Raw genomic sequence first — 243,788 nt, forward strand, 5'->3', positions numbered from 1 at the left:
GAAGGATAGATAGATCTGAATCCATCCATTCACCTTACCTATCTACCTACCCATCTACTTGTTGGTTCTGTTTCTCTGGGGAACTCTGCCAGTGAGGGCAGCAAAACCAGGGCCCAGGAGCCTTAAGGACAAATGTCCCAGAGAGAGGCCTGAGCAGGTGGTCTGTGCCCAGGAGGTTGAGCAGACCAGCTGGGCAAGGCAGAGGGGGCGTGCGGCAGGGTGAGGCTGTGCTGAGGGGAGGCGTGTGGGTGTGGGCGCAGCCCTGGCCGAAGCGGCCACACACAGAGCACATTAGCAGACACACACACCCCCCCAATATAGATCTGCTTTCACAGGTGGAGCCAGGGCAGTTGTAGAAATGTGCTTGGGAAGAGAAAGGAGCCTACCTCTCCCTTCCAGTGATGTCACCATATAGATGATGGGACCAATAATGTCACCTATAGATGCAGACACATCCCTGCCTGAGGGCATCACGGCTCAAAGTCAGGGAGAGGCAGAACAGCTTGAGAGGCAAGTCTGGGAGGCTCTCTTTGGAATCTGGGCACAGCTGCCAGGCATGGGATCGGCATCCAAGAAGGGACTCTGCACACTGTTGAAGCTCATGTGATTCTGAAGGTAGGGGCTGGTGTGACAGAACAGCCTCCTGTAGACAGATGCTCCAAAAGGCTGGCAATGGGAGCTGGTTTCACCCAGAGTCCTGCTCACAGCCTGGGGCAGAGACACCATCCCCACCAGATGCACCAAAAGCTGACCCTGGTTACCCAGAGCAGCTGGACAGATCTCACAGCCGTTCACGGGAGAAAATGGCACAGTGGCAAAGCAGAGTCCGTCAGTGCCAGAAGCTCCTCTGTTCTTTATTAGAAGGGTTCCTGTGGTTGCCTGGACTACCCTGGTGGTCCAGCGGTTAAGAGTCCACCTGCCAATGCAGGGCTCACAGGTTCGATCCCTGGTCCTGGAAGATCCCACATGCCTTGGAGCAACTAAGCCCATGTGCCACTATTGAGCCTTAGCTCTAGAGCCTGGGAGCTGCAATTACTGAGCCGTCCTGCAGCAACCACTGAAACCCGAGCACTCGAGAGTCTGTGCTCCACAACAAGAGAATCCACCCCAATGAGAAGCCCGTACACCACCACTAGAGAGCACACCCCGCTTTCTGAAGCTAGGGAAAGGCCACGCAGCCACGACCCTGTGCAGCCAAAAATAAATGTTCAAAGGCATCTGCTGGGAATGGACGCTCTGCCTGCCCTTTCTAATAACTGCTGTGATATCATATGCTTGCACCCATTCTTTCTCCCAACAATATAAACGCCGAGATAGGACAAGCACAGAGCACAGTGGTTTAGAATGTCAGGGCCTGCGTTTTGTTTCTACATGGAGGCCCAGCGATACTGCAAGAAATGCTCCTGCTCCAAACACCTAACAAGAAGTATTTTTTAATTTCTGGTAAGAAAAAAAACACAAAACTTAACCATTTTAACCACTTTTCATAGTACAATTGGATGACATTAAGCACATTCATATTATTGTGCAACCATGACCACCCTCCAGCTCCGGAATTTGCTCCTCTTCCCCGACTGAAACTCTGTCCCCATTAAACACTAAGTCCCAATTTCCTCCCTGTCCCCAGTCCCTGATAACCTCTGTTCTACTTTCTGTCTCAATGAATATGACTGTTCTAGATGCCCCATCTAAGAATCATACAATAGTTTTTTTTTTCCTTTTGTGTCTGGCTTATTTCACTTGGTATAATATCTTCAAGGTACATCTATGCTGTAGCACATGTCAGAATTTCATTCCTTTTTAGGGCCGAATAACATTGCATTGTTTGTATGTACCACATTAATTCAGTGTACTGTACTTTGGAAATTAATTGCTTATTGTTTGCAAATATTTTCTCCCATTCCTCAGATTGTCTTTTCATTTTGCTTACAGTTCCGTTTGCTGTGAAAAAGCTTTTTAAATGTCAATGTATTTTTTAAATTTTCAGCAAACTAGGAATAGAAAGAAACTTCCTTAACCGAATAAAAAGTACCTACCAAAAAAAATCTATAGCAAACCTAATATATAACAGTAAAATGTTAAAAGTAGACCCTTTAAAAATCAGGAAGGACAAAAATTTTCTCTGCTTCTTTTCAACTTTATTCAGTGTATTCCAGTCTGTGTAATAAAGCAGTTAGAAAAACAAAAGGTATAAGATTGAAAAGGAAGAAGCAAGTCTGTCAATCAGTCATTCACAAATCTGTAGTCAGCACCTACTCTGTGCCACACACTGTTGTAGATGTTGGCAACTTAATAGTGGGGGAAAAGAGACAAAATTCCTAACCTTATGGAATGTATATTTAAGTCACAGGTGGGAAAAGCCAGACAATGAGCAAGACAAATAAAGAAAATTTTGTAGTCTTCTAAAAGGTGGTGAGAAAAATAAAAGTGGAAGTGGGCTGGCCAGGCTGTGAGTTGGACTAGCTCAGGGAACACCACTCGCTTCCTCATCTGTGGGGAAGGCAACCCTGAGATTACAAAGAAGGCATGCTGGTCAAGGGATTACGGGATTGCTGCAACTTTTTAACAGGGTGACACGGGTAGGTCTCACTGAGAGAGGCATGTTTGGGTAAAGATTTGAAGAATGTAAGGAGTGAATCGTGGGGCTCTCTGGGAAGCAGTGTCCTAGACATAAGGAAGAATCGGCGGTAGGAATTGCTGGAGATGGGAGCCCGTCTGGTGGTCCAGGAACAGAAAGGAGGCCCAGGGGAGTTAGCCAGGGAGACAGTCCCAGGAGGTGAACTCAGAATGGTCACGGGGATTACAAGCCACCATAAGGACTTGAGGTTGTACTCTGAGCAGGATGGAGATCTGGAGAATTTTGAAAATAATTGAGAGGAGTTATGTAATTTGTCTTACATTTTTACAAAAGGATCCCTCTACTCATGTATTGGGTGTGGATTATAAAAAAGGGCAGAGGCAGGAAACCCAACTAAGAGGCTATTTCAACGGCCCAGGTGTGAAATGATGGTCGTTCAGCCCGGTATAGTATCAGTGGACCAAGTTAAAAGTGGTAAGGTTCAGGACTTCCTGGTGGTCCAGTGGTTAAAACCTCACCTTCCAATGCTGAGGGTGCAGATTCTATCCCTGGTCGGGGAGCTAAGGTTCTACACGCCCGGTGGCCCAAAAACCAAAACATAAAAAAATATTGTAACAAATTCAATAAAGACTTTAAGAAAAAATGATCCACCTCAAAAAATCTTCAGGAAAAAAACAGTGATGAGATTCTACATACATTCTTAAAGTACAGCCAATAGGACATGCTTATGGATCTGATCAGGAATATGAAAGAAAAAGGTGTCAAACTAACTCCAAAGTTATCAGCCTGAGCAACTGATGGGAGGAGCTGAGCATGTGCCTCTTCGAAACCCCGTGGACTGTAGCCCCAGGCTCCTCTGTCCGTGGGGTTCTCCCATGGCGTGGTTTGCCATTTCCTTCTCCAGGAGATCTTCCCAACCCAGGGATCGAACTCGGATATCCTGCATTGCAGGCAGATTTTTTACCATCTGAACCACCAGAGAAGCTCTGGTGATGGAGAAGACATTTCTGGAAAGGGGGGCTCGATCCTGGTTGCTTCCACTGTTCCCATGAAAGTGAGGGGCTGCAGACACTTAAAAACTCTCAATATTTACATCCAGCGGGGACCTGCTGGCCACATGGCATTAAGTGCGGGTATAATGGACTCCCTGGGCAACCCTTTGATTTGTGTTGATCAGAAGTTAACCAGAAGTTAACTGGTACCCAGCAGGCAGTCTGCTTGCTGAAGTCAGGAGCAAATCCCATTCACATGTCAGACCACCAGCAAGAGTGGAAAGAAGTGATTACCACGTGAGGTTTCCTTGGTGAAAGCAGATGTAATTTTGGGCTTTGTTCTCATTGGCAACACAGCTTTGACAATGGTTTATTCTGAAAGATTATTGTGAGACTTGGAATAACCATGGAATACCCAGGTCACTTTTAAATTTTTTGTCTGATTGTCGTGTCAAAAAGCCCAGCGAGCAATTCATCAGGTCGGCTTGACTCCCAGGGTTATTCAGGGAAAGTTTTACTGGGCGCCTACCATGTGCCTCCATGTTTTGAACTGAGTTACAGTGGGTGGTGGAGAATTCATCACTATACCAATCTGCTCACTGTGTGATTATCAACATTTCTTTAACTCAACACAACATCAAAATATGACACTTTTATATTTAAATGATTCTATTTCTAGCCAAACGCTGCTATCCATTGTGCTCATCTATTGGCTGTGGCCGGAGCCTTCATGCCTGCTGTGCTGTACATCACTGGGCACTTTTCTCGAAAACTCATAATCCAGGAACCGAGGTAGCAGCTTAGAGCCATGTTCATCATTACATGCACAGACCGTTAGAAGATGAGTGAGCTACAAGACTTCCCTGATAGTCAGGTGGCTGAAACTCCGAGCTCCCAATGCAGGAAGCCCGGGTTCGATCCTTGGTCAGGGAACTAGATCCCACATGCCTCAAGTAAGAGCTTGCATGACACAATTAAACATCCCACATGTGGCAATGAAGATGGAAGAACCCGCGTGTGGCAGCTAAGACAGAGCACAGCCAAAGAAAATGAACCAGCTAGGGGTTTTTTGTTTTTTTGTTTTGTTTTGTTTTTGCTAGTTTTTTAAAAAACTATATTTGTCAGTGCCAACAGAAAAGTCACTTGGACCTTGGTTCTCTCCCTTTTCTTTACCAGGTGATCAGTTTGGTTGTCAAAAAGTGTCCAGCCGTCTGTTATCTGTATTCAAGGAGAGGAAGTCTCATCTTTCAGCCTAGAAAACTCCCATTCAGGCAGCTGGTCTCTGGCCGGAAGCAGGGCTAAAAACGCACACACAGAAGGAGAGAAACTAGTTGGTAGAGAAAAGCCAGGCGGCCCACCTCCCTGTGCGCAGTTTATTCCAAGACAAGGGGTTGGCTCTACACCTCGGAGTCCCGAACACACCCTCCCACCCCTGGGAGGGAAATGTCAGGAAAGGACAGCCCCGCAAAGCTGGGCCTATGCAAAACGAAAGCACATGAGCTCAGGCTGTCCCTTTTCTTTCTGTGTGTCTGTCTCCCTCAGTGAATGGACCCCACTTTGGCCAGACCCAGCCAGCAGACTCCACCAGAACTGAAATGAAATCCCAGCTCTGAAAACTGCCACATGAGCACTTGGGCAAGTCGTTATTTATCTCTCTCTGAATCGCAAATTCTTCCTCTGTAAAATGAGGATAAGCTCTGCCTTGTCCTGCTCACAGAGTTTTATGTGACCCAAGAGGAAAAAGTAAATGAGAAAATGCTGTGTATACAATTATGAAAATAGACTGGGAAAAATGCAGTGTTAGTCTTTCTCAGCTCTGCTCCTGACAGTGGACGCTTGTCACTCTTGGACAAATGACGTAAGATCTTTAAGTCTAAGTCTCATCTTTTTCTTTATTTTTAATGTTTATTTATTTATTTTATTGTTCATTTGGCTGCTCCCTGTCTTCCTCGTGGCACAGAGGATCTTCCAGCTCCACTGTGGCAAGTGGGATCTTTAGTTGAGACATGTGGGATCTAGCTCACCCACCAGGCATCGAACCCAGGCCCCCTGCATTGGTAGCACAGAGTCACAGCCACTGGACCACCAGGGAAGTTCGTAAGTCTCATCTTTAAGGCAGGGAAAAGATTACCTGCCTTAGACAGTTAAAATAGGGTATCAGATACATAGGCGAGGAAAACTATAGTGTTATTGTTATAAAACAATAAAAGTTATCAAATTGTCACTGGAAAAGATGCTTTGGAGAATACTTCTGTTAAAAGTAAATGAAAGGGACTTCCATAGTGGTCCAGTGGTTGAAACTCTGTTCCCAGTGCAGAGGGCCCAGTTTCGATCCCTGATCAGGGAACTAGATCCCCCATGCTGCAACTAAGATCCAGCGCAGCCAAATAAACAATTTTTTTTTTTTAAGTAAATGAAGGACTTCCCTGGTGATGGAGTGGATAAGAATCCACCTGTCCCTGGTCCAGGAAGATTTCACGTGCCATGGAGCAACTAAGCCAATGAGCCACAGTTACTAAGCCTGTGCACTAGGGCCCGGGAGCTGCAACTACTGAGTCCACACACCACAGCTACTGAAGGCCATGGGCGCTAGGGCCTGTGCTCTACAACAAGAGAAACCCTCACAATGAGAAGCCTGTGCACCGCAACGAGGAGTGGCCCCTGCTCGCCAAAACTAGAGAAAGTCCTCTCAAAGCAATGAAGACCCAGCACACCAAAAATAATAAATAAATAAATAAGTCTTTTTAAAAAAGGTAAATGAACATGACCGAAGCAGTACAGGCTTATAACGTGAAACTTAAAAAATATTATAAACCAGAAAGTAAACTGACAATACTGTGGTCCGCCGTCTATACTCATAATTGAAGGAAAGGCTGAATATCCATTAGGAGTTAATAAAAATAGAGATGTAATTTTTTCCCACCTGAACAAAGTCCATAAAGACGGGTATAACATGTGCGGTTCCTAGCACACAGTAGGTGCTCAATAAGGGTTAGTTATTATAATTATTAGTGGACTGCCAGGGAATGGGCTTCCCTGGTGGCTCAGACGGTAAAGAATCCACCTTGGGTTGGATCCCTGGGTTGGGAAGATTCCCTGGATGAGGGCATGGCAACCCACTCCAGTTTTCTTGCCTGGAGAATCCCATGGACAGAGGAGCCTGGCAGGCTACAGTCCATGGGGTTGCATAGAGTCGGACACAACTGAGTGTCTGAGCGCTGGGCACTCAGCCTTCCGACAGTCACAACTGATGACTATGTAAGATCTGAGAAACAGACTCAAGCGGAGTTATCAGTGACCAATGAAGGCTCGTCCCGTCCCTTCCTTTCCTTTTCCTTTCTGTCCTTGGGCTCTATCACATCTAAGTCATCCACGCTTGCCACCCATGAGTGTGCGACACAACATCTTCCGTGGACGAAAAGGATCCACTGCCTCCTAAACTATCTCTCCAGGAAGTGGGAGGGATGGGTCTGGGCTAAGACAGTGCCATCTCCATGGCAACAAAGCAGACTGGCTTATCCCAAGGGCCTGGACTTCTGACCTGGACCCCAACACAGGAAGCAACGCGTCAGCCTTGGGCTCTCACAGCCTCAGCACCCACCCTTGCTGACACCTCAGGCTCCACCCAGATCCTCCGCCCTGGGTCCCACACTCCCAGCCACACTCGACAAAGAGGCTAGGCTGAGGAGACCTGGGGCGCCAGCCACACCCAGATGTTCTCACCACGCCCCAGAGCCAAGACATCCTGGCTGAGAAACAGAGAAGTGAAACCTGTAAATAATCAGGGCTTGTTTCCAGGCCTCCAAGTTCTCCCACCCTGACCCATCCAGTTCGCATGTGCGTATAGACAGAGGTCTGTAGATGACAGACACACGGATGACACAGGGAGAGCCCCGTTCAACGCTCGACACACACTTTCTCATTTAATCCTGTCGAACTAGGCAGAAGTGTTTTACTGATGAGAAAACTGAGCTTTTACAGAGGCTTAGTTAATTCAGCTGAGGTCACCAGCTGACAGGAGACTGAGGCGAAGCTAGCACCGAGTTTGAAAACTCACTGGGCATTGAGCACCCTACCTGAGCTCCACAGGGCTCCCCACTGTCTCCCAGACTCACCAGACAACGTCAGGACCCCATGCCTGCGCCCAGGGCTGGCCTCCACTGGCACAGCATCCCTGTCCTCCGGAGACCCTCCTTACACAACAGGCTAAAGCTAGGCCACTGTCTCAAACACCAGGAGGAACTGGTCAGTTCTTCCTTGGTCTCCACCAGAGCGCAAGCTTTGCTCACGGCATCAGGGGTTCAAGGGCCGAGTGTTCACTCTCAAGATTCAGGTCTGGAAGAGTAAGCCTGGGACTGGATCCCTGAATCCTCAAGCTTTGGTTAAGGGGCTCAGGTAGAGGTGGCAGCTGAAGGAATATTGGTTGAATAATCGAGCAAAAGCAGGAATGTTTTCATCTGCCAAATGTTAGCTCACAGTATTATGATTATGTGCTGTGCTGAGTTGCTCTGTTGTATCCGACTTTTTGCCACCCCATGGACTGTAGCCAGCCAGACTCCTCCACAGTTTAAAAACTTAGGACACTGATCAGATTACATGCACACATAAATTTTTTACTCTGCTAAAATATATACAATAAAATGTACCATTTTGATCATTTTCAAGTGCTCAGCTCAGTGGTATTAAGTGCACTCCCATCATTGTGTAACCATCACCACTGTCCATCTCCAGAACAATTTCATCTTCCCCAACTGACACTGTATTCATTCAACAAGCCCTCATACCCTCTTCCCCCTGCCCTTGGCAACCACCTCTCTACAGTCTATCTCTATGAATTTGACTATTCTAGGTACCTCATATAGGTAGAATCACACTATACTTGTCTTTTGGTGTCTAGTTTATTTCACTTAGCATCCGTGACCTCAAGGTTCATCCATGTTGTAGCATGTGTCAGAATCATATAATTTTTAAAGGCCACTCACATGTTGATGACCTCTTGCTGCAATCAGGACCCATTCTCAATGCTGCTGATCAACAAAGGTAAATGACAGAGTCTCTGCTCCAAGAAGTCAGCCAATGAAATCAGGTTTAAAGGGTCCAGTGTGCTACTGAAGGAGAGACAGCCAACCTCCACCCTTGAAGATGGCCTTCCTCTCCACCCTTGACAATGGCTTTCTACACTCCTGAGGAGTGTGGACTGTTTCTCCAGGTAAATCAATGATTCCAGAAGACAATTTAAAAATGTAAATGACTAACGGGAGGAATTTCAGGCCACATCAGCGTGCTGAGTAACAAGTGACAGAGGGAGCCCACTACCCACTCCTTGGGTCACACTCTGGAGCAGCATAAAGTGGCCACTTACTCTGTCCGTGGATCTCTCTGTAAGTTCCGAAGGGTGCCAAGACTTCCCATACAGTAAGATGACTCCTTTGGCACCTGGGTGCCTGCTAGGAGGCTCCAGGACGGCCTTGGAATGAAGGAATGAAGATGGAATGAAGATCAAATCCCAGGCAGTGGTAGGAAGTAGAGTGAGGGAGGCAAAATTCACTGAGCCTCTACTCAAAGCAACTACCACACCAGGTGTGTCCACACACAGCATCCCACTGAACAATCCCAAGCACCAATACAAGAGATGCTATCACCTTCTGTTTACAGGTGCAGAAACTGAGGCTCAGATGCGTGGATAAACTACCAAAGGTCACACAGCTAATTAGCATTGGAATGGGCAAGCAAATTCAGACTTGTTCAGACTCAAAGCTCCTTTCCTAAGCCTGTGATGCCTCACATCCCATGATGGGGAGTGGTGTGTTCCTCACCTCTCGCCCCCATGCTCTCGCCCACTTAAGACCCTGGGCATGCATCATGGGAAGACACTTTAAAGGTGGGACCTGCGGAAATCACAAGAAGAGGGTGTTACCTTCTCTCCTGCACACAGACCATGAAAGGGGTTCAGAGTCCCTCTAAAGAGGATGTCTGGAAAGGACAAGTCTCCTACAAGACCTTACATGAGAAAGAGGCCAATGCCTACAGCATCGACAGCTTAAGCATGGGCAGGGCTGCTGGCTGAAGTGAAGGAGGCTCAGGCAGTCTAATTAACGATGGTTGAGTCATAAGAAGAAAGAAAAGTTGGCTCCGAGCTGATGCTGAAAGAAGGGTACCCTCTGTGAAGTGCATGAGTAGACAATACTGCTGAGATGTCAATTCTCCCCAAATTGATCAATAGATTCTATATAAATCCAATCAAAATTCTAAAAGGCAATTTTTTTTTTTAGAAATTGACAAACAGATTCTAAAATTTAAGTGGAAATAGAAAGGACCTAGAATAGCCAAAATAATCTTAACAAAGTTGGAGGACTTAAAGTAGCTGATTTTAAGACTTACTATAAACAACAGTAATCAAAACAGTATTAGAATTAGGATATACAAACAGATCAATGGAACAGAAAACAGAGTCCAGATATAGACCTACATGTATGTGACCAATTGACTTTCAGCAAAAGTACCACGATAATTCAATGGAGAAAGAAAAATCTTTTTAACAAGTGGGCTAGAAAAATTGTCTACCCAAAAGGAAGAAAAAAAAAAAGAAAGAAACAACTCATTACATTACATCAAAAAATTCAGCTTAGGGCTTCCCTGATGGTTCAGTGGTAAAGAATCCACCCACCAAAGCAAGAGACACAGGTTCAATCTCTGATCCAGGAAAATCCCACGTGCTGTAGAGCAACTGAGCCTGTGCGCCACAGCTATTGAGCTTGGGCCCTAGAGCCCATGCTCTGCAACAAGAGAAGCCACCACAATGAGCAGTCCATTAACTAAAACGAAGAGTAACCCCTCCTCACTGAAGCTAGAGAAAGCCCACGCCTAATAATGAAGACACAGCACAACCATAAATACAACAATGCTTAAAAATAAATAAATCCTAGACCTAAATGAAAAACTGAAACCATACAGCATCTAAAAGAAAACAAGAGAATATCTTCATGACCTTGGAATAGGCAAATATTTCTTAGGCAAAACACAAAAAACATTAGCCACCAAAAAAAAAAAAAAAATAGTAAACTGGAATTAATAAAAATGTTAAATTTCCAACACACCAACCCAAATTACTATAATTAAACAGACTGATCCCACCAAATGTCAGTGAGGATAAGTGAAAGTGAAAGTTGCTCAGTCGTGTCTGACTCTTTGCAACCCCATGAACATATCATGGAATTCTCCAGGCCCGAATACTGGAGTGGGGAGCCTTTCCCTTCTCCAGGGGATCTTCCCAACCCAGGGATCAAACCCAGGTCTCCCACATTGCAGGTGGATTCTTTACCAGCTGAGCCATCTGGGAAGCCTGCCAGTGAGAATATGGAGCAACCAAAACTCTCAAATGTTGTTGATGGGAGTGTAAGTGGTAAAATCACCTTGGAAAAAAGTCTTTCAGTTTCTTATAAAACGAAAAATAAAACCATAGACTTAGCAATTCCATTTCTAGGTATTTCTCTAAGAAAGAGGCAAACATGTATCCACAAGAAGACTTCTGCAAGAATATCCATAGCAGTTTCATCTGTAGTGTCCAAACTTGGAAATGTCCCAGATGTTCAGCTATAAAAAAACTATAGCAAAGTCATACTACTCGGGAATAAAAAAAAGCCACAATCTACAGTCACAACATGAACAAATCTCAAAAACATGATGGTGAAAGAGAGGATATACGATCTCAATTATATGAAGTTCTAGAACAGACCACACTATCATATCAATATGCAGAAAACAGCCACGTCCATACCATATATTAGCGCATATCTGTGGAATCTAGAGAAAATGGTACAGATAAACTTATTGCCAAGGCAGGAAGAGAGATGCGGCTGTAGAGAACAGATACATGTGAACACAGGTACAGAAGAGATTGGGATGAACTGACAGATTAGAAAAGCAGATAGCCAGGAGGAACCTGTTATAAAGCACAGGGAACTCAGCTCCATGCTCTGTGACAACCTAGATGGGTGGGATCAGGGAAGGGGGGGTCAAGAGGGAGGGTGTATGTGAATGCACGTGACTGATTCACGTCTCTGTACAGCAGAAACTAACAACATTGTAAAGCAATTATATTCCAATAAACACTTTTTTTTCTTAAAAAAAAAAAATCGACATCATTGAGACAGCACTGCACTCGGGTGGGAACTGGATGACACTTGTCACAAGCGTGAGAAACTCTGGAGGTGAAAAGAAGACAAAGAAGAGAAGAAGAGAAGGCGAGCAGGATGGAGGAGAAAAGAAAGATAATTCCCTGGAGGGTTGTGGTTAGGACTCTGCAGCTTGGATTACAGAGGGCACAGTTTCAATCCCTGGTTAGGGAACAAAGATCCCACAAGCAGGCAGAAACGGGGAGGAAAACAGGGAAGGAAAGAGAGAGAGAGCTGGAGCCATGCAGGTCAAACTCCAGAGAACATGACCTGGGCCACTGCAGCTCAGAATCCTGTGAGGCCGAGGGGACTGAATAGCCCTTGCTGGCCTGGGCGTCTGACCCCTTTAAAGCCACAGACCTTGTCCTGGATGCAAATCAGAAGAGGAGCCCATGTATATATATATAGAGGGGCAACTATAATAAACACCAAGGGGCAGATTTTGCAAATAATTGTTTTACTGTCTCTCCTTAAAGGGCTAAGACGCTGAAGTCTGAGAAGCAACATTTGATTCCCCCTAAGCCATCAGAAACAAGTACGAGGAGAACTCTCTGTACTCGGTAAATGCGCGTTGGTGTGGGCCCGCGGGCGGGTGGCAGAACACCGCGGAGGGGGTGTGCACAAAGGTGCCGGGATCCTCGGCAGCGGAGCGGCACTTCCAGATGGTCCAGGCGTGGGGGCTGAGGGGGCTGCCGCAGAGAAGGCAGAAGGCAAACCGGGAGCGGAGCCCGCTCCAAAGAAAGCGCGGGGAGGGACGCACGTGTGCCTCCAGGGGCAAAAGGGGGTGGACAGTCTTCTGAGAAGCTCTTCCTTAGCAGTGAGCGCCCGGGACCCCCGAGGCTGTTGGCTGGGCTAGATCAGCAGTGTGGGGTCTGAGGGGAACCCACAAGCTGGGGAGCTGGAGGCCCTGGCTCAGCTGGAAACTGACCACCCTGGGCCAGGCGTTTCCTCTCACCGGGGACCCGCTTCCTCATTCTGAACTGCTTGGTAGGCGGAGACGTGACAGGCTTCCCTGCTGATGTCTAAGACTGACTGGAGCATCACTGTTGCAAGAAAAGAGGCTCAGCGACCCCTCTCTCTACCCCAGACTCCGTCAGAATGCGTTTCTAGCACCTGCCTCCCTTCAGCTCTTTGTCATTTTCCTCCAGCTAGTTCTTAGTCCTTTCCCTTTCTCTCTGGGTCAGGAAGGCAGTTTGCAAGGGGGGCACCCTCCACATTGACCAAGGAACATCTGGACAGGAAGCAACAGTTAGAACTGGACATGGAACAACAGACTGGTTCCAAATAGGAAAAGGAGTACATCAAGGCTGTATATTGTCATCCTGCTTATTTAACATATATGCAGAGTACATCATGAGAAATGCTGGGCTGGAGGAAGCACAAGCTGGAATCAAGATTGTTGGGAGAAATATTAATAACCTCAGATATGCAGATGACACCACCCTTATGGCAGAAAGTGAAGAGGAACTAAAAAGCCTATAATGAAAGTGAAGGAGGAGAGTGAAAAAGCAGGCTTAAAGCTCAACATTGAGAAAACTAAGATCATGGCATCTGGTCCCATCACTTCATGGGAAATAGATGTGGAAACAGTAGAAACAGTGTCAGACTTTATTTTTTTGGGCTCCAAAATCACTGCAGATGGTGATTGCAGCCATGAAATTAAAAAACGCTTACTCCTCTGAAGGAAAGTTATGACCAACCTGGATAGCATATTAAAAAGCAGAGATACTACTTTGCCAGCGAAGGTCCGTCTAGTCAAGGCTATGGTTTTTCCAGTACTCATGTATGGATGTGAGAGTTGGATGGTGAAGAAAGCTGAGCACTGAAGAATTGATGCTTTTGAACTGTGGTGTTGGAAAAGACTCTTGAGAGTCCCTTGGACTGCAAGGAGATCCAACCAGTCCATCCTAAAGGAGATCAGTCCTAGGTGTTCATTGGAAGGACTGATGTTGAAGCTGAAACTCCAATACTTCGGGCACCTCATGCGAAGAGTTGAGTCATTGGAAAAGATCCTAATGCTGGGAAGGATTGGGGGCAGGAGAAGAAGGGGACAACAGAGGATGAGATGGCTGGATGGCATCACTGACTCGATGGACATGGGTTTGGGTAGACTCCGGGAGTTGGTGATGGACAGGGAGGCCTGGCATGCTGCAATTCATGGGGTAGCAAAGAGTCGGACATGACTGAGCAACTGAACTCAACTGAACTGAACCTTGGCAGAGTTGGATACACACAGAGATGAACTTGCAAAGCTCGTGGTACACCTGCAGCTCTGTGACTTACGCCCAAAGGCACTCAGCCTGAGAAAGTCAGGGTCTTGGTGGGCCTGGGGGCCGGCCTCGAGCCACGGTGACACGCCCAGGGCTGCACTTCAGGTGACTTCTCCTCCAATCACCCAGACCTTGACTCCTTCCCTCAAAGCCTTGCTCCAGTTAGACTTGCAGGACAAATAAGACAAACCAGCAGGATGCATTCAGGTCCCTAAGACATGGAAATTGCAAGAGTCCTTTTCCCCCCAACCATGACATTTTCGGGGGCAGGGGTGAGACCCAGAGATACCTCAGGCTGGCTGACTCCTCCCTGACTTTCTGCCAAATATGCAGGCCTGCCTCTGCTGAAGAATGAAGATGTTTCCTGGATTATTGGGACTTCCCTGGTGGTCCAGTGATTAAACTCCATGCTTCCAATGCAAGGGCCATGGGTTCAATCCCTGGTTGGGGAACTAAGATCCCACATGCTGTACAGCGTGGCCTTAAAAAAAAAAGAAGTTTTCTGGGTTAGAAGAACCTAAGGAAGACAGACTCCAACCTAAGGAAGAGGAATTGATTTGGAACAATGGAGGAAGGGAGAAATTCTGAAATTCTGGGTAGGAATGTAAATTCACCCAAAATGTGTAACATTCTCTCCTACTCAATAGAGTTGACTAATGAAGTAGTGACATTTGTTATTATCACTTTTACTTCTTTTTTTTTCCCCTTTAAATTGAAGTATAGTTGATTTTCAATGTTGTGTTAAATTCCCCTGAAAAGCAAAGTGATTCAGTTACACATACACATACATTCTTTTTTATATTCGTTTCCATTGTGGTTTATCATAGGGAATTGAATATAGTTCCCCGTGCTATACACTAGGACCTTGTTGTTGATCCATAATAGTTTGTGTCCACTAACCCCAAACTCACACTCCAACCTTCCCATATCCTCCCCCCTCACTGTCACTGCTTTAGTTCTACTTTCAAAAGGCAGCATTTTTAAAACAGTTTTATTGAGATATGCTATGTATGCACAAGATTCATCCATTTAAATTGCATAATCCATGGTTTTTAGTAAGTTCACAGAGTTGTGAAACCATCACTACTAATTTTAGAATATTTCATCACCCCAAAAAGAAACCCCATACCCATCGCTAGTCACTCCCCATTCTGCCCGTCCCTATTTCCTAGCCACAGGCAACCACTAATCCATTCTATCTCTGTAGATTTAAAAGACTGCATTTTTCTCCTTTAGGTACTTTTCCTACAGTTAGGAGATGGCATACAACAGATGGCAGTGATGTCTTCAGATCTTATGACTCATAAAAATGGTCAACAAAGAAAAGATGCTTAAAAATCACTGATCCTGGGGAAATGCAAATCAAAACCAAGATGAGATATTACCTCACACCCTTTAGGATCAGTCAGTTCAGTTCAGTCACTCAGTCATGTCCGACTCTTTGCAACCGCATGGACTGCAGCAAGCCAGGCCTTCCTGTCCATCACCAACTTCTGGAGTTGACTAAAACTCATGTCCATTGAGTCGGTGATGCCACCCAACCATCTCCTCCTCTGTCATTCCCTTCTCCTCCCGCCTTCAATCTTTCCCAGCATCAGGGTCTTTTCAAATGAGTCAGCTCTTTGAATCAGGTAGCCAAAGTGTTGGAGTTTCAGCTTCAACATCAGTCCTTCCAATGAACATTCAGGACTGATCTCCTTTAGGATGGACTGGTTGGATCTCCTTGCAGTCCAAGGGACTCTCAAGAATCTTCTCCAACACCACAGTTCAAAAGCATCAGTTCTTCAGTGCTCAGCCTTCTTTATGGTCCAACTCTCACATCCATACATGACTACTGGAAAAACCATAGCCTTGACTAGACGGACCTTTGTTGACAAAGTAATGTCTCTGCTTTGTAATATGCTGTCTAGGTTGCTCATAACTTTCCTTCCAAGCAGTAAGTATCTTTTAATTTCATGGCTGCAGTTACCATCTGCAATGATTTTGGAGCCCAAAAAACTAAAGTCTGACACTGTTTTCACTGTTTCCCCATCTATTTGCCATGAAGTGATAGGACCAGATGCATGATCTGTTTTCTGAATGTTGAGCTTTAAGCCTACTTTTTCACTCTCCTCTTTTACTTTCATCACGAGGCTCTTTCGTTCTTCTTCACTTTCTGCCATAAGGGTGGTGTCATCTGCATATCTGATGTTATTGATGTTTCTCCTGGCAATCTTGATTCCAGCTTTTGCTTCATCCAGCCGAGCGTTTCTCATGATGTACTCTGCATATGAGTTAAATAAGCAGGGTGACAATATACAGCCTTGACGGACTCCTTTTCTTATTTGGAACCAGTCTGCTGTTCCATGACCAGTTCTGACTGTTGCTTCCTGACCTGCACACAGGCTTTTCAAGAGGCAGGTCAGGTGGTCTAGTATTCCCATCTCTTCAGGATTTTCCACAGTTTATTGTGAACCACACAGTCGATGGCTTTGAAATAGTCAATAAAGCAGAAATAAATGTTTTTCTGGAACTCTTTCTTTTTCGATGATCCAGCAGATGTTGGCAATTTGATCTCTGGTTCCTCTGCCTTTTCTAAAACCAGCTTGAACATCTGGAAGCTCACGATTCATATATTGTTGAAGCCTGACTTGGAGAACTTTGAGCATTACTTTGCTAGCATGAAATGAGTGCAATTATGCAGTAGCTTGAGCATTCTTTGACATTGCCTTTCTTAGGGATTGGAATGAAAACTGACCTTTTCCAGTCCTGTGGCCACTGCTGAGTTTTCCAAATTTGCTGGCATATTGAGTGCAGCACTTTCACAGCATCATCTTTTAGGATTTGAAATAGCTCAACTGGAATTCCATCACCTCCACTAGCTTTGTTCAGAGTGCTGCTTCCTAAGGCCCACTTGACTTCACATTCCAGGATGTCTGGCTCTAGGTGAGTGATCACACCATCGTGACTATCTGGGTCGTGAAGATCTTTTTTGTATAGTTCTTCTGTGTATTCTTGCCACCTCTTCTTAATATCTTCTGCTTCTGTTAGGTCCATACCATTTCTGTCCTTTATTGAGCCCATCTTCGCATGAAATATTCCCTTGGTATCTCTAATTTTCTTGAAGAGATCTCTAGTCTTTCCCATTCTATTGTTTTCCTCTATTTCTTTGCACTGATCACTGAGGAAGGCTTTCTTATCTCTCCTTTGGAATTCTGCATTTCTTAACTCTCCTTTGGAACTCTGCATTCAAATGGGTATATCTTTCTTTTTCTCCTTTGCTTTTGGCTTTTCCTCTTTTCACAGCTATTTGTAAGGCTCCTCAGATAGCCATTTTGCTTTTTTGCATTTCTTTTTCTTGGGGATGATCTTGCTCCCTGTCTCCTGTAAAATTTCATGAACCTTCATCCATAGTTCATCAGGCACTCTGTCTATCAGATCTAGTCCCTTAAATCTATTTCTCACTTCCACTGTATAATCATTAGGGATTTGATTTAGGTCATACCTGAACCAGAGGTCAAATTGCCAATGTCCGCTGGATCATCGAAAAGGCAAGAGAGTTCCAGAAAAACATTTGTTGCTGCATTATTGACTATGCCAACGCCTTTGACTGTGTGGATCACAGTAAACTGTGGAAAATTCTGAAAGATATGGGAATACCAGACTGGTGTGCTGTGGTTCATGGGGTCGCAAAGAGTCGGACATGACTGAGCAACTGAACTCAACTGAACTGAATGGTCTAGTGGTTTTCCTTACTTTCTTCAATTTAAGTCTGAATTTGGCAATAAGGGATTCATGATCTGAGCCACAGTCAGTTCCCGGTCTTGTTTTTGCTGACTGTATAGAACTTCTTCATCTTTGGCTGCAAAGAATATAATCAATCTGATTTCAGTGTTGACCATCAGGTGATGTCCATGTGTAGAGTCTTCTCTTGTGTTGTTGGAAGAGGGTGTTTGCTATGACTGCTGCATTCTCTTGACAGAACTCTATTAGCCTTTGCCCTACTTCATTCTGTACTCCAAGGCCAAATTTGCCTGTTTCTCCAGGTGTTTCTTGACTTCCTACTTTTGCATTCCAGTCCCCTATAATGAAAAGGACATCTTTTTGGGGTGTTAGTTCTAGAAAGTCTTGTAAGTTTTCATAGAACTGTTCAACTTCAGCTTCTTTAGCATTACTGGTCGGGGCATAGACCATTCAATATCACAGTAATCCAAGTCTATGCCCCGACCCTTTAGGATGGCTACTATAAAAAAAAAAGAAAAGAAAGAAAGAAAATAGGGTCTTCCCTGGAGGTCAGTAACTAAGACTCTGAACTCCCAAAGCAGGGATCCCAGGTATGATCGCTGGTCAGGGAACTAGATTCCACATGCTGAAACTAAGAGTTCACATGCAGCAACAAAGATCAAAGATCCTGTGTGCTGCAGCTAAGACCTGGCACAGCCAAGTAAATAAATAAATAAAAATTAATATGAAAACAAAAAACAGAAAATAAGTGTTGATGAGGATGTGGAGAAACTGGAACTCCTGAGCATTGCTGGTGGGACTGTAAAATGGCACAGTCACTATGAAAAAACAATATGGCAGTTCCTCAAACACTTAAAAATAGAATTATCAATTACCACATGATCCAGAAATTTCACTTCTGGATATACCCTCAAAAAATTCAAAGTAGGGTCTTGGAGAGATATCTGCACATCCATGTCCATAGCAACACTGTTCACAATAGCCAAGAGGTGGAGGCCACACAAGTGTCCACTGACAGATGAGTGAATAAGCAAAGTGTGGCACAGACATACAATGGGATACTATTCACCTTGAAAAGAAAGGAAATTCTGACACACCGTACAACATGGATAAACCTTGAGGACATTATCTCAGTAAAATAAGTCACTCACAGAAAGACAAATATATGCTGTGACTCCACTTACATGAGGTTCCCACATATATCTCAGCTGCACTGGATTTCCCCTGTGGCGTGTGGGCTTCTCTAGTGGCACTCAGACTTAGCTGCCCTGCAGATATTGGGATCTTAGTTCCCCCACCAGGGATGGAACCCCTGCCCCCAGCATTGGAAGGTGGATTCTTAACCACTGGACCACCAGGGAAGCCCCTTTAGACACTGTTTTAAGTTACTACGTTTGTGGCTATTAGGCAGAAACAGAAAACCATACAGTCTCCTAATTGGGGGCAGAAAAAGAGAGAAGATATTTGGTGGGAGAGAAATGAATCTTGGTGACTGACTTTGGCTTTTCCACATATTTCCACCTCCTCGAGTCTTTGAAGACCTGCCACTCTGCCCTCCAGCTCACCACGCTCCTGGCCCTGGGCACACACTGCCCACCCGTGGGGAGCCTCCCCTCAAGTCACCACATCTTCTCAACTCTAGTCTGAGTGCTTCCAACAGAGAAGCCACAACCGGACCTTTTCCATATTCCCCAAAGCACCCGGGACAGGGCCAAGCACACAATGCTGCTGCTGCTGCTAAGTCACTTCAGTCATGTCCAACTCTGTGCAACCCCAGAGACGGCAGCCCACCAGGTTCCCCCATCCCTGGGATTCTCCAGGCAAGAACACTGGAGTGGGTTGCCATTTCCTTCTCCCGTGCGTGAAAGTGAAAAGTGAAAGGGAAGTAGCTCAGTTGTGTCCGACTCTTCGCAACCCCATGGACTGCAGCCTACCAGGCTCCTCTGTCCATGGGATTTTCCAGGCAAGAGTACTGGAGTGGGGTGCCATCGCCTTCTCCGAAAGCACACAATAAACACTCACAAATATTTTTGGCTTAAGACATTTTCTTTCAGCTCCAGTGACCAGCAGGGCCAATGAAGGAAACTGAAACTCAGCCGGCCACAGGCACCCAGAGGACTCCTCCCAGGAGACTCTGGTCTCACAGCCTCCTGGGGTTAACGAAATGCCAGGAGACACAGGAGATGAGAGTTTGATCCCTAGGTCGGGAAGATCCCATGGAGGAGGAAATGGCAACCTGCTCCAGGATGCTTGCCTGGAAAATCCCGGGAACAGAGGATCCTGGAAGGCTGCAGTCCATGGGGTTGCAAAGATTCCACATGCAAGATGGGGATACCCATTTCTGCAGCCTGACCTTTCATTAGCACTGGCCAGTCACATTTTCAAGCACAAGTGGGCTACCACTGCTCTCAATCACAATCAGTTGTGTTTTTTTATTTGAATGTTTACTTATACCTGGAATGTGCAAACAAAGGAAGTGAGACTAAAGAGGATGAGAGAACTCACACAACATTCTACCTGTATTTCGTTCAACAACAGATTTATTCCGGATACCCACCTTGTCCAGAAACCGACCTAAGACCCTGGAGACAGAGAATCAGATGAGAGTGGCTCCAACCCTTGAATTTGAATCCAGGTCTCCCCTGAGCACAGAGGTTGTGGCAGTCTTTGACAGTTTGGAGACCAGGAGACTGAGTTTTTTCAGGTTGTTAAAATGAGTGGGGGCAAACTCAGGTCTGCTCTGGGGAGGCAGTGGGTGGGGTCCCTTCTGCACTTGACCCACCCCTGGAATTCTGGCCTGCCTTCTGTAACTCACCCTCAACTCCCATTATGGGCAGTGATGTCACTGTCTAAACAATCACTGTGCAACAATCTTGGCAAATTTCATCCAGAGCCCTCAAGCACAGATTAAAAAGTAAATTCATGGCATTTGAAGAGACCTTTGGGATTCCTGGTGGGAATTCCCTGGTGACTCAGATGGTAAAGAGTCTGCCTGCAATGTGGGACACCTGAGTTCGATCCTTGGGTCAGGAAGATCCCCTGGAGAAGAAAATGGCAACCCACTCCAGTATTCTTGCCTGGAAAATCCCATGGGCGGAGGAGGAGCCTGGCAGGCTATAGTTCATAGTGTCGTAAAAGAGTCAGACACAACTGAGTGACTTCACTTTTACTTTCACTTACAGTTTACAAGGCACTGTCCTGTTCATTGTCTCATCTGACCCTCCCAGGAGCCCTAGGAAGTGAGTGGGGTAAAGATTATTATCTCTACCTTTTTTTTTTTTTTTAGTCACTAAGTCCTGTCCGACTCTTTTTCAACCCCATCGACTGTAGCCCACCAGACTCCTCTGTTCATGGGATTTTTCAGGCAAGAATACTGCAGTGGGTTGCCATTTCTTTCTCCAGGGGATCTTCCCGACCCAGGGATTGAACCTGCGTCTCCTGCATTGCAGGCGGATTCTTTACCAATGAGCCACCATCTCCACTTCACAGATGAGGAAACTGAGGCTCCGAGAGTTGAGGTGATTCACCCAAGGTCAACTAGTTTAGAAGCCAAAAATCTATGTTTCTTCCCTTTCTACCATCTTGTCTCTAGTCTTTGGGCCTAAATGGGAACTCAAAGGGAGACTAGCTGAGCTCTTCCCAGTTGGCCTTAGTGGCTGCTCTTTTGAGAATTTTGTTATTGAAAGAATGAAAGAAAAGTAAGGATCAGGAATAAGAGGAAGATACAAGGATGACTGATAGTCCAGTAACTATCAAAACTCTCCAAACTTGAGAGTTTTCAAGGAACTCACATATTTCTTATCTCATTTGGTTCAAAGAACAATCCCATAAGGTTAATAAAGCAAATATAATGGTGGCTCAGACAGTAAAGAATCCTCAGACATGACTGAGCAGTGAACACACTGATTGATTCTAAGGAGGCTGGCTCCGAATCAACCCCTAACTCTTCTGATTCCCAAACACTTTTAATAACCTAAGCAAGGGCATTCTTAGCACGCATACCCTACTTCTGTCCCTTTAGTCCTGAGGGTCAGGACCAAGAGACAATTGAACACCCTTTTCTTGTGTGTCCATACAAGTCCAACTTATAGTAAGCTTTCTTTTTTTTTTTTTTTAACCTTTCTTTTTTATTTGTATTTTTGGCTATGCCACATGGTTTGCAGGATCTTAGTTCCAAATCCAGGACTAAGTGGAAGCATCGCATCCTAACCACTGGGACACCTTTCAGTTCCTCTGCTGGAAGCTGCCCCAGAAGCAGGCACCTCCCCCTTCTGGTTTTAGGATTGTTGCTATTGTTCAGCCACTAAGTCATGTCTGACTCTGTGACCCCGTTGACTGCAGCATGCCAGGATTCCCTGTCCTTCACTTATCTCCTTTTGTTTTAGGATTACTTTTACACAACTGATTTTACATAACTAATAAACCAGGGAGAATGTTATCTGTCAAGCTGTTATTTGTCCATTTAACAGCTGTTTCTGAGTAGGGCATCACTCTAGACTACTCCCTGATGTTAGAGAAATGAACCAGACATAGTCCCTACTAACGAGATGCTCACAGTCTAGCGGAACTGAAGAGAACGCAAACACCTGACGAGACACATGACATTCGTGAATGCGTAACAAGACAGAATAAATGTCACAACAGAGTCATAAACAAAGGGCTGTGGAGAATCAGGGATGGTCCCGACTAGTGGAAGAAAAGTGTACTCCTAAAAAGAAAGCAGCCTTTGGGCTGGACCTTGACGGGTGAGTGGAGAATCTGGACTCACAGTGGAGAAGCAGGTGGGTGTGGGTCACTGACTGGTGACGGAGTGCCACTCCACTGTGTTTATCGACAGACATCCCAACCAGCAGCATGTTGTAGCTACTAGTGATCAAGGTGGGATGTTGAGTATCTGGGATGTTAGACACGTGCAATGTCTGTGTCTCTACTGAAGGCTCATGAAGCTTGAGATGTGGGAAGTCCATCTTCACCCATCCAACTCAGATCATCTATTTACTTGACCGGAAGATGATCCCTCTGGCACTGGAATGATTCCACAGACGTACCTGAGAAATCATCAAGCCTTTCACTGCAGAAGAAATAGCACTTTTCTGCTTGCAGCATTAGTAACCAAGCTGATGTTCACCAGTCTCTTGTAAGCTCCTGGCTCAGCTCTGATCCTGCAAAAGATGGTACTTCAATCACAATCTTGCTTTAAAACAGGGCTTTGTTTGTAAACAGTCTGGATGCTTTAGGTCCTTGCTTTGTTTGTGAAACTGATGCAGAAGCAATTTATGTTACTAGACAACGTTTTTTTAAGGGTTTTTTTTTTTTTTTTTGGCTGCACTGGGTCTTTGTTGCTGCACTCGAGCTTTCTCTAGTTGCGGCAAGAGGGGGATTACTCTGTTGTGGGGCTCAGGCTCTAGGCGTGCGGGCTTCAGTAGTTGTGGCGCAGGAGGCTTAATTGCTCTGCAGTGTGTGCAGTCGGGATTGAACTGGTATCCTTTGCATTACAAGATGGATTCTTAACCACTGGACCACCAGGGAAGCCCACTAGGCAACTTTTTTCTATGAAGATACTAAAAGATTTCCGGTAAGACATACAGTTAAAGCAGAAAGAGCATGAACATTTGGGCAACAGGGACGGAGCCCCATGTGAGAACAGTGTGAAGTCTGCTCAGCCCCCACGTCACCTGAGGCTAGGGGCCGTCCAGCTCAGTCAGGCCTCCAGCTAGATCTGGGCTGGATCTTGCCCCAGCTTGAGGGAAGCCAAGAGACCCAGACCACCTGCTCCTTCTTTTCTCATGTCCCTAGGTGCCTGTGTCATGTCCCACCTGATCTTAACTGCCCTTAACCACTCAACTTTTCTGTTTTCTATGTCTGGTTTGCTTTCCCAACTAGATTAAAACACCAGTCTCCTGATTCCTTATGAACACAGCCACGAGGTGTCTTTATCCTACCCCTGCCATCGTGAAGCTGGCACAGAGCAGGCAGGTACTCAAAACCTCTGTGTGGAAATCTTGTTGTTAGTTGCTCAGTCATGTCCTCTTTTGTGGCCACACAGACTGTGGCCCACGAGGCTCCTCGGTCCATGGGATTTTCCAGGCAAGAATACTGGAGTGGGTTACCGTTTCCTTCTCCAGGGGCTCTTCCTGACCCAGGGATCAAACCTGTGTTTCCTGCATTGGCAGGTGACTTCTTTATGATCTGAGCCACCAGGGAAGCCCCTGCTGAAGTCTACAGGCCCAAGAATCACAGGATGACAGTTTCAAAGATGAGGAGAGCAAGAAAGGGTACATATGTAACCCTCATCTAATATAATAGAGAAGGGATTAAGAGTAGACACGTACTTCTGGTTTTAGGACTGCCTTTTATAGAACTGAGATATATTAAAATCAAGGAGCTTGGATCATTCTGTGGGACAGCCCTGCATTTCCAGTATTTCACCTTCTGCTCTCTCAGACCAAGGTCCCAAGATTCCCCTAATCTGTTTTCCTAGTTCCTGCTTGTCAACATCTTCCAAGGAGACATGGGGTCTCCTCCTTCCTTTTGGGAAGAGTAACGGGAAGGATGGTAGTGTTGCCACTGCCAGATTGGGGGGTCCGGGATCCAAGTCCAGAGGGGAGAGCAGAATCTGGGCCCAGTGGGGGTGGGGGTGGAAAGGACCCCAAAGCAGAATACAGCTTTCTACGAGGTGGTCTCCTCTGAAGTGCTTGTTGGACAAGAATGACAAACAGGGACATCAGATAGGGTCAAAATTCAAACAAGTCCCCCTGGCAGGGAGACGGATTATGAGCTACTCCATCCCCCCAGGGAGATGGTCCATCAAGGAGACCAAACAGGAACAGGGTGGGGCACAAAATGGGCAAAAGAGACCAAAGGCCTAGGTGGTTAAGGGATTATCTAGTCCGACCCCCTTCTCTGAGCCCACAGTTGAGGTCCTCAAACATTCCTTCCTGTCACAGTAGAAGCCACTTCCACCCAGCGTCAGTCTTCATCTTTGATGCTTCCAATCCATCCTCCAAGTTGTGGACTTTCTGCAATAGTCCATTCAAATTGCTCCTCAACCTTCAGGTTAAAGTCCAAAGTCCATATGGCCTAAAGAGGCCTCTCTCTGTTAAACACAGGTAGTGCTAAGTTGCTTCAGTCGTGTTCGACTCTTTGCAACCCCGTGAACTGTAGCCCACCAGGCTCCTCTGTCCATGGGGATTCTCCAGGCAAGAATACTGGAGTGGGTTGCCATGCCCTCCTCCAGCGGATGTTCCAGACCCAGGTAGACCTTCACATAACAATATTCTGTCTTTACCCTATGCCTTTCCACATCCCACTGACCTCATTCCACTGACAAAACACTGCACAACATTCTCCAAAGATGCAATAAATTTACTGCCATCTGCCAGGAGAATTGAAATGTCGAGGTCCAGCCCAGGTGCCACCTCCTCAGTTAAATCCCCCCCTCACTTTCCCAAGAAGGATGAGTTAGTTGCTCTTCTATGTTCCAAAAATACCTCTGCAGACTTCCCTGGTGGTCCAATAGTTAAGAATCCATCTGCCAATGCAGGGGACGTGGATTTGATCCCTGGTCTGGGAAGATCCCACATGCAGCAGGGCAGCTAAGCCTGTGTACCACAACTACTGAACCGGTGCTCTAGAGCCCTGGAGCCACAACTACTGAAGCCCACGTACCCTAGAACCCACGCACCACAGTAAGAGAAGCCACCACAATAAGAACCTCTCATACCACAACTAGAGAAAGCCTGCATGCAACAGTGAAGACCCAGTGCAGCCATAACGAATTAATTTTAAAAAATTAAGTTGGGGGGAAAACCTCTATATATACGCTTCTGCATAGCATTTATGACCCTAATTCATACTGATTTACAGAGACTCTGAGACCATAGGGGTGCGGATGGGTTTTGACTTCTCACAGCCCTGCTTGCTAGCACACCAGTTGCTAGTTAGTGTCCTACTAACATTTCTGTTTTTCGCCCTGGTTCCTTCATCCTACTGAGTTTTGCGTGGTTCTAGATATTCTTTTCTACTGATCAGGTACTCCTGTCTGGTCTCAGCTGGGGTTCTGCATGCACTTCTGTGTCTGAAGGTGTATTCCTGATGTATCTGTAGTAAGTGGTAAAAAAAAATGTTCATTTACAAAGAATGAACCCTTCCCTCTATAAACACACGGTGAGCTCCTGGCAGAGCCCAGTTAAAAATCTAGGTTGTCTGATGTCTAGATCAGGGGTCTCCTCCTAGGCTGCCTCTTCCATTTTCTGTGCCCATCCAGTTGGATGCTCCTCACTGATCTGGACTTAGAAACCCTGGGGCAGTGACAGACATTGGCAGAAGCAGGAGCCCAAGCTGCCATCTGTAAGGAGAGCCTCCGTGCCCATCCTGGGGAACTGTCGTGTTGCCGAGGGGCTCTGAATCGAGCTGGAGGCGGTGGCAGAGCAGGCAAGTCATCCCAGCCCACGCTCATTCTCCGCTCAAGGGCCCCAGCATCTGCCTGTCTTTGGGATACAGGAAATGGGTGCTCTGAGCCAACTCTGATCCAAGGAGGGAGGGCTGCTATTGTGGCCAAGGTCCCGCCACCCCTGGGGATGAAAGCGGGAGTGATGGCCTCTACCCAAAGGAGCCAACCTATAGGGACTCGGGGATGCAAGGAATGGGCTCAGAAAAGCTGCAGCCCCTAATAAAGGTCAACAGACTCAGGTCACCACCCATCTGGAGAGACTAAGCAGCCTATTCTCCACTGCCTGACCTCATTGGTGTGTCTTCATTTTCTCAAATTAATTCAAAGCTTCCCTAAGGGACTTCCCTGGCAGTCCAGTGGTTAAGAATCTGCATTTACACTGCTTCCCTTGTGGCTCAGGTGGTAAAGAATCCGCCTGCAATGTGGGAGACCTGAGGGTTGGGCAGATCCCCTGAAGAAGGGAAAAGGCTACCCACTCCAGTATTCTGGCCTGCAGAATTCTATGGACTGTATAGTCCCTGAGGTCGCAAAGAGTCGGACATGACTGAGCGACTTTCACCTTGGGTAATCAATACTGCACGGGGCATGGGTTTGATCCCTGGTTGGAGAATTAAAATCCTTGAGGGACACATCCTCCACTACCCATCCCTCAAATGCAACCATGATGTTTGTTTTACAGCTGAATCTTTTTTTTCCCATTTATTTTTATTAGTTGGAGGCTAATTACTTTATACAGCTGAATTTTGTTTAGAGCAAAGTGAGCATGTAAAGTAGAGGGATGAAGCTTCACTTAACTCTTTTCACCACAAAAAGCTTTCCAGATGTGGACTTCCCTGGCAGTCCAGTGGTTAAGACTCTGTGCTTCTAATGCAGGGGGCCTGGGTTTAGGAACTAAGATTTCACATGCTGCATGGCATGGGCAAAATTTTTTTTAAGGAGGAAAAAGAGCTCCCCAGATGCACTCATTCACTGCTGGCTTACCGTGTATGAGGTCCTCTGTTAGGAACTGAAAATTCAAATCCTACTGCAATATAATCCCTGTTCCCAGCAAAGAAAGTAAGTTGCATCTTCACTTTCATGCAGACAGGAGTAATGTGATAAGTCTTCCAGGGGAGGCTCACCAAGGTGAGTTTGGGGATCTACAGGTGAGTTTGAAGGGAGTGGCGCCTGAGCTGGGCTCTAGAGAACAGGGAACTTGCCATTCAGAAGTGGCAGTGCCCTCACATGGAGACGTCAGCAGCACAGGACTAGGGGAGGATCCATGGACCCTGCATACGTGCATGTGTGCTAAGTCGCTTCAGTCGTGTCCGACTCTTTGCAACTCTGTGGACTGTAGCCTACCAGGTTCCCCTGCCTTAAGAGCTGTATGGTCCTACTATGTACGTGCGCAATCAGCCACTTCAGTTGTGTCTTTTTGCAACCCCATGGACTGTAGCCTGCCAGGCTCCTCTGTCCATGTGGAATTCTCCAGGCAACGATACTGGAGTGGGTTGCTGTGCCCCTCCTCCAAGGCATCTTCCCCACCTAAAGATCAAACCAGCAACTATGTTCCTGCATTGGCAGGTGAGTTCTTAACCACTAGCGCCACCTGGGAAAGCCCCTCCTATGTATCATTGTTCAGTCCTTAAGTCTGTCTGACTATTTGCAAGCTCATGGACTGCAACACACCAGGCTTCCCTGTCCTTCACTATCTCCCAGAGTATGCTCAAATTCATGTCCACTGAGTCAGTGATGTCATCCAATCATCTCATCCTCTATCACCCCCTTCTCTTGACCTCAATCTTTTCCAGCATCAAGGTCTTTCGTAAAACAGATAACTAATGAGAACCTATTGTATAGCACACAGGGGAAAAAAGAAGGTATAACCTGCTTGTAGAACATAGTAAGTTAACCTTAAAAATGTATTCCAATATACAGTAGATGCATACAACTACTGTTTATTTCACATGTATGAGATACATAGAATAGTCAGAAAGTACACTGGTAAATGCCGTGCCCGGGGACAGCAGAGGGGGATGAGGAGTTAGTGTTTAATGGGGACAGTTTCAGTTTAGGAAGGCGAAAACTTTGGGAGAGGGCTGATGGTGAGAGCTGCACAACAATGTGAATGTACTTATGCCACTGAATTGTACAGTTAAATATGGTTAAAACAGTATGTTTCATGTGATTTTTACCACAATAAAAATACATTAAAAAAAAAAAAAAGAGCTGTGTGATCTTGAACATGTTACCTAACCAGAGTCTTGCTTTTCTGCAAGGTCCCTCCCTGATACTTTCTACTGAGTAGATCACTAAGAAATGAAATGAGATCATGGCTAGGAGCATCTGGCAGCATCAGGCACATGGTGGGTGATCACTAAATGTCAGGTTCTGTCTCCATGTCTGAGGTGCTGGGACGATGAACAACAAATGAAAGACTTTGGGGGACCCTTGAGGAAGGAAGAGGTCAATAAAAGAGGATTCTGAAGTGGGGGGGGGTGACGGAAGAGGTGCCTGCAGGAAAGAACCCAGAGCCTCTGAGCTGAGGTTCTGCTCCATGGCAGGCCACTTTAGGGGTGCTGGTAAAATATTCCCCATTGGTCTTTGGTTTGTTCCCCAACAACACTGTGTTCCAGGAGCGGCACAGCGATGCAATTAGCAGAATCGAGCTTGTGGGTGGAGCGTAGGAGTTGAGCAGGGATGAGCGGCAGCACCTGGGCTCCTGCCCAGACTGTGGGGGAACCAGAAATCAAGGGGCGGGGAAAGATGGCTTCAGAAAGAGAAATGCTTTTAACTCCAACACTATCCTCTATGGAAAAGGCAAAATGTCCAAGGTTTTTTTGTTTTTTCAGATCTATATACCTACTCTTTTAACCTGAATAACCTGACTTATCACAAAGTGGAAGGAGAGACACTGACAGCCATGCCCCTATCCTGCAGAGAAGAGGCACAGCTATGGAGCTTCAGGGCAAGTCTCCGTCGAATCTGGCCTCTTATGTGCTCCTCTTTCATTCTTTCACCCCACAAACATCCACAGAGGAACTATCAAACACAAGATCCCAGAGAGGCAAATGTCAGTTCAGTTGTCCATACCTCCATTCCTTTTGCCAATTTACTAGTCAGTTTCCTTATCTGTCAAATGGAGAAAATGGGCTCATAGGATGATGCAATGAGATAGTGAACATACTTGGCATAGAATAAGTGCTCCAGAAATGCAAACTATTGTTATACTGGTAGAAGCAAGATTGCATGTTATGTTGGCTATCTTTCATTCGCTCTTCCCACCTCCCAGATACACTCTACACCCTTTTCCACCCTGTGCAATGCCCTAGAATGGACTAGTCAAGACTCTCTTGCCCCTTGACTTCTCACTGGGTTTGGGCCATGGGGAGCGAGATTAAGGGAGGGAGAAATTGAAGACAAGGCTTTTATTTCCCCAGCTCCCTTCCTGAGCCCCTTGACACAAAGTCTCCGCTCTAGGAAAATGACTTTCCAAACAGCTTCCTTACCTCTGGGCGCAGAGGTGGTTATGATCCCACTGTGACTAGCCCCAGAATATTTCACACTCCATAGCTGTTTCCCTATAGCTTGTGTCAAATTGCCCAGCTGATATGTGCCAACTGTTTTCAGGGACCCCTGACATCCAAGGTTCAGGAGAACACAGAACAGGCCTGGGGATTGAGAGACCTGGATTTAAGTCTCATGTCTCCTCCTCGCTGGCTCTGTGACCCTGAGCCAGGATCTCCTTTCCAAGGTCTTAGCTTCCACATCTGTAAAAAGAACAGCTCTTTTGTTCTACAACCCCGGCCCGCCACATATATACAAACACACACAGAGGGTTCTGTGAACTTAAGCCCAGGACAGGGATGCATACAAAGGAGAGCTGCCTCAGTCAGAGGGCAGGTGAGTTTGCCAGGCCCACACCATCGCATCCTTCCCCAAGAATTGCCTCACTCCTTCTAAGGACGTTCCATGTCCTTGTTCTCTCAGGCCACCAGATTACCAGATGCTCAGAGGATCTCCCCCACCCCCAAAGCAATTGCCAAGAAAACTCAGGGAATTAAAATAAATTCCCTTATCTTTCAATAGCCAGCCGCCAACCCTGCTTTAGCCACCAAGACCCCTTCCCAAGTTCTAATGGCCCAGAGGTCCAAGCAGGAAAGCCTGGTCAGTTAATGCCCCACTCCCCCAGGCTGCAGCAGGGAAGGGGGGGGGGGGGGCATCTCACAGTTGGCATCTAAGACAGAGGAACCTAAACCATCACCCTGTTGGGAGATCCCTGTGGCCCGACATGTTTCAAGTAGAAGCTAAGGACCACTTAGGTGCTTATTACAGACTCTCTGAAGTCCTTTTAGCTCCTAAAATTAGTGACCCAGAGGAATCCAGGAGCCACAGGAAATATGTTCTAATATCACTCTCCATGCCCACCCCGCCCACCGCCCCGAATCTGAAGTTTCATTTGTTCTAAGTGCTTTCCCGCCCACGGTCATCCAGAAGGAGGGTAAAGTGAGCCAGATAAGGTTGGTCTCTGTCCTAAAGACAAGAGGAGAGGGCAGCGTAGACTCCAGCTTTTCTGAGATTTTGGAGGGGTGAGAGAGGTGCGATAAACTCCTAAAATTATCAGTTCCTGTTTTACCTGAGGGCTGACCGCAGGTGAAAAACCACAACACAGTAACTGCCAGCACCAATTTGTCTCTGACGTTCTTCACGTTCCCCAAATGCCTCCAGAAAGCTGTGGCTTCACCCCCACAACTCTGAGCAAGTTCAAGACCTTTCCCCGCCCCAAATGAAAAACTTCAGAGCTCCTCCGGGCTTCCAAGCGTCGGACAGCGCACGGAGCCGGCTGAGGCAACGAGCTTGCACCGTAGCCCGGCCCCGGGGAGGCCTCAACTTTGGGGGCGGCGAGGGCCGAGAAGGTGAAGCTCGTCGGCCTCGCGGGGAGGGGACCTCGCTGCCCTCCTCGCCTCAGGCGCTGAGTCACCGCCGCCCGGGCTCCGCCGAGCCCGCGTTCCCAGGAAGAGCCGCCGCAAGCCTGCGCATGCGCGGTCCTGGGCGCGTGTCTCGGGAGCGCGCGGCCCCGGAGGAGGCGGGGCAGGGCCGCGGGCACGAGCGGAGGCGCTTACGCCGGGCGGGATCCCACAGGCGAGGCTCCGACGGGTCCCGGTGCTGTGGCCGCGCGTCGTACCCCTCAGAGTCGGGGTGACGAGCCTCTCGGGGATAGCCATTTACGCGTTAGGAGCTGGGCTTGAGGGACCAGGCCAAGTTCCACCAGGCGCCCGTTCCCCTACCCTCATGACCCCGGTCCAGAATTGCTCTGCCCGGGCCCTGGTTTCACCTGAAAGGTGGCGGGGAGCGGGGGAGGCTGGGGGGAGAGAATGGGGGAATGAACCGGCCAAGGCTGAGGCCCTCCAGTCGTGACGCTGACCTCAGACCGCACCTGACCGGTGTGAGGATTCGGGCCGCAGACCTTGAGGTCCCCAGACGCGGAGGTCGCTGGTCCGGAAGACCTGTCCCCGCAGCAGAAGTGGCCCCCGACCCCACCAGGAGCCCACCTCACTGGATGATCTGAGACCCCGGGGCCAGGAGCACCCCATGTCCTCGTCTTGCCCCATCATGCAGGCCTTCCTGTCCTCTTGTCCGCTGTCCCTGGTCAACTGGGCTAGAGTGACCAAAACGTCACAGGGGGCCAGAGAAGGGACATAGATTTGGGTGTAGGCACTAGTAGCCATCCAGGGCCCCACGGGGGTTCCTGAGTAGGGCAGGACTGATGGGGTGGGCCTCTTCCTGTGGCCTCCTTACCAGGCTCCAGCACCTGGTTCTCAGCTCCTAGGAGTGGGGGAGAGGCAGGGAGGACAGAAACCCAGTATCACCCACCCATCAGGCCATGAATCACTGGGGGAAGGGGGCATTGCCCAAGGGATACTGGGTAGCCAAAGAAGGCTCCTGGATGCTAAACGCTCACCTCTCTAGGCAGCGCCCGTTTGCTGCCTGCAGGAACTTCCTTCTTCTTCACGGGCTTCAGTATTCAGAAATGGAGTGACCTCAAACCCTGGTTCCTTGGGCTTCCATTTAATTGCTTTGTTGTTGTTGATAAGTGAAGTCCAACTCTGCGACCCCATGGACAGCAACACACCAGGTTCCTCTGTCCTTCACAATCTCCCGGAGTTTGCTCAAACTCGTGTTCATAGAGTCGGTGATGCTATCTAGCCATGTCATCTCTGTCGCCCCTGTTCTCGTCCTGCCCTTCATCTTTCCCAGCATCGTGGTCTTTTCCAATGAGTCAGCTCTTCGCATCAGGTGGCCAAAGTATTGGAGCTTTAGCTTCCGCATCAGTCCTTTCAATGAATATTCAGGGTTGATTTCCTTTAGGATTGACTGTTTTGATCTCCTTGCTGTCCAAGGGACTCTCAAGAATCTTCTCCAGCACCACAATTTGAAACCATCAATTCTTCCGCGCTCAGCCAACTCTCATATCCGCACATGAGTACTGAACAACCATAACTTTGACTGTATGAACCTTTGTCAGCAAAGTGCTGGTTTCCCCTAAATCACCTCATCTCACCTTGTTTCCTCACTGGACACACAGATGTCTTCCTTTCTGAATCTGGGCCTTTGATCTCCCCCCTGGATCCATCCCCCTGGTCTCTGACCTTCCAATCCCACCCATCCCTCATCATGTATCTAGAATTCCCTTCCCAAGCTTGATAACCCCCTGGCTGTCTCAGTATTCTCAGGAGAGTCCTGATATGATGTAAACAAATTCTCAACAAAGGGAATCTATTAAATGCTAAAATAAATTCCACAGTCAATATGCATTGGTCAGACTTTTCAAATAATTACATTTTCAAATGAGGAAAAAAAAAAATCCTCTGCCAGACCATGTGTCCCCATGAATGATTTAGAAAATGTGGTCACTTCATCCCAGAGGACTTCTGTGGTCACTCCGGTTCCATGACTCTTTCCCTAATTGGACTGTTGGCTCCCCCAGGGCAGAGAATATGCCTAAATAAATATGTGAGAATTCCAAGGCTTTTGAAGTTGTGGTGGGAGAAAAATCCAGAAGTTTGGAGAAAATGGAAATAGAACCAACAAATTTTTTTTGCAGTCTTCACAAATACAAAATCACTCTTCAGTGTATCAGAAAAATGTACTATCACAATTTGGCCTAGGCTCCAGATTAACACAAGTCAGTATGATAGAAAATAGTTGAAAGAACAGCGAGATGGATAGAAAATTGGCCTTTTAGTTTGGTTTGTCATCTTTTAACAGGGTGAACTTGGACCTAACTTCTCTGGATATGCATTTTCCCCAGGCTGGATTTGAATTTAAGGTTAGTAAATATACCTGCCCAATCTATTAATACTTTACAAGATGATCATGGTAGAGATCAAACTGAAATGGAATTAAGGGTGTGATTTTTTTTCTTTTAATGTTTTGTTGTTGTTCAGGAAATAATCCTCAATAATCTTTCTAATGATAGATTTTATTACTTACAAGCTTCAAGGTACTGACCAAACATTTTAGACAGTTTATGAAGAGGAGGGAAAGGGATCAGAAAGAACAGTGTCACCAAATGTGACCCTGGGCAAGTAACCTAGCATGACCTGTATGGTGAATCAGACTTCAGATAGAATTCCAGCCCTCCCAAATACACATGCCATCGTCCCAATCACTCTGACCATCAGTCTCCTCTTCAGTAAAGTATGATTAATAATAGTAATAACATGTACTGAATACTTCCTGTGGGCTCTGTACTATTTCAAGTATGTTGCATTAAGTCATTTAATCCTCTCAACAACCCCATGAGAGAAGAACTATTAACATCTCCATTTTATGGGTAAGGAAACTGAAGCACAAAGTTAAGACATTTGCCCACGGATGCCCAGTTAGTATGTAGTGGAGCCCAGGATGGATCCCAAGCACTGACTCCAGAGCCTGTTCTCTTGTCCGCGCTGGATGGCTTCTTTCCCATGGGGTTATTTGGAAGATTACATGAAATGAAGCAGGGATTTCCCTGGCGGTCCGGTGCTTAGGACTCAGCGCTTTCACTGCCGTGGCTTGGGTTGGGGAACCAAGATCCCACAAGCCACACAATGCAGCCCCCCCCCCCAAAAAAAAAGAAAAGGGGAAAAAAGGAAAAGAAATAAAGCACATAAAGTACTCAATGTGGCACGGCACACAGCTGTTAAAATTAAGGCACTATCTTAAGGTAACCTTAAGAGTGGTAATGTCTGTAGGTCTATAGCCCAGTTCCTGGCACAGCGAGTGCTCTAGAAGTTGTTTCCCTTCCCCACTGACATCACGGTAAACCAGAGAAAGGCCCCACAGTGGAGGCAGACACAGAATATGTTCATTTATGTGTGTCACTTTTGCATCCTTCAGATAAGAGGTTGGTGCAAGCGATTCCTTCAGAACCTGTTCAATCCTCCTTTGCTGCATTGCTCTACTCTCGTTTTTCTGTTTCTCTTAGGTTTCTTTTTTTATTGCCTTTATGGTCTTCTAAAGAAAAATTCAAGTTTCTCTGGGCTAGGAAAGCTTGAGCTTATGTCACGGAAAGAGGAATTGGCTTTTAAAAAAAAGAGAGAGAGAGAAAGAGAAGTTGGCTTGAAATGTCTCAAGGCTCAGACTTTGGGATACACATGTAAAGCTTGGGGACAGCTGCGATGTCCTCCTTGGGCCAGATCTTCCTGGTTCTCCACCCTGGGTTGGGCACCCAGTTCACCCCACACACACATCTGCCTGCACATATGCTCCTGTGATCTGAAATCCTCACACTGTTCATACAATTACTTCACCACCCCAGACCCACATGTGTATCTGCTGAGTCGCTACACCCACACATAGACTTTACACACAAGTGTTTGTGTGTCCCTTATCCATACAGCTACCTGTAACCCCCAAATATTCAGGGGAGGCATACACGCAGGTGTAGACACCCCCTCCATTCACAGCGTCCCTCATGTCATCAGGCTGTGTTTAGAATGATCCTTGATTTTGCTTTCTGTATTTCACCCTTCTGATTTTCCTACCATCCTGACTGCAGACTTAATTTAAAGGTGGTCTCAGCTCCACCTTGGATATCACTACAGTCCCATGGTTACCCCAAATTTATTCAGTACTTTTCCCTAAACGTGACCATGAAGTTGCTCTGGCTGATCCTCATAAAAGGGACTTCAATGCCCATTTGCTTGCCCCATAAGCAGATTCAGAGCTGGGTGACTATGATGTGTCAATGAGGATCATCAGTTGTAACATATGTATTGTTGAGGGGGGCGTAGATAATGGGCAAGCCTTGTGGCGGGGGTGGGGGGGTGGGGGAGCATGTGGGAAACCTCTGCCTTCCTCTCAGTTTTTCTATAAACCGAAAAATGCCCTTAAAAAAGATTTGTCTTCCTTAAAATCAGTACATGCATGCGTGCTTGCTAAGTTGTTTCAGTCATGTCCCACTCTGCAACCCCATGGACTGTAGCCCACCAGACTCCTCCGTCCATGGGGATTCTCCAGGCAAGAATACTGGAGTGGATTGCCATGCCCTTCTCCAAGGGATCTTCCTGACCCAAAGATCTAACCCAGTTCTCTTATGTCTCCTGCATTGGCAGGCAGGTTCTTTACCACTAGACCACCTGGGAAGCCCTTCTACTCGATAAAAGGAAGAAAGAGTTTACACTGGGGACAGACCAGTGGTTAAGACTCTGCCTTCCAATGCAGAGGGTGTGCGTTTGATCCCTGGTCAGGGAACTAATAACTCACATGCCACAGGGTACAGCCAAAATTCTTTAAAATTTTTAAAAAAGAGATTACACAGGTTGGAGGCACCGAGACAGTACGAGGTGTTAAAGAGAGATGGGAACTTTATTGAGAGTTTCTCCCTGATGAACTCAGAATGGAAAGAGCACTGGAAAGATTCCACTTTGGAGAGAAACAGCAACTGTTCAGGCACAAACGTTCACAGATACTCCTCCTAGGGGATTCCTGACTCCCCACCCGGTTCCCCACAACCCCCCACCCCCACCCAAAGAGTCAGAATTCTGCTCGAAATCCACCTCCACAGAGCAGGACACCAAATAGCACTCAAAGCCCTGGCTGGTAGACAAGCCTGCGGGAAGTTAGAGAGAAGGGAAGTCAAGGGGTGAACAGCGGAAGAAAAGGAAAGAGAAAAAGAAGCTGAATGGAGAAAAGAAAAGGGGGGAAAGATCACTGATGATGTCACATGCACCCCCAGAAATATAAATACCGTATGAATGTGTTCATCTCATTCCAGCTGCTGCTCCCAAAGCAGTGCTGACCTCAGCAGCTACGACAATGCCCAGTTCTGCACTTTTTCTTCCCCTTCTGCGCTGAGAAAACAGAAATGCCCAAAGTAGCCGAGGGGGCGGAGGGGCATTAAGGAGCAAGGTGGGAGGGTAGCCCCTTGAGAGTGTAAAGGATGGCGAGATGAGGCCAGGGCTGGTTTTGAATGAGAAGGAAGCAGCTCCTCGGGTGTGGTCACCAGGCTCCTCGGATGCCCCTGCAGACTTGTCTTCTCTGGTCGACTCTGTCCTTAGAAACATGTCCCGGAGGCGGTGGGGCCTCTGGTCTTCTTGTGGGAGGTTCTAGATCCTCCAAAGGAGCCAGAAGAAGCAGCCTCTGAGGCAGCACGTGCCAGAGTGCTGATAATTCCAAGAAACTCAAGGAATTCCAGACTGCAGATCTCTATGTGAGTCTAACGTGGCCATCAAAGTGCCAGTTTGTTTCCTCTGCCTGACCCTCAAGGCACTTCTCCCTCTGCCTTTGTCTTGGCTTTCCCTTGGGTCTGGGGGACTCTCTGGTGCCGGCGGGGCCTCTTGGGGAAGTCCCCCAAGACAGCTCACTCCCAGGACAGACAGAAGGAGGCCCTGGGCTGGGGGGGAAGGGGCAGCCAGGCTGGGTCCCCTAGACTTAGATTCATCACCCACCCATCTTCTATCAAAAGGCTTGTCCCCTCCACGTTCTCCCCTCCATGCCCCGCCCCTCCGTCCCCCCCCTGCCCTCTGAGGGGGCATACCAGGCAGGCAGGACTCTCACCGCTTGCTCCTCCTCTGTGCCCTCGGGCAACTGTCATCTCCCTAATCTCTCTTGGACAGCGTAACACACACACATTCACACTCATTGGTACTGGAAGGCCAGGCGCCCCTGCTATGCGCTCGGTGGGCATCAGCATCAAGTTCAGGTGGGAAACTGACAGTCAGGCCTGGGTTGCCAGCGGCACCGAGTGGCTGGTGCTGCTTCTGACTCCCCAGAAATTATGCCGAGTTTCGAGCATTGATGCATCAGGGAATGGAGAAGCGAAAGGAAAAGCCGTGTGATGAAAACCAGGAAGAAACGACTCCTGTGCCGAGTGTCTCCATGGAGAAGCTGTGGCAACAGCAGGAGCAAGCTCTCCACTGTCCCCTCTGAAACCCAAAGCCTTTGGGGTCTGAGTTTTCCAAGACATGCAATAGACAAAGACACACTGCAAACCGATTAACCCTCTGAGCCCTGCCGGGACTCTCACTGAAGTCACTTTCAACAAGGAAATGACCTGAACACGTGGAACATTCACCCTCCTCCTGGGGCCGAGAAAGGGACCGAGCTTCCGGCTGGCTTAGAAGGTGCCAGAGAACTGGCCTGGGGAGCGCTTGTTCTCTCTCAGTGTCCTGGTATCCCAAACCATTCCCTGCCCCTTGAAGAAACGGGGAAGAGGGCCCGGGGGTAGGCGCAACACCCAGGTTGATTGAGACCCAAGAGATCGTCTCCTGTGAAGCCAACCCAAGCTCAGGAGGCAGACGAGGGCTGGGAACAGACAGAAGACTGTGTGGAAGGCAGCCACGTGCACGGAGCAGACAGCCCTGCAGAACTCAAGTCTTCTCTAGCCTCTCAGCTGATCAGGAAAAAAGGAACTTCAGCTGCTTTTAGCCTGTGTGATGCTTGTTAATTCAGTTTACACTAGAGTTTAGCTGCTCTCTGTCCCCCCACCCACCAAAGAGAGGGGACCCTGGAAAAGCAGGTGTGGCCTGACATGCCTCAATCAGGCCCCTACTTGAAGCAACAAGACAAGCAGGCCCTAATTCACAGTTTCCACTCCCCAACTCGACCCACCCCTTCCCCCACCACTGGCCTCAATTAACTCCCGTCTCCAATGCGCAACAGTTGCTGCCAGTGTGGCTCAAAGGGTTAATAAACCAGGACTTCTCGGACAGTCAGGACACAAGCTCATTCACCAAAGACGACGGGAGCCCGAGAATGGCAACATGGCCACCTAGGGTTTCTTATAACGGTTCTTTGGGGTCTCGCCACACCCTGTCTTGTCACAGTTGAGAGCACCTGGGTTCTTCCCCAGCCCGAGGCTGCCCAGGAGGCTGGGGAGCTCCTGGGTGATGGCCCGTTCAATCTTATCCAGAAAGCAGCCTCCCATGTAGGAGCACTGCTGGGACAGGAGCTTGAAACTGGAGATGGGGTTGATGCCAAAGAAGTCCTTGTAGGCCTCGCGGTGGGGAAGGTCAAACTTGCTGACATTGGTCTTGGCCAGGATGGTCTTGAAGATGTAGAATTTATCAGGGTCTTCCACGATGTCCTTAAAGACCAGCTCCCCATCACTGAAAAAGGTCATCTTCTCTTTGTACGTCTGCAAGTAGCGGTCCACGAGGAGGGCGTGAATGCGGACCCGGATGGCGTGCTGGCGGATGAAGGCGATCTTGTTCTCCAGCCTGTTCTCAATCACCTGGTTCAGGTCCTCCAGGAGGGAGATCTCTTCCCTGAGAAACAGGTCCCGGTGGGTGTCGGGCTTGTAGTCGTAGGGCCAGAAGGAGCTGACGTACACCCGTGGAGGCTCTGTGACGTTGATGAGCGGGGCCAGGCTCCAGAAGAGGGCCCCGTACACCCTCATGAGCATCTGCGTGGCGAGGTTGTCGGCCTTGTTCAGGATGATCCTTATCTGGGACTCGCGCCCCTTCAGCTGGCGGAAGAGCATCTCCAGCTCCAGACCCACATCCAGCTTGGTGGGGTCGAAGACGATGAAGATGAGGTCCGCTCTGTCGATGAACCACTGGCACACGTCGTTGAAGGGGTAGCCTTGGGGAGAGGGAGCAAGAAGTCAGGCTGGGCAGACCCCACCCACCCCCAGGCCCCCCTGCCCCTCCTTCCGGAACCAGACCATTCTGTGGCTTTGAAGGGACTAAGAACATCAGGGATTTTCTGGGTTTCTGAAGACTTTTAAAGAATTCATTACACATCTCCTGCTCCTTGTCAGCCCTCAACCAAGAACGACCTGGGGAAATGTCCTTGTGGTCCAGTGGTTAGGACTCCACACTTTCACTGCTGAGGCCTCAGGTTCAATCCCTGGTTGGGGAACTAAGATCCTGCAAACTGTGTGGTACAGCAAAAAAAAAAAAAAAAAAAAAACCCAAAAATGGCCTGATTCTTGTTTTAATCCACAGTGGAATTCAAGGCTCCAGGAAAACAAAACAATTCTGCCAAATGGAGATTTTCCCACTGCTTGAAAAGATCTGGGGCAGTGGCAAAGATGTTAAAGGAAATAAGTCAGGGAATTAGAAGGAATAAAAGAGAGGGTGCATCACTTACGGGAAATAAATGTGGACCTGCCATTGAGACCTGGACTAGAATTTGGGCTCCATCACTAACCAACTGAAAATTAAATGCTTCTAAGCCTTACCATTTTAGTTGAAAAATGACAAAAAGAACAATACCACCTAAGGTGATATAAAGATTATGATGTTGCTAGAAACACAGGCAAGCACTGAACTAAAACTTCCATCCAGTCACAGGGTAGGTGCTCAATACATCCTAATTCCTTTAATTTATTTCCAAAATGGGAGGAGTAGGGATACCTGTCTTGAAATGTTTCTACAATGATCAACCAATAACACATGAAAATTATCCAGTGCGTTAGAAGAGTGCAATAAAGGTTAATTTATTACTATAATTATTAGCAATAATATTATTATTAGCTATAAAATAGGATCTGGTTATAACAAAATGAGAGTTACAACCATAAACTGAGATCCACCATCTGTTCATCTATTCTGACAAACACCCTGTTATGACTCATCTCTGCAGATGGCGCTGCGTCATGGTGACATTCAGTGGCACTCCCCTGCCACCTGAAGGCAAGCGGGGCTTTGGAAAGTCTGAGACAGGATTGTGTTGAAGCAGGTCTGGCAAAGCAGATATTGGGACCAGGATGAGTTGAAGGTCAGGTTTAACCCAGACCCACGTTAGCCAGAGGTCAAGTGCACCTGGACAGGGATCCAATCAGTCCAGGCCCTTGATCACCTGGACAGCTTGTGCATCCCAAAGACACAGCAGGGACCTCAAGGAGCTCCGGGCAAGAAGCCCAGCCCTCCCCCCAGCAAGATGCTGACGGCCTCCAAACCAGACCATTCCTCAAGGAAGTAAAAGGATGAGGTACCCACACCTAGGAGGCCCCACAGTGATGACAAAGAAAAGGCCGGAAGCAAAGAATGCATCCCCAAGTCTTGGCCAACGCTGGTCTCCCCCGGTCTGCCTACCACCCTCTGCCTTGAACAGTTTCCTAAGACAGAACTCATGCTGTTCAGAAATGAGTGTTAAATTACCTCTTTCTTGCTGCTTGCGGTTCTCAATGATGCCTGGTGTATCCACAAATGTGACCCGCTCCAGGAGCTTGTGGGGAACCTCAATGCCGATCAGCTTCTCCAGGAAATTCTGGCCAAACTTCTCGAGGGGTGAGAAGGACCGGGCGCTGTCAGCAGCCATGACGATGCCCTCGATGGTCTTCAGCTTGGGCCCGTGCATGAGGACTGTGAACTCCGAGGTGGTGGGCTCGGCGCCTGCACACACAGGTTAGAAGGGACACAGGCATCTCACATCACAGCAACACAAAAGGAGGCACAGGAGAGACTACTGGGGGTGGGTGGTGGAGGAATGGAATTTAGTGTTTATTTATTTTGATTTTTTGGCCATGGCGCCTGGCTTGCAGGATCTTAGTTCCCCAGCAGGAAAAGTGCCGAGTCCTAACCATTTGACAACCAGGGAATTCCCTCTCCTGCACTTTCTGTCTCTATGAATTTGATGACTCTAGGGACCTCATATAAGTGAAATCATACGATATCTGCCGTTTTATGTCTAGCTTATTTCACTTAGCATGTCTTCAAGATTCAGTCATGTTGTGGCATGTGTCAGAAACTAATTCCTTTTCAAGGCTGAATAATATTCCCTTGTACAGATGGAATGAACACATGTTTTTTACCCATCATCAGTTGATGGATATTTGGGTTGTTTCTACCTCTTAGCCATAGCAAATAACGCTGCTGTGAACATGGGTATAACTGCCAGTTTCTTGCACATAATTTTCATTACTATATTGAAGATGTGTATGAATATTTTTGTTTTTCTTTTTTTAATCTGCCAGATCCTATTTTTTTAATTGAAATGTAACTGACTTACGATATCGTGTTAGATTCAGGTGTACAACAATGTGATCCATTATTTTCATACATTAAGAAATGATCTCTACAGTAAGTCCAGTTACCATCTGTCACCATACGAAGTTACTAGTGTTGTTTTCTATATTCCCTGTGCCATACACTGGGCTTCTCTGATAGCTCAGTTGGTAAAGAATCTGCCTGCAATGCAGGAGACCCCAGTTCGATTGCTGGGTCGGGAATATCCACTGGAGAAGAAATAGGCTACCCACTCCAGTATTCTTGGGTTTTCCTTGTGGCTCAGCTGGTAAAGAATCTGCCCACAATGCGGGAGACCTGGGTTCAATTCGTGGGTTGGGAAGATCCCCTGGAGAAGGGAGGGGCTACCTACTCCAGTATTCTAGCCTAGAGAATTCCATGGACTGTATGGTCCATGGGGTCACAAAGGGTCAGACACAACTGAGCGACTTTCACTTTCACTTATGCCATACATTTGTTGCTGTTCAATCACTAATTCATGTCCAACTCTGCAACCCCATGGACTGTAGCTGACCAGGATCCTCTGTCCATGGGGTTCTCCAGGCAAGAAAACTGGAGGGGCTTGCCGTTTCCTTCTCCAAAGGCTTTTTCTGGACCAGGGATCAAACCTGAATCTCCTACATTGGCAGGAGGATTCTTTACCACTGAGCCACCAGGGAAACCCTATATTAATGCTATACTGTAATTTAAAAAAATAAAATTTCCTGTGTAGTCAAATACTTTTAACTCATTTCTGATTTTACATATATATATATATATATATATATATATATATCTCTTTTTAAACTAATGTAACCCCTTTAAATCTTTGTTTATTGAATCACAGATATCTCACTGATCTCCAGGTTTTTCCCCATGGCATTACAGCTTAAGTTTAGTGGGTACAGGATCTCTTCCCTGGTACTTTGTGCCATACACTACAGCCCCTAAATGTTTCATTTTTTTCACAATGCTTTTTACATGTGACATTGAAATGCCAACAGGCACACACGACAGTCACACTGTTACCTGTGTAGAGCTGGTAGCGAGTGTTTTCCAAGCCAAGGAGGTAGTTGATCATGGTGGATTTGCCAACGCTCCATGGCCCCAGGAACAAGACCATCGGCTTGGATGTGATCTCCCCATCTGTGGGCAGCAGGGACAAGACATGGACATGAACTCAAAGCTCTTCACTGTGGAGGGACAGGATTCTTCACTTTGTGCCTCAGACAGTCCATCAGGAGCTGTGGGTTTCTACCCTGGACCGTAGAACATGGCATGGTCAGGAGCATGTCTTGTTCTATGTTAGTGTGATGACCCAGTTAGCACCCAAGAGAATACAGCATTTGGACTGTGGCACACCAGCATTTGGACCACGCACAGACCCACAGCACACCAGCCCCCGAGAGGGAGGGATCCACTGAGGTCAACAAACACTGACTCAGACCTCACACTGGGGGAGACCTTCAGGCTCAGATCTGGGAACGCACCATTCATAGGAGGGGCAGGAGAGAGCAGTTACCAAGGAGAGGCTAAAACGCCGCTACCTGGATTGGTTACAGAAGTCATGGAAGAGGTTTATACCCTCTGGGATGGTCTGGACCCGGGTGCTGCCTGCCCCCTACCTCCCTCTGCTTAGCTGCACCTCCCAACACCCCTCCTCAGGCTCAGCCCAAGCCGGGCAACAGGGCCGGTCTCAAATGTCAGCCTCTAAAGTCCATGACGCGTTTGCCAGTGTCCAAGACCAAGCACTGACTCGGCAATTCTCGGGTTCTTGTCCCATGTTGGGGAGAACACCCTGCCTGGGCCTCTCCAGTGTGGGTCCCTGAGAAGAAAAAGCAGAATTTTCCAGTGCTTTCAAAACCCAGGGATGGGGAGGGGACAGTGAGAGGCTTTCCACATGGGAGATTCACAGTCTCCTGTTGCAGACTTCCAGCCCTTAGGGCACATAGAGTTGGCCATGCACAGCTTTTTTTTTTTTGGCCCTGCAGCGAGGCATGTGGGATCTTAGTTTCCAGATCAGGGCTCAAACCCGCACCTGCTGCATTGGAATCATGGAGTCTTAACCACTGGATCACCAGCTTAGTACCTAAAGTTCTCCAGACATCTTAGCCCCGCTGAACCTGGCAGGCAAGGCCTCAACACAGGAGGCACTGTGGTGGTTTTTTTTTTTTTGTTTCTTTCAGTTATTTTTTAAAATGTTAATTGATTTCATTTCTTGATTCAAAAATCAGAAGTATAAAAACGTATACAGAGAAGAGTCTCCCGTCCATGTCCTCAAGCTGCTTAGGCTGTGTGTCCTCCCAGATATTTGAATGCACGTGTGAGACCACATCTGGTATTCCTATCTCTTTAAGAATTTCCCAAAGTTCGTTGTGAGATCAAACCAGTCAATCCTAAAGGAAATCAATGACGAATATTCATTGGAAGAACTGATGTTGAAGCTGAAGCTCCAGTACTCTGGCCACCTGATGCAAACAGTCAACTCACTGGAAAACACCCTGATGCTGGGAAAGATTGAGGGCAGGAGCAGAAGGGATGGGTGAGGATGAGACAGTTGGGTGGCATCACCAACTCAATGGACATGAGTTTGAGCAAACTCCGGGAGATGGTGAAGGACAAGGAAGCCTGGCATGCAGCAGTCCATGGAGTCAAAAAGAGTCAGACATGACTTAATGACTGAAGAACAACCCCTGGCTGGGGTGCAGGAAGGAACAGGAGGGAGGGGGGTGGGGGTGGCAGGAATCCCCAGTCACAGCCACAGAGATCCTACAAGGAGCATCTTTTTCCCCGGCCCAGGCCCCACTAAGGGGAACCTGGCCTTCCAGCTCCCCTGCAAGACCACCTCGCCGGTGTTCCCAGCTGCTGTTCCCGCTCCCTGCAGCAGGGGGCGGCACTGGCACATGCAGGAGGCTACAGGTGCGGCACCCAGGAGGGAGGTCACAGGAGGATGACCCTGGGCTCCGAAGAGCCTGGACACTGGCAAGAGAAGAGGGGAGAGGCGGGGCGCCTGAACAGAGAGATCAGGCCCCGGGGACGCCCTCTCTGCAGAGTGCCATCCCCATGGGCCGCCTGCCTGCCATCTCTGGCCTGCACATTCTGAGAAGCCTGCAAAGGAATGGTCAAACAAGGAGGAGATGGAGGAAGTTACAGCTCCTAATTCCAGCCTGTGTGGCCTGGGCAGCCCAGCGTTTCTCTGGGCCTCTGGTCTGCCTTCTGTAAAGCAGGGATGAGGAAGGCCCTACAACACTCTGCTCCCTGCACAGCGTCACAGGAGACGATGCAGAAACAGCCAACTAACACAGGAAGGGACGTGCAATTTCACTCCCTGCTCAAAAGCAAATTAGATTCCCGTCTCAGGCTGGGTCGTATTGGGAGACTGGGATTGGCATATATACACTAGTGCAGTGTGCATGTGTGCATGGTCAGTTCCTCAGTCCTGTCCAACTCTTTGTGACCCCATGGACTGTAGCCCACCAGGCTCCTCTGTCCATGGAATTCTCCAGGCAAGACTACTGGAATGGGCTACCATTTTCTCCTCCAAGGCATCTTTCTGACACAGGAAACAAACCCATGTCTCCTGTGTCCCCTACATAGGCAGGAGGATTCTTTACCACTGCGCCACCTGGGAAGCCTATAAACTATGTTAAAATAGATAACTAATGAGAACCTACTATATAGTATAGAGATGTCTACTCAGTGCTCTGTGGAGACCTAAATGGGCAGGAAATCCAAAAAAAGAGGGAATCTATGTGTATGTACGGCTGATTCACTTTGTTGATTCACTTATACAGTAAAAACTAACAGCATTGTAAAGCAACTATATTCCAGTATAACATTTTTAATTAAATTAAATTTTTAAAAAAGAAAGGTGATCAAAGGTGAAACAGGAATTTTTCTGCCGCCCCTTTAAAAAACAACAACTACAACAATAATAGCAATTAGATGTCATTGTCAACAGGTTTCCAAGACAAGAGACACTTTAAAGTGGCCTTGCTGGGAAGCAACGAGAACTCTGTCCTGTTGCTGCGGTACACAGAGGACAACCTAAGGCAACTGGGCAACAACTATCAGAATGCTGAATTCCAGCATTATTTAAAAAAAAAAAAAAACATATCCTACAAATAAACTTGTGTGAAATATGGAACAACTGTAGCAGTGTCTGTAACACTCTGAAAAGGGAACGAGGCAAACGCCCAGTGGTTCATCAACAGGGTATGCTATCTAAGGTGGTGGGCTCCCAAAGACCAGAAAGAGTAATTGTGTGCTGTGATCCCATCTTTGTAAAACAGAGGAAAAGACACCCATGGGCATGAAAGCAGAGTGCTGTCTGGAAGCTCTGATGAGAAACCGTAGCCGCGTGCGTCTCTGAGAGTGGAATCAGAGAGACTGGAAATCAAGATAGGGATTTTTTAAATGTTTTCAATTTATACTATTTTGCACAGAAATATTTTTGGTTGCCAGTTTATCTTATTTTTTTTAATGATTTTGAAAATCAATTTTTAAAAGAATCCAGACCCACGGGAAGTGGACAGGGGAGAGAAGACTCAATCTGTAAGTGAATGAGGAGCCCCATGGGGGCTTGGAGCACAGCAGTAAGGGAAGTTGGCATCTTTTGGAAACCCAAACTGCACTCAAGAATCTCACAGAGGAAACGTAAATCCCTGTGTAGATCAAGGGCACACCTGCTGGGAAAGGCTGGCCCTTGTCACTGAGGTCTCCGCCCCCCCCCCCCCAACCTCGAGGGCTCAGTGGAGAAACGGGTGGTACCTGTGATCTCGTGTTGCCGAAGCTCGTTGTATTTGTAAGACTGCTCCAGGGGCTTGATGGACGAGTGGTAGATCTTTCGAAGCCGCTGTAGCACCGCTGGGGGCAGAGAAGGGTGAAGGGTTAAGGTCAGGCAGGGGCTTCACAGCTGTGGCCCCATCTAGAAGGCACTCCCCCTACACACACCCCTGAGAGTCACCACAGCACTTTTGTTTTTCCATTTAGCCCTCTGGTCCTTCCCCTCAACAGTTCACAGCACCACCTCAGCCTGCGGCTACCTCGAGGTGCTGGGAACTCCAGCTCTTTCTCTCTGCCCCCTACCGCTACCTGCCTTAGGATCAGAGGCAAGCAGGCATGACCACCCCAGCCCTGCACCCTTCACCGCATCCCTGGTACCCTTGGGAGGATTCAGACATCCCAAGTGTCTTCTTGGGAAAATGTGGCTCCAGGGAGAAAGGGCTTGTGGGGTGAGGTGCAGGGAGGGACGAACTCGGAGCCGTGAGGGTCAGGCTCCCCAGCTGCCCGTCAGCAGCCCGTCTCCTGCTGTTGCCAGAGCAGACCCCGGCCTTGCCCTGAGCTCTCACTGGCTCCTCGATTAGGAGACAGAAAGCCCTGCTGACAGCCTTGGGTTACTATGAGGGTGAAATGGAATACCAGACACGAAAATTGAAGCCAGTGTGATGAACAACCTTCCCCTGGCCACAACTCACATGCTGGCACCATCAAAATGACCCTGATGCTGGGAAAGATTGAGGGCAGGAGGAGAAGGGGGTGACAGAGGGTGAGACAGTTGGATGGCATCGCCGACTCCATCAACACAAGCTTGAGCAGACTTCAGGAGACAGTGAGGGACAAGGGACACTGGCGTGCTGCAGTCCATGGGGTCCCCAAGAGTGGGACACAATTGAGCAACTGAACAACAACCATCCCCAGGTCACAGCTCTGAAATGTGCATCCCCAACTGGTCCGTCTGTTTGGATCGCCTTTCCTCCTTCCTGCCAACCCAGAGCCCTCCAGCTTGGACGCTGCTCACAGAGCCTTCTCCACGAAGAGAAGCGCTCCCCTCCCTTCAACTCCAGGGCTCTCCTCCTCCCCTGGGGTGTCTGCCGGCCTCAGCTACAGACTCAGAGGTTCTGCCTGGCCACTGGCCCCGGGGATCTCCCCTCCCCACCCGGCCCCACCCAGCTCCTGCCTCTGGTTACCAGAGAAGTCATCAGCTGGCTTGTCCTCATTCAGCATCAGAGTTTTCTCGATGTGGGAGCGGTCCCTCAGTGGGGCTTCCTCACTCACATCCTCCGCCTCTTCTGGGGAAAGAAGCAGAGATGGAGGTTAGGGCAGAGTGAGGAGGGCTCTGGGGCTCCCTCCAGTCAGGCAAGCTGGGGAGTGGGCAGGGTGGGGCAGGATCGCAAGCAAGTGCTGACCGGAGCCCGTCCAGGTTCAACTGCACGGAGCTCTGTCTCGGAGGGATTTGAAAATCCAAACTCAACATCTGTGAAGCTCCACGATCCATTTTAGGTATTCAGCAAATGTTGACTGAGCACCTACTATACACGCGCCAAGCACGGAGCATTGTGCTGTGAATGCCGCGGTGCCCCAAACCGACCCAGCTCTGCCCACGTGGAGTTTTCCACAGTCTGCGGGGAGACAGGGAGAAGTAACCTGGAAAGTAATACAGTTACAGGCATCGATGTGGCTTCGGGAGGAAAGAGTCCGGAAGCTGGGAGGGCCTAAGACGTGTGCCTATGACATTTTAGCCGGGGAAGTTGGAAAATTTTCTGAGGGTTGCCTGTGAGCTGAGATCCAGGACAGGAGTGGTTTATAGGAGACTGACTTTCAGGTTCTACGTGGACCACTGGCTTGGTCAAGTGAGCATTTCTTCAGGAAGAGCTGCTACAGGGAGTCTTGGGGAGTGGAGGGGGAGTAGGGAGAGGGGGGAGGGAGTGGGGATACACTGTTGCTTCTGACCCAGCAAGAGGTGCCCGTGACCACCTGAGGCTCCCAGGGAGGGGTGTTCATATTCCCAGGCCTCTTAACATCACAGCCATTTTTTTTTTTATCCTGGGCTAATTGCGCAAAGAATTTCAGGTGATGGAAGGAGGATGGACCTAGCCTGTGGGGACAAGGGGAGACCAGTTCCAGGAGGGATGGGAGCAGAGAATAATCAATGTATCTCGACAGGGTGATCTTTTCTGCGAGCAGACCCAGATCTGGGAGGCCAGGGGAAGGGTCCCCCATTGCAAGTACCCGACCAGTGTGGAAATGAAGTTCTTGCAAGGAAACCTGCATTGGAAACTGAAGACTGACTCCAGTGCCTCCATCCTACAAGCCAATTCCTAGTCCAGGTCAGTGTACTCAGTGGGTGAGGCCATGGCCAGTGCTGGACACACCTCTAATGCTGCCCAATAACTTAGGTCCTGCCCACTTCCATCCCCCCGCCCCCGTCCCCTACCCCTGAGGGTGACTGCTCCAGCCACTCATCTGCAGGACAGACATCTGTGGGACAGACACCTGCTGGACGGACAGCAAGCCCAGTGTTTCTTATCAGGATCCTGACATGACCTAGTCTTCAAGGGGCAGTCCCAGGAGCTAGCCGACCATCGTGGTCCCCCAATACCCCTCACACCCACCAGCCTGTCTCCCGACCTCAAATCCTGCCCCTGTGTCCCTTGTCCTTGGGGTTTAGGCACTGGTCTGTGTTAAGGGAGGGACTCTAACGGATAAGTTTCTGATGGCCTAACTCAGATGTAACCAGGTTCCTCTGGGCCCTCCAGGGTGCAGGCTCTCAGTGCGTCTCTCTGAAGTGGGGATAAGTGATTAAGGAACAGCCCGGAGGCACCCAGAGGGCCGGGAACCCCCATGGGGCCTCTGCCCCACGACCCCCGCGGTTGCCTGGAGGCTCTCCCGCCCGCCCTGCGGTCCCTGTCTGCCCCTACAGACAAGACCTCCGGGAAGACTGCAGCCGCCGGAATGCCCGAAGCAGCCCCCTCCGTCGAGGTGCCCGGCGGGCGGGGGGAGGTGGGCAGCCCTGGGACTCCCCCTACCCTGTGGCCCCTCCTCCTTGGGCTCCTGCGCATCGGCACCCTCGGGCGATTCCTCCGGGGACCCCTCCTCCCCGGGACTCGCGCTTCCCGCTGCCGCGTGGGCTCCTTCCCCAGCTTCTTTCTCGGCTTCCTCCTCCTCCGAGGCGCCCCCGGCTTCTTCCGAACTAGCCCCGTCGCCGCTGTCCTCTTCGTCGCCGCTCTCCTCTTCGGATTCTTCACCCCCCTCTTCTTCAGAGGAGGCCTCGTCCGGGTGCTCCGCGGGTATCCCCTCCGCGGGGTGGTGCTCCCGGGAGCCCTTCCCCTCTTCACGCGCGGCAGCGTCTTCCGCGGCCGCGGCGGAGCTGGAGCTGGGTTCCGCCTGGTCCTCCGTCCTCTGTGCGGTTTCTGCGTCCACATCCGCGGCTCCGTCAGGCACTTCTGGCTCCTGACCGGGCCCTGGGCTGCCCTCCCCTCCTGTCTTGATCTCCTGGCTGGGAGAGTCCCCTGCGTCCTCAGTCTCTGGGGACCCCGCCGCTGCTCCCTGCGCGGGGTCTTCCCCTAGCTCCTCCGCAGCTTCCTCGGGGACCTCGCCGCTCCCAGCCGGCCCCTCCGCCTCCTGTCCTGGGCCCTCTCCGGAGCTGAGCTCCCGCGCCCCTTCCTCCTCCCCGGGCTCCCCCTCCCCTCCTGGGGGAAGGGCGCTCGCTGCTCCCGGCGGGCCCGCATCTTCCGCCACGGGCCCCACAGGTTCCCCCGGGGCAGCAGACTCGGAGGCCGAGGCGTTGGAGAGGCTGGCTTCGGGATCGGGATCGGGATCCGAGCCCAGCCCATCGGCGGCTGTCTTCTCCGAGCTCCCATCCTCCCCGCCTTCTGTGGGGTGAAGGAGTGGCCGCGTCTCTCCAGGGGCCGCCTCTGACCGAAGCGCCCTTTCTTTCTCCTCTAGACTTGCGTCTCCGGCAGAGAAATGATTCTCCAACAAATTGCCAACATCTTCCGTGCCACCCGAAGCGGAAACTTGCAGTTCTAGATGATCAGAACACGAGGGGTCAGTGTCAAGGGGTTGGCACGCGCTTTGCTTCTCACAACTCTATAAAATCTCAGCCTGTCTCCCGGAGGGAGAACGGTGCGGACCTGCGGGGACGGTGGGGCTCCTCCCTCCCTGGTCTTCGGAACCGCCCCGCGTGGCCGGCAGAGCGGGCGTGCCCCGCTCCCGACTCGAGCCTGGGCTCTGAGGGAGCAGCTGACCCGTTCCAGCCCCGTCCCGGCCTTGCCAGCCTCCCCCGGGGGGATGGAAGCTGGGCGCCGCCCTTCCAGTCCTTCCTCAACCGTGCGGGAGGGCACGTGCAGCCTGACTCGCCCAGCAGATCTTTCCAAGACAAGGCCGATGGGAACTGCCAGCCCTGGTCAGTTCCTAGAGTCATTAAGCAGCGTGCTTTTTATATTGCTATCAGCAAAGGAGTGAAAACAGGTGCGTGCGGGCCAGGTCCTCTTGGGTTACGGGGCACAGCACTCGGGAGATTACTTACGGCTCTCAGCCTTATTAAGTCACACATCCAACTCTGTCCTCTTAAGAGCAAGCATCTGCTGGCCTCTCTACCTTAGATTAGAGGGGACGTGTGGCAGGAGGAGATACCCTTGCAGGCAGACCTGGGCTTCCCGATGGCCTTCACCACCTCCTTCCTAGGGGATCCCCTTCTAAGGGCAGAGGGCTTTAAGGGGAGAGCCAGGGGCACTGGGAGGGCAAAGCAGAGGGCAGGTAGGGGCCCAGAATGTGCCTCTGTCAAGGGACGAGTGTGATACATCTGGACAGTGGGGTCAGAAGAGAGGGTGGGGTCTAGTCCTTCTGAGCCTTCCCGCCCAGGTGGGGATGTGTTTAAGGAGGAGCCCTGCAGAGTGGGACATCGCAGGCACATGGGGATGAGGGCGAAGTGGGGGCCCTGCCTCAGGGTTGCTGAGATGCTCCTGGGTCTCCCTGGGTTCACAGGACTCTTTCTGAGGAAGGAGCATCCCGCCTCAGTGCTGGCCCAGCTCTGCCTCCCACAAAGAAAAGCCACTTTTTGGGGGGTACCCACCCCCTTGTTCCCCTGAAAGTTGGGGAAGCCTCTTAAGGGCCAGGCACAAATATTTTCTCATTAATCCCCACAGACACAATCTGCTATCAAACTCAGAAAGATGGGAAGTTTGGGTGCCTTTTGTTATAAAGGAGTCCGTATGTTGATGTAACACTCCCCCACTCACATTTGTGACCCCATTCACCTCCCTTATTAATCAGCCAGATTTCAGAGCTGAAGGTCTAGAGAAAGTGTTTGATTTGCCCAAGACACCAGATGGCTAGTGGGCAAGCGGAACCCAGAACTGCCCACTCCTTGTCCAGGCTTTCCATGCCATGCTATGTTGAGGGGAGCCCCTTCCTACTGGTACCTCTGCCCTCCCTGGATGCACCCGCTCTGGCTCCTGGATTGCAGGCTGGGACCCTGCCTGACCACCACCACCCCCCACCAGAAAGTGCTATGAAGAGGTCCATGGGGAGATTTCGGTACATTCAGAATTCCTGGTCCCTTAGCTGGGGAGCTGGAGGTAACGCATTAAAATTTTCTTTCATTACCACCTGAATACCTGTAAGTCCTCATTCCTCTGCCTGAATCTCGATCCGCCCTGCCCCCAACCTCTGGGGAAAATAAAAATCTACGGCAGGAATTTGGTTTAACCCAAGAGATTGACAGGCCTTTGAGCAGCAAGATAGGTATATAGATATCATATGAGATACATTTGGACAATTAGTGTGCCAGGCAAATGCTTGAGCCCTGGATGCATAAAACATGAACTTGATCTTACTCTATTTGCTTGCTTCTGTGAAACAAGTCTTACTCACCCCCATTTTACAGAGGAGAGGACTGGAATCAGAGGCACTGAATGTCTTACCCCCAACATCACGCAGCTAGCAACCCGCTGAGGCCATTTAACTTTGGAACTGCAAAGGAGATCATCTGATCCTGCAGTGGGGTTCTCCCCAGCCCCCTACCCCACCCTGCACCCCTCCCAACACTCCTCAGCCTGTGGTCCAGGCACCTGCAGCATCAGCATCACCTGGTAGAGATGCCAACTCTTAGGCCCAGCCCAGCACCACTGACTCAGGATTGGCATTTGCGCCACTCACTGGTTGCACATTACAGTTCAAGAAGCATTAGTCAACCTGAGCCTATAAAACTGCCTCTAAACCAGTGGTTCTCGCCACTGTCTGTACATGGAAACACCTTTTCTTGATCCCACTCCTCTCCCCCTCCTTGAAGGTTTTCATTGAATTAATTAGTCCAGGGTGTAGCCCCAGCATCAGGATTGTTCAGTTCAGTTCAGTTGCTAAGTCGTGTCCGACTCTTTGCGACCCCATGAACCGCAGCACGCCAGGCCTCCCTGTCCATCACCAACTCCCGGAGTCCACCCAAACCCATATCCATTGAGTCAGTGATGCCATCCAACCATCTCATCCTCTGTCATCCCCTTCTCCTCCTGCCCTCAATCTTTCCCAGCATCAGGACTGTAACCCCCTCCAAAAAATTAGGTGGGTGATTCTACTCAGGGGTTTCCCTGATAGCTGAGTTGGTAAAGAATCCGCCTGCAATGCAGGAGACCCCGGTTCAATTCCTGGGTCGGGAAGATCTGCTGGAGAAGGGATAGGCTACCCACTCCAGTATTCTTGGGCTACCCTTGTGGCTCAGCTGGTAAAGAATTCGCCTGCAATGAGGGAGACCTGGGTTCAATCCCTGGGTTGGGAAGATCCCCAGGAGAAGGGAAAGGCTACCCAGCCAAATAACCCTGACCCTAAGGCTTCTGCTCCTGGCCTCTCTCCACTCATGTGCCCACTGGAGGCGTCCAAATTAGATGGATCACCAGGGCTTGGCATGTGACCTTGGAATAACAGTGGTCAGGGCTTTTCCTCGGGGGAGTCCAGCCCCTTTCAACAGGCCCTGACACCCTCTACTGTTAAAGTTGGTGATGCTGGTGGTGATGCTGGTGGTGATGATAATGAAGATGGTGATAATGGTGATGATGGCGATGATGCTGGTGGTGGTGATGCTGGTCATGATGATGGTGGTACTGAGGATGATAATGGTGACTGTTGTTGTTCAGTCGCTAAGTCGTGTCTGACTCTTTGAGGCCCTATGGACTGCAGCACACCAGGCTTCCCTGTCCTTCACTATCTCCCAGAGTTTGCTCACACTCATGTCCATTGAGTCAGTGATGGCATCCAACCATCTCACCCTCTGTCACCCCCTTCTCCTCCTGCCCTCAATCTTTCCCAGCATCAGGGTCTTTTCCAATGAGTCTGTTCTTCTCATCAAGTGGCCAAAGTAATGGTGACAGTGATAGTGATGGTGATGTGATAATGTTGATGGTGGTGATGATACCAGGCTGAATGGACTCTGGGTCTGACTACCTGCAGCATTTCTGCTATTCTCAGGACACCCTCTGGCCCAGTGGAGGTGGGAGGGCTGCATCATCTGAAGGGAGATAAGGCCCTTTGCACTGCTGTGTGTTTCCCCACCTGGGCCCTAGACAGGAACTCAGGTGTGTGCGTGTGTGTTGACTTATGTACATCCATACTCTTCCCTGGTTTTTATGACTTAGCACCAAGCTTCCCCTGCCCTTCCAGTGACAAACAGCGAGGGTGATGACTTCATGACCCATGATCTTCCTTCCCAGGCTAAAAATAACTTCTCTGAGAGAAAGTCTCTCAATGAAACAAGCTGTGCCATTGGGTCCCAGAGCTCAAAGCCCAGGAAGCAGCTGTGCCATTGGGTCCAATCTCTCCTCCTGGAAGCAGTTCAGAGGCTTACGGAGCCTCTGGTTAAACTTAATTCAATTCTGTGAAATCAAACCAGGCTGGTCTTACCACCCACCCTGACTTCCTTAACTTCTTGCAGAAGCCCTCCAGCGGCCCCAGAGGAGGGGTGGGGGGCAGAGAAGACCCAGGACACCCTGACCAGGTTGAGAGCCTGGTGAGATGGGTCTCAGTCTCTCCCAGGACATGCAGTACCGCACTGTATGTGCTGCTGCCAAGGCAGCCGCCCAGGCCCTGGGCAAGCCTGGGTGCTAATGTCAGTGTATGCAAATAGCAAGCCCCCGGCTCAACCCTGGAGATCAAGGAAGGCCCCTGAGCTTGACAGGTGCCCCGGGGCAGAGCACAGGGTAAACTGGCTCCATTTTCTCTCCTGACACCCTGTCATCAGCCTTTCTCTGCGGGGGTCAGCTTCTCAGCTGCTCCCCTGCTCATAACCTCAGTGGGGGCCCCAGGCTCAGTTCCTCTCTCCACTCTCCACTGCCAAACACCGGATTTTTTTTCCAGCTCCTAACTCTTCCCAAATGCTTTCACAGGGACTTAGATTACTGTGGAGTTGCTCGGGGCCTTGGTGAGTCCAATACAAAGGAGGAAGCTCTGGCTGGGGAGCTTTAGAGACTTGCTCAAGGTGAGGGGTAGGGTTGGGACAGAGCCCAAGGTCATGGCCCTCAGTCTAGAGTTCTTTCTGCTCCCACAGACCATGTCCCATGAGGTGCTAGGGTTCCACGGAAGGGTCTAGGGGGTGAGGGGAGATGAGGGAGCTAGGGTTCAGCTACCCCCTTGGTACTTCCTGCCCAGCCAGCTCTCCTTGGATCTGTCTGCCCTACTGCCTAAGGCGGGGGTGTGACAACCACTATTCTGCCTCCCCTGCCTTTTCCCTGAGAATTCCTCCTCTTGCTCATTTCCTCCAACAACCCAAGAAGCCTCCCCAACAGCATCTTTTCACTTTGCTGATGAACATGCACCCGGCAGGGAGCTAGAGGCCATCTGACCTTCACGCTGAATATCATGCTTCCCCTCAAATAGTTCTGTGTTCTTCTCCACTCCCCAGCCGTCCTCTGAAGCAGGGAAAGCAAGGATTATTAACTGATTATTCACTTATCTGGAAAGGAGGAAGCAGACACAGGAAAGTCCAGTGTGGGCTTGACAGGCCACCCAGGGATGGACTAGCATTCTCACCAAGAAACAACACCCGAGATCTCTTGCCTGTGACAAGTGGTATCCAAGCCTGTCGGCTTTCCCGACATAGATGCCCCGTCTTCAGGGTTGGGTCAGTGTGAATCCGGGTGTTTCACAAGGTGATTCTAATGAACACCTGAGTGTGAGAAGGCCTGCTCCAGGCCACCCCCAAGTGTCAGGGAATCTGAAGTTGGGACTGGGCCTCAGGAGAAAAGAGATCAGCACCCAAGATCTTTTGTTTGATCGACCTGCTCTGGCTGACCCCTTCATGGACCAGAATGTAAACTCGGATCCAAGCTCCCAAGTCTCTTAGCACGTATTTCAAAGCATCTGCCGATGTGACTTATCTGTCTGAACTGAAGCCACTGAATCCAAAGTCACACGCAGGTAAGATATACCATTACTCATACACGAGGATGCACATGCGTTAAAAAAAAAAAGTCCCCGGGGGCACAATCCCTTTCCACTTCTACCTCCAGACACGTCTGCCCCCGGGAGCCAGGAATACTGGTCAGGGTGCCCAGGGAGCCCCCCATCTTTCACCAGGTTGTCCTCTGCCCAGACACCTGGACGTCTCACCGGCAGTGCCTCAGGTACAGCAGAGAGGACTTCGGAGTCTGCGTTCGCGTGGCCGGGGTGGCAGGCTGACCCCCCTGCATCCCTGCACGCTCCTGGACTGTGCGGATGGCAGCAGCCCCTCTGGCATCACATTTTTTCTCAACCTTATTTTACGGAGTAAATATTTGCTGCTCAAAGCCCCTCGTTCCTTCGCTTCACAAGTGAGACTTCAGATGGTTTACAGACGCTGATTCTGGAAAGGAGCTTAGGAGGGAAGTGCCCACCTCCCCCTGGGGACCCTAGGGCCCTCCCCCTTGCTGTTCTGTGGACCCCTCCCTCAAGGGGCCCCATCAGAAGGTTCTTTGGCTTCCTGGCCAAGCTCCTAAAGTCAAGGCTAATCCCAAGAGGACAGCTTGTCCCAGGCTGGACTCTAGCCCCAAAATGATTCACCCAGGGCATGGGGCAGGATGACAAGGGCAGCGGCCAGTGGGAACGATGGGATAGGAGGTTAAAGGGGACCTCCTCACAGACCAACTGGTTTGATTTCAGTGGTCAGGATCCTAGAACTCTGATAAATGATTATCCCAAGACCACAGGGCTAGTTAGGCTAGTCAGCAGCAGGCTGGTTGAAGGACCCAGCTCTCTACCAACTCCAAGTCACATGCGCTGCCCCAGTGCCTGGTCGCTACCCCCGACCTCGGAATGAGAGGGGGTGAGTCAACCTCAGAAGGACAGCGACTTCTCAGCCTACCCTCTTCTTCCTCGCTTTGAAAACCATGCTCAAGACTTCAACACAATTGTTCTTAACCCATAAAGTCCAGAGACTGACAGAATAACTCTATCCCCCTTCCCCACCCCTAATTCCCAGGAATTCTTAGTTCAGGAGGTACACTGGGAAATTCGCCCAGGATTCCACAGCCATGGTGTATATACTGATGCGCAGAGGATTCATGGACAAGGGTAAGCACTCACTCTCAAAAGGCAAGTACCTTTGGAAGAAGTAGGACATTAAACCTTAAGCCCTGGGGGGGTGATTGGACGCTCTATGGAGTGCACGGCTTTCCCTGCCTCAAGGGAATGCCTCACAGGAGTCATTGGCAATACTTCCTCCCTTCAGAGGGGCCTAGCTGGGCGGGACAGGAAAGGCAGGGGGTAGGGACACAGGCTGGATTCTGAGACGGGCTGAGGTAGGCAGGTAGCTTCCCCCACCTCCACCTCCCCACCCAGAGAAACAACCTTCGTGGGAGCATAAGGACCACCTCTGGGAGGATTGATGGTCTAACTCTGGGGCACCAGACAAGAAGCGACCCACTGGGGGGCAGAGGAGAGTGGCTCCCAGAGGCCCCTGTCAGATGGACACCTTGGGTTCAGCTCAGAGCCGTCATCATGGGCTTGGCAGGTGGGGGAGCAAGGGCACAGATGCACCTCCTCCCAAGGCCGGGGAAGTCAGCGTGGTTCTTGAGCTAAGGAACTTGATCTGACACCATCCTGGGCCAGGCCCTCATCTCAGGGTTTCCTTTGCCGTGAGACCCAGAGCCAGACTGATCCTTCTGGACTCAGTCAGAAGCCAGGAGAGCTGGGCTCTGCTCCTTGACGTCTTCCTCACCGCCCATGCGGTTAGTGTATAGGCTGCCCCTCACTGACTTGCACCCAGCTCCTTTCCCCCATAAAATGCAGTAGGGAACGATACCTGCCCTGCCAACCTCTTCGGAGTATTTTAAACTTCAGGTGATGTTTAAAACACTCTACGGGGAATTCTTCAGCGACCCAGCGGTTAGGACTTGGCACTTTCACTGCTGTGGGCCCAGGTTCAGCGAATTAAAAGCCCGAAAGTTGGTACAGAGCCAAAAACAAAAAAAAGCATTCTACAAATGTCAAGTATAATAATAATAATTTCCTAGAAGTGCAAAGATGCCAGGTTAAATCCCAAGTTCACTGGGTAGGGCAAAACAGAACTGGCTTCTGCCGGGAGCCACCCTGGCTCACTTGCACTCTACTCCTCTCAACCTTGTTTCTAAGGGGTCCGTCCGTGGGCCAGGTGAGGTCTTTCTGCCCCGGGTCCTTCTCCCCCTTTTCCAGCCGGAAGCAGCTCAGAGAGGAGCTGGGAGTGTCCCTGCTCTCTCCGGTTCCCGCTGGCCTGGGACAGGAACAAGGCTGAGCAGCCGGCACCTGTGCCCGGACTTTCTCCTGCCGAGCCCCAGGCTAACTCCTGCGGTCACTGACTCCCACTTCCATGCAGCCCCGACTCACTCAGAAACTTTCACGACCATGCACGGCTCCCCCTCTGTCCTCTGCCTCCCGGGCTCCTCCCGTCACTCCGAAGTGACCCTGCGTTTCACCCCAACGCAAAGACGTGCTGGGGGCCACGTCGGCATGAGGATGGGCAAAGGCCTCTCCCCACTCTGGGAAATGGCAGCACAGTGGGAGACCGGCCAGTTGGGGGGCCGGAGGAGCCTCGCCACCATTCCTGTGACCCGTGAGCACAGGGAGCATCAAGCCCTTCAGGAGCAACTCCGGCCTCGAGACACAGCTCTGGCTGCACCTGAGCCAATTGAGGGCGGCTCCAGCTCCCGCTCAGCGGCACTTGGCTCGTTCTGCAGTCAGAGCTCAAGTTGGGGGAGACACCACTCTGCACGGCCCAACTACCCGTCCCTTGGCCTGGCTGCCGCTGCCAGCAGCCCCGCCCCCTCAGCAGCCTTAGAACCCCTCCCTCTGCTCGGGAGTGAGGCGTCATCCTTAGCAGATCCCACCCCCAGGACCCCCCCAGCCCTAGGTCCACTCAGAGGAGACTGCAGAGGAAGGTCAAGCCAACGGGAGAAGCTGGGGCAGCAGCAACACAGGGGATACTCCACCCCCTGGACCCTTCCAGAGCAACCGCTGCCCACAGCCACAATGCCAGATCCTCTGCCTTCTCTCCCAAAGGGCTTCCCCACATTCGAGACCGACAGGTTCTACCTCTGAGTCCTTAGGTTCATGGCCCCCAAGCTCATCTCGTTGTTCAACCTTAGGACGGTTTTCCTATTACAGCCTTGTTGAACTAAAAGGAAACTTAGGGATTCACTAACCCAGCTCTTTCATTTCACAGATGAGGAGACCAAGGCCCAGAGACCGAAAAGAACCTGCCCTTATGTTGCCAAGCCCCTTGGGGCAAAGCCAGATGTAAACGGATGGCTCCTAGGCTTCTAGCTCTGGCCTTTCAGGAAGGCTCCAAACAGCAATGGTGTCCTTGTCAACCTGATATTTCCAACCCCTTACCTCCAAGTCTCACCCCATCCCTGGGGCCCGGTGTTCCTGGGATCACCCATCCTCTCACCTAAAAAGTGCAGCCTCCCAGAAAGGGCCAGGGGAGGGCGCTGATATCAGGCTGGGCCCCTGAGCACAAATCCGGACGGATACTTGGAGAAGGCCTGGTGTCACAGAGGAAGGGCAGAACACCACCTCCCACCCACTGCCCCGTGAACTGCACCAACCCCCAAAGCCTCCAGAGCATTGGTCATCTGGTAATGGATGGTTACCAGAGCAGGTAACCACCCGTTACCCTCAGTCATAGCTCCAGAGCTTGGACTCCATAGACAAAGATGTCTGGAACACTCAGGCTGCTCTCTGGTGGGACGTTCTGGAAATCCACATCTCCTCTGGAAGCAGACTTATTTCCTGTTTGTAGCCTCAGACACGTGGGCCACACTTTCCCAGGAAGTTTAGGGTCTGGCTCCCTCTCAGGACCTCCCCACTCCCGGGAGGAATCATGAAGGCAGTTAAACCTGAGAGCAGCTTCCTTCTTGCGTGAACCCAGTGTCACCGAGGACCCGGGTAGTCCTCGTCTCTTCAAACACTAAAACCCCAGACAGGGCTCTGACCATGCAGGAACCTCTTCTTCCTCTGGTACCTGGTGGTCATACAGAGGGCCAGGGCTGGTCACCGACTCCTTAGTTTTTGGGTCTACCCTGGGGAGGGGAAGTTCAAGGCCAAGGGCAGGACGGAGGGCGGGGCAAGAGCGAGTGAACATTCCGCACACACTATCCCCAGGGTGAACCTTCCTGGTCATCAATGCCAGCCAGACTCCCCCAGACTGACTGCACTTGAGGATCCAGCAGGCCGCCTGCCCAGGGGGCCGCCCACCCCGCCAGACAAGACTCCCGAGTCCCTGCACAAACCTGAACCTGGTCCTGCATTCCTTTCCTGAAGCTACTGTAACAAAGTCCTGCAACCTTGCTGCTTAAAGCAACGGAGACGTATTCCCTCATGGTTCTGGGGTCAGAAGTCCAATATCAAGGGGCCCTTTTTCCCCAAGGTTCTGGGAGTGGTGCCTTTCTGTCTCCTCCAGCTCAGACGGCTCTCAACAGCCCTTGGCTCATCAATGGGCATCTCCAGTCTCGCCCAGTCTCACCCTGTGTCAATCGTGGCCTCTTCCCCGTGCCTCCATTCTTTGTCTCTCCTCCTCTTCCTCTCAGGACACCAGTCACACGAGCTAACTACATCTGCAACAAGCCTATTTCCAAAAGTGGCCGCCTTCTGAGATGCTGAGGTTAGGATTTCGGCATATCTTTTTGGGAGACACGACCTAACCTGTGATGGGTCTGCCGACAGCCAGGCCACCACGCGCCCGGGACGCTTTCTGCTTCCCGCAGATCTGGCTGCAGGATTTTGGGTCAGCCTCCCCAACACCAGCCGGTTCCTCTCTCCCCGCTCCCCAGTGCTGTCTGGCTAATTCCAGCTCCCGCTTCAGACCTCAGCTTCGAGGCTGAACCCCTGGGGTGCATCCCTGGACTTGGTACTGAGGAGCTTCTGCTCTGTGTCCCCACAGCGACTGTCAGCCAATGTGACAGCCTTTTTTTTTTTTTTTTACTACACCAGGTGTTAACTACAGTATAAGGGATCTTTTGTTGCAGCATGTGAATCCTTAGTTGTGGCTTGTGGGATCTAGTTCCCTGACCAGGGATCAAACCAACACACCCTGCATAGGAAGAGAGAAGTCTCAACCACTGGACTAGCAGTGAAGTCCAGAGTCTGTTTTTTTTTTAATGAGCACCCAGGTGATTCTCACACATGCTAGAATCTGAGAACCACTGTCCTTGGGCTTTGACCTTGGCAGTCAACCTATACCCATCTTCCCAGGAACCTACTGCGTGCAAAGTGTGGACCAGGCCTCCCCCTTGTTCTGCATCCCAGCCAACAGCCCTTCTAAAATGACGCTGATGGTTGCCCATTTCTGTGAATACACTAAAAACTATTGAATTGTGCACTTTAAATGGGCAAATTGTATTACAGGTGAATTATTATATCTCAAGAAAGCTGTTTAAAAAATAAAGCATCTGCAATTCTTTTCTTTCTCCAAAACTTTAGTTGAACCTTTGGTCTACCTTCAAAATCTCTCCTCAACCTAATCCTCAATCTTACTGTTTCCCCCTCAACAGCTCTGACCCCCCTGCCCCACCCCTCCAGCAGCGCCGCCAGCCCAGGACCCAGGTAGGCAGGCACTGTCATCTCTCACCTGGATTATGGAACAGCCCCTCCCTGAGCCCCATGCCCTCCTCTGCACACACCCTCTGAGCCCTGTTCCCCATCACCCATTTCTGTCTGCTTTGCTCTTCTGGGAGCACCAGGCCCCCCCTGGCCTCCCTCTGCTGTGCTTTCAGCTGGGGATGCTCCCCGCACTGCCTGGCTATCTCCCATCCTCCCCTGAGTCCTGGCTCCTTATCACCTTCTCTCTGAGGTCTCCCTGGCCACCCTGCTGAGGCTGTCTCCCAACCTTCTGTCCCCTCTTTCCACCCTAGTCTCTCTTTCTTCACTGCACCTATAAAAGTCTAAAAGACCAGATAACTTACTTATCTGACTGCCTGGTTATCAGAGATTGTATGTCCTGGCATCTAGAACAGCCATTGGATGGAAGGATATATGGATGGATGGACAGATGAATGGATGCATGGATGGATGGATGGATGGATGGGAGGAGAGGATAGGTGAATGGTGGCAAAATGTAAGGCCTGCCCACAAATCAGAAAGTTCAAAGTTCCAGAAGAGAGGAGTTCATAACCAGGATTCAGAACCAGAGAAGCACGCATGGGTGGAGGCACTTAACTGGCCTATTACTTGGTGATCAAAGGGTCCTAGGAGTAGCTGCCAATGTGGATTCCTGAATATAAAGATCCTCCCCTCAAAGACAGAGCAGGTAATTGAAGGGAGTGGCAGGCAGGAAGAGAGAACTTTCGTCCTGGCAGCGGAGGCTCAGTGCCAGGCAGGGATGTGGACCCCAGGAGCTTATTGCAGGAGCGCCTGGGGCAGGGGTAGGGCATTTGGGTGTAAACTGGATTCACTGGTGAGCATTTCTAGAAAGGGGAGGGGACCCTGGAGACTTTCCCCCCACCTCTTCGTCCCTCCAGAGTCAGGACAAACCACAGAGCTGCAACCACCAGCTTCCAGAGTTGGCTGACAACCCACTCTCTGGGTTGGGGACCCCTAACTCCACCCCGAGGAGACCCAGATACATTGTAGATGGGGGCTCCTTCCAGTGAGGGGAGCATAGGAGGCTGAGAAGTGAATCCCTCATGGATGGCGGTGGAGGGTCACCCAAACATTCCTTCTGCATGTGACGTCTGCTGAGTATTAGGAGGGCCCCCCATCCTGCTCCTCTCTGGCCACCCCCACCGCTGGAGACAGTGCAGAGCTGGGATGCAGGCACTCCTGAGGGAGTTTGCTGGTTCTCAGTTCTCTCTGCCTCTCTCCATCACACAACAGGCCGCCAGGAACCAGACCCCTGCCCTCCAGATGCGCCAATTCCAACTCTCTCTGTACCTGGGCATACATGACTGACCACAGGGAGCTGGAAAATCCTCCCCATGGTCCTCCCCAGGACCACCACTAGGCGAGACACTGCTCCTGAAATCCCCTATCGCCGGCCAGCTGTCCATCTATTCATTCAACACACTCACCCTGGGAGTGTCCACAGAGCTCCATATTAGCCTTTGGGGACAACTGTGTGGGCCATGGGACTGGAGAGGGGTCCAAGGAAACAGGTGTGACAACCTGGGAGACAGATGAGAACTGCCCAGAGCCAGCAACAAGGGAACTTCTGGTGGTCCAGTGGGTAAGACTCTGTGCTCCCAATGCATGGCGGCCTGGGTTCGATCCCTGGTCAGGAAACAACAAGATCCCAAATGCCGCAACTAAGAGTTCCCATGCCACAATCAAAGATCCTGTGTGTTGCAGCGAAGACAGAAGACCCTGTGTGACCCAGCTAAGACCTGGTGCAGCTATTAATAAACAAATAAATAAGTAAGTATTAAAAAGAGAGAGCGTTCCGTCTAGAATCTCAGGATGTGACATTATTTGGACATAAGGTCTGTGCAGAGGTGATTAGTCAAGATAAGTTCATATGGGATTAGAGTGGACCCTGAGTCCAAGACTGGTGTCCTTATAAGAGGGGGAGGAGACACACAAAGGACAGGCCGTGTGAGGACACAGGCAGAGATCAGGGAGACACACCCAGTAGCCAGGGAAGGCCTAGGCCTGCTGGACCCGTCAGAAGCTGGAAGAGGCAGGAAGGAATCTCGCCTGGAGCCTCAGAGGGAGCGCGCCCTGCTCACCCCTCGACTTCGGACTTCCAGCCTGCCAACTGGGAGAAAATGGATTTCTGTTTTTTGATGTATACTACCATGTGTGGAGGGGCCTCCCCGGTGGCTCAGCAGTAAAGAATCCACCTGCAATGCAGGAGATGCAGGAGACATGGATTCGATCCCTGGGTTGGGATGATCCCCTGGAGGAGGGCATGCCAACCCATTCCAGTATTCTTGTCTGGAGACTCCCAGAGACAGAGGAGCCTGGCTGGCTACAGTCCATAGGGTCTGCAAATAGTCGGACGTGATCGAAGCAACTTAGCACACACATGCACACATGCACCACGTGTGAAATGGAGAGCCGGTGGGAATTTGTAGTATGACTCAGGAAACTCAAACCGGGACTCTGTCGCAACCTGGAGGACTGGGATGATGTGAGAGGCGGGAGGGAGGCTTAGGAGGGAGGGGACATGTGTATACCTGTGGCTGGTTCATGTTGATGTATAGTAGAAACCACCACGATACTGCAAAGCAATTATCCTTCAATTAAAACAAATTCTCTCTTATTTGAAGTCACTTAGTTTGAGGTCATTTGTTACAGCAGCCCAGGAAATTAATACAAGAACCAACACCCAAGCCGGCCCTACAAAAGCCTCCCAGCCCCTCTGAGGCTACACTGGTCATGCTTCCTAGCCCCGGGGCCCCGTCCCTGCTCCCACTTACTCTGCAAGCTCTGGCCACTTATTTTTAGCCCCAATTACACCTGCCTTATATGGCTCCATGCTCTTATCACCAACAGGGACAGCCTGCCCTCCCAGTCTGTAAGCTCCCTGAGGACAGAATCCGAGGATATCCACAGCGCCAAGAAGGGGCGGGTGTGCTGCTGATGAGATCCTCTGAGTTGCTCGAGTTTCATGATATTCGAGGAAACCAGAGGCAGGTGTCAAACTACAGGAATACTGTTCGCAGTGAGGGCCTGTAATCGCTGTCACAGCCCTTCTAACCTTAAAAAGTATCTGAGATTGAAAAACATCCTAAGCATCCGATAGCCGCTTTCTTATTTTAGTCATGTAACAACCCCATGCTGTAAATAGGGCGAGTATTATTCCACTTCTACAAGCAGAGCCAACAGGTGCCGAGATGGTAAGGGGCTCGCTGGTGAACTGTGACGATGCCAGGGCTTGCTCTGTCCTCGAATCTCAGAGTGCATGCCGCCCCCGCCCCCAGGCACCCTCGTGGGCAGCCTCAGGGGAGGGAGGTCTGGGTGGAGAGGACACCGGCCTAACTACCCACTCCAAAACGAAACTCAGGCAGGAAGAGACAGGAGAAAGAGGCGGATTCGCCGCTAGACTTCTGTTCCTGGGACCCCTGGGACCCAGGCTTCATCTTCTGGGAGCTGAGGCCAGGATGGGCTCCCCCAGGTCACTGCGAGAGCTGTGACCCCTCCCGATGTTTCCAGACCCCTTCCTGGGTCCCAGGGAGTGTTCCTGGTGTCTTCAACCTCCTGGGCTAAGCTAGAGAAACAAATGGTCTTCTATTGCCTGACCCTTGATTAATAAAGCGTAGAAGGAAGTTCGGGAAAAAGCAAGTAACCAGCAATGGCTGGAAGTGTCTCTGGCGGGGGCAGTGTGGATATACAGGGCAGGCACCCATGGAATCAGAAGTGTTTGGGGGACCTAGAGATCAAGGCAATGGCTTTGTGTTAACCTATTGCCATCTAGGGAAAACTCTATGGGAGGCAACTGCACTGGACAAGGTCCTAACTGAATGGCCACTTGGAGGAGAACCAGGGGAGGCAGGTTTGGCAGCGGCCTGGGTGGGGGGGAGGGAGGGAGGGGGCTCCCACACCCCAGGGCTCCCCCTGGCCTGGTTCTGGGCGGGGCTCCCAGTGCAACCCTCTTCCTGCGGGCCCCAAACTCCAGGCCAGACTTTGCCTGCACCTGTTTGAGCTCAGAATGCAGTCCCTGCTCTAGAAGGATCCAAAAATATCTGAGAGGGAAGGGAAGGGGAGGAGCTTACTGGAAGGGGAGGGGCTAGAGCATGCTGAGGGCTTAGGGAGACAGCGGCTTGGCTCAGCATTCAAGGCCCTTTCCAGGGGGCTCCAGCCCATCAGGGTGGTCTGGTCTCCCTAAACGGGAGCCCCACGTTCTAGCCAGAGCTGTCTTCATCCTGTTCCTGCCAGCACCACGGTCCGAGCTTCCCCGCTCCTGGCTCTGATTCCCCAGCTCCAGATGGTCCCCCGCCCCACCCCCTCTCTGCCTGCACGAGTCATCTTCTCCTTCATCAGACATTGCTAACTGCCTCCAGTGAGCCCAGCGCTGTGCTAAGGGTCAGCGATGGAGCGGTGAGCAAGTTAAACGAACGCACAGCCCCGTCCTCTTGGAGCTGACAGCCGAGCAATCGTCGCCTTCTTTCCAGTGTAGCTGAAACCCTGCCCTTCCATGAGGCCAGACCTCCAGCCCTCCTCTGAACTCCAAACAGAGCTGCCCGGAGTGTTAGTTACATCTTTTTTTTCAGTGCGTGTCATCTCCCCAAATAGAAGGCAGTGCCTCAGGGCAGGGGCATAACCCGTTCCTGCCAGTACAGCGTGGCCAGCCTGGACGTCACAATGGGCACGGCCTGGCTTCTGGGCTAGAGAGCTGGGCCTTTCCAAGAGGGACCCCTGCCTGCCTAATCGTTCCTGCCTCGCTCTTCCAGCCCCGACCCTGTGCGATTACCCAGCCCTGCCCTTCCTCCCCTCTTCCTGCTGTGTCTGAATCCATGTTGCAGCCTCATGCCTCTTGCTGATCACATACAGCCCATCACCCCGAATCATGTGTCCAGCCTGATTCCCGACCCAGGGCCACACTGCTTGTTTCTTCAGGGGGCTGTGCTGAGCCTTCCTCCCCAGGGTTGGCCACATAGTCTGCAACGTCCTGTGCCCTTGAGCACTCTGAGCTGACAGAAGACTCGAGGTCAAGGGCCCTCAAGGTTGTGGAAGACAAGGACCCCAAGGGCCAGAGGAGAAAAGTCTCTTCTTATCACTTAACAGCCTTGCCATGAACATGGGGAGCCTGCCCGCCCTGGGCCAATGTCCCACCCGAAATCCTTCTGGGTCCCGGCTTGGGAGCTGGACAGAGCAACAGCGACTGTGCCTTCCTATGGTCCCAACGACGTGGTCCCAGAAAGGACAGGCTCCTGGGACGGCACCAGGCAGGAGCTGTCCGCCAGCCCCGTGGTCTCGTGGGCTTCAGAACTGGGCACACCCACCACCAGCCTGGGGCTTTCCAGGCAGCTCAGCAGCAAAGAATCTGCCGGCCAGTGCAAGAGACCCAGGAGACACGAGTTCAACCCGAGTCGGGAAGATCTCCTAGAGGAGGAAATGGCAACCCACTCCAGTACGCTTGCCTGGGAGATCCCATGGACAGAGGAACCGGACAGAGGAGACTGGTGGGCTACAGTCCCTGGGGTTGCAAAGAGTCAGATGTGACTCAGTGACTACACAACAACAACGACACCAGTCTTCCCTCAACTCCAGCCGGGGAAGAGCTGGAGGGCGGCAGAGGCAGATGCTGTAGGCCCTGCCGGGGGTGTGAATGGCGGACCTAACAGCTCAAGCATTTTAAGAGCAGACTCCACCACCCCAGCTCCTCACCCTGAGGACGGGCAGCTCAGGAAAGGCTGACCTGGAGCTCTCTAAGGGGACAAGGAAGTGACAGGGGCAGGCATGTGCCCACGCCGGAGGGTGCCTGGGACCCTGACTCTAAACAAATCCGTCTTCATGGCTGGAGAGCGATGAGGCTGAAATCAAATGGGACGGGATGTCCCTGAGCCCCGAGAAAGATACATCCCAGGTGACACAGACCAGGAAACGGATGTCTCCAGAAACTCAGTGCAAATGAAAACTGACCCATCCCATTGCCGAATTATGCTACCCCCTTTACCTCCTGCTGAAGACAGCAAGGCTGGGGGTGAGCGGCGGGTGGGTCCTCTAACCAGGGAGCAAGTCCTACAGCTGTGGCCACCGTGGCCCCGGTCCACTCCCTGTCTCCCTCCTTCGGGGTCAGGTAGAGGAAGCCCTGCTCTACAGCTCAGGATTGGGAACTATCTGTTGCCTCAACACCGTGACTAGGGACTAGGGTAAGACCTTGCCCACCAAATCCATGAGATATTCCGTGTTAGAGATTCATTCCTTGAGCTAAAATCTTCTCACTCCTTTCAAACAAAAAGTGACTTGGGAAAGTGAAAGTTTAGGCCATTAGTCCTTGCTGGAATGAGTTTCAGGGCACGTCTCATGGGGACAAAGCAGGGTCAGTGTCCGGGGAGAGAAGGGAACCTCCAAGGAGAGAAGGAAACGGACAGGGCAGAGGCAGGCGTCTGAAGCCATGTGTGTGAGTCCAGAAGGCTCCTGAGAAGGCAGGTGAGGAAGGTGGGTGGGTCTCTGAGGGCCCTGGCCGCCCAGAGCAGATCCTGAATTCCCTCAGCCCCAAATCAGTCTTGCCAATGGGCCAGGGAGCCGCGGAGGGAGGCCTTGCAGCCACCTGGAAAACACCCAGAGGAAACCTGAGCCCAGCTGCCTCTGGGCCCCGTGCCCTGCACCGTGCCCTGCGCCAGCTTCCCCCAAAGTAACGGTCCCTGCAGAACCGAACACTGCGCTTCCCGGGAGCAGGTCGGTGTGTGTCTGTGGAATGAACACCTTGGGACAGAGCTTGGCGTCGGGTTTTGCCCCCTTCTCTGCAGCATCTGAAGGCTCGAGAGGGCTGGTTCACCAATAGCGCGAGACCAACATTTGCTGTGACGAAAATGCTGATTCACTGGCCACCTCCTGGCCTCATCTCAGCTGGACTGGAGACCTGGCTCTGGTCTGGGCCCTGGTGTTTGATCCCACACATCTCAGGACCACTGGCCTCCTTTTCTACCTCAAGGGGTTCTTGGTCAGCTCTGACTGGTTCTTCCCCTCCACGGCCCTCACCCCGCTCTGTAGCAATCCCCTGTTGTAGACCAGGATCCTCACTTCCTCGTTGAACTCTCTGGTGGGCACAGGCACTACTGAGTGAACCTCGAGTGCGTGGGGGGCCCCTCTGCGGTCCCCCCTCAAACCCCCTCGGACCTGTCCACCTCATTCTCAAACTCTGATACCTACCCCATCCCCCAGTTCATCAACCCTTCCCGCGCCTGTACATCCTCCCCGTCAACCCAGGAACATACCGCCTCCTCTGCAGACTCAGCCACCCCACCTTCTCTCACGGTTCTCTAGCTCTTATAGACTTAATGTTGAAAGTCTCTCCCAGTGAACATGCCTCCACATCCTCACTGAGTGACCAGTCCACAGCCTCCTGGTGTCCAAGCCAACGCCTCACCTTCCCCAGCCTCTCCGTGGGACTCACAGCCTCTGCAGGAAGCACCCTGTCCTCCGCTGCCAGGTCACGCCTCTGCCTGGATCTCGTCCCGTCTTCCTGAAATCCATTTATCTTCTTCCTCTTCCTACTCCCCGGGGACTGGTCCTGGACTCTCTTCTTTTTCTCTCTCTGCAGCAGCATCCTTGGTGATCTCACAGCCTTGCCCTCATCTTTTCCCAAACTAGCCTCATTTCTGGATCCCCAGACCCGACTTTCCTCCTAAGCTAACCATCTGCATCCAGGCGTTCTCCCAGGACCCAGAATTCATAATGATTTCAGGTGACCTTTTAAATTCGGTTCTTTTACAATCCTGATCTCTTCTCATTTTTCTGGCAAGGTTCTGCCTGCAGTGGCCTACACGAAACCCTCGGGGGCTCCTTCCTGCTCAGCTCACCAGGCTGAGGGGTCCAGCAGATTTTTCCCCAGCATCAATCTGGGGGGGCCTGCAGTGGGGCCTGCCCTCCAGTCCATCCCTCTCCCTCGCCAGAGTACACATCATCCCAGCTTGGTCTACTCCTCCCTACAAACAACTGCCAGACATACTTTTCCAACCCCCCCACCACCACCCCATGATTACTTGGCACCCACAGAACAAAGCCCACTCCTCAGCCCAGTTCCCCTCACTCTGGCCCCAATCCAGCCTCCCGGATCCTCCACAACCCCCCCACACCCTTCCTCCCCGTGACCCTCCTGGGTCTCGCCTGAGCCCCACCTTCCCTGATGCATGAATGTGCTCATCCCTGCTTTTCCTCGGCATTCTCTTCTGAACCCTATGCTTCTTAAGGCCCATCTCAGACAGTCCCTCACCTGGAAGACATTTCCTGTCCACTCAAACCCACTTCCATCCACCCCACCCCATTTACCTGGACTTCCCTAAGTACCACGTGTGTCTTCTTTGTGTGTGCATAGCCACAAGGGGGAGGACGCCCTATCTCCCCCAACCCTGGACTGTAAGCGTGCCAAGCACAAAATGCCTATCTGCATTCCCTCGGCACCATACCTACGAACCAGCTGGTACACACTAGATCCGGGATGATTTAAGGGAGGTGTTTGAAAGAAATCCTCGAGCAGTATTTAAATGGAAGGGATGGTGAGTCTGGCTTTAGATTGGATTTGGAGTAGAGGGGTGCACCCCATAGTGGCAGACCCCATTCACCCCCCCTCTTCCAGCTACACCCCTCCTTCCATATCAGAAGGCATCGTATCTATGCCCTGTCCTGATCCCTCAGCCCAGGTTAACAGAGGAACAGTCCACAAGGATCAGGCTCCCTCCTGGCCACCACACCTGAGTGAGTGCCCAAAGGCCAGGTGGATGTAGCCAGCCTCACCGGACCCCACTCTGGTCCAGGATTCCAGCTCTGGCCCTTGAGCAGTGTGAGCTTCACTGCCACACCCACGTGGGAGGCAAAGCCCAAATTTCCCAAACCGCAGTCCCACAGGCCACCAGGCTCGGTGCCCACATCGGGGGGCTGCATCCACTGAGCAGATCCAGACTAGCGCCTTATGCACCCGATGTGGGAAGTGGTGGATCACCTGCTCCCCACGGCTCGTCCAGCGGCACCGAGCCAGGAGCTGGAGACCTCACTGGGGACACAGCTTGTGGCAGGGGGAGATGCTGGAGAGGTTTCTGGAGTCTACTCCCTCCCCAGGACCCCCCAACTCATGACCTTCTTTCCGAGCCCTCTCCATAGTTGCATCATGGCACCTGGGGTACCCTGCTGAGGGGCTGTGAAAACAACTTCCTTCTGGGTGGGAGAGGAAATATCACAAAGGGGTTCCTGAGAGACATCCATTGCTCTTGGAGGGCCTTGGGAGTCCCAGCATGCACCAACCTCTCACCATTGGGATGGCAGGGTGGGGCCAGAGCAGACGGGGTGAGTTTGCAATCCAGGGCTGGGCTGGAGGAAGTAGAGAAGCAGACTCAGACCCCCTGTCATCCCTCAATCTCTGCCTCCAGCAGGTAACAGGAAGCAAGGCTGTCCTGAATTCAGCCTAACAAACATCAGCAGTTTAAGCCCAAAGAAATGTGCTCCCAGCACCCCCATTCCCACATGCTCTCTGGGGAGTCAAAGTTCAAAGGCATTGGTCTTGCCCTGTACCCCAAGGCAGCCACGCGTGGCCCCACACCCACAGGCAGAGGAACTGGGGTGTCCAAGCAGGACTGCAGAAAGAAGGGCCAAAGGAGGCCAGGAACTACTGGGTGGGCTGAGACCGGCCCTGGCCCGGCGTATCTGACCTGACTCACTCTCTGACCTTGACAACGGTTCTTTCCTCTGGTTTTTGCTCGCTCACCTGGACCATGAGCAGACTGAGTAAACCCTCTCGGGGCTGTTTTCCTCTGTCCTCAAGCAGGCTTGACCCCAGGCCAGGTCCCCAAGACAAAGAGGAGGACACTGGCGGTTCCAAAGGACTGGAGTGGATTGGGGGTCGGGGAGGCTGTGGAGCCCATCACCCTGGTGCAGAGGACAACGGGAGCAAGGAGGGCAAACAAGAAGGAAGGGCGGCTCTGCAGGGTCCCCCCAGGAAGCAGGAAGGGGGCTTAGAAAGAAGGCTGTGCCTGCCACCAGGGAAGGGTGAGCGACACGGGGCTGGAAATGAGGATTCGGCACGGGGGTGGGAAGTTCAGGAGCAAAGCTGTGCCTGTGGGCATGGTGGCATTTACTGGTAGCATACTCTACAGGCAAGCCAACCGGTAGAAAGGATTGTCATTATGGGGTGGGGGAAGCCACTCATGGAATCCCCTATGCCGGATCGCAGGAGGAAGCCATCTGGGGTTTACAATCTGCAACTGGGGGTTAGGAAGCCCACCACTGTGAAGAATGCACAGCATAAGCCATGAGCAGCGGGGAGGAGGGCGGGGACCCCGCACACGAGTGGGCAGGCCAGGGCCGAGGGGGGCGCACACCGCAGAGTCCAGGAAGGAAAAGACTCCAAAGAATCTTTGCAGAAAGCACCTGCCTGCCTCCTTTCGCAGTGGCAAGGTCCCCCAACAGGACCTGTGGGACATTCCAGATGTCCAGTTCCCTTGGTGGGAGAAAAGATAAAGGATGTCCCTAAAAGGCTAAAAGTTCCTGGGGCGGCAGCATGGAAGCCACGGAGCTGGCAGCTGGGGCTGGGCGGCGCAGGGGAGAGGGCGGCAGTGGCTCCCGGGCTCGGGCTCCGATTACACGGCTGTTTCCATACTTAGCCGCCTGACAGCCGCTTGGAATCCTCGCCACCCCGGCCACTGCAGCCCCACGAAGCCCAAATTAAACTCAAGGGCAGACAAGGGCAGGGCCCAGCCGCACATGCGAGGCCGGAGCCCCCCGCCTCAGTCTCCAGCCCCCGAGGGACTGGCTTCTGCTCCTGCCTGCCACGGGATCCCCTGTCTGCGTCTAAGACCTCAAGAAAGAGAACCCCCAAGGCCCCACGGTCCCCAGAGCAGATGAAACCTACAGTTGTCATGAAAAGGCAAAGCAGGACTCTTGGACTTCTGCGGGGTCCCCAGGGCACCCCTGAAGCATCTTGGAGGGGCACTCAGCCCCAGGAATCTCAGAACAGAGGTGGCAACATGCTCCGGTGCCCCCTCCATACCTATAAATAGCCCCCAAGCTGTAACCAGAGCCACCGCCTCCGCCACACGAAGTGCTGAGATGTCACAGGAAAACCGCAGCACGCGGGCCCCAGCCCCCTTCCAGTGAAGCCCCCGGCCCAGCCCAGCTCCACTCCAGACTGGGTCCCAGTCCTCCTCTGAATCGTGCCCAATTTGGTTTCCAGCTCCCCGCTCCAATCCCGCCCAAACTGAGCCCCGCTCTCTCCCATTGTTCCTAAGCCAAGCCCCCTGCCACCCGCCCTCACTCATGCAAAGCCAGGCACCCCTCCATCTCCACCAGGTGGGAGGGTCAATTCAGTGACCTCCAGGGGTTCCCTCCACCTCCAAGAGCAGGGTCTTCTGTCCGCCTAGGAGGTTCCAGTACGAACTCTTGGGTTCTTCTTCTCCTACCACCTACCGGCCGGCCCTTCTCCCCGGCCCCCTGCTCGGGCCTTGCACCTGCCTGCACCTCTCAGGTCACGGCTTCCGCTCCCTCTGGCCTCCTCCTCACGGGCCTCCTCCCCACGGGCCCCCTGACTGCTCTCAGGTCTCCGCACCCAGCGCCTTCTCAGTGAGACCAGCCGGGAGGCAAAGGGCTGCCCAGCTCCAGGAGCCACGGAAGCCTCATCCTCCGTCCACCGCCCGAGCCCCCCCACCCCACAGGAAAGAGAAAACCTCGGGGGCACGTGGGGTCACAGGCTGCCCGGCCGACCGGCAGGGGGTCGTACCTGCCTGTCCTGGGAGCAGGAGCGAGGCCACGAAGCAGCAGAGCAGGACCAGCGCCCTCATGGTGACTGCCAAGAGAGCCCAGCTGCTCCGGGCCTCTATTTATAGGGCAGGTGGCGGCGGGGGCGGGCGGCAGGGTCACACAGTCACCAGGGCAACTGGGCAGACGTGATGGGCCAGCAGCACGGACCCCGGAGGCCGCGGAGGCTGCTCTGCGCCTGCAGCGCCAGCTGCCACAGGGAAGGCAAGGCCCGGCTGACTCCTCTCCCGCAGCGGCGCCAGGGTCACGTGGCAGGGGTCGCAGGGTGGGGGGGGCAGTGTATAGCAGAGCAAAAGTGGGGTGTCCTTTTGGGTCAGGTCTGGGAGTCAGGGCTTGAGTCTTCTCAGCATCTGCAATCACGGGAGCCGAAGTCCGTGTAAGCAGTGACTTTCACACGCCTCGGCTTTGTGGACCAAGGGCCTATTAGACAACAGCCACTGACACACATCTGAGCCCCTCTCCGAAGGTCAGGAGGGCAGAGCTTTGATGGTCAGTTGAGGAAAGCCCCCGACATCTGACCTTTGAGGTCGATGGTGAGGAGCCTCGGCTTCCCCAGGCCCTGGAAGAGGCAGAATGCTGATGGTAGGGAAAAGGTATGTCGGATGCTGTGTGGTCGGGCAGAGCCTGGATGGACCAGTCCCCGTCCAGCAGCGCTTCTGCAACACGCTACTTGATGCACTTTTCCTGGGGGGACGTGACGACCCCCTGAAAGCCAGCTCTAGAAGGGGTGGCGTTGGCTGGTCCTGCTGGGGATGGCGTCCCTGTGGGAGTGACCGTTGGCCATGGGGGAAAGGACGAAAGTCTGGGTGGCATCTTTCATGCACTTCCATTTAAAACAGTTTTATCAGACACAATGGCTACACAGCAAACAATGTATTCAAAGTGTACAATTCGATATATCTTCACACATGTACAGAACCACAATCAAAATGACAAACGGATTTCCCACTCTCGAATTGTCCTCACGTTCATTACAGTCCCTCCCTCTTACCCCCTCCTACCTGCCCTCCAGGGCTTCCCAGGTGACGCTACTGGTAAAGAACACGCCTGCCAGTGCAGGAGACGTTTAAGAGACACAGGTTCCATCCCTGGGTCGGGAAGATCCCCTGGAGGAGGGCACGGCAACCCACTCCAGTATTCTTGCCTAAAGAATCCTACAGGACAGAGGATTCTAGCAGGCTACAGTCCACTGGGTCGCAAAGAGTCGGACATGACTGAAGCGACTTAGCATGCATGCATGCCTACCCCTTCCCAGGCAACCACTGATCTGATTCCTACCACTATACATTAGTTTGCATTTCCTAGATTTTGATATAAATGGAATCATCCCATCTGCGTTCTTTTTTATCTGGCTTCATTTACATAGTATAATGATACTGAGACATTTTCACATTGTAGCCCATATGAATAGTTGACTCCTTTTGATTCTGAGTTGTATTTCGTGGCCTGGATGGACCCCAATTTGTTATCCATCACCTGTTGAGAGACTTTCGGCTTTCAAAGCTTCCATAAACATCTATATACAATTCAATACGACATGCACTTTCGTTTCGCTTGGGTAAATACCTAGGAGTTGGGCTTTGCTGGCAGTCCAGTGGTTAAGACTCCAGGCTTCTACCTCAGGGGTCACGGGTTTGATCCCTGGTCAGGGAACTAAGATCCCACATGCCGCACAGCACGGCAAAAAAAAATTTTTTTATTCTTTTCCATTATATGTTATTACAAGATATTGAGCACAGTTCCCTGTGCTATACAGTAGGTCCTTGGTGGTTATCTATTTTATATATAGTAGTGCATATACGTTCATCTCAAACTCTTTAATTCACTCCTCTTCGCCTTAACTTTTTTCTAAGATGATCATGTTTTATAATCCCACCACCAGTTACTCCACATCCTTACCAATATTTGGTATGGTCTGTTTCTCAAATTTTAGTGATTCTTATAGGTGTGTAGTGATATCACATTGTAGTTTTAATTTGCACCTTCCTAACAACTAATGATATTAAGCATGTTCCCGTGTATCTGTATCTGTCATCCACTTCTTTGGTGCATCTGTGATGAAGTGCCTATTCAAATATTTCCCCATTTTTTATGTCTTCTGGAGACAATCCTTTATCAGATACATCATTAGTAAATATTCCCTATCCAAGTCTGCAACTTATCTTTTCATTTATATGTGTATTTTAAAGAGCAGAAATGCTTAATTTTTATAAAGTCCAATTGATCAATGTATTATTTTATGAATTACACCTTTGGTGTCATACTTAAGAACTCTTTGCCTAACCCAAGGTCATAAAGATTTTTTCCTGTTTTCTCCAGAAGTACAGTAGTTTCAGGTTTTACATTTCTAGCTATAATCCATTTTCTGCTTTTTTTTTTTTTTAATATGATGCAAGACTAGACCAAACTTTAGATTTTAGCAAATGGATATCCAGTTATTCCAGCACTGTTTGTGAAAAGGACTTTCCTGAAGTGTGAAAGTGTTAGTTGCTCAGTCATGTCCAGCTCTTTGCAGCCTCATGGACTGTAGCCCCCAGGCTCCTCTGTCCATGGGATTCTCCAGGCAAGAATACTGGAGTGGGTTGGCATTCACTTCTCCAGGGAATCTTCCCGACCCAGAGATCAAACTCAGGTCTCCCACACTGCAGGCAGATTCTATACCATCTTATCAACCCTGAATTGCCTTTGCATCTTTTTTTTTAAAAAGCAACTGACTATATATGTGGACACCTTGGTGGTCCAGTAGTTAGAACTCCACACTTCCATTTCTTTTTCTTTTTTCCACATTTCCACTTCAAGGGGCACAAGTTCCATCGCTGGTAAGGAAACTAGGATCTCACATGCCAAACAACTTGGACAAAAAAAAAAAAGGTTTTTTATTTTTAAAATTGACCATATATGTAAGAATCTATTTCTGGACTATATCCTGTTACACTGAGCTATATGTCTGTCCCTTCACTAATACCTCACTATCTTGATCACCGTGGCTTCCTAATAAATCTTGAAAATAGGTAGTATGAATTCTCCAACTTTGATATTCTTTTTTAAAGTCATTTTGACTATTCTACATGAATTTGGGGATCAGCCTGTCAGCTGTTTTTTAAAAGTCTTCTTGGAGTTTAACTGAATTATGATCAACCTGTAGACTGGTTTGAAGAGAACTGATAAGGTATCAATTGCAACGGGTTGTGTGTCAACCTGACTAGGTCATGACACCACGTTGTTGGTCAAACAACAGTGTAGATATTGCTGTGCAAGTGCTTTTCAGACACGCTTAACATTTAAATCTTCAGCCGTGGACTTCCCACTTCCCTGGTGGTCCAATGGTTAAGAATCCGCCTGACAAGGCAGGGGACATGGGTTCGATCCCCGACCTGGGGAACATTCCATATGCCGAGGGGCAACTAAGCCCATGCCCCACAACTACTGATCCCGCATGCCCTAGAGCCTGTGATCCACAACTAGAAAAGCCACCTCAATGAGAAGCCCGCTCACTGCAACTAGAGAGTTTCCCCCACTCACGGCAAGTAGAGAAAGCCTGCACACAGCAATGAACACCCAACACAGCCAAACATAAATAAATTAATAATTTTAAAATAATTAAATCCCCGGCCTGAGTCAAGCAGATCACCCTCTCTAATGTGAGTGGGTCTAACCCAATCAGTTGATGGCTTTAAACAGCAAGACTGAGGTCCCGCGATGGGAAGGGAGTTCTGCCTTCAGACTGCGACGTCCACGCACCTGACTTCCAGCTACTGCCCTTCCCAGGGATTTCTAACTTTCTGGCTCCCTCTGTAAACACAGATCCCATTGGCTGTTTCTCAGGAGACCCTGACTGACACACCAACATTAAGTCTTCCAACCCATGTTCATGGCTGGGGAGCTGGGGGGGGGGGGGCCTCCTTGTGAGGGAGGGGGCCTCGTTTGGTCATGGGAGAGAAAAGGACATCTGAACCAAGGAGGCGCCCGCTCCACCGGGGGCTTTGAGGGATGAAAGGTGGATGTCACCACCTCACAGAGGAGCCCGAGGCTCTGGGCTGAAGGGACTTGTTCAGGGTCACCAGCTAGGAACAGAGCTGCTGGGCTTGAGCCCAAATCTGCCCACCTCACAAACCCGGTGCTTCTCCCATCAACCAAGTGAGCGGCATCCATGGTGGGGGAAATGAGTTAGCACGTCAGGGAAGGGGTGGAAGGCAGGAGTGCGGTGTGGCACATGGGGAAGAGAGAGAGGGTCAGAGAAACCAGAGGAACCCCAGTCAAGCAGACAGGGAGGGTGAGCCCAGTTCTGCTTAAAGGGTTGACTGGGTCTGATTTAAAGATGCCCTGTTTGCGCTCAAACAGGTCCTTGTACACCCAGCCAACGACTCACCACAGCCGAAAGGTGAAAAAAGCCCAAGTATGCATCAGCAGATGAATGAATAAACCGAATGTGGTCCATCCACACAATAGGATATTATTCAGTCATTTTTAAAAAAGAAGAAATACTAAGGTATGCTACAACATGTGGCTAAACCTTGAAAATGCTATGCAAAGTGAAACAAAAGCCACAAAAGGATAGTGCGTTACTTTGCTAGGATTGCCGTAACAAAATACCACAGACTGGGGGCTTAAACAACAGTTTATTTTCTCACTGTTCTGGGGGCGGGAAGTCCAAGATCAAGGGGTCAGCAGATTTCATTTCTTCTAGAGTAGCCCTCATTAAGAGGACCTTCCCATTTACCTCAGAAGTTAGAGACTATCTTCCTTGGAAGGACCCAAATTCCCACCATCCTCCCTACAATAACCCTCACAGAGATCTCTGCTTGAATACCTCCAGTGACAGAGAGTACTCCCAACAGTACTGACTCTGCTGTTCCGCGTGCAAGGTGAGGTCCACAGCCAGCCGCAGTGCTCCAGACCCCCTCCCCACTGCCACCCCACCTTCTCGCAGGGAGCCAGGGACCCGCACCATGAGGGCCCCCAGAGAATGGAGACCGCCCCTCCCCTGATCTCAAACAAACAGACCCCACTACTCCTCAGAGCCTGTCCACCCCAGACAATTCCTTCTCCCCACAAGGGAACAGGCTGCCGTCGATTCTTTCTGTTTTCAGAGCATCCTCTCTATCTGCCTCAGATAGGCGAGAGGCGCCGTGAGAGGGACGGCTAATCTCTGGAATGCGTGCAGCACGCACGCAGGCTTCTCCAATCGCTCGCTGTGCGGTTTCCTCTTGAACTTGATCCTGAGGCTGCCATGGAGACAGGCCGCACCCGCGAGAACCTGTGACCTAGGCCCCCTAATTCAGGAAACCCTGCAGCTGTCACTCCTAGCTCCTTTTCAACACCAGGGGTGTGGTGGGGGGGACAGCCGGTTCGGGGAGCTCATTCCTTCCTACGGCTGCCGGATTCAGGGCCCATCCTGCCCCCCGGCCCCCAGTCCTACCCCCCTCCTCTCGGCCAGCACACGCTCGCGTCAATCAACACCAAAACTTGCAACTCAGCAGGGAAAGAGGAGAGAGGGGACCAAGGCAGGGGATGGCACTGACCCCACGCCCCAGCCCAGGACTTGCAGGGCAAGGGAGGGCATGCAGAACTCCAGACAGAGGGGGAAAGACAAAGGCCACAAGGACGGCAGCCTGCAGGAGTGCACAGAGAGGCAGCTGGATGAAGAAGGGATTGTGGAATGGGTCCAGGAGGGTCAGGGGCAGGCAGGGGAGAGCCAGAGACAAAATCTGAAGCTAAGGACAACTTGGCCGGCCAGCCCCAAGAGGTGGCTGGAGGATTTGCATGGGCTTTATGTACTGGTCTGAGGCCAGTTAACCAACCGCTAAGGAGGCCAAGGTCACAGGGAGTCCCCTCCCTCTTTCTGCTAGATAGCCCTCTTTCTGCTAGATAGCCCTTCAACATCTCACAGAACTAGGGGGGCAAATGTTCTGCCGCCAGACACCCCCAAATCAGGGCACAAGCAGCGTTTATCATAACCCACCCTCTGCCAGAAAAGCATAAAAATGGCTCCCAAATATCCATAAAGTACACCAAGAAAACAAGAATGGGAAGTAACAGGAGATGAAACCCACACAAAGACAGGCACACGAAATGGAGCCATGCGTAAGGCTGATAGAAAAGCAAACAGCAGTGCGTACGTAAACCCTCACGTGTGTGTAACTTGATCTCTTGCCAATTCAGTGTCCTTAAAATAAGAACAAACCAACTGTTCCGGAGAAGTGAAATTATTTCTGCTGCTGAGACTCGACAGGAATTTCTTCTGAGGATCTTCACAAAGAGGACATGGTGCAATGTCACGATCCTTGAGATCAGAGCAGACATACATTTCCCATAAGATTTAATCCCTAACGAAGACATTAAAATAGGGTGGGTGAGGCCACTAAGAAACCAAGAATGCCTAGTCCCCTCCCAAAGGGGAAACCACCACAAAAGAAGGCCCACGGCACAGGCTTACGATGCCCCTTCACCGTCACACTGGTGACAGAATCCATAGGTTGGCACAATCTATTTGGGGGACAGTCTCTACTAGAATGTATTCACAATGGTCATAAATTGGAAACACCGTAAGTGTCCATTGTTAAATGACTGGCTAAACAATTTGTGGTATATTCATACAATGCAGTATTCTTAGAAATAAAAAAGAACAAACTGCTAATATACACAAAATCAAACATGAATCTCAAAGAATTATATTGAGAAGCCAGACAAAAAGAGTATATATATTGTATGATTTGTATGACAATATAAAATAAGCAAAACTAGGGACTTCCCTGGTGGTCTAGTGATTAAGAATCCATGCTTCCCCTGCAAGGGGCAAGGGTTCGATCCCTGGTCAGGGAGCTAAGATGCTGCATGCCCCAAGGTGTGGCCAAAAATATGTAAGTAGAACTGCAGTGAGATTCTACTCTACACCTACCAAATTGGTTGGGGAAAAAAACCTGAAAAATATCGTGATCTGACAATATAATATCAAGTAGTGGTGAGGATGCAGAGCAACTCCAGTTCTCAAAATCGCTGTTGCAAAATAGTACAGAGCAACTGTACACACACGTACGTAAGTGAACCCATGCAAAACTGTAAACTCTGAATAAGTCCTGTGGCCTGCAACAACAACAGTTACCTGGTTTCCATGGGGTACAGTAGGTAGGCAAGATGTTAGCACTGGGGGAGGCAGGGTAAAGGCTGCAGGTGGACTCCTGTACATTTCTGTAACTACTTCCAACAATTTTTTGTTTAAGAAACAAACCACTTGAAGGCTTGGTAGGATGCTGGCTAGATGGGTGTACATTCAGTCTGTGAAAATTCACGGAGCTAAACGCTTCATTACGAGCCCTCTAAGTGTATGTAATCAGCGAAGGAGCCACCACACGCCCCATCCGGCACAGTGGAAAGCCTGCGAGCGCCTCCGTGCGGAGGACACGCGGGAAACGCACGTTTGCCGCGTCTGCGTGCTGAGCGTGCGTGGGAGGGCGCGGGGCGGGGTCGGGCCGGGGCCAGAGAAGCGTGCTATCGGGAGCGCGCGAGATGGCCTGAGGCACCAAGGAGCCTGCGCACCGAGGGGCGGGGCGGGGCGGGGCAGGGCGAGTCCGGGAAGGGGAGGGACCGCAGCCGCGCCCCCGATTCCCGCCGCCTGCTGGTGAGACCGCCTACGGTCGCTGGGCTCACAAGGACAGGTCTTGGGTATTCCCTTGACCCCGCCCCCGAGCCCCGCCTCTGGCCTATAGGAACTGAGTAGTCCCGCAGACACCAGAAGGAGGCGGAGCCTCTGCCCTTGCTGGCCAGACATCCTGGTTCCACAGCACCCTCTATTGACCCTTTTAGGCGCTGCCTGCAACCCGTAGGACGCGTCTTGCACTGGCGAAAAGGGGTCGCTCTACCGGTCTTGGGAATTGGTGTTCCCGCCCAGATCCTAGCTAAGCCCCTTTCCTCAAACACGCGTTTAATTTATGTAAATATACCTATATACACCCCCAAAAGAGAGAAACCTACAGTGATAATGCTAAGTGAAAGAATCCAGATTCAAAAAGCTAAATTTGTATTGTCATATACTATAAATATATTTATAGTATGACATTTTAGATAAGACAAAACTACACAGGAATCATAGGAATAGAGCCTTGGTTGCCAGGAGCTGGGTGGATCACAAAAGGGCAGCGGGCAACACGGGGATGAAGAAACTAATTTCTATTTTGATTATGGTGATGGTAACACAACTATATACATTTGTCAAAACTCCCACAACCAAAATCTAAAAAGTGAATTTATACCTAAGATAAATTACACTTTAATTTCTTTAAATACTAGAAAACAAAAAGCAGATTGGTGGTTGTCAGGGGATCAGAGAAAAGGAATGGGGAAATTGATTAATGGATCATTTTAAAATGAGAAATGTAAATGTTTTGAAACTAGCTAGAGGTGATGGGTGCACAGAATAGTAATGTAGTAAATGCTGACTCATTGAAAAGACCCTAATGCTAGGAAAGATTGAGGGCAGGAGAAGAGGGTAACAGAGGATGGGATGGTTGGAAGGCATCACTGACTCAATGGACATGAGTTGAAGCAAACTCCAGGAGATAGTGAAGGACAGCAAGGCCTGGCATGCTGCAGTTCCTGGGATCACAAGGAGGCAGACATGACTTAGTGACTGAACAACAAAATGCCATTGAACTGTTCACTTTTAAATGCTTGATTTTAAGTTCTGTTAATTTCACTTAAAAAAAGTATTAAAAGTTAAAAAAAATTACAGGCCCCTGCCTTCCTTTCTATCCAACAAATTCATGTCTAGAAGCATTCAATGTGGGGTGAGGTGTGAATCCGCTATTCTGCTCTGACCTCAGTCCCCTTGTACCTGTCACATACCTAAGGAAAAGCAGGTCAAGAGCGAGATGTTATTAAGCCATCTCTGGTCATACAGGATTAAGAAATTTAACCTTGAGCCCTTATGATTCCCAGCTTTCAGGAGAGAAAACTGAGTCTCAAAGATCAAGAGATCTGCCCGAGGTGAAACTGATCAACAGCAGACCGACTCCAGGACTCTTAAACACTGCACCTTAAGGCAGTGCTCCCTTCCCTTCTGTAGAGGAGGATCCTGTGGTTCAGAGAGGTTACACAAGCCTGGGAAGTGGCAATCAATCGGGAGCCCTGAACACCCTGTGTCATTTCTCTAGCAGATGGGAACTATTGGCTTAGTTGTTTATTCTCTCCTGTCTCCCACCCAGGAGAAATTGGGAGCCGCTCACCTCAATCCCAACACCATCTCCCCTCTTTGCAGAATCCCCAGAGTAAACCCAGGGAATCTCAGGACCCTGATTTCTCATCACAACACCACATGTAAGTTGGGGGAGTCATCACGCTCACCCACATCCAGTCCCCTTCTGGCAGGCCCAAACAGTACCCCCCAGGGAGCTTTCGCCAGCCCCTCAGGACAGCACACACCCAGGAGATACAGAATCTAAAAAACAAAGTACAAACTTTATTTTGTTTCTTTATAAAGGCACAGTGGCCTCTTGGTTCCCCCCCCCCACTTTTTTAACAAAATATAATAGCTTCTCCTTGAACATAAAGACCTCAAAATTGTAAAAAAACAAAAACAAAAAAAACCAAAACCAAAAAAGAACCAACAACAAACACAACAAAGAGAGAGACAAAGACTTTTTTGGGGCGCAAGATGGGAAACCCGGAGGGAGAGGTGGGGGGCTGGGTGGTGAGGGAGGGGAGGGGAGAAGGGCAGCAGCAAACCCCAACCGAGAAGCAATGGAGACCCCCGGACCCCCAGAGCCCCGACCCAGCCAGACCCCCAACCCATGTAAGTGCTTAAAGGAGAAAGAACACCAAAAAAGAGGAGGGAAGGGGGAATTAAAAACTGACGGTCGGCAGGCTGGCTCTGGAGAGGGCAAAAATACCTTGGGGTTTTGTTTGATTTTTTTCCCTGTTCTTAAAAACATGTTTCATTGAAAAAATGCTTTTTTGGTGGAGAGAGGCCAGGCACCTCCACGTCTGCTTCCCCAGCCTCCGGGGCCGAGGCCCAGCCCCAGGTGCCTGGGTGCTGCCAGGCGCTCCTGCCGCCCCAGCCCCGACCTCGGGTAGGGCGGCTTCACTCAAAGGACGATGTACAGTATTGAAAAAAGAGGTCATAAAAGAGACCCAAATGACGCCGTAAATTTTGTAAAAATTTCTCACTCGTTCACCCTCGTCTCTCTCCCAGTTGCTGCCCCGCCCCCTCCAGCCCCCAGAAGGGAGAGGAGGGCTGGGGGGGCTGGTCAGGGAAGCCCCCCATTCCCTGCTGGCTCCTCCCGGCCCTGGTCCATGGCGTCGCTGTCTGAGGCCTCCGAATCAGAGGCAGTGTCCGAGGCATGGGCCTCGGGGCAGCCGCGGACGGGCTTCACGATGACGGCTCGCCGCTGCTCCTCCTCCTGGCCCTGGGTGCCCTCGATGTGCTGGATCGCCTGGGATTGGGCGGGGGGAGGCTGCCGTGAGGATGCGGGGGCCATGTGGACCACCGGCATCTCCAGCAATGTCTCCCTCACCAGTTCCCCCACCACCCACACCCCCCCCAGAAAGGTCCAGAAGGAAGCCTGGCAAAAGGGGCAGCCGGTTCAGAGTCAGGGGGAAAACAAACTTTAGAAGCTCTCTCCTGAGCTGAATCTGGCTTGGAAGGACAGTGCAGGCCTGCCTGAAGTCATAAGCCTCTTTCCCTCATTTATGTATTTCAAAAGCCTGCCTGTTGGCTTTATGGAAGGTCTCTGTTATTAATTTTATTCTTCAGTTCACCGGGTGCAACTCAAGTTCCCGGGACTTCAATGAACGTTTTTTTCCCATTTGGGCCTTTGGGTTGTTTCTTTCTTTGTAATGTTGTTGGGCCTCCCAAAGGGGTCTCTCTGCACCAGGCTGGGCATAGCAGGGACTTCGGGGCTCGACCTTCAAAGTCTAGCATCTCGTTTCTTCCTCCTCCACCTCCACCCCCATCCCAAAACCCAAGAGACAGATGCAAGAACTCTGAAAGCAAGGGGCTCCGGGAACAAAGGACACCCCCAGCAAACTCCCACAAGGGAAGGAATGGGGTCTTCCTGGCCATCCGGTCCCTCCTTCTCTGCCCCTAACCTAGGATGCAGTGATGGAACCATCTGGCTTCCAGACCTCCTCCCCCAACTCAACGCTCAATATCCCTGCCTCTATCCCCTCCACTCCCCCACTCTCTAATCTCTCCCCAAAGGGCCTGTTCCCAAGGGGCAGCCCCCAAGCACTGCCCTCTCCCCAGGCTCAGATACCTGTACGATGGTGTCCAGATTTTGCCGGGAAGTTGAAACAGAGTTGATGACCGAGGAGGGGCCCATGGTGACGACATTGATGTGGTGGGAGGGAGGGGGTGCCGGCGCCGGCACTATCACCGTGGGGTGGTGGGTGGGGGCCGGAGTGGGCAGGAGCTGCGAGATAGGGGCCTTCAGTCTCTCTGTCGAGTTTCTAGGAGCAGCCCCTTCCCTTCCGTCTGTCACAGAGGGTGCAGGACAGCCCTCCAAACCATCTCCCTCTGCCCACCACCTGGAGAGCCTCCACCAATCACCCCAGCAGCCCGTCAACCTCCTTCACTCACAGTTTGGGGCCGCCCAAGTCGTGACCCCTCCCACCCCTCTTATTTTAAGAAATGAAGGCAAGGTGGCCTGGAGAGGGACTTCTGGCCATCTGAGACTGCACGGGCCTTCCCTCTCCGGAGCCATGCCAGTATTTCACATCTAATAAATACAGTGGTGGCCGGGAGTTCAGACTGAATCTAGATGGCCAGGGTTCAAATCCCTGCCCCACATCACTGAGAAATCTTGGGCGTGTTAGTGAACCTTTCTGTGCCTCCAATTCCTCATCAGTAAAACAGGAGTAGTAACAGCTCAGGCCTCAAAGGGCTGCTCTAAGGATTCAACATAATCATGTATGCAAGACGCCTGGGAGCCAGGAACGTCTTCACTACTGCGACCGAGGCCCTGGGTCCGCCCTGCTGGACACCCAGCGGCACTGACGCTGGGTCTGGGAGCCCCAGCCCAGCTTCAGGCGGCCCCTGCAGGCCCCTCCCGCTCACCTGGGTCCGCAGGTGCTGCTGTTCCCGCTCCAGCTTCTCCTGGTGCAGCAGCCGGACCTGCTCCTGCTGCTGCTGCAGCTGCACCTGCTGTGCGATCACCTTGAGCTTTTCCGGGTACATGTGGGCCTCCAGGGAGCGGACCTGGGGGTGGAGCAGTGGGGCTCAGGGGCGGGGCCCTCCACAACATCTTCAGGGTGGAGACCAAAGTCCTGCACCGTAGCCTGCTGGGCCCACACTGACTCCTCTCCCTCCTGCAGGCTTGCTCCCTCCCTGCCTACCTCCAGCCCTAGGCCTTTGCCCATGTGGTTCCCTCTGCCTGGAGCACCCTTCTCCCCTCTCTGCTCCTCCCACCCTCACAAGGAAGCTGTGGGGTGGAACTAGCCCAGACTCCCCCCTCGCTGATTGCCCACCGATCTGGTATGGCCTTTACCACGGATACGTGTTTATAGTGTGAATGCCTCTGACTCATCTCACCAGTCTCGGACAGTGACCACCCCCCAGGGCAGGAATCTGTCTGGTTTGCTCCCCACTGATCACCCCACTGGACACCCCGACTCCCAGCCCCGGCACAAAGCAGGAGCTCAGAGCCGACAGCATCACCTCGCCTGCCTCACCGCTCCCGCCTCACCTGCTCCTCCAGCATCATGCGCACCGAGCGCTCCTTGTCCAGTTGCTGCCGCAGCTCGATCATCTCCCGCCGCAGATCCTCCGCCTTCTCGTCCTCCCAGATGTCCGGTGAGCCGATGCCCTCGTCTTTGTCCTCTGCCCGCCGCCGTTTGGGGGATGAGCCGCTCAGCTCCTGGGGAACGCCCAGGGGCTGATGAGTGTGCAGTGACTCTGCATACACCACCACCACCACCACCAGGGCAGTGGGGAGCTCCATCACAGCCCTCCAAAGCTGTCAAACCCAGGTGCACGTGCACGAGGCAGCCCCCATGCAAATCCACCAAACAGCCACGGCCGGAAAGGGAGGCAGAAGGGACATGCTTTCCCAAAGTCACCCGGTTGCTTCCAGAGCCCACCCCACTGCAGTGCACTCGCCCATGGCGAAGTCAGGACTCCAGGCAGGAAGGCAAGTGCCAGAAGTAGGCAGGTCAGTGGGGAAGAAGGGACCTGCAGCCACATCATAGTCCCAAGCCAGTGGTTGGGCCCAGAGATGCCCACACCAGGGAAGGGGTGCCAGGAAGAGGGCAGAGCGCTACCTGGATAAAGCGCTTGAGCTGTGTGTTCTGCTGCAGGAGCCGGGTCTTCTCCTGCTCCAGGGAGAAGATGTACTCTGCTGTCTGCTGGAGAATGGCTGCCTGAGGGCAGGAGGGACAAGTCAGGGACCCCGACTGTTGGCGTCTCCCGAGTCTCCCCCTGCAGCCCACCTCCTCCCCCAGGAAGTCCTCCTGGCACTTGCCCACCTTGCTGAGCTTCTCTCCATCTGTGTGGGGGATGAGGGTCTTGAGAGACTGGAAGCCCGCGTTGATGCTCTGCATGCGCCTCCGCTCGTTGCTGTTGGCGATCTCCCGCCGAATCCGCCGTTCCTGGTCCCGCTGAGTCTCAGGGGTCAGTGGAATGTTGGCCAGGCTATGGGAGAACAGCGGTGGGCTCTGGCTGGGCGCCCTCCGAACCCTGCCCCCAGTGGGCCCCTGTCTTCATCTCTAGAGGGCCCACGTGTAACAGGCAAGCTGCCCCTGCAGAATATACCGGCTCTGTCTGATGCCTACACCCCCCAGCAGACCAGGCGGCTGATGGAATAGCATGTTCTGAGATGCCTGGGTGTCAACATCAGCGTGTGGACCCCAAGGCTTGACCTCAGTGTCTCGCCAGCAGGTCTGAGTGGGACCCAGAAACCCACATGGCTAGGAATCCCTGTGATTCGGATGCGGGTGGCCTCAGGTGATAATCAGAGACACCTGCTCTTGGGACACCTCTGAGCTCCTCGATGTGCCCCCGGGGGCCCCCTCCTTCAGGGTCATAGGCTTGAGGACGGAGGAAGATGTCCCTCCTCCCTTCCCATCTCCACAGCCACATACACTCCTACATAAGCCCCCAGCCCAGCCCGAGAGCCTGTGCTAAGACTGCCAAGACAAGCGGGTACCAGTCGCTCCAGGGAGAGGACCTGGCCAGCCCCGCCTAGGAGCAGTTTGTCCCCAAGCCCACCCACTCTGAAAGGCAGGCCCACCCTGGGCCAGAGAAGCGAGGCTCCCAGCTCGCAGCAGGCGATGTTATTGCATATTATGTGATCGCATCTTGCAGGAGAGGCAGCCAGTGGAAGGGGACGAGACTGCAGGCTGAGAGGCGTTGGCGGGAGACAGAGCCAGCAGCGGGTCTGTGGGCCCAACGCCACTGCTCCCGAGGGGTGGGCCTGTGTGTGGCCTGGAAGAGGCAGGCTCCCCTCCCTGGCTCTCTCCTGCAACTCCCCCGCCCCTGGCCTGATGGCTTCCAGATGCCGGGCTCCCAGAAGAGGCCACCGGCCCCACCCAAAGCCACAGCCCCAGCTTCTTCCTGAGGGGCCCTCCTGGGGTGACCTGGTCCAGGCCCTGGCTGAGAGAGCTCACACTCCCGGGTCTGGGGAATGCAGGGAGACAGTTCTGAGCAGCCTCGTTCCGCTGATGGGGGAGCAGCCTGTGCTCAGAGGCAGGTGCCCAGGCCCCTCTGACCACCCCCAGGAAAAGAGGAGTTTGCTGCGAAACCGAGCAGGGGAGCGCGTCCCCCCAGCTGGAGACAGCCAAGGGCTTCCTGGCCCCCCACCCACTCCGCCTGTCCCCCTCACTCCCCTGAGCGACTCCATGAACTTGCCCTTGCCCTTTCCTGGGTCTCCACCTCCTCTCCCCACATAAGGGTGGTTGGCTAGGGGTGAGCTGGGAGCAAGCTTCACCTCAGCTGCTGCTAGGGGTCCATACACCAGCCCTGTCCACCACCAGCAGCCCCAGTGTCTCCCTAGGAGCCCCCCCCAGCTCCCCATCAAGATACAGTTCCTTCACAGCACTGGAAAAGGGGGCCCATGACCCCCCATTTACAAATGGGATTGAGGGCTCAGAATGGGAGGCACGCGGTTTCCTGGTCAGACAGCCGAGCACCTGGCTCCCCTACTTCTGGGCCAGGGGCACCTCACTTCTCTGTTTCCCTGACCCAACAGTGGGAAGTTTCCCAAGTGGCACTAGTGGTAAAGAACCCGCCTGCCAACACAGGAGACATAAGAGACATGGGTTCGATCCCTGGGTGGGGAAGATCCCCTGGATGAGGAAATGGCAACCCACTCCAGGATTCTTGCCTGGAGAATCCCATGGACAGAGGAGCCCGGCGGACTATATAGTTCATAGGGTCGCAAAGAGCAGGACACGACTAAAGTGACTTAGCATGCACCCACACAGTAGGGGTGATGGAGAAAAAGAGAAAATGAAGGTCAGAAACCTGATGCACAGTGGCCTGCCTGCCCTTTGCAGGTGGGGGGAGAAGAGAGATCAGAACTGAGTCTGGGCTCCCAGGCCTGCCAGCACTCTCCAGACCCTCTGTGGCAGGTGGATTAAAGAGATGGGGAGAGATGTCCCCAGGAAGCCAATGCACCAGGTGACTGACATCCATCTGGGAGTTTCCTATTCCCCCACCCGGAGAAATACAGGGAGAGACGCCCCCACTCATCCATTCCCTGGGTTCCCCCCTGGTGATGCCCAAAGACCAGAGCTGACCAGAGCATTAAGGGTCAAAAAGGAGCCCCACCTCCACCCCTGGGCCACTCTGAGTGCTGGCCCTTCCAGAAGGCCCACCTGTAGAGCCTGGCCACAGAGTTACTGCTTTTTAAAAGTCTTCAGAATTAGGACTGGTGCTTTCCCTGCTGAGGGCCCAGGTTTAACCCACCCCTGCTTGGGGAACTAAGATCCTGCAAGCCACTTGGCATGGCCAAAAAAATTAAAAAATAAAAAAGTCTTGAGTTCTTAACATAATGTGCTAAAGACTCACTTCGCCGGAATTAGCTCACTGAACCATCGCAACCTTCCTCTGAGTCAAGTGGCCTGATGGGATGAGGACACTGAGGCTTGGGAAGCGAACAGCTTTGGTACGTGCTGAGGCTGAGACTTGAACCCCGATCCCAGCGCCACAGGCCAGATGCCCTGACAGACAGGTGACAGTCACCGCGGAGAGAGGCTGCGCACAGCTGTGCTGTCAGCGGGTCAGCTCTCACTGTCATTCACAGGCCTTTTGTATTTTTCTCTGACCCCCATGGACACCTAGTGGCTACGCTGCAATGAGGAATCCAGAGTTCTGGGAGAGGAAGTGGCATGCCCAAGGTCGGCAGCCACACCAGGATACCACAGGCACCTGCAGGAGCCAAAATGCATGCTCTCCTCCCCTGCCTGCGGGCGGCTCACATACAGCTCTGCAGCCCCCCTGCCTCCCAGCCGAGACTCACCAACTCTCCAGGCTGAAGCCAGAACTCAACAACCCACCTCCTACCCACCTGCACCCTGCCAGCCCACTCATCTGCTCAGAAAACCTCAACCCTGGGAAGCCAACTTTTGGCCCTTCCCTTCTCCCCAGGATGCCCACGAGGTGAGCAGACACCACAGGAGGCCACAGGACCCCAGGCCTGAGAGCCCCAGCCCAGGCGTCCCCAGAGGGAAGGGGGCCTGGCTCTTCTGAATGGTCCATGCTGTCCCCTTCAGCACCAAGTCCCTCAGCCCAGCCTCCTGGTTCAGGAACCAGCTGCTGGCTAAGCTCGTTCAGACTTAAGCTCAGAAAACAGACTTCATCCCAAAGCCACAGTTCCTCATAGGGATTTGGGCTGCCACCAAGACCAACTCACCTAAATAGCCCTGGAAGTTTCTTTAATAGAATGCAGACTAACCCAAAGTTCTGATGAGTGGAATCACGACTAACCAGGGGATGTGACTGCTGGCGTGCCAGGGGTTCCTATAAAGGATGGCTAATTAGCATTTCCAGCTGTTACTGTACTAGATAAAGTGGGTTTTTCGGCAAATGCCTGGAAGTTTCTTACATTTCTTTCTGAGTTTTGCAGAAGTACACACGATTTACAGTAATTGTAAGGTCCTTCCACTCTTTCACATCAACTTCAGAACCCCGAGGTGAGCGGTGAGGCCTGGTCCACAGACACTGTCTCTCTCTCCTCTCCCTCCCTGACAGCCCTCAGCCATCTGGTCTCCTGGGGCCGGGCAGCTCGTGGCAGAGCCTCCGGTGCCAAGACCAGAGCTGCCGCTCCCACTCTCAGGGTACCCCATGACAACCCCCCCTCCCTCCCTCCCTCTCAACCGGAGGCTCGAGGACAGGAAGCAGGCTCTTCAAGTCTAGATCCCACCTTATACCCGTCCCTCCTGGCCAGCCCAAGTGCAAATGGGTAGCCCCCATTCCCCCACCCGCCTCCCAATACCCGCCCAGCTCCAGCCTGAAATTAGCCATTGAGAGCTCTCATTTCACGCTGCCCCAAAGTCATTCACAAACCTACCACTCAGTGTCTACGCAGTCAGAGGTGGGAAAGTCCACTTGGGGTTTCTCCTATACCCCAAAAAGGAGGACAGGAGGAAGATGACCCTCTCACCAAGGATGCCCAAGGCCCCCATCCTTCTCCTGCAGCAGCTACTGAAGCAGCCTTAGGCCCTGGCCCGTGCCCATTGCTTCTATCCATACACCCTGTCTACGGTCCCAAAACAAACCATGTCTGGACTGTCCCCATCAGAAACACCCCCTCCCCCCAGTTTCTCCAGCCTCTCAGGGGGAGGCCTGCATTGGGTTCTAGTGGAAACTCCAGTCCTGCCACTTACTAGCTGTGGGATCCCAAGCTTAGGCACGTTGTCTCTTGAAGCCTCAGTTTCCCCATTCAAAAAATGGGGACATACTGCCTCACTTCACAGGGTCATAGTGAAGTTTAAAAGCGATAAAGGAGGAGGACTTCTCTGGTGGTCCAGTGGCTAACACTCTGAGCTCCCGGTGTAGGCGGGCCTGGGTTTGATCCCTGGTCGGGGAACTAGATTCGACATGCGGCAGCTCAGTGTTCTCCTGCCACAAGTAAAGATCCCCCATGCTGCAATGAAGATCGAAGATCCCGCATGCCACAACTAAGACCCAGTGCAGACAAGTAAACAGAAAAGTAAATAAATAAAAGAGAGAGATTGAGGGTAACAAGATGCCTTGCTTTTCCAGAGTCTGTACCCCAGATTCCAGAATTCATGCATCTAAGGAAGCTGACAGGACTCTGTAGCACCATGAGACTTCCATCTCTTAGGAGGGGGGCAAGTTCTAGTTCATTGTGGTGTCTTCAATCCCAGCACATGGTGTGTGTATGCTTCGTCGCTCAGCCATATCCGACTCTTTGTGACCCCATGGACTGTAGCCCACCAGGCTCCTCTGTCCGTGGGATTCTCCAGGCAAGAATATTGGAGTGGGTTGCCATGCCCTCCTCCAGGGGATCTTCCCCACCCAGGGATTGAACCTGTGTCTCTTACGTCTCCTGCACTGGCAGGTGGAGTCTTTACCACTAGCACCACCTGGGAAGCCCCAGCACAAAGTAAGTGTTTCGTAAATACCAGACCAGGGACCCAACACACACTCCAAAGCCCCTAATTTTCCTGTAGCTCCCTCTGAGGGGAGCTGGTCTCTTTCTCCCTGGCAGCGGGCAGCTAAACTCTTTAAGACCACCATGCTCCTGATTCTAAGAATCCAAGTGCCACTTAACAGCTACCAGGCACTTTCCACACGCAGAGCCAAGCTTCACAGGTGCTTCATTTTATAGACGCTGAGAGCAGTTAGGCAACGGGTCCAAAACCACACAGCGTGTGGGGATGTCGCTGAAAGGTACGCCCATTCTGTCCCACCCCCGCCCCCACCCACTGTCCAGTATGGTTCCCTCCGGTAGGTCTGGGAAACAGGAGAGAAGAAGCAGGGAGCCCTGCTAGTCAACGAGGGATGGAGCAAAGTCCACCAGCCTGAGAAGCCAGTATATCCGGCCAGAAGGTCCTGCCCAACCCACACTCAATCCTACCTCATCCGGCAACTCCGTCCGAAAAGGAACAAACCCAGAGGCCCCAGCTCCACGCCCAGCACATAGGCTGACCACTGCCTCACAGCTGGGCAAGCCAAGCAGTCCCCGTGCCCAAGCCTGGGGTCCTAGGTCCCTAAGGAACTGCTGGATTCCTCCGAAGGGGGGCTTGGAACAGAAACAGGTCAAGCTGGAGTCCCAGGGGACCCAGAGAGGACTCAGCCAAGGCTCAGACTTTGTGGCCAGAGGGTCCTATGTTGCCACGCCTGCCTGAGGTCAGGCCCAGGATGTCCGCTCCAGCATCTGGGGCGGCTCAACCCACCTCCTCACCGCCCAGCCCTTCCTTTCCAGGAGCAACCAGCAGTTCAGGGTAGCAGCAGGGGTCAGAGTTCAAGTCCCAGCCCTACCACTTGCCCTACCTATTCCTTCCCCAACCTGTGTCCTCCACCCACACAGAAATCATAAAGCCACTTAACTAGCAGAGGAAGACTGTTAACAATTCGATGAGAGAAGTCTTGCAAAACGAGGCCCTACAACGTATTACAAGCTCCATAATTGTTTTTTCTTTTCAATTATTACAGCTAAGCCCTCCAGCTGGAGGGACCTTGGGGAAGGGCCAACACTCAGGATGGTACTGCTGACTGCCCACCACCTTGGACTTGAGAGTAGTTAAGGCAGGAGCCCTGTGGGGGGGCGGGGGCGATGTATACGTGTGCAGCAACCTCTCCCTATCCTGGTTTCTGCAGCCCGTGGTGTCCACCAGCCCGGGCCACACCGCCTGCGACTCCTCCTCCCTCAATCCCCGCCTTGCCTGCCCGGGGCGGCAGAGCACGTGGCCCCAGCCCTGGGGAGCCATTTCTCTCCGAAAGCAGCACGGCAGGAAAGGAGCCACAGGTCCCAAACTTGGACCCGCAGAGAACAACCCACGCGGTATCGCCGTCCCGCAGACAGTGTTCAGTATGCAGATACACAGGCCCTTCTAGCGATCGGAATTGTGGGCGTGTGCATTTTAACAAGTGTCCAGGGCGATTCCCCTAACCCATTACTCTTCGGCAAAGGACAGATCCCGGAGCAACCCAGGCCAAATTCAGGAAGTAGCTCCCGGGGAGGGCTACGGATCCTGGACCACCCACCCACCCAGCCTGCTGGGCAACCGGACGCTTTCGGTTTATGACTGGGGGGAGGGGCGTGAGACGCGAAAGTTTGCAGCCGAGGCCCACGTGCGGAGGGCAGAAACCCGGCGAGGCTAGGGGCGGCCTACGGCGCCCACTCCCCAAAAAGCCCCCCACCCGGCCTGCCTCGCCCATCCCGCCCGCGGGGGCCGAGCTTTGTGCGGGTAAAGCATGGCCTGGGCGCGCCTACAATTCCCACAATGCCGCACCGACGCGGCGCGGAGAACTACAGCTCCCGCGAGGCGGCGCGCGGAGGTCCGCCTACTCCAAGAGGGCTGCAGAGTCACGTCCAGGCCTCGCTAGTAAACAGCGCCCGAGCGCGGGCGGCGAGCTAGCAGGCGGCCGCCAACGTGCCCGGGTCCGCGGCGCTCCCGGCGGGCCGCGCTGGCCCCCCGGGTCCCGCCCACTCCCGCACCCCCTCTCCAGCACGCCTCCCGACCCCGCTGCAGCCCCGGTCCCAGCAAACACTCACAACCACCCGGCTCCCCGCCCCCCCCCCGCCCGGAGCCGCGGCGTGGCTGCATTGTAGCCCCTGGCCCCGCGGCCCCAAGCGCGACAAGGGCCCCCCAGTCCTCCTTGAAGGGGGGGGCCAGAGAGAGCGATGAAGGAGGGAGAGGAAGGAAGCCGCCGCGGGAGGGGGGAGGAGGAAGCGCGGGGGGAGAGCCACCAGCACCAAGCATGGCCGGGACTGCTGCAGAACCACGTGGGTCTGTTTGCAATTTACAAACGTCGCGACTCGCCCGCCTGCAGCGGACAAAAGTGACCGGGGCCGCTCGGGGCCCCCACGTTCCGAGGGAGGAAGGTCCCCAGGCGGCCCAAGCCTGGCGCGCGGGGCTGCAGTCGCCTCAGCGGATAAGAAAGGCGAGAGGGTCCGCGGCGCGGGCCATGCGTGCGCACACGCGCGCCCGCCCGGGCGGACTGGCCGGGGGCTGCAATCGTGGGGAGGGGGTGAGGGGGAGGAGGAGTACACACCTACAGAGCCCTCCTATCACTTCTTTCTCTGTTTTCCTGAAATGTTGCAAAGAGGGCACCTTCTGAGTGGGCACCATGAAATACTCCATAGCGATCGGCCCCCCTCCTCTGCACGAGCCAGGTCCCGCGGTCCGCCGGAGAATGCAAGATGGAAATCCGAATCAAAGGGCAGCGCCGGACGGAGGTGCAGAATCGGCCGGTCCCAGATGCTGGCTGCGGCGGCGGCGAGGGGAGGGAGGCGGGCGGGAGGGGCGGGAGGGAGGTCTCTCCGGCCTGCCTCCCCGGGCGTGTGTATGTGTGTGTGTGTGTGTCTGTGTGTGTGTGTGTGTTTGCAGCTGATCAGATGTCTGTTTCAAGGCGGGAAACAGCTGGTGAAAACTCAGCACTCCCCCGGCCTCCTTCCGCGGAGTAAGGAATTGCATGTAAACAAAGGACTATTTGCAGCCCCCCCCCGGGAGGCGCGAGGCCGGGGCGAGAGGGGCGCGGGCCCCCGGGGGCGGGTGGTGGCCCCAGTCTGCGGGCCACCCCCTTCAGCTCCGGGTGCAGGGGCCGCGGGCGGCCTTGGGGGCGCGGCGTGAATGGAGCGAGCTGCGGCCGAGCTACATGCGCCACTATGGGTGATGAGGTCCATCAGCTGACAGGTTGGCAAGCATAGCAAAAAAAAAAAAAAAAAAAACGGCTAGCCACAGCGAGGGAGCCCAGCCTGTGCGCCCGGGGTCCGACGGGGACTGCCCGGTACAGGGTCTGCGCCCTCGAAGACCCTCAGGGGGCGGGAGCGCGCTGCTGAGCCCGGCGAAGGCGAAGGCGGCCTGGGGCGCTGCGCTGCTCGGGGCTTTTTTTTTTTTTTTCTTTTTTACGGTTGCAACTGCTCCGAGAGGAGCCGCTCTGGCGCGCTCCCTCCAAGCCCAGGGCCCCCTGGAAACTTGCGTCACAGCCACCGCTTCCCACATGTAACTTGGGGCCGACTTCAGAGGCCGAGCGGCCCCCTCCCTCCCTCCCTGCCCAGCTGCCCGCCGCTGGCCACTCGGTCTGGGCTCCGGAACCTGGGAATCCCGGAGCCGGGGAGGGGAGGGCAAAGGGGGAGCGCGCCGGGCGCCTCAGATCCTGGGGCTGCCTTAGGCAGCAGGGGCCCGGGCAGGGAGGGAAGGGTGGAGGCGGGCCAGGACAGCAGCAGCCCCGGAGGCCGGCTGCCGGCGCGGCCCGGAGGTCCGGTGGCTGCTGCGGGTCGCCTCCTGTCCCCTCTTCTCTTTAGCCCTCCGCTGGGAGGCTGGACAGCGAGAGGCCCACCGAAGCTTGGCCTGGGCAGGCGGAAGGCTGCAGCTGCCCTTTCGTGGCGAAGCCAGGGCGAGACTTGCTCTCCCAGCAGGGTGCGCTCTCTACCAAGGGTGAAGGCCTGGGGCGGAGGAGGGAAGGACTCCTGGCCGGCGAGCTTCCGTCCCCCTCTTCCCGCGTCCCCTCCCCCGGCTCCTGGAGGTTGGCCCCTGGCTCAGGAAGACCGCGCCTGCCTTGGAATGTCCTTTCCCCTGCCCACCGCCTTTCCCAATCCCATCCGCCTTCCAGGTTCCCGCCCAGATCGCGCCTCCCGATTGAAACCCTCTTAATAACAAGGATTACTGTTATTATTAGGAAATGTTATTGTTTTTGGAGCCCCTTATAGAGAGGCCTGGCAGTTTTGCCTGAATGTTTTGCGATCCTGCAAGTCAGCTGTTGGGTAACATTGGGGGTCCCTGGGAGGCCTCACTGAGGGAGCAGGAAGGGTGACATCAGGGGACAATAGAGGATACAGGGCCCCTTAACTGTGTACACTGAACAGCATCCACAGTGCCTGGGGAATGAATGAAGGAGAGCTGGGGAGGTGCGTCCACCTCTTGCTCTGTCTTCTTCAGAAATCCCTTGACCCAGCCAGAGCCTGGTTCACTGGGCACACTGTCACTCTGACTGGCCTCCCCATTTCTGCCAAAGGCACCTTCTCTTCTAGAGCCCTCTCTTGTCTCTGATGCACAAAACCGCACTCCCTGGCACAAACCCACACCCCTGGCTCAGCTGCCCCAACACCTGAAGTACCACTGCCCCCACCACCCACCCCAGCTCTTTCCCGTCACCTGCTTCACGACAGTAGCATGAGAAGTCCCCAAACTCCGGGCTGTTTTTTTCTTTTTGGGTGTGTTGGGTCTTTGTCCCAGCCAGCGGGCTTCTCTAGTTGTGGTACCTCTGCTTAGTTGCCTGACCAAGGGTCAAACCTGTGTCCCTTGCATTGAAAGGTGAATTCTTTACCGCTGGACCACCAAAGAAGTTCCTCCAGGCTATTTTTCATTCCCAGGAGGCTCTGTAGACCCCCTTAGTACTGTACCCTTTCTCACTCCCTTCCTGGCTCCTAAATTTAGGCCACTGTGCCCTCTAGAGTTCTCAGAGGGTGTTCTGCAAAATCACTTTGATCCTTGGACCTTTCCCCTCCCCTTCTTACTCTAAATTAGGCATCAGCATACTTTCTTTAAAGGGAATGTAAAAGTTATTTGCACGTGGAATCTAAAATATGACACAAATGACCATATCTAAGAAACAGAAACACACTCAGACACAGAACAGAGGGAGGAGGAATGGAGTGGGAGTTCGGGATTAACAGATGAAAACTATTATATATAGGATGGATAAGCAACAAGGTTCTAGTGTATAGCACAGTATTCAATATCCTGTGATAAACCATAATGGAAAAGAATATATATATATATATATATATATATAAAACTCAATCACTTTGCTCTACAGCAAAAATTAACACAATGTTGTAAATCAACTACACATCATCAAAAAAATTTTTTTAATATTTGTATTAGCTTCCTATTGCTATTATAACAAATTACCATAAACTTAATGACTTAAAACAACACAAGAGAATTACCTGCTGGTCCAGTGGTTAGGAATCTGCACTTTCACGGTCATGGACCGAGTTCAATCCCAGGTTCCTGGTTGGGGGAACTGAGATCCTGCAAGCTGCATGGTGCAGCCAATTAAAAAAAAAAACATATATATATATATATATTTTAGTCACTTCAGTCATGTCCGACTCTGTCCGACCCCATGGATGGCAGCCCTCCAGGCTCCCGCATCCCTGGGATTCTCCAGGCAAGAACACTGGAGTGGGGTGCCATTTCCTTCTCCAATGCAGGAAAGTGAAAAGTGAAAGTGAAGTCACTCAGTCGTGTCCGACTCTTAGCGACCCCATGGACCACAGCCTACCAAGCTCCTTCATCCATGGGATTTTCCAGGCAAGAGTACTGGAGTGGGATATATATATACATATATATATATACATATATATATGTATATATATACATACACATACTTTCTGGAGGTCAGACATCCTCATGGGTTGTATTTGGCTAAAACCAAAGTGTCAGCAGGGCTGCATTCCTTCTGAAGGCTCTAGGGTAGGAAGGGGAATCCATTTCCTTACCTTTTCCAGCTTCTAGTGGTTGCCCACCCCTTCTTGGCTCCCAGCCCCTTCTATCTTCAGAGTGCATCACTCCAACTTCTTTAGTCATCACATCTCCTTATGCAACTCTGACCACCCCCCCCACCACCACCACCACTCCCTTATTGATAACCTTGGGCCCAAGCAGATAATCAAGAATAATTTCCCCATCTTAAGATCCATAACTTAATTATATCTTCAAAGTCCCTTTTGCCATAGAAGGTAACTTATTCACAGGTTCCACAGATTAGGACATGAACATCTTGGGGAGGTCATTTTTCCGTCTACCATACAATCTCAGTTCATACAAAACCTGGCAGAGGTTACAGTGTGCTCCATCAATTTCACTCCTAGGTACACATCCCCCAAAAAATGAAACCAGGGACTCAAACACATGATTATATACCAGTATTCACAGAAGCATTATTCACAACAGCCAAAAGGTGAAAACCATCAGTGGATCAATGGATAAACAAACTCTGATCTATTCAAACAACTGCATATTATTCAACCTTAAAAAGAAATGAAGTTCTGACATATGCTACGGCCTGGCTGAACCTTGAAAACACGATGCTAAGTGAAAGTCAGATACAAAAAGTCACACATCATATGACTCCACTTCTATGAATGATCTACAATAGGCAAACGCATTGAGACAGAAAGTAGATTAGAGGTTACCAAGGGCAGGGGGGAGGGGAGATGGGGAGTTATTGCTTAATAGTGGGTATGGAGTTTCTGTTTCGGGTGATGGAAACTTTTGGAAATAGTGGTGGTGTTTGCGCAACATCATAAATGTAATTAATGGGACTGAATCGTGCACTTTAAAATGGCGAAGTTGCCATTCAGGTGAACACACAAAAATATAAAAATGGTAAATTTTATGTTATATGTATTTTACCACAGTTTTTTAAAAAGTTAAAAAAAAAAAAAAAGTCAATAGGTCTAGATTTGACTTGTGGGCTATAGTTTGCCTGACTCCATAGGTGAGGGGAAGGGGGTTGTTGCAGTTTAGGTTTCACAGCCCAGCAATCTAATCATCTTGCATGCATGCTGCCTTCTGAGTCCAATCCTCCACCTGTCCTGCCCCTACCCCCACCCCTGGATCTGCACAGCACTGGGAAAAGGAAATCCCACCATCTTACTTTTAGATGCTGGACCAAGATCCTCAAGTGGCTCCCTTGCATGGCTGCCCATCCCCTCATATGCCCCTGGTCCCTCCTCCCTCCCTTCCCAAGGCTCCTATCGCTGCCTCTGCCTCCTCCTGGTACCTGGAATCTGCCATCCGGCCAGCACCTAGATGTTGGTCCATGTTCTGTCCGTGCCTGGAGAACCCCTCCACGTGTATTCTTCAAAGACGTCTGTCCAGCGACTGTCCCCCTTCCTGCACCTTCCCTCCTGCCCCCTACTGGCTTATTCCCACGTGGAGAACAAGCCATCTTATTCCCACTTAAAAACAGGGGAGTCCCTGGCGGTCCAGTGGTTAAGAGTCCATGCATTCATTGCCGTGGGACTGGGTTCAATCCCTGATCAGGGAACTAAGATCCCATCAGCCCCGCAGCTCGGCCAAAAAGAAAAAAAATCAGACAATCATGCATCCCCTTCCAGCTACCACTCTTGACCGCAAAACTCCCTGAAGTGGCTGCCTATGCTCACTTTCCCATCCTGCTCACTCCATCCATGAAAACTGCTCTCACTGGTGACTCCAAGGAGCTCTGTTTCCTTGAAGAGGAAAACACTGTATCTGACTTTTTAAATTTTTTTCAGTTGCCCTGTTTAGGGATCGAACCCGGGCCCCTTGCAATGGAAGCAAGGAATCCTAACCATTGAACCACCAGGGAAGTCCCTGAATAATCTTGAAGTTCTTTTCTGCTTGGCATCTGAGATATTCCAGGGCCATAGTCTTCAGACCTCATCTCTGTCTACACACCCTGCCCACTCTTTGAACCACAGAGTTTCCAGAAAGGACTCGAGGCCATGCAGTGTGATTCAGAATCCAGGAGGTTCTGCCCCAACCCCAGCTCCTGGTGTTATCAGGGTGACCGCAGTCAAGTTCCTTAACCTGAGTCAGCTTCCTGGTCTATAAAACAGAGGCCATTTAATACCTAGGTTGCAGGCTGGCTGTCACAAGAAGTCACCGGCACACCTGGTGTGCATAGCATTAATAAGCGGTATTTCCTGGTATCACTGGTTTGCCATGGGTGACAGTGGCCAGAAGTAGCTTAGCTGGCCCAGGAGAACGACAGGGTTTGGTGATGTGCGGAGGAGGGACAGAGGAGGGGCCCAGCTTTCCCCTTCCCCTGCTCAAATTTGTCACAGTGATGAGACTTCCCTGGCAGTTCAGTAGTTAAAACTGCACTTTCAATGCAAGGGCTACGGGCTCAATCCCTGGTTGGGGAACTAAGACCCCATATGCTTCGTGGCATAGCCAAAAAAAAAACTTGTCACAGTGAAAGGAAGCAAGCGTATTGCAAGGTTCTTTTCTGTTGAACGTGGTGCTCACCTCCTTTATCGTAAAGACACTCACAGGTAGGATCTGGTGTAAAAACTGGCCTGCAGACAGTTTGCCCTTTAAAGGGGAAGTCTCTGTGAAGACTGTCATCAAATAACTGCCATTGGACAATCGGTGTTAGAAATGCAGATCAGAAATGCAAATTACAGAGCTGACAGACAGCCGGCCCACCTGCAGCAGGGCTCTGGGGCTGGAGACCCCGGGGACAGACAATGCTTTGGAGAACAAATGAGGGGAACGGACTGACTCAGCCTAGGGGAAAGAGCCAGGGACCACAGTGTGGCCTGGGACACCTCAGAACGCCGTCCTCCTTCCTCTATGTTGTCAAACCCAAGCCCAATCAGCCCATTTCCCCCCATCCCCCTTTGCTGCCTTTCCCCCAGCCCCACCCCCAGATTCCAGGTGGGAAGAGTGATGAGCAACAGGCTCTATTGATGAATGGATACAGAAGCCATGGTCTGTTCACCCAGTGAAGAGTTGCTCAGCAAGTAAAGGGATGAACTACTGATACATGGCACAACCTTGTGAATGAACCTTGACAAAGTGACGATCAGTGAGAGAAGCCAGACATAAAAGGCCACATATCGTATGATTCCATTTCTATGAAATGTCCAGAATAGGCAAATCCACAGAGGTAGAAAGTGGATTAGTGGTTGCCAGGGAATGAGGCCAATTACTTTGCCAACAAAGGTACGTCTAGTCAAGGCTATGGTTTTTCCAGTAGTCATGTATGGATGTGAGAGTTGGACTATAAAGAAAGCTGAGTGCCAAAGAATTGATGCTTTTGAACTGTGGTGTTGGAGAAGACTCTTGAGGGTCCCTTGGACGGCAAGGAGATCCAGCCAGTCCATCCTAAAGGAAATCAGTCCTGAATATTTGTTGGAAGGACTGATGTTGAAACTGAAACTCCAAAACTTTGGCCACCTGATGCGAAGAACTGACTCATTTGAAAAGACCCTGATGCTGGGAAAGATTGAAGGCAGGAAGAGAAGGGGATGACAGAGGATGAGATGGTTTGATGGTATCGCTGACTCAAATATGAGTTTGAGTAAACTCTGGGAGTTGGTGATGAACAGGGAGACCTGGCATGGGGTCACAAAGAGTCAGACACGACTGAGTGACTGAACTGAACTGAAGGGAATGAGGGGGTGTCAGGGGAAAATGGAGAGTGGGTGCTAGTGGGTACAGAGTTTCTTTGGGGGGAGTGATAAAATCTTCTCAATCGATTGTGGTGATGGTTACAAAACTGGTTGTATTAAAAAAAAACCCACTTAATTGTACACTTTAGATGGGTGAATTATATATAATAAAGCTGTTATATTAAAAATAGCTTTACCTCTTAAAAAAAAAAGGCTTTGTTGACCCTGAAGATTTCCAGAAGTCCCAGGAGCCCCAGAAACCTCAAGGATCCCCTAAAGCAAAGGGTTCCAGAGCGTCTTTCTTCAGCCAAAGTGGGATCTGGCTGCCCTCAAGGTGCCATCAGCGCTGCCCTTCTCAGAACACATTTGCCCTCCTCTGAGGCTGGTTGGAACCTCACGTGAGAGACGTGAGCCCTAAGACCATGGATTTAAACTGCAGCCAGGAGGGCAGGAGAGGGGACCACCAGCAGAGAGGCTGCAGCAGGTTACCATTCTACACAGCGCCCGAGGGGCAGCGGATGGCTTTTTCTCAGTTTTAAACTTTTATCCTACATGTGCATCTAAACTACTGTTCTTCTCTTTGGAATGATGTACTTATTCCCTGTTGCCGCATAACAAACTTCCATCAATGTATTGGCTTGAAACGGAGAAGGCAATGGCAACCCACTCTAGTTACTCTTGCCTGGAAAATCCCATGGATGGAGGAGCCTGGTAGGCTGCAGTCCAAGGGGTCGTGAAGAGTCAGACATGACTGAGCAACATCACTTTGACTTTTCACTTTCGTGCATTGGAGAAGGAAATGGCAACCCACTCCAGTGTGCTTGCCTGGAGAATTTCAGGGACGGGGGAGCCTGGTGGGCTGCCGTCTACAGGGTCGCACAGAGTCGGACACAACTGAAGTGACTCAGCAGCAGCAGCGGCACTGGCTTGAAACAGTACCATTCATCATTGCCAGATGTGGAATGGCTGGGCTCTCAACTCAAAGTCCTGCCAGGTGAAACTGAGGTGTTGGTGGGGCTGCAATCTCATCAGGGCCTTGGATGGTCTTCCAAACTCACTGGTTGTCAGCAGGATTCAGTTCCTGCGACTGTAGGACTGAGGTCCCATCATCTTATGGTTGCTCCTGTAGACCATCCTCAGGCCCTTATCCTGTGGTCCCTCCATCTGAGGAACAGAAAGGGTCCCACACATCGATTCCCTCTCTTGCTCTGAATCTCTCTAATCTACTCTTCCACAAGCAACTGGAGAAAACTTTTTTTTAATGGCTTGAGTGATTAGGTCAGGCCCACTTGGATAACCTATCTCTTAGGCAACTTATAACCTAATCACAGGAGTGATGCCAGGGTCACAGGTTCCACCCACACCCAATGTAGGGAGTTCACGAGAGCAAAGGTCATTGGGGGTCATAGGAGAATTTCTGCTACCACAGAGGGGAGACCATGAAGGAGGTACAGAGAAAGTTATGGAACTCCTGTCAGGAAGTATGGAGAATTGGAGATGGAGCCTGAAGCGGAAACGAGGGCCCCAACCCTAATTGGAAGCTTTTTCCTCTACACAAACGTGACAGGAGCAGCGGGTGGATGGACAAGATGGCCTTTCGGGCTCTGGCTGACCTTTCAGGCCCCAGCATGCTCACGTGCACATGGAGAATCCCGGCCTTCTTGGGGTTGAGGGGTGCGGATACCAGCTATGGGAGCAGGGATGAGGCCCCATAGAAGCATAAAGCCCTTGCCTGGGAGACGATCCTAAATGCTCCCAGGAAGGCAGAATGGGGGTCAGACGCCTCTGTTGGGGTTTGGAGCAAACCACAATACCCACCAATGCTCTGGTCCCCTTTCCTACGTTAATCACAGGGAGAGTCCTGGGCCAACAAGACTGGGACCCCCCCCCAACCACTAGGGGGCGACCAGCACACACAATGTTTTTGTCCAGGCTCACCCTGAGCACATCTGGGGAACCCAACTGCACATACTAGGGTGGAAGCACTGACCACTTAGGTTCCCACACCCCCAGGGCCCCAGATCCCCAGCCACAAGGCCCTGACCTCCAGATGCCCGCTTCCTTCTAACAGGCTGACCTGATTCACTTTGCTCACAAGCGAGCCCTTGACAAGGGGGCTGGAGCCCACCTTGATGTGTCCCCTGTCCCTTCTCTCTGGTCCCCACTCCGTGTTTCCAGGCCTAACACTGCAGCCCGTGGTGGGGAACCTCCTGCCTTCTCTTCTCTTCCTCCACCAGCTCGCTCTGTCCAGGCCTCCCCACCCCCCAACCCTGGGAAATGTTGCTCTGCTGCTTTGCAACAAGTTGACAAGCAGGAGCCAGGTCATCTGCTTCAGTTGGGTGCATCTCCCTTATAAAAACTCAGTGAAGGGTCATCCTGGCTGGACTTTCCATATTAGACAGCAATGGCTGGCTGATCACTTCCTCAGTTGATTTTAAGCTGTCAGGGCAGTTACAACAATCCCACCAGGAGCCGGGGGTCTCAGCAGAGTAGTAAAGGGGGATCAGGGGTGCAGGGGGAGAGAAAGACAGGGCCTCTGGTCCTCCGGTCAATATAAAGGAGGCTAAGTCGGTTAAGGCACCAAGGGAGCCATGGCCAGAGGGGATGAAGGGTCAGCAGAGGCGCCACAGGAAACCAGGAGGGAGCATTTGGGGTTCAGAAGGAAAGCAGGAGAATCAGGGAGGAGGACTAGTGGGGTGACTGCTGAGCTCGAGAGGCTGTCCAGTCTCCCTCTGGGCCGCAGGCTCTCCTCTGGAGGAGTGGACAGGGATGGGGAGAGAGGGGGAGGAGAGGGCAGGACGTCTGGCCCCATCTGAGGATGGGACAGGCCAGGTCAGGGGAGGGACAGAGGCTGGCTCTGATGAGAAAGCAGACCTGGGTGGGCTTCGAGGGGGGAGGCTGATGGGAAACGGGAGGAACTCTCCCTGGGGAAGGGGGGCTCAGCGTGCCAGGAGGCACCTGTGTATGTGGGCACAAGAAGGCTGGGCCACGCATGTGCCTGACACCTGCAGCTTTGGCGGCTTTACCTGCATCTCCCGTTTCATCCTCACTATGGACCCCTAATCCTGTTATTCCCTGGGGACTTGCCAGGGTCACCTGGCCAGCCTGCACCAGCGCCTGGCTCCCTTCAGGCTCCTCTCAACGACCTTGCTGTCGTCATCCCCAGAACAGGCTGAGAACTCACCTGGTCCCGGTGGTCTGGCCCTGCCCAGGTAAGCCCAGGTGCAAGAGGGAAGCTGAGGGATGTGGAGGGCGAGAACCCCGTCTACTGAAACAACAAGGCCGGGGTCACAGCGATACAGAACCCACGTGCTGTGGATGACGGTCAGGGCCCAGACAGCCAAGGGAAGGAGCAACTCCTAAGGGTCAGGGAGGGCTTTGGCTTCAAGCCTGGGCGGACAGGGAGAAAGAAGGCGAGGCAAGCTCGCTGGAGGGGAAGCTGGCTGGAGCGAAGGAAGGTTTCCGGGTGGCGTTCTCCTCCCTCAGCCTCTCCGGACCCTGCGCCCATGTCACGTGCTGCTCCCACCAGCACACTGGGGGTTAACGTCTGTCTGGTGCAGTGACCACAGGCAGTGATGCCAGTAACGCAGAAGCTGAAATCTGAGAAGCAGAGGGGAGAGGGGCAGGGCTGGGAAAGGCTCAGCGGCAGAGGAAAGAGGGTTTCCCTGACAGGAGCTGCAGCTCCGCTCCAGCGGCCAGAAAAGACCCTCCCTCCACCCCCAGCCCCTCTCCCTATCACCGCCCCCCTGCCTTAGGCTGCGGACTGTGGCGCCCACTCAAGAGGGTCCATGGTGGGCCAGTGTCCAAGCCCTTGGGCCACAGGGCTGCAGATCGGCGCTGCGGATCAGGGGGAAGGATGGAGGGCGTGCCCAGGCGGCCCGCAGAGAATGCATGAGACCCTGCCCAGCGCTGCCGGAAGCGCTGGGTGGGGAGCAGGCCGAGGGCAGAGTGGGGAGGAGGAGGACGAGGACGGGAGGTCCCTAGGGGCCCGACCTCAGCGGCCTGGCCTTGACTCCCCCCTCCTTGGGCAGGATTGAGTCATGGGAGACACACGAAGCTCCCCGCCCCCTCCCCGGCCCACTGCCAGCCTGCCTCTGCCCTGAGGACCGACCTCGACTTCTTCCCAAGCACGTGTGAGGTGCTGGGCATGGCGCGAGCTGCTCATCTCCCTGCCCTCAGTCAGTCCAGTCCCACAGAGTTTAGGCGGGTTTGTTATTGTGACCCCCATCACAGATGAGCAGGCGAAAGCTCAGAGAAGCTCAGAAACTTGCCCAAAGCCACACAGCCAGAGTGGCAAAGCTGACAAGATCCTGGGTTTGTCTGACAGCAGTTACCCACCATGCCACGCTCCTGGGAAGGAGTCAGGAACAAAGTCCAGCAGAAGGTGACCCGGGGCTGCATGCCAAATCCAAGAAAGCAAGAGATGAAAGGCAGCCCAGGAACCCCAGGAAAGAGGCTGCAGGTGAATGGGGCAGCAATGTTTGGGGCTTGTACTCCACGAGGTGATGCAAACGGCATCTGGAGGGAGCAGAGCCGGGTCTGGTCCAGCCTGGATCGGTGGATGACAATGCTATGGCCACAGGGACCTCTCGTAACCCCCTAAGGCACATCCCTTGGAGCCACTGGATCACCACCAAGCAGGTGACCCACTCACCTCGACAGATCACAGAGGACTTCTGGGACTTCAGGTGTGCATGGCCCTTGTTTGAAGAGTCAGCAACATCTACCGTGCAGTAACAGTGGGCAAAGCTCTGCTAAATACAAACAGAAACACTGGGGTCTGTTGACCAGGAGGCAGGAGGGTCCTGGCTCCATGGCTTCCAGCGGTGACGTGACATTGGCTCACCTCTCTGAGCCTCGGCTTCCTCACCTGCACGAGGGGGATCATGTTAGCACTGAAACATATGGCTGCTTTGAGGATTAAATGAGGTGTTTGTCAAAAAACACTTAGACTGAAAAACCTCATCTTCACAAAAACTTGTACATGCATGTTCCCAGCAGCATTATTCATGAAAAATGGAAACAACCTGAATGTCCTCTGGTGGATAGATAGATAAACCAATGCTGATCCATTCAGACAGTGGAATATTATTCACCCATAAAGAAGGAATGAGGTGGATGAACCTTGAAAGGAATAATATGGATGAACCTTGAAAACATGATGCTCAGTGAAAGAAGCTAGATACAAAGGACCACATATTACAGGACTCTGCTTATATGAAATGTCCCAAACAGGCAAATCTGTAGAGTCAGAAAGCAGACTAATGATTGCCAGTGGTTGGGGGTGGGGAAGGAGAGGAATGGGGAGTGACTGCTAATGCATTCAGGGTTCTGTTTTGTTTTAAATCAATGTAGGGACGGGTTGTGCCATGCAGCTAGCAGGATTTTAGTTCCCAAACCAGAGACTGACCCCAGGCTCTGTGCAGTGAAAGCACAGAGTCCCAACCACTGGACCACCAGAAAATTCCCAAAATCAATTTAAAAACAAACAAACTAGTTTTAAGCTCACAGCAGTATTGAGCAAAGATTCAGAGACTTTTCACTTGCCCAGACACGTGCACAACCTCCCCCACGATCAATCCCCACACGAATGGTACACATCTTACAGTTGATGAATCTGCTAGGCTTCCTTTTGGGGGATGATAAAAATGTTCTGGAATTAGAAGCTGGAGATAGATGCACAACTCTGTGAATACGTTAAAATCCACTGGATTGGAAATTTTATTTTTTTTTACGTGTACAAACTGCTTTATTTATTTATTTTTGACTGTGCTGGGTTTTGTTGCTGCGTAGGCTTCTCTGTAGTTGCAGGGGGTGGGCTGCTCTAATTGCGGTGTCCGGGCTTCTCATCCCAATGACTCCTCTTGTTGCAGAACAGAGGCTCTAGGTGCACAGGGGCTCAGCAGTTGCAACTTGCTGGCTCTTAGGGAACGAGGGCTTCAGTAGTTGGGGCCCCGGGGCCCAGTTGCTCCATGGCATGTGGAATCTTCCTGAACCAGGAATCTAATCTGTGTCCCCTGCATTAGCAGACGGATTCTTTATCCACCGTGCCACCAGGGAAGTCCTGGATTGTCCATCTTAAGGGGGCAACTTTTAAGGTATGTGAATTATGCCTCAGTTTTTAAAAAGCACTTAGTAAGAGCTCAAAAAACGTAGCTCTCATTACTATGTCCTTCAACTTCAGTGAGTCTGTCATCTAATGAAAAGAGACAGATGAACACGTTGAAAAATCTTACAGAAGAGAGCCAGGCAACCTGGTCCCAGCAGTCTGGGACACCTGTCCTAGAGTCAGGCTCAGGGCACGTAGGACATGGACGAGGGATGGATGTGGGATCCCCCCATCACTGAGGGGGCTGATGTGGTGATAAGCTCCACACAGGAGTATCAAGCCCATCGTGTCCAGAGGAGAATAACTGTGAGTGCAGGAGGCTGGCAGGGATCTGAGGAGGTAGCATTTGGACTCAAGTCCTCGAGTCGGAGGATGTGGGTGGTTTGGTGGGGATGAGCAGACACCTCCAGATGTGTGGCGTCCCAAAGGGATGCTGGGAGGCAGGGTTGGCAGGAGTGGAGGGTGCTGAGTCCGGGGTGGGGTGGGGTGGGGTGGGGGCACACTCCTTGGAGCACGTCCTGTGCCCCAGCAGATATTGGGAGGGGCTGCACTTCACAAATAGCTGCAAAAAGCTTCCAGGAGGCCGGCCCTCTGCCCTCCCAGAACCTCCAGGTTTCTCTTGAAGCCTCCAAGAGGTTCCGACCACTCTGGGCACTGGGTTTCCTCTTCTGAGCCACCCCCCAACCCCGCCCCCGGCCTCAGGTTCCCGGGTTCCAGGAGAAACAGGATAAGAGACGGGTGAGCCTGGGTCCCACCCTTCACACACACACATACACACACCCCACCCCGGTCCAATGACCAGGCAGGCTCATGCTGCGCAGGGAGGGACGGACCATCACTCCCAGGAGTGAGCCTGGGCCCCTCCTCCAGCCCCCGGTGGAGCAGAGGGTACAGCGAGGTGACTCCCAGGGGCAGGCCTGAGCCTGCAGGCCGCAGGTGGCACCCACCCACCTCTCCCCCCAACCTCTTTCCTGTCCCTCCTGCCTCCACCCTCTGCCCGGTGTAGTCCCTAACCCCGGGAGAAGCCAGACAGTACAAAATTCCTCGGAGAACAGAAAGGGGCCTGCCTGCTTACTCCCAGATACACACACGCACACAAGCACACACCATCCTTTCAGCCCACGGGGCAGACCACAGAGCACCTAGATTCAGGGCAGAAAAGGGGGCCGCGGTCACTTAGCTCTGAGCCTTCTCCCGGACCTGTCCCATCCAAGTGTCCAACATGAGCTGGGCCCCAGCTGAGCCAACGAGGGGCAAGCCGAGGGTCTTGCTGGAGCCCCAGGGAGAGGCAAGCTGGGAGTCCACAGGCCTCGGGGAGCGATGGCCTGAGTGAAGCTACACCGGACACTGGGTCGGGAGATGCACGCCCGCGGCCCAGGGCCACTGACAGCACGGGACCAGCTAGGCCCTCAGCCTGTGCAGTTACACGAGCTCTTAAGCAACTGGTCTTTGAAGGAGGGCCCCAGGCTGTCCTGCCCCTTAGGGGCTCTGGTGGCTGAAGGGCTGGGACAAGGCTGGGGACGGGGTCTCACCTCTCTCCCAGAATCCTGGGTGGGGGAGCGTGGGACCCTGGCAGGCTCTTCCTCCTTGGCTCCCTCGCTCGCTTTGACCTTCAAAGCTGACATCTGCCTGCAAGACTCCATCTCTCCTCCTGGAATCCAGCCTCCAGATGTCGGATCCGAGTCGGCGGCCGGCGGCAGCAGTGGCTGCCTGCCTCCCCCCAGAGTGAATCAGCCACATTCCAAAGGTGCGAACACAGACACCGCGCCCTCGGCAGCCTGGGGCTGCAGACTTCCTCCCCAGGCCCGCCCGGCCCCTGCTCCCCTCCCTGCCGCCTCTTCCTAGCCAAACCGGGCTTTGGGCTTCCTTTCCAGAGACATGCTCCTGGAACTGGAACAGAGAAAAAGAAAGCCACTGGGGCTGGGAGGCACCCCGACCCGCCCTGCTGGCTCTCTCCCCTGCAGGGAGTGCAGACCCCAGCCCGGCACCCCGGCTGTTATCAGTACTTGCTGTTCATTCACGCAGTGGGAATTTACTGAGCACCTACTTCGGGGCAAGCAAGAGAGAGGCAAGCCCCTGACTGCCCGGAACCACACCCAGCAAGAGTCAGAATCAGCTCCACAGACAGAAAACAATTCCAAGTGCGGGAAGAGCTTTTAAGGAAAGAAAGAAGGGCCTGAGACAGAGGACAAGTGACAAAAGGAGGGTCTCTCTCTGGAGTCACGTGTAAGCTGAGGGCTGAAGGATGAACGGAAACCTTATCTACAGTCACTTCTCTGTGTCCCGAGAACTATAGCAAAGCAACCCCGAAGAATGTCTCTCGATTCCTCAGAAAGTTTTTGAGTCCTTGTGTTTATGCCTTCTGTCAGCATTGATACAGGGAAGTCTGGCTAATTATCCTGATTTTTTTTTGACCATGCTATGTGGCATGTGGAATCTGTTTCCCAACCAGGGAGCGAACTCAAGTACCCTGCATTGAAAGTGCAGAGCGTTAACCACTGTACCCTCAGGAAAGGCTCTGGGCTAACATTTTTTTTTTTTTGTTAAATAAAAGCTTTATTGCAATATAAACTACATAGCATATAACTTACCATTTTAATGTATACAATTCAGTGATTTTTCAGTATTTCAATGTGGTGCAACCCTCACCACAATCAATTTTAGAATATTTTCATCACCCTCAAAGAAACCCTGCACTGCTTACCAGTTACCCACCCCACCCCACCTCCTGCCCCAAGCCCCTGCAACCACTCACCTATTTACTATCTATGGATTGGCCTATTCTGAACATTTCAGAGCAAAGGAATCATACAGTATGTGGTCTTTTGCGTCTGGCTTCTTTTGCTGAAAGAAGTGGTGTCATTCATCCGCATGGTAGCCTGTGTCAGTACTTCAGTTTTTTTCCTGGCTGAGTAATATTCCAGTTTGTTTATCCATTCATCCGTTGATGAACCTTCAGGCTGTTTCTACCTTTTGACTCTTGTGAATAACACTGCTGTGAACATCTGTGTACAGGCTTTTTGTGGACATGTGTTTTCTCTAGGGTGCACACCTCAGAGTGAAGTCACCAGGTCAAATGGTGACTCTATCCTGAGGAACTGCCAGTGGCTGTGCCACCTGATATGCCCAACATGCCCACTAGCAGTGGGAGAATGTTCCAGTTCCTCCCTCTCCTCCTCAACACTTGTTGTTGTCCTTCCTTTTTTGTGACCGCCATCTGCTGGGTGAAGTGGTACCCCACTGGGGTACCGAGCTGCACCCCCATTCCTTTCACGACTGCACTGTCCCACTCCCTGAGGATTCCAGTGTTTCCAAGCCCTGCAACAGGTCCTGCTGTGATCCACCTCCTCCTTCACAAGGGTCAAACCCTAATCCAGTCCAACGCCTGCAGACCTTCAGGTATGAGGAGCAGTGGAGAGGAGAGACGGGCATCCTGGTCTGTGCCTCCAAGGAGGACAGTGTGGAAGAGGAGCCTGGGCAATCACCTCCAGGAGTTCCTGTAGGAACTGAGGCCTTCCTCTCTGCACTTTCACAGAGAGGGGTTTCACCTGTTCCTTCACGCCACAGCCCTGGATAGTAGGAACATCATAAATTACTGCCCAATGGGTGAATGAATGAACAGAAGGTGAAGAAAGAGAACCCAGAGTGGGGATTGGTGGTTATAAGCTCAGGCTCTGCGGTGAACTGGTTTCCACTGAATCCCACCTCTGCGGCTGTATAGCTGTGTGCCCAGCTTCTTGGCTTCTGAGCCTCCCTCACCATCTACAAATTGGGCCTGACAGTGACTTTCTACCTGACACCATTTTTTAAAAAGATTCATTATTTTTATTTTTGGCTGCATGGGACTTTGCTGAGCTAAATTAGTTAGGCTTGCTAGGAGTCATCGGGCAGAGGCTTGGCTACTCTCTCGCTGCCGTGTGCAGGCGTCTTGCTGCAGCGGCCTCGCTCGTTGTGGAGCACGGATCCACACACGGATCATCATTGTGAGCACTCGGGGCTCAGCAGTTGCAGCGCATGGGTTTAGTTGCCCCGCGGCATGTGGGACCATCCCAGACCAAGGATCGAACCTGAATCCCCTGCATTGGCAGGTGGACTGTTAACCACTGGCCCAGCAACGAAGTCTCTGACAGCACAGTTTTGAGGATTAGATGCGCCAAGCAGTGTTTAAATTTAATGTGCCAAGGAATTCTAGAGAGGAGGCCACATATCATCAATCCTCACAAGTGCCTTGTGAGATGACTGTTGTTGTTAATACCTGCTTTGCTGTTATAGACAAGGAAATGGGAATTTGGGGGGCTCAAGGAGTCTGTGCAGGCTAAAGGCTGGAATGGTAAAGCCAGGATCTGAATGAAGACCCCGACCCCCGGCAGGAGCCCTGACTCAGTGCCACATGGCCCCTGACACAAATGAGGAAAAGCCAGGCAGCCTCCAAGTAGTCCAGTTCAGCTGACGCCCCTGGGCTGAGTCAAGCTCTCAGAAAGTGAGGGGGCCACTGCGGAGTTCAAAGGCCCCTAATTGCAGTGGCCAGATGGAGGGACCCAAGAGATGTGTGACAGGGAGGGCGCGGAATAAAAGTAAAGGTATTAATACAAAGAGACCCTCAGCCTGGAGGAACACCAGGACAGACACCCATGCGGTGGGTGGGTGTGTGTGTGTGCTCAGGGGTCTGGAAGGTGAGACGGTACTATGCCTTTTACCAGGGAAAGCAGAAAGAAGTCAGAAGTTTCTAGCAGGGAAACCTGGTTACTGGGATGGGCACTCTTTCCTCTGTCAGGGGTACAACTTGGAAGGAGCATCGAGGCACCCACAGTGGGTGGACCCCTCTCGGGGTTACACGCGTGGCCAGACTCCGTTCAAGCGAGTCGGTATCGAAGAGCTCCACGGGGTTAGCGGAAGGGAGATATCAAGCTCACCCCTAAGAATGTAGGGTTTATGCACCTCAGAAGCTGGGTAGCGTTAGGGGGACTCTCCTGAATAGAGATGGGGTTCCTCTCTCACTTTAAGAAAAATCCATTTATTTATTTGGCTGCGCTGGGTCTTAGTTGCAGCACAAGAGATCTTCCTTATGGCAAACAGGATCTTTCAGTCACAGCATGTGGGACCTAGTTCCCCAACCAGGGATTGAACCCGGACCCCTTTAACTGGGGTCTTAGCCACTGAACAACAAGGGAAATCCCTCCACCTCACTTTTGCCTCTTCAACTGAGGAAAGGCATCAAACAGAAAAGGACCAAGGAGGGAATCCTAGGGAATACCCAGTTTTAGGGGGCCACAGGCAGGCAGGTGGTGCAGACCCTGGGGGGGCTTCGGGAAGGACAGCTGGGAGGAGGTCTGCCCAGGGGGAAGGCTCAGGACAGCTCAGTGGTGAGTGGGTGATGGGGCAGCCAGCTCTTTGGGGGAAACTTGGCTGGGGAAGGATTGAGGCAGAGCTATCACTTGAGATGCCATCATTTATTTTAAACAGGGGAGAAGCTCAGCTGATGACAGCACCCCAACGGAGAGTGGAATGCACTTAAAGCCAGTCATGGAAAACATTTACACACACACCAGGCTCCGGATCTGCTAGAAGGCTCCAGAAGGGGTTTCTCATGGCTGCCTGGCTGGGAGGTCCAGGACAGCGGTTTTCCAGGTTTAGTCAGAGGACCACATGCATCTTAACTGCTTGGGAGCTTGTTAGAAATGTGCATCCCTGGGCCCGCCCTCAGTAAGTCTCTGTTTGAGACGCACTAGGGCTGTAAGGCTCAGAAGCTCTCCAGCTCAGTAGGCGACAACACAGGGAGGCTGATCTGAGGGGACCAGCTCTCAGCTCGTTCGGGCATTCTACGTTCATCCCCGTGACTCACAGGACTCAAAAGTGCCGCCTCAGACCTCCCCCTCCACCCACACTCCCACACTCTCAGCCCACCTGGTCGGTGGCCAGAGCTCCAGCCGCCCCCTCAGTTCAAAGCCAGACGGAAGGTCCCAGGAGCCCAGCTAGGATGAGAGTTGTTCTCCTGGGGAAGCCCCCTGCCTGCCAGGTGCCCCCAAGGTGCCTCTGGCCCCACCTGCAGCAGTCCCACCCTGAGAAGGGACTGACCTACCTGACCCAGACGCAAAGGCCTGGAGACTGTGTGGCTGAGAAGAAAGCAGAGCAGAAAGTGTCTCCATCCCCTTTGGTCATTGTCCCCTCTGCCACCCCTACAACCCCACAGAGTATATGTGCGTGTGGGGGGGGCAGCGAGGGTGGAGGGGTGTCTCCAGGCCAAACAGGAAATATATCTCCTCTACAGGGTGAATCAGCTCTCTGAGGGGCAGGGCTCTGGAGTCAAATGATTTGGACTAGGATCCCACTTCTGGTCCTTTAAAAAAAAAAAAAAAATTTATTTGGCTACACTGGGTCTTAGTTGTGGCACACGGGATCTTCAATCTTCATTGCAGCATGCGAGATCTTTGGTTGTGGCATCTGAACTCTTTGTTGCAGCATGTGGCATTGAGGTCCCTGACTGGGGATCAAACCTGGGGCCCTGGATTGGGAGCCAGGAGTCTTGGCCACTAGACCACCAGGGAAGTCCCCTCTGCACGCTCAGGCCAACCACTTAACCTCTCTGAGCATCTACCAAATGGGCCTGATGGTAAGTTCCGATGTGGTCCTGTACCACCAGGACTGTGTTCCAACACAGAGGAATGGGGCACATGCCTGACCCTCCCAGCGCCACATTTCACACCATGGCCCAGAGGCCAAGGCTGAAGTTGTGCCAGGCTAGAGAAGGAGCAAATTGCTGAAGACTCACCACCCTTGCCCCATTAGAAACTCTCAGGATCAGAGGCATAAGCAAATCTTCACAGGAGACAGCCCTTTCCCACAGCAGAGAGCGGTCAGCGTGGCCAGTCAAGCCCAGATAGGAAGCACTGAGGCCCTTTCCCTCTGGTCTGAGCAGCGGCCAAAGAACACACTGCAGGTGTAGACATGGGTGGGTTTCGTTTCGTGTGTGTGTGTGAACCTCTCCAGGCTCGCAGGGATGTTTAGGGAATTCTGCTTGTTCTGCACTTGCTGGTTGCAAGCACCATGGGGCTCTTCCCACCCCCTCCCCCCCAGAAGTAGCCTCTTCGGGCCTCTGGGCCTTTTGTTCTCCCTCCCCAAGCCAACTTGTAGCAGCTCCAGAGCCTGGAGGGGTGACAAGTGCCTCCCAGGCAATAAAAGCCTCTCCTGGGTAGGCGTACATCCTTGAAGGCTCCTGCTACAACCTCGTTCAGTGTAGATTTCAGGGATGGGTATGAATTACTGTAAGCTGGTTTTGGGGAAGATTGTCAGCTAAAGGGCCCTGCCTGCCCATCCTTCCCTTCAGGGGGTCAGTCACACCCTCTCCCTCCAGTACTTTGGGAGGAAACTGAGGTGCAGCACAAGAACTTGACTCGGTCAAGGTCACCCTATTCTGGGTCTCCTGGGTGTTTCAGGCAATGACGCCAGTCTCCTTGGGTTCCAATGCTGTGTGACCTTGGGCAAGTTATTTAGCCGGCCTGAGACTGATTTTCTCTCAGATAATGTTGGCGCGCAGGTCCGAGCTGTCCTGAGGCTTAAAAAAATAATATGCATAGAGCACCTAGCACTTTGCAGGGCACCTGCTCAACACTGAGCCATTATTATCATGATTCCATCCTTCTGCCTGTCTCCATTCCAGTCACACCAGCCTCAATGCCCGGCTGCCCCAGACACCCCCAGGCACCGGCCTGTTTCCTCGCTTCCTCCGGTCTTGGCTCAAAAGTCACCTTCTCCAGGGCCCCCCAGCGGCCTGGGTGGTGGCCATCCCGTGCTTTTGTTCTCACCCTGACACTCATCCGAAACACTGGACGTTCTACTGATGCACCCGCTGGCCTCTCTCGCTCTGGAGCACAAGCCCCGTAAGGTGCAGGGCTTTTGCAGCCTTCTGCACCCAGGGAGCCCGCGCTGGAGTGAATGGGTTCCTGTCGCGCCTCCCGGGTTGCGGGCGCCCCTGCGAGCCTGACTCAGGGGCCAGATTGCGCCCTGGGGGCCGCCAGGCCGGGTCGGAGCTAGAGGAGCAGCGAGCACTGGGGCCTCGGGCCGGGCGGCTGGCGGAAACCCGGGCCCCTGGGGCCTGCGCCGAAGACAAAGCGTGCTCCTACCTGCGCGAGAGGCGCGGGTACCTCCCCCAGGGCGGCTCCGGCGCGCGCCCGCGCGAGGTCACGTCCGGGGCGCGCCGGCCGGAAGGAGGCCCCGCGCGCGGGGCGGGAGGGCGGGGCGTCTGCGGCAATGCCACGCCCCTCCGACCGCGGGCCCGCGGCGAAGGCGGGGCCAGCGGGGGCGGGGCTGCCTCGCACTTCCGCTCTCCCCCGCCGGCTTTATTCATATTCATGAGGCGAGGGGCGGGTACCGGGTCCCCCCCACCCCTATCCGCGGCGCCCCGCCCCGCCCCCAGGCCGCGGATCCCGCCTCGGCGGAGGCTCCGGCCCCAGTGGGGCGCCCCCGGCTTCCGCCTCTGGGAGGGAGTTTCCACTTGGTCACGACTCAAAAATGTGTCGCTCCCGCTCCTCCGCCCCCTCGTCCCTACCACGGTGGGGTCTCCTCCCTCGGAAGACAGCGGGGCGGGGTCGGGGGAGGGGCGGCTCCTCCTTCCTGGGGCAGGTCCGTAGGGATGGGGCTGACCCTTCCCTCCCTCTCTCCAAGTTAGTGCCTGTAAGAATCCTCCTTTTTAAAAACGATATTGATAATAATTCTAATGGATTAAGCGCTTACTCCACCAAGCGCTGTGTGTTGTGTGAACTACTTCTTTAATCCTCCCAATAGTCCAACTCAGCTAAATAAAACATTGTCTCAATAATCAGAAGATCAGAAAGTTGAGTGACTTACCCACCACCACACAGCCCCACGCCTTGGGCTTTTTTCCGGAAAGGTGGGTACCGTTAGGCTGAAGTGGCAGGTGCTCACCCCCGCCCCTTTCAAGAAATGGGCTTACTTAAGGCACTCCTGGCTGGCTGGGCGTGGCTAAGGGGTGGATCTGAAAATCTGCTTCACTTGGAGAAGCCCCAGACTTGGGGGGAAAACAAAGCACGGGGCAGGACAGGCTGCACAATGGACCGGATCCACTGAAAAAATGAAAATGCACTGGGTCGGTCCAAAATGATTAATAATCCCAAGATGGTGAAGGCAGAACATTCGGTGAAGTATGGTGGTGGTTTAGTCGCCAAGTCGTGTCCGACTCTTGCGACCCCAGGGACTGTAGCCTGCAAGGTTCCTCTGTCTCTAGGATTTTCCAGGCAAGAATACTGGAGCAGGTTGCCATTTCCTTCTCCAGGGGATCTTCCCGACCCAGGGATTGAACCCGGTGTCTCCTGCAGTGCAGGGAAGCCCAAAATCACCCTTGATGGTGGATGAGTCCTGATAAGTGTCAGGTTTGAGCGACTGAACAGGTGTATATCCATGAAGCCCTGATGAAGGAGCTGGGGGCACTTCTAGGGGCGGAAAAGTCAACATGGACACCCCCACCTCCAGTGTCTGTCCCTTCCTGCCCAGGAGTCTCACTCCAGGCTGGCGTCTAGAACTCAGCCACCAAAACTCCAAAAGCTGAGTGCTTCAGGCCCTCTAGGGGTCAGGTGTGTCTCCAGTGGGAGAGTGTGTCTCAAACCCAAAAGACCCTGCTGGCCCTGGGGGCTGTGCCTCCCAGGCGTTCTCAGCCAGGGGCCCTGCTGGCAGGTGGGCTGGGTCATACATGCTGGGCCCAGCAGGGCCCTCAGTTCTGACTCAAAGCCCTTCTTTGGAGCTGAGAGTGAGGAACAGTCAGGGCTGATTCCCAGAATAAACACCCCACCCATAGTCAGTCCCAGCCTTGCAGCCATGGCAAGCCAGCACCAACGGGGAGAGAGCTCTCCAGGCTGCCTGCTCAAGGTTAATAAGTCACCCTGATCTCACTCTTGCCATGGCTCCATCCTTGTGCCTGGGCCCCACTCACAGTGGGTTGCAGGCTTCATTAATAATAACAGCACAGCTACCATTTGCGGTGCTGTTTCTCCCTTCCAGCCCTTTGTGTTCGCTCTTAGTAGAGCCTCATATAGCCCCATAGCAGGCATGAGGATCACCGTTTCCCAAACAGGGAAAGTAAGAGAGAGTTGATGACTTGGCTAAGGTTAAGGGCTAGAGTTTGGGGTTTGATAGATACCATTCATCTATCCTGGTTCCTATTACCTCTCCTACATCTGAAACAAGTCTTCAGGCTCACATGTTGTCTTGTATTATTCAATTCCAGCCCCTTGAATAGATTAAAGGCTCTGGAAAGAGAAGAACTGTATTTATACAGCTGAGTTTCTGCTGGACTGAAACTCATCATGTGTTAACCGAGGAGCCATGTACTAAGTGGGCAGGTACATGTGTGTGAATGAGCGAGCCATGTCCCCTCTGGGTACTGACAGGTAAGGAGCCCACCCTAGATTGAGTGATCCCCTTGGAAACCTGGATGAGTTTGCTAGCCCAGCACGCAGCAGACCCTCAATAAATGTTGTTGAATGAACACGTGATAACAGTTTAATAGGCATCTGTTTGAATGGATGGGAACCTAGGAGATGTTCAATAAATGTTTATTGGGAATTCCCTGGTGGTCCAGCAGTTAGGACTTGGTGCTTTCACTGCCTGGGATAGGGGGAGGGTGGGACTCGGTTTGATTACTGGTTGGGGAACTAAGATCCTGCAAGCCACGCGGCATGGGAAAAAAAAAAATTCATTGATGAAGGATTAAGGGACAATATTCAGCTCCCAAATATATTAGCAATTATCTTAGCTCCAGTGGCTATAACAAAATACACAGGCTGGGTGGCTTAACTAACCATTATTTCTCACACTTCTGAAGGCTGGAATGTGCCAGGATCAAAGTGCTCACAGACTCAGTTCCTGGTGAGGGCTCACATCCTTGCTTGCAGACAGCCACCTTCTTGCTGTGTCCTCACATGAAAGGAAGAAAGGGAGGGAAAGAGAGAGTTCTAACTTTCTTCCTCTTCTTATAAGGCCACCGATCACATCATGGGGACTGCATGAACTTATTTAAACCTAATTACCTCCTAAGGGCCCCATGTGCAAATATTTTCAGGGTTGGGGGTAGAGCTTCAACATATGAATACAGAGGACACAAACCTTCAGTCTCTAATAGCAATATTTATGATGATGCTAGGCCCTGGGCAGGACCCTGTAGAGGGGGTGACAAAGCAGATACTGTCCCCTGTCCTACTTCTCAGGGAATTTATGCTCTAATAGAAGAGACAGTATATAACACATGGGAGGGGAGCAGGTGGCAAAGGATGGGTACTCAGAATAAGCGCTCCTGGAGGGAGGAGATCTAATGTCATACTAGGGGAATAAGACATCCCTGTTCACCCATCTTTCACTTAGAAGGAGGAAGCCATGCTTGGCCTAACTGCTATAACAGGTGCTGCCTCCCAGAAAAGCATACCATGAAAAACCCTCTCTGAGACTGGCCCTCTGAAATGTCCCATACTCCATCTCACCACTTAGCTGATGCCCCAGGGAGGCCGCAATTATAACAAATGCTTTGGACTCAGGTTGATTGAGACCACAACTTGGTCTATGCCTCCTTCTGTAAGACCTTGGCCATATTAATCTCTGCCTCAGTTTCTTTCTCTGCAAAATGGGAATAATCATAGGACCCACCCTCAGGGTTATTGTGAATATAATGAAAGTAAAGCATCTCATTCAGAGAAAAAACTGGTCTGGCTGAGAATTGGGGGTTACTGGTTGGGTCGACTCCACCAAAATTTTATATAGAGTTCCTCATTCTTGTTGGGTTTGCAGGTGCCAAATTTAGGTGTTTGTTTGCAGCTAAGGGGACACCAACTGGGTCCTGGAATTGAAAAGCAGTGGGTCAGGCTTAATGATACCTGCTGTGGGTATACATATGTGCCAAGTTGCTTCAGTTGTGTCTGACTTCTGTGAACCTATAGACTGTAGCCTGCCAGGCTCTGTCCATGGGATTCTCCAGGCAAGAGTACTGGAGTGGGTTGCTGTACCCTCACCCTCCCCTCCCGAGGATCTTCCCCACCCAGGGATCAAACCTGTGTCTCTTATGTCTCCTGCATTGGTAGGCAAGTCCTTTACCACTAATGCCATCTGGGAAGGCTCTTGATTCCTAGTAGTGATTGCTAATGTATATTGAGAATATACCTCATTTAATCTCCACAACAACCTCAGAAAGGAGATATTATTTACCATCCAAATGTGGGAATTCCAAGTCAGAGTTCTCATTGGGAGCAACGTGCTTGTCCATGAAAACACAGGGGAGCAGAAAAACAAATGAGAAAGGTCCTCACGGGTTAAGGTTTCTTTTTTTTTTTTTTTAAGGTTTCTTGTGGTCGGTTCCCCTCATAGTGTGGAGACCTGTGGATTTCACTTGAATCAGTAGCAGCTGAACTGTGAGACCCAGAAGGGCAAGGATGGCTGGGATTGTTCACTACCTGTCCCCGCTGTCGCTGGCATCCTATAAGCCTTCCATAAGCACTTTTAACAGATATAAAACTAGCCCCTTGTGTACCTTTTACCACACACCCTCACTCCCTCAGAGCTGGAGCCTGCAGGGCCAACTGGGCAGAAGTGAGGCCCTAGGCTGCAGGGTCCCCCTGAGAGCCGAGTTCGGGAGGCCGGAAGGGGGCGCTCTGCGGCCCTTGGCCCCTGCCCCTCCCCACGCACCGGCTGCTCAGCCGACCCAGAACCCAGAGCGTTGGCCCTTAACAGCCCCCTCCTAGGAGGTGCTAGTTCCCCAAGCTGGCCTTCCCTCGGGCCCATCTGCCGGCTAATGTTTAACCCGGCCTCACTCCACATTATTCACACTGGGAAACTGGGGTGGGGTGGGACAGGGGAGGTCACCTCCAAATGGTGCGGGCCTACTGGCCTTTCATGGATCACCCAACGGCCTCTTGTCTGTTCAGGAAACGGTCTTGAGTACCTATCAGTTGTCCATTTATGCAACCTATTATGTATCCGTTTGCTGTAAATGTAATGAGCATTTACTACCTGCCCACATAACAGCTCACAGCACCAATTATGTGCCCATTCACCCACCAGCCGTGAGCCCTACTATACCTACGTGACCACTTAAGATGGAATGAGCACCTGCTCTGCGTCCATCCGAGAAACATATCCTGAGCACCTACTATGTGCGGGAGCATGGTGCCAGGCACGGAGGACGCTGAGTGATGAAGACCTGCTCCTCTCAGGTTCTGGCCGGGCACCAACCGCACGAATGAAGGCAAAATTACACCCCGAGTCAAGATGCCTCGCTTAGAGTGGATGGTTTTCCTCTCCCGGATTCCTCAAGCCCAACTGGCAGCGTTGGTCAACACCAGGAGGGGTTGTTTTTGAACCAAGATTTGCCACCAGACAGCAAGAAGATAATTGGGCGGGGTCTCCGGGTTGACCCAAACAAAACACACTTAAAGAATTCGAGTCTGGGATTCAATCTCAGGAGGTGGAAATCAACGTCGCCGGCTGCAGCTGATTTCTCACTCCTTGCACTTCCTAACTACCCGCATCGCGCTGGGCGCTGAGGGTCCAGGCGCGATCAACGACCCTCGCAGGCGCTCGCGCTGACGATGCAGGTTGTCCCCAACTGCTGGCACTAAGACCGCGGTGGGGACTCCTCCCTATTCCACCGAGAGGGAAACTGAGGCCGAGGACAAGGCGAGGACCAGCAGCCCGACGTCGGACGGGAAGGAGGGGCTGAGACCAGCTTCGAACCCTCGCTTGCGCCGCCCCGAATCCGGAGCCCGGGCCTCAGCCCGCCCGGCGCTGCCCGCGCGTTCCTGGAACTGGGCTGGGCGGAGAAATCAGGGCCCGCGGAGAGGCACGGCTGCCGCCCTCCCCGCCGCCCCGGGCCGCGGGGGGCCTGGCCAAGGTGACCCCGCGGGAGGCAGGCGAGGGGCCCCCGCCCCCTCGGCCGCCGCGACCTCCTCCATCTTCCCGGTCTTCGGGTCTTTTCCTCTGGGCCCACACGCCCTCCCGCCGGTCCTCCTCCGCGCGCCGCCCCCTCTCCGGGCTTCCCCGAGGGCGGGACGTCCCTCCCCGCCAACCCCCCCGCCCGCCCGCCACCCCCAGGCCACCTCCCAGGCTGTGTCCTAGCGCTGCCCTCGGGCCGGGGGCGGGGCCGCTGGGGGGCGGGGGACCCGAGGATGGGGCAGAAGAGGACGCGCGCGCGGCCCGGCCGCGGCCCGGCGCCCCCTCCCTCCCGGTTCCCGCTCCCCGGGGCCGCGCCACCCTCCCTTCCTCCCCTCTGCCCCTCCCCCGGCCCAGCGCCGGCTCCCGGCCGCCCCCTCCCCCCGACGCGCACGCCCCGCCTGGCAGCTGGCGCCCCGGGCCTGGGGCCGCGGCGGCGAGAGGGGTTAGCTGGGAGGGAAGCAGCGGGGGAGGGAGGCGGGGGGGGAGGCCGCCCCCCGCGCCCCTCCTCCTCCCCCTCCTCCGCGGCCCGCCGGTCCCTCCTCCCGGCTCCCTCCTCCCTCCCTCTCTAAGACATCCCCGCACGGCCCGGCCGCCGCGGCCACCTTCCCTGCCGGAGCTGCAGATGTGGCGGAGCGGCCGGGCGCCGGGTGGCGGTGCCAGGGGAGCCCGCGCCCCGTGAGCCTCGCGCCCCGGCCCCCGCCCGCCCGGCCCCCTCCCCCGCTCGCTCCCCCGCCGCCCCCGACCGCCGGAGCCCGCAGCCGGGAGACCGACCGCCCCCCGCCGCCGAGGTAAGAAGCGCCCCCCCCGCCCCCCAGGGCATCGCGCCGCGGGGAAGGGGACCGGCGGGGCTGGCCTGTCGTCGGGGGCTGCGGGACCCGGGGGTCGCCTCCCCCGCGAGTCCGCGCCTCGCCCCGGGCCATTGTGAGCCCTCGCCGGGGCCCCAGCGCTCGCTCCCTTGCTCGCTGGCTCGCGCGCTCCCTCCCTCGCCGGCTCCCCCGGCCGCGTCCCTCCATCGCTCTCTCTCCTCCCTCCTTACCTCCGTCTGTCCGGAGGCCGGGCAGAGCCGCGGCCGGGCCCCAGGAGGGAGCAAACTTCGGCAGGGAAGTTGGGCGGCCGCGGCGGGGGGCGCGCTGCGGGGTGAGAGGGCCCCCCCCCCAAGGCCAGGCACGAAGTTGTCTGGGGCCGCCGGGCAGCCGCCCCTTCCCACGGCGGGGCTGTTCCTAGGACGGGAGTTGAGAGGTGTCTCCTCCCGGGTCTAGGGAAGCCTCCGCCTGCTGCCCCTGGCTCGCCCCGGCCTCCCTCGGGCCCGGGGGTCAGGACTGGGAGCTGGCGTCCTGTCCAGCACTTGTTCCTCCCTGCTATCCGCGTGCACGCAGGAGGGCCTGGCTGAGTGGGGAGGGCAGGGGTTTCCAGCCTGCCTGAGGGAGGGTCCGGAGGGGGCGGGAGGAGGGGGCCAGGCAGGTGCATCCCGAAGGAGGGAGATGCCTGCGCCCTGCTTCCCCACAGGCCCCCTGGGATGGGGCTGGAATCCAGGCTGGCACCTGGAGGCCTTGGCACACTGCCCTGCCCAGCCGGGTACTCAGGCCACAGCAGGGCAGCTTGCCGCCGGTAGGCCTGTCCAGGAGGGCCCGCCTGGCCTGCCACCCTGGGCAGGGATGGTTGCAGGGAGCTGCCCAGCCCTGGGGCCTGGGAAGTGGGAAGGGATCCTGGGAGGAGCCCTGGGCCCCCAGCCATCACAGCCCAGATCTTGGCTCTGGAGGGAGCGCTTGACACTGAGGGGGCAGCCAGGCCAGCTGGGGACCTGGCCAAGGCCTGGGCTCCCATGGTTCTTGGTCTGGGCCAGGGACAGGGCCTGAGCTGTGGTCCTTGGAGGCAGCCATCTGAAGATCCAGCATGCCTGGTACTGGCATCCAGGAGGGAGAGTGGGGCTTCATGGGCAGCTTCGGAAGAAGCTCGGGGAAGGGGATTCGGTGTGCCCACTGCCACATCTGTTCCAGCCCTCCTCAGACATCCTCTCCACGACCTCCGAGCCTCCCCTTTGCTCCTTCTCCCCTCTGGGCCCAGGCTGGGCCTCCCAGCTGGCTCTGGCCCGCACTGGGGGAAGGGCTGCACCTGGGGACCCCCCCCCTCCTGGGGACACCCCTTTCTGAGCTCCAGCCCAGCTTGAATTGACCCTGTCTGCAGTCATCTGAGCTGGAGACAGTGCCAGGGACTTGGGCACCGTTTATAGGAGTTGAGGACCCCTTGGGAGCGGCCCTATTTTCCTTAGCTCCTTCCCCTCCCCCTCCTTTCCGGAGCTGCCATTAGCGCTGACCCTCTGACCCCTATGCCTGCCCGCCCTTCCCTGTCTGTGACCTTTGACCTTTGATGTTAAATCCCTCCAGCTGGGGCTCTTCGGCCCCAGAGTGACCCTGTTGTAGGATCTCTGGTGGGTGGGGGGGGGGGGCTCTCCCTGCTCCTGGCTCTCTACACAGGGACACCTGCCAGTCTCTCCCTCACTGGTGGGGAGGAGGTGCCCCAGGAAGCCAGACAGTGAGTCACCCCGGTTCCAGGCACCACTGCTTTTGGGGTCAGTGGCTTTGGGGGATTCACTGGAACTGGGCCACAGCCTGGAGGGTGAGTGGGAAAAGCCCCTGGCCTGGGAGTCTGACGTCCTGGATTTGACTTCTGGCTCCGCCACCAACTCCCAAGGGTCCTTGGGCAAGCCAGACTCTTCCCCTTTCTGGGTCTCAGTTTCCTCATCTGTAAAACCAAAGGGTTGTACAAAGTGATCTTCCTGAACTGCAGAGTCCACGAGAAGACCTGGGGGGGGGGGTGGATACCGAGAGGGGGGGCTAGGGCCAACAAAAGCCAACTCTCAATTATCTGTGGGTGGAGCCAGGATGAATAACCGAATGCCACAGACATCCAGAAACCTCATTTTAAACAATCGTGTGAACTGAGTCCCGCCCCCCAAAGGCTTTTGTTGTTTCTGAAAAGCCCAACTGCAAATGGGTAGCCACAGCGATGTCTTCTCCTGCCCGGGCTCCCCTCCTCGCTGGGAGCGCCTTCCTACCAAGGGTGACAGGGCGACGGTGCACCCTGGCCTGGGGAAAGCAGAGGTCTGCCAGGACCCCTCCCTGGGGCGTGTCAGAGGGCCTGGACCCCTCTCAGCCCCACCCTGTGGATCCCTCTCCCCTCCTTTCCTGGCCTGGCCTTGGCCCAGGTGGTGGGAGTGTCATCGACCACCTAATTCTCCCAGGGTCTGAGCTGCGGTACAGAAGGAAGAATGTGTTTTTCCTGACAATTTTCCCATGTGCGTTTCCATCTACCCTGGCTTGGCTTGCCTGGCATCTGAGTTTCCCACTTGGGCGAGAGGGCGGGGATGGGTGCCAGGCAGAGTTTGGGGCAATCCCAGGATGGGCGAGGGTGACGACAGCTGTGGCTGGGGGACCAGATGCGGGGCTGGGGCGTGCAGCTGAGCTCTCTGGGAGCTGTTTGGGGTGGGCCCCTACACGCTGGTGGTGGGGGCTGTCTCCAGTGCCCTGCGTCTCCCCAGGTTCCGTGTACTGGGCAGTGCTGAGGAGGCCCCTTAACCAAGTGGGAAATTCGGATTGCAGTGGAGAGGCCCTGAGCTGGGCGCAGTGGGGCTGGGTCTTCCTCTGTTGGGGTTATTGTTATTTTACATTTCACAGTGAGGCCAGAGGGGTGACCCCTGGAAGATGCTGGCTGGTCCTCCATTTCGATAAGCTCCCTTTTCAGAGGTGGGAGGTGTCCATGGCTGGTGAGGGGAGGGTCTCTGGGGCCAGCCAAAAGATGCTGATCTCCCCCAACCCAAATTGCCTCCCCACTCTGGGCTTGTGAAAGGGTCCTAGAGATGGGCCGCAGCCCGGGCTGAGGTGGATACTGCCAGCCCTGGGTGGGAGAGATCACAACTTTTGCAAGGCCCTTGAGGCACATCTGCCCCTGAGGTTTCCCAGGTGGCTGCCTCAGCCCCACTCTGGGGACAGGGACCTGCACTTTCAACCAGGACCACTCGTGCTTTGCTAATCAGCCACGGTTGGGGTGACCCTGACACCTGGACAGGAAAGGACTTACTTGGGTCAGAGGGTGTCTAATGTAGTGGCAGTCTGGAGTAGACCCAGATTTCTCTCTAGGCTCCAACTTGGCCCTACAAACCCCTGTTATCTCTCCAACTAGTAAAAATGCCAGCTTAAGGTCCCTGGGGTGGGGGTGGGGGTGAGGGTGGGGAGGTGAAGTGGGTCAGAGGATGGAGCTGCAGTGGGGGAACGCCTCTAACAGCTCCCTGAGAAAATCCACAGGATGCCTTCCAGTGGCCATAGCAGGCATTGACATCCATCACCTGAAATGCTATACGAGCCTCCTGGAGAGACCCACTGATTCCTACTTGGTGGAAACCGAGGCACAGGATGAAGGAGGGCTGACGGGTGTCTGGGCCTGAGTTCCTGGGTCTGCCATGGCTCTGGAGGGTGGCGGTGGGGTCTGGTGGCCACTTTCCCAGCCTGGCACAAGAGGGGAGCCCAAGCTGGCCATAGCAGCTGCATGCACCGGGCCCCACGCCTCCATCCTTTCCCTGGCACTGATCCTCCTGGCCTCAGCTCCAGACTTATCCATGGGGGAGCCGAGGCCTGGCCCAGGGCTGCAGGGGACCCTGGTCCTCTCTCCCATTCCAGCTCTGGGGCTGTGGGACCCTCCCAGGGTGCTCCAGGCAGCCCCCCTCCCCGGGGTCTGACCTGTCTTCTGCCTGGGACATGTCCCTTCAAGCTTCCTCAGGCTGGGCCGGGCAGAGCCCCTGGCTCTGGGCACCTTGAGGAGCAGGGAGCTCTGGCTCTCTGTTCCCCCTCCCCCTCTGATGGATGGAGGGTCTGGTTAACTGGTAGCCAGGCGGGGAGGGGCCTCCAGGGCAGAGATGGGAGGTGATTCCAATGGGGGAGGGCTTCCATCTGCTCCACGTGCCCCTGGTGGGGGATGGGCAGCGGGAGCTGAGACTCTTCCAGGGATATAACCATGGCGCGAGTGGGGGGGGGGGGATGCGATTGGCTGGAGCTTCCGAAGATCCTTTGTCTTCCTGCTAAACAACCAGGTAGTCCCCTGCATAGGGCGGGCCTGGTGTGTGACCTGCATGTGTCCACGGAACTCTAGTCACGGCAGATGGCTGTCTGCAGAAGGGCTCAGCTCCAGCCCCCGGCCCCCGGCCCCCTCCTCCAGTCTCGGCCAAGGGCGGGTGGGAACCTGCGGAGGCCCCAGGAGACTGCTGAGCTGCCTGACTCAGCCCTGGGAGCCTCCAGGAAGACGTTCCTGCCTGGCTGACTGAGGGTCACAGGCTAGCATTCCACTGGGACTCTGGCAGCAAGGAGGTGGGAGGCGGACACTGAGGCTTGGAGACTTGAGGGCCTGGCCCAGGGTCACTTGGGGTCAGAGAGGGCCAGAGGGGAGCCAGAGTCTCAGACTACATGGCCCCGGCCCCTGAAATGTCAGTTCAGTCCAGGAACCCCTCCTGATTCCCTGCTGCCCCCATCCTCGGCACAGTGTGGGGGCAGCTGTGTCGGGAGGAAGCCTCTCTCCCTCTCCCCCACGGTCCACCTGGGTCTGCCTGGCAAGTCCCAGCCTGCCTGAGCAATTTCTTCCCAGGGCCACTCCTTCCTGTGTCCAGGACACCCCCCCCCGACCCCCCCCCCCCCATCCAACCCCTGTCACCATGCTTCCCGGCTGCTGACCCAGAGCTGTGATGTCCCCCTCCCCACAGGCTGTGGGGCCCCCCATTGCCCGGCCTGCTCCAAAGTGCCCCCCACTCCAGTGCTGCTGGCTATCTGCTCCTCCAGGCCGAGCCCCCAAATCCCTGGTTCAGGACACCTAGTGGACACCCTGAGTGGTTCCGTGGACCCTGGGCCCCAAGAGCCTGAAACAGGCCAGGCCTGGCATGGCCCCACCCACTGGGTGTTCCCTTTGGGTTTAGAGATGGCCCCTGGCTTCTGGACTTGCTTTCCTACCCAGAGTGGGAGCAGGGGCGGGGCAGGGTGGCTGGGAAGAGGGCGCGGGGGCGGAGTCCAGAGTTCGTGCTGGAGCCCCTGCTGGGCCTGGTCTAAGCCAGCTGTTCTGGGGAGGCTCTGTGCCAAGGCTGGAGGGGTCAGGGGGTGGCAGGAGATGAAGCTGGGAGAACTGGGCCCTTCTGGTCATCTTAACCCACCAGGGTTACCCACCAGAGTTATCCACCAGAGTTACGCCTTACTCTCACCACCCAGATCTGTTCCTGGGTCTCTCGCCCCAAACCAGGAGGAGGAGGCCTCTGTGGGCAAGCCACTTCTCTCTTTGGGCCTTAAGCACCCCCACACCTCACCCGGCTGGTAGGTACCACCAATGGATTCATCCCCTCAGCAAACTCTCAAACACTCAAACAGGTGTTTGAGAAAAGTGAAGGGCAGGTATGATGGTGCCCTTAGAGGGATGGTTTGGAAGTTCAAGCTCTAGTCCTACTTTTGGCTGGCCCCCTCCTTTCACTGATGGGGGAACTGAAGCCCAGATTCCAGTCCACATCAAATTAGGAGCAGGCCTGGTTCTCTGGGTCTGAGTCCCCAGCACACCCCACTTCAACTGCTGCCCAGTTCACTCTGGTAGGAGTGGCATTAGTGAGGACTTGGACCAGGGCACCTGTGCCAGGCAGCACAAGGCACTGAAGGCTAGGGAGGCTGCCCTCAGCAGTGTGGGGACAGAGGCAGGTCCCTTGCTTTGCTCTCAGGCACCTGGAAAAACAGCCCACGTGTGGCTGCAGAAGGCAAAGATCAGAGAGGGTGAATCCGGGGAGACTTGCTGGATGAGGTCGGAGGAGGGTAGCAGCTAGAGGAGAATATGGAAGTGTGGAAGGTTGTGGGGCAGGAGCTAGCACCCAAGGGGGGGAGTATCAGGCTGGCAAGAGGCAGGGAATCCTGAGAAAGGAGGTGATGAATGGGAGTCTGGGGATAGAAGATGGGCTGATAAGGAAGATGGCAGTCTTCTGTATAGAGTACTCCATGGCTCCCCAGTGCCCTCCAGGTCACTGCCCACTGGCCTGGCCTTTCTCTTGGGCTTCCTCGTTTGCTGAATGACAGAGAGACTTGCTGTGGGTCAGTTGGGGCCACACCTCCAGGCCTCTGCTGTGTTGGGTGCAGACTGTGGGCTTTGGAGCCTGGAGGTGAATCCCAGCTGTGCTATTGATAAGCTCTGTGATTTTGTCAGATAGCAGAACCACTCTGAGCCTCGGTCTCCCTGTCTGGAAAGCGGAGAGGATAGCACCTAACTCCCAGGGTCCTGAGGATGGACCAAGATGGCATACAGGAGGCATGCTGGCCCTTCCTGGCCCACTGCCCCCTGTCCATGGGGATCTTAGCAGCCCCCTCCTGACACTGTTCACCTCTGTGCAGGCTGGGTGACCTTCATTCTCACTCATCTGTGGGCCCCCAGGACCGAGCGAAGGGCCTGGTGTTGGAATGCATAACTGAGTAGCTGGTAAATGAAGCGGAGGGAAGGGCCGAAGTCCAGAGCCCGCTGGCTGCCTCCTGCCCCGTGAGTTGGTGGGTGCTGTTCCCAGTGGGCCTGATCCCTATCCCAGGGCTCTGAGGGGACACGGGAGGCACTCCTGGGCTCGTCCTGCAGCCAGGGTCAGTGTGGGAAACGCAGTGTTTCCTCCTCGGTGGGGACTGGGCCTCACCCCTGCTCCCACCCACAAGACCCAGAGTCCTGGGTCCAGGACCCTGACTCTGGTTACCTGCCGTGTCTCGCGTGCACAGGTGTGACACATATGCGTGTGCCTCTGTGTCTGGGGGTGCCCATCCATGACCTGTGGGACGCTGGCCAACGCCTCTGCAGGCCCTCAAGAGCACTGGCTGAGCGCCCAGCACTGCCCGCCTACTGTGAGCTGCGCTGCCTGGCAGGGTCCAGGGCCGTGCCTGAGCCTTGCCTCCGGGTGTGTGTCTCCGTCTGGCTCCCCTGCTGCTGGCCCCTCCCTGGGATCTGGGCGGCCCAGGGCCCAGCCCTTCCCTCTGCACCCGCGCCCCCCCCACCCCTGGCCCTGGGCGTGGGGGCTGCTTGGCGGGCTCCCCTCTGGCCCAGGCCCAGGTGCGGGCAGTACTCACAGCCCCACGCACCACCTCCCCCCCAAGCTGGGCAGACAGGAAAATACCAGACATAGTTGTGCAAAGGTGGCTGCAGGCGGGCAGGCAGCAGGGGGCGGGGGCCCGCCTTGATGGGCTTGGAGCCACCCGGCCAGGGGAGGCCTCTGTGCCAGGCTGGGCCCCGCAGCTGGACGGGGGTGTGTGTGTGTGTGTCTTGTGTGTCTGTGTCTGTGTCTGTCTGTGTGTCTGTGTTTGAGCTGCACCCCCCACCCCAGCGTGTGTGTGTGTGTGTGTCTGTCTGTCTGTGTGTGTGTGTGTGTCTGTGTGTCTGTGTTTGAGCTGCACCCCCCACCCCAGCCTGGTGTCACCCTGCTGGCGTTGGGGAGGGAAGTGTGGATCCTAGGGAACTGGAGTTGGGGAGGGGCGTGGGCGAGCCAGCTGCTGGCCTTCCAGCAGCAGTGCTGCCTGACCCATCGGGGTGACCCTGGAGTTACTATGTGGGCCACCCCCCCAGCCCAGGGTTGGGAACAAGAATCCTCAGGGCTACCAGTTGCTGGCACCGCCTGTGTGCCAGGTGCCAGGCAAGTTTGCCCCGTGAGCTGGCACCTTATCCATGGTGCCTGTGTTCCTGATGAGGAAACCAAGTCGCAGAGGGGTGGCTGGGAGACTGGGACCTGATAACCAGACTCTGGGTCCCTAAGGTCCATAAGCCACTAACAAGAGCCCCAGGGGCGTGCGTGTGTCTGACTCTCTGCAACCCCATGGACGGTAACCTGCCAGGCTCCTCTGTCCATGAAATTCTCCAGGCAGGAATACTGGAGTGAGTTGCCATGCCCTCCTCCAGATGACTCTGGGTACAGGCTCAAGTGGGGGCTCCCAGCCTGCATCCTTGCTCAGGAGCTGCCCAGCTGGGCGCTTTCCCGAGGCCTTTATGGCTGAGCAGAGAGCTTGGCCCTGACTGTGTCACCTGGGAGCCCTTGCGTTCCCACCTGGGCAGGGTCTAGCCTCCAGGGGACCTGGAGAAGCTGCCCCCCCTCCAATCCATGTGCTGGCTGAGCGCCCATCTTGGGGTGAGGGCAGGGTCTGCTTTCCCATCTGGAGGTTCCTGGGGAAGGCGAAACCCCATGCTTTTCCAGGAAGTACTGTCCGCCCCGCACTGGGCCTTCTCTTGGGACCTGCACGGGCCGAGCCCTCAGGATAAGCCCCTCCCTGGGTCCTGGGAGGAGGCCTGTTTCTTCCAGGGCTGCTCAGAGACTGTCTGGGGCCTCCCAGCACTCTCTCTTTGATGCAGTTGGGTTCTGGAAGCGGACTGGGGCCAGCTGGGGCCACCCTGTGGGACAGCAGGGCCTGCGGCCTTCCCTCTGAGGGCCACAAGCTTGTTTAGTTGTGTCCTCAGCTGAAGCAGGGGTTCTCTCAGGTGAGGGCGAGACTCTAGGTCTGTGTGTACAGCAGGAGGGTCGGTCCCCTCTGTCCTCACAGCTCCCCAACTGGTCAAAGACTTGGGGGACTCAAGTGCTGGTGACAATTCATTTACAAGTTTAATTACCCACCTACTATGCACCCGGCACTGTTCTAGGTGCTGAACATTATATAACAGAGGGAAACACTAAAGTAATCATTGGATGGGCATCATCGTATTGATTTCTCCCCAAAATCCAATGAAGGGGGGGCGTCTTACACTATTGTGTGTGTGTTTAGTTGCTCAGTCATGTTTGACTCTTTGCGACCCCCACGGGCTGGATGTAGCACACCAGGCTCCTCTGTCCACGGGATTTCCCAGGCAGGAATACTGGAGTGGGGGTGCCACTCCCTGCAGTATTATCATCATCTTCATTTAGAGATGAGGACAATGAGACCCAGACTGGGAGGTGACTTGCCCTGACTCACGCGGGCAGGACGTGGCAGAGCCAAATTGGAGACCGGGTGGTCGGACCCGTACTGGAGCCCTGCTCTGCAGCCTGCTCAGGAAGCGGGGGTCTGAGGAGGAGATGAGGCCTGCCCCTGCCTCCGGCTCCCGCCACCGCTGGGCGGCTGAGGAGGGCGGAGCCCTTGGCCAGAGCAGGGTGCTGCAGCGGTTCCCAGGAATGCGGGGCTGTGGGGCCGTTTGCTTTGGCAGCATGTCTGCCCTCAGCTCTCCAAGCCTCCCTGTGGGCCCCCCAACAGTTGGCCCCTCCAGTGCCCACTCACTGCCTGCTGCCCCTCGGGGTTCGGCATGCAGCTCCCACAAACCCCTGGGCAGGCAGGGGGTGGGAAGCCAGAAGCCCATTGCCTGCCCCTTCCCACATCCAGGGGCCCCCAGGGGGCTGATGGGTGAACACAGTTTCTGGGTTCACCTGGGCTTGAAACTCAGCCCTGCCAGAGACAAGTTGTGTGACCCGGGACAGTTCAGGCTTCGGTTTTTGCGTCTGTAAAATGGGGATGAAACAGCACCTGGCTTAAACAGGTGCTGGTACATTGCCCGACCATCAACAGCTGGCGGATGGTGGTGATATTCGTCCTCGGCTTCCAGTCCCAGGCTTGCCACCCACTTGTGCAATGTGGGCCAGCGGCCTACCCTCCCGGCCCTCAGCGCCCCCCATAGGACCCCTGTACTGATGGTTTTGGTCCCTGTACCAGACACACTGACATCCTCTGAGCAGGTGGGAGCCGATGGGCACAGGGGAAGACAGGGACTTGCTTCTGCTTTCATTCCATAGCAAGAAAGCCACGTGGACTTTTGAGAAGTGCCTCCTGGGCCCTTGTCCCCAAGTCCTAGGCTGGACAGGTCATGGCTGACCAAAGGGCAAAGTCAGGACTACCCCCGCACCCCCACCCCCACCCATCACCCGGGAATAAGGGGTGTGCCTCTTGTTGCCTGACAACACCGCTATCCTGGCTTCCACTCACCTGGCTCCTCGCAGCTGTGGGTGGGCGGGGCGGTGGGGGCTATCTTACAGCGGGCCCTATCCTCTATTTTTGCCAAGGAGACCCCGAGTGCCTCTCAGTGGGGTGTGCCGAGCTCAATGCCTCCATCAACACCGGCTCTTCTCCCGGCTCGGGGCCAGCTAGCGGGTCTCTCCCAAGCAGGGACGAGTGGCTTTCTCCAGGACAGGTGCTCCTATTAGCCTGGTGACCTTGAGCCTCAGTTTCCTCATCTGTGCTCAACAGAAGCGGCTTTAGAGGGTTCGGGGCGCACAGATGACTCCCGGCACATGGTGGGAGCGTGGTAGATAAAGACACCCCCGCCCTTTTAGGGTCCGCGCTCCGCCCCTCGCCGCCGGATCTGGCGGAGGCGGGGCCTTCTCCGGGTCTCAGTTTCCCCGGGGGCCGGGCCCGCCGCGCGCTCGTCCCGCCCCTCCGCCGGGGGCTGGCCGCGCCGCCAGGTAGGGCCGGCCCGGCGCTGCGGACGCTGCAGCTGGGGGCCGTCTGCGCGCGGCCGGCGGGCGCACAATAGCGGCCATTGTCTGCGCCAGGCCGGCGGGTGCGGTGGGGCGGGGGCCGGCCCCCCGAGGGCCAGCGCGGCCCACCCTCGGGGTGACCCCGCCCCGCCCCCGCCGCCCCGGTGGTCCCCGCGCGCTCCCGCCCCGCGCCGCTTCCTCCCGCTCCCTCCGCCCTAATTAGTTCCTTTCGCAGCTGGAGCTACGGCGCCCGGCCACCTCGGCGCGGCTTCCCTAACCGCCCCCTCCAGCGCTCGGGGATCGCACGACCCCGCGGGAGCAGGGCGCTCGTGGGGTCATCTCGCGACTAGCGGGAAACTGGGCCGGGGCTTCTGCAGCCGGGCTCCGAGCGGCACCCGCTGGGCACCGGTCCTCTCTGGGCTTCGCGCTGCCTAAGGAACTCTGCTCTCGGCGAGGCGGGTCCCTGTCCTTATCCGGAAAACAAACACCGAGTGTCCACCCGCCCACCTCCAAAAATCAATCTAGTGATGGCTGGCTGGCCGGCCTCCAGGGGGGTGATTGCCGCGCCAGAACTCCGGGACTGGTACGTCCCGCTCAGGGCCTCTGAGGCCCAAGAGAAGTGACACTAGCTCTCGCTTGCCCCCCTTCATCCAACCCGGGAACAAAGAGTAGAGCCCGAGCCCAGAACTGGCCACCCCCCTGCCTGTGGGGGGTGAAAGGGGCCACTTCCAGGTTGGCCACGGTCAAAGTAGGAAGGAGGGTCACAGGCGTCTTTCCCTTGGATGGATGGGGACAGCCTGGGGTGGGGGAGTGCTGGGAGCTGTGGGTTTGGGGGGCTGATCCTTCTTCCTTTCCTAGCAGTGGCAGGACCAGTGGCAGGAAGTGGGGGAGTTAGGGTGGGGTCTCTGGGGACTGGGTCTGCTGATTCAGGGGGTGCTGGAGTCCCAGGCTCACCCTGGGAGACTAGCTCCTTTTGGGGTCCTCCCTCTTTCTGAGCTGAGGCAGTGTCTTCTGCAAGTCTCCAAAACGAGGTGACCCATGGTTCCTCCCTGGTTCCCTTCTGGCGGGGACCTGGGGTAGGGTGGGGCGCAGTAGGCAGGTGCCGAAGGATGTTATTTGAGCAGTGTCGCCGGTGAGAGTCAGTGTCAGTCTGAATTCCCAGTTCCCAAACCATCCTGCCCTTGTGGTCTTCTCCAAGAGATCGGGTGGGGGGGCGGACAGAGGCTGTGTGGAGGCCTGTGGCCCTAGGCCAGCTGAAGGACCAGGCCACCAGCCCTTCCTGGCTCCTGAATTCTTAATCAGCATAAATATTTACTTCCTTCCTCCCTCCCTTTCCAGGCTCCCAGCACAGAGGAGCTTCAGGGAGGTTGGACTGGGCTTGTGTCTAAAAATAAACAGGTGGAGGGACAGGCAGACACACAGACAGACAGACATCACTGGGGGGGGGGGGGTCAGGCAGAGGGCAACTCCCTGCCCAGACAGAGGAAGAGTGGAGGGGACCCATGTCCATTTATCACTGTTACCCACCCACCTGCCTGGCTGGAGCTCCTAAAGGGGACAAGGTGGCAGTGTGGTCCCAACCTCTGACATCACTGAGAACTCCTGACCTATGCATGCCCTGCAGGTTCATCCAGACAGACCTGTCAGCTCCCACCTGATGGAGGGACAAGTCAAGTCACAGATTTCAGTCCCACGGTCAACCACCAATACTCTGATAATGCAGCCCCTCTCCAGGCTCAGAGACTCCAGCATTGTTTTGCCATGTGCTGGGGTCTTGGGATGTGTCCTCAGAAGCAGAGGGCTGTAAGTGAGGACTTTGTGACCTGTGTGCACACAGGGTCTTGTCTGGGAGATGAATGAGCAGAGGCTTGTAGCTGGGGCAAGGCTGATTTAGTGTTGCCTCAGGGCTTGTCCTGGAGAAGATGACTGGGAACATGGGTTCCCTGCTGCATGAAAAGAGCTCCAGGCAGCTCAGCAAGCACACACACTAGTGAAAAATAGAGTCTTTTACCAAGTGGTGGTCTTGGGATGTTCTGTATAAAATTGTGAAGAGCTGGATTTGGTGAATGGCAGGGATTATCTTCTTTGGCAGATAGATTGTCAGGGTGAATCATCTCAATGAACAAACACAAGGAAACAGCGTTTCCTAGCGTGTGAAGTTAAAAAGGCGTGCTGCTGTTAAAAAATGATGTTTGAATTTGGAATGAAGAGTTGACCTTCCTCTTGGGTTTTTTTTACATGGGAAGAATGTTATACTGTTGAGAAATTCTAAGGAAGCGGTGAAAATGCACCGCTCAAAATAAGAGTATCATCAGTATTTAAAAAATTATGTATGTATGTGTTTTACTAACCACTAGACAGCTGGTCACTTCCCCCTACCCTGGCCTTGGCTGGGCCATAGTCCACAGCTGCCCCCTGGTGGTGGCCCAGAGCCTCTGGCTCCCAAGCCTGTGGGGCCCTCTGCCCTGGAACTCAAGGCCACCCGTCTGTCCGCCCAGCCCTTGGGACCAGGCCGTGCTTTGCAAGGCTTGCCTGGGACGGGCTCTGGGTCTCATTCCCTTGGAGTTGCCTAGGGGGCTGCCTAGAGGGGTTGGCCCAGTGGTCAGCAGCTAGGCCCGTTGAGGGCTACCTGGGAGGACACTCATTGCCCTTCTGGCCTGGTTCTGGGTCTTCCAGCTCAGATCAGGCATGTATCCCAGGCATGACCTCCCACCCAGTCAGAAATGACCTTTGGGACTTGCCCAGCCAGTTCCAGGGAGAAGATCTGGCCTTGAGTCTGAAAGCTGTGCGACTGCCTAGCTCTGCAGCTTGAAGCTGTCGCTAAAGCTTCAAAGTTCATGGCAGGCTTGGACCCTGTGAGCTTTGCTTCCCAGAAAGTCTCGCGGGAAGTGAACGTGTTAGATCCGGGTCGGTGGTTGGCGCTCTCTGATATACCTGCTGTCCGGGGCCACCGAGAGGGTCTCTGTGCCTGGGAGACAGCCTTCACACTGCCCCATGCCCACTGCCTCTCTGCTCCTGTGGGCTTTAGTGGTCGCAGCCCGGGGACGAGTCTGGGGTCCCAGTGTCACAGCACAGCTCCTGCTTGCCCTCAGGTTCCTGCCTGAATACCAGTTCCGGAGCCCCTTGCTGCCTGCTGCCACCCCCACCCCGCAGCCCCCACCACCATGCACTCCTTGGACGAGCCGCTCGACCTGAAGCTGAGCATCACCAAGCTCCGGGCGGCGAGAGAGAAGCGGGAGAGGACGTTGAGCGCAGCCCGGCACCGAGCCCTGCACAGGGAGCTCGGTCTGGCGGACGACAGCCCCACGCCCGGGTCCCCGGGCTCCCCGCCTTCAGGTACTGCACGCCCGGGCAGAGCAGCGATCTCGGAGCCCTGGTGATAGGAAAAAACGTCCCCCGATGGGCCCACCTGGACACTGTCACAGCCCCTCACAGCCTCACTTAGGGTGCCCCCCCGACAACTGTCTGCCCACCCTCTCAGCAGTTCATCTCTGCAGGAGACACTGTCCATAGGAGGAGGGGACTGACCAGCCCAGCTCCCGAAGCTGGCTCAGCAGAGCTAGTATTCAGACTGAGGCCTCTGGCTGGATATGGGCGAGCTTTAAGGGGCAGCAGGGGATGCACAGGTAGTAACAGAAGGCCTTGTGGCCCCGCGTCTGGGCTCTGAGGCAGTGTGGTCAGCCAGCCAGGCAGACAGGGGACCAAGCCCAGCAGGTGCTTCTCTGGGTGGGGGGGGTTACTTGAGGCTCAGGTCTTCCGCTCCATTTCTGAATGTGGACCCTGAAAACCAGATCTACCGTATCTGAGCTGGGCCACGCAGCCCAAACCTTTCATGTTACAGAAGGGGACACTGAGGCAGAAAGGGACCGGGGGGAAAGTGAGTCAAGTTCTTACCTGACATTGTGACGGGAGCCAGGGGCCCTGAATTCAAGTTCCTATTCAGTTATTTACCCTGTGTGCCAGCCCACCCCCATCTGAAAATGAGTACTTCCTGTCTTAACTGATGGCCAGGCTTCCACTTTGGAGAACGTCATGCCTGTTGGCTGTGGAGTCTCCGATTCCTGAGTTCCGGCGTGGCCGGGGATGGGGGCGCCATGGCTAGCGTCTGCTCCAAGTCACAGTGGAGGAGTCATGGGCAGGAGGGCCTGGCCTGCCGGGACTCCTGGCTCCAGTACCCCCAAATCCTGCCTTTGCCCTAGGCTTCCTGCTGAACCCCAAGTTCCCCGAGAAGGTGGAGGGACGCTTTTCAGCAGCTCCCCTGGTGGACCTCAGCTTGTCACCGCCATCTGGGCTGGACTCCCCCAACGGCAGCAGCTCGCTGTCCCCCGAGCGCCAGGGCAATGGGGACCTGCCCACCGCGCCCACCGGTCCGGTAAGGGGGAGCCACGCGTTCTCGAGACGGTGCACTTACCTCCTGGGGCCACTGTTACAAAGGACCACAAACTTCGTGGTTTAAAATGGCAGCAGTGTATTATTCTGGAAGCTGAAGTCCAGAATCACAGTGCTGATGGGACTCTGCGCCCTCCTAAGGCTCTAGAGGGCTCTTCCCAGGCCGCCTCTGGCTTCTGGCGGCTCCAGGCGCTCCTTGCCTTGTGGCCGTGTCACTTGTCTCTCTTCTCTCTGCCTCTGTCATCACATGGCCTCCTCCCCTCTGTGTGTGTTTCCAAATCTCCCTCTTTCTCTTGTGGAGACACTGGTCACTGGGTTTAGGATCCCCAGCCAGCCTGACCTTCTCTAAACTTACGTCTGCATAGACTCTTTCCACAGAGGTCCTATGCACAGGCACCAGAGGCTGGGGCTGGGACCTGTCCCGTGTGGGGCATTGCTCAGCCCCCAGACAGAAGGAGATGGGCCAGGCGGGCAGGGATCTGGGCCAGCGGGCCGGCGGGCAGCTGCTGACCCCGCTCTGCCCCCCACCTCCCCCAGGACCTCCAGCCGCTGCGCTACCTGGACGGTGTCCCTAGCTCCTTCCAGTTCTTCCTGCCGCTGGGCTCTGGGGGGGCCCTGCATCTGCCTGCTTCCTCCTTCCTCACCCCCCCCAAGGACAAGTGCCTCTCGCCAGAGCTGCCCCTGCCCAAGCAGCTGGTGTGTCGCTGGGCCAAGGTGAGCGGGGAGCCAGGTGGAGCTGGGCGGGGCAGGGTCCAGGGCGGGCGGCCCCCTCGCGGGCTCAGCACACTCCTGGCCCTCGCAGTGTAACCAGCCCTTCGAGCTCCTCCAAGACCTGGTAGACCACGTCAACGACTACCATGTGAAGCCCGAGAAGGACGCAGGCTACTGCTGCCACTGGGAGGGCTGCGCCCGCCACGGCCGCGGCTTCAATGCCAGGTGAGGGGGGGCGAGGGGGCGGGAAGGGGGGCCCAAGTGTCCAGCAGCTGAGCCGTGCTCCCCACCCCCCTTCCCCCCTGCCCCACCCCCCGGAGCAGGTACAAGATGCTTATCCACATTCGCACGCATACCAACGAGAAGCCGCACCGTTGCCCCACCTGCAGCAAGAGCTTCTCCCGCCTGGAGAACCTGAAGATCCACAACCGGTCACACACAGGTGAGGGCCCCCCTGCAGCCAGGGGATGGGCGCGCACCCCACTCTGTGGCCATCCCTTCCCGAGCACCACTTGCTGGGGGTGGGGGCACCTGTCCTGTTGGGGGGAGACTTGCCACATGCTCTTGGGGCACAGACACGTCTTCCTGCGTCACACTCCGCACTGTGTTCATGTGGCTGTCGACTCGTGCCCCCTCTGACTGCGGCGTGTCCTCTCGCCCCTCATGGACCCCGGCATGCACAGTAGGGCCAGCACTGGCCAGCAGAGCCACACACCTAATTTTAAATTTCCAAATCACCCACATCGCAAGAAAAAAAAGTACAAAGAAATACACGGTGAGATGAATTATTAATATGATGATACATTTTCTTGAGCCCAGTATATTCAAAATGCAATCATTTTAATATTAAAACATCAATGGGACACTGAAATTCTTCGTTTCCTACAAAGTCTGCAGACTCCGGGGTGTATTTTATTTATTTATTTGACTGCCATGGGTCTTGGTTACATCGTGAGAGATTGTTCGTTGCCGGCGCATGGACTCTGTAGTCGTGGCATGCAGGCTTAGTTGCCCTGAGGCATGTGGGAATCTTAGTTCCCCGACCAGGGATTGAACCCATGTCCTCTGTGTTGCAAGGTTGGTTCTTAACCACTAGACCACCAGGGAAGTCCCTCTGGTGTATATTTTATACTCGAGGCACTTTCAAAAGCTCACAGCCTTGTGGGGTTCTGGCCAGCCCTGGTCCGCGGGGACAGCCCTTTACTAAACCTGGAGCCACTGGTGAAAGTGAAGTGAAAGTGTTAAGTCGCTCAGTCGTGTCCAACTCTGGGACCCCCGCCATGGGGACTGTGGGACTGTAGCCCACCAGGCTCTTCTGTCCATGGGATTCTCCAGGCAAGAATACTGGAGTAGGTTCCCATTCCCTTCTCTGGGGGGGTCTTCCTGACCCAGGGATTGAACCCGCGGTCTCCTGCATTGCAGACGCATTCTTTTCTGTCTGAGCCACGAGGGAAGCCCTGGTGTAAACCTGGGGCCACTGCCGAGTCAGGGTAAAGGGCACCCCTGTGCGCTCACTGTGAGCCAGGCACCAGCAGGGTCTGTATGTCATTACCTGCGAAAGGGGTCGCTGTCATCACAGCCTGAAGCATAGGCCCAAGGCCGAGGGTACATCCAGCCAGGCGCCGGAGTCAGAGCTTCTGTAGGGGCTGGGGCCTGCGTTCTCGGGCGTTCTCGGCTGGCGGCGGAGTGGGTGGGCGGGGCTGGCCTGGGCGCCGGAAGCCCCTGACGCAGGCCCCGCCCCGCCCCGGCCCGCAGGCGAGAAGCCCTACGTGTGCCCCTACGAGGGCTGCAACAAGCGCTACTCCAACTCCAGCGACCGCTTCAAGCACACCCGCACCCACTACGTGGACAAGCCCTACTACTGCAAGATGCCCGGCTGCCACAAGCGCTACACGGACCCCAGCTCGCTGCGCAAGCACATCAAGGCCCACGGCCACTTTGTGTCCCACGAGCAGCACGAGCTCCTGCAGCTCCGCCCGCCCCCCAAGCCCCCGCTGCCCGCTCCCGACGGCAGCCCCTACGTCAGCGGGGCGCAGATAATCATCCCCAACCCCGCTGCCCTCTTCGGCGGCCCCGGCTTGCCCGGCCTGCCCCTGCCCCTGGCCCCCGGCCCCCTCGACCTCAGTGCCCTGGCCTGTGGCAACGGCGGGGGCGCCGGGGGTGCGGGAGGCATGGGCCCTGGGCTGCCTGGTCCCGTCCTGCCTCTTAACCTGGCCAAGAACCCGCTGCTGCCCTCACCCTTTGGGGCCGGCGGACTGGGCCTGCCCGTGGTCTCCCTCCTCGCTGGCTCCGCTGGCGGCAAGGCCGAGGGGGAGAAGGGGCGTGGGGCCGTGCAGGCCAGGGCCCTGGGCTCAGAGGGCCGCAAGACCCCCCTGGAGAGGACTGAGGGCGGCCGCTCCCGGCCCAGCCCCGACGGCCTGCCCCTGCTGCCCGGCACTGTGCTGGACCTGTCCACGGGCGTCAACTCAGCCGCCAGCAGCCCAGAGGCGCTCGCCCCCGGCTGGGTGGTCATCCCGCCGGGCTCCGTGCTGCTCAAACCGGCCGTGGTGAACTGAACCCGCTCAGTGGACGCGGACCACCTGCAGCCCAGCCGGTGGCTCCCAGCCCTGCCTGCCTGCCCCCGACGACGAACGGAAACTCTTCTGCGAAATAGCAATAATGTCCTCCTGCCCTGGGGGCACCCCTGGGCAGCAAGGATGGTGCTAGTAGGGCATTGTGGGCACCCAGGCTCCTGAGGTGGGGGAACCAGGTCTGCTGGCCGGCGGAGAGCCCTGCTCCTGGGAGCTGAGACCTGGCTCATCTCCGGCCCACGCCTGCCCTCCCCCAACCCACTCTGGTTGTCTCCCTCATCCCATGGCCAGCTGGGCAGGTCACCCTCTCTCCCTTGCCCACTTGCCAGCCCTGACCCAGCAGTGGGGGTGGGGCTGGGGGTGGTGTCGGCCCTCCCGGCTGGCCCCAGGCTCCCTCCCACCGCCTTCAGTGGTGAGCTGGGAGGAGCCCCCTGGGATCGAGGCCGCACCTCATCCTGCTTACTCACTGGGCCCCTGCTCTGGAGGCTCCCGACCCCTCTCCCTCTGGTCCACCCTCCAGAGGGAGAGCAAGACAGACGCAGGCCGCGGCTAAGCCACAGCAAGAAGCCACCTCCCCCCATGACAAGGTGCCTCCCAGCTGAGGGAGGGAGGCCCGCTTGACCAGCTGCCCCCCACTGCCTGCCGTCTGTGGTGGCCAGCACACTGCCTGAGGTGGGGGTCCCTGCTCTGAGCTGGCTGGCTGCTTGTCTGCCTCCGCATCCCTCTGCTTTCAGGGAGCCCTGAGTCGGGAGAGGTGCCCAGCTCAGGGAACAGGCGGGGCTGGGACTGGCCTGGGACCCTGCCCCGGGGACGGTGGAGGCCTGCAGGGCAGTTAGAGCGGGGAGGCTGGCTAGGGACAACCCCGGGTCGAGACATGGCTTCTGTTCTGGGGGCGCCAAGGCAGAGCCGGCGCAGGGGAGGGGGCTCCAGGCCAGTGCCAGGCACGGGAGAGTCCCAGTGGCCATGGACGGACGGATGGAAGGACCTGGGCTCGACAAGGGATGAGGGGCAGCGAGGCAGCCACGGAGGCCGTGGAGGCAGAGGAAGCCAGAGGGGAGAGCTGGCCGTGTGGCCTGCTTCCTTTGGCTTCTCTGAACTGAGCCCCTGCCCTCCGTGTCCCCACTCTGGGAACCAGGGGAGCCCAGGGTGCAGGGGCTCCACATGCCCCTGGAGCCCACAATGCTGCCCCAGCCCAGCAGCCAGGCTCTCCCCACCAGGCCCTGACGGGGCAGCAGCTCGTCTCGTGCCCCGCCCTGGGCCCTCGTGCTCTCTCCTGTGGGGGCCCAGTTTCAGTCTGGGAGGTCCTGGCCTTGGCCCTGCCCTGGGCCACACCCTCCATGTCCCAGCTGCAGGATGGGGGAGCTGCGGGGCTGCAGGGGGACCATTGGCCCCCATGCAGTCCCGGGGTCTCCCTGCTGCTTCTCTGCTCACCCGCCCTTTCCTGGACCGCCCTTCTATCCCAGAGGGGTCACCCTGACCTGGCCCGCTGACGGGCCCGCAGTGCTGGCTCTGCCCCTTGAAGGGGCCGCAAGCAGAGCAGGAGGGAGCTGGTCTCCTTCCCTAGCACCCCCACCCCAGACCCAGGCCCCCCACCCCCACAAGGGCCCCAGGCCTTAAGTCCCCTTTGGGGCGAGGGGTTGGACTCAAGCCCCAGGAGCAGAGGAGCAGGGCATAGGAAGGCGACATTAGCTCAGCATGTGACTCGGTGATAGACCAGGCCCGAGGGGGCCGGTGTGCGTGTCGTTGTTGTCCGTCTGTTGTTGCACATTCCAGGATATCAGTATTCTAACAGGTTCTAAGTGCCTTTCTATCGTAGCTTGTTTTTCCTCCTCTTGGCTCCATTGCTGTTAGCATAGAGTTTAAAAAAAGAAAAGAGAGATAAGCTAATGACTATAACAATATATTCCTCCATGTGAGAGGAAGTTTATAAAGAAACGGAATAAAAGTGAGTTACAAACATGCTTTGTCTTAGATGTGTCAGGAGCTGAGCTATGCTGGGAAGACCACCTCCTGCCTGGCTCTGGGGTCCCCCGCCCAGGCCGAGGCCCTGTTCTGGGGCTTCCTCCCAACCTTGTGGGCGCCACAGGCTCGCCATCTGCTGCTGGGAGCTCGACAGGATGGGATGTGTGGTGCCGAGATGGCAGGGTCTGGACCACATGTCATGGGTTCAGCCGCACCCACTATGAGCACCCTGGCTCTAGGAGGAGCCCGGCTCCCTGGCCTCCTTGGGGCCGTCAGGCTGGCAAAGGCTCTTCTTCCTCGGCTGCACCCCGGCGCTGACCCCCCCAGATTACTGAGGGGCTACCACCCAACCCAGTTCAGGAAAGGGAGGCCTGTGGCAAAGCCGGGGCCCGTTCACTGCAGGGCGGGCGGGGCCGACCTGAGGGTGGCATGGGAGTGGCCCCTCGTCCGGTACGTGACCAGCAATCCTCGCCTGCCCCGGCCCCGCTGGGTGTCAGAGGCCAGACCGTGGGCGGGCGGACACCGCCGCCTCCCCTGCCAGCCCCACAGCTGGCAGGAAGAGCGGCCTGCCTCTGGAATCTGGACATGCATACTCAAGAAATGAGGAAAAGACATTTATTACTGAGCTATAAATTAGAGGTGGGTGGGCGGGCGGGCGGGCGGAGACAAGTAGTCACGTTTTGGGCGGCTGCTGTCTCTCCCTGTCCTCCTGGGCCTGGATTCTGAGTTCCTCCTCAAGACGCTCCTTCGCTCGGACCACCTGGGGAGGGGGTCACGAACAGTTAGGCTGGGTGCCCCCTGCCTCCCCAGGTCCTGCTCTGGCTTCCTGGAGGACCGTGGGCAGGTCAGGGAGCTGGTTCCAGCACCCCGCCAGCTAGCAGTCGAGGCCATGGCTGCTGGGGGGCCACCGTCCAGGGTGACACAGGGCCCAGGTCAACACAGCCCCACTGGCAGCCCCAAGGGACTGGGAGTTCAGGGGGCCCCCGAGCCCCGGCCACCCTTCTCCTGCCAGGCTCTGAACTGCAAAGAAGTGAGGGACACCCGATGAGATGAGGCCCCGGTCTGCCCTCCCCCTGTGCTCACCTTTGACTGCAGATAGAAGGAGCCACCCACGGATTTATCGTTCACCTTGAATAGGTGTTCGTAGTTCTGCAGAGGAGGGGAGACGGTGAGTCCCTGGTTACAGAAGCGGGGGAAGCTAGGAGATGACAAAGAAGGAAAGCGAAAGGGCTCGCCCCTCAGCGCGCTGCAATGCTGGGAGCCGCTAAGGGGCGGAGAAGCGGACAGGCGCCCGTGAGACCGGGCCATGCCTCCGCCTCTGTGGCCCGCACAGTGACAAACAACGCTGGCCTTGAATCCCAGCCGGCCGCAGCCAGGGCCCCACTCCTGCCCCCTTCCCTCCCCCACCAGCTGGCAGCCTGCCACCCTCTCCCCACTGTGGTCGGCTTATCTCCGAGTCGGCCGGGGGGCCTCACCTTCTGGATCTCCTCGGGGCTCAGCTTGGAGACATTGAGAATCTGCTGTGCTTCCTGGAGGCTGAGGCCCGAGAGGTTGGAGGCGGCTGCAGACTGGTGTCCTGCGCGTCCCCGGGCGTCTGCCGCTGCTCGGCTGGCTGTGTGGATAGGCAGGTGAGCACCTGGCTCCCAGCGGCCCAGGGCCTTCCCCGGGAGCAGCTCATCGCTGTCAGGGGGTGCGGGAAGAGACGGGCAGGGCTGGGGGGCATCTCTTCTCCAGGAGTGCATTTTTGGGGGTGGGGGTGGGGTAGGCAAATGAGGACAGGTTTTCCCCACTGGAGGACGGAGCAGGGGCTTGTCAAACCTGGCGTCAGGTCTCCAGCCTAGACCAGGAGATGACCCTGTTCCTCATCTTTCCCACCCTCTCACTCTGGGCATGCAGCAAGTCGGGGAGCTTAGGCTGCTAGGGGAGCAGAGTGAGGCTGCAGGCAGGGGTGGCAGCACAGCTGAGACCCGGCAGCCCTGTGGTCACCAAGGCCACTGAAGTAGGCCGTCTCGGGTGACCTCTCGATTCAGGAGCCAGTACCCTTTTGCTTAAAGGGTCAGAGAATATATTTTAGATTCTGCAGGTCAATTAGTCTGTGCTGCAATTACTGGACTGTGGCTGACTGTTCAATAAAACTTTATTTGCAAAAACAGGCAGGCAGGAGGGCCAGCGTGCCCACTCCTGGCTGGATGCTTGTGTCCATCAGGTCTCCCTTCTCTGGCAATGTCCCAAGGTCAAGCACTGCCCCCAACAGTAAATGTCCCAGGCTACCCAAGCTGCCAGAATACAGCCCACAGAGGGTCCCTGCATTCACAGGTGGCCCAGAGTGAGGGAGGGGCCCACAGCTACAGGGAAAATCAGACCCAAGCAGCATCTCCCAGCCCAGGGAGACAGGAACCCAAGTTTACCTGCAAACTCCTGCCGCAGGGCCCGGGCAAAGGCCCTGCCCACCACCTGCGCGCCCATCACAATGATCTGGGCCAGGTACTTGGCCTGTAGGCAAAGGAGGCACCTGTCAGCAGACTGCGTTCTCAGGGCCCCCAAGATGAGTCCTGGAGGTGCTGGGTGAGTGCCAAGGCTGCTGGAGAGCAGAGGTGAGGGACCCTAGAGCGGCAGCCACAGGCCACTTCCTCCCAGCACCTGATATAAGCTTCTGCTCTGGGAGGCATCGGAGGCTCACAGGATAGCAGTCTCTAGTTTTGGGGGACAGGGACCCGAAAGAGTCCCCCAGAGGGAGACAGGCCTCTCCCTCAGCCTTCGGACAAGGCAGACAGGAGCCAAGACAACGTGGCCAGGGAGCCAGAACTTGGGGTCAGTCCCGGACTCGCTGCCAGCTCGGCCGCTGCATCTGAGCTTGGCGGGTCCAGCCTTCACTTGCTGGTGGTGAGATGCAGGGCCATTCTGATTCTCCCCACATTATTCAAGTCCATTCCATCCAATACAACAAGAGAGCAAAATGCCCTCCGCCCTCAAGAAGGAGAGCCCATGAGGTGGGCATGTGGACAAACACAGCAGGGACCAAGTGGAGAAGGAGAGCAGGCCCTGCCTCCGTTCCTCCACCGGCTCACTGCTTCACTCAAACCCCACCTGAGAGTCAGCGCCAGGGCGTCAGACACACAGGACCCAGCCCTGCGGGAATCCCCACTGTCGTGCAGAGTGGAGGGCTTCCACTCCGAGACCACGTGGTCCAGTGTCCCACGGAGGCGAGTGGGGCATCAAGCAGGACCAGAGGTGTGCACAGTCAACGGAGGGAGGGAGCCCTCAGGAAGGACGTGGGGACTCTGAGGGGTGAGGGCACTTCTCCTGGGCAGGAAGGATCACGATGGTAACACGGGGGCTTTCCAGGCAGAGGGACCAGGGGGAACCCACACTAGGGGAGTGCAGGGGACGCCTGGGAGCAGCCAAGAGCCTGGCGGACTTGTGAAACAGTAAGGGGCAAGACGAGGGAGGTGGCTGAGACGGGAAACATGCAGACCTTACTGTGACCAGGGATACCAGACAGACAGCACGTGTGTGTGAGACGGCACACACGTGGGCGCATGGAGGACACTGGCGAGTGCTCGCTGCGGGTCACCACGGATCACGTGGTGCCTCCAAGTGTGTCCAGCAAGAACTTAGCCAGGGTGCCGAGCGTTTTGACGGACACACTCTACCTATTGTGCTGTCTGATCCCGACAGTGCAAGACACCGAAGCACAGAGGGGTTTAGTGACCAACCTGAGGACACACGGCTGGGAGGAAGACGGGCAGAAAACCCACAGCCCGTGCCCCCAGCTGTGCTGTCCCCAGGCTGCCCACTTCACGCAGAGTCGGCGGGGAGGGCGACTGAACAACATGACAAGGATCAGGACCCAACTCAGAGGCCAAAGACAGGCTTGTCAGATTCCAGCGGAACCCAGACTCTGGAACTGGCCTTGCTGGGCCACCTCTCCTTTGCTGGGCGAGGTGGGTGTGGTTCCGGGCCAAATGATAAGTGAGTTTGGATTTCACAAGCCCCGTATTTCACACCAAAAGGCAAAGCTCTCTGAAGACTCGCCAGTGGTCAGAGGGAGGGCAGGGCTGCAGGGGCTGAGGTGAAAAGGCCAACAAGGATGCGCTTCCGGTGGGAGGGTCTCACCTGGCTTCCTCCCCAGCCCAGCTTGCCTGAAGCCTCTCTCATGTGGGACAGGAGGCTCTGAGGTGGACAGCTGGTCCTGCCTGAGGGACAGAGAGGCCGACAGGCCTGCCAGTGGTTCCAAGGATTCCCTTGGCTGGGAGCTCCCGTCAGGCCTTGGACCTCCCCTCCTGCTGCCACACTTGAGAGCGTGCACCACCACACGCCCGCGCTGCCCCGTCTGGGGACCGGAGCCCTGCAGCTGGCGAAGGCCCGCAGGCGGCGTGGGGGCTGGGGGGCGCTTGGGGACGCGCTTTGTCCCATGTCAAGTGCACCAAGAAGGGAGCCCGGCTCCGGACAGACTGATGTGCAAAGCTCCCTTCACGGCACAGCTCCTTGGGCTGGGGAGCCGAGCCAGCATGGACCCACCTTCTTATCAAGGACACAGTGGGATAGAAAGGAGGCTCTCTTTGCCCAGGGCGCCTGCAAACAGTTGCGGGCATCACAACCAGGCAGGAGGAGCTCAGGGCCAGGACCATCACATCTGCCAGGACACATCCAGGGTCTGGGCTGTGGTGGGCACCAGTGGGTGCCCAATACATATCTGAATGAATGCGACACTTGACAGGGCTTCCCAATGCCTCCCACTCCTTCTGCTGAAGGAGGGCTCCGGCTTTCCCACAACAGACACACACACACGCAACTCCCCACTTCTGCTGCTGCTGCAGCCAATACAGTCCACCCCCAGTCTGGTTACAGAGGACTTTTCTGGTTTTATGTTCCCTCACCACTCTCCACCCCACGCACTACAGCCACACCCTTTACTCCCTGACTCCAAGATCAGTTCCCCTACTTCTTTACCCCAAAGTCTCTGTAGCTCTGAATTCATACACCTCGGGGCACTCTTCTCAAGTGCACAATTCAGCACTTTTTAGGATTTTCAATGAGCTGCACACAGCATTTTCATTATCTCACCCCCAACAAACGCCATACCTACTAACCCACTGAATACCCTCCTTTCTATGCCAATATTGTCAAACCCCAACATCCTTCAAGATTTAGCTTGGACACAGCTGGCTGTCCAGTGGTTAAGACACCACGTATCCAATGCAGGGGGTTACAGGTTCGATCCTTGGTCAGGGAACTAAGATCCCACATGCCACCACCAAAAATAAAAACAAAGCTCACATCACCTCCATTTCCTGGAGTGAAACCTTCCCAGGCTCTCTCCATTTCTACCAACCCATCTGCACTATCTTTCTTTTCCCATTAATATATTGTCCTATTTTATGAATTCGTTGGCTTTCTCCTTTAAGGTACAAACTCCTCGGGGGCCACATTTTACTCGGTCCCTCAAGGCTGACTGAGTCAAACGCAGGAACATCTGTGAGGGACCCAGCTGGGAGTGGTCCTCAGGAAAAGACAGTGACTATTACAAGGTAAGAACAATGTGCCCCTACGTGTGTAGTCTCAGTTAAAACCACGATGAGAGACTCTGGAGAAGTCAGACTCTTTAAGCTCCAGGTTGTTTACCTGTAAGATGGGGAAAATGAGAGCATCTGCTTAAGCATTAAATGTGAATCTACCTAAGCGTCAGCTCGGGGCCTGGCACTTGAAAGCACTCACGTTATCACGATCAGTTAAGAAGTGGTTCCTCAAACCCAGTGCCTCAGTAACTTGGGGAACAATCCTCTATCAGGGGATAGACCTCAGGACTCTGCACTGGTAAAGGTCCCCAGATGGCCTGACTCAGCCAGGGTGGCCCACGTCTGTGGGCTGGCTCGGGATGCCTACGGTACCCCAGATACGCTCAATTATCGGTGTCGCAGGGTCAAGTCCCACTTCTGCCACTTGCTCGTGAAAAGTCCCGGAGCCCGATTAACCAGCTTTCAAATGGGAACGATGATGGGGCGACACCATCAACTAGCTCGGGGATCGAGCAAGGACCCCCTGCACATGGCTGGCGCACGCGGCGACCGCATCTGCTCGGTATTCCCCGGCCCGCCCCGCCCTCCAGCCAGAAGGCTCTCCCTGGGCCCCGAGGTCGCCAGTGCCCGTCGCAGAACGCCCGGCGGCGACCCCCGCCTAGTCTCGGCTTCTTGCCGGGCACACAGTGGGGCGAGGGGCGCCCGCAGCCAGACCGGAGCTGCTCGGCCCGGCCCCGCTCCCGGCCTTTCCTCCCCTCGGGGGGTCTCACCATGGCGGCGACTCAGCTTCGCGGGTCCGGGGGTCTGACTTCCTGGCCCCGCGGCCCCGGCTCAAGGGCGGCCGGCGGGTCAAAGGTTAAGGGAGTCTGCGAAGAGCGCATGCGCCGGGCATGCGCGTTGCTCCAAAGGGCGGGGTCTGCGTCCGCCTCCCGCGCTGGGGAACCTCCGGAGGCTTAGGACAACGTAGACCCCGCCCGTGACTACCCTGGTGTGCTAAGAGCAAAGAATAACACCTGTTCTATCCGGGGCGGGGAGCTACTTCTTCCCTTCATTTTGCCAAAATATTTGGGACTTAAAGACATGAAATAACCATACATTTCACAAACGTAATAAGGAGTAAGATGCTAAATTCTCACCAATATTTAAGAACACAAGAAAACTTTAAAAAAAGGCTTCGGGAACATCTCTGGTGGTCCAATGGTTAAGAATCCACCTTGCAGCGAAGTGGACAGGGGTTCGATCCCCAGTACCGGACCTAAGACCCCACATGCCACAGGGGCAACTAGGCCCAGGCAACAACTGCTGAGCCCTCATGACAACAAAGATCCCACGTGCAGCAACTAAGACCCGACACAGCCAAATAAATTAATTAACAAATTATTTTAAAAAATAGTCGTTAAAAAAGAAAAACCGGTTTCATTCCAGGTTCCTTCTGTCTGGGGAGGAGGGCTCTTCTCACTCCTCCAAGTCTTTGTTCCAAAGTCAGCTTCTCAGTGAGGCCACCTTGACCCCCTACCAGGGCTGCAACTTGTACTCCATTCCTTTGCTTTTCTAAATTTCTGGTTGCACCACACCACCCAGGAGCTCTTAGTTTCCCACTGGGGATTGAACCCATAGCCTTGGGAGTGAAACCGTGGGGTCCTAACCACTGGACTGTCAGGAAAGTTCCTCTTTGCTTTTCTAATACTACCAGCTTTATTGGAAGATAATCACACCCCATACAAGTCACCCCTTGGAAATTCACAATTCAGTGCTTTTTCACATACTCAAGAGTCATGCAACTATTTCCGCTAGTTCCAGAACATTTTCATTCCCTGCTTAAAACTCCACACTCATGAGCAGTCATTATCCATTTCCCCCTCCCCTAGTCCCTGGTGACCACTCACTGCCTCCTCTTTCTATTGGTATTCCACAAAAATGGAATCATACTATATGGTTTTGCCAGGTGGCGCTAGTGGTAAAGGACCCACCTGCCAATGCAGGAGATGTAAGCAAGGTGGGTTTGATCGCTGGGCTGGGAAGATCCTCTGGAGAAGGAAATGGTAACCTGCTCCAGCATTCTTACCTGGAGAATCCCATGGACAGAGGAACCTGGCGGGCTAGTCTATAGGGTCACAAAGGGTTGACGCATGCACGTGTCTGGTTTAAACCTCCATTCTTGATCCCTATATGTATATTTTTTTCTGAAACTCTTATCACATTCTATCAAATCATACCATTTATCTGTTCCCTCCCACTAGAATGTGGATTCCTGGTGGGCAAGACCTCTTTTCTCCTTTTCTCTATTCTTGGGCATCAGCACCTGGAAGAATGGCTTTTTTTTTAAGAATGGCTTTAAAAAAAAAAATCTTATTTGCTTTATTTTCAACTGTACTGGGTCTTTCTTGCTGCACGCAGGTTTTCTCTAGCTCGGGGGAGCGATGCTACTCTCCTGCTGCAGAGCACGGGCTCTGGAGCGTGGGCTCAGCAGTTGTGGTGCATGGGCTTAGCTGCTCCACGGCACATGGAATCTTCTCAGACCAGGGATCGAACCCATGTCCCATGCATTGGCAGATGGATTCCTAACCTCCGGCTGCCTCCTACAGTGTTCTGGACCGCCACCCTTCTTTCCTTTCCTCTGAGTCTCCAAACGCAGTCTTCCTCAGCGCCCTTCCTTTCATCTGAAACGTTCTTCTCAGGGCTCTCTCCATGGCTTTGTGACTCTTAGGTCTTATCTCTTAACTTCGTCACTTCTCAAACCCTGACTACAGTCTCCCCCAGCATCCCGGGGACTCCCTTTCATGAAGTTTACTTCACAGTTCTCTGCACACTGTCTATCTGCAAACTTGAGCAGAGTCCGGCTCCCCTTTGCCTACTAAAACTGTGCCAAGTGCCTTGAGAAGCCTTGTCTCTCCCGTTCATTACCGGAGCTGCCATCCAGAGAGAACCCGGCCAGTTACTCATGTGTCGGATGAATGAATGAATTCCCAGCAGGAGCAGAGTGAGGCCTGGGATCAGGCGGAGCCCAGGGCCAGACCACCGTCACCCTTACTGCTGTCCCCCTCCCCTTCCAGCCAGCCCAGAGACCACAGCGGCACCATGGTGGCCAGCTTAGAAAAGTTTAATTGTTGAAAACATCCAGGACACGTGCAGGCCAGTCCCTGCGGGGCTCATACGCCCTTAAATGGGCTATTAGCTCTGTGACACCCATTTTTCTTGGCTTCAAGCTTGGGGAGCAGGGCAACTGGTTCCAGGCCCCTGAGGCTGGAGCTGCTCCAAATGGCCAGGTTGGGGGCCCAGCCCCCTAGACCCTTGACTGGAACTGGGGCAGCAGGCAAGATGGGACGGCATGTGATAACTGAAGGTGCTGAGCGAAGCCAGCCCAAGCTGGGACCAGCCCAGGTCAGAGTAGGGGGGACAAGAAGCCCAGCGCCTACCCAGGGACGTGCCCCTGAGCCCTCACCCCACCCCACCCCCAAGCCCTGGCTCCGCATGCTAGCAGGCAGTGAGGAGAAGCGCCCAGTCCTAGAAAGAGCAGAGATGCGGACAATCCATGGTGACTGCAGCAGGGCCCAGAGGCCGTGGAAATGCCCAAGACTCAAAGGAAGCCAGGGCTTCTGGGATGAGGTGTGCCAGGGCCAGAAGGTGGCTTCCAGTTTGAGGGAGCGATGTGAGGTGTGCAGGGGCACCAGACTTCCCAGAGGTGGCAGTGGAGGGTGAGGCTAGAGGCGGCTGGTGGGCAGGCTAGTCCTGGGGAGATGAACCAAGAAGTGAAGTGGGGGGGAGTTGGGAGGGTCCGGGAGGCGGGAGTGGGTGAGCAGGTTGCAGGTGTAAGTCGGGGAGGGATGGGAGAGGATGGTGGCCCCCCAACCAGTCCACTCACCCACTCGTCCTCGTCCACACCTTCAAAGGAGTCCTGTGGGAGCGGGTCCTCCCGGTTCCCCAGCTTCGCCACCATGGCGCTCAGCAGCTGGGGACAGGGTGGACGGAACAAGAGGTGGGAAATGAATGGCGGTCTCTGCATACGGAGGTCCCAAGTGCACTTGGGTTGGTTAGGTTGAGCCCGGCCAAGCCAGGGTAGGGCCTCTCCCTGCCCTTCCCTGGCTTCCTGAGTCCCGTCCCCCCATGCCGGTCAGTTTTAGAATTTTGGAAGACCTCCCCATCAAGCTGCCCAACTGACAGATGGGTGACACTGACTCCTGGCCCAGTCGGGGTCAGATTAGAGAGCTGAAAGGCTGCGCCAGGTGCAGCCAGGACCCCTTCCCCCGCTGCCACCAGCCCTCTCCCCGCCTACCTCTTCTTTCTTCTGCTGGTCTGACTTCTCCTCCAGGTAGACTGAGGCGGGGGCCCGCCGGGCAGGGGCTTCACGGGGGGCCTGGCTCACTGGGGCGGGACCAGGGACAAGTATCAGGCAGGAGAGAGGCCCCTTGGGACCAGGCTTCCTGGTCCGACCCCTGGGTTCCAGCCCATAGGGGATTCCATAGCAGAGTCCAGAGGTGGCATTCACAGCTACTCAACCCTTGGTTCACGTGGCCTGCCCTCAGCACCAGGCTATGTGCATGTGCTCATGCGTATTTGGGGCGGGGGGCTTCTGATAGAAACACAGACCCTGGGCCCTACCCTCTAGGGGCTCAGACACCAACTCCAAAGCACAGCCACCCGTCCCCAGGAACGCTAGAGCTTCCTGAGTGCCAGCAGGGGTGGAGGGTAAGACTTGGACCTTCTGCCCCTTTCTCCAACCCCCACCTGCTCCCCTCCACCCTCCTCTCCCCCATCGCCTAGGCCCTCATCCTACCTGGGGTCATGCCGGGGGGCTGCAGGCTGAGAAGCCGGGGCTGCCCGTTAGCACCTCCCAGCCAGGCCTCAGCGCTGAGCGCTGGCTCCCAGCTTACAGCGGTGTCGGGAAACACGTCATCCTGGAAGAACTCTTTCTGCAGCGATGGAGGAAGGGGCTGCTCTGAGGCACTGAGCAGAGGCCCAGGGCACACAGGCCTCCACTGGGAGGGGGGCATGGTGAGACCCAGGACCCCAATCTGAGGTTTCTATGGGGCTCAGAATGTCAGCAGCATAAAAGGGTGCAGATGCCCCACAGAGCAGTGGGTGGGGCAGCCTGGTGATAAGACCAGCCAGGCCCCAAAGCCCCTGACAGGGGCCAGGGAGTGGGGGGGGCTGGGCGTTGGCATGCTTCATCCCCAACTCACCCTGACTCGGGGCAGCCGGAAGGCAACAGGCTCCAGGGAGGTCTGGCGAAGTCGCAGGCATCGGGCGAACTCTACCTCCCGCACATCACATTCTATCTTGGGCAGGAGGATGAATCCCTGGGGTGGCAGGGGAGTGTGAGAAAGTGAAAGTTGCTCAGTCGTGTTTGACTATTTGTGACCCCGTAGACTGTATAGTTTATGGAATTCTCCAGGTCAGGATACTGGAGTGGGCAGCCTTTCCGTTCTCCAGGGGATCGTCCCAACCCAGGGATTGAACCCAGGTCTCCCACACTGCAGGCAGACTGATTACCAGCTGAGCCACGGCTGACGCTAGAGTCCAGAGTTCGCTGGCACCCAGGCCCCCAGTACCCCTCACTTAGGACCTCCAGGAGCAAGGCCTAGCCCTGGACGGTGGTGTGATGTTTAAAAACTAGCTCTTGGGAGGAAAAATGCCCTGGTTTGTAGCATTTGCCTAGTTCCATGGTGTAAAAACTGCCCGCCTGGCCAGCTTCACGCCAGCAATGTGACTGGGGGAATGCAGATACGGGAAGAGAAGTGCCGTAACAGCTCATGATGGATCTCTGGCAGACAAGGGCCCACAGATGTAAGTAGCCTCAACAGCACAAATAACAGTGAAGTCAAATAAAGTAATTGCAAAGTGATAAATTAAGTATCTATTGCCGTGGTCTTTAATGCAACTTACTTGTGGGTTCATAAAACTTAACCTTACGTAGTTTAATTTTCAGTGATGGGTGAGTTTAACAACCAGTTCCCAAGGCGGCTGGGCGACCCGCAGGTCCTATGTGCCTGTGCAGTTCGCCCACATGGCCACTAGAGGGCGGAGAGCCGGAGGTCCTACCTGGGGACCGACCCGGAGTCCGCGGGCCGGCTTACCTTGTGGGGATCGGGCGATGTGAAGCTGTTGCACTCCAGGAAGAAGGGGGACTCGGGGAGCAGCTCGTACAGGAACACGCGGGTATCGCCCTAGGGGGTTGGCGGCAGTGAAGCGGCTAGCTTCAGGTGCCTCCCCCCCATACCTGCCCAAAGCCCCCTGTGCGCCCCAGCCCACCTTGCCCGTGAGCAGCACCAGGCCGGTGTCCGGGTCATAGCTGGGCAGCAGGGTCGAGGGAGCCACGTCCAGCCCCAGCACTGCGGAGGGGCCACCAGCCAGGGCCTCGGCTGAATACAGGAGGAGCTGGCGCTCGCTTCGGCTGCAGGGGGACAGAAGCAGGTCCTCAAAGCGGGAGGGGCCTGGGGCAGGCACGACGACTCCAGCATCTCTGGGCTTTTTCCCCAGCATTCTGCTCTAAGGCCCTTGCTCCAGCCCGTTCCACCCAGAGTCCACTGCCCTCTCCTCTGGATCTGTGGTTACCAGTCCCTTTGTGACCCAGGTCAGAGATACCTCTCTTAGGAGGCCCCCCTGCCCCCCGATCCTCCCTCCAGAGCACCAAATGCCCATCCCCTGGATCTCTCCAGGAGGCTTGGTTCTGTTTTGTGTGCTTCATCTGGTCCCCACCAGGAATGGGCTCCTCGCACCTGGGACAGATCTCATTCCTTTGGGCCCCCAGTTGATTCCTCCCCATCTCTCTCCCTCTCATCCATCCATCCATTCACCCATCCATCCACCCCACCATCCATTCACTGACCCACCCATCCATCACCATCCATCTATCCATCCACCCATCCAACCATCCATCTGTCCACCCAACCATCCATCCAATAAGTGAGGGTGGGGACAGCTTCTGCACATCTGACAGGTGTATGCATATCTTGGGGATGGGGCGCAGTGGATGCTGAGGTCTGGGGATGGGAGTGGCGATCCCAGAGTCCTCACCTGTCAAAGCCTGACACCAAGAGATAGTGACCGTCACAAACCCACACAACGCGAGCTCCACGGGCCCCCTCGGGCCCTGGGCCTTCCTGTTAGGATACAGCATATGAGGCTCGGCCGGAACCCCCACCGGGTCTGAGGGCCACCCCCAGCCCATCCTGCTCACCTGCAGGGGCTCAGAGCTACCCCGGGGCTCATAGATCCGCAAGCACCCGTCTTTGCAGACAGTGGCCAGCTGCTGCCCATCGGGGCTCCAGGCCAGGCCAAAGATCTGGGGGCAGGTGGGAATGTGAGAAGCAGCCTCTCGCCCCACGGCTGGGCACCTGCCCCCCAGAACTGTCCTACCTGATCCTGGTGGCCCTGCAGCCTCAGTCGCTCGGCTCCGACCTTGAGGTCCCAAATTCGAACGGTGAGATCATAGGAAGAAGAAGCCAGCACGTCGGCCGCCAGCGGGTGGAAGCGCAGAGAATAGATCTTCTCCGTGTGGCCTGGGGTTGAGGCGTGGGGTGACACTGAGCCCCCCAAGAGCCTCTGCCCACCCCCCAGCCCCTACCCGGGCCCCCCTCACCTGTGAGTACAGCCTCAGGTGTAGTGAGCACCTCCTGCAGGCCCTCAGGGGGCACCCGCCACAGCCGGATCCTGGCGTCCTCCCCAGCTGTGGGGTGCGCAGGCTCGTCACTGCTGGCCCAAGGTCCCCAGACTTCCCTTGACCCCATCTGGGGCCCCAGGACCCTCCCTCAAGCCCAGCCCATCCTCCTTACCCACAGCAAGGCGGTGGGGGTCAAAGGGGTCCCAGGCCAGATCAGTCACGGCCACCCCATTCTGCAGAGTGGGCAGTGCAGTGTCGGGCAGACGGCCGGGCTTCCGCAGCTGTGGGAGGTGCCCCCACCCCGAGGCCCATCAGTAACAGGCAAGAGAGCCCGGTCCCAGTGGCTGCAGGGCAAGCGGCACGCCTGGGCCTCACCCTCTGCAGCCGATGACCCCCCCCGGGTGATGCCCAAGCTCTCTGCTCAGTCACCTTGTGCTCTGAGCCCCGTGCCAACCGTGAGGCCCGAGGGAAGTGAGGGGGGGCGGCTGGGGCGGTGGGAATAGCTCAGGCTTGGGGCTCAGGGGGCCTGGGTTTGATTCCCAGTTCCACACTTACACAGTGTGTGACCCCACGGGTCACTTAGCTTCTCTGTGCCTCACCACTCTCATCTGTAAGACGGGGATAAGAGTGGCACCCCCAGCACGGGGTACTAGGCGGGGTGCCTGGCACATGGTTTGAGCTTAAAGAAGGTGAGCTGGCGTGGGCACTCGACACCTTCAGCACCCTTCAGGGGGACATGGGGACAGCGTGGCGGGGCTGGCCCTCACCTCCAGCACAGCCACCTGCCCCCCGCTGCTGAGCAGGGGCACGGCCACACGCAGCTGGTTGGCGCAGAAGCCGTCACTCTCGCCAGGCGTGGTGAGGTTGAGCCCCTTGAGGTTGGTGATGTGGCTGTCTCGGTGCAGGACAATGCCCTGAGCGTGCCGGAACTTGGAACTGGGGCCTGGGTGCGGCGAGCAGCAGGGACATGGAACCACGTGAGGTGAGGGTCCCTGGCTTGCCCACCCTGGGAAGCCCTAAATCTGGACTGCCTGCTCCCCTCGGCAAAGGACCCCAGCCTCTGCCGGTCTGACCAACTCAACTGCCAAGATCTCAGAACATACAGGCCATCGAGACTCCCTTCACCCCACAAGAAAGTGACTGGTACAGCAGGGGAGTCAGAACTGGGGTGCAGAGGAGGGTGGCTGGGGTGGGGGGTGGCCCAGGGCGCCTGTGCTAGGGGGTCACGCTTACCCAGCAGGCTCTGCAGGGACCGCTGGCTGGGGCTGGTGCCGATGCCGCTGGTGCTGGTGAGTGAGGGCCCCAGGCTGGAGGGCGTGGAGGGCGAGGTCAGCGAGCTGGGCGGGGAGGAGAAGCCCTCCTGGGGGAGAAGCACCCGATCAGCCAGCGGCCCCTGGTGGGTGAGTGGTCCGCCAGGGGGACGCGCCAGGGTCCAGGGTCATCACCCTGGGACACCGGGGTAGGTGGGAATCCCCACTGCAGGATGCGGGGTTGGAGACGCAGTCACTGACGGGGCAGGAGGCAACACGGGGGTGAACCGGGCTTTAGTACACGGGGCAGCGGGTGGCAGCTGCCGGCTTCTGACTTTGTGGGAAGGCAGGCCTGGAGTGGTCAGGATCGTTGAAGAGAGGCTAGAAATCTATAATTTCTTTTTTGTGTGTGTGAAAGTCTCACTTCCTAGGCGTTTTGCACAATTTTGAAAACACTGGGGTTCTTCACTTCTGCTTTTCGAGTTTCTGACACCCGCTGGGCAGGCCACATGCTCCGGCCCGCCCAGACCCCCGCCCCCTGCTGATACTCACGCTGGGGTCCGAGTCGCCCACAGGTGTCCCCACGGACCGGGCCGCGGCAGGGGTGGGCTCTGCAGGGGGTGCCAGGCAGGAAGTGAAGCTGGGGTGGGCCCGGCGGGCTGGGTGCAGGCTGACCCTCTGCACCTGTGGGGAGAGGTCCGCGGTGGAGGCAGGAGAGGTGGGGCCCCAGGGAGGCGGGGGTTGTGGACACCGGGCCGCTGAGTGCCAACCATGGCCAGTGGGGCTGTCAGCCAGGCCCTGGCCCTACCTGCTGGTCGCTCCCTGCCCACCAGGCGTGGGGGTCGGAGGCGGGCACACAGCCTGCGGTGTCTGGGAACAGGTCTTCATGGAACTCCGCGGTCTGGCGGCAGACAGGGGCGGGCCAGTGAGCTCGGGGTCCCCCACCCCAGGCCCTCCCGGCCCCTCCCCCAGGACCGCTCACCTTGCGGGGTACGTGGTAGCTGATAGGAACGATGGCCGTGTCGGTCAGCTGCAGGACGCGCAGCACCTCGCAGCCCATGACGGCTAGCGCCCGCCGGGGCACAAGGGCCACCCCCCGCAGCGCGCTCTCCAGGAGGCACTGGGTCACTGGCGGGCACACAGCGGGCAAAGGAGGGTCAGGGCGGGCCAGGGGAGGAAGGGCGCGATGGCACGCGTGGGGCGTGGGGCGGGGCAGGGCTCACCCGGGCTCAGTGCTGGCTGCTGGGGGGCCACCTCGTAGCAGTAGAGCTGGTTCTCTCCCTGCAACGAAGCCCACCCAAGCACGTGCTGACCGTGCTGGCGGTCTGGGCTGCCCGGCTCCACTCTGGCCACCCCATCCCTCCCCGAGGACCGAGTCACAGCACCACCATGGCAGACGCCTACTAAGCGCCCAGCCAAGCTGGGGTGCCGCCCCCGGCGGGGAGCTCACACTCTAGCCTGTGACCCTGACTGTGTGCCCGCAGCCCGGGCAGCAGTGTCCCAGCTCCCTGCCTCTGTATGGGGGCGGCGAGCATCCTACACTCCCTACTTTGCCAGTTGAGGCCAGGTCTGGCCCGACGTGGGTGGGTTCTTCTCACCTTTCCCGCCAGGACCAGGAGCCCCGAGTCTGGGTCCAGCAGGGGCATCAGAGACCTGGGGGAGAGAGACGGCCGGTCGTGGGAATACGGCCAAGTCCCCATGACCGAGGGGCAGCAGCAGGGCTGAGAGTGTTGCAACCCTAGACAGGGGCTCAGGCCAAACTCAACCGTGGCCGGGAGGGGTGCAGTGGCATCCACGCTGGTGTCTGGGGACCCTCCACCCACCCTCTCTCCCTGTGCTCCCAACAGGCCCATGCCTCCCAGCCTTTCTTTCCTGGGGTCCTCCATCTGCAAGGCAGGAGACCTGAGTTCGACCCCTGGGGGGGAAGGAAATGGCAACCCACTCCAGTACTCTTGGCTGGAGAATCGCATGGGCAGACAAGCCTGGTGGGCTGCAGTCCATGGGGCCACGGAGTCGGACGTGACTGACACTATTTCCATCTGCCCAGCTGCTTCCCCCCAAGACTGTGCCAGGCCCTGGGTGCAAGAGAGCTGCCCCCACCTTCAGCACCTCAGCCCTGCTCTCCTCCCATGCTCAGCAGCACCAGGAAGACCCCCCCCAAGCCCCCCACGTAGGTTTTGTCTGGTCTCACTCCAACAGCCTAGACAACAGGCCAGGGAAGGTGCAGGGGAGGCGCTGGAGCTGAGGACCCCCTCCATCCCTCCATCCCCACCCAGCACAGTCAGCTGGGCGCTCCCGGATTGCACTAGGGCCATCGCCTCAGTCACCCAGCTCCTGGGCCTCGATGGCATTGTAGAGGCTGGGCACCCCCCTTGGCAGCATTTCTGAGCCCCTGTGCCCGAGCCTGGGCAGTGAGGGAGGGTCTGAGGCCCAGGGTGGGGTGGCAGAGGCGTTCAGTCTCCCTCCATCAGGTGAGCAACAAAGAAGCAAATGACACCTCTCGAGAAAGGCAGGATTAGATTTGTGCAGAGCAGAGGTCACAGTGTAGAGACGGGTAGGAGGAATGAAAACAAGAGTCTGAGACCAAGTGGGCTAGGCAGGGACTCTTGCCACCCTGCTGCTGCCATGGCGAGAAATGGGGGAGTGGCCTGCCGGTTCCACCAGGGCATCGGTGGCTCACTGGTGCTCTAAACCGATCTCCTTAAGAGGCTTGACTTGGCACCCCACCCCCATACCCCAGTCCCGTAGGCCCGGCTGGCCAGCCCACTGACTCAGATGCTAGGGGCGCGAGGGCAGGAAGTCTCGGAGGGCAGGGCTAGCTTCTCTGACAGGTCAGGCCAGTCTTCCTCGCCTTGGGCGGAGCTACCTGAGCAGCTCCGTCAGGCAGGAGCATCCTGCCCCTGCTGTCACACAGGCCAGGAAATGGGGTCACGGCACCCAGCCCTGAGGGTTGGCCAATAGCTGGCACGGGCCTGACCCCAGGCCTTGTAAAGACAGCCAAGCCAAGTCTGGATCTGGAATGCAGAACCAAGCCCCAGCCTGGCATGGGGCCAGAGGGCATGAGAGCTGGCGCAGGCACCTCTCCTGCTGCTGTGGCACCAGGGGAGGGCTGGCATCTGGGCCTGCCAGTGGGAATGGCTTTGACCTGGGTCTGAGGGTCTGCTCTGGACTCAAAGCCATGGGAAGTCTAAAGCCTGGATCTGCCCCTGACCTCTGAGCCCAGGTCCCAAAAGATGGGAGAACAAGGGTGGCATCAAGTGGGTCCTGTGGGGGAGGGCTTGCTGTTGTTCACTTGCAAAGTCGTGTCCCAGTCTTTGTGACCCCATGGACTGCAGCACTCCAGGCTTCCCTATCCTTCACCATCTCCCGGAACTTGCTCAAACTCACGTCCATTGAGTTGGGAGGGGTCAGCCCCTGATAATCCCACCAACTTTCCCAACGCTGCTACAAATAACACAGGCAGGACCGCAGAGAACCTGCCAGGAAAAGCAGCTTCAAGAACCCTTCCCTAGTTTTCTCCGCTAAACCATCACTCTACTCAGACCCACCACCTGGGTATCCGGGCACTGCCACTGGTCCAAAGCAGTCCAAGTCCCTGGGTTCTGCTCTGATCACCCAGGCTGCCCAGTGGGGTCTCCCCGAATCAAGCCCTGATCCCCACCCCCACTCCCTTGCTCCCTTAGAACTAGGTCCTAAGACAGAGTAGTGCCTTGAAGCCGAAAGAGGACAGGATGGACAAACTGGGGTGGGGGGTGGCATCTCCTGGAACCTCCCTTCAATTTCTGTGTGGACAGCAGCATGGCCAGTGTGAGCCTAGTCTCGGGATCAGGGCGGGGGCTGGACACTTTAAGAAGGGGGTATTTCACTACCAGCAAGAACAGGTCACAGAGGCAAGAAGCCCCGAACCTGTCAGCTAGTCCTGTTCCTTTAGGAGCGTCGGGCTGGACTTCCCTGAGGGCCTTAGGGGGCACAAGGGGCCCAAGGGCAGAGCCACATGGTACCGACCGCAGACTCAAACCCTGCAGGGAGCGGGGGGAGTGCAGCAGCCTGGGGTGGGGTGAGTGGGCATGACTGGGACGGGGGCAACCTGTGAGTCCAGGCCTTGGTCACAGGGAGCAGCGGCCACCTAGCCTCGGCTGAGAGTTTCCGCTCAAGGCAAGCCGGGAAGTTCCATTCTAATGTGAAAGCATTGGACTTTTCAGCGTTGCCAGTAGCTTCCAACTTTGATAAAATCCCACGTGAGACAAATGAAATACACCTGAGGGCCTGCACACTGGCCCAGGAGTGGACATTCAGAGGTTTGCAAGGCACACCCCACATCCACATAAAACAACAAAAGCGAGGGGTGCAGATCCCTGCCCATCCTGGAAGGTGGCCCTGTGGGGGGAGAGGTTCTGAGGAGGAGCAGAGAGCTGAGAAAGAAAAGTCTAGGAGGTCACTGTTGCGGCTGAACCCCACTTAGCCCTGCTAGAGATAGGACATGGGAGGCCATCCTGCCTTCTGGGGGCCATCAAGTTCTTCAAAGACCACTCAAACCGCCCCCCTCCCAAACTGGTGTGGCCATCTGCTGGGATAAGCCGTCAGGCCCCCCGAGATGTGAGCTGGCCCAGCCAAAGGTGCTGGCTGCAGGCTGGGCTGGAGGGGGTGGTGGGTGTCCTGGAGCCTGGCTTCAAGTCAGGAGCTGAGCTGGTCCCCAAAGGCTCCGAGGCACAATTCTGACCACAAGCACTGAGGGGGTGGAGGCGGGGGGAGGGTAGAGCAAAGAGTTTTCCTGGAAGCCTCCAAGGCAGGGGATTTTTCTGGACTAGTCCAGCCCCTGGCACCCGCCCTTCTGCCCCATCAAAGGGCCACTGTCAGCAGCACCCGGGCCCCACCTCCTGACAGTGAGGCCCAACCTGGCCCTTCAGCCCAGCACCCCCCAGCACATCTGGCCTTGATGCTGCTGGTAACGGTGGCTGGTCTGTCATGTCCTCTTCCTGTGTCTCAGCCTCTCCAGCTAAGACACGAGGAAAGCAGTCCAGAGCAAAGGTCGGACAAGAGGACCCCAGGACTCACATTTGGCATATCGACAAGAGGCTGTGCTTATGAGGCTTGCAGAAGGGCTGTGTGTGTGTGGACTCAGGAGTTCTTGAAATTGAGATTAGCAACCAACAACAACACACTTGAAGAGATTTCACCTAAAAATGCAGATTTCCAGTTTCCCCTGAAAAATCGCAAGTTCTGGCAGGCTGGGACAGGTCATCCGGGCTGCTCTCCCTAGGTCTCCAGAGGCGCCGGGAGGGGTGGGGGGCATTCCTTGAGTTTAAATCACCTGCTTCGTGTGTTCTACCCCATCACTCGATATTGGCTCGCTTTTTTCTTTTCACAAAACACAGGGCTCTGCAAACTGGACCGGGTTGGACCGCAGGACTCCTATGACTCTCTCCCGGTCGCCTGGTCGGGAGGGCGGCCGGCTGAGGACCAGCCTGCCGGGGCTGAAAACCCTTTCGGCCGCGAGAGGAGGCGGGTCTCCGCCGGCCCCGCCCCGGCCAATGGGGGGCGACTCCGCCCCCGCCCGCGGCGGCCCCGCCCCCAGCTCTTAAGGCGGGACCCGCCTCCGGCCAGGCGACTCCGCAGCCCGCGCCCGGGGCAGGGAGAGACGGACGCCGACTGCCTCGGGACCTCGCGATTCCGGACCCCGGTAGCCGGGCTGGGAAGCACTGAGGCAGCGGCGCGTCCCGCCCGGCTCCCGCCGCCGCCGCCGCCGCCGCCCGGTGAGTGTCTGCCGGGTTTGGGGGCTGCGGGGTGGGAACGCAGGGCGCCCCGGGCAGGCTGTGCACACGCGCCGATCACGCGCGCGGATCTCCCGCCCCCCCACCCCCACCCCCGTCCGCCGCGCGCACACACACTCAGGGCGGGCACGCGGGCCCCCGATCCTTGCAAGATCACCTGGGCCAACTCGCCGTGCGCCCCCAGCCCGTCCCCCTATCTGGTAGTCCTCGGGCGCCGACAGCTCCACAGTTGGGGGTGAGGGCGCGCGCGCGTGCGTGTACCCGGCTCACCGGCCTGCGGGGCTGCGAGCAGACAAAATAAACACCCCCTCCCTCGCTTCCTCCTCCCACGGCTGGGCCCTCCGGCATGACCAGTTTTACGAATCAGACCCCTTTGAGGGGATGGCTAAGACACAGTCTTAGGTTACTTCTACCTCCTGGAGTGAAGGTCTGGTTCTGGTCACAGATAACCCCCAGCCCCTATCCCCGCCCCCCTGTGCAGATCCACAGCCTGGGCTGGCCCTGAGGGCCCCTGTCACTCAGGGCAGAGCAAGGGGGCCACAGTCATGGACCCCCAGACCTTGCCTGGCCAGCTGGGGTCATACTCCAGGTATTAGGGTGCCCCATCACTGCCTCTTCCAGGGAAGGGGCTTTGCTCAGGCCGAGAACCCAGTGGCCTGGAGCCAGCCCAATCTATTGTGTCCCTGGGCTGGCAGCTCTGGAGCCTGAAGTCTGCGAGGTCCCCTGTGGTCACTGGCAGGCCAGCCGATTGGTGCCAAGCGTCCTGCCTCACCCCCATTCGTTAACGATTACCACACCAGGGTCGCTGACTACCCCTCCCGTTGGGGCTGAGGGGTGGAGTGTGAAAGGTGGGAAGGAGGAAGTGGCCCTCCTTTGTGGTCACTTTGCTCACTTTCTGCACCAAGGGCAGGTGAGGCTCTGGACGGAGTGTGGCACCAAGACCCAGAGCCCACCCCCCTCCAAGCCAAGAGCCTCCAGGGCCGGGGAGGTGGGGGGGGGCGGTACTCAACTAAATCTCGAGGTCCCATCCCACTAGGCTAGACTTTGGGCACTGGGGGCACAGAGGGGTGGCTGGGCAGGTGACCTCCGAGTGGGGTCAGCAGGTTCAGCGGGCCATGATGTCCAGTATGGGCCCAGCTGTTGCTAAGGCCCAAGAGGAGTGAGGCAGGCAGGCGCAGGGGGATGGGAGAGCAGTCCCCTGAGTTTGCGGTCTTCTCCCAAGGGAATCAGCCCCCAGAGCTTCTGTAAACAGAGTGTCAGAGGCAGGAAGAGGGCTCTGGTAATGAGCAGCCCAGCTGGATTCCCTCCAGACCATTATCTGCCCCCCCACCCCCCGACCCAGGAAGGGAGGATGAGCACACGCGTGCCAGGCTGGGGGCCTGGGCGCTGACTGTCCCTACCTCCCCTGGCCTCCTGTAGCTGTAGACTGGGACCTGAGGGTCCAGAGGATCAGTTTTGGGTGGGTGGCCCAGGGCACTTGCTGGTATAGCACCACGTTCTCCAGACCCTGGACATCGAGGAGGAGGGCTTTAACACGAGAAAGTCCCTCAGACAGTGCCCACACCTGTGCTTGCCCCAGGCAGATGCCCTGGGCAGGAGAGGGGTCCTGACCACCTCTACTGGTGGGGGAGCTAGGACAAGTCCCAGGTAAAGAGAGCTGAGTCCTTGTGGGAACTTTTAAGTGGACGCCACCCCTGGGCCAGACAGCTCCTGGGATCAGGGGAGCAGGGTCTCAGCTGGGCCCTGGAGGGAGCTCCCACCTCAGCAGGCCAGCCGGCCAGTTCTCCTAAGTGATCAGAGAGAAGGCTGGGTGAGCCCTCTGCCCACAGAAGCAACCCTGACACTGGCAGGCCTTGAGCTCATGGGAGGGACAGCAGTGCCACTTCACAGGGTTAATAATCCCTCCCGGAGCCCCCCTCCGAGTCCCCTCCCTGGGCCAGGGAGCCCAAGGCTCTGCACTGCCAAGAAAACCAGCTCCCCTCACTGCTGTGGAATTTGAGAGTTCTTGGAGAAGGGGGAGGTCGTGTGTGTGTCTCTCAAAGCACAGCCCAGTGGGCGTGTGTCTGGCGTGGGCGTGTGTCTGCACGCGCGCGTGACCGGAGCACGGCTGTGTTTGGGGGCAGGCAGGGGTGCCCTGAGGGGGGGCGGGGGCTCAGCCTCCTTCCTTTTATCGGTTTCCACATTCCAGAGGCAGCCGGACTGCTTTCTCTCAGCTGGCTGGGCCGCCTGGCCGGCCAGGCCCATGGGCCTCCCCCGCGTTTCCTCATTCCAGCCTCCCCGGGTATGAGGAGGCTGGAGTGGGCCCCCCCACACACACCAGGCCACCTTAGGACTGGAAGTGGGGGCAGGCGAGGGGCCAGCCCCCACCAGTCTCCTCCCGGGGAACGCAATAAGGCTCTGACATTCCTTGGAGGCTGCCTGAGAGATTTAATTAAGGAAGAAGGAGGGAGCTGGCCTGCGTTAAGAAGAGGCTGGGGTGGCCCTGGGGCCCACATGGGCAGCAGTGAGAGGTGAGAGGCAGGGTCGTGCCCCCCCCCCCCGACCGACGCCACTTGCCCACCGACCAGCTCACAGACCCTGCAAAGGGCCTCCTCTGCTGCAGGGTGACCGAGAGCCCAGGCATGAGGGCATCAGAAGAGCAAGTCCCGCTCCAGGTGGGGGGGCTTCTGCCTCCTTCTCACACCCTGTCTAGGCTGCAGACAGCCTGGTCCCAGCTCGCTTGGGGCTGGCGGCCTCCCTTGGTGACTAAGGTCTTCCCCTGGCAAATTCAGGGTTAATTGCAGGGTTAAGGCCCTACCTGATGGATGTCTTGGCCCTGGGTGGGGACAGGGCGATGAGGAGGCCCCGTCTCTGAGCCTGGCCCCTGTGGCATCACACTGGCGCGTGCCGACTGTGGCATCTGGACCAGCCCATTCTGAGTTGGGCTGCAGGTGTCCTGCGGGGTGGCACCTGCGCTGACCGAGAAGGTGTGTCTCGCTGCCCCAAGGGCTCCCTGCAGCTGGCGACTAGCCTTAGTCACTGGTCTCCCTGCCCTGGGCTGACAGGTCCGGCGGCTGCCAAGTCACCCACGTCTGGGTGCCCCAGACGGCACCCACCGGGATCCAGCAGTTCCTGCCGTGGAGTGGGGCAGGGAGGGGGCCCAGCCCGGCTCTTCCGGTGCTGCCGGCTCAGGAATCAAGGCTTCTGGGGTCAGGGAGACAGGCTGCCGCACAGACTGCCTGTCTCGGCGACCCTCTGCCTGAGGATCTGTGAGGCCGGGCTAGGCAAGGAGACCCACCCACCCAAGGAGCTTCTCTGAAACACAACTCTGCCTGGTTCTCACCCCAGAAAGTCTTACTAAATTGCCTGGGGGAGGGCGGGGTCCGAGCACTAGAACTTTTCTGAAGCTTCCGGGTGATTTTCAATGTGCAGCTGGAGTTGAGATGCCCTATAGGTGGGAGATGGAAGGGAAAGGAAGGGAAGGGACCCGGATAAATCATGGCATGGCGTGTCAGGCCCCATCCACAGCAAGAACAGAACCAGCTGGAGGTGGTGACACCAAGAGTGGTGGGGGCCCCCCAGCTTAATCACAGGGCAGGATGAGGACCCCCCGCCCTCACCCCGAGGGCTATCTCTGGGGAACCTGAGGCTCAGTCCCCTCGGTCCCTTCCACCAGGGCCCAGGATCGAGACCCCCGCCTGCTGGGCCAGGGGCTGCTGCCCGCTAGGGATGGGGAGGCGGGTGGACCCGACCTGGACCCGGAGCCTCCTCAGACACGTCAGCGAAACCGGAGCCAGCCGTCCTGGCTGCCGACATGGTCCCGCCTGCCCAGGGGGTTGGCAGACTCCTGGGCTGGGCTACTGCCAGGCCCGGCCGCCCGGCACTTGGAGCCGCGGGGTCAGAGCCGCAGCCCGGACCCCGGGTACCCACTCCGCAGCGTCGGGTACAGGAAGGGGCGTGTGCCTGCTGCTGTCTGCCTGTACCCACCCCTGCCCACTGAAGAGGCACGGGAGACGCTCCAGCCTCAGCTCTGGAGCCCGTGTCCCGCCCACTCACTGGTCCCTGCCTGACCCAGGGCCTGCGTGTGAGTAGGTGCCCACAGGTGTGTCCCATGCTAAGGGGTGGGTGGGGACACTCTGGGTTCCTGAGAGCTGAGATGACCACGTTCTTACTCACAGAGTCCCTCCTCCTGCTCCCCACCCCCCATCACATGCTGAAGTGCCGGCCAAAGGACAGCTCACTTCCCCCCACCCCCTTCTAGAACGAAAGACGCCCCCCACGTCCCCAGCACCGCCCCAGCCTGCTTTTCCCAGCTTCTCACGCTTTTCCATGCCCGAGCACGGTGGGCAGCCAGTGTGTGGAGGCCCCACCCTGGGTCCAGGGGGCCTCCTGTCTGTGCCGAAATGTATGTACCATGGCTCCCCCACCCCATGCGTGCAGAGGTTTCATGGGTGACACCCTCAGTAGGTAATGTTTACCGACCCACTTATTTAGAGACCACTTAGAACGTTCTCCAAATACAAACTAAAGAGCCCTGAGACTCAGGGGCTGTACCCACCCCACACCCCCTGCTTCAGCCCTGCGAAGGGTTGGGGCCAGGCGGCCAGTACAGGCAGCTGGACCCCAAAGCCCCACCCCAGCTCGGTCCCCTGATGGGTCCCGTGGTGGGGCCAGGCCCAGGACACTCTGCCCCCCACCCCAGGGCTGTCGCCAGCACCCCCACACACCCTCTGCAGACGGAGAGGTCCCGCCGCCCTGCTGGAGTCAGCAGATCAGATATCAAAGCACAGGGCCCTGGTCCTTCGGAGCTGCTGAAATTGCAAGGGCCAGGGCAGCCATGACCCCGGGGAGACGCTCCCGCCCCCAACGCACACACACACACCAGCACGCGCCCAGGTGGGTGGAATCACTCCCAGAACTTGTTAAAGGAACTTCCCCATTTCAAACAAACAGGAGGACATGGAACCACAACCCTGGGTGCTCAGAGCCAAGTCCAGGTGAAGCAGGGCTGGGGAGACACAGCCCACAGGTGAGGAGGGGGCTCAGAACCTGTGTAGGGTGGAACTGGCCTTTGGCTGCCCCACCACCATCCCTCCATGGTCAGCCTTTACCCTCTGGGGCCCTCTCATCGGTTCCTGGTGGCAGAGCCCCCAGAGCGGATGGCCCCGAGCTGTCACCTTCCCACGCCTCAGTGCCACCCCCTCTCTGGATGGGGGAAGTGGGGTTCAGGTGAAAACACTCAGCCCTACACCCCAGGGCTGGGAGGCAGGGTGGCTGCTGCCTGTGGGGTCTCCCCGGCAGAGAATGCCACTCCCTATCCTCCGCCAGCTCGGCCAGACAGACCCCCAGCATCCCTGCCTCCCCCCGCCCATGAGGACTTCACTGATTAAAGGGCCAGCAGACTATAGAGGGAAGCTCAGAGTCCATGCCAGGTCCCTCCTCAATGCAGAATGGGAAACACCCCCAGTATGCATCCCAGGCCCCCACAGACCACGCCTGGCCCCTCGGTGCCAAGCACCCCAGCCCTGGGAGGTGTCCTTTCTGAAACGCCCGGCTAGACAGATGGGGAAACTGGGGTGCCGAGAGGAACCTGCTGTCTGTGACCTCACACCTCGAGCACCCCTGGCCCAGGGCTGCCAGACTAGAGTGTGGGCTTTTAGCCGTGACCTTGTGTAAGGCCCAGGGGGAGCTGAAGCTGTAGGGCTGGCCGGGCTGGCCGTGGGTAGGGCCCCCTCCTGTCCCCGAGCCTGCCTGCTCCCGTCCTGACCCTGCCTGCCCCTGCCAGGAGGGCGACTTCAAGGGGAGGCGGCTCACCCGCCACGCGGGTGAGGGGGCGGGGGTCGCTCCCAGCACATCTGGTGGTCAGGCCATACCCGCCCCTCTGAGTCAGTATGGGTGGAGCAGGCCCAGGCGGGGGAGGAGGCTGGGTGCGGCCCAGAGCCCCCCGGGGACAGCGCCAGCGGGGCCAGGGCGCGCCGGGCCTCTGGGTTCTGGCCGAGCTTCCTTGCAGTTCACTCAGCAGAGATGTTCTCTGGGATGCAGGGAAGCAAAAGCCGACGGGGCCACCCCTCGGGGAGAGGACTGCAGGACCTAGGGAGCGAAGGCCGGGGCCAGGCCTCTGGAGGGCGGTAATCAGTGTTAACGACCGAGGGGCAGAGGGGGGCCTGCAGGTGGGCAGCTCTAGGCAGGCCCAACCTGGTGACAGGCTTTTACCCAGTGCTGGCCTGACACCACCGTGGCCTCCGGGGGACCTCCTGCCCCTCCTGGACTCAGGTCCAGGAGCCCACGACCCCGGGGAGGGCAGCCTGATGCACGGCAGTAGGCAGCACGCTGGCTGGGGGGCCCTGTTACCTGCGTGGCTGGAAAGCTGGCCGGTGTGGGGGAGGGGAGACTGAACCACAGCACAAAAGGCCCTTGTGTGAGCTGGAGGCACCTGGAGGGGACGTGTGCCGGCCTCTCAGGGGGTCTAGAGGCCCACGGGGTTGGGGAACTGCTGCTGGGGTGGCCCCCGGCTCCCCACAGAAGCCTAAGTGAAGGGGGCCTGTGCTGTGGCCCCATCCTGTCTCAGGCAGTTCCGTCTACGAGTGGGAGCCGAGCCGCTGGGGGAGCTACCCCCGCTCGGGCAGGACTGGGCCCCACGTCAGGAGGGCAGGCCCAGCCGCACCTGGACATGGTTAAGGAGCTGGGTGGGCTCCGGCTCAGATTTCCCAGCGGCGTGAAGGCACCAAGTGCCTGCGCCTCCAGGAGCCCCTCTCCTGTCGTCTGGGAGCATGGAGAACAGCTCCCACCTGGAGGAGCTGCTGGGCGACCAAATGCGGTGACCGCGGACGCTCGCAGCCTCTGGCGCGTGGGGACAGCGTTCCATGCTTGGCCCAGAGCTGATCCCGAGAAATGGCGGAGGATCCGCTCTGGAGCATCTCCAGGCTTGGTGCTCTCTCTTGGGCCGTCATGCATACCATGTCCCCCAGCCTGCACCCTGGGCCACTCCAAGGAGGCCAGGGCCCCCACCTTTAGTTCTATCATCACGACTCATAGATGGGGGTGCCTGGAGGCCGAGGTTCCCTGCCTCCCCCTCCCCAGGAACTCTCCTGCTGGCCGCGTCCTGGGCAGGTCTGACTTCGCAAGTGGAAAAACACCGATCCCATAGTTTCCACATGAGGTCTTCCTGCTGTGGTCTCTCCTCACTTGCAGGACGTGGAGCGTGGCGGCGGCGGCCGGGGGCAGCCAGCTTCTCTACTTACGCGCTCGGCCGCCTGCCCGCCCCGTCTCTCCCAGATGCTGCGGGAGGGGCTGCCGCTCCAACACCTCCGTTCTCCCTCCTTTCCCGTCTGCCTCCGCAGAGATATTTTTGGGGGGGTTTCAGAGGAGGGCACAGAGCCTGATGCTTTTTGACCAATACATGTTCTCTCTGAGCTACAGAGAGGCTGGAGGACTGGAGCTAAGGAGAAGCGGGGTGGGGGCGCTATTCGTGGTCACTGAGAATTTGGGGGCCGGGCCCCCTCTGTGTGCGTCAGTCAGCCCACCGAACCCTGGTGTCAGCGCAGGAAATGGCAACTGATACCATGATGAGGCCACGTGACCTCTCAGAGTCACATAGCGAGGGAGTGACGGGGCAGCGCCAGGAGCCTGGCCCCGGCTCAGGGGACCTGACTCATAACTCCTGTGTGCTGTCGGGTCTGGGGGTGGGGAGCGAAGGGGGGCTGGGAATTCCCCTCCTGACCCTTCCTGGAGTGGCTGTCCCCTGGGGCCCCTGACTCACGGTCTCCCACTTCCCTCTCTGCTCCCAGGGACCAGAGATGTGCTCCAGGGCCCCCCTGTGCCTGCTGCTGCCGTTGCTGCTGCTGCTGCCAGCCCTGGGGCCCGGGGTGCAAGGCTGCCCGTCTGGCTGCCAGTGCAACCAGCCACGGACTGTCTTCTGCACTGCCCGCCAGGGGACCACCGTGCCTCTGGATGTGCCACCCGACACTGTGGGCCTGTACGTCTTTGAGAATGGCATCACCACGCTCGACACGGGCAGCTTTGCCGGCCTGCTGGGGCTGCAGCTCCTAGACCTGTCGCAAAACCAGATCGCCAGCCTACCCGGGGGGGTCTTCCAGCCACTGGCCAACCTCAGCAACCTGGACCTGACTGCCAACAGGCTCCGGGAGATCACCAACGAGACCTTCCGAGGCCTGCGCCGCCTCGAGCGCCTCTACCTGGGCAAGAACCGCATCCGCCACATCCAGCCCGGTGCCTTTGACGCGCTCAACCGCCTCCTGGAGCTCAAGCTGCAGGACAACGAGCTGCGGGTGCTGCCCCCGCTGCGCCTGCCCCGCTTGCTGCTGCTGGACCTCAGCCACAACAGCCTCCCAGCCCTGGAGCCCGGCATCCTGGACACCGCCAACGTGGAGGCACTGCGGCTGGCCGGCCTGGGGCTGCGGCACCTGGACGAGGGGCTCTTCAGCCGCCTGCGCAACCTCCACGACCTGGACGTGGCTGACAACCAGCTTGAGCGCGTGCCCCCCGCCGTCCGGGGCCTGCGAGGCCTGACGCGCCTGCGGCTGGCTGGCAACACCCGCATTGCCCAGCTGCGGCCAGAGGACCTGGTCGGCCTGGCGGCCCTGCAGGAGCTGGACCTGAGCAACCTGAGCCTGCAGGCCCTGCCGCACGAGCTCTCTGCCCTCTTCCCCCGCCTGAGGCTCCTGGCGGCCGCCCGCAACCCCTTCAACTGCGTGTGCTCCCTCAGCTGGTTCGGCCCCTGGGTCCGGGAGAGCCGCCTGACCCTGGCCAGCCCCGAGGAGACGCGCTGCCACTTCCCACCCAAGAACGCTGGCCGGCTGCTCCTGGACCTTGACTACGCCGACTTCGGCTGCCCGGCCACCACCACCACAGCCACGGCGCCCACCACGAGGGCCCCCGTGCGGGAGCCCACGCTCCCGCCTTCCAGCCCAGCTCCCACCCGGCTCCCCGCCACGGAGCTGGCCACCGAGGCCCCGAGCCGGCCGTCCCCTGCACCCCCCACCGTGGGGCCTGTGCCCCCGCCCCGGGACTGCCCAGCGTCCATCTGCCTCAATGGGGGCACCTGCCACCTGGGGGCGCGGGGCCACCTGGAGTGTCTGTGTCATCAGGGCTTCACGGGGCTGTACTGCGAGGGCCGCATGAGGCCGGGGCCCAGGCCCAGCCCCGCCCCGGCCACGCCACGGCCCCTGCCCCTGGGCATCGAGCCTGCCAGTCCCACGTCCCTGCGGGTGGGGCTCCAGCGCTTCCAGCAGGGCAGTGCCGTGCAGCTGAGGAGCCTCCGCCTCACCTATCGCAACCTCTCGGGCCCTGACAAGCGGCCGGTGACGCTGCGGCTGCCCGCCTCGCTCGCCGAGTACACTGTCACCCAGCTGAGGCCCAATGCCACCTACTCCATCTGCGTCCAGGCCCTGGGGGCTGGGAGGGTGCCTGAGGGCGAGGAGGCCTGCGGGGAGGCCCACACGCCCCCGGCCGCCCGCTCCAACCACGCCCCAGTCACCCAGGCCCGCGAGGGCAACCTGCCGCTCCTGATCGCGCCTGCCCTGGCCGCCGTGATCCTGGCCGTGCTGGCCGCCATCGGGGCAGCCTTCTGTGTGCGGCGGGGGCGGGCCGCCGCGGCCGTGGCACAGGGCAAAGGGCAAGTGGGACCCGGGACCGGGCCCCTGGAGCTGGAGGGGGTGAAGGCCCCCCTGGAGCCAGATCCCAAGGCGTTGGAGGGTGGTGGGGAGGCCCCGCCTGGCGGACTGGAGTGCGAGGTGCCGCTCATGGGCTACTCGGGGCCGGGCCCACAGGGGCCCCTCCCAGCCAAGCCCTACATCTAAGCCTGGGAGGGATGGACCGCCAGGGCCGGGCCCTCGGGCCCGCTGGGACCGGCCAGGAGGTTCAGTTCCTGCTGCCACGTAAGGAGCTTCTCAGATCCGGACGAGGAGGACACGTCGGACCCGGGCTGGGTGACCGCGGCACATCCCTGCCCATCTCTAGACCTTGGGTTCCTCACCTGTGAGACGCTGGGACCCAGGGATGAGCTCCGAGGGCCCCCCTGCCCAAGTGTCTGGAGGATGGTGTCACCCCATCCTCTGCAGTGTGCAGCCCCTGGGGTGGGGCCGGCCCTGCTGTGTGCTGGTAACACGGGCCTGGGGCTGCCAAGCCCCCCACCCCAAGGAGACTCTGGGGGAACAATGAAAGAAGCCCCCGGAAAAGAGCAGAGAGAGAGTAGGACTGGGGATGGGGGGCGGGTGATCCTGCCTCGGCCCCGGGGAGCGAAGGAGCAAAAGAAACTGGAAAGAAAGATGCTTTAGGAACAAGTTTTGCTTTTGTTTTTTTTTAAATGTATTTATAAAAGATCCTTTCCCATTTGTTCTGGGAAAATGTTTTTCAAACTCAGAGACAAGGACTTTGGTTTTTTTTTTTTTAAGACAAATGATGATATGAAGGCCTTTTCTAAGAAAAATAAAAGGTGAAAAGCAGCATGTGTGTTTCTCAGCACAGTCCCAGGGTACCTGCGTGGAGGGGGGTTGAGGGCTCGCAGGGTCAGCCTAAAGCGGGGAGCTGGGAGCCGGGACCCTGCTTCCCAGCAGGTGCGGGGCCCCAGTCGGCATGCCCTGGACTGTCCAGCTCACCTGAGCTGCCCGGTCTAGCCTCCCGGGGAGACGGGGGACCAGGTGGGAGCAGGGATGGGAGAGGGGCCACTTCAGCCTCGGGGCAGGAGAACGCTGAGGGCAGCCTTCCCCTCCCCAGGCCCAGTCATCTGCCAGCAGGATCTGCCAGGCTCCTGGGAGAGGCTGGGGAGAGGCTCGCGGCAGACACAGACCCCCAGGGGTCCGTCCTCGCGGACGGGTCTGACCATCGCCTGCTCTCATCTGTGGAGGGGTGCCTTGAGCCATGTCACCCCAGGCCCTCAATGGCCCTGGACCAGGTGGCAGGCGGGACCAGCCCTGCCTGTGGTCCCGTGGCCCCTCCACGTGGGCTCAGACGGGGAGACCTCGGCCCATCTTTCTGCTCCAGCCACAGAGACGGGCCGTGGTGGAAGGAGCGAGGTCTTGAGTGGCAGGAACTGCAGGCAAGCAGGCAGGGGCTGAACCAGGGCTGTGAGGGGCAGCGCCCTCAGGCAGGAGGTCTGCAGACCCAAGACGCCCCTCTCCTCTCTGCACTGGGGGGGGTACCCAGGCTTCCCAGAAACAACCCTGGACGTCGAGTGTTTTCCTGGAAGCCACCAGCCGAGGCGGGGGAGGACCAGGGAGGCTGTGCACAGCCCTGGCTGGACCAGGTGCTGGGAGCTTGGGGAGAGGAACCGAACAGACAGACACAGACACAGACACAGACACGCCACCACCTTTTCCGGTCACCCTCTGGCAAGAAGGGAGGTGGCCCTGGGGCCACGGAGGTCCTGTGGAAGCCCGCGTGAGCCCCCCCTAGGCCCCTGCCCACCGCCCTGCACAGGTCATGGCCCCCGGCCCCCGGGCTCACCCTGGCAGGAAGGAGGCAGCCCGGCTAGGCCTGCGGAACAGACCCTGCGGCTCTGGGCGTTGATGTCAGTGCCGGCCACGCGAGGCTCTGGATTCAATTATCGACTGCTGAGGGTTCTGGCATGAGCAGGGCAGAGGTGGGAGGGGGGCCGCAGTGGGCAGAGGGGCCAGGGTGGGGCCCTCTCCTGGAGGCGGCGGTGGCGGCCCAGGTGGGTTTCCTGTGGGCCTGGGTCCCGTTAGGGGAACGGCTCTGGCGAGGCCGACCCCCCCCTCCAGCGGGTGGCCCCTTCAAAGGAGCCATTGTAGGCCTGTGGGCTGCTGTTCAGTGCAGTGGCTGCTGAGGGGATGTTTTCGCTGCAAAGCTAAACCTAGCGAATGGGGCGGCAAGGCGGGTGGGTGGCAGGGCCCGCAGGAGGCGGGCAGGGCACTCATGCCAGCCCCCCCAGAAAAGGTCTTTGAGCCTCCCATCAGAGGAGGGGCTGGGCGAGGAAGCGGGGACTGGGTACCAAGTGGGGTACGCAGCCAGGAGGCAGCCGTGACCAGGGTGACCCTGGGTGGGCAAACACCAGCCCCCAACCGGGTCCTTGAGACCCCGGGGCTATACGGGCTCTTCAATTCCTCTAAGGAAAGGCTCCCGGGCTGCCGGTCACAGGAGCTGACACCTGCTCCCTGGCCCTCGAGGGGTGGTCAGCCTCCTGCCTCCAGGAGCTGGGAGGGGCCGCAGAAGCTCCAGGCCTCCAGGGAACACGCTGGGATGTGGGGCGGGTGCCTCTGGCCAGAGCACACTCCCAGCCTCCACCCCTATGCTGGCTCCCAGGGTGACCTCAACAGAGGATCGATTTCTCTGGCTTCAGCTTTTATGCACTGGTAACATCTGGAGAAAAACCTCCATTCGCCTTCACCCGGGGCCGGTAACTGCTGACTGTTTGCCCAGCCCAGGGGCAGGGCACCCGGGACAGGTGGGGTTTCTGCCTCTCCAGGGCCGGAGTGTGAGCTGCTCGGTCAGCCCCGACGGTAACCCCAGCCTCCACCGTGCACAGAAGTGCGGGGTGGCTGTCTGCCTGGGCCCAGCCTTAGGGATAGGACCTGCCACCCCCGGGGAAGGGCACAGGTGGGAGCAGAGACAGAGACCCCTGGGAGGGTTGGGCCCTGGGTCCTCCCTGGGAGAGGGCAGGGAGGGGCATGTGCCTGACCCGCCCCTGGCCTTCTGTAGCTCTCACCATCCTACCCAAGTGAAGGTGGGAAATCTGCAACATAACCTGAGTGGGTGCGGTGGAGGCCTAGGTGGTGCCCGCAGCTGACACCCTGCACAATTCCCGGCTTCAGCCCCGTCAGCAGCCCCCAATGCCCCAGGGGGCCCCAGTGGGGTTCTGGCTTCTGGGGAGCCTGGGGGTAGGGGGTCACCAGCTCTCAGGCTGGCCTGGAGGCTGGCATGCAGCCTTGGCGTCCACCGGCTTTGCAAAGGGCTGGAGAGTCCCAGTTCCTCTGCCAAGGGCGTGGGCCCAGTGGGGCAGTGGCCAGGACTGGGGGATGAAAGGGGCGGGACACTGGCCTGGCCGCCCATCTGGGAGTGATTTGAGAAATTCCAGGCCTCGCTGGCCCTGCGAGGCTATTCTTAACAGCTATAATTACAGGGTCAGCCTTGGCCAGTGGCACCATGGGGTCTGGGCATCGTTAACTCCCCCAGGGGCCACGCTGGGGCTGGGCGGGGGCCGCTTTGCGGGGTGGGGGTGGGTAACCAGCACAGATCAGGGGCGGAGTCTAGAAGGCAGGAAGTGGTGGGGTGAGGAGCCCTTGATGGTCAGCGCTGACTCCCTTGTCCAGGCTGGGCCAGTCCCCTCCCTCTGCTGGGGGGCCTGCAGGGAAGGAGGTGTCTGGCCTGGGGAGGCCTGGGGGATGAGATACCGGTGCAGCATCAGGGCTGGGGGAGGGGCTGCTGGACACGAAGCCAGGAGGCCTGGGAGCCCTGAGTCCTCCCGCGCAGGGAGGGGGTCCTGGTAGTACCCCCTGGGATCCCCACGGCCAAGAGCAGGCAGAGGCCTCATGCCAACTGTGCACTGAAAAGGAAGGTGGGGGACCTCACTCACCCTCGCCCCCCTCATCTGCAAACGGGCCTTCCCAGCTCCCTGTCCTCTCCCTGTGCTGTGAGAGAAGACGTGAGTGGAGGGTCCCTGCCTCCTGACCGTCTCCCGTTCCCTGGGGCTCTCAGCAGGGCCACCCTGGCAGGAGCTCCTCGGGCACTCAGCCTGCCCCCTCACGGCCCTCCCTGCTCCCGGAGCTTGGGTGGAGCATTGCACCCTCTGTGACTCAGTTTCCCCAGCTGTAAAATGGAAGAGGAAGGGGCTGGATGGACATCCAAGGACCAAGGCCCCGACCTGGCTCTGACCTCTGCGGGTCCCTGCCTGGGTAGTGGGTTCAGCAAGCTGCCCTGAGTCAGAGCTCGTGGGCCAGGTTCTGCTTCCTCCTCCCCCAGCCGGCCTCCTCAGGCCCAGGCAGTCCTGGCACCGAGCTGGCTCGGCCAGGACCCCGTGGACACCACCGTAAACCCTCCTGCACGCACTTGCAGGAGGGTGAGTGGATCAAGTGACTGCCCGCACCCCCGACCCGCCCAGGACTACCAGCAACAGCGTGGGGCCTGGGCTGGGGTCTCACTGAGCCTGCGGGTCCAAGGCCTGCCTCCAGCCCCCACGTCACCCCACGTCCACCTCTCGATCGGAGCCTCGGTGTCCCAGTCCTCAGCCCCACCAGAGCACTCACACCAAAATCAAGCGCATCCCCATGTCCCTTGTCCCCCACCTGCCCAGTCACAGTCTCCTCCCCAAAAGCCAAAACACAGCAGCACGAGCCCCGTGCAGAAGCCCGCCCCCAACCAGCGGCGCGCTTTGTACACATCACGGGGCCTTGACAGCCACCAGCCGACCCGACGCTCCGGCCGCTCATACCTGGGAGAGGTGTCCAGGGTGAGGGAGGTAAGGGCACCGGAGAAGAGCCGGGTGTCCCAGAGCTTGACTTCACGCTCTCGCATCTGCAATGAGGGGCAGAGAGGGGCTCAGAAGGGCCCATCCAGGAACCCCGGGGCCAAGGACATGGGCTGGTACAGGGGCACTTGCCCCAGAGCAGAGCTTGGAGGGCAGTCACTGGGGGGAGGGGGGGTGGTGAGGCACACCAGGGAGGGAGGATTTGGATTTTCATGTCCTGCCCCTTTAAGAAACCATAGGTGACAAGGGGGCGGGTCCCTCTGTAGACTCTGGTCCCTGGGGGTGTCCACCACAGTTCCCAGGGTCAGGCTTAGCTATTGCAAATGGAATCTGCCAGTTCTCAGCGGCCGTCCGTCCCCTGGGGCTCTGAGACCCGGCTGCACGCGGGGCAGGGCCGTATATGGACAGGCCTGGAGCCGGCCGCAGCCCCTGCCTCCCAGAGGGGCTCGTCCCGCCCTCGTGGTGTGTATGTCCGGTTCGGCCACGAGGAGCCCTACCTGGTTGAAGCCAGTGGACACGAGGTGCTCGTGGGTGCCCATCCACACCAGCCGGCCGTCCCTGTTGTTCTCATGGGCCAGCGTGCTCTGGGGGAAGAAAAGATGGCATTGAGCCCCAGGGCCCTCCTCGGGGAGTCCGCCCACCTGAGGGCCCCTCAGAGGGCAGGAGCGGCCAGCTGGGGCCAGCTCCGCACCCAGAGGCCCAACCTGGCCACCAAGCTCGGGCTTAGTCTCTGTCCGGCTGCCCTGTGCCCTGCCAAGGCCCCTCCTGCCATGGCCAGGGGGCTCGGTTCGGTGGCACATCCCTGCCCTTGCACGTGCCCCAGAGTGGGCACTCGACTGCTGGTCACCGACCTCTGCCGGTTACCGTCCTCGGGCTCTGGGACCCAATGCCCTCCTGGAACTTCATTTTCCCGGCTCGTGGCCCAGGCTGCCTGCTTCCCAGGACTGTCGCGAGGATCAACTGAGACCACATGTGATAGGAACAGCCCTGCCACAAAGCGGCGTGCAAATCAGGGGATTACGAGAATTACTGCTGCCTCCTGACACTGCCAGGGGGCCGGGGAGAGGGCCTGGTGCCCAGTGTAGGGAACAGTCACTGGAGGGGGCAGAGCGTGGCCCTCCCGTGGTGCTGGGGCTGCCAGTAGGAAGGCTTCCCGGGCCCAGGGAGGAGAGGCGGGTTCACACCGCGGGCGGCCCTGTCCCCGGGGCCCAGGCAGTGTGTGGGGGGGAACCGAGGGGGCCAGAGGAAATGCAAACAGCTCCCTCCCAGTCACCCTGGCCCCTGGAGCCTGAGACGAAAGACCCTGTTACCAAAAATAGCTCACCCCAAACCGTGGCCAGCTTCCTCCAGGCTTCCCACGATCTCCTTGGGAATGAATGAGGGAGGGAGGCGGCTGAGGGGAGCTGGCCCGGCACCCCCTCCCCAGCCCGCGGAGGCCGACCCCAGCGTGGGAGCCCGTCGGAAATGGCTCCGTGTCGTTCGAGGAGCTTTTCTCACTGCTCCCTTCCCACCCGGCAGGAGTCAGCACAGGAAGTCAGGGCTGGAGCCTGAGAACTGGGGCCCGATGTCCCTCGCTTCACGCAAGAGGGGCTGAGGGGTGGGGGCGAGGGTCAGTTCCGAAACCGGCACCCCAGGGTCAGTCGTCAGTGTCACCTGGGCTCTCTCGCCCTCTCACCGGTGTGCAAACATCCCGTGTAAGGAGTGCAGGTGGCTCGCACAGCTTTGCACACCCTTCGTTCACTCAACAGCCCTCACCCTGGCCAGGCACCGCGCTGGGTGCTGGCGGTGGGGCTGGACACGTCTCAGATGGACGGTCACGTCCCGGGTGAGGCAGGACTGCTCACTCATCTGTTCTTTTGTAATGTGAGTATCTGAGCTACACGTGACACTGGGCACTGGGGACACAGTGAAACAGAAAAGGGTCCCCACACTCGGAACGCGCAGGCTGAAGGGCCCACGTGAACCAAATAGAAGTAACGACGTCAGCAGGTTAGGGCGCAAGCTTTGGGTCAGACTAGCTGGGGGAAAGCCCTGCTGCCAACAGGGTGTGCCTCGTTTCCTGACCTGAGCACCGTAATGGACTTGCTACTGCAGAAGTGTCTGGGGGTGAGTCCGGCACACGGCATGTGTGCTTTTCAGAAGCACGGTCATGGAGCACAATGGAGTATAACTGAGGGAAGTGGGTTTAAGGTAACACTTGAGCTAAGATATGAAGGATCGATGGTCACGAGCCAGTATGGGGACCGGCATCTGTGAAGGGTGGGGCCTTGGAGACTCAGGAGGCTGGCACGGCTGGCAAGGGGGTCACGGGGGAGGAGGCTGTGGTGCCTAGGGCCTGCAGAGCCTGTGGGCAGCGGGGGAGCCTCTTCCCTTCAGAGGCACAGGTCTGGACAGAACGCTCCTTGGCCTGTGTCTCCCACCTTCCTATTTCAGGCCTGGAGAAACCACAGGCACAGACAGGGGAAGCCATCTGCCCCCAGCAACCCAGCAGGGCAGTCGCCCGCCCACCATCTCTCCTGTTCTCAGTAGAAGGAGCTGACGGAGGGCCGGCGAGGGGACAGGCCCGACCCGAGGCAACAGTGCCTAGGCCAGGAGCTGCCCGGCAGGCCGGCCACCCTCGCCAGGCAGCTTGGGTGTCCAGCTGTCACCCTGGGGAAGCAGGTGGCGACGGGAAGGGCGCTGTGGACAGGCCAGTCCGGCTCGCCCCGCAGCTCCCCATCCCCGCCTCGGGCCTCAGAAGGCACAGCACCAGGAAGCGGAGGCCAGGTCGGAGCTCGGCCTGAACCCAGGGCGCCTGCTGCGGGTACACTCACTCAGCCTGCCCGGGGACCATGGGAAGCCCCAGCAACTAGCAGAGGCCTCCATCCCAGAGGACCGAAGTGACTTTCATTTTCAAACCTGCCAAGTGCCCTGCTGACCTCAGTGGGACTTGAGAGGAGGAGCCTCCCCTGGGGATCCCCAGGTTCTCCTTCTCCTGGGGCAAAGGGCAGGCGGCAGCGTGGACCCAGCCTTGTCACAGGGAGCCCCTGACGGTGAGCCAAGCCTGCGGGCCAGGCCCTGGGGTTCCCCTCTCACAGATGGCTGGGTGTCCTGCAGGCAGAGGAGTCTCCCCTCCTGCGTCCCTGTCTCCCCCACACCTGGCCCCAAGGAGAAAACAGGAGGGCTGCAGCCAGGCAGCGCCTGCCCAGCTCGAGCCGCCAGGAGCTGGCGCATACCCGGCATTCCAGCTGCTGCGGTGCCGCCAAACCCCCTTCTCTGTCACCACGGCAACGCTTCCTGTGAGGGGCAGGGCGGCTGGAGGAGCAGCCCTGAGCTGGTCTGGGCTGAGGGGACCTCCTCCGGCGGTGAGACCCCCCCATCACCCACCCGCACCCCTCCTCAGTCACGATGCCGGCCCCCAGGCCTGCCTGACGCAGCTCCACCTCTGTCCACACCAGGGGTCCTCTGGCTGCTCTTGCCCAGACCGGCTGGCCCAAGCCTCCCCATCCCTGGGTGCCCCCTTACCGCGGCAGCTACCTTCCCCAGCACGGCCATGGCTTCAGGGCCTCAGCCACCCCCTCTCCCCAGCCCCTGGGGCCCTGGCACAGTGAAGGGGCTCTGGACCCCCAGGGTTCCTGAGTCAGATGGACCGAACCTGCCCGTGAGCTGTTGTGACCCTGGGGACAAAAATGACCAATGGGCTGACTTGACAGGATGCTCAGGAGGGTGGAAGGAGGCTGTGCATGCCAAGGGCCTGGGACACAGTAATCCGTCATAAAGGCAACCAAAAAACAAAGCGGGGGGCGTGAGCAGGAGGGAGCTGTCCAAGCGTCTCCTGCTCCAAGCTCCGGTTGCCAGGGGCCAAGCCCAGAAGAGACAGTGGGGGGAGGAGCCCCCAGTCCCGGCCTGTGGGGATGGCCTGGGAACGGGGTGGACGGGGCAGAGGCCGGAGGGAGGGCAGTGCCCACTCCGGTGGGCGGTGGGTGAGGAGGGTCCCAGGAGGAGGTGCTCCCAGAAGGCTTCTCCCCCAAGCAGGCCCCTCGGCTCACGCCGACCCGGCCGCCACCAGCGGTTTTCCTAATGGAAGCCAGGTGTGGGCCAGATGCCCCGGCGGAAGCGGGGGGCAGGGCCGGGCGGAGAGAGGCATTCCAGGCCCTGCTGCCCCCGCGCCCGCGGGCTGAGGGGCCGAGCACAGGCACCGGCCCAGGAACGGGGAGGGGGTGGCAGCCACCCACGCTCTTCCCAGGTCTCCTCGGTCCAGAAACCCCCTTCAGGGGGGCTCCCCCGCCTCGCTGAACTCGCAGCCCTTGGATGGCGGCCACCGCATCTCCACCTCAGCGCCATCACCGCCTCCCCCTCGCTGCGGGGGACGGAGGGGAGGAAAGCGCTCAGCTGGGGGACGGGCCGGGGGTGCTGCCTGGCTGGGGCTGGGATGGAGGTGCCCGGCACCAGGGCCTGCACGGACCCTGGCGAGGAGAGGGCGACCGGAGAAAGCTGAGCAGACGGCGTGCCCGTCTCTCTCCTCGAGCTGAGCCTGGCCCTTCTCTCTGGGCAAACACTGGAGGTGTACTACAGAAAGCTGCTGGGAGGCCCGCCGCGGCTGCCCCGAGGCTCAAACGGCTGGCCCACCAGTCACAGGGCGATGGGGCCAAAGGACCAGGAGTCAGCCTTGTGGGTGGAAGCACGGCTGGGTGGGGTCAAAGCCACTGCTGCTGGGCCTGGCTCACCTGCCAGGACGGGGCCTCCTTTAGGTGCTTGGCCAGTTGAAGGTGGAGCGGACCGCCCTGTCCTGGGCAAAGAGCTGCAGCTGGCTGTGTGAAGGGGTGTGTGTGTGCCTTGGGGGACTCCGTGTATGTGCGTTGTGTGTGTACGTACTGGGTCGGGGGAATGTAGCCCCCTGGCTACTGCTGCTAGGGTTTAGACTGATGGATGTGTGTGTGTCTCAGGGGGAATACAGCCCCCTGGCTACTGCCGCTTGGAGTTAGACTGGTGGCTCAGCCTTGACCTCGGGCAGGGAACAGGTCCTAGATATGGAGCTGAGACATCTGTGCTGGGCCTGGGCCTCGCTGGGGAGCTCTTCCCACCAGCTGGTGCCAGGATCCTGAACTGTACTGCACCTTTCTCGGGAAAGACAGCACCTCAGCTTCTAGAAAAACTTTGAAAAATGTAAACCCATCCACCTCACTGCTGCCTTATAACCCCAACGGCTCCACGACACAGGTGACAGGCCCCTCACTCGGGCTCGTGGGCCAGCCCGTCCCGCCCCAGGCTGCCTGAAGCATAACTCCAGCCTCCGCCCCGAGCCAGCTCCCCGGGAAAGCGTCAAGGCGCTCCCACAAGAGAAGCCCCCAGCGGCTGCCCCGTGTTGTTCACTGTGGAACATTCCGTGCCTGGCAGTGGGCTGCCCTCGAATGACTGAATGAGTCCCTGGTGGCTGGATGCCTGCAGCATGAACCCGCGGCCCAGCCTCCCTGCTCGGAACTTGAGGGGCCACACGCACCTGGGCACAGCCCAACATGGACCAAACACACTCAGGGCCTGGGGCCCACGGGTTGGGCACGCCCCCCCAGCGCTGGCTGGGAGACTGGAGGGGTGCAGAGGGCGAGGGCTGGGTCTCTTTGGCTCCTCTGTGGCCAACCTCTGCTGACAGTACCAGGAAAGCTGGGTGGGGATGAGGGTCTCAAAGAAGAGGAACTTGGCATCTCAAATTAGCTTCCTGAAGCCACAGGATGGCTCCACCGAAGGCCTGTGGGCAGCGTGGCTGCGCCCCACCCTGTGGTCAAAGCTGGACCTTCCCAAGACCCAACACGCTTCCCAGAAACAGCCTGAGCAGCAGGAACCACCACCCAGGTGACCCCCATGTGCCCGCTGGGCCTGGGCCAGGGCACAGGCGTGGCAGAACCTGTGTGCCAGAGGCTGGCTGCCCTGCCCACGCCTGCTGCAGCCTCAACCCAGCCCTGCTGCCCACACGACTCACCTGGGCGGCCTCGGGCTTTGCTCTGGGGTCGAAGATCCGCAGCTGCTTGTCCTGGAAAAGCCAAGAAGAGAAAACAGCACAGTTAGGGCGGGGAGGGTCTCTGGGGGCCGGTAGGCCGGCCTCCCCCAACCCCAGGCTCTGATGGTCCTGCCCCGCAGTACACAGGGTAAGCATCAACCCACCAGACAACCCCTCTCCAGGCCCCCTTGCCAGCCCCAGGCACCCCTGATGGAGAACCTAGTGACAAGGGTTCACGTATCCCAAGCACCTACTATGCTTATGATCTCTAACCCCCTGTGCTATCCCACGACCCCGTCACAGACAGAGAAACCAAAGCCCAGAACCAAAACTCAAGGTTCCCAGCTGCCACACATGTCTGGGCCTGTCCAGGCTAGAGGGGCTCAAAGGACATCATCATTTCTACACTGAACCTGGCATCTAACCAGGATGGCAAGCTTACACATCCACCCATCACTCAGCATGCATTTACTGGTTCAGAATACCCAAGGGTGGGGATGGGAACAGATAGAAAAAGAAAAAAAAAACCAAAATAAAATGTCCATGTTTTAAACAGCTTTATTTCTGTGGAATAATCTCTCTGCATGTGTGTGTGTGAACGTGTACACACACACACATGCATAAAGAACTGGGGGAGGGGGAAGAGAATCTATATCCACTGACTATTTACAGGCTTGGCAGTGATGAACTGCTAAATGCAAAAGGGAAGATGCCTAGTAATACGTGGTGGTGTGAATTTACTGTGGTTAAAAATAAACAAAACCCCCATTTGTCTGACCACATTCCTGTATGTTTTGCAAGAGTGCTGAGTAAGGAGAAAGGTCTTGACAGGCACGGGACGTGTGTTAACACTGGGACCAGGGTGGAGGCAGGTGAGGGGTGGTCAGCTTTTCCTTTTTACATCTTAGCATGGCTCCCCTTTGTTTCAATCAGCACGGTTCACATTTTCTTATTTCAAAAAACAATCAATCAGCAATGAACAACTGGAATTCGAAATGAAGAACAATACTGCTTATATCAGCAACCCCCCTCTAAAAAAAAAACCCGGAAATATTTAGCTATACATCTAACAAAATACGTATGAGATGTACACAAGCAACATCACGAAACTCTGATGAAAGAAATCACAGAATTAAACGGAGAGCTAGTCCACGTTCACAGTCAGGAACACTCAGTATTGTCAAGATATCAGTTCTTCGCGACTTAACATATAGATTCAATATGATCCCAATGAAAATCCCGACGAGTTATTTTGTGAATATCAACCCACTGACTCTGAACTTTATGTGGACAGGCAAGAGACTCAGCAAGACAACTTTATGTGGACAGGCAAGAGACTCAGCAAGACAACTTTATGTGGACAGGCAAGAGACTCAGGCAAGAGACACAGCAGAAAAGGAGGAGAACAAAGGTGGAGGACTGCTGCTCTGGAGTACACCCTAAAGCTATGGCAATCAGGACAGTGGATCCACACAAGGACAGGCAAACAGATCAATGGAACAGAACACGGAACAGAGAAAGACCCCGTCAGCTACAGCCAGCTGGTCTTCAACAAACGAGCAAAGACAGTCTTCTCAACACATGGCATTGGAGCAACTGGGTATTCACATGCAAAGAAATCAGTCTAGGCATAGACTTCACGTCTTTCACAAAAATCAACTAAGAGGGGGTCATAGACTTAAATGTTAACAAGCAAACCTCTATTATAAAACCTCTAGAAGATAGCATATGAGAAAACCTAGGTGACCTTGTGTTTGACAATATAAAGAACTCATACAACAAAAAAAACAAACAACCCAATTAAAAATGGGCAAAGGACTTGAATAGACATCTCTCCAAAGATAACACAAATGGCCAACAAGCATGTGAAAAGATGTTGAACATGATTAATCCTCAGAGAAACGCAAATCAAAATCATGGTTAAGATTTTGCACCTCGCATCAATGGAATGGCTACTGTCAAAAAACCCAGAATAGGAATTCCCTTGTGGGCGGGTGTTTAAGACTCTACCCTTCCAATGCAGGGGGCATGGGTTTGACCCCTGGATAGGAAAGTTCCACACGCCATTGGGTGTGGCCAAAAATAAATGAATTAATTAATTAAAAAAACACAGAATATAACAAGTGTTGGTGAGGATGTGGAAAGTGGAACCCTTATGAGCTATTTGTGGAAATATAAAATGGTACAGATTATATGGAAAACAGTCGAGCAGTTCCTCAAAAAATTAAAAATAGAATTACCATATGATCAGCAATTCCACTTGTGTGTGTAAACCCAAAAGAACAGAGAACAGGGTCACAAAGAAATATTTGCACACCCATGTTCACAGCAGCATTATTGACAATATCCAAGATCCAAAGGCAATCCAAGGGTCCAGTGACTGATGAATGGGTAAACAAAACGCATTCAATGAAACAAAATGCATTCAATGAAACATTATTCAGTCTGAAAAAGGAAATTATGTCACATGCTATAATATAGATGAAGCTTAAGGATATTACGGGCTTCCCTGGTGGCTCAGAGTAAAGAATCTACCTGCAATGCAGGAGACCTGGGTTCAGTCCCTGGACTGGGAAGATACCCTGGAGAAGGAAATGGCAAACCACTCCAGTATTCTTGCCTGAAGAATCCCATGGACAGAGGAGCCTGGTGGGCTACAGTCCACGGGATCACAAAGAATCGGACACGACTGAGCGACTAACACTACTGAGGGACATTATGCTAAATGAAATAAGTCAGTTATAGGAAGACAAACAGTATGTGATTCTATTCATATGAGGTGTTTAAAATAGTCAAATTCCTAGGTATGGAAAGTAAAATGATTACGAGGGGCTGGAAAAGGGGGCAAAGAGAAGTTGTTCAATGGGTGTAGAGTTTCAACTTCAGAACAATGTAAAATATTTAATATTAGAACTGTACACTTAGAATGGTCACTACAGAAAACTTTATATGCATTTTTATATCAAAATTTTAAAAATAGCTATCAGTCCACAAAAAGGTAGGGAAGACCCATACATATATGCATATTACTAAGTAAGTGAAAGGACTCAATCTGGAAAGGCTACATTCTATGATTCCACCTGTGTGACACTCAACATCCAGGAGAAGTCGAATCTTAGGGAGACAGCAGAAAGATCAGTGGTTGCCAGGGGTCTGGGAAGAGGCAGGCAGGCATGAATGGGTTAAGCACAGGGTACTTTCTTAGGGCAGCAGAACTATCCTGTGTGATGCTGTAAGGAGGCTCGCATGACGTCATGCACTTGTGGGAACCCACAGGAAGTACGTGGTGTGAACCCTAATGTAAACTGTGGGCTTTAGTTACTGTAGCAACAGTGGTTTAACTGTAACAAGCGCACCTCACTGATGCAAGATGGAGTGGGGATAGAGGGGGCTATTGGACTCCTGGTCCTGCCTGCCCGTCCCTCCTGGGTGCCTGGGATGCAGACAGTGCTGGTGTCTGCCACTTGGAGGGGGTCACAGGTAACTCTGGGGAGGAACTGGACCTGACTTGAGCCCAAAGGACAAGCGGCGCTTGGGCTGGAAAGAGAAAGGCATTCGAGGAAGGGGACAGAGCACAATCAAAGATGGGGACGGGGTCTGCAGGCATGTGGCATGCAGGGAAGACAAGGTCCTGCGGGGAGGGCATGGCAGAAAAGGGGGGGACTGGGAAAACGCACAGATGGACAAGGCAGGGGTCCAGTCTGGAGAGTGCTCGAAAGCCAGGCCTTCCTGACACCTGGCAGGGTCCCAGGGTTCTCGGGTCTCGCCCGGCAAAGCCTTGTGGCTGTATTTTACTGCGCCCTTGCTCAGGGGGGCGCCGGGCAGAGTCCAGGGATTAACCCTGAGGCACCATCCACTCCACAGTCTCAGGTTCAGGACGAGTTTGCTTAAGAGACAGAGATTAGACCAATGGGGCCAATGAAGGACACAGGACAGAGGCAGAAAGAACAGTGAGAGACAGAGAGGATGGGGAAAAACAGAGACACAGAAAGAGACAGCAGCAGACACAGAAAAGACAGCAGGGGACAGGAAAGAACCACTGGAGGCTGAGGACAGAGACAGGGCAGCACGGGCCAGACAGAGGGTGGGTCAAGCAGTGGCAGGAACTGGATCTTGAAGGTGACAGGCAAGAGAGAAGGCCTCCTGGCAGCAAAGGCCACTCCCCACACTGTGGAGACGAAAGGGCCAGGCTAGGACGTCAGCTCCACCACTCACGTGCTCCATGACCTGGGAAAAACCAGGGTGGGCTGGGGGTGACGGTAGCAATTCTCAGAGGTCAGAGGCACCTGGGGAGCTGGGCCACGCAGTATACAATCCCAGTGTCAGGTCCAGACCAGGGTTCAGACAGGGCACTGGGGGCTGGTGTGGCGCCGGTGGGAGCTGCAGGGCTGGGCTCACAGGCTCAACCCACCCTGCAGAGGGGGCCTAGCTGGCCACATCCAGCCATCTGTGGGGCCAGCGCGCCCCCTAGCGGCCACCTTCCCTTCCCGCGGCGGCAGCAGCTGGGAGGGGAGCAGGAAGCGGATTCCGCGGGCCAGCCCCACAGGCAGAGCACCTGAGGGGGCGGGGCCGCAGGGCCTCCACCGGGCACCACCCCAGGCGATGCCCTTCGGAAATCTCTGCTTCTTGTCCCTGCGCCTTTGGGCTCCGGGTGCAGAGGGTCAGAGTTCCACCGGACTTGAAGCTGGATGCTCCACTAATCCGCCCCACGAAGACACCAGCAGGCAAGGAGTCATCACCTTGGGATCCAATAGGGAAGTGGGGCTCTGTGACTAGATGGATCTTCTCTCTACACTTTCCCTCCCAAGGCAGGAGGCCAGTATGGACGGAGCGCAGCACGGGGGGTGGTACCTCGGGGCTGCCTGGCCGCAGGCTGGGTGGTGAGGGCCTTCAGCCCTGGATGCTGAGGGCCCACAGTGGTCACCCCTCCCACACCACCGCCCACAGCCATGCACACGGTCAGTGTGGGGACAGGGCCCAGCCCCTGTCTCAACAGGGACAGTTATGATGCAGCCCCTGAGCCCTCTGCACACAATCCCCAGACCAGAAGCTCTTGTCTCCCTTCCCGGGTTCTCCAGGTTCTCCTGGGCTCCAGCAGGCCCTCCCCAGGGAGTCACTCCTCACCGTTCTGCCCCCTCTCAGGCTGATGTGCTCCTCCCCATCACCTCACCCCCACAGCGCCATCTGATCAGGTCACCCCCACACTGGGCCCCCAGCCAGGATGCCTACTGCCTTTCAAAACACATCCTCAAAAAAAAAAAAGAAAAAAACACATCCTCCCTTGCCCTCAGCCCACCCTCCCCTCCTCGTGGACGCATGCCTTCACTGGCTGCCTCTGAACATGGCAGGACCCCCGGGAGACACGCCTGCCTCCCGATTAATCCCTCTGCAGCCTCATTTATGACCCCTCTGGGGGCTCCAACCACACTGGGGTCCGGTTCACACCAGGCCCAGCTGGGCTGTGAGCTCTGGGGAGGGCTGGCACCTCTGCCTGCTCCACAGGAAATGACCCGTGTCCAGCCCCTGGACACCTGCTTCCCAGACACCCTGCCTGGGGCTGGGGTGGGGGCCTGGAGCTGAGGGGACGTGGGGCAGAGGCCACAGGCTGGACTGGCCACGAGGCTGCAGCTCTCACGTCATATATGCACTCCCCATGACTGCTTTGTTACCAAGCGGCGCTGATGGAGACAGTCTGGCCTGCAGAACCTGGAGTCTCTACTACCAGGCTCTTCACAGAAAAAGTCTGCCCCTGCTCCAGGCTAAGGAAGTCACAGAACACAGGGAAACAACTCTCTATAGAGATACACCCAAATGTTACAGCTTGTAACACAGTGACTCCAAGTGGAAGTAATCCACACTTCTGAGAGCAGGCGTTCCACTAGGCAAACTGTGAAATTATGTGATAAAATGTTTCCTGTGACATTTGTTAAATTTTTGATAAGCTGGAAAAAAAAAGTTTATTACACTGGACAAAAAAGTATAGGGTAGAGTAATGTGTAGACTATGTACAAAGGGACTTTCCTGGTGGTCCAGTGGCTAAGACTATACTCCCAACGCAGGGGGCCTTGGTTCGAGCCCTGGTCAGGGAACTAGAGTCCACAGCCCCCAACTAAAGATCCCACATGCCACAACTAAGACCCAGCACAGCCAAATAAATAAATAAATACTAAGGGGGGGGAAAAAGATGCTACGGAAAAACCCAGACAAACATTTTGGTCAACTCAACCCTATACTTGGGCTTCCCAGGTGGCACTAGTAGCAAAGCAGGCGCCTGCCAATGCAGGTTCAATCCCTGGGTCAGGAAGATCCCCTGGAGGAGGAAATGGCAACCCATTCCAGTATTGTTGCCTGAAGACTCCCATCGGCAGAGGAGCCTGGCGGGCTACAGTTCACAGGGTCTTAAAGAGTCGGACACAACTGAAGTGACTTAGCAAAATACTGTATTTGGGTGATCAAAAGAAAACACTTTGTGACAATGCCCTTCCCTCCTTGTCTCTGTGTCTCTCTCGGTATCTGTCAGGACTGTGTCTAGGTCAGTGCCTCTGCCTGGGACACCTGTTCCCTCCTCAGCAGGGTAGCCCCAACCTCACTGTCCCTGGGAAGCCCGAGCCACACTTCCCAGAAGAGCCTGTGCAGGCTCCTTCCTTGCCTCCAGCTTCCTTCACGGGTGGCTTCAGGCAGAAGACACCCCACAGGCTCCTGAAGGTTGTGCAAGACCCGAGTCCCCGGGTACGCTGCCAGCTGCTTCCATGCAGACTCCTCCCCGGACGCATCCTCCCCTCCGGCGGGGGCTCCCTGTCTCCTCGCAGGTTCTGTCCCTCCTCTCACCCCTTCCCTCCCAGTCAGTCCTCCTGTCCCTCTGCGGGTGCCACATGAACACAGGCCCCCACCTTCAGCCTGGACTCAGCAGACGTCCCTGGGACATCCCGGGGGCCTCTGACCCCATGGGCTCGGGGGCAGGCCCTCCTTCAGCCTGCGACCCGGGAGCCGGCTTCATGACCCCAGTCCTCTCGGGTACTCTGTGTCTTGGAGGGTAGAGGGAGGCTCCTCCTTCCCTCCTGCGAAGGTCGCTCCACCTCTGCTTTGGACACTCCTCCTTCCTTCCCCTGTCCGCACTGTCCAGGTGCCCTGTCCACACTGTGGCCGGGGAGCCTCACGGTGCAGACCTGCTCCCTTCACACCCCCACCCTGTTTGCCTTTAAACACTCCGCTGCTTTCCAGCTGCTTCTATAGTAACAAGCGTGACGGTGGGCTCACAGCTCTGCCCTCCGCCACAGCCCGCACCCCCGGCCTTGCACCAGGAGCCCTCCCCTCCCAGCCTCCCATTGGAGACCAGGCCTCCCTGGCCTCTCCAACCACTCAAAGCACCTCTGATCCCTCTAACAGCCTGGGTCACCGTCAGGGGTCACAATTATCCTTTCATCTACATGATCCCGGGACCTACACTGGCCGCCCCCACCAGCGTGGGCCCCGGTGGGCACAGGACCTGACGTCACCAAGGACCCTGAGCCCTGCTGACTGCCTGGGGGAGGGGGGGCTGGCACAGCGCCCTGCTGTGGATGCTGCCTGACACAACCCTCCCCCACGGTCACAAAGTGGCCAGCAGCCAGGAGGGGCTGGCTGAGGGTGGTGACGGGAGCCCCCAAGGGCCAGTGTGGGGCTTTCCTTAGTGGGGCGTGGGCTTCGAGAGACAAATATGAGCTGGAGTAGTGAGGGTAGCAGAGGGGAACACCCGCCCTGGCTTCAGTTCTCTGCTGCCCCCCAAGTACCTCGGGGCCTGACAGGTACTGCTGGCGACCTGGGCTCTGCGATGGGATGGCCCTGGCAGAGCTGGGCATGCCTCAGGCCCTGGAAGGCACCTTCTCGAGTCTCACCGCCCACCCTTACCTTGCAGGTTGTGCCCAGCAGGGCTCCGTCCTGGCTCCAGGCGGCACCCTGCACCAGGTCCCCGTGGGTCGCCAGCTCTGCAGAGAAGCAGCCAAGGTCAGGAGGGGTCCAGGGTCCCCCCACCCCATCCCAGGCAATGAGGGTCTCAGGGAAGCGGTTGCAGGCGGGCCTGGCTTGGGGGTCATTCTGGGAAAGGGGCAGCCGCTGCGAGGGTGCCTTCCGGTGCAGGAGCCAGAGCAGCAGGGCCTCCAGGTTGGGGGCGGGGCGTCATTCAGCCCCACCCTTCTCAGGCCACGCCCCCAGCCAGCTCCCTGCTGCTGGGTCACCTCGCTCTGCTCAGTCACCAACATGCCTCCCCATCCCCCTGCAGTGGGCCACACAGCCCATGGAAGTGTCACAAGCACCCTTGCCCTGGGCACCTGCTCGGGCTCTCCTCACTCCCTCCCTGCAGAGCATGACAGTTTTTTTTGCTTTTATTTTTTAGCATGACAGTTTTAAAATGTATCCACAAATTCTTTGACACCCCTCCAGTTACAGGCTGAATTGTGTCTACCCTCCAAAAATGTCAATGTCCCAATCCTCAGCACAGGTAAATGCAACTTTATTTGGAAATAGGGTCTTTGCAGATGATCAAGTTGCTACTGCTAGGACGGACTCTGATCCAGTATGAATGATGCCCTTGTGAAATCAGATGGGGAGACAAACATGCACAGAGAGAAGACGCTACAAACACAGTGGAAGCCACAGAGCACGGGGTCCATGGGAGCACTGGAAGCCACGGAGCATTGGGTGGGGAACCTGGTCCAGAGTCTCCTGCGCAGCCTCAGAAGGAACCAACCTTGCCAATACTTTGATTCCAGACTCTGGTCTCCAGAGTTGCCAGTTAATAAATGCTATATTAGGCCCCTCAATTTGTGGTACTCTATTATGGAATCAAGATTGCCAGGAGAAATATCAATAACCTCAGATAGGCAGATGACACCAACCTTGAGGTAGAGAGTGAAGAGGAACTAAAAAGCCTCTTGATGAAAGTGAAAGAGGAAAGTGAAAAAGTTGGCTTAAAGCTCAATAATCAGAAAACTAAGATCATGGCATCTGGTCCCATCACTTCATGAAAAATATATGGGGAAACAGTAGAAACAGTGTCAGACTTTATTTTGGGGGGCTCCAAAATCACTGCAGACAGTGATTGCAGCCATGAAATTAAAAGACGCTTACTCCTTGGAAGGAAAGTTATGACCAACCTAGACAGCATATTAAAAAGCAGAGACATTACATTGCCAACAAAGGTTCGTCTAGTCAAGGCTATGGGTTTTCCAGTGGTCATGTACGGATGTGAGAGTTGGACTGTGAAGAAACCTGAGTGCCGAAGAACTGATGCTTTTGAACTGTGGTGTTGGAGAAGACTCTTGAGAGTCCCTTGGACTGCAAGGAGATCCAACCAGTCCATCCTAAAGATCAGTCCTGGGTGTTCATTGGAAGGACTGAAGCTGAAGCTGAAACTCCAATCCTGTGACCACCTCATGTGAAGAGTTGACTCATTGGAAAAGACCCTGATGCTGGGAGGGACTCGGGGCAGGAGGAGAAGGGGATGACAGAGGATGAGATAGTTGGATGGCATCACTGACTCGATGGACATGAGTTCGAGTAGACTCCGGGAGTTGGTGATGGACAGGGAGGCCTGGCGTGCTGTGATTCACGGGGTCGCAAAGAGTCGGACACAACTGAGCGACTAAACTGAACTGATGATGGCAATGCTAGGAAACGTTAACAAGTCCTCCTTTCAAAATGTGCAGCCCAGGGACTTCCCTGGTGGTCCAGTGGCTAAGACTGGGCGCTCCTAATGCAAGGGGCCTGGGTTCAATCCCTGGTCAAGGAACTAGATCCCACATGCCACAACTAAAACCTGGTGCAACCAAACAAATAAATGTAAAATATACATGAACAAAATGTGCAGCCCAAGTCCTTTCCTCTTGAGTGTGAGCAGGACTTGGTGACCAGCTTTTCGCAGAAGGCATGCATCTCCCAAAGCTGCGGCATAAGCTGCACCGTGGCCTCCTCCTCGCTGCTTCTCTGGGACTGTCCCCTGGGGAAGCAGCTGCTGTGTGGTGAGGGTGATCAAGCAGCCCACGGGGAGGTTGACGGGGGAGAACTGAGGCCTCCTACCCACAGCCTGCACCGTGACAGTGAACCATCCAAAAAGTGAATCCTCCTGGCCCAGTTCAGCCTGCAGGTGCCGGCAGCCCCGGCTGACAGGGGACCCCGGCCTCACGAGAAATCCCAGGCCAGAGACACCCTGCTACACTGCTCTCAAACCCCTGGTGATAAGAAATGTTCTCAGTTCTCTTGAGCCTCTGGGTTTGGGGATAATTCTCTCTGCAGCCCCAGGTAACTACCATGCCAAGGTCTACCCCCTCAAGTTAATCCCAGCCCTGTCACCCACTTGCGCTGCGACCTCTGTCACGTTTTTTAGCCTCAGCTACTATACGGGAACGGCAACAGCCCCCTGTGTGAAGCCCCCAGCACAGTGCTCAGCACCACCTGCGAACCAGGAAGTGCTGGGCAGACGAGAAGGGCCTGAGACAGAAGTTACAGCTGCGGTGACTCCCTGATGACACGCCACCACTGCAAGGTCGGGCTGGTCTCAACTGCACCAGGAGCACACTAGGGCCGAGGCCTGCACCTTAAGTTTCAGGTCCCTTGGAGCACAAGATGGCTCCATGGTGAACACTGAGTGACTTCTTGGGAACTGATGCTGTCAGAAGGCAGGTCCCTCAGACACCCTGTTAAGCTGTTGGCCCTTGGTCCCTGCCCGAGATGGGGACGCCACCATGGTGACCCTGCACAACCCCGGACAGTCTGCACAGCCCTGCAGGGAAAGTCCATCCTTCAGTTCTCTGAGCTTCATGTCTTTCCCCTACAAAGGGGACGAGCTTGTCCAGGAGGACTCTGCAGAAAGGATTTGGTGACGATGCCACAGAAACACCCGGGCTCCGTGGTGGGTCATAACCATGCAAACACTAAAGAATCTGGCCCAAAGCTGTCATTCCCTATGCGTGGTCTGAATGCTGGTGTGCCCCCAGATTCACAGGTTGAAACCTAACTCCCACTGGGATGGAATCTGGCCGCAGGGCCTCCAGGAGGCGATAAGGTCAAACTCATGAAGGGCTCGGTGCTCTTATCAGAGACACCCCTGAGAGCTCCCTCACCCCTGCCTCCATGTGAAGAGAGGACCACCTGCAAACCAGGAAGCAGGTCCTCTCCAGTGCCTGGATCTTAGACCTCCAGACTCCGAAACTGTGAGAAATAAATGTTGTTTACAACCCAATTATAATCCCAGTCTGTGGGATTCTGCTGTAGCAGTCCAATGGACCAGGACACTACACTGGGGGAAATGAGAGAAGCAGCATTGTGGGGGGAAGGGGGAAGTGAGGAAGACAGCAAAATTCTCATCTCCTAGAGGAGGAATTAATAGTCTGCTTTCAAAACTGAAATGACACACAATTCAAGAAATAACAGTATAAGGAAGTTATTTAGACATATGGAGGAGAAAGCAGAAAAAAAAGCCAAATGAGATGAAAACAGATGTCTATGGAAACTGGGGAGGGACAGGGTGCTTGCTAACAAGTCTTGTAAAATTATGTATCATATATACATGCACAGGTAAACAAATACACAGATACATACACACACACACACACACACGTAACTACATATACATATATATCACATGCATGTGAAACCTGACACGTGTCTTGAAACTCACGTTGCCAGAATTGCAAACAGACATAAAGTGCTGCCAGATGGGGATGCCCGGGGAGGAGCTGTCGTGGCGGCCCTACCTGTGAGCGGCTGCTGCTTGGTAGCGTCCCAGACCTTCGTGACCCTGCCCGCCGCGCTCAGAAGGACGCCGTCGGCGGTGGGGTGGAACTGCAGCACCTCCACCTGGGCGTCCTCGGGGCCCAGCAGCAGCCCAGGCCCCGAGGGCAGTGCCTGGCCAGACGCTGGCAGTCGCCACAGTTTCACCTGCAGAGAAGAATGAGTCTATGAGCCCAGGGCTGGCGGGGGGCGGGGGGGGGCATCCCGCTGCCTCCGTCCAGCCTTGTCCCGGGTGCCCCCACCCCAGGGGAAGGGAGGGGGCAGGCTCGGGGGCCGAGGGAAAGATGTGGGAGTGGGGGGAGCCGGCGCTCTGCCCTGTCCCCTCCAGGCCTCCCACCACCCGAGCCCTGCTGTCCGCAGGAGCCGAGCAGCAGGGCGCAGGTAATGGCCCTGGCTCAGAGCAAGTTCCCGGGGGCGCACGAGAGCTGATGTGGGGGAACCAGCAGGGCCCTGGGCTCTCAGAAGACCACAAACAGGTCTTCCAGCAGCTCTGCTCACCATCCTATCGGCTGAGGCTGTGGCCAGGAGAAAGTCATCAAAGGGAGAGAAGTCCAAGTCCGTGACCAGGTCTGTGGGAGAGAAACAGTTGACATGGCCTGACGAGGATGAATGTCCTATTCCGACCCACTGTACCCTCTCCCAAGGCCAGAACCACAGCCCAGGGCCTCCCGGCTGACCCGCTGCCCACACGATGGCAGCCTGGAAATCCTCAAGGGAAGGGCACCTTCGGAGACCGCGGGCCAACACCACAGGTCCACACCTGCCAGACACAGGCCCAGACTTGGTCCCTGGTGGCCAAGGGCCCAGCATCGGGAGACTGGCAGGATGGGTAGGAAGCTCCCCAGGTCATCAGGCACCTGCATTCACCCAAAATCCAGAGCCCAGTTCGGGTGAACGGACACAAGTGCCAGCCCCCACGTGAATCACAAACAGGACAGACCACAGGCCACTCAGCGCTCAAGGACCCTCCCCACCTCCACAGGGACACGAATTTCTCTGCGGATGCAGCAAGAGTATGGCTGAGCATGGAGGGGGGCTTCCTGGAGGGGGCACAGCGGGCCCCGGAGAACACTGAGGGTGGCATGGGTCAGGGCACCAGGCAGGCAGGGGGCGGGGGTGACAGTGCCAACCTAGGAGTTCTCTGCCCCCTGACTAGCCAGGGCTGACCCACCTGCAGGAGCGCACCCGCCCCAAGCCCAGGTGCCAGCTTCTCTCTGAAGGGAATGAGACCGGGAAGAGGAGGCCGAGTGACAGGGCACCTTAGGGACTGGCCTGGGTGGAGAGCAGCCAGCCGGGAGGCGGCGGTCAGCTCTGGGCAGGACCCTCTGAAGGCCTGTGTGTCCAGTTGTTTCTTCAGTTCTGGAAGTTCCCCAAGAGTCTCCCAATAAACCCCTCTGTGGCTTATGAGAGCTGGAGTTGGTCTCAGATCCACAACTGAAGAACTTGAACTGCTCAGCTCTGGGGAAACCAGGAGGAGGGGTGGGGCGCACGGAGTGAGCCAGAGCCCAGAAGGGAGGTGAGACTGGGGGCTTCAGCCAGGCAGAGACTTGGGTGTAGAGCTGGTTGGGATGTGAGCAGGACAGCCAGGCCTGAGTCACCAAAGCAAGGAGCACAGTGACCACCCTCCTGCCAGCCTCCCCAGCAGGGCCGAGCAAATACACTGTCCTCCCAGGCCAGAGGACCCATAAGACAAGGAAGAGAAGGGGTGGACGGGGACAGGCACTCCTGGGACAACCCCAACCTGGACTCCTGACCACAGAACCGTGCACCCAACCCTGCGGGCTTCTGACAGGACAAGGCAGGGCCCGGGCTGGGTGCAGACTCTGGCCTCCCCAAGGGAACGAGCAGCGGCCAATCCGGGTGCCCAGCAGTGCTGGAAGGACTGTGGCCTGAAGGTTCATCTTGCCAACTCCTCACAATGACCTTCAGGATGGCACTGTGGCCTCATCCCCAAGTGGAGGATGAGAACACGAGGATAGAGAGGTTAAGTTACTTGCCCAGAGCTGCACAGCTGAGAAGGGGCCAGGCTGAGGGTCAGGCAGTCAGCCCAGATTCAGAACCTACATCCTCAGCACAACAGCTTGCGGCCTTTCCCACATCAGAGCAGGCCGCTGGTCACCACCCTCCAGCCCAGTCCTGCAGAAACAGTCTCCAGATGCTGCCCAACCTTCTGCTCCCCAGACCAAAGGGCCAACCGAGAGTTGAGAGGCAGAAGGTGCCCCAGGTGCACCCCGAAGTCAGAGCAGCAGCCAAAACCCGTCACTGCAGTACCCCCCCACCCTCCACCAGCACCCAAAGGGGAGAGGAGTGCCTGGTGCCCCAAGGGTAGGTTCTGAGGAGCTGGAGTGAAGCGCCCCCAGGACCAATTTCCGGGCAAGGCTACTCCCTTGGGGAGAGGCGCCGGACAGCTGCAGCCACAGAGAGGCTATGATCCACCACAAAGCCCGGTCTAGCTGCCAGTAACAGGGGTCTCACCACCCTGCATGCAGCTCCAACTTGGAGCCACTTCCCTGTGAAGGAGAATCACAAAGCCAACAGCACCGTGCCTAAAATACCTGGGTTCCGACTCTGGCTCTGCCAGCAGCAATGCCAACATCGCTAAGTTCCTAATAATCCCTTTGAGCCTTGGTTTTCTTAGCTGAAAAATCGGTTATTTAAAAACCTACTTCTTGGGAATTCCCTGGTGGTCCAGTGGTTAGGACCTGGTGTTTTCACTGCCGTGGTCCCAGGTTCAATCCCTGGTCGGGGAACTAAGATTCTGCAAGCTGTATGGCACAATCAGATAAAAAATAAAAACAGAAACCTACTTCAGAAAGGTATGACAAAGCAGAATTCGTCTACGGGCTACGTTAGATGGATCGCAAAAATATTACGCTGAATGAAAGAGACCAGATTTGAAAGGCTACGCATAACATGAATCCATTTATGTGAAACATCCAGAGAAGGCCAGTCCATAGAGCAAAAATCAACCAGCGTTTTCTGTGAAGGGTGGGACAGAAAACATTTCAGGCTTCGAGGGACATATGGTACCCGTCTCCTTAACTCTGCAGTTGTTGGGAAAAGCAGCCACAGACCATAAGTCAATGAAGAGGCGTGGCCGTGTTCCAATAAAACTATTTACAAAGACAGGCAGCAGGCCAGTTCTGGCCACACAGTAGCTCACAGCCCCTGCTGCAGAGGCAGAAAGATCCATGAATGCCTGAGACTTCACCGCCCGAGGCAGACACATTAACTGCAAAGGAGCATGAGGGGTCTTTTCAGGATAAAGGAAATGTTCTAAAACTGAATGGTGGGATACCCGACCCTGTTAATTTAACAAAAGGCACCAAATTTTTCATATAAAACAAGCAATGTTTATAAGTACGTAAATGATACCTTGACAAAGTTGTTTTAAGTTTTAAGCAAGGATGGGGTAAGAAAACAAAGACAGTGCTGAGCGCCCACGGAAAGCTCCATCATTCTTTACTACCGTCATCTTATTAACCGCCACCCTCAGCATCAGGACCGAGACACTGAGCTGCACACCCAGACTGGGGATGAAGGATCAGCGCCCTTCTCTCACCCCAGGCCGCCCAACAGGCGGCCAGGAGCACAGGCCAGAGGGTCTGGGCCCGTGGCCACCGCAGCTGGATGGGAAAAGAAGAGGCGCTGCTGCAGCCTGAGAAGACCAAACTGTTCCCTCGACGTGGGCAGGCTGCCAGGTGGACTGCTGGACGCCCCCAGAAGCAGCTACAGGGGTGGACAAAAGCTCTCTTTGTGAGGGCCCATCTCTGGCTCTGCAGCCCAACCAGCCCCCTCCTTGGAGGGCCCTCAGCAGCCAGCCTGGCTGGGAGGATGCCTGCTGTGAGAGGTGATCTGCTGGGCTCCAGACGAGCACACGGGACTAAGAATCACACGGGCTTGAGTCTTCCACAGTGACAGGGAGCCATCAGTAGCCTGGAGCCTGGCACGGGACGGTGCATACTCCTCCTTCCAGTCTGACCATCTGGAGCACCAGCTTCCCTCCTCTCTGCCCAGGCTGGAGTTCTCAACCAGCAACAGTTTTCCCACAGTGGGGATGGCAGGAGGAGCCCAGCCAACCACGGGGGTGCAGGACCAGGTGAGTAGGAATCCTTGGCCCCAGGGCGGGAGGGGTGAGTTCCAGGCGTCCTGGTTTCCGTCCCCACTCACCTGAATGGCAGCCCAGGTGAGTCACCTGTCTCTTGTCCTCTCCCTGGCTTTCCAGAGGCACGATGCCCAGTACACCTGTCAAACACACACAGGGGCTCTGACTTCAGGCCTAACGGGGATCTACTGCCCAGGGCTCCCAGAGGACATGAGACCCAAGAGGTTGGCCTCAGACCTTCCTGAAGCCTCCACCAATGGTAAGACCACATCCTTCCGGATGGAGTGGTTGGCCTGGGTTCAGTTTCTGCCCCGCACAAGAGTCTTCCGTGACATCGACTATGCAAAGACACAAGTTGTCTCTTTATGGCACTGTTTGGCCTTAGTAGTCACCTTGGGGCCACTAGCTGCCACCTTCCCAGTTCTACTTGAGAAAGAAGCCATCACCCAAGGGCAGCAGAACTGAGGGACAGGATACAGTGAGACACAGCTCTGCCTGAACCCCCTGGAATTTAGTTATATAAACCAAACGGTAACTGTTTTATCTGTTTATTGCTTAAGTCAATTTGAGGTCTGAGTCATCACTAGCAACCTTCAGAGCCCCAACTAACACAGGGAGCTTTTACCTCCCTATCGACCCCAGCTGCCCCCGCATGAGGAGTGGGTTGCATATGGGGACTGTTGGAAACAATAGCGACAGCCCCCCACCCCCACCCCAGGCCAAGCTCTTGAAGACCACAGTCAACACGTTTACACAACGTGTTCTGTAAAATGCCCAAATTGAAGTCCATCTGCTTACTGCACATTGACTGGTTTGCAGGGGTCTAAGGCCCCTCATGGTGCTGACTTCTGAACCCCGAGAGGTCCCTCCAAGCCTCTGGCCTACAACGAGCCTGTCCTTCTGCCCTTGGTAGGGTGACAACATCTGACTCTCCACATCCATGTTCACCTCCCTACCTGGACGGTCAGAGTTGAATGCAATTAAGCTGCAGCTGGCTTTGATATGGTTCCCACATGAGGGGGCAGTGCCTGCTCGAATGTCACTGATCCAGGCCTGAAAACAGAGAACCAAAAAAAAAAAAAAAGGGTTGGCTAGGGCTCTGCCTAAAGCAGGGAGTAGGGCATACTGAAGGGAGACTCTACCTTAAAGCTGCACCATTAGAGATGCAGGCCTTTGAATCAAACCCTGTCCCCATGCACAGTCCCTTAGAAAATACAAAAAATGTCCTTAAAATAACAACCTGTCATAAGGGGGTCAATTTTGAGTATTAAGTAAGTTCTCTAATAAGGGGCAGGAAAATGTCTGAAGGAAGCTCAGGCTGAACGAAGTCAAGGGGCTAACTGGGCCGTGTGTGTGTTGGCTGGGGGTGGGGACTGATGTTAAAAGGGAGAGAGAAGCAGAGAAAGGAGAAGTGAGCGTCTAAGACAGACAGACAAACTCAACTTCCTCAACCGCATTACTGAAGGCCTCCACCAAGCACGCGTCTCCTCCGAGCCCCGGAGGGGGAAAATACAACAAGCTCAGAAAGGGGATAGTCAAGGCCTTTCCACGAAGTCCTACAGTCAGCTGAACGACGCTCCCCCACAAATAGACAATGATGTTAACACCCCCAGCAGAAGAGCAGAGCAACTCTTTTTCCAAGACTGAGCTCAGCGAGGTCCCAGCTTTTCCTGTATCAGCACCTCACATCATCCCTGACGAGGGTCGAGCACCCACATGTCCCAGCCCACCCGCTGAGAGCATCCCGGAAACCACCCCCAGCACCCTAGTTTCCATTTCAATGTTCACCTGCTGGGGTAGAATGTTATCATTCAGGATTATTCTTCCCTCCGGACTCCTGTTCACTGTACAAATACAGTGACAGAAAATACAATAGTTTTGACAAAGAGAACACACCACCTGTCCTTCCATCTCCCTAACGTGTAAACAGTGTTAAGCTCTCTCTACTATCTCTACTTCCACACCTGTCTGCTCGCCTTGCTGAACTGAGGTCCACCAGGAACAAGTCCACTTGAGCCCCTCAAGTCCACTCTAGACCTCTCCAAGCAGTACTGACTACACTGAGTGACGGTCTTAAATGCAAACATGAGAACCTCTCTGCCACCACCCCTCAACCCTTCGATGGCTACCCACTGCACTCAGAAGAAAACCCAGCTTCTTCCTGGGGCTCTCGGGCTCTGCAGGCCCACTCTGGACTAATCTGACATCATGCTTCCCTCTCACTGCCCTCCAACCACCCTGCCCCACTTTCCTTCCTCCACCAGGCTCCTTCTCACCCCGCTCTTCCCGAATGCCCAGCTGCTTCTCACCCTTCCTGCCTTAGCTTAAATGTCACCTCCCCCCAGCTGACGTCCTGGACTACCCTACTGAGGTTAATTCCACCTCTAGGTCTGTCTCCATCTTAATCCCAGCGCCACCATGTGTGTTCCCCAGTGCACTTATTAAAACTTGCATTGCCCTTGCCTGCCTGCATGCTTGCTGTCTCTCTCCTGAGCCTGTAAGCACCAGAGAGGGAGGAAATTGCTGTTGTGTTCACCACTGTGGTTTCAGCAGCTTGACATGCACGTGGGACATGCCCAGGAAACACTGTCCAGAGGATCAGAACCAGGCTTCTGCTTCAGGCTGTCCTGATGGGAGATGGCCTCTGATGGAGTCACCAGAGGTCAGTTTCTCCTCTTCATTATTGGAAGACACTCCCAGGCCTTCCAAATAATGTTTCACTGCAGACCCGGGCTGGCATCGACTCTGAAGCACACCCTTCCTCAGGCCTGCTGCCTTTCCGGGGGGCCGAGGGGACTCCCCCGCCACCTGGTTCAGCTCTTTCTCTCGCCTCCACCTGCTTCGGCTTCCCACGCCCCACCCAGGCTTTGGCAGCATCACCCTGAGTAGGGGAAGAACTCAAGCCAGCCGCGAGAGGAAGCGCCGGCGGAAACCCAAGGGAGGGGCGCGTCTCTGGCCGAGGAGCTCCCCATCTCCAGTGACACACCCGGACTCGCCAAGGCCAGGACAGAGGGGCATCTCTCTCGCACCCCAGCCCCGGGCAGGGGCGATCGAGGAGACGGGGAGGAGGAGCTGTGGCTCCCAGGCGAGGCCGACCGGAAGCCAGGAAGGCAGGCAGCCTCGTAGGCCTCAGGCCTCGGGCCCACCGGGCGGGCGGCGCCGCCTCGGGGGTCCCGTTGCGAGGCAGGACCTCGGTGCTCAACGAGAGCCCAGAGTGTCCCAGGAGCGCCAGGCTCTGACCGCCGAGCGGCCACAGGGCGGCCAGGATGCTTGACCCGGGCCTGAAGGGGGCGCCCCCGGGGCAGGCGGGCTCGGGAGGGTCCCCGCGCGGGGCCAGGAGTGGGGGGAGGGTGGCCGCCGGGCAAGGGGCGACGGAAGCCGGGCTTACCTCGCGGCGGGACGGCCGAGCCTCCGTGTGCCGGAACTTGGACACCTTGAAGCGGTTCATGGCGGCGGGGACAGCAGCGAGTGCAGCTTCGCGGACCCGGGCGTCGGCTCTCAGGTGCACGGCTCGCAGCCGGGACTCCCGCCGCCTCCGGCCCCACCCGCGGCCTGCCGCCCGTGGCCACGCCCCCTACGCGTCTCAAGCCAATCGCAGCCCTCTCCGGCCTGTCGGGCCACACCCCCAACCCCCTCTCCCTCCGCGCGCACGCCGCAGGCCCCACCTCCCGGCCAATCGCCGCTCGACCGCCCCTCGAGGCCACGCCCCAAGGTCGGAGGGTTGGAGTCGCGGGCCGCGAGGTCACGTGCGGCGAGCTGTCCGCCCCCGGCCGGGTTGGGCGTGCAAGACCCTGGACCACGGCTGTGATTTTTGTGGGCAGGGTTGGCCCCGGGAGGCTTTCCAGGGTTCGGGGCACGCCCTTCTCTGGGAGGAGGGAAAGCAGAAATGAACTAGCTCCATTTCGGAGGCAGGGAAGAACGCTCTCGGGCGCCGCTGGCACCGGGTCACAGAAATAATGAATGGCAGCGGAGGAGAGCCCAGATCTGAAGCAAATCCCTGCGGTGGGACCTACTCTAAAAGCTTCGCTTCGCACCCACCCTGCTTAGGTCAAGTGGGCTCTGTAAAGAGCGGGGAATGGAGCCTTCAGCGTCCCTTATAAGGGCAAGTCTTGGCCGCAGGCCTTTGGCGCTGTGGGCCGACTCCCGGTAGGCAATCAATCAATTACAGATAAGCTGAAACGGCAGTAGATAAGGGCTATGGGAGAATCCCTTGAATGGCCAATTTGCCCAACCGGCGCTTCTTGTTTAGTTACGGAACAAACCCGGGGCCATTCATTCCACAAGCCTTTCTCTTCGCTTTGAAAATTGACTCTGTGATTCCAGAATAGGCTTTCTGCTTGATACCAGACAGAACACCTGCTCAAGCGTGTCTGGAAAGGGGACTTTGATCTGAGGAAGACGAATGATTAGTCGCAGCGGCCAGCTGCTGTGAAAACTCGCTTTCCGCAGCCGGCTGCAGACAGCAGCTTCAACTGACGCAGACTGCCTAGAGGGTCATTCTGAAAGCTCGGCCTGGCGAGGAGCACGCATGGATCCCTAAAATGCAAGTTCTTTTTTTCAGTTCTCACAGGTAAACTGTGACCACTCAAAGGCCATTACTGAGTTAGGAGGGAACTTTGATCTCCATAGATTGTCAGGTAAGTTGACTGAACTGGGATTTTGAATTTTGAGCAGGCTGGCAGCCACTGAAGTGCAGCTTTCCCACGACATACCCTTCAGACACTGGAATTCCAGCAGCTTTGCAAAAGGCACCATTAGTGCAATCCCGAGTTGGTTGGTTGTGGTGTTCAATTATTGCAGATATCACTTGTGGTTTTTATAAAACCTTGTGGCAAAAAAAAAAAAATTTTAACATTTTTACCTATACAGTTCAGGAGTGTTCAACTTTTTCATGCAACACTGGAACTATAGCCATTAGACAACAGCTCCCCATTTCCCCTTCCCCCCAACTCCTAGTAACCAACATTCTGCTTCCTGTTTCTATGAATTTGACTACTTTAGATACCAAATCTAAGTGAATAATACACCATTTATCCTTCTGTGACTGGCTTATTTCATTTGGTGTAAGGTCCCCATATCTGTAGACCAAATTTAGCCCGTGGAATGTCCATCTGATGCTTTCAAACTGTGGTGCTAGGGAAGACTCTTGAGAGTCCATTGGACAGCAAGGAGATCTAACCAGTCAGTCCTAAAGGAAATCAATCCTGAATATTCATTGGAAGGAATGATGCTGAAGCTGACACTCCAATACTTTGGCCACCTGATGCAAAGAACTGACTCATTGGAAAAGACACTGATGCTGGGTAAGACTGAGGACAGGAGGAGAAGAGGGCAACAGAGGATGAGATGGTTGGATGGCATCACCGACTCAATGGACATGAGTTTGAGCAACTCCAGGAGATAGTGAAGGACAGGGAAACTTGGCATGCTGCAGTCCATGGGGTGGCAAAGAGTCAGACACAGCTGAGTGACTAAACAACCTCTGGGGGGTTAAAGTTCATTTGTTACCATTTGTTACCTCTGGGGGTTAAAGTTCTGACTCTGGCTGTGCTGGGTCATGTAACTCTTGCTACAAACTAGGGGTTGGTGGAAGAAAACTATAAGAATGTCAACTTTTCAATTGCCATAGTGACCAACTTGAGTGCCATAGCAGGGGAGAGAGACCAGAGGGACAGAGAGGGACGAGAGGGACCAGAGGGACATCATCAAGGCCCAGAGAGGGACCATCCCACATGTAGCCAGGTCCATTCTGACTGGAGAGAGTCATTCTAGTAGAGAGTTCAGAACTCGAAGACTGCTGCAGACTTGAGCAGATTAAATTTCTTCATGGATTGCAAAATTCAACTGACAGCCTGCACGATTCTGTCTAGCCCCTCGGGGGGGGGCTATTACTAGCTTTGTCTCTGCAATCCTAGAATCCCAACCTCTCTGTTTATAAGGACACTGGAAGACACCTCTCTACCCTCAAAGGCAATCTATCAAAATATGGATCAAATTTCAACAAAGGGAGGATGTCTGGTTAGCTAGGTGCATGACAAGATGTTGATTTCACAGGTCCTATTTCCAAGAGTAATTAATAATGAACAAGAATTTGGCAGTCCAGTTGTAGTGAAGTCCTCATTCTAGAAAAATAAGAAGTGCTTCGTGTAACCACAGGAAGAGACATCAGTGGAAAGAAAAGGGACAAGCAAAAAGAAACCAAACACACACACACACAAGCATTAAAGAGCCTTAGGAGGCATCTTTATTTTATACTATGATGCTAAAGAAAAGAAGTTTCTGACATGGTGTTCCCTTAATCTTCAGCAAGGTCAGTGGTTTCCGTAAAGTAGAATTTTTGTAAGAAAGGGAGGGATGAGGCCAGCATCAGTGCCAACAGCAAATTATTTAGATCTAGTTATCTGCCCCTGAAATGACTGTTTATTAAAATATACATTGAAAACATTTTTTTATGCATAAGCCCTGCCATGTTCATTTCAGGAGCTGACATAGAAAGGCATGTGTAGTTATCTCAACAGAGGAAAAAAACTATTAAGCAGCAAAATACATTTCAAAAGTGGAGGAAAACATGACTGCAGCCTGTGTTGTTATTTTGTTGTTTATGGAGGTGCACCCATGTAGTCTTGGGGTTCAGGAGTCTTACTACATCTAGTGATTTGTTCTGATTTTTTGCAAGCTATGTATATTTATTTTTGGCCACACCATGCAGCATGGGGGAATCTTAGTTCCATGACCAGGGATCGAAACCATGCCCCCTGCAATGGAAGCCCAGAGTCTTAACCGCTGGACCACCAGGGAAGTCCCTGAATATTTTAATAGAAACACACACTTTAACTTTTGTGGTGATAATTCACAACTAAAGGACATTTCCATAGAAAAGTCTGTCATTTTCTAAGGTGATGTTTGCACTTTGAAGTCTGCTAATCACTGGGGGATCCAGAGTTTCATTTTCAGCATCTGTGATTCCCCCCCCCACCTTTTTTTTCCATTTAAGAGTTCCCTTCAGGGACTTCCCTGGTGGTCCAATGGTTAAAAATCCACCTTGCAGGGCTTCCCTGGTGGCTTGGACCATAAAGATTCTGACCACAATGCCAGAGACCCAGGTTCAATCTCTTGGTTGAGAAGATCCCCTGGAGAAGGGAATGGCAACCCACTCCAGTATTCTTGCCTGGAGAGTTCCATTGACAGAGAAGCATGGCGGGCTACACAGCATAGGGAACCACCCCCCTATAATTAAAAGAAAATGATAAATAAAAATTCACCTTGCAATGCAGGGGGACATGGGATCAATCCCTGGTTGAGGAACAAAGATCCCACATACCATGGGACAACTAAGCCCAAAGGTCACAACTAGAGAGTCCATGAGCCACAACAAAAGAAGCCACATGACATGAAGAAGATCCCTGGTGCTGCAGCTAAGACCCCACACAGTCAAATTAAATAAATTTTTTTTTTTTAAAGTTCATTTCTCAGGTTTGTAAAACATTGCTGAAGTTTAAGCCTAGTTTGGGCAGAAGGGTATTCATCTGGGAGCTGGAGTCACTTGTGGTTTAAAGGGCCTTTAAGGAGATCATTAACACAAAAGTCCCATTGGAAATACCTGGGTGAGCCGGGTATCACAGTTCATCTCCTGCTGCAGGGGACTGTACCCATTGCAGAGGTCAGGCTTAGAAACATCTGGGCCCGACACTCCACAGTTCCTTGCAATTGCCCCATACTCTCTTGGGCTTCTCTGGTAGCTTAGATGGTTAAAGAATCTGCCCACAATGCAGGAGACCCAGGTTCAATTTCTGGGTCCGGAAGATACCCTGGAGAAGGGATTGGCACCCCATTCCAGTATGCTTGCCTGGAGAATCCTTATGGACAGAGGAACCTGGCGGGCTACCGTCCATGGGGTCACAAAGTCAGACACAACAGAACAACTAACACACACACACACTCTTGGGGAGGAAAGAAAACACTACAACTAGAGAATGGTGAGCTGGTTTGTATTGCCCTTGAAGGCTTAGGCCCGTCTGCCCTCCCTGGAAGGGCTCCTCACTCACAGTGGAGAAGGACCATCACTCCATCACAGAGCCAAGGACTTGGGAGGTCCCTTGTACCTCAGGTGGCCAGTGTCCACTGGAAATCATGGGGTAGACCCTCTGGTCTCCCTTGGCCTTCAGTCTGGCATGTCCCGGTGGACCATACTTCAATTCCCTGCTAGCGCTCACAGACCTCCTCAACTCAGGGGAGCCGAGAGGGCCCAGTGGAATAGTAAAATGAGAAGTGAAGACAGGGAGAGGCTTGTGCAACTTGTCTGCCTCTTGCAAAACGTTTGTTTCTCCTTAAAGGTCAAGTTTTTAGCTTTAGACTGGAGAAGGGGGCAGCGGGAGTTGGGGTAAGGTGGTGGAAGAAGCAGACCCAGGACATATTCTGCCTGACAGTGTGGGTAGCTGTATCCTGTGTGTTCATCCCAGTTTTTTAATCACAAGCCTGGGGAGGATCTGTTTGCGTTTCATCAGAGCTGAAAGATTTGGATGGCAGTGAAATAGTCTGTAGGTGAGGGTGGTAGTAAATATTAGCCCTGCTTCCTTTCGTTGTGAAAAGCAAATGAAACTCTGCATGAGGAAGTGCTTTGTAAGCCATCCAGAGCTGTATAACTGGGAACTATTGATCATAATCTATGAAGGCACATGGTTTAAAGGAAAGAGTTCTGGTTTGGCTGTTAGAAGATCTTGGTTCACTGACTCACAAGCTCTGTGACGTTGGACAAGCTTTTCCACTTTTCAGGGCATAGTTTGGTGGTGTTTTGTGGGAGGCTGGGGAGCGGGTCCATTCATAAAAATGCAGCTAGCCTCTGTCCTACTTAAGCTAGAGGGCTGTGACTGTATCAAGATAGAAAACATGAGAAGTTCTTTGTGAACCGAAAAGAGACTGCCTGAAATTGGTCCCATAGATGTCTCAAGGTTGTTACATCCAAATAAAAATAATTCATTATCAGATTTCCCTGGTGGCACAGTGGATGGGAACCTGCCTGTCAATGCAGGAGACATGGGTTCGATCCCTGGTCCAGGATGATTCCACCTGCTGCGGAGCAACTAAGCCAGTGCGCCACAACTACTTAAGCCTGTATGCTCCAGGGTCCGAGAGCCACAGCTAACAAGCCCTTGTGCCGCAACTACTGAAGCCTGCGCACCCTAGAGCCAGCAAGCCGAAACCACTGAGCTCACACGCCTAATGCCTGTGCTCCGCAACAAGAAAACCCAACCACTGCAGTGAAGACCCAGCACAGCCAAAAGAAAAAAAAAAAAAAAAAAACACTTCATTATCTTTTTCCCCCAAACCACTCCTTTCCCAGAATTTTTAGTTTGGAATGACCACTGCTTAAAGAACATAAAAAGAGCATATTCATTGTCTCCAAACAACCATCAACTGAGGCTGATTCAGGAAGCACAAACCAAGGACCACTTCTGTGGAGACTTCCCATGCTTTGTACCATACTCACATTTAGTAATTGTATCATTTCCTGTTTTTCTACGGTGATTAGCAGTGAGAGAAACCGGGAGCAGGCCTAGGCTACTCCTCTCTCCAGGGAGTCTTTTTTTTTTGGTTGTGTCCCTAGTTGAAGCATGCGGGTATAGTTGCCCCTAGTTGACACATGCAGGTATAATTGCCCTGTGGCATCTGGGATCTTAGTTCCTGACCAGGGATTGAACCCATGTCCCCTGCATTGGAAGGTGAATTCTTAACCACTGGATCACAGGGAAGTCCCCTCACCAGGGAATCTTGCCAGAGGCTTTCTGTGTTCTGTTCAGGGCCTTTCTTCCCTCCTTTAGTATCCACCCTCATTTACTCCACTACCCTGGGGCTCTCTGCTTCATAAGAGGAGATATAGGCTCCTTGACAAATGGCCTTCCTATTATCTGCTAAAACAAGAATACATACCCACTTTCTGTATGGAGGATCTTCGCTGTTAATCACTATGGGTAAATAGATAGGAGAGGGAGACTAAAATACCAAAAAATGAGGGTTACAAGGCTGACAAAGTTTTCATACTAGTGAGCCTTCATTCCTAACTCACTCTGAGGTGGTAAATGAAAATCTCTTTGGCTTTCATTCTTAACTTTCATTCCTGAAAGCTGTACTTCTCTCAACCAGCACCCTCCCGCCTCCCCTTAGGCTTTGGGATCCCTGTGGGCAAGTACCTGTCAGCGTTCTCTCCGGTGTCCCAGTGGTTAGCACAGAGCCTGAGCACACACGGAGCGCTTACCACGTGTCGAGTACAGTATGAAGGCTTTACGTGAATGATCTCACCCTCTCCTCAGATGATCCCTTGAAGTATTACTACACCCTGGTACTACTATTCCCATTTGAGAGGAGGGAAACAGGCACAGAGAGGTAAAGGAAGTGGTCGAAGGACACACAGCTGTTAACTGGCAGAGCTGGGATTCAGCCCCAGGCAGTCTGACTCCAGAGCCCATACTCTTAAAGCACTATGCTGTGCTATGCTGAGTTGCTCAGTCACCTCCGACTCTTTGCAACCCCAAGGACTGTAGCCTGCCAGGCTTCTCTGGCCATGGGAATTCTCCAGGCAAGAATACCAGAAGAGGTTGCCACACCCTTCTCCAACCAAGGGATTGAACCCAGGTCTCCCGAATTGCAGACGGATTCTTTACTGTCTGGGCCACCAGGGAAGCCCAAAAGCACTATGCTGGAGACATTTAAATATTTGTTGAATATATCAAACAAACTTATACCCACTTCCCCTCCCATGTCAATCTTTTCCTGTTTCAACATCCCTTGCTCACCTCAGTTCTCTGAATTCCCTGGCCCAAACTCTCAAGTATTCCTTACAGTTTATAGCAGCTTCCTAACTGTTCTTCACTGGACCAGTGGTTTTTAACCTTCTTTCAATCTTAGAGCCTGTGGAGAATTTGACTGATGAAAGCTATGTATATTTCCCCAGATTAATAACCACACACACAAAAATGTCATGTGTAATGGGGGAGAAGCAAGGAGCACACATCACCTTAAATCCATCCAGGAGCCCTCAGGTTCCCCTTCTATTGTTAGCGGTGGTGGTGGTGGGAGTGTGAAAGTGGAAACCCCTCTGCAGGACTAACCAGACCAGGTTCTTCTTTCTAGACTCATCTCCAATCATATATCCCAAGTTTAGCTAGCGCGTACAGGGCAAGTACTTTTGCATCTGCTTTTGAAGTTCTTGCTACTTAGAAAACTCTTCCCCTCCCCTCCAACCTGGCGCAGTTTTCACCAACGTCCAACTCAAACGTTGCCTGTTAGATACCTTCCCTGACACCGAAATGCCCCCAACCTGTAGGAGAAACTCCCTCGCCTGTGGGCCTGTAACACTTTTTATACTTTCAATAGCACTGACCACGTTATCTCAGTGGCTAAGATGCCTCTCGCCTCACTGTGTGCTCCTCCAAAGCACGGATGGCGTGTCAATCATCACTGTATCCTCGACATTCTAGAACGCGCGTGACACCCACAATGTTTATTAAACTCGTTTTTGGGTAGCTCAGCTCACAGTCAGCGACCGGCAAGTTCACTACAGGTTGGGAGAAGACAAATACGCTTAGGAGAGAGCCGAGCGATCCAAGTCCTTTTCGTGGTGAATCAGCCAGAGGAAGAGTAAGCATGAAGCCTGGCTCTGGGAATAGGTTAACGAAGGGAGCCGCTTGCGCACACGAGTGAGGAAGCCTCAGCAAGAAGACCTGAGGCTCAGGGTCAAGAGAAAGGGAGCCGCAAGGCATGCTGGGATCTGCGGGATGCACGGCCGCATGACACGCCGGGACTTGTAGTCCGCCCCCGCCCAGGCCCCTCAGACCCATTATATTTGGCTACATTCATCACGTCTTTACACAGATAAGGTGCAGTATTGATCGTTCAGCACAGAATGAAGGGTCTTCTCAAGCCAAGTTACCAATTAGCACTTTTTAGAGTAAATACCTTTTCGGCGTCGGCGACCGAGAAAGCGCACTCGGTGCGGATGCGCACGCGCAACGCTCGTAGTCCCCACGCCCCCACGCCCCCACGCCCCCAGCCCCCACGCCCCCACCTCCCCTCTCGAGTGACCGTAGCAGGCCCCGCCCCCGGAAGCTCCGGCTCTGCGCGCGTGCGTCGTCCTCGTGAGGCTGCCTTGAGCCGGGTGGCGCAGGCGCGGTGTCCCCGGGCCAAGATGGCGGCGCGGTGCTCCACACGCTGGTTGCTGGTGGCTGTGGGGACCCCGCGGCTGCCGGCTGCAGCGGGGAGAGGGGCCAGGCCACCCATGGGGGGCGTGGTAGGGGCGTCGCTGGGCCGCAATTTGAGCGTCACCGCCTTCCCGCCTTCCCTGGGAGGTCGCGGTCCCGGGGCGCTGCTGACATTGAGACCCGGTGTCAGCTTTACAGGTGAGGGCAGGCTCTAGCGCCCAAGTCCTGGAAAGGAGTGACTCGCTTGGCTCTAGCTACGGGGGTAGCGGGGTGGAGTGTGTCTTCTGACCTAGTGGGGAACCGCTCGGGGGAGGTGGGCCGGCGGGAGGTGGAGAGGCCCAAATGGCTGCTCAGAAGCGGTGAAGGAGGAAGAGCTGCGTGGAGTCTCGAGCGGAGGGGACGAAACGCCCCGAGGCCGTGAACCTTCTCTCTGGCAGCATTTCTGGAGGCCTCTTTCCCGCCATCTACTGCTCCCCTGCCCAATTCCTTTCTCATCCCGCTACTTCCTGGCCTGTAGCGGCGGGGCAGAGGGAACTGCCATTCGGTGAGCACCTGCTCTTGGGCTCGGTGGGCACTGTGTACCCATCTCACTTGATGGTAACAGTCCTACAAGGTGGGGATGATCATCCCCATTTTAAAGAGTGGGAAACTGAGGTTCTAGCAGAGTTGACCCGCCCAAGGTCATAGATAAGGAGAGTTGTCCCGAACCTAGAGTTGTTCTTTCAGAGCTTAGTCCCTTTCTGCCACATGGTGTAAATCGAAGGGCACACTGTTTTTTAGAGGTCTTCGTGTTGGTTATTGGGCTTCCCTGGTGGCTCAGGGCGGTAGAGAATCTGGCCTGCCAGTGCAGGAGACGGAGGTTCGATCCCTGGGTCGGGAAGATCCCCTGTAGAAGGAAATGGCACCCCACTCCGTTATTCCTACCTGGGAAATTCCATGGACAGAGCCTGGCGGGCTACAGTTCTTGGGGTCGCGAATAGTTGGACACCTTAGGAACTGAGCACGTGTGTTGCTTATTGCAATAAAAATGCAAACTAATATTTATTAAGCACTTCCTATGTATGAGGTATGGATTACTTCTGTGAGGTAGACACTTAACTATTATTTGGCCAAGCTGGTGGTCTTGTGGGATGTTAGTTCCCCAACCAGGGATGGGGCTGGGCCCCTGCAGTGAAAGAGAACTCCAAACCACTGGACTGCCAGGGAATTCCCACTATTATTCTGTTTTATAGGTTAAGAAACTGAGTCTTAGATGTTAACCTGAATAATGTCACAAAACTGGAAAGTGATTGTCCCTTGATTCAAAAGCTGCTTATTCCGTAATTGATGGGGATGATGTTGGATTAGCATATATTAAGCTTTTTAAGTGCTTAGCCATAGTGGTTTCTTAGCTGTGTGTTTGGGCAATTTCCCTTGCAGTGAGATAAAGAAGGAGGAGCCATTGAACCACTAATTATGGTGCCTGAATTGTGCTAGGTGTTTGTGTCCCCTAGAATTTGTGCAAATGCTATTTTTATCTATAAACTTACCGAGATGATTAACTAGAGGGTAATTTACTTAAAGATAATGTCTTAGTAATATCGAATTTGTACATATGTGATATGAACAAAGGTAATTGTTCACAAGGTAATTTACTTAAAGATAATGTCTTAGTAATATCGAATTTTGTAATGCTTACATAAAAGCCAGTCATTATGTATCAGTAATTGTGATTGCCTTGTACAGTGAACTCTGGTTCCAGTAGAGTGTGTGTGTGTGAGAGAAAGAGAGAAAGAGACCTGGGTGGATTATTTAAATTCTTCTGTGCTTCCCTTTCCTTAATTGAAAATATTTTAATTTACAGGTATTTATTGAGGACTTGTCATATGCCAGATTCTGTGCTAGGTACTGGGGATACAGCAGAGAACAAAGAGACGGGATGTGATTTTGGTCAGGTGATCCCATTTGTTTATTCTGTTCCTGCCACCTATATTTCCTCACAGTAGTCTGCCCTGGTTTCCTTGGGATTTGGAAACGATGTCATGCTGTATTTTTCAATATGAGCAAAAGTGGTCATTTTTAGGTTTTACCAGTGTTTTCTAATGTCAAGGTTGTTGTGAATAGCATTTGCCTGCATCTTTATGCTCAAATATTGGGGCCTCCCTGGTGGCTCAGAGGTTAAAGCGTCTGCCTGCAATGCGGGAGACCTGGGTTCGATCCCTGGGTCGGGAAGATCCACTGGAGAAGGACATGGCAACCCACTGCAGTATTCTTGCCTGGAGAATCCCATGGACGGAGGAGCCTGGTGGGCTACAGTCCATGGGGTCGCAAAGGGTCGGACATGACTGAGTGACTTCGCTTTCACTTTATGCTCAAATATAATTCCTTAGATATCTATGAAGGTAAATTTGTTCATATCACATATGTACATATTTGGGGAACATTTTTTGGTGATTGTGTATGTGTGAAAGGAGACAGACAAGCACTAAATACTGAGCCTGGTGTGGGGTGATTACTGAGGAACTACGCAGTCAGCTGTCCTTTTCCCCAAGTGAGCCAAGTGCCCCCAGTGGGCATGTTTTGTATCAGGTGTTGAACATATGTGAGAGCGTCCTTCACGGTTCTCTGTCCTCTACCACATCTTAGGGCATCAACTCAGCTCCCAAACGTTGGTCTGCGATCTCACTGCAAGTCCAGTAGTACAATTAAAAGATGTAAAAACAACACTTTAAATCTGACTTTTTCTCCCAGAGTGGAAGAAATTGCACTCATCTCACACACTAGCAAAGTAATTCTCAAAATTCTCCAAGCCAGGCTTCAACAGTACGTGAATCATGAACTTCCAGATAGATGTTCAAGCTGGATTTAGGAAAGGCAGAGGAACCAGAGGTCAAATTGCCAATGTCCATTGGATCATTGAAAAAGCGAGAGAGTTCCAGAGAAACACATACTTATGCTTTATTGACCGTGCCAAAGCCTTTGACTGTGTGGATCACAACAAACTGGAAAATTCTTAAAGAGATGGGAATACCAGACCACCTGACCTGCCTTCTAAGAAATAAGTATGCAGGTTGGGAAGCAACAATTAGAACTGGACATGGAACAACAGACTGGTTCCAAATCAGGAAAGGAGTACTTCCGGGCTGTATATTGTCACCCTGCTTATTTAACTTATATGCAGAGTACATCATGAGAAATGCTGGACAGGATGAAGCACAAGCTGGAATCAAGATTACTGGGAGAAATATCCTCAGATACGCAGATGACCTTGTGGCAGAAAGTGAAGATCTAAAGAGCCTGTTGATGAAAGTGAAAGAGGAGAGTGAAAAAGTTGGCTTCAAACTCAATATTCAGAAAACTAAGATCATGGCATCTGGTCCCATCACTTCATGGCAAATAGATGAGGAAACAGTGGCTGACTTTATCTTTTTGGCTCCAAAATCACTGTCAATGGTGACTGCAGCCATGAAATTAAAAGATGCTTGCTCCTTGGAAGAAAAATTATGACCAACCTAGACAGCATATTAAAAAGCAGAGACACTACTTTGCCAACAAAGGTTCGTCTAGTCAAGGCTATGGTTTTTCCAGTGGTCATGTATGGATGTGAGAGTTGGACTGTGAAGAAAGCTGAGCTCCGAAAAATTGATGCTTTTGAGCTGTGGTGTTGGAGAAGACTCTTGAGAGTCCCTTGGACAGCAAGGAGATCCAACCAGTCCATCCTAAAGGAAATCAGTCCTGAATATTCATTGGAAGGACTGATGCTGAAGCTGAAACTCCAATACTTTGGCCACCTGATGCAAAGAACTGATGTTGGAAAAGACCCTGATGCTGGAAAAGATTGAAGGTGGGAGGGGAAGGGGACAACAGAGGATAAGATAGTTGGATGGCATCACCAACTCAATGGACATGAGTTTGAGGAAACTCCAGGAGTTGGTGATGGACAGGAAGGCCTGGTGTGCTGCAGCCCATGGGGTTGCAAAGAGTCGGACACAACTGAGTGACTGAACTGCACTGACCATTTCCTACTTATTCTCATGTCTGATTATTCTTAATCTCGGCACCCTTCCTGGATATGGTCAATACCCTTGGCTGTCTTTTGTGCCTACACAGATTTTAAGTAGTTTCACAGTCCTGGTTATGGTTTGAGAGTTCTTTCTCATGCAAATCTGATCACATCTCTGTTTAACACTTGCAGTAGCTCCCTGTTATCCTCAGGATAAAATCCAAACTCTAGCATCACTGACTCAATGGATGTGAGTTTGAGCACACTTGGGGAGATAGTGAAGGATAGGGAAGACTGGTGTGCTGCAGTCCATGGGGTCACAAAAAGTTGGACACGCTTTAGCCACTGAATAGCAACAACTAACATACTCAGAGGCCCTTCTGTTTATTCCCAGCACCTATCATTGTCATCATCATCTCTAACCACCCCTCTACCCTACACCCCCCCCCCACACACACACACACACACTTACTTTAGTCTCTAGTTACATCATAGCTCCTGCAGTTGCACAAGGACTTTCTCCCTCCAAACCAAAGGTGATCATAGGATGTAACTGCCAAAGGGAGCACTTTTGAAAGCGAATGAGGATGCTATTGCAAACAATGCTGGGACTGCAGGTGTAAATCTGGACGGATTCCAACCCTCCTTAGCGAAGTTAATTTCTGCAGTTTAACAGCATCTGCCTTAGAAGACCTTCACTGAAACTTTTGAGACTGGGTTATGCAGGTTTTCAGCTGCAGGTGATTCTGCCCTCCAGGGGCCATCTGGCAATGTCTGGAATTTTAGTTACCTGTTTGAGAGTGGGAGGGGCTTCTGGTAACTAGATAGCCAGGGATCCTGCTAACACATCCTCCAATAAGCACATAGGCATGTTAGGATATAAATAAATACACAGGGCTGCAATAAGAAAGTACCAGAGAATAAGTGGCTTAAAAAGATAGGTTACTTTTTCACAGTTCTGGAGATTGTAATCCGAGACTTTTGTCAGGGTCCTCTTTAAAGTTCCCCATTTCCAAATACAGTCAGGTTCTGAGGCACTGAGGGTTAGGACTTCAGCATATGAATTTGAGCGGGGGACGCAATTCAGCCCTTAACAGCCCCACCCCACCCCCCAGCAGGGAATTTGATCTTTCTATCTTCAACAGTGTAGGGGTTGAGAGGCCCTGGTTAGGTGATACTGTTGTGTGTTCTCACTCTGCGTCCCTGTGCACTAACATCCCTTCTCACACTGCTTCCCACACGCCCCTGCTGGGTTGGAAGCTCCTTGAGGGCACTGGCTTTGAGTCTTACTGTCTGTGTCCTCATTGCCTAGTCCAGTGTTGAGATCATGAATGAATGCAAGCTCCTGGAGGGCAGGACCTTTGGCATGATTTGCTGTTGTGTTTGCTGCAAGGAGCCCAGTGCCTGACTGGCATGTTTACTGAATGAATGAGTGGTGAATCCAGTAGCTTCTCTCTGGTAGGGGAACCTTTGACTTAGAAACCTGGAGCTGCCTCCTGGTCCTCATTCTCTTTCTTGGCCCTCCCCTCCCCTCCGCCTTAATTTGACCTGTTCTGCTCCCCTCCCAGCCCCGCCTTCCCCATCTTCAGTTGTCACAGGATGGGTTGGCAGATGTTCAGAGTTGCACAGTGGCGGGAGAGAACCTGGGGAGCTGTTAAACGTTAAGTGAGATGAGATCTCTGCCAGCACTTGGGATGTGGCAGGTGCTCGGCTGGCTGTATAACAGGAGAGTGAAGTTGCTTTTCAGTCATCCGTAGGTGCAGCCCCCATCTCTGGAGAGGTAATGAGGCTGTAGCCCCCGTGTAGTCCAGCAGAACTAGCTACACCCTGCACTCTGATGTTTGTATTTTCCGTGTACACTGTGTTTAGCCATTTTTGGTTTTGTTTCTAGCTGCACTGGGTCTCCATTGCTGCACACAGGCTTCTCCTTGCGGTGGCTTCTCATTGTGGAGCACAGACCCTAGAGCACATGGGCTCAGTAGTTGTGGCTCACAGGCTTAGTTGCCCCAAGGCCTGTGGGATCTTCCCTGACCAGGTATCAAACCCGTGTCCTCTGCGTTGTCAGGTGAATTCTTACCCACTGGACCACCAGGGAAGTCCCTTTAGCTATTTCTGAGGTGCAGTGAGTTTGGTCTCCAGGAGGCTTGGAGGAGAACAGCCTCCAAAAGCTGTGACCTGCGTCTGCTCCTTCATAGGTGTGGCCTGACTGGTCGCTTACTCACAATTTCCATTTGTTGAGTAGGTTCCCAGAGTGATTTTCTTTCCTTTTTTCTTTTTCAGGAGTAAAACGGTACCCTTTTGTTTGTACTGCCTCTTTCCACACGAGCACCCATTTGGCTAAAGAAGATTATTACCAGATATTAGGAGTGCCCCGGAGCGCCAGCCAGAAGGAGATCAAGAAAGCCTATTACCAGGTCTGTGTGGAAGCCAGATTTTAGAGCAGAGACTGTAGAAAGGATGGTGTGGATCTAGGGTGACCTTGAGCTGTGCAGTGTGTGTGCCCATATGTGTGGGTTGTATGCAGCCGACAGCGTGGGCTGAAAAAGCTGGCTTTGCTGGACCATGTTCCTCAGTGCCTGAGACCATGCTGGTTAATGCTTCAGGAAAAGGAGACTCAGAACCAGAGATTTTTAAAAATCTTTTTCCATGACTGTTTTTGTGTTTAAATCTATTCTTCCGAATTGGTAGATATGCTGGTCTAAGTTTTAGGTACTCATTCTTTGCATTCAAATAAAAGTTTATGAATTTAGAAATTTTTTTTTTAAACTCAAAAAGTGTGAAACTCCCATCGTCATATCCCAGGATGTGTTGGGCTGATTGATGAAGTGGCCTGTGAGTTATCTCGACTGTGGTTTCCAGACTTTTGCTCTGATGAACACAATAAAAATTTTTAAAAAACTAAAGAGCAAGGGTGCCAATGTAGGTGTGCTAGCTTTTGTATTTTGCCTAATGCAGATGTTAAAAATCATTAGGTACAATCTGTTAATATCTTTTGATGGAAGAAAGAGCACCTTGATACTGTAAAACATAGGAAAGCCGTAATGTCAGAATAAGCAAGATTAGTTTAATAAGGTTAATAAATATAATTTTAATTTTAAAAGTTTTTTGGAGTTCCCTGGTGTTCTGGCAGTTGGGCTTCCAAGCTTTCACTGCCATGGCCTGGGTTCAATCCCTGCTCAGGGATCTTAGATCCCACAAGCTGTGTGCAGTGTGGTCGGAAAAGAAGAAAAGTTTTTAAAATTTTATGTAAAATTTGCTATGAGTCTTGATTTTTTTTCTTTCTTTTTTTTTTAAATTTTTTTGGTGGGGAAATAAAAACTTTGGCTAAGCCTAATATTTATGAACCAAGTACTGATCAAGACCAAACATAACAGCTTATGGCTTGAGTAACTATTCTCTCTTCTCTCTCTTTTTTTAATGGGTAGAACTCACTGGTCTTTAGTTTATTCAGCGTTGTATAAGCATCACTGTGATCAATTTGAGAATATTTTCAGCACCTCAAAAAGAAGCTTCACACCATAAGCCCTTATTCCCCATTCTCCTCTCTCTCCTGCCTTTGAATCGCTAACCTACTTCCTGTCTCTAGGGATTTGCCTATTCTGGACACTTCATAGAAATGAATCATGTAATGTGTAAAACTTCTGTGACTTTTTTTTTAACTTTAGAATAATGTTTACCAGGTTCATCCATGTTGTAACAGGTAGCAGTACTTCATTCCTTTTAGTGGTCAAATATTCTGTTGCCTGAGTATATACTACGTTTTATTTATCTGTTCATCAGTTGATGGACATCGATTCTTCACACCCTCTCAAACATTTATTTGTAGACTTTTTGATGATGGCCATTCTGACCAGTGTGTCATGAACCTTATTTAGTTTTTTTTTTTCCCAATGCCAGAACATTTATTGCGCGACTACTCCTTGAAATCCTTAAGATGAACTGGATGCTGCAACAGCTGCTCGCGTGGGGTTAGGTGTTGTTCTTTCCTGGAATCCATGCCTGAGTCTGTGGCATACAATTTTTAGGTGCCTCATTCAACCAGTCCTGGTGGTATTTCGTCTTTTAGCTTTAGCACTCCAATTATACTTTCTCTTTCACTTGGCAGGGTAGCCACACTTGCCACAGGTTGACTTCTGAAGGTGGTAGGCCTTAGAGCCACAACAGCGGCACAGCATGTGTGTCTCATTCCATCGCTCTCCAAACAATGACGTTCCCTTGGTCATCTTGCTTCTGCCGCCGAGACCAAAGCCCTTATTGTAGTTTTGATTTGCATTTCTGTAATAATTAGCCATGTTGAGCATCTTTTCATGTGCCCTTTGGCCATCTGTTTGTCTTCTTTGGAGAAATGTTTATTTGGGTCTTCTGCCCATTTTTTGGTTGGATTTTTTTTTTCTTCTTTCTAATATTGAGCTAGCTATATGAGCTGTTGTATATTTTGGAAATTAATCTCTTTCTCCCATTCTGTAGGTTGTCTTTTCATTTTGTTTGGTTTCCTTTGCTGTGCAAAAGCTTTTTTGTGTGTGCAAAAGCTTTTTTTTGCTGTGCAAAAGTGTAATTCGGTCCCATTAATGTGTTTTTGTTCTTATTTCCATTACTCTGGGATACGGATCCAGTGTGATATTGCTGTGATTTATGTCAAAAGTGTTCTACTTTAAAAAAAAAGAGTGTTCTACCTATGTTTTCCTCTAGGAGTTTTATAGTATCCAGTCTTACATTTAGGTCTTTAATCTATTTTGAGTTTATTTTTGTATATGGTGTTAGAGGGAGAACGAAATGGCAACCCATTTCAGTGTTCTTGCCTGGAGAATTCTATGGACAGAGGAGCCTGGTGGGCTGTAGTTCATGGGGTTGCAAAGAGTCGGACCTGACTGAGCGACTATCACTCATGGTGTTAGAGAGTGTTCTAATTTTATTCTTTTATATATAGCTGTCCAGTTTTCCCAGCACCACTTATTGAAGAGACTGTCTTTTCTCCATCATATATTCTTGCCTCCTTTGTTGTAGGTTAGTTGACCATCGGTGTGTGGATTTGTTTCTGTTGCCAGACTGTTTCGGACTGGCTGCACCATTCTGGATTTTCACCCATAGCGTGTGAGGGTTCTGATTTTTCTACATCATCACTAACACTTATCTTTTTTCTTTTTTTTTAAACAATTTGATTATCAGTTTATTAAAAAGGTAGTAACAGGCATCGGCAGTGGTGATTTCCACCTTGACTTCTGGCTCAGTGCTGATAGAAGTGATCTGCTTGACAATTTCAGAAGGACTGTGCAGGTCAACGAGTCGCTTGTGGATCCTCATCTGGAATCTATCCCAAGTCTTAGAACCTTCACCGCAAGGAGTTTTCCTCGTAGTTATTCTCAGAGACTTGGTAGGCATCTGAACAGGTCCTTGAGATTCTTTTCCTTCGTGCCTCTGATCAGGTCAGCACACACCTTCTCCAGAGACTTCACATTGCGGCTGGTGAGGGTGATCCTAATCCAGTGAATGGCCACCTCTGGCTCCACGGGAGTCTTGCCGGTATCTTTAAAGGCTATGGCTGCGGCGTGGCTTCCTGACTGCCTTGTTCCTTGGCGAGAGAGAACAGTGGTGACTAAGGAGCAGGAGCGGGCAGCACCGAGCTCTGCTGCAGAGGCAACTGCGTCTTCCTCAAAGAGCGTCTTTTTGATTCAAGCCACCTTAACAGGTGTGAAGTGATATCTCACTGTGGTTTTGATTAGCTTTTTCATCTTGGGAGAGTAAATAGCTTGTCTCTCTTTTTGAGCTGGAAGGTAAGCTACCTGGTGCAAAGGCAGGTGAAGATTGGAGAGATGGAGACTGGGACCAACTTCTTGGGGCATGTGAGGCCCTTAGCACGTACTAGAGATTTCGTTTAAGAGAGAGTAGAAACCATTCAATTTTTTAGGTGTGAAAATAAAAAAATTGGGTAAAGTTGTGTAATTTGAAACCGAAAATTTAGAAAATTGACTTTATGGAGCAATTGCTGGGATTGGACCTTGATAAAAGCGTTTCATGTTTACATCATTTAATCCTCAAGGCAGAAGACTTGGCTAGGTTATGACATGCTGCTGAGGCCACACAGCCGATCAGTGGCATTTAGGAGACTAAAATGCAGGTCTTTCTGAGTGCAGAGGGCCTCTCTTTGATCTCACAAGCACGTCAGCATTTCTTACCTTGGCCTGGAACCAGCCTCGTGACCCACCGTTGATCTACTGCCTTGCCTTGAGAGCTCCCTTCGGGCCGAGCCTCTGACGTGCTTCCATCATATGCTGGTGTGAGGAGCAGTGTCTCGGGTGCAGAGTGAGCAGTCAGCTGCAGGCAGTGGGGCAGCCGTCCCCACAGTTCCTGTCAGCTTCAGGATTCTGAGCCCTGCTTGCCCTCACACCAGGATCACCCAGACTGGGAAGGCGTCAGTGAGCTGCAGCAGTGAGTCAGCACCTGCAGAGGTGTCGCACAGCGCTGCTCAGCGTGGCCAGGAGGAGACCTTTGTGTTAGGGCTGCTCAGGTCTCCTGTGTACTCCGGACAGGCAAGTTAGGACCGTGTTTGGATTTTTAATATTTAAACCTGTGTTTTGAATATGTAATGCATTCCCCTTGTTCTGAATTCAGAAAGTACAGAGTGTGCAGTGAGACGACTTCTCTTTCCCGTTCATCCCCTCCCTCCGGTAGCAGTCAGCCTTTCCAGCTTAGTGTCTGTTCTTCCAAAACTAATTTATACAGCAGCTATATCTACTTATTATCCAGTTATTTCCCTCTTTTTACATAGATGATAGTCTAATCAGATTCACTCTTTGGCATCTCTCACAGAGGACCCCAAGTTCTAAAGAATTAGTTGTTATTTCTGTTGAGAGATTTGTTGCAGTTGAAAAACATGTACACATCTCAAGAGTTGAAGAGAGAGTTTTCTTTCTTTCTTTCCCTTTCCCAAAACTCAGTTTGCTGTTTTGTAATAAACTTTTGATCAGATTTGAAAACTGAACACAGTTCATGGAGTGTATGTTCTTAGTTCTGGCTGCATGTGTTTTGCTTTTAGTTTATTTTTATTGAGGTGTAGTTGACATATTAGTATCAGGTGTACAACATAATGATTCATTATTTGTATACACTATGAAATGATCATCATAATAAGTCTGGTTAGAGATGATTTAGTCTTAAATCTTGTTTTAAGAATTGCTGTTAGTTGTGATGTCTGACAACTGCTACAAAGGACATGAGGTGTGACTGGTGTCTGGGGTTCAATTTTAGTAATTATCTTGTGTCCATACTAATTGACCATTTCCTCCCTTAGCTTGCCAAGAAATATCACCCAGACACGAACAAGGATGATCCCAAAGCCAAGGAGAAGTTCTCCCAGCTGGCAGAGGCCTATGAGGTAACGCGACCCACCAGTGTGTGCAGTCCCTGTCATTCAGCTGTGTGCATGGGTCAGAGCGTGATGCACTGGCAACCTGATGTGTGAGAAGGTTCAGTGGGAAGGCCACGTCCCCCTCCAGATCACCTCGTTGAAGAGGAAAAAAACTGCAGTTCCAAAATGCTCACGTGAGCTCTCACTTGGGGTCTCAACAAAGAACAGAACCCAATAATCTGTATTACCAGTCCCAGTCACTGGGACTTTAGCTGGGTCTGGGACGTTCTTGTCAGATTAAACAGTTCCATGCCTGTTTGGTGACCTCCCCCTCGTAGGACTGGTGGGATAGTGGATGTTGTAAAAGCAGAAGACCACCACTCCCCTGGAGGAGTGTAGAATGTCATCTGAGAGCAAAGAGGGTGTGAGACAGCTGCTGAACAAGTGCAGAGTTAAATGAGAGTGGACCTCCTTCCCAGACTCGGTCGTGCTGAAGGGGTTGGGGACATGTAGGGTGTCGTACATCAGCTGTGTGTGTGCATCCCCCTCCCTGCCCCTGACCATTTGAGAGTAAGTCACAGATGTGGTGTCTCTCTGTTCCTATGTACTTCTGTGTGTGTTCTCTAAGAGCAGGAACATTATTTCCATAGCCTCAGTACAATTGACAGGATCAGGACATCTAATGTCGATAGGCCACCACCACCGTCTGAACTTGGTGTCCATGCCCTGGGCCCCGGGAGCCTCAGGGGCACCGACTGCCAGGCTTTTCTCGGCAGGTCCTGAGCGATGAAGTGAAGAGGAAGCAGTATGACACCTACGGCTCCGCTGGCTTCGATCCCGGGGCCGGCAGCTCTGGGCAGAGCTACTGGAAAGGAGGTCCTACTGTTGACCCAGAGGAGCTCTTCAGGAAGATCTTTGGGGAGTTCTCATCCTCCTCTTTTGGCGATTTCCAGAGTGTGTTCAATCAGCCTCAGGAGGTAAGCCCCTCATTTTGAAGAATTGTTCAAATTTCAGCTGCTCAATGTGACACAAACATATTTTTTACCAGTTTCTGTTTCTCAAAGAACAAGGTAAAGCAACTTAATTGGGGTGATTGGGAAGCAGCCATCTTTGTAGGAAGTGGTTCCAGTATTTGAAAAACCATTAATAATGTGTACATTCAGTTCTGCTGTATTCTTACAGTTGCTTAATCAGGGCAACACCTTGGCTTTGAGAATCCATTTAGAGTGATTATTTTATGTAGTGCCTGTCTTGTTATTCTAGGAGACTCAGTCCATAGGGAGGCACTGCCAGTCCTGCGTCTTCCATGTTTATGTCTTGTTTCAGGCACTATCAGAAGAGAACCAAAGAGTTGGGGGAAGTGTTTTACGATGTAAATTATGATTGTGGATCATTTGAACTGTCAGGACCATGTGCAAATATTATCTGTGAACATTTTCAGTTTGTTGAAAAGCACATTTTCATTTATACAACAGGTATTATCTGTTGAAAATCGTGAGGAGTAGAACTGAATCAGTTGAGTCCCATCTGTTCTTAACTTGACAGAGTAAAAGTTAGAAAGTAAAACGTGACTAGGGGAACAGATGAATTGGTGGAGCCATGAATAGGATTTTTAGAACAGTGAGAATACTTTGCATGATTCTGTGGGAGGATGTGTGTTATTATACACTTGTTCAGACCCATAGAATATCCAGACCAAGAGTGAACCCTAATGTAAACTGTGGGCTTTGGATGGTCATGCTGTGTCAATGTAGGTTCATCCTTGATAAAAAAAATGTATCATTCTGGTGAGTGATGTTGATTACAGTGTAGGCAGACTGTGCACGTGTGGGGGCAAAGGTATGAGAGAAATCTCTACCTCCTTCTCAGTTTTTTAAACTTAATACTGCTTTAAAAAATAGAGTCTTTAAAAGAAACAGTAACTGTAAACTCCCAGCCAGCGCTCTCCCTTACTTTCAGAGTGATAACAGTGGTCTCTTGATTTCTCTAGTACATCATGGAGTTGACGTTCAATCAAGCTGCCAAGGGTGTCAACAAAGAGTTCACTGTGAACATCACCGACACCTGTGAGCGGTGTGACGGCAAAGGGAACGAGCCCGGCACCAAAGTCCAGCACTGCCACTACTGCGGTGGCTCCGGCATGGTGAGCCTGGCGGGCCCTGCCTTCCCCGGGGCTCCCGCCTCCGCCGCCTCCCTGTGCTTCCCCACCACACCTCCTCTCTGTGTGTCAGTGTGCCTGGGGCTCTGAGAACTCTTTAATGGGTGGGACTCTGTGATCTAGAACCTTCCACATTGTCCCAGGAGTGCTCTCTACGGAAGGAGCAAGGAAATTCTGCTGTCTTCTCTGAAAATACATTTCGGGGTGTGTTGGTAATTTAAAATCAGGGGAGGGGAACTTAAATTTTGCTTGAAGTGTAATCTTTTTTTCTTTTTCTTTTTGGTAAGTTTTAGATATAATTCAAACTTGTAAGAATAGTATGAATAACCACTCCGTTATTCCTTTTACCAAGCCTCAACAGTTGTTAACATTTTGTCCCCTTTGATTTGTCATTTATAGTGTGTATTTTCTAAAAGCAAGAACATTTTTTTATGTAACCACAGTATGTTCTCGAAATCAGGAAATTTAATGTCTATACAATATTGTTATCTGTACTTACTGAGTTTTTCATTTGTCCTTATAATGTTCTTTTTACCCCAGACTCAGGATGCCAGTCTAGGATCTTGCGTAGTGTTTGGTTGTCGTATCTTTAGCCTCCTTTAATCAGTAGCGATTTCTTAGTCTTTCTTTTATGACCTTGACGTTTTTTAGGGTTACAGACCGACTGCTTTGTAGGATGTCCCTCAGTTGGGTCATCTGATATTTCCTCATGATAAGATTCAGATTATGCATTTTTGGCAGAAACAGCACAGAGATGTAGTGCCCTTTGCGTGGATCATGTTAGGAGTCATGTGTCAGTTGTCCCATTAGTTTGTCCCGTTATCAAATGATAATTACATTTGATCCCAGTCAGTTAGTTAAGGAACTGTCTACCAGGTTTCTTCTTTATAAAGTTATTATTTTTCCCTTTGAAATTAACAAGGAATCTGTGACTTACCTTGACACTATATAAATGTCCTGTCTCATCAAACTTATACCCAGTACTTAACAGCATCCGTTAATCAGTCTTGCTTAAATCAGGTATTACTGTGACTTGCAAAATGGTGATTTTTCTGATTCCAATGTCCCTTCTCTGTTGTTTGTTTGTTTGTTTGTTTTTAAGTTAATTTATTTATTTGGCTGTGCCGAGTTTTAGTTACAACATGTGGAATCTAGTTCCCTGACCAGGGATCGATCCTGTGCCCCTCCATTGGGATCACAGAGTCTTAGCCACTGGACCATCAGAGAAGTCCCCTTTCTCTGTTTATTAGTTGGCATTCTACTAAAAGGAAGAGCTTTCTTTTCTTCTCCATTTATTTATTCTTTCATTTGTATCAGTGTGAACTCACAGATTGTTATTTCATTCACTGAACCGTCATCACTATTACTTTGATGCACAAGCCGTCCCAGACTGTGCTTGTGGAGGTCTCTCTGGCTGGCTCCTGTATTCTTTTGATGTCCCATCATTCTTTCAGCACTTCTTTACTTGGTGTCCCATCTTACAAATACTTTCCTAGCCACATCCTGGAACCAGCCATTTCTCCAGGGAGTTCTGACTCCTTCTAATTGTCTAGTAGGATTTAGGAACCAAGATCTGTGCTCTTGGTGACTCATTGTATCTGGGGTGTCACCGCTTCCAGGTCCTCTCAGCTGACTGAGACAGGAAGTAAGTGTGTGTGTGTGTGGATCCTGGATCGGGAAGGTCCTGGATCGGGAAGATCCCCTGGAGGGGAGGGCATGGCAACCCGCTCCAGTATTCTTGCCTGGAGAATCCCTGTGGACAGAGGAGCCTGGCGGGCTGCAGTCCATAGGGTCGCCAAATCAGACATGCACACGTGCACTTATAGACACATATTCAATACCTGTCTGTCTTTCCATATTTTTCATGTGATAGAGTATATATGTACACATATGTGTACACTGGTCCATCCGTTTAACAAACCAGTGAGTTCAAACTGATAGTTCCACTTTCAGCACAACACCGCAAGGCTTATCTAGTCTTCTGCCTGCCTGTCCATATTTGAAACTAAATAATAAAGAAAGATTATTAATTTCTAACAATGAGAAATCTGGCCCTGGTTACCCTGAATATTTACTCATTTGCTCAATCCTATAACATACAAAAAGTAATTTGAGAACTGTCACTCATACCACTGCAAAAGCAATCCTGCTTAACTGGCATTTGGGTATATGGCCAAAATATTGTGCTCAACTTACTCAGATCACTTCTTTTTCTCCCCCTTCACTGTGATTTTATTATCTGCTTGAAATGCAGGTTGGTTTCCACTGAGTATGTTTGTATTCCATTTAGATGTTTTCTTTTTTTAAGGGGGTTGGGAGATTCTCTACTGCCCACCTTTAAAATAAAATCCTTGCCTACCGGCAATGCAGGAGACCTGGGTTCGATTCCTGGGTCAGGAAGATCCTCTGGAGAAGGAAATGGCAACCCTCTCCAGTGTTCTTGCCTGGAGAATCTCATGGACAGAGGAGCCTGGCAGGCTACAGTCCATGGGGTTACAAGAGGCAGATATAACTGAGTGACTACACCACCACCAAGTGTGTATGGGGGGACAGAAGTTGTCTTTGAGTGCATAGAAGAAAAGCATAAGAAAGGAAATAAGTCCCTGATGATCCTGTGACTGTTAGTGTTTTGATGTGCCTCCTGCCAGTTGTTGATGAGGAATGTCATTTTTGTTTTATATTAACTAGTTTTTAAACAGGTTGTATATGTAAATCATTGAAATTCAGTGGGTACAAATTGAAAACTGTGTACGATGAATCTCCCTCTCATTATTGATTTTTACCCATTGAATTCCACTCTCCAGAAGCATCCTTTCTGTCTTTCTAGATGCAAGCCTAGGTAGACGGGTGTGTCTGTGTGTGTGTGCCTTGTTTTCATACCAAAGATAGAATACAACTGTTAGCCCCGTCTGTACCTTGGTGGTTTTGTTTTGATTCTAGTTCTCACTGTGTTTGGGAAATAGTCTATGTTTATAGCTGCCTCAGTTGTTCTGTGGCCACGGTATTCCTCCATACGGATACATCCCCTTTTGTTTAGCCAGACCCCTGTTGCTGGATGCCTAGGTTCTCATCTTTTCATTTTTTTGGCTAAGCTGAACAGGTTGCAGGATCTTAGTTCCCAGATCAGGGATTGAACCTGGACCTTTGGCAGTGAGAGCAGAGTCCTAACCACTGGCTCACCAGTGTTTGTCATTGATTTTAGTTGTATTTGTCTTTTGATTTTGAATGTATTTTTGCCTATTTATGTGTGGATTTCATCAGTTGAGAATCATAGTGAAATTTTTCCTATTTTTCACTTGTTATAATGAAGGCATTTCCCCCTATCTTTGGATACTTTTAAACATTCTCTTTGTTGGCGGAATAATAGTCTACTGATGGGGGCTTCCCTGGTGGTCCAGTGGTTGAGACTTGGAGCTCCCAATGCGGGAGGCCTGGGTTTGATCCCTGGTCAGGGAACTAGATCCCACATGCAGCAACTAAAAATCCCATGTGCTGCAGCTAAGAATGGGAGCAGCCAAATAAATAAATAAAAATAAGTTTCTTAAAAAAAAAAAATAGTCCACTGATGGGAGTCCACAGTTACCTGTACACAATCCTATAGCTTAGTCTGGAAAAGTAAAATTGTGCCTGCTTTCCTCTAGAGGGCGCCCGTGGAGAGGATGAAGATTGCTGTGGCTTAGTTTTACCATCGGAGTCCCTGCCTCTTGTTACAGATACTTTTTATTGATCCCACTTCCCTCTCACTTCTGAGGTCCTTTCTCCAGGGTCCTGAATTGTTGCAACTTTCTTTATTCATATTTCTTTGGTGAATATTGAGATAATAAGGTAAAACTGAAGAGTGTCTATGTGCAGAGATTTTTTTTCTTCAGCATTGAAACAGAAATATTAAAATGGAAATTGAGGTCTGTGTACATTGGTCATGATGTATCATGAAGGTGAAAGGGAAAGGCATGTTGCAGAGTGATAATGCAATACACTCTTCTTGTAAAATTTTTACTTAAAAACTTCTTTATGTAAAAAAAAAAACCACACAAAACTTCTTTATGGTGAGAAAGAGAGTGAGTGAATCAGGGGAAGAACACCTCAAACTGAGCTCCTGTGAGCAGGTCACCCTGGGAGTCAAGGTGAGGGGGGGGATTAATTTTTTATATATCTCTGTATCCTTTGATTTGCTACAATAGCATGTTGATAATTTACCCTCACCCCCTAAAAACACCCAAGGATGTTGAGTTAAAAGAAAATGGTAACTGAGTTCCATTTACCAGTGAAGAGCTGATGGGAGTGGCCACAGACTGTAAGGCCCCACCTGTGCAAGGGGCTGGGAGCCGAGGAGGCTCCTGGAGGACTGGGGTGAGGGTGGCTGCGAGAGGAGCCGCTTGCCTCCTTGCTCGTGGGCATCTGTGACAAGGGGGGACTGTAGGGGGCTGTGGGGGACAGAGGCCTATGCTGCTCCTCCCTTGGGGCAGGCAGGGGCAGCTCTGGGTGGGAGTTGCATCCAGTTGTCACTTTCTTCTTTCTTTCCCAGCTGTCCCTTTTTTAAAGGGAAAAGAGGGTTCTCTTTAAAGCAATTTGCTCAGCTCCGGGGGCTTGGGGACCTTCTGTAAAGAGGCAGTGTCTCACTTTTCGGCCTCATGTAATCAGGTTTGTGGTTCGGGATTCAGGAGGCAGTGTGCTCTAGGTCAGGTTAACAGTTCGGGCTCCTACACCTTGTCCTCAGGCAGTATGTTGGAGCGCGGGGGCACACCACACATACGGGTCTTCGGTGAGATGTTTCGCATGCTCGTTGTGGTCCCAGGGCCTTGTTGTCAGGGTACACCGGTGTCTAAGGGTTCCATTTTTCTTGTCTTTGTAGGAAACCATAAACACAGGCCCTTTTGTGATGCGCTCCACGTGTCGGAGGTGTGGTGGCCGGGGCTCCATCATCACGTCTCCCTGTGTGGTGTGCAGAGGAGCAGGACAGGCCAAGCAGAAGAAGAAGGTGGTGATCCCCGTGCCTGCCGGTGGGTCTGGGCTCCTCCACGCATGGGGGCTCAGAGCCAAGGCCACCTGCCCTTCTTTCTGGAGCTGAAACTCAGGGAGGAACCAGGGTCTCCTGCATTTTCCTCTGCACCAGTTACCCTTAAGATCTGTACATGTCATAGGGAAATGGCACCTCATGTGCCTGCCCTGCTCCTGCGAGAAGCAGCTCCTCCACCTCTTTGTGTCCCAAGGCCAACGTTGTACCCACTGCCCGCCCAGCTGGCCAAACCACCCTCTCTGCCCCCAGGGCCAGCCCATGACCCCCACCCCCCACCCCAAACCAATCCTATTCCTGGAGTGGTCTTTGCATAGGGTGGTCTGATCACGTCTCACACTGTTGAAGACTCTGGCGATTCTCAGGGACCAAAAATTGGCCTCCTCTTCCAGCCCCTCCTGGTCTCAGCCTCCTATTTTCTTAGTCTCCCCCTTGTTGCCTTGCTACCTGCAGCTTCCTCATCCCCAGGGGAGCCTTCTGGAAGCATTTCCTTAGATGTTCCTTTGGAGCTGTGATCTTTTCCTTCTAAGAACTTATCTCTGTTTGTAGTGATACATGGTGTTGTTACTCAGCTAATAACTATCTCCCCTGTGGATGTGCTCAGTGGCATCCAACTCATTGCAGGGACTGTAGCCCACCAGGCTCCTCTGTCCATGGGTTCTCCAGGCAAGAATACTGGAGTGGGTTGCCATTTCCTTCTCCAGGGGATCTTCCCAACCCAGGGAGCGAACCTGCTTCTCTTGCATCTCCTGCATTGGCAGGCGGATTCTTTAGCACTGTGCCCCACTAGACTCTAAACTCACTGGGATACTAGGTGGACCTGGTGGTAAACTTGAATAAGTGAAGAGAAGGTGCTTTCATTTGGTTATCGATTACTATATGCTGCACCTTTGAAAAGTTACCCTTGTTTTACTCATTGCTGTATTGGGTAATTGTGTTGTTCCTTGTTAACAGGAAACAGGAATGAGTAAGTGGGTGAGTTGTAAATAGATCCAGTGTAGAAAATGCCTTCAGACATCCCAAAATAATTGTTCTTTTGCTTACAGGAGTCGAGGATGGCCAGACTGTGAGGATGCCTGTAGGAAAACGAGAAATTTTCATCACATTCAGGGTAGGTGCTCTGTTTGCACAGTCTCTTTTGGGCCTTTGCTCTCGTGGAGCGGGTGCAGCCCAGGCTTCTTATGGGTGAGATGGGAGCTTCACGGAATGTGCCTGGTCGTTCAAGTTTCTAAGGCAAGTGGGGGCCACCTCAGCAGGGTGATTAAACATGTGTTACATCAAGCTTTTGTGCTAAATGTGGAGAGAACAAAGTTACCCCAAGGTGTTTACAAGTTGGCAACAAAGCACTCATAAAAATACAGAAAACATCTTTTATTTTTTATTGATGTATTGAATTGTTCATGGGGACAATAAGTGCCAGAGCTACAGATTTACGTGTGACGTGCAGGCAAAGTTTTCTGAGGCAAGGGTAACAGAGGAAGTGGCACCTTCTGCCACTGATTCCACCAGGCATGTCCCTAAGGAGGTGCGGGAGGTGGAGGCAAGGTGTGTGGCAGCCTTGTCTACAACAGGGAGACATTGTCAGCAGCCTCCTGTCCTTCGGGAGGAGATGGCAAATGGGCTGCACTGTGGACACCTCGGAGCAGAAGGCTGGAGACGCACGTGTTGGTGTGAGACGTCCTGGTAGTTCTCAGTCACGGACAGGGAATGAGCAGGTTGCAGGCCAAGGAAGGAGGTCATCTCTGTAGTTTCAAATCACATGAGGTGGTGTCATGTATTGTTTAGGGACATGTTGGTCTGCAAGGAGATCCAACCAGTCCATCCTAAAGGAGATCAGTCCTGGGTGTTCATTGGAAGGACTGGTGTTGAAGCTCAAACTCCAATTCTTTGGCCACCTCATGCGAAGAGTTGACTCATTGGAAAAGACCCTGATGCTGGGAGGGATTGGGGGCAGGAGGAGAAGGGGACAACAGAGGATGAGATGGCTGGATGGCATCACCGACTCGATGGACCTGGGTTTGAGTAAACTCCGGGAGTTGGTGATGGACAGGGAGGCCTGGTGTGCTGCAGTCCATGGGGTCACAATGAGTCGGACACTACTGAGCAACTGAACTGAACTGAAACATGTTTAAAAGGTAAACAGACGCTCCTAGGAAAGATACAGACTAAATGTAGTGGTTATTGTGGAGGGGTGAGCAGGAGGGGGAGAAGTCACCTGTGTCCTGGTCTTCTGTGACCTAAGCAGGGTTGTGTGTACAGCGTGTGTTAATTACTTTGCTGATTTACGTATATGTGAAATATTTCATAGTTTAAAACAAAGAAAAAAATAATGTAAAGCGTGAATCTTTAAGACTGAGAAATTGAAGAGAAAGGTCGCAGAGTGGAAGCCAGTCTATGAAGAAGGTTTGATAGAGAATTCAGATTGTTCCCAGCTGATAGTAGAGAAGAAGAAAAGAAGAAATCACTGGAAGACAAAGAATGTCTTTGAGACCCAAAAAGCAGTGCTTATAAAATTTAAATCATTCCAGTGCCGCTAGTCTGACTTGAAAGTAGCTTGTACCAAAAGACTCTGGAAAGTTAACCCTTTCTGCCTTTGTAGACTGTATTAGTCTGTGTTTCTAGTAAAGTAAGATTTTTATATTTCTTTTAATTTTCAAAATTTAGTTTTATTTCCCTTGAAACTTGAACAGCTTAATCTGGGAGGACACTGTGGCATTGCAGTGAAGGAAGAAGCTGCCCTGTAACTCCCAGAGGCTGGGGTAGTTGGGTGCTTTGGTGAAAGTGCACTGTCTCCCTGGATGCTGCACGCTGAGCCGCGGCTGTGGTCTGCTCTCCAGAAGGACTTCTCTGAGCATTAGTAACCCTCCCGTCCTTGGCCCTAGGTGCAGAAAAGCCCCGTGTTCCGGAGGGACGGTGCAGACATCCACTCAGATCTCTTCATCTCCATAGCTCAGGCCATCCTTGGGGGCACCGCCAGAACGCAGGGCCTGTACGAGACCATCAGCGTGACGGTAAGAGTGCAAGCACGTTCTCACCACTCTTGTACTGCAGTGCTCTCTTTTTTCTAAAACGGGAAATGACTGAAACCTGGGAACAGCCTGGCGGAAGGCAGGAGGAGTGTTGGCCGCGCCTTGGGTATGACTCGGCCGGGAAGCAGTTCCTGAGCCATGTCCATCCTGCTGGGCTGGGCAGCGGCCTCAGTGGCGCCCCAGGTTGGCTCTGCCTTCTCCCAGGTCCTCCTCCCCGAGCTCCCTCCCTCCTGCGGTGGGCTTGCCACCCTAGACTCCTGGCCCCCGAGCCCGTCATAGACTGCTCAAGGTGGACCCAGCTTAGCCAGTTTCTGTGTGGTGGTTGGTGGGTTTGGTCCAGAAACCTGAATGGAGTTCTTTTCAGGAGTAAGATTGTCTTCATGTCGTGAGATGTTTACATTTGGGCAGCTGGAGGTGGAGGAAAACCTGAGGTTCCTTTCTTTATAGATCCCCCCTGGGACTCAGTCAGACCAGAAGATTCGGATGAGCGGGAAGGGCATCCCGCGGATTAACAGCTACGGCTACGGAGACCACTACATTCACATCAAGATCAGAGTTCCAAAGTAAGCGCCTCCTGGTGTGGTTAGGCCCACGCGCTCTCTGCAGCTTCCAGCACCAGCAGGAGCCGGTCGAGGACTTCTCACCTGCCAAGCAGGTGCTGAGCCCGACCGCCCTGCCTGTGTGGTGCTTCTGCTGTAAGCACTGAGGCTTAGGCAGGTTACTTCTCCCTCTAAGTCTGTCCTGCCCAGGTGCTCCTTCTGAAAGTGGACGTGATAAAAAAGTTCGACCTCGCTGAGTTGCTGGGAGATGAAATGAATAACCCATAGGGAGCAGTTAGCTGTTATTGCTGCTGTTGGTTTTATTATTATCGCTCTTGGGTCGCCCACTATCTGAGAGATGATCTAGAACGAGCTGGCGGCTTGTGTCGTGTCCAGCCTTCAAAAGAAAAGTCCGAGGGGGAGCTGCGGACATCTGGAGGAGGGCTTGCCCGGCTCTTTTCAGAGGGCTGGGTTTCCAGCGCTCTCTTTAATTAGATAATTTCCAACACACACACTTGTAACAGCTTTTCATCCCTCTGGTAAACTGTTTACCGTGGCCACAGTGGCAGTCGTTTAGGACAACTCAGGGTAGTTGCAACGGTTTACTTTACAGAAGCTTTAAGGGTGTGGGCTCTTGGGTTCAGGGTGTGCCCGGTGCCTGGGTCAAGGGTCCTACCTTTCCCACATGCTGCATGGGGGCCGGCCACGTCCACGTTCTTTTGAAGAGCTGCCCAGAGGAGCCGCTCGGACACTGATTGCGCTCGGTCCACAGGAGACTGACAAGCCGACAGCAGAGCCTGATCCTGAGCTACGCCGAGGACGAGACCGACGTGGAGGGGACGGTGAACGGCGTCACCAACACAAGCACTGGTGAGGCATCCCTGCGGCCCGTGGGAGTCCCCCAGTACCTGGGAGGGCAGACGGTCTGGAAGCATGTTGGGGTTTCCACTGGGGAATCTTCCTGGAGTCTCCAGAGGGCCCAGTAGTAAGAGGGGTCTGAGTGTTGGGCAGAGTGGCATGGGGCAGCCCCACTCGGGGAAGCTGGCCACCAGGGCCCCCCGCCCTGGCCCTCATCCTCTGTGCATGCGCTGCTGGCCGAGGTCAGTGAGGCCTGTGACGCTTCCCTCCAGGGAGCGGCTCTGCGTCTTAGAGCTGCTCTCCTGAGTTCTGGCCTCGGTTCTGCCACTTGCCCTGTGACCGTGGGTTCATTCATGCATGAGATCAGCTTGTAGCCACTAAAGGAGAAGATATATGTCTTCCTCGTCCAGAAGGCTTCCCCTGGATTTCAGAGTGTCCTGTAAACAGCAGCTGTGGCAGGCTTAACAACCCCATATCTGCCTGTGTGCGGCAGGTCTAAACTCTGAGCTTTTAGGGCCATGAACAAACAAAACGCCTTGTTTACTCTGAGCTTTTTGAACATCTGTAGAGTGCAGTTAAATATTGGCGATTGGTGAGTAGCCATGCCTCCTTATTCTGACAACAGGCAGACACTTTGGCTACAGGCACCTTGGCTGCAGCTCTTCTCCGTCTGGATGGGGGTGCTCTGCCTGAATGGGGTGCTCTGTCGGGATGGGGTGCTCTGCCCGGATGAGGTGCTCTGCTGGGATGGGGTGCTCCGCCGAGGAAACCCTGTCGGTTGGGCCTCCTGCTGGGCTGGGAGAGGCCATGCTGAGGATGAGTTGACTTCTGCTGCCCGACGTGTTGCCTCCTGGTTGCATCACTTTGTTTTTGTCTGGGTCCTGGATTTTCTCTCACCTTCTCGGAACTTGAATGGTATTTAGATTAGTGTACAGTCAGAGCAGGTGATCGGAGCTGGGGGTGTGGGGTCTTGGAGCCCTGGGGCAGGGCTGGGGGTCCCAGTGGCAGCAGCCTTTGCATGGACTTGGCTGAGCTCCCCAAAATCCAGGAGACCAAGTCCTCTGTGAAAAAACAACTGCCACAGATTGTATCTGGCCAACTGGGCATAAAGTGAGCACTTACTTTAGTGGTTTGGTTCATAGCCTTTTCATATTTTCTTGTTACTATCACTTGGACTAAAAAGTGGGGATAATTCTTCCACATAACTCTGCTTATGCACCTCTAGGTTTTTTTCCTGAGTCCCAAATATTCCCACAGTCACGGAGCATGCGAGATTTGCTCTGCAACCAGCTCTCAGCCATGCCCCCCTCCCCCAGGGGAACTTGAGGTCCTCCTGACTGAGCTTGGCGTGAGACCCTGGGCCTTGTTTACTGTTTGCATGTTGGGTATTATCCACCAGTTGTTATCAAGCCCCTTCCTGAGAGCTCAGATTGGGAGTTGATCCTGTAGTCAGCTTCTGAGTAATGTCCATGGTTCTCATCCTGTTAGCTCATTCCCTCTACCCTTGTTTAGCCGAGATTTATTGGGAGGCTCTTATGTGCCAGACACATTGCCAGTTCTTCGTTTTGAATTTCTATTGATGTAATTTTGCTGAATATATCATAATGTTAACATATGTGTTGCATGTGTTTGTGAAGAGTTCATAAAGTGAAATGAGTGACCTGAATTATTTTTTTTTCCACTCACTTCTGTTGTCATTTCAGAATTGTATTCAGTGGGAAATTTGGCTCCCAGACATAATTCTTTAAGTGGCTTTTAAGAATCTTAACACTGGAATGCACTGTCAGTCTGCAGCCTGGGTGTGGTTAAGCCTCTTGTTACTGTGAAGAAAGTTACTTTTGCCCTCCACCTGTGAGGACACACCAGTGCACACAATTACCTTTTCTGACAACTGCACTAAGGTGCATCCTGTTTATTCAAGTAGAGCCTGAATCTCTGCTGTTAAAGTTACACTGGAAGCAGTTGCCTTCAGTCATCAGTGGTTCTTGAGCTAGCATGTCGCTTAATAGCCCCCAAGTGCCCGTGGAGATAGTCACTGTAGATGCAGACTGATTCCTGGGTGTCTTTGCTTTCACCACGGGAAAGGTACCTGGAAGGCATTTGGAAAAGTTACCATTATGTAGGAAAACAACCTAAAAGTTTTTGGCGGGTTTAGTATTGCTTGTTTATTTTTGTTCTCTGTAGCCCCTGCTGAAAACCTTAATAATGGCTGACCCTGGCTTTGTTCCCAGTCTGAGAAGCAGAAAAACCGCAGCGAGCTGGGAGCCTGGGGCACTCTGAGGTTACCAAGTGACCTTTTGGGTTTATTTATTTATTTATTTATTTAATTAGTTGGAGGCTAATTACTTTACAACATTTCACTGGGTTTTGTCATACATTGATATGAATCAGCCATAGAGTTACACATATTCCCCATCCCAATCCCCACTCCCACCTTCCTTCTCCACCCGATTCCTCTGGGTCTTCCCAGCCCACCAGGCCCGAGCACTTGTCTCATGCATCCCACCTGGGCTGGTGATCTGTTTCACCGTAGATAATATACATGCTGTTCTTTCGAAACATCCCACCCTCACCTTCTCCCACAGAGTTCAAAAGTCTGTTCTGTACCTCTGTGTCTCTTTTTCTGTTTTGCATATGGGGTTATCGTTACCATCTTTCTAAATTCCATATATATGTGTTAGTATGCTGTAATGTTCTTTATCTTGCTGGCTTACTTCACTCTGTATAATGGGCTCCAGTTTCATCCATCTCATTAGAACTGATTAAAATGAATTCTTTTTAACGGCTCAGTAATATTCCATGGTGTATATGTACCACAGCTTCCTTATCCATTCGTCTGCTGATGGGCATCTAGGTTGCTTCCATGTCCTAGCTATTATAAACAGTGCTGCAATGAACATTGGGGTGCACGTGTCTCTTTCAGATCTGGTTTCCTCAGTGTGTATGCCCAGTAGTGGTATTGCTGGGTCATATGGCAGTTCTATTTCCAGTTTTTTAAGGAATCTCCACACTGTTTTCCATAGTGGCTGTACTAGTTTGCATTCCCACCAACAGTGTAAGAGGGTTCCCTTTTCTCCACACCCTCTTCAGCATTTATTGCTTGTAGACTTTTGGATAGCAGCCATCCTGACTGGCGTGTAATGGTACCTCATTGTGGTTTTGATTTGCATTTCTCTAATAATGAGTGATGTTGAGCATCTTTTCATGTGTTTGTTAGCCATCTGTATGTCTTCTTTGGAGAAATGTCTGTTTAGTTTTTTGGCCCATTTTTGATTGGGTCATTTATTTTTCTGGAATTGAGCTTCAGGAGTTGCTTGTATATTTTTGAGATTAATCCTTTGTTTCTTCATTTGCGATTATTTTCTCCCAATCTGAGGGCTGTCTTTTCACCTTACTTATAGTTTCCTTTGTAGTGCAAAAGCTTTTAAGTTTCATTAGGTCCCATTTTTTTAGTTTTGCTTTTATTTCCAATATTCTGGGAGGTGGGTCATAGAGGATCTTGCTGTGATTTATGTCGGAGAGTGTTTTGCCTATGTTCTCCTCTAGGAGTTTTATAGTTTCTGGTCTTACATTTAGATCTTTAATCCATTTTGAGTTTATTTTTGTGTATGGTGTTAGAAAGTGTTCTAGTTTCATTCTTTTACAAGTGGTTGACCAGTTTTCCCAGCACCACTTGTTAAAGAGGTTGTCTTTTTTCCATTGTATATCCTTGCCTTCTTTGTCAAAGATAAGGTGTCCATATGTTCGTGGATTTATCTCTGGGCTTTCTATTCTGTTCCATTGATCTATATTTCTGTCTTTGTGCCAGTACCATACTGTCTTGATGACTGTGGCTTTGTAATAGAGTCTGAAGTCAGGCAGGTTGATTCCTCCAGTTCCATTCTTCTTTCTCAAGATTACTTTGGCTATTCGAGGTTTTTTTGTATTTCCATACAAATTGTGAAATTATTTGTTCTAGTTCTGTGAAAAATACCGTTGGTAGCTTGATAGGGATTGCATTGAATCTATAGATTGCTTTGGGTAGAATAGCCATTTTGACAATATTGATTCTTCCATTCCATGAACACGGTATGTTTCTCCATCTGTTTGTGTCCTCTTTGATTTCTTTCATCAATGTTTTATAGTTTTCTATGTATAGGTCTTTTGTTTCTTTAGGTAGATATACTCCTAAGTATTTTATTCTTTTTGTTGCAATGGTGAATGGTATTTTCTGTTTTTTCATTGTTAGTATATAGGAATGCAAGGGATTTCTGTGTGTTAATTTTATATCCTGCAACTTTACTATATTCATTGATTAGCTCTAGTAATTTTCTGGGAGAGTCTTTAGGGTTTTCTATGTAGAGGATCATGTCATCTGCAAACAGCGAGAGTTTCACTTCTTCTTTTCCTATCTGGATTCCTTTTACTTCTTTTTCTGCTCTGATTGCTGTGGCCAAAACTTCCAACACTATGTTGAATAGTAGTGGTGAGAGTGGGCACCCTTGTCTTGTTCCTGATTTCAGGGGAAATGCTTTCAGTTTTTCACCATTGAGGGTGATGCTTGCTGTGGGTTTGTCATATATAGCTTTTATTTTGTTGAGGTATGTTCCTTCTATTCCTGCTTTCTGGAGAGTTTTAATCATAAATGAGTGTTGAATTTTGTCATAGGCTTTCTCTGCATCTATTGAGATAATCAGATGGTTTTTATCTTTCAATTTGTTAATGTGGTATATTACATTGATTGATTTGCAGATATTAATTCTTGCATTCCTGGGATAAAGCCCACTTGGTCATGGTGTATGATTTTTTTAATATGTTGTTGGATTGTTTGCTAGAATTTTGTTAAGGATTTTTGCATCTATGTTCATCAGTGATATTGGCCTGTAGTTTTCTTTTTTTGTGGCATCTTTGTTTGGTTTTGGAATTAGGGTGATGGTGGCCTCATAGAATGAGTTTGTAAGTTTACCTGGAAGAGTTTGTGTAAGATAGGTGTTAGCTCTTCTCTAATTTTTTGGTAGAATTCAGCTGTGAAGCCATCTGGTCCTGGGCTTTTGTTTGCTGGAAGATTTTTGATTACAGTTTCGATTTCCTTGCTTGTGATGGGTCTGTTAAGATCTTCTATTTCTTCCTGGTTCAGTTTTGGAAAGTTATACTTTTCTAAGAATTTGTCCATTTCATCCAAATTGTCCATTTTATTGGCATAGAGCTGCTGGTAGTAGTCTCTTATGATCCTTTGTATTTCAGTGTTGTCTGTTGTGATCTCTCCATTTTCATTTCTAATTTTGTTAATTTGGTTCTTCTCTCTTTGTTTCTTAATGAGTCTTGCTAATGGTATGTCAATTTTGTTTATATTTTCAAAAAACCAGCTTTTAGCTTTGTTGATTTTTGCTATGATCTCTCTAGTTTCTACCTTTTGGGTTTAGAGACAGCGTGGCTTGTTGTTGGTATTTCTGGATCGTCATTAACTCCTGTGACGACCCCTGTACGTTCATTTAGCTGTAGTGCAGGAACCTCTTCCAGAGCTTGGATCCCCCTGCGGTCTCTTCTCTGATGAGCTGACGGCATTGACTGTTGAGCCCCTCTATTTAGGCAGGGTGGAGGCAAGAGGAGGATGAGGAAAAAGACACTTTAGTGGAACAAGAGGCACTCTGCTGGCTCAGTCTGAGTGTGTAGTCAGCTCAGGGAGTCAGACTGTGTGTGCAGACCCCGCACCTCTGCCTGTAGGGTGGGTCTGGTCCTCAGATATCATCCTGGAGTCCGGTTGGTGGGTCTGTTTCCTCGCAGTGATGGTCACTGAGCATTTGCCATGTGCTCAGAAACGATGGCCAGAGAGACAGGGTCCCTGCCCTGCCCAGCTCACAGTGTGAGGGGGGAGGGCCAGGCAGGCACTGAACCCCCAAGTAAATGCCAGACCTTGCTTATGACACTAGGAGCTTGTACCTGTGGAGAAAAAGGTGGTACAGATTCATAGAATGAGCATTACCTGGTTATTCATCACCTTGTAAAGAGCCATGGACTACCTTCCCCACCCCTTCTGGAGACTGTGACCTCTACTGCCCAAAGCTGTGGGCCTCTCACCGACAAAGGCGTCTCAGACTGAGAGCTTGGGGACATGGACATTTTGTCCCCTCTACACACTGTCCTTGACATACATCCCCCTGCACATTGACATGCACTAATTCTCCTGAAACAATGAAAAACATTGAGTCCAGTCCAGCTCGTAACACGTCGGCCCTCGTGCCTCATGGGTGACTGATTTTTAACTTGATGTGTTTGTGCAGAGGGGCTCTCACGGCCCCTCCAGAAACAGAAAGGTGGCCGCCAGTCTCGGGAGCATTTGGAGCCAGGTGCTTGCCCAGTGACGCACGGGTCCTTGGCTGCCCCGTCCCAGATGAGCAGTGCATGTGTCCTGGGATCCCGGTGCCCTGGAGAGATGATCCGTGCGCACTGACCGGGTGCGGAAGCTGGTCGGTGGGTCTTGGCACATGCTCTTCAGCTTCTCAGAGCCTGGGCTTTGGAGTCTGACTGCTTGGATCTGAACTCAGACCTCCTGCTCGCTTAGCAGCTCTGTGACCTTAGTCATGGCACCTAACCCCTTTGTGCCTCTGGTTTTTGTTTTTTTCATCTGGAATTTACCTGTAAGGTTACCGTAAGGACTGAATGAGGTATGGACGCCATGCAGCCTGGCCTGGAAGGCATTGGCGCTGGCTCTGTTTCTGTTATGGTTGTTAAGTGGGACAGCTGCCTGTTCCTTTCTGTACCTTGTTTTCCTCTCGAGGGCCAGTGACTTGAGGAGCAGTTGGGATGCTCTAAGTGCTGAGTCATCTGATGAACGGGACAACCCTGGACAATCTGATATGGCCACCTTTCCTCTCTGGGTGGCTCTTGGAGCACAAGACCTGGGTGGCCAGGTGGGGCCTGGGGTGGGCTGTGAGGTCTGCGCCCTTGACCCCAGTTCTCTCTGCTGTTTATGCCCAGGTGGCAGCACCATGGATAGCTCCGCGGGAGGCAAGGCTAGGCCTGAGGCTGGGGAGGACGAGGGATTCCTTTCCAAACTTAAGAGAATGTTTACCTCCTGATATCCCAGCCGAGGTAGGAAAACCCCTGAGGTTCCTCCCTTTCATGCCCCTCTGAAATAATGAATCCCTGTTTTCCCTCATTTTAGCCGGTATCATTCCCCCCACCCCCAGAGTTGAAGAGGTTCCCATCTCAGGCGTGGTGTGAGCCTAGCCTTAGCCCAAGGGGAGCTGGCAGATAGTGCAGGGCTGAACCGCCTCCTGGAGCCCCCCAGCCCTCCTTCCACCAGCTCCCGGGGGCACTGCATCCTGCCGTGGTGGGAACCAGGTTGCCCACAGTCACAGAGGGCAGGTCACAGCAGAGCCAGGCCTAGAGCTCAGATCTCCCCAGCCCCGCCCTGTGCTGGCTGGGGCTAGGGCAGTGGCAGCCTTAGTGTGGGGTGGGGTGGGGCAGTGACGGGAGTCCTGCTTGCTCACCGTGGTGTCTTGGGACTCACCTTTCACTTGTGCTGGTCCCTGATGTTGGGGCCTCCTTCCCAAGGACTGCAGAAGTTCATCGACAGGGCATGTCTTTTCCTGCGAGGCCAGTGAACTGTACCCGTTTGTGTCTTGGCTCAGGAAAACGGTCCACTGGGAACTAGGCAGGGAGCAGCAGCACCCCCTCTTGTCCAGGGCACCTCGGACACAGGAGGATTCCCCACGGCAGCACCGAGCCCCTGCCTGCAGAGGCCTCCGGACCACCTTGGCAACAGTGAACTCATGTGACCATGCGGCTCTTCACAGAAGGTCATGGCAGACGGGACAGACCCTGGGCAGTCAGGCATGGCCAGCCTCAGGGCTTGTAGCTTCCTGTCTGCGGGGAGGTAACTTGGCTTCTTCAGGCTCTGGCAAAGTCAGACAGCTGGACACTTCCTGCAGAGCTGAAACTCTTAATTTGGAACTGAATGTGGTTAAAGAATTAAAGGCCATGCTTACAGCTTAAAAATGAAGCCTTAAGCTGCACCGAGTTGTGACGTGATTGATTTCCTTCTCAGCAAACCTCCGGGACGTTCCAGAATGAGTCTTTCCTGACAGGTTGTCCTTTCTGGGAACATGGGGCAGACACACCCCACTGGTGTCACCCACCCTTCAGCTGGAGTTGGTTTAATTCCCACAGGTACTGAGCGGCTGGAACCTGGGGGCCTGGGGTGACACCTAGAGGACACATGGGCCATGATCTCCGTCAGGACGGAAGGTCCTTCCTCCCACCCCACGCAGGGTGGCCCTGTCCCCCGGCAGTTGGCTTGTGTTGTTCTAAACCAGGCGTGGGTGGGGCTCCTGCCCCTCTGCTGGACCACAGCCGGCGTGGCCTGGGGCTGACTAAGGGCCTCTCAACTCCAGCCCTGCCCCACTGCTATCAGGGCCTTGGGTCTCACCACTCACTACTGACCTGTTTTCAGACGTGTGTTTAAATTATTCAGTGCTGAGAATCATTGTCTTTTCCCGTACGAGTGTTTGTTCAGAGGAAAGCAGACTCTCAGCAATCGAAGGTTCTCCAGCATCCAGCCAGACCAAGCACCATTTTCCAGCCTTGGCTCCTGGGACGTGCAGGTTCCCTGTGTTTCCAGATCCCCTCGCTGTGGTGAGACAGTCTAACGGAGAACCCTTCTGATAAGTGTGCTTTCTGTTTCCCCCCCATAATTTACTCAAATAAAGCATCTGCTAGTGTCTGCTCTAAGAATGTAAAATGATTCTGTATCAATGTAAATAAGATTATCTACTGCAAAGAGATATTTAAAACCTGAATTGTGGTCATCTCTTCCTTGAAAGAGTCCGGACAGCTCTCTGCAGGTGCCCATCAGGCCACCCCACGTCTGCTGGCCTTCCTGGGGCAGCCAGAGGTGGCTTTCCTCAGCGTCACCCCCACCGAGGGACAGGTGTCGCTCTGACAGGCGCAGACCCTCCCAACCTGGAGCAGGGAGCTTATCCTGCAGTGATGTGCTGATCTGAACGAACCTTTTAGGATTCAGCTTGTCGCTTTTACTCTGGGAGCCCGCTCCTCTAAAGACCTGCAGTGTGGCCTCCTTAGGTCCCTGAGCATCACCACCGCCATCACTAGATACTCTTTGTTTCCTCCATTGTTTTCAGAGGAGTATTAAGGTATTTTGTGTGTATTGTGGTCTTCTTCCGGGCTCTGGTGGCTGGAGTGGGCCCCAAGCACATGACTCTGCCCTGCCCCGGGGTTCTGGGCTGAGCAGGCTGTAGTGGAGGCGGGGGTGTGCACTTGCTGGATTGGGTGAAGAGGCTGGGAAGACCTGGTGGGCAAGAAGGAGGCTCAGAGACTTCCTGCCAATCTCCAAACTCTTCCTCCATTGAACAGAAGTTTGCTGAGCACCTGCTGTGGACTCGGCATGGCCTGGGTGGGATCTGAGACCCCAGGGTATGGTGGCGGAGAGCTCAGTGGTGTCTCTCTTGGCACCTCAGGTCTTCTTCCTAGAGAAGTCAACCAAAGCCATGTTTTTTGAAAGTAGCAGTCTAGACTTTGAAAGGGGAAAGTGGATTTTCTTTCCAGTGAGACATCCTCACGGCTATGCCAAGGCATTCTTCCCTCTGATGGTCAGAAGGTGGCGGGGCAGC

General features: G+C 54.2%; 8 protein-coding genes, 1 long non-coding RNA gene, 1 other non-coding gene and 2 pseudogenes across 20 annotated transcripts; 5 read left to right on the plus strand and 7 right to left on the minus strand.

Annotated features, from left to right (window-relative positions):
• Nucleotides 1–36,001: 36,001 nt before the first annotated feature.
• Nucleotides 36,002–73,318, minus strand: SRL (sarcalumenin). 3 transcript variants are annotated; one of them, XM_065924220.1, is made up of 6 exons: nucleotides 73,194–73,318; nucleotides 47,575–47,676; nucleotides 46,376–46,471; nucleotides 42,635–42,751; nucleotides 40,760–40,993; nucleotides 36,002–39,236 (listed from the first exon to the last, which is right to left on the minus strand). In XM_065924220.1, exons 1-6 carry the CDS (start codon nucleotides 73,252–73,254, stop codon nucleotides 38,425–38,427), a joined length of 1,422 nt encoding a protein of 473 aa, XP_065780292.1. In that variant the 5' UTR covers nucleotides 73,255–73,318; the 3' UTR covers nucleotides 36,002–38,424. The 3 variants fall into 3 exon arrangements, with proteins under 3 accessions (XP_065780292.1, XP_065780295.1, XP_065780294.1); XM_065924223.1 differs by having other exon boundaries at nucleotides 47,575–47,673; nucleotides 73,194–73,216; XM_065924222.1 differs by lacking the exon at nucleotides 73,194–73,318 and adding an exon at nucleotides 47,794–48,269.
• A 9,383-nt stretch (nucleotides 73,319–82,701) lies between these two features.
• Nucleotides 82,702–94,638, minus strand: TFAP4 (transcription factor AP-4). Of its 4 annotated transcripts, none has more exons than XM_065924225.1 (7): nucleotides 94,404–94,638; nucleotides 86,687–86,852; nucleotides 86,483–86,581; nucleotides 85,933–86,079; nucleotides 85,281–85,421; nucleotides 84,481–84,636; nucleotides 82,702–83,658 (listed from the first exon to the last, which is right to left on the minus strand). In XM_065924225.1, exons 1-7 carry the CDS (start codon nucleotides 94,490–94,492, stop codon nucleotides 83,473–83,475), a joined length of 984 nt encoding a protein of 327 aa, XP_065780297.1. In that variant the 5' UTR covers nucleotides 94,493–94,638; the 3' UTR covers nucleotides 82,702–83,472. The 4 variants fall into 4 exon arrangements, with proteins under 4 accessions (XP_065780297.1, XP_065780296.1, XP_065780299.1 ...); XM_065924224.1 differs by having other exon boundaries at nucleotides 85,909–86,079; XM_065924227.1 differs by lacking the exon at nucleotides 94,404–94,638 and adding an exon at nucleotides 87,451–87,936 and having other exon boundaries at nucleotides 85,909–86,079.
• A 12,578-nt stretch (nucleotides 94,639–107,216) lies between these two features.
• On the minus strand, nucleotides 107,217–109,706 carry LOC136158462 (uncharacterized). The gene is made up of 2 exons (XR_010661343.1): nucleotides 109,165–109,706; nucleotides 107,217–107,719 (listed from the first exon to the last, which is right to left on the minus strand). It is a non-coding gene; the product is annotated as an uncharacterized lncRNA (long non-coding RNA).
• Nucleotides 109,707–114,230: 4,524 nt separating this feature from the next.
• LOC136157358 (collagen alpha-1(III) chain-like) lies at nucleotides 114,231–133,078 on the plus strand. The gene is made up of 12 exons (XM_065919276.1): nucleotides 114,231–114,242; nucleotides 115,546–116,081; nucleotides 121,222–121,593; nucleotides 121,718–122,000; nucleotides 122,129–122,346; nucleotides 122,394–122,695; nucleotides 123,065–123,166; nucleotides 124,033–124,090; nucleotides 127,801–127,902; nucleotides 129,401–129,497; nucleotides 131,541–131,739; nucleotides 132,879–133,078. The coding sequence occupies exons 1-12, from the start codon at nucleotides 114,231–114,233 to the stop codon at nucleotides 133,076–133,078; spliced, it is 2,481 nt and encodes an 826-aa protein (XP_065775348.1).
• GLIS2 (GLIS family zinc finger 2) lies at nucleotides 122,243–142,649 on the plus strand. Its single transcript, XM_065924258.1, has 7 exons — nucleotides 122,243–122,346; nucleotides 136,115–136,358; nucleotides 137,222–137,394; nucleotides 137,949–138,125; nucleotides 138,214–138,347; nucleotides 138,446–138,564; nucleotides 139,878–142,649. Exons 2-7 carry the CDS (start codon nucleotides 136,187–136,189, stop codon nucleotides 140,675–140,677), a joined length of 1,575 nt encoding a protein of 524 aa, XP_065780330.1. The 5' UTR covers nucleotides 122,243–122,346; nucleotides 136,115–136,186; the 3' UTR covers nucleotides 140,678–142,649.
• A 606-nt stretch (nucleotides 142,650–143,255) lies between these two features.
• On the minus strand, nucleotides 143,256–149,070 carry PAM16 (presequence translocase associated motor 16). 2 transcript variants are annotated; one of them, XM_065924263.1, is made up of 5 exons: nucleotides 148,944–149,070; nucleotides 145,063–145,147; nucleotides 144,130–144,266; nucleotides 143,738–143,803; nucleotides 143,256–143,414 (listed from the first exon to the last, which is right to left on the minus strand). In XM_065924263.1, the coding sequence occupies exons 1-5, from the start codon at nucleotides 148,944–148,946 to the stop codon at nucleotides 143,328–143,330; spliced, it is 378 nt and encodes a 125-aa protein (XP_065780335.1). In that variant the 5' UTR covers nucleotides 148,947–149,070; the 3' UTR covers nucleotides 143,256–143,327. The 2 variants fall into 2 exon arrangements, with proteins under 2 accessions (XP_065780335.1, XP_065780334.1); XM_065924262.1 differs by having other exon boundaries at nucleotides 143,738–143,830.
• A 1,825-nt stretch (nucleotides 149,071–150,895) lies between these two features.
• CORO7 (coronin 7) lies at nucleotides 150,896–202,593 on the minus strand. 3 transcript variants are annotated; one of them, XM_065924243.1, is made up of 28 exons: nucleotides 202,447–202,593; nucleotides 200,015–200,111; nucleotides 199,124–199,198; nucleotides 195,452–195,522; nucleotides 194,917–195,100; nucleotides 191,075–191,151; nucleotides 183,170–183,220; nucleotides 177,711–177,797; nucleotides 177,178–177,260; nucleotides 158,622–158,676; nucleotides 158,247–158,304; nucleotides 158,006–158,151; nucleotides 157,832–157,924; nucleotides 157,576–157,707; nucleotides 157,007–157,133; nucleotides 156,541–156,716; nucleotides 155,946–156,054; nucleotides 155,753–155,839; nucleotides 155,530–155,672; nucleotides 155,351–155,455; nucleotides 155,188–155,273; nucleotides 154,423–154,564; nucleotides 154,248–154,337; nucleotides 153,354–153,470; nucleotides 152,948–153,083; nucleotides 152,447–152,535; nucleotides 152,056–152,122; nucleotides 150,896–151,902 (listed from the first exon to the last, which is right to left on the minus strand). In XM_065924243.1, the coding sequence occupies exons 1-28, from the start codon at nucleotides 202,504–202,506 to the stop codon at nucleotides 151,751–151,753; spliced, it is 2,895 nt and encodes a 964-aa protein (XP_065780315.1). In that variant the 5' UTR covers nucleotides 202,507–202,593; the 3' UTR covers nucleotides 150,896–151,750. The 3 variants fall into 3 exon arrangements, with proteins under 3 accessions (XP_065780315.1, XP_065780317.1, XP_065780316.1); XM_065924244.1 differs by having other exon boundaries at nucleotides 151,761–151,902; nucleotides 152,036–152,122; XM_065924245.1 differs by lacking the exons at nucleotides 199,124–199,198; nucleotides 200,015–200,111 and having other exon boundaries at nucleotides 151,239–151,902; nucleotides 202,447–202,563.
• On the plus strand, nucleotides 162,640–173,236 carry VASN (vasorin). Of its 2 annotated transcripts, none has more exons than XM_065924247.1 (2): nucleotides 162,640–162,782; nucleotides 170,561–173,236. In XM_065924247.1, the coding sequence occupies exon 2, from the start codon at nucleotides 170,570–170,572 to the stop codon at nucleotides 172,589–172,591; it is 2,022 nt and encodes a 673-aa protein (XP_065780319.1). In that variant the 5' UTR covers nucleotides 162,640–162,782; nucleotides 170,561–170,569; the 3' UTR covers nucleotides 172,592–173,236. The 2 variants fall into 2 exon arrangements, with proteins under 2 accessions (XP_065780319.1, XP_065780318.1); XM_065924246.1 differs by having other exon boundaries at nucleotides 162,640–162,776.
• On the plus strand, nucleotides 197,631–197,703 carry TRNAE-UUC (transfer RNA glutamic acid (anticodon UUC)). Its single transcript has one exon. It is a non-coding gene; the product is annotated as a tRNA-Glu (tRNA).
• An 8,610-nt stretch (nucleotides 202,594–211,203) lies between the features above and the next one.
• DNAJA3 (DnaJ heat shock protein family (Hsp40) member A3) lies at nucleotides 211,204–242,957 on the plus strand. 2 transcript variants are annotated; one of them, XM_065924228.1, is made up of 12 exons: nucleotides 211,204–211,450; nucleotides 217,515–217,648; nucleotides 222,523–222,606; nucleotides 223,356–223,556; nucleotides 224,570–224,722; nucleotides 229,590–229,737; nucleotides 230,798–230,862; nucleotides 232,634–232,762; nucleotides 233,228–233,343; nucleotides 234,092–234,189; nucleotides 241,135–241,248; nucleotides 241,791–242,957. In XM_065924228.1, exons 1-11 carry the CDS (start codon nucleotides 211,240–211,242, stop codon nucleotides 241,233–241,235), a joined length of 1,440 nt encoding a protein of 479 aa, XP_065780300.1. In that variant the 5' UTR covers nucleotides 211,204–211,239; the 3' UTR covers nucleotides 241,236–241,248; nucleotides 241,791–242,957. The 2 variants fall into 2 exon arrangements, with proteins under 2 accessions (XP_065780300.1, XP_065780301.1); XM_065924229.1 differs by lacking the exon at nucleotides 241,135–241,248.
• LOC136158463 (large ribosomal subunit protein eL37 pseudogene) lies at nucleotides 219,164–219,457 on the minus strand (annotated as a pseudogene).
• LOC136159038 (small ribosomal subunit protein uS10-like) lies at nucleotides 220,362–220,900 on the minus strand (annotated as a pseudogene).
• Nucleotides 242,958–243,788: the final 831 nt, after the last annotated feature.

Source organism: Muntiacus reevesi, chromosome 2, assembly GCF_963930625.1.
Source record: "Muntiacus reevesi chromosome 2, mMunRee1.1, whole genome shotgun sequence".
NCBI classification, from domain to species: domain Eukaryota; kingdom Metazoa; phylum Chordata; class Mammalia; order Artiodactyla; family Cervidae; genus Muntiacus; species Muntiacus reevesi.

Bases quoted from the DNA above. Each gene is read 5' to 3' on its own strand.
- SRL (XM_065924220.1), bottom strand. From the start codon at position 73,254: ATGAGGGCGCTGGTCCTGCTCTGCTGCTTCGTGGCCTCGCTCCTGCTC. The intron at 40,994-42,634 runs GTAACAGTGTGA...CTGTGTGTGCAG, and splicing joins TCGCTACCAGCTCTACACAG to GCGCCGAGCCCACCACCTCG. The intron at 39,237-40,759 runs GTAATTTAACAC...CCTCTCCCCAAG, and splicing joins CCGCAAGCAGCAAGAAAGAG to GCTACCCCTTCAACGACGTG.
- TFAP4 (XM_065924224.1), bottom strand. From the start codon at position 94,492: ATGGAGTATTTCATGGTGCCCACTCAGAAGGTGCCCTCTTTGCAACAT. The intron at 86,080-86,482 runs GTAGCGCTCTGC...GGCGTTCCCCAG, and splicing joins AGCTCAAGCGCTTTATCCAG to GAGCTGAGCGGCTCATCCCC. The intron at 84,637-85,280 runs GTGAGCGGGAGG...CCTATCTCGCAG, and splicing joins AGCAGCACCTGCGGACCCAG to CTCCTGCCCACTCCGGCCCC.
- LOC136157358 (XM_065919276.1), top strand. The intron at 116,082-121,221 runs GTGGGGCGCCCC...CTGACGATGCAG, and splicing joins CGGCGGAGGCTCCGGCCCCA to GTTGTCCCCAACTGCTGGCA. The intron at 123,167-124,032 runs GTAGGCCTGTCC...CTCTCTACACAG, and splicing joins AGCAGGGCAGCTTGCCGCCG to GGACACCTGCCAGTCTCTCC.
- GLIS2 (XM_065924258.1), top strand. From the start codon at position 136,187: ATGCACTCCTTGGACGAGCCGCTCGACCTGAAGCTGAGCATCACCAAG. The intron at 138,126-138,213 runs GTGAGCGGGGAG...TGGCCCTCGCAG, and splicing joins TGGTGTGTCGCTGGGCCAAG to TGTAACCAGCCCTTCGAGCT. The intron at 138,348-138,445 runs GTGAGGGGGGGC...CCCCCGGAGCAG, and splicing joins GGCCGCGGCTTCAATGCCAG to GTACAAGATGCTTATCCACA.
- PAM16 (XM_065924262.1), bottom strand. The intron at 144,267-145,062 runs GTAAACTTGGGT...CTATCCACACAG, and splicing joins CCTGCGGCAGGAGTTTGCAG to CCAGCCGAGCAGCGGCAGAC. The intron at 143,831-144,129 runs GTGAGGCCCCCC...TTCTGTAACCAG, and splicing joins GCCCCGAGGAGATCCAGAAG to GGACTCACCGTCTCCCCTCC.
- VASN (XM_065924247.1), top strand. From the start codon at position 170,570: ATGTGCTCCAGGGCCCCCCTGTGCCTGCTGCTGCCGTTGCTGCTGCTG.
- CORO7 (XM_065924243.1), bottom strand. From the start codon at position 202,506: ATGAACCGCTTCAAGGTGTCCAAGTTCCGGCACACGGAGGCTCGGCCG. The intron at 158,152-158,246 runs GTGAGCCCTGCC...TGTGCCCGCCAG, and splicing joins GCAGCCAGCACTGAGCCCGG to TGACCCAGTGCCTCCTGGAG. The intron at 156,717-157,006 runs GTAAGCGTGACC...CGCCGCACCCAG, and splicing joins GTCCCTGCAGAGCCTGCTGG to GCCCCAGTTCCAAGTTCCGG.
- DNAJA3 (XM_065924228.1), top strand. From the start codon at position 211,240: ATGGCGGCGCGGTGCTCCACACGCTGGTTGCTGGTGGCTGTGGGGACC. The intron at 222,607-223,355 runs GTAACGCGACCC...TTTTCTCGGCAG, and splicing joins AGCTGGCAGAGGCCTATGAG to GTCCTGAGCGATGAAGTGAA. The intron at 230,863-232,633 runs GTAGGTGCTCTG...CCTTGGCCCTAG, and splicing joins AAATTTTCATCACATTCAGG to GTGCAGAAAAGCCCCGTGTT.